Source organism: Canis lupus, chromosome 1 (genome assembly GCF_011100685.1).
Source record: "Canis lupus familiaris isolate Mischka breed German Shepherd chromosome 1, alternate assembly UU_Cfam_GSD_1.0, whole genome shotgun sequence".
Taxonomy (NCBI): Eukaryota; Metazoa; Chordata; class Mammalia; order Carnivora; family Canidae; genus Canis; species Canis lupus.
Window position 1 is genome coordinate 109,386,778 of NC_049222.1, and position 270,911 is coordinate 109,657,688.

General features: G+C 49.3%; 8 protein-coding genes, 1 long non-coding RNA gene and 1 other non-coding gene across 32 annotated transcripts; 4 read left to right on the top strand and 6 right to left on the bottom strand.

The window, feature by feature from the left end:
• Positions 1 to 22,925: 22,925 nt before the first annotated feature.
• Positions 22,926 to 23,831, bottom strand: INAFM1 (InaF motif containing 1). Its single transcript, XM_038528462.1, has one exon. The coding sequence runs from the start codon at positions 23,656 to 23,658 to the stop codon at positions 23,224 to 23,226; it is 435 nt and encodes a 144-aa protein (XP_038384390.1). The 5' UTR covers positions 23,659 to 23,831; the 3' UTR covers positions 22,926 to 23,223.
• Positions 23,832 to 24,020: 189 nt separating this feature from the next.
• Positions 24,021 to 38,314, bottom strand: CCDC9 (coiled-coil domain containing 9). Of its 5 annotated transcripts, XM_038528460.1 has the most exons (15): positions 38,162 to 38,312; positions 36,462 to 36,535; positions 36,211 to 36,315; positions 34,275 to 34,421; positions 33,884 to 34,123; positions 31,810 to 31,893; positions 31,544 to 31,717; positions 30,560 to 30,741; positions 28,100 to 28,146; positions 27,862 to 27,994; positions 27,316 to 27,406; positions 26,947 to 27,229; positions 26,339 to 26,431; positions 25,276 to 25,325; positions 24,021 to 24,702 (listed from the first exon to the last, which is right to left on the bottom strand). In XM_038528460.1, exons 2-15 carry the CDS (start codon positions 36,462 to 36,464, stop codon positions 24,685 to 24,687), a joined length of 1,650 nt encoding a protein of 549 aa, XP_038384388.1. In that variant the 5' UTR covers positions 36,465 to 36,535; positions 38,162 to 38,312; the 3' UTR covers positions 24,021 to 24,684. The 5 variants fall into 5 exon arrangements, with proteins under 5 accessions (XP_038384388.1, XP_038384385.1, XP_038384387.1 ...); XM_038528457.1 differs by lacking the exons at positions 24,021 to 24,702; positions 25,276 to 25,325; positions 26,339 to 26,431 and having other exon boundaries at positions 26,540 to 27,229; positions 38,162 to 38,314; XM_038528459.1 differs by lacking the exons at positions 24,021 to 24,702; positions 25,276 to 25,325; positions 26,339 to 26,431 and having other exon boundaries at positions 26,540 to 27,229; positions 34,320 to 34,421.
• Positions 38,315 to 45,389: 7,075 nt separating this feature from the next.
• On the bottom strand, positions 45,390 to 53,495 carry LOC102156678. 2 transcript variants are annotated; one of them, XR_005354553.1, is made up of 3 exons: positions 52,672 to 53,495; positions 52,345 to 52,499; positions 45,390 to 46,583 (listed from the first exon to the last, which is right to left on the bottom strand). It is a non-coding gene; the product is annotated as an uncharacterized LOC102156678 (long non-coding RNA). The 2 variants fall into 2 exon arrangements; XR_005354554.1 differs by having other exon boundaries at positions 52,598 to 53,495.
• A 2,102-nt stretch (positions 53,496 to 55,597) lies between these two features.
• On the bottom strand, positions 55,598 to 64,559 carry LOC119870319 (basic proline-rich protein-like). Its single transcript, XM_038525545.1, has 4 exons — positions 64,459 to 64,559; positions 61,522 to 62,512; positions 56,411 to 56,671; positions 55,598 to 55,621 (listed from the first exon to the last, which is right to left on the bottom strand). The coding sequence occupies exons 1-4, from the start codon at positions 64,557 to 64,559 to the stop codon at positions 55,598 to 55,600; spliced, it is 1,377 nt and encodes a 458-aa protein (XP_038381473.1).
• Positions 60,605 to 69,642, top strand: BBC3 (BCL2 binding component 3). Of its 4 annotated transcripts, XM_038528466.1 has the most exons (5): positions 62,425 to 62,474; positions 64,036 to 64,125; positions 64,543 to 64,831; positions 66,224 to 66,414; positions 68,541 to 69,642. In XM_038528466.1, exons 3-5 carry the CDS (start codon positions 64,558 to 64,560, stop codon positions 68,655 to 68,657), a joined length of 582 nt encoding a protein of 193 aa, XP_038384394.1. In that variant the 5' UTR covers positions 62,425 to 62,474; positions 64,036 to 64,125; positions 64,543 to 64,557; the 3' UTR covers positions 68,658 to 69,642. The 4 variants fall into 4 exon arrangements, with proteins under 4 accessions (XP_038384391.1, XP_038384395.1, XP_038384392.1 ...); XM_038528463.1 differs by lacking the exons at positions 62,425 to 62,474; positions 64,036 to 64,125 and adding an exon at positions 60,605 to 60,735; XM_038528467.1 differs by lacking the exons at positions 62,425 to 62,474; positions 64,036 to 64,125 and adding an exon at positions 61,701 to 61,854.
• A 6,712-nt stretch (positions 69,643 to 76,354) lies between these two features.
• Positions 76,355 to 183,278, bottom strand: SAE1 (SUMO1 activating enzyme subunit 1). 8 transcript variants are annotated; one of them, XM_038528479.1, is made up of 12 exons: positions 183,126 to 183,278; positions 174,514 to 174,664; positions 165,796 to 165,867; positions 158,728 to 158,890; positions 146,115 to 146,240; positions 139,423 to 139,596; positions 136,712 to 136,854; positions 134,151 to 134,250; positions 121,378 to 121,483; positions 95,600 to 95,744; positions 81,532 to 81,601; positions 76,355 to 77,428 (listed from the first exon to the last, which is right to left on the bottom strand). In XM_038528479.1, exons 4-12 carry the CDS (start codon positions 158,872 to 158,874, stop codon positions 77,336 to 77,338), a joined length of 1,104 nt encoding a protein of 367 aa, XP_038384407.1. In that variant the 5' UTR covers positions 158,875 to 158,890; positions 165,796 to 165,867; positions 174,514 to 174,664; positions 183,126 to 183,278; the 3' UTR covers positions 76,355 to 77,335. The 8 variants fall into 8 exon arrangements, with proteins under 8 accessions (XP_038384407.1, XP_038384405.1, XP_038384408.1 ...); XM_038528477.1 differs by lacking the exon at positions 165,796 to 165,867 and adding an exon at positions 178,320 to 178,404 and having other exon boundaries at positions 183,126 to 183,248; XM_038528480.1 differs by lacking the exon at positions 165,796 to 165,867 and having other exon boundaries at positions 158,728 to 158,886.
• Positions 115,998 to 116,104, top strand: LOC119869956. Its single transcript, XR_005354915.1, has one exon. It is a non-coding gene; the product is annotated as a U6 spliceosomal RNA (small nuclear RNA).
• Positions 170,433 to 217,096, top strand: ZC3H4 (zinc finger CCCH-type containing 4). 8 transcript variants are annotated; one of them, XM_038528468.1, is made up of 15 exons: positions 170,433 to 170,503; positions 171,604 to 171,769; positions 188,984 to 189,203; positions 189,546 to 189,656; positions 193,987 to 194,209; positions 195,893 to 196,044; positions 196,931 to 197,027; positions 197,132 to 197,271; positions 197,873 to 197,980; positions 199,518 to 199,629; positions 200,182 to 200,291; positions 207,814 to 208,178; positions 208,380 to 208,723; positions 211,824 to 212,075; positions 213,272 to 214,794. In XM_038528468.1, the coding sequence occupies exons 2-15, from the start codon at positions 171,609 to 171,611 to the stop codon at positions 214,792 to 214,794; spliced, it is 3,918 nt and encodes a 1,305-aa protein (XP_038384396.1). In that variant the 5' UTR covers positions 170,433 to 170,503; positions 171,604 to 171,608. The 8 variants fall into 8 exon arrangements, with proteins under 8 accessions (XP_038384396.1, XP_038384397.1, XP_038384400.1 ...); XM_038528472.1 differs by lacking the exon at positions 170,433 to 170,503 and adding an exon at positions 173,208 to 173,269 and having other exon boundaries at positions 171,656 to 171,769; XM_038528471.1 differs by lacking the exons at positions 170,433 to 170,503; positions 171,604 to 171,769 and adding exons at positions 171,927 to 172,034; positions 173,208 to 173,269.
• A 17,880-nt stretch (positions 217,097 to 234,976) lies between these two features.
• TMEM160 (transmembrane protein 160) lies at positions 234,977 to 237,154 on the top strand. The gene is made up of 3 exons (XM_038528487.1): positions 234,977 to 235,199; positions 236,245 to 236,337; positions 236,798 to 237,154. Exons 1-3 carry the CDS (start codon positions 234,992 to 234,994, stop codon positions 237,061 to 237,063), a joined length of 567 nt encoding a protein of 188 aa, XP_038384415.1. The 5' UTR covers positions 234,977 to 234,991; the 3' UTR covers positions 237,064 to 237,154.
• A 124-nt stretch (positions 237,155 to 237,278) lies between these two features.
• On the bottom strand, positions 237,279 to 252,441 carry NPAS1 (neuronal PAS domain protein 1). The gene is made up of 11 exons (XM_038528486.1): positions 252,317 to 252,441; positions 251,642 to 251,877; positions 243,965 to 244,038; positions 243,611 to 243,700; positions 242,029 to 242,200; positions 240,570 to 240,685; positions 240,262 to 240,419; positions 239,646 to 239,752; positions 239,232 to 239,379; positions 238,421 to 238,515; positions 237,279 to 237,862 (listed from the first exon to the last, which is right to left on the bottom strand). Exons 1-11 carry the CDS (start codon positions 252,439 to 252,441, stop codon positions 237,399 to 237,401), a joined length of 1,785 nt encoding a protein of 594 aa, XP_038384414.1. The 3' UTR covers positions 237,279 to 237,398.
• Between the last annotated feature and the right edge of the window lie 18,470 nt (positions 252,442 to 270,911).

Consider the following 270,911-nt stretch of genomic DNA (forward strand, 5'->3'; position numbering starts at 1 on the left):
ACAACTCCAAGATCATGTCTGGAACTGAAATCAAGAATTGGACACTCAACCGACTGAGCCACCCAGGCGCCCCTCAGCACCTCTCTTAACACATCTTAACAGGGAAGGGGTAAAGAATTAGGGACACGGTCGACCAGTCCTTTCAAGGTGAGACTCTGATGCAGCACACTTTCTTCCTACTCAATAACCCATTGGCTGGAATGCAGTCAGATGGCCACACCTGTTACAAGGGATGCTGGGAAAATCAGCTGTGAGCCAAGTGTCCCCTGCATCTTGCTAAAACTCCCTTCCAGTGGATGAATGGGAAAATACATTCTAGAAGACAATTAGAAGTCAGTTACTGGGACGCCTGGGTGGCTCAGCGGTTGAGCGTCTGCCTTTGGCCCAGGGCATGATCCTGGAGACTCGGGATCCAGTCCCACATCAGGCTCCCTGCATGGAGCCTGCTTCTCCCTCTGCCTGTGTCTCTGTGTCTCTCATGAATAAATAAATAAAATCTTAAAAAGAATAAAGAAGTCAGTTACAATCAGCATTCAGAAGGGCAGCTTTAATTTTAAATATGATGGGCTTATTTACTATTGCTAAAATAAGAAACCTAGCCGAGGATGGGAGTCCTCTGGGTCTCCATTAAGTCCATGGGAAGATCATGTGAACCTTGATTTCCCAGTCATGAGTTCAAGCCCCATGTAGAGTGCACAGATTACTAAAAAAATTAAAAATTAAAATTAAATAAACTTTAAAAGAAAATAAATCTAGCAGAGGAAAATGTGTGAGAGAAGGATGAGCTCAGTGATTTTCTTCTGGTTGGCCAAAAAAAATTCACACTTAACTATGTATTCCAGAAAACAAGGATGTCAATTCAGATCAGGGCCATGTACTAGTAAAGCCACACAACTGCCAGATGCAGGAACAGCCCACAAGGCTGGCCTCACTTCTGATTCTGGAAACTGTTGTCCTCATAGCTACCATTTGTGACATGGAAAGGAGAGAGACTATAGTCCACCAAAGGAAGAGATGGACTCTTGGGGCAGAGACCAGGAGAGCTCTGTACTCAGTTTCTCCTTATCCTCCTCGCACAGAGACATGGACAGCTCTTTCTCTGCAATAGCGTTGACAATACAGATGGAGCATCATCTACCAGGACTTACCCAGGCTCTAATGTCCAGCCTATGCTGGGCCTTGGTCACATAGACCTGGTTGGTCACCAACATGGCTGATCTGAGTCTCCAGCCCCTCTGGAGTCTAGCTGATTGATACCACAAGACCCAACCCCCCCACACACCTTAAATCACACTGATAGACTATTGGGAGTAGCCCAAGGCTCCAGATAAACCAGGACACTTTCATCAGGCAGGACATTCCAAGGGTTGCAGTTACCTCCCAGGGGCAGAGGAAAAGGCTAGAACTCTCTTTGGACAAGATTAAATTTTTTACTACATAATAATCGATCAGGGGCGCCTGGGTGGCTCAGTGGTTGAGTGTCTGCCTTCGGCTCAGGCCATGATCTCGGGGCCCTGGGATCGAGTCCCATGTCGGGCTCCCTGCATGGAGCCTGCTTCTCCCTCTGCCTGTGTCTCTGCCTCTCTCTGTGTGTCTCTCATGAATAAATAAAATCTTTAAAAAAAATAAATGATCGATCATAATGACAGACTTTTTAGGGGTTGAAAGTTACTTACAGAGGACATAACAAAATCTGAAGTTTAGGTGTCTTATAAGATTCCTTCATTATAAACAATATCTATAGGGGCATTTTTATGACAAAGAATCATATCTCTTTTCCTGAAATTATGGAGGAGGGAGAAAGGACTTTTTTTCCTGATCTTGCTGAGATTTGTTCTTACCAGTAGTTAGAAAGACCTGCGGTTTCAAAATAAAGTACTGGGGGTGGGGGTGGGGGGCATCTGGGTGGCTCCGTGGGGAGCCTCCTTACCCCTCTGCCCACTGCCTCCTCCCCCACTAGTGCTGCACACACTTTCTCTATTAAATAAATAAAATCTTTTAATAAAAACAAAAATAAGCACTGGGACTCTTACAGTTTGCTGAGAGAAAAAAAATGTGGTAGTAGCCCTGACAGCTCAGAGAGTGCAAGAAGATATATTACGTATCTCCAGCACAGGATTTGTACCTAGACTCTAAAAGAATTCTTCATACAGGGGCACCTGAGTAGCTTAGATGATTGAGCGTCCGACTCTTGATTTTGGCTCAAGTCATGATCTCAGGGTCGTGGGATCGAGCCCCAAGTGTGGCTCCCCATTCAGCGTGGAGTCTGCTTGAGAGTCTCCCTCTCTCTCTGCTCTCCCTGCCACCAACAGTCTCTCTCTCTCTCTCTCTCTCTCTCTCTTAAATAAATAAATAAATCTTAAAAATTTTTTTGAGGACAAAACTAGACTTTGGTGTCATAATCCAGGATAGAGGTTTGTCTTGACAGGTAGAAAGCTGCAAGGGGCCCTGGGGCCGAGGGGTCCTGGGGGCTGGAAGCTCACTTTTTCTTGATCTGAATGTCAGTTCCACAGGGACGTTGATAATCCATTAAACTGCACCTTCACGACTGTTGAACATTTCTGTCTGTATATTATATGTCAGTCAAAAGTTTTGAGGGTTTTTTTTTTTTTAAGATTGTATTGATTTGAGAGAGAGAGAGAGAGCCCAAGCAGGGGGAGGGGCAGAGGGGGAGGGAGAAGGAGGTTTCCCTCTGAGCAGGGAGCCGGATGTCGTAGAGCTTGAACCCAGGACCCTGGGATCATGACCTGAGCCCAGGACTGAGCCACCCAGGCACCCTGCATGTTACTTTGTATCTGCATTTCCTAGTGTCTGAAGGTGGCTGGGCCAAGCATGTGGCTGAGTGGCTGAGGCCACCAGGCCCCAAAGAGAAGTAGCCTCCTGGCAGCCGCCACAGGAAGCCCAAGGCCAGACAGATGTTGGCCATCTGAGGCTCCCCTGAGGTGACCACTGTGTCTTGTAAGACAGGATGTGGTGTGCCCATCTGTGGCAGTGGTTGGGCCCACACGATCTTCTGACCCTGGCCACACTGACTCCCAGAATTTCCAGGCCCTGGTGAGCCTGAGAACCAGGCAGCGACAGGGGGCCTCGGACGGAAGCTGGGAGGAGGAAGCCAAGGGCAGCATCAGGCAGGGGACCTCTGGAAGGACGAAGGAAAACATTACCACATGCTTCACAATCACCAAAGCAGGTTACAATGAGACGTGCTAGCCCTGGCAGAGGACAGAACGGGAGCTTACATGATAATTAGTATGCTGAAGTTTCTAGAAGTTTCTAATTCTAAAATAGCACATATATGAAGAGTATGAGCATCTCTGATCCTAAAATGTCAGTCCTAAGTAGTTTTGTTTTGTTTTTAATTTGTGTTCATTTATTTTTTTTTAAATATTTTATTTATTTATTTATGATAGTCACACAGAGACAGAGAGAGAGGCAGAGACATAGGCAGAGGGAGAAGCAGGCTCCATGCACCGGGAGCCCGATGTGGGATTCGATCCCTGGGTCTCCAGGATCGCGCCCTGGGCCAAAGGCAGGCGCCAAACCGCTGCGCCACCCAGGGATCCCTGTATTCATTTATTTTGAAGTTAATACAACACAACCCACTCTTTAGGGTGTACAGTCCTATTAGTCTTAACAAAAACCCCTGAGCTGTGTAACCACCACCACAAAGGAGACTCAGAAGTCTCATCACCCCAGCAAATGTCCTCCAGCTGCCTCTCTGTAGTCTGCCCCTCCCCCCTCGTAACCCCTGGCAACCACCCATCTCTTCTCCTGTCACCATAGTTTTTGCCTTTTCCAGAATGTCCTATAAATGGAATCATACAGTATGCAGCTTTCTGAATCTGACTGCTCTCACTTAGCATAATACATTTAGAATTCATCCCTGTCACTGTGGGAAGTGAAAGTCCCTCTCAATTGTAAGTGGTATTCCACTAGAGAGATGTGTGGCAGATTGTTTCTTCACCCACCAGTCAGAAGGACATTTGAGTTGTTTCCAGTTTGGGGTGATTACTAAAAAAGCTGCTGCTGGGGGCACCTCAGTCAGAAGAGCAGGTGACTCTCTGTCTCAAGGTTGTGCATTTGAGCTCCACGCTGGGTGGAGAGATTACTTAAAAATAAGATATTTAGGGGCACCTGGGTGGCTAAGTCGGGTAAGCATCTGCCTTTGGCTCAGGTCATGATCCTGGAGTCCTGAGATCAAGCCCTGAGTTGGGCTCCTTGCTTAGCATGGAGTCTGCTTCTCTCTCTCCTCTCAGCTCATGTTCTGTGTGTGTGTGTGTTTCTCTAATAAATAAATAAAATCGTTAAAATAAATAAAGAAGATACAAAAAAGAAAGAAAAGAAGAAAGAGAGAGGGAAACAAAGAAAAAGAAAGAGAGAAAGAAAGAAAGAGAGAATCCTAAATCAAGTTTGAGGGGAATGAGGGGAAATAGGTCAGGTGAGGTGGGGTGGCACCTTTACTGCCATCTTTACGGCCAACGTTAAGTCCCCCACTCACCAAGGCGAAGTCTCCAGTCCGCAGTACCAGCATCTTCTGGGTATGTAAGAAATACAGAATCTCAGGCCCTGCCCCTGCTCTGCTGAATTAACCTGTATTTTTTTTTAAGATTTTATTTATTTATTCACGAGAGACACAGAGAGAGGGGCAGAGACACAGGCAGAGGGAGAAGCAGGCTCCCTGCGGGGAGCCCAGTGTGGGACTCAATCTAAGGACCCTGGGATCATGCCCTGAGCCAAAGGCAGACACTCAACCACTGAGCCACCTAGGTGCCCCTATAACCTGTATTTTATTTTATTTATTTATTTATTTTTAATTATTTATGATAGTCACAGAGAGAGAGAGGCAGAGACACAGACAGAGGGAGAAGCAGGCTCCATGCACCGGGAGCCCGACGTGGGACTCGATCCCGGGTCTCTAGGATCGCGCCCTGGGCCAAAGGCAGGCGCCAAACCGCTGCGCCACCCAGGGATCCCTATAACCTGTATTTTAATAAGAGACCCATGTGCTTCCTGGACAACCTAAAGGCTAAGAAGTATGGGACTCGAGCATCACTGGGAGAAATCAGTTATGTTTCCTATTCTGCCCTCACTATACAGATGTTTTGTTTTGTTTTTAAATATTTTATTTATTTATTCATGAGAGACACACACACAGAGAGGCAGAGACACAGGCAGAGGGAGAAGCAGGCTCCATGCAGGGAGCCTGATGTGGGACTCAATCCTGGGTCTCCAGGATCAGGCCCTGGGCCGAAGGTGGCGCTAAACCACTGAGCCACCAGGGCTGCCCTACACAGATGTTTTAAGCCTTGTCCTTTGTAGGATCTGTCTCTGTTGCATTTGGTCACGAGTGCATACACTTTATTTTTTTTAATATTTTTTTTCTTTATTTATTTATGATAGTCACACACAGAGAGAGAGAGAGAGAGGCAGAGACACAGGCAGAGGGAGAAGCAGGCTCCATGCACCGGGAGCCCGACGTGGGATTCAATCCTGGGTCTCCAGGATCGCGCCCTGGGCCAAAGGCAGGCGCCAAACCGCTGCGCCACCCAGGGATCCCGGGTGCATACACTTTAAAGTTTATTTACTTTTATGTAATTGCTACACTCATAACTCGAACTCATGACCCTGAGATCAGGAGTTGCTTGCTCTTCCAACTGAGCCAGCTAGGTGCCCCATACGTTTGCAACCAGCTGAAGATCTGAAATGAAGGCAGGATGTTTTCTTGGAAATAAACAATTTATATTATTCTCTAATTTTAAACTGTTTAACCTACACCCTCCCCCTAGAAGACCAAGTCTGAAGAAGGAAAAAAATAATAAACCACATGAGAAGAATGAAAATAGGACAAGATGTGGAGAAGACTCACAGTTTTGCTTACATTTCCAAGACAGAGAAAATGACTGAGGCAATGATTTGCATGACAGTAGTTTATGTGGGGGTTGATCTCAGGAAGCAGGAGAGAAGAGGTAGAGAACAAGGAACCAAGAGAAGAGGGAAAGGCCAGTAAAGGGCATTTTAATCGCTGGGGTACAATTGTGGGCAGGGGCTTGGCCCTGGTGGGGACCCTGGGAGGAAACACGCAGAATGTACCTCAGGATCTTCCCACAGAAGGATGGGGAAGCGGGGCATTGATGCCATCACACCCATCTGCCTTTGGGTATGGGTTGCCCCAACTTGGGAAACAGTAAACTCCTCCCACTTTGGTGGCCACACCTGAGATCCAAATAAGGTAAGTGATGCCAGATAAATCCATGAGGAGACACACTGATGCTGAACTGAGAGGCTGACCATGTGCTGCAAACTGTAGGCCCCAGCTGCAGGTGAACCTCCGTGGGGAGAGGCATCCACAGCATCTACTACACATGGATGACCCTTGAGATTTTTTTTAAGATTGTATTTATTTATTCATGGGAGACACAGAGAGAGAGGCAGAGACACAGGCAGAGGGAGAAGCAGGCTCCACTCAGGGAGCCCGATGTGGGACTCGGTCGGGGGACCCCGGGATTATAACCTGAGCCCTTTGGTTATAATAAAAATAGGCAGATACTCAACCACTGAGCCACCCAGGTGCCCCTTGAGAATTTTTTTTTTTTTACCAGAAAACTGTGTCTGCTCTGGCCAGAAGCAGTAATTCACTTTCTGTCCACACCTTTTTTTTTGATGAAATCAGTGTCTCTGCTTTGCCTCTAAATCAATGCTCAAAGAAAAATAATATAAAACTATCAAGTTTAAAGACTACTGAATTGTTACCTTTTCTGAAGCGCAAAATTGTCAGCGTGCCCAGGAGGCTCACATATTTCAGTCAGGCTTGGAAGAAACTATACCCAATGAAGTGAAGCTAATAAGGCATGTAAAACAAGCATAATAAATATCCTTGGAGAACTAAGTTGGATATTGAAAATTTGAAGCAAGAAGAGGAGTTATGAAGTAGAACCTATCTGGAGACAAGGGATATGAACACTATAATTACTGAAATAAAGAACTCAATAGGTGTGTTAAATGGCAGGATAGATACAGTTTAAGAATAAATGAATGAGCTGAAAATATGATCCCAAAAGGCATCTATATGGGACAAAGAGAGAGAAACTCTAAGGAAAAAATTAAGGTATGTGGATGATATAGATGAAAGTTCCAGGGGCACCTGGCTGCCTCAGTTGGTGGAGCATGCAACTCTTGATCTCAGGGTTTGAGCCCCACGTTGGGTGTAGAGATTACTTACGGAAATTTTTTTAAATGTTTTTAAGTGAATAAAATAAAAATATAATCAAGTTCTAACTTTTATCATATAGAATCTCTCTGGAAAAGATAAAAGAGAGAGTGGGTAGAGACACACTATGAAAAAAATATTACCTAAGGAGGCATCTGGGTGGCTCAGTCGGTTAAGCACCTGACCCTTGATTTCTGCTCAGGTCATCTCAGGGTCTTGAGATCAAGCCTCACATCAGGCTCTATGCTCAAGGGGGAGTCTGCTTCTCTCCCTCTCTTTCCCTCTGTCCCTACCCCTGCTCCCACTCTCTCTCTAAAATAAATAAATAAAATATTTTTAAAATCTATTAACTAAGAACGTTATAACTCATATTACTATAGATAAAAACTCAGAATATCAACCAAGAACTAAAGACACAATGCCTCATACTAAAATGTTTAGTGTATGATAAGCAAGACAGACTGGGGGGGGGGATTTAAAAAAATATTAGCCAGATTTTAAAATATCATTGTATTAGGAAAAAAACACAAAAGCCTCCAGAAAAGGAGGAAAAAGAGGTTCCTTAAAAAAGAATACAAAATGGGGACACCTGGATGGCTCTGTGCTTGAGTGTCTTCAGCTTTGGTCATGATCCCAGGGTACTGGGATGGAGTCCTGCATCCGGCTCCTGCGAAGAGTCTGCTTCTCCTTCTGCCTGTGTCTCTGCCTCTCTCTCTCTCTCTCTCTCTCTCTGTCTCTCATGAATAAATAAATAAAATCTTTAAAAAAAGAATACAAATCAATTTGGCATCCAACTTTTCCATGCCAAATCTAGATGCTAGGAGATAGTGTAGGAGTATCCCCCTTGTGGTGATAGACTACAGATCTGAATGTAGGATTGTTTTTTTGTTGTTGTTGTTGTTTTTGTTTTTTTATTTATTCATGATAGACAGAGAGAGAGAGAGAGAGAGGCAGAGACACAGGCAGAGGGAGAAGCAGGCTCCATGCAGGGAGCCCGACATGGGACTCGATCCCGGGTCCCCAGGACTGCACCCTGGGCCAAAGGCAAGCGCTAGGGATCCCTGGGTGGCGCAGCGGTTTGGCGCCTGCCTTTGGCCCAGGGCGCGATCCTGGAGACCCGAGATCGAATCCCACGTTGGGCTCCCGGTGCCTGGAGTCTGCTTCTCCCTCTGCCTGTGTCTCTGCCTCTCTCTCTCTCTCTCTGTGACTATCATAAATAAATAAAAATTAAAAAAAAAAAAAAGGCAAGTGCTAAACAGCTGAGCCACCCAGGAATCCACCTGAATGTAGGATTGTATAACCAGATGAATGAAGGTGATATTCAAAAACTCAGATGGCTCCCTGCTCGTTGGGGAGCCTGCTTCTCCTTCTCCCTCTGCCCTTCTTTTCTGCTTGTGCTCTCTCACTTTTTCTCAAATAAATAAATAAATTCTTTTTAAAAAACTCAGAAAATTCCCCTCCCATTGACATTATTGGAAAGAACTTAGGACAAACAACAAGAGGAATTAATTTAGGAGGAAGTGACAAGTTTTCGAAACAAGGTGAGACATCAGTACTGACCACAGAAATAAATGCCTGTTCGTGCAAATGTGGCTAAAACAACAATGTGTCAATATGGGAGTTGCGGGGTGTAGAGGGAAGGCGGGGAAAGGAAGGTGAAGTCCTGCTTAGGTTCTTATCCTGTTTGTGGGGAGGATATACATATTGATGTGCTTCAAACACTGATAAGAGGGGGGCCTGGTGACTCAGTCAGTTAAGCATCAGACTCTTACTTTCAGCTCAGGTCATGATCTCCGGGTTGGGAGATCAAGTCCCATGTGGGGCTCCCTGCTCAGCGGGGAGTCTGCTTCTCCCTCTGCCCCCCCACCTTGCTTGTGCTCTCTCTCTTGCTCACTCTCTCACACTCTCCCTCAAATAAATAAATAAATCTTTTTAAAAAATGAACAGAGGATCTAAATAGACATTTCTCCCACAGACAGCCAACAGGTGCTTGGAAAGGTGCTCTCCATCATTATCAGAAAAATGCAAGTCAAAACCACAATGAGATCTCACCTGTTAGAATGGCTTGTCAAAAAGACAAGAGGTAACAAGCCCTTAGCCAGGATGTGGAGAAAAGGGAATCCTCCTATACTATCAGTAGGGATGTAAATTGGTGCAGCCACTATGGAAAACCGCTATGGAATGTAAATTGGGTGCAACCAGTATAAAGAGTCCTCAAAAATTAAAAACATGGGGTGCCTGGAAAGCTCCATAGGTTGGGTGTCTGCCTTCGGCTCAGGTCATGATCTCGGGGTCCTGGGATAAAAGCCCCACATCAGGCTCCCTGCTCTGCAGGGAGTCTGCTTCTCTCTCTCCCTCCGTCCCTACCCTCCTGCTCATGCTCTCTCTCAAATAAAATTTTTAAAAAGAATAAGAAGTAGTAGTAGAATGTCATGATCAAATGTGAAGCACCTTACCACAATAAAGCTTTTTATTTTTTTGAAGACTTATTTATAAGGAGAGAGAAGGGAGAGCTGGCGGAGGGGCAGAGGGAGAGAACCTTCAAGCACACTCCCTGCTAGGCTCAGAGCCCCGAGGCAGGGCTCCCTCTCACAACCCCGGAGATCACAACCTGAACAAAACCAATGAATGACCAGTCGGTTGCTCAACCCACTGTGCCACCGGGGCATCGCCGTAATACAGCTTTTTAAATGACTGTGGCGCTTGTGGCAATTGAGCAAAGAGCTGAAGATGGAAAACTTACAGAAGATACCTAAATAGTCTGTTAAATCCGCTGGAGTATATAAGAGTCACCGTGCGCTATTTTTCACAACTTCACTAAAGTGTAAGTGATGTGCCTTAAACAGCACATATCGATGTGAAACAATCGCCACCATGAAGTGAACGAACATTTCCATGATGCCCAAAGGTTCTTTGCGCTTCTCTGTCATCGATCCCGCCTCCACCCTCCGCCCTCGGGAACCACAGATCTGCCTCCCATCAGGAGGGTTTAGCTAGAATTTCGTAGGCGTAGAATGGCCCAGGAGGAGGGGGTTTTCCTTGCTTGGCTCCTTTCACTCCATACGAGGCCCTGGACGTGCATCATGTTGCACGTACAGTTTGTTCCTTTTTCTAGAGAAGCTGTATCCCACTGTGGGGGGCGGGGGTGCAGAATCGTGGCCCCCCAGGTGCCCCACGCCTGTGGAACTGACCCCCCCAACAAGAGCCCTGAATGGCACGGCTCAGGGGAGGCCCCTGGTTGGCAATACTCCATGAGTGCGGTCACATAACATTGGCAGGAAAAATGAGGGCGGCCCCAGAACTCGGTGGGGACAGCCAGCCAGGAGCTCGCGCCTGGTCTCTCGGGGATGCTGCCCTGCGCACCCTGCCCCTTCACCTCTCTCCTTGCACAGTGGTGTCACGAACATGATTATAACAGCTCTTCTGGGTTCTGTGACTCACCAAACACCAGCATCATTGCGGGGACATGCGACCGACCCTCCTGTCCAGGTGTTTCTCAGCTTCTGCACCTCTCAGAAACCTGGCAATTTCATCTCCCCTTGGCTTCCGTCTTTAGCTTTCTTTCACCGGCCTCCCAGGTTCTCCCCTGCCTCACTGCCCTTGTCTCTCTCTCTTCTCTCTTCTCCACTTCCCTGCAGCACCTCTTCTCTTCCCAGAAACACCCATTTGAAGATGACGCCCCCCCACCACGTCCCATTCCTTACTTTGTCCCTCTCCGTAGCCCATGGCGCACCACGACCTGGTCTCCTTCCCAGAATTCTCGTCCCCTCTCTTGTCAGAGAGTTCCCCTCCCCTAAGTCAGCCTGGATTCCAGCATTTCCCTCCTCCCTCCTTCTCCTGGCCTCATTTCCTCCTCCACCAGTGTCTTCCTCTGGCCCCCAACACCTGCCCTGCTCGGTGATATTGTGTCTCAGGGTCCTTCTCTCTCTCTCGGGTCCCCCTAGCTCTCTGTCTCTCCTTTCCCAGTCTCTCCACCTCTCCATCTCCCCATCTTCCCCCCGACTTTCTGTTCTGTTTCTCTCTTCCTTGGCACCCCACTTCTCTTCTCCATACCCCAGTCCTTCGGCCACTCCACCCATCAGTCTCCCTCCTTCCCAATCTCACAAGCATTCTGTCTTTCTCGAGATTTCTGTCCCCGTACTTGTCTCCTGGTTTCCATCTCTCCATCTCTTGATGTCTCTTTGTACCGCCATTTCTCCTTCACGTTGGGCCACAGAGACTCCCCACTACCCGAGGTGCCACAGCACCCACCCCACCCCGCATCTCAGCTCCCACCGCCCTCCCACCTGCACTGTCGCCTCTGTCACATCCCTGCCCCTGCCCCCTGCCTGACAAGTTGCCTCAAGAGCTGCTGGAATTACAGCTGCCTCTTCTCTCTTGACAAAAACCACATCTTATTCTTCTTCTCACAATGGAGTGGGGACTTCAGAACATCACCAACCAGAGGGCAGATAACAAGAAACGCTCCTCTTGTTCCAGATCCAATCCAGTGCAAGCATTGCCTAGGTGTTCACCAACATTGCTTCTATCTTCTACCAGCAGGGAAATATTTCAGTCACCCAAAGTCCTGAGCCCCAGGCCTCCTGAGCAGCAAGGACAGATAAGAAAGAGATTTCTCGGGCTCTGACCATTGCTCTGAAAGAGAACTGGTGGACAGCGGCTAAACGATCTCCAGAACGTTTACTGCCACACCAAGAGGAGCTAGGAAGGGCCCATGGTGTCTCAGTTAACTAGCACTGTTGATATAGACTGAATACTTGTCCTCTCCCAAGATGTGTATGGCCAAACGTCATCCCCCAGTGTGATGTGATTAGGAAGCAGGGACTTGGGAGTGATGAGAATGGGAGAGTTGAGCTCTCATAAATGGGATCAGTCTTTTATTTATTTTTATTTATTTATTTATTTTTAAGATTTGAGAGAGTGTGTGTGTGCATGAGCAGGGGGAGGAGCAGAGGGAGAGGGAGAGAATCCTCAAGCAGACTCTCCGCTGAGCACGAAGCCTGATGCAGGGCTCCATCCCACAATCCTGAGATCATGACCTAAGCCAAAACCATGAGTTGGACCTCAACCAACTGAGCCACTCAGGCGTCCCAGAGATTTTATTTTTATTTATTTATGTATTTATGTATTTATGTATTTATGTATTTATGTATTTATTTATTTATTTAAATTTATTTATTCATGAGAGACACAGAGAGAGAGACAGGCAGAGACATAGGCAGAGGGAGAAGCAGGCTCCATGCAGGGAGCCCGACGTGGGACTCGATCCAAGGTCCCCAGGATCATGCCCTGGGCCAAAGGTAGTGCTAAACCGCTGAGCCACCCGGGCTGCCTGAGATTTTATTTTTTAGGTCATCTTCACACCCAATGTGGGGCTCAAACTCAGAACCCCAAGATCAAGAGCTGCCTGCTCCACTGACTGAGCCAGCCTGGTGCCCCAGGATCGGTGCCCTTACACATAGGACCCCAAGGGGTGCTCACTCTTTCTGCCATGTGAAGGCACCACAAGAAGATGGCCATCTGTAAACTGGGATGTGGGAATCTGCTGGCACCCTGACCATGAACTTCTAGCCTCCAGAGCCATAAGAAATATCTGTTGTTTTAGTTGCTCAGTCTATGGTAATTTGCCATAGCAGCCCTAATGGACCAAGACGGCTATGTAATAAATATCCCCAAATATTAACAGCTTAAAACAATACCTTTGCTGTCTCTCACAAGTCTATGGGTGGGCTGGATGGGTTTTTGGTCTTGGATGAGCTCATCCATGCATACGCAGCCAGCTGTGGTTGGGGAGGTGGCTCTGTCTCAGGGAGTTGGCAGGATACCAGCTGGGTGGCTTTGATCTACCTGGTGCAGTCTCTGGTCCTCCAGCAGGGCAACCTAGGCTGATTCCCAGGACAGTGGACACTCTAAGAGAACAAGCAGAAGGCACGACTCTTGAGACCTAGACTCAAGACAGGCAGCACATCACGTCTGTCACATTCTATTGGTCAAGGCCAGCCCCAATTTAAGGGGTGGGGAAACTGATTCCCCACACTGAGAGGAGGAACTAGAAAGTCACAATGCAAAGGGCATAGGTGGTGGGGGGGGCTTTGAAGGCCAATCTGTTTTTTTAATTGTGACACAGACGGACAACTGTGAGCCTATTCTTTTATATAAATCTAAAGAGAATGCAATTTCTCCAGATCAAAAAGAGTGCCTTTTGGGGCGCCTGGGTGGTTCAGCTGGTTAAGTGTCTGCCTTTGGCTCAGGTCATGATCTCAGGGTCCTGGGATTGAGCCCCACCTTGGGCTCCCTGATCAGCAGGGAGTCTGCTTCTCTCTCTCTCTCTCTCTCTCTCTCTCTCGCCCTGCCCCTCCCCCCACTCATTCTCTCTCTCTCTCTGTCAAATACATAATAAAATATTTTTTAATGTACTATATCTTATTTTTTTAAATAGGGTGTCTTTCACAGATCTGCAGAACATGTGACTTGTGTTTCAAAGCAAGGAAAACCCCATTTGTGATAGTCATTAGGGATGTTCTCAAACATTACAGCTCTCCTTCTGGGCACATGGTAGGGTTACACACCCCCACCTACCTGAAGTTTGGCAGGACCATGTGACTTGCCTTACCCAATGAAACATGAGAAGGACTACATGCCACTTCAGCATGGAAATTTTAAGAACCAGGACACACTCCACCATATTGTAAATTTTCCCTTGGCCAAGGCAACTAGGCGGTGGCTGCTTCACCAGCCTGGATCCCAGAATGAAGACAACAACTACATGGAGTAGCACTCCCAGCTGACCCATGCTGGACATGGTAAATGGGTGAGAAATAAACCTTTGTTGTTTCAAGCTTTGAGAATGCGAAGGAGATTATTGCAGCATAACCTAGCTTATACTGACTAATCTACTCTAGGTATTTTAAGCATAAAGGACTTGAACACAGAGGCACCTGGGTGGCTCAGCAGTTGAGTGTCTGCCTTTGGCTCAGGGCGTGATCCTGGGGTCCTGGGATTGAGTCCCACATTGGGCTCCCTGCAGGGAGCCTGCTTCTCTTTTTTTTTTTTTTAATTTTTATTTATTTATGATAGTCACACAGAGAGAGAGAGAGAGAGGCAGAGACACAGGCAGAGGGAGAAGCAGGCTCCATGCACCGGGAGCCCGATGTGGGATTCGATTCCGGATCTCCAGGATCGCGCCCTGGGCCAAAGGCAGGCGCCAAACCGCTGCGCCATCCAGGGATTCCCGGAGCCTGCTTCTCGATTCTGCCTTTCTCTGTGTGTCTCTCATTAATAAATAAAATCTTAAAAAAAAAAAAAAGTATCTAACAGGGAATTCAGTGATTCAAAAGTCATAGGGTGCAGCTACTATGCAAAACAATTGGACAGTTCCTCAAAAAGTTAAGCACAGAATTACAATATGACCCAGCAATGCTGGTCCTAAATATATACAAAAAAGAATTGAAAACAGGGATCAAACAGATACTCACTTGCCAATATTCATTGTAGCATTATTCACAACAGCCAAAAGGTGGGAACAACCCAAGTGTCCATCAACAGATGAACGGATAAACAAAATGAGGTATATACATACAATAGAATATTATTCAGGCATAAAAAAAGAATGAAATTCTGATACATACTCCAACATGAACGAACCTCAAAGATGTCATACTAAGTGAAATGAGCCACAGACTAAAGGACAAATATTGTATGATTCTACTTATATGAAATATCTAGAATAGGCAAATTCAGGGTGCCTGGGTGTCCCAGTCAGTAAGCATCAGACTCTTGATCTCAGCTCAGGTCTTGATCTCAGGGTAGTGAGTTCAGGCCCTGCATTGGGCTCCAATCTGGGTGTGGAGCCCGTTTTTTTATTAATTAATTAATGTAAAATAAATAATTTTTAAAAAGAATGGGCAGGGCACCTGGGTGGCTTAGTCGGTTAAGCATCTACATTCAGCTCAGGTCATGATCTCAGGGTCCTGGGATTGAGTCCTGCATCGGGCTCCCTGCTTAGCAGGGAGCTTGCTTCTCCCTCTCCCTCTGCCTGCTATTCCCCCTGCCTGTGCTCTCTCACTTTCTCTGTCAAATAAATAAATAAAATATTTAAAAATAATAATAATAAGATAATATAATAATACAACAGAAGGTACATTTTTTTAAGATTTTAAGTAATTGGGACACCTGGGTGGCTCAGCTGTTGAGCATCTGCCTTTGGCCCAGGGCGTGATCCTGGAGTCCCGGGATTAAGTCCCACATCAGGCTCCCTGCATGGAGCCTGCTTCTCTCTCTGCCTATGTCTCTGCCTCTCTCTCTGTGTCTTTCATGAATAAATAAATAAAATCTTAAAAAAAAATAAAATTTTAAGTAATCTCTCCACCCAACATGGGGATCAAACGTACAAACCCTGAGATCAAGAGCCGCAGACTGAGCCAGCCATGTGCCCCAAGATCAGAAGGTAGATTAAAGCTTAAGGTGCCAGGGGGAGGAAGAAATGAGTACTTATTGCTTAATGGGAATAGAGTTTCTATATGAATCCCATTTATGAGGGCTCTGCCCTCATGACCTAAGCACATCTCAACATACCAACTATGAAGGTTAAATTTCAATGTATGATTTTTGAAAGAACATTCAGTCCATAGCAATCACCACGACCATCATCATCACCGTAACTATCACCACCACCACCTTCGTCACCAACATTATCAGCATTACTATCATCATCATCCTCTTCCTCCTCCTCCTCATCGTCGTCATCCTGGCTGTCTTGGCTTGAGTTCCCTCAAAAGCAAACTCTTAGAGACCTTGAGTAGAGATAGCTTTTAAAGAAGGGGATTCTAGAAATCCTAAGTGAGAAATGTGACACAGGAAAGGGGAGAATTCTCTCTTTTTTTTTTTTTAGATTTCATTTTTTAGGGATGCCTGGGTGGCTCAGCGGTTGAGTGTCTGCCTTCAGCTCAGGTCATGATCCCAGGATCAGGGATCAAACCTCGCATTAGGCCCCCTGCATGGAACCTGCTTCTCTCTCTGCCTATGTCTCTGTCTCTCTGTGTGTTGCTCATGAATAAATACGTATCTTTTAAATTTTTTCATTTTTCAATAATCTTCCCCAATGTGTGGCTCAAACTCACAACCCTGAGATCAAGAGTCACGTACTCTGGGACTGAGCCAGCCAGGTGCCCCAGGAAAGGGAAAAATGCAATTAAAGAGTATGCTCATGAGTAGATCACGGTCAAGGGAAAGTGGGGCTTAATCTCACAGGGATCAGCTGAAAATCTAAGCAAAATGTGCCTCAAATTTGTCTCCATAGAGGAGATTGAGAAGCTGAGGCACTCGTCCAGCCACTGTCATGATCCATAGGCTAAGGGTTGCCATGGAAACATAGTTTTATTTATGTATTACTATATTACGAGTCTCAAACAAAGCTTTTTAGAAGTGCTTGTATTAGCTCTCATGGTTCTGTGGATGGGCTTCTGGACAGTTCTCACACAGGGCCTCTCACTCAGTTGCAGTCGGATGGCGGCTGGCACTGTACTCATCTGAAAGTTGGAGGGGGATGGATGTCCCAGGTGACTTGCTCACATGGTTGGCAGTTGCTTCTGGCTACCAAGTGGAAGCACAGCTGGGATTCTCAACCAGAGTGCCTACACTCGGGCTGTCCCTATGGTTTGAGCTGAGAAGCAAAACGAGCAGTGAAATGGGCACAGTTTAGAATCAGATCGCCCGGTTTTCATCTTCCCACTGACGTCTCCACCCGCCCCCCTCCCCCCCCACACACACACTTGCTGCTCTGTAAATTATTCCTTAACCTCTCTGGGGTGCCATATTAACATTAATGCCTCTTATTATACCATCCCTGCTCGGACGCCTGTACTTGAGTTCTCAGTTTCAGATTTGAGCACAGCATCCAAGTCCTACCATTCCACCTCCCACCTCACTCCCTGGCCTAGGCTGGGACACAACCAACTGGGCAGTTCAGCATACCCTTCAGAAGTCTCCATTGCATCCACCTCATCTCCTTGGAAGGAAGGTACTGCTCATCCCTTTACATCAAGCATATCATACCATGCAACTTGCTTGGCCAGTAGGATGAAGGCACACAGAGCACAGACATACTATTGTAGTGGGGCTCACACCTCTGCCATTATTATGAGAAGAACATTCCTGGGACACCCACGCTTTGGATGCACCTGCCAAGGCCAGCCAAGATCAACCTGCCCACAAACACCTGAGGAAGTCCAGTCAAGATCAGCAAGCCCCCCAACCATGCACAGCCCCAAACAACCAAGCCCCAGATAACCTCAGACATAAGGGAGAGGCCAGTTAAGATCAGCAGAGACTTCCAAACTCAATCAGCTGACCCTCAGCCAATCCCCCCATGCATGTGCTAAATAGACATCGTATATCACACACAGGTTTTGGTTCTTTATTGTCCAATGAGTGAACTATTACCAGCAGTATATCCACGGACTCATCATCATTACATAGCTGCAGTGTGACTATGTGACCACTAGATCATTTCATTTATGATCCATGGGCCACTTGGCAAGATGGTGCCAGGAATGTTGCAGGAAATTGTACCCAGAACCAGATGTTAAATGTACATGACCTGGAAGGCTAAAGGCAGTTTTACAACCATGTAAGTTTCAGGATGATGCGGTTGGGGGATTAACAGGCTTGAAAAGCCCATGCTTGGGACTTCCCATGAATCGGCTAGACTTCACCCAGATTCTTCCAGAAGCTAGATGACTGGTAACATTGCAACAGATCAAATGCAGAAGCAGCTATGAGCATCCAGTTGCTTCTATTGAGTGAGACATCAAGTATTCTCAAAAATGTGGGCAGCCCCGGTGGCTCAGCGGTTTAGCGCCACCTGCAGCCCAGGGCCTGATCCTGGAGACCCAGGATCGAGTCCCGTGACAGGCTCCCTGCATGAAGTCTGCTTCTCCCTCTGCCTGTCTCTGCCTCTCTCTCTCTCTCCCTGTGTCTCTAATGAATAAATAAAATCTTAAAAAAATATATTCTCAAAAGTGTGAAATCTTGCCACTCTTCTGATTAGATTTTTATTTTGGAAAACACATCATTTTTCATTTAAAATGTTGCTTATGTTAAAAAGCAAGGAGTTTCCAAATGTCCATCAACAGATGAAAGGATTGGGGTGCCGGGTGGCTCAGTCAGTTAAGCATCCGATTCTTTATTTTGGCCAGGGTCATGATCTCAGGGTTGCTGGATGGAGCCCTGCATCGGCTCCGTGCTGGGCATGGAGTCTGCTTAGATTCTTTCTCTCCCTCTACCTCTGCCTCTTCCCCCTACCTTGCTCGAGCTTGGTCTCAAAACAAACAAAAAATATGAATGGATAAACCAAATGTGATATATACATTCAATGGAATATTACTTGGCCTTAAAAAGGGAGGAAGTTCTGATACCTGATACTGCATGGATGAAACTTGAAACATGCTAAGTGGAATGAGACAGACACAAAAGGACAAATATTGGATGATTCCACTTATAAGGCACAGAGAACCAACAAGAGGCAGAAAGTAGACTGGAGGGGATCCCCGGGTGGCTCAGCGGTTTAGCACCTGCCTTCAGCCCAGAGCATGATCCTGGAGACCCGGGATTGAGTCCCACATCAGGCTCCCTGCATGGGGCCTACTTCTCCCTCTGCCTGTGTCTCTCTCTGTGTGTGTGTGTGTGTGTGTGTGTGTGTGTGTGTGTGTATCTATCATGAATAAATAAATAAAATCTTAAAAAAAATAGACTAGCGGTTACTTGGGGTTGGGGAGGCAGGAGAATGGGGAATATTGTTTTGTTTGATGGGTGCCAAGTTTCAGTTTGGAAAGATGAAAACATCCTGGAAAGGAATGGTAGTGATTCTTTTTTTGTTGTTTTTAAAGATTTTATTTATTTATTCATGAGAGACACAGAGAGAGGCAGAGACACAGGCAGAGGGAGAACCAGGCTCCCTGTGGGGAGTCCGACATAGGACTCGATCCCAGAACCCCTGGATCACGACCTGAGCCAAAGGCAGATGCTCAAACACTGAGCCACCCAGGTCCCCCGGTCCTCAATAATTTTTAAGGATGTAAAAAAAAATCCTGAGAGTAACAAGTTTGAGAACCTCTGCTCCATGATCAGCTGAGCTGAGCCTGAGCTAACTCTTCCTGACTCATCTCTGCAAGAATTGAAAAACTGATTAAAGGGCAAAATATGTAGTTTTACATTTCTTCTGGCCAAAGCAGACAGGCGACCTCTCGTGGAAATACAGAGTATTGCTTGGCGGCAAAAATTCTCAGTAATTTTGCAGAGGATAGATGGTCACACACGGACACAATCAAACACTCACATAAACTCTCACACAGACCCACATATGCACACGCATTCACACACACACAGCAATATGTAACACACACAAGAGACACAGCCTTACATTTGGACACATAGTCACACCCACATATGCACAAGATGCTAAAAATAGCACATGATTAACAAAGGGGACCTAGTAAATGACCACAGTTCTCTCTCTCTCTCTTTTTTTTTTTTTTTTTGTAATGGAAAATGAGTTTCTTCCCAAAGCCATTAAATAAATGTTGAACAAGTAATTAAGATGAATCTAGGTTTGGCTGCATGCCCAATTACAGGCCCACAATCCCTTAGCAGAGTTCCTTGGGGACAGATGCATTTCAGAACGCAGAATTGTTCCAATTTTAGAAAGGTAATTCTGAACCAATGCTGTATTTTGCGTAACACTCCCAGGGGTCTGAGGCAGCCCCCTCCCCATCAGACGTGTTAATATTTTTGCAGCAAATCACGTGTGAAAATTCACACCAGAAGGAGATAGAGTGTGAATAACTCACATTAGTTGATCTGCCACCATGTGACACTGAGCCAAAAGTGGACACTGGACACTACCCCCACCAAAGAGATATTTTTTGGTTGTTACCACTTTTTCGAATTCGGAATTGTGGGTAAGGGACAAGAGATAATTATTAGCAGGCCCCTTGCACGTGCATCTTCGCACATTCCTGCTCTGATTGTAAACCTTGGATTCCAGGCCTGGGATAGGCGCGGGGAGGACGGCGACTCTTCGGCGCCCCCTCCTGGTAGTCCCACCCCTTGCAGTTCGGCTGCAGACTTGGGAGGTCCACCAGCTTGGGCCTCATCCAGCGATGGGTCCTGATTGGTCTAAACCTTCGGAGTAATCCCGCCTTCACTTGCCAGGGAGTGGATGAACCCACGCCTTGACCAACCGCACCTGACGGCCCTTGGCACAGGCATTGGGTCCAGGTTTGTCAAGTGACCGGCGCTGATCCAATCAAATCAAAGGAAAGCCCTTCGGCGCGCCAAGAGGGGCCAGGCCTCCGTCTCTCCAGGGATGGGAATGAGTTCACCGGTCCCTGGGTCTGTGGGCACTCCGCGAAGCCGCTTGAGGATGAGGTTGACTCTATGCACAGAAAGAACTAGAAACAGTTTATGGTGCTGTTCAGCTCTCCTTTTAAGGGATCCTGCTGCTGGGGGGCCCAGCTGTCCAACAGCGCCACCGCAGTGGTGCCAGGGCCATGCTTCCCCGCGGCTCCTCCCAATCACACACACACACACACACACACACACACACATTTTGACCACCCACTTTTCCCCCCAGGCCACCAACTTGATCTAGCCACCACTGTCCACCATTGTCCCTCACCTGAACGGCGGCAGCGGCATTCCCCCCCACCCCCCCCCCCCCCCCCCCCCCAGGCTTCCACCCTTGCCCCCCAGAGCTCATTCCCACCCACCCTTGCCCCCCAGAGCTCATTCCCACCCGGCAATGAGAGAGTCCTGTTAACACCTAAGTTGGCTCTCCCCCTCCCCAGCTCACAAACCTCTCATGGCTTCACCTCACTCAAAGTAAAAGCCAAAGTCCTCACCGTAGCCCGAGGCCCTGCACAATCTGCCCCCCTTCTATCTCTGGGCTCAGCTTCTCCTGCTCTCTCCATCACTCACTCTGCTCACTCCCTGGCCTCTCAGTGCTTCCTTGAACAAGCCGAGCACCTGAGCCTCGAGGCCACCACCCTTGCTGTTCCCACTTCCTGGAACACACTTCCCTCAGAGATCTGCATGCCTTGCCCTCGCTTCTACCCAGTGACCAACAACTCCATCATTCCCTGTCACCTTTACCATGATTATTTTCCTCCTTGGTGCTCCTTATGACCAGACATAACATATATCTAAGTTACTAGTCATATTTTTTTGCCTGTCTCTCCAGGGATAGGTCCGCTCCCTTGAGAGCAGAGAGTCTTGCTTGTTTCAGAGCTGTGACCCTGGTGCCTAAAATAAGGCCTGGCACATAGTAAAGGCTCAAAAAATGCTTTTAATTACTGCAAAATTAACAGACCCGCAGCAAAAGAGAGACACAGAGAAACCAAGGGACGGGGAGAAACAAAGCTGGGGAGAAGAGGGCCGGAAGCTAGAGAGAGAGACCAGTGGGGACAGAGATGCAGCAGTCTCCACCCCCAACTCACCACTTGCTGGTGTCCAGAGCTCTGGGCTGACTCCATATCCCTTGGGATCCAAGCTATGTTTTTTTTAATCCCTGAGGGACAGAGGTGGGTGGAGAGAAAGAACATGTGATGCTGTTCTGTTCGAGAGGCTGCAGATCACTAGTTTATTTAATCCTCACAAACACTGTAAGAGTAGTAACTGACATCTTCATCTTACAGGACCAGGAAGGTTGAGTAACTTGCCCAAGGTCACACAGCTAGCGAGAGGAAGAGTGGGGATTTGAATCTGGGCATCCTGGCCCCAAAGGCAGTGCCGTTCACCATCACCTGTGCTAACTGTAAAGCGGTGCTGGCTTTCTGAGTTCCCCTTCGGTCTGGAGACACCCTCTGGGAAGTGGTGCTGGAAGGGTAGAAAGAAGGAAGGAGGGTAACCAGAATGACATTCTCAGCCCGGTCCGTATCCACAGATGTCCTGGCCTGAGGGAGGAGGCTCAGCTTCACTCTCCTGGGAAAGTCTCCAGTTCAAAGACAGAAAAACCACTTCCTGTGTACAGGGTCCCATGCCCTGCCCAGACCCAGGTCTCAGTCTTCTGAGTGGGAAGATAGATTCAACTATCTTTGACTCTTTCAGCAGGACTCAAGTTCCTCTGCTTCGGTTTACCAGGAGCATTCCAGACCAGAGGCTGTAGTCGTCTTCAAAGGCAGCACAGTGCTGGTAACTTCTGTGATTTCCATGGAGATAGAGAAGCCCACTACCACTGCTGTCCACCCTCATCTCTCAGAGCCCAAGAAGAAGGCCTCATCCCCTCCCAGCAGCATCCCAACATCTCAGGGTGACTTAGCTCCTGTTCCTGACATTATAATTATACTAATCACAATCCCCAACACCCAAATTCTTGCCAAATCATCCCACTTTTCCACTCATCTCCTGTGCTGTAACAGGAGGGCAGACCTGCTTCTCCTCAGAGGCCCTTGTCTTCTGCCCCAAGTACACAGAAAGCTGGCAAGTCCTTCACACTGTCTGACCTTCAACTGCCCTGTTGCAGATAAGCTTCCTCTCCTCATCCCAAAACTACACGATGGTGGTGGGAGAGAAAAGCCCCCGCTCCCCGCCTGCCCGGGTCAAGGGAGAATCCACCCAAACCAACCAGCATACGAGAGACAAAGATCAGACGCCAGGAAGGCCTTCCCCTCACAAACTTGAAAAGGGAGGCATCTCGCAATGAAATACAACAAACACAGCACCAAGCAGTTGGGGCTGGAGTTTATTGCAGGGGACGCATGGACACAGAGATTCAGAGAGGAGAGGGTGGGCTGTGGGCTCTGTGCTCAGAATCCTACGGAGGGTGTCAGGAAGCGTCAGGATGGGGTCTGCCAGATGGCGGAGGAGGACCCCGGCCTGACGGCAGAGGAGCAAGGCCCCGGACCAGCTCCCCTTGGCCCCCCATTCTTCTGGATGACGGCTCCGGAGACGCTAGGCGGTATCATGAGGAGGGACACCGGGCTCTCGAGGGCTGGCGATCCAGCTTGGGGCGGGAGGCAGGGTTACCCGGGTCCTCGCCCCCCCACGGCCTCCGGCGTCTCTCTGGGTGTCTGGCGGCTCGGGCGGCGGCTGGGGTCGCTGTGGCGGCGGCGGCGGCGGCGGCTGCGCGGCAGCTCGAGCTGGGGTCGCGGCCCGCCGGGGGCTCCCAGGAGGCAGGAGACCGAGGCAGCGGCGGGCGCCGGGGCGGGCGGCGCGCCCGGGCGGGCGGCGCACGGAGGGGACAGCGCGCTGGGCGGCGGGCCGGCGGGCCCCGCGGGGGGCCGCGTGGGAACCCAGATGAGACCGTAGTAGACGGCGAGCAGCACGGCGGCCAACGAGACGCAGAGAAAGTAGGCGCAGACCGGGGCAAGGCGCAGCCAGCGGCCGCGCGGGCCTTCGCTCAGCCCGGCGCCACCCGGGCTCTCGCCGCCGCCGCCCACGCAGCTCGTGCCCCGCATCCCCGCAGCCCACTCGGCCCCGCGCAGCGGCCCGCGCAGGCCCCGCCCCCTGGGCACGCCCCCTCCCCGGGCCCACCTCCTCGGAGGACCGCCTCCGCGTTGAGCCTCCCTCGTCCAACCCCGCCCCCGCCAGCATGGCCACGCCCCCCGAGGGGGCGGGTCTCCCGGCCGCGCGCTCTGGGCCCGCCCCCTCTCGTCCTCAGCCAATCATTAACAAGCTAAGGCTCAACTAGCGTCCTGACCCCACCCTCCACTTAGCTCTGACCCCGCCCCAAGTGGGCAAAGGCAGCTCTCAGCGTCGGCCAGGCTTAAATGCAAGCCCGCCCAGCGCGTAGCCGCGCCCTCCTCTCTCTGCCCCCCTACCCCTAGCCGTAACCCCGTCCCCTCTTGGGACTCAGACTTCTCCCAGGCATCTAAGCCCGCCTCCAAGCCCCACGGCCTGGCCAGGTTCAGGCCTTACAAAGCCCTCCTATCCTTAGCCGCAGGCTCGCTCCTCTTCTATCTCACCTTTCCCCAAATCAAACTCGACTGGAGCATTCGAAGGCACCCTCTCTTACTGGATTCACGCTCTCTAGCCCAGGCTCCACCCCTTTCCTCCGCCTCGCTCCACTGGTTCCAGCACCTTACTGAACACGCCCTCGACCGAGGGCTGCACCCCACGCCCGCATTAGGAACTCCCGTCTAAACCGGCTCTCGCGGCCCCATGCTACGGCTCAGGCCGTGCAGTGTTCTAACTCCATCCAGCAGAACTCTAGCCTCGTCCAGGCGTTCTAACCACGCCCTTCACAAGACCTCCTCTGGATTTAGTGTCCTGAGGTCTAAACACACCCCGAAGCCCCAGCTCGGCCCCACAACCCTTCCCCAACTCCTCCCCGCCACCCTCAATTTCTCCCACTCCCTAAAGCCATGGGATCCAGAGCGGTCTCCAGGGAGGAGAGAGCGCAGCCTGGAAATCCAGACTAACCCCCTCCTGCCGCCCCCACCCCATCAAGGCGGGGAAGCTTCAGTCCCCTCCCAGCAGCGTCTTCAGGAATTCGGGGAGGCCTGCAGGGGGGGGGAGGGAAGACGTATCAGGGGAGTGGAGGAAGGAAGACCCCTTCCTCCCGCCTCTTCCGCCACGGAAAAGCCCGCCAAGCACAGCAACCCAGCCTGCCCTGCCAGAAACACAGTTCAAAGGTTAGCGGAAGCACTGCGTTTAATCAGAGACCGAGCCGGTGGCCGAGGAATTCCAAGTCCCGTGGAAGAGTCACCGGCTATTTGCCATGCCCCAGATGTAAACTCCAGGAGGCGGGAATCTAGGCCTGGGGCCTGGCACCCAGTCCCCGCACCCCCCCATGGCTGCCACGAGGTGGGTAACTGGGGGGTGTCTTAGCCCTCCCGGTGCCACGGCGCCCCCGAGGCGAGAGACGACCACCGCCCCGGTCCCACCCGGTTCGCTGTCCCTGGCTCCGCCCCCCTTACATTTAACCCTCTCCTGGCGGGAGTGTGACGGAAGCAGAGGACAGAGGAGCGAGGCGGCGGGAGGTTAGTGCAGAGCGCGGAGGCCCCAGGCGGCGGGCGCGGTCAGCGGGCGGCCCCCGGTGGCGGGGCGGCCGCCATCACCTTGCAGAAACGCACCCTCTGGAAGTCTGTGATCTCCGCGGCCTCCTGGCCCTCGGGGCCCGCCTCTGGGGAGAGAAGGGGCAGTCAGCGGAGGGGACAGTCTTCCCCCACTCCTTCCGGACACCCCCACCCCGTCTAGTTCCGTCTCTTATCCCAACTGAGCCTGGCTTCAGGCGTCCTGAGTAAAGTGGTTTATGGGCCTCGGGCTCCTTTAATATTCCCCACAAGCTGCATGCACCCCACCAGAACCCTGTCTGCAATGGAAGAAATAATCTGGGATGGCCAGATTGTGGTCACTCGGCCAACATGTAGCCCAAAGACAGTCCCTGGGCACGCTGCCCTCACCTGCCACCTTAAGCACGGTACTGTCGCACCCAGCCACACCCACCCTCACGCTCCCATGGGCATAAACTAACTCAATCGCACCTGCCCCATTGGACCTGCCCCCCCTGCCCCTTGGCCACCTGAACTCTGACCAGATCTTCCTTGGCTCTGCCCCAAACCCTAACCTCGCTCCTGGGGAGGTGAGGTCCCTGCTTCCAAACCTGGTTTGCACTGAGGGAGGTGGAGAGATGGGGTTGGGCCCAACATTCTAATGGGGTCTGCATTTCTATTCTAATTTACCTTGCTTCATTAGACCTCAGAATTCCAATCCTGCCCAGAGCAAAATCCGCAAACCTGCCATGCTCTCCATTCTTACTTTTGATCTATTTCAATTTCTCATCCTGCCTTCAGCCCCGCCCTTTGAAGCTAGACCCACCCCTTGAAGCTAGCCTCACCCCATTACTTTTAGATTACATCCCCAAGCCCCTGGGGCCCCTCTAAATCCTAATCCTATCCTGGCTCCACCTCCTTACCCGCAGGCCCCCCTCCATTCAATTCCCCAGCACCCCAGAGGTCCTCCACTTCACTGCACCCACCCTGACCTTAGCACCATAGCCCCACCCCCAGGTCCACTGCTACCCCTACCCCACACACCCAGGTCCCCTCTATCCTACTCTCCCCAAACCCTCCCCTCAGCCCCAGAGGGAGAAAAAGGAAGGAAGGAGGCCATCTCAGGCCCCATCCACTCCCCCACCTGGAGCTGCCTCAGACCCTTCCTCTTCAGCTTTCTGGGTTCCTGGGAGGCTGGGCCCACTCTCCAGGGAGGCAGGGGCTGGCTGGTCACCTCCTGGGGAAGGGGGAGGCCCAGTCAAGCCCTTACCCCACCAAATATCCACCCCACCCTGAGAGAGAAGGCCCTGGGGGAGTGAGGGTGTTCAAGGACACACTTGGGGAATATCATTTGAGGACGTGAATTCTTTATTGGGGAGGGGGATCTGTGGCCCAGAGCAGGGGCAGGATCTGAGGGGAGGGCATTCCAGAGACAGGCCTGGACTGTCCTCCCTAGCCTCCAAAGTGGTGGGGCACACGGGGTCCTGGGGCCCAGCCCCTCACGGTCCCCCCTGCACGCGCACACACACACAAGCAGCAAGCTTCATGCATTTCCAAAAGGCCAGGCCTCACCCGGAGACAGGGCATCAGCCGGGTGGGTGTTCTGGGGAGAATTCAGCTCCATCTCTTCACCCCAGTCAGACACAGGCTGGTGGTCCCCAGGGGGCAAAAAGGGGCTAGAAGGTGTGGCAGGGGCTTGGGGAAGTGGCAGGGGCTCCTCTGGCCTGAAGGGCTCTTTGTCAGCCTGCTCACCGGTGGGGCTTCCGGTGGGGCTTCCAGTGGGGCTTCCGGTGGGGCTTCCAGTGGGGCTTCCAGTGGGGCTTCTGGTAGGGCTTCCGGTGGGGTCAGCCTCTTGGGGTTGATGGTCTTGGGCTGGTTGTTCTTCCTCCTCCTCAGCCTCTTCTTCCTCCTCGATCTCCTCCTCCTCACTCACGTCTTCCCACTCCTCATCCTCCCCCTCGTCCTCCTCCCCCTCGTCCTCCTCCCCCTCATCCTCAGGGGGCCGGTGGGCAGGAGGAGCTGGGGTCTCAAGTAGCTGTGGGGAACACAAGGTAGGTCGGGGAGAGGGTGTGGGCCCTGAGCACCCCCAGGCCCCCTGCCCAGAGATGACAGCCACCCTACCTGTGTGGGCGCCTCCTCAGGTGGAGTGGGCTGTGAGGCCTCAGGGGCTGGGGACACCACCTCCTTCGTCTCCCAGCGGTCATCATGGTCACTGGAGGGAACGGAGGAAAGGGGTCAGGCCCAGGTGGACAGGAAGGAGCTTCCCGCCTCTGGGTCCTCCCCAGAAAACAACTACAAAATTCAACTTGGGGCGCAAGGGGCCTGCAGATTTCCAGGTGAGGATCCAGCATGTTCGAGTGCTGAGGAGAAAATGGTGGGTGTGTGTCCCCAGGGGTCAGAGACAGACAGACGGAAGGGGGGCCAGGTGGCAGAAGACGTGTGAGAGGGGACAAAGGGAAAGACGGAGGTAAAGCAAAGAGCCTAGGCCCCAACTCCCCCAGAGCAAGAACCTGACCCAGAGAGAGACAAGTACCTGAGAACAGACAGGGAAGAGACAGCACAGACACACCCACACACACACACAAGTCAGAACCACCAGAGGCAGAGCCCAACAGCCCTGCTGGAAGCATGGGGGTCTACACACGCCAGGGGAAGGGGTGCCCCCACCTGTAGGCACGAGGGGCTGCCTTGGTCTGGGGTCGGCTATTCTTCTTCTTCCTGCGGCTGACCTCAGCTTTGTGCTGGGACAGGAACTCCCTGAAAGTGGGGGGCTTGGGGGGCCGAGTCCAGGCCTGATCATCTGCAATAGAACCCAGGAGGAATCAGGGATGGGGGCCATGGCACAAACCAATCCCCAGGCCTGGCCCTGCCAGCTGCCCCACCCCACCCAAGGACACCCACTCACCGTAGCGGTGAGATGGTTCAAGGGCAGCAGCTGGACCATCCTTGAACCTGGGGAAAAGAGAAAGGGGGTGAGTACGCAGCTGGGAGAATAGTGGGAGCAAGAGGGGTGGGGAAAGATGTGGGCTGAGATCAGAAATCAAGGTCACAGAGGGAAACACTGATTAGAAGGCAGACAGGTGATGGACAAGAGGCAAACTTGACACTGTAGTGACAGATAACAGAAAGAAAAAACTCAGTAACTGACCAAAACAAAAACAGCAAGTACATGATCCCCAGCTTCTGGTGTGGCCTCAATTCTTTTTTTATTATTATTAGTTTTTTTTTATTATTATTTATGATAGTCACAGAGAGAGAGAGAGGCAGAGGCACAGGCAGAGGGAGAAGCAGGCTCCATGCACTGGGAGCCCGACATGGAATTCGATCCCGGGTCTCCAGGATCGCGCCCTGGGCCAAAGGCAGGTGCCAAACCGCTGCGCCACCCAGGGATCCTGTGGCCTCAATTCTTATCACTGTCTCCCATCTCCCCAGATAAGCAGTCTCCTACCACACAGAGCTCCTGCCTCAGGGCCTTTGCACCTGCTGCTCCTGGAACACTTCCACAGACCTTTCAGTGGCCTGCACCTCACTTCCTCCAGGCCCCAGCTCAGATTCTCCTAGACACTGGTCTAAAATAATCACATTATTATATATATCACCAAGGTCTAAAACAAGACCCTCTGTTCTCTATACTTTCTTTCACTGTTCTTCATAACCTGCACTGGATCTATTACTGAATAGATCCTTTCCAACTAGACTCTAGCTTCCCTGAAGGCAGAAGCATTTTGTTCACAACTACATCCCCATCACCTGTCATGACACAGAGAAGGGACTCAATACATTTGCTGATGGAGGCACCTGGGTGGCTCAGTCAGTTAAGCACCTGCCTTGGGCTCAGGTCATAATCCTGGAGGATGGAGCCCCACATCAGGTGTCCTGCTCAGCGGGGAGCCTGCTTCTCCCTCTCCCTCTGCCCTTCCCCCGCTTGTGCTCGCTCTCTAATAAATAAAATCTTTAAAAAGAATGCTGCTGAAATCAAAGCATGCATTCATCAATGAGACTTGCTGCAGACTACTTTGGGGACATTTTATCATTCTTAACCCTGAGAATGTCTCCTAAAAGCCTTAGAAAGATCAGGTAGGATATCCATGCAAAGTATTTCTCGCACTTGTGCAAGCTTGGCTCACAATCCACAAATAAATGCTCTGACCACTGGGCACACACACACCACCCTCTATCTCCAGCGAGTGCCAACAATAAAAGTGACTGGCATGAAAACTTCCAAAGGGTGCGGGATGGCTGGGTGGCTAAGTTGGGCATCTGACTCTTGATTTCGGCTCAGGTCACGATCTCAGGGTCGTGGGACTGAGCCCCGTGTGGGGCTCTGTGCTCAGCAGGGAGTCTGCTTGAGGATTCTCTCTCTCCCTCTGCCACTCCCCCTGCTTGCATGTGCTTTCTCTCTCAAATAATTAATGAATTAAACCACAACTGCAGATCTTATGATTGCTGTTGGCTGGCTCTGGTACAGAAGTTGGCCTTTTTGTCAATGACACAAGGGTATAGCTTTGCTTTAAGTTGGACTAACTGGATGCTTCCCAGGACCTGAAAGAGGACACAAGTAGGACAAGGATAACAGTGGCACCTGGATAGGGAGTTTGGGTTTGGGGGGCTGCGGTTTGAAAGTGTAATCACTGTTAGCAATTCCTCACGCCTTCTCCATTTAGAATTTCCATCTGTACCCTTAGCCAGGGCGCCACTGCAGTACCATCAACTGGAGCTGTGTAATGTCCCGCCCCAATAATGCTGGGTCTGTTGCTAACAGAATGGGAAATATGTCCACCTCCCTCCTGCACATCTGCCAATGCCATGACCAGCACTTCTCCAGAGGGCTGCTTCTGCCTGAACCCCAGTATGAGCCCACATGGAGCAGAACTGAGTTCAGCCTAGAAGCCAAGCCTAGCTGGACCCAAAGCTTAGAGCCCAGCCTGGATCAGCCAAACCCAGCTGACCTGTAAACAGATGAGGAAAAAAATGGCTTTCAAAAGAGAAAAAAGGGGTGCCTGGGCGGCTCAGTCAGTTAAGAGTCTGCCTTCAGCTCAGATCATAATTCTGAGGTCCTGGGATGGAGCCCACATCGAGCTCCCTGCTCAGAGGGGAGCCTGCTTCTCCCTCTCCCTCTGCTGCTCCCCCTGCTTGTGGTCTCTGGCTTGCTCTCTCTCTCAAATATATAAGAAAAAGGAAGAGAAGGGAAGAGGTTTTATATGCCAGGGATTTGTTAGTGGTTATGCAACACAATGATTGCTAATTGATACACAAGGTAGGACGAGAGAGAGAGAGAGAGAGAGAGAGAGAGAGAGAGAGAGAAAGGAGTAAGTCAGGGTGAAGGTCAAGGAGCCAGACAAGAGCGGACAAAGGGGACACTCACATCCCATCGGTCTTCTCAGCATCCCACTCCCGCCGCCACTGGCCGGTGGGCTTGCGGTGTCTCTGCAGCCGTTCCTGGTCGATCTTTTCCCTCTCCTGCTTCCAGCGCAGATACTCCGACCGCTCCCGGCCCGTCATGGAGAGCGTCATGTCGCCAGCGCTGCCCAGGCCGGCCCGGCGGCCCTGCCCACACCAAGAAAGGCAGTCAGAGCCCCATTCCACAAGCCAGCCCACTCAGTCTCACCCCCGTGCCCTCTGGGCTCAGACACAGGGCCACGTTCAAGGTCACACAAGAAGAAGGTGACGGGGTAGGGATCAGAACCAGGTCAGCTCACGTGGCATCTCCTCAGAGAGACCATCCCAGGGCACTGCTCTCTATTCCCTCTCGCTGCAAGGTTTTTCTTCACAATGCTTCACATTACCCAACACCTTACTGTATGTTCGTTTATATGGCTCCCTACAGAATCTACTTCAGGGCAGGGGATTTGCCTTAAGACTCAGCCCCAGCACCTATGTTGGCATCCCACACCCAGCAGGTCCCAGTAAGCATTACTGACGCTAGCCAGAGCAGAGCGTACAGCACCTAAAAGCATCATAAAGCTGTTGTTCAGAGAAAAGAGCTATGGTCCCCGCTCAAGAAGGGACCATTAGCCTGGGGCTGAATATGAGGTGTGGGGGCCCCTGGGTGGCTCAGTGGTTGCGTGTCTGCCTTCGGCCCAGGGTGTGATCCCAGGGTCCTGGGATCGAGTCCTGCATCAGGGTCTCCGCAGGGAGCCTGCTTCTCCCTCCTCCTATGTCTCTGCCTCTCTCTCCATGTCTCTCATGAATAAATGAATTAAAAAAAAAAAAAGATGGGGTGGGGAGGCCACCCCTCCCTGCTTGGCCTGGCACTCAGGCACACCCTCAATCAAATGTATGCTGCAGAAAGGACAGAATGGCTGCAGAGCGGTAGCGGACCTGGGGTGCCCCAGCTGCCAGCACGCACCTGCCGCTCCTGCTCCAGGCCGCAGCGCACCCGCTCAAAGTCAGGCCCCCCCCAATTGCGCCCGTGCCGGCGGCTGCCTTCCCGGCGGTCCCGCTCAGGCTCCTCCAGGGGACCACTGCGCCGCCGGGGGTCATCCAGGAAGTTCCGCACAGGGTTGGGCTCCAGCACACCTTCCTACGGGCACAGGGAGTAGGGGTGGGGGTTGGAGGGCGCCCTGAGGCCCAGGCGGCTCCACCCCACCACCGGGACGCCTCCCCGGCACTGACCCGCTGGTTGCGCTCATACTCCGCAATCTTCTCCATCTCCTCGTTCATCTTCTCGATGTTCTGCCGCCGCCGCTCCTCCCACTCCTGGTGGCATGTAGAAGAGAGACGCTGGGGTGTCAGGAAGATGCTAACAACGCTGGTGTTTGTTAGCATCTGCGCAGAGTGACCACGGCAGGCCTGAGTCTCTCTCTGTAGACAGGCCTGCTGGCAAGGCCGGCTCCTGACTGGCATCTGGGAACTTGACGCCCAGAACATTCCTGGGCAATGGTTAACTATAAAGGGGGCCTAAAGTGCCTTAGCTGCCTGTGCAAGTGGCAGGGTACATGCTGAACGTACCGAACGACTGCTTTCCTTCTGGTGTCTGGGATTTGCATGTGTACGAGGCAGAGAGGACCTGTGTGACCACCACCCAACAAAAACCCCAGGGACTTGGTCTCTAGGAAGTCCCCGTGGACAGCCCTTCACGTGTGTTGTCACAATTCAACACTGGAGGAATTAAGGACACTGTGAGGTGTGACTGCATTCCACAAGAACGTTCGGGAGCCTACATCTGAGCTCCTCCAGACATTGTCCTGTGCACCTTCTTTGTTTGGTTTTGCATCATAATAAATCTTAGCCATCAATCTTTCTAGGAAAACAATGAACCCTACAAAGGAGCTGGGGACCCCAACACTCCATAGCTGCACAGAAATTATCCCAAAAGCAACAATAACTTAGGAGGTGGCAGGGTCCTGCTTCTCCCTCTGCCTGTGTCTCTGCCTCTCTCTCTCTCTGTGACTATCATAAATAAATAAAAATTTAAAAAAAAAAAAAAAAAAAAGGGATCCCTGGGTGGCGCAGCGGTTTGGCGCCTGCCTTTGGCCCGGGGCACGATCCTGGAGACCCGGGATCGAATCCCACGTCGGGCTCCCGGTGCATGGAGCCTGCTTCTCCCTCTGCCTGTGTCTCTGCCTCTCTCTCTCTCTGTGACTATCATAAATAAATAAAAATTTAAAAAAAAAAAAAAAAAAAAAAAAAAAAAAAAAAAAAGGAGGTGGCAGGGTGACGACCCACACACACAATCCATTCTCCCCTCTTCCGTGGTAACAGAATTTTAAATGAGCACACGGCCAAGTTGCTGGAGAAGACGTTTTCATTCCCAGGGCTCAACATACGGGAGAGAAACTTCCACCTTGGTTAAGCCATGGTGTTCTGAGGTCTTTTGGAGACAGCAGCTTTAACATGTGCAAACATCCATAAGTAACATTCCTCAAGCACTTGAGCATTATCAGGATTTCCACGCCCCATGTCCCAGAATACTGGTGATAACCTTGAAACCTGATTATTATTCCCCTGAGAGCCTAGGAGATTCCAGAGGAAGTGAGTTGCCCAGGGACAGGGAACTAATCAAACAGAGTTGACCCCAAGTCCAAGGCAGGCTCAGAGCCCCTGTGCTAGACAGCCTCCCAGCCTGCAGATCTCACGCCAGGGCGGTAGAGCAGTCACAGTAAGACATCACTGCTCCCCGCAAATAAATCCAGGCTACGAGACAGAACAAGAGAGACGGGGGTGCATGTATACTGGACAGAAACATTTCACTAAAAAGAGAGAACAAAGACATAGGTCAACAGAAGGTAGGAAGGGGTGGCAAGTATGCACCAGACAGCAAAAAAAGGGCGATAAAGAGACAGGGAGGGGCAGCCCGGATGGCTCAACAGTTTAGCTATGTCTTCAGCCCAGGGCGTGATCCTGGGGTCCCAGGATGGGGTCCCGGGATTGAGTCCCGCATCGGGCTTCCTGCAAGGAGCCTGCTTCTCCCTCTCCCTCAATCTCTCTCTGTCTCTCTCTCTGTCTCTCATGAATAAATAAAATCTTAAAACAAAAAAAATTTTTTAAAAAGAGAGACAGGGAGAGTCCACTAAGCACGAGTCAGGGGAGGGAGGGAGGAATAGGAGAGAAAGAGCTGATGGTAGGGCTCACATACAGAAAGATGGACAATCGGACACTCGGAAATGGGTGTTTGAGAGCAGAAACCAGGAGGAAGGAGACAGTAAGAGCCTCAGCCAGAGGACTCCAGCCTGTTCCAGGCTCCTACCTTAGATTTGCGGTCAGCCACTGAGGTATCTCCAGCTCCAGAAAGATGAGGGGACCCTCGGCCCCGGCCTCTCCGGCCACGGCCCCCAGCTCCTCCTCGAGGCTGCTCCCCGCAACTGTCCTCCCAGCTGTGGGCTGCCCGGCCCATGCCTGCCCGGCCTCCATGTTGGGGGGGCATCCGGCCTCCCTTGCTGGCCCCTGGGGGCCGTGGGGTCCCGGGAGACCTTCGAGAGGTCTTCTCCTGGAAGAGGGGAGGGAGGAAGAGCACAGTGACTGGAATGCAGAAGCAAGGACAGCCCAGCTCAGAGGGCAGCTGCAAGATTTGAGGCTGCCCGGAAGGCTGGGGCAGCTGGGGGGGGGGGGGAGCTCTCAGGCCTCAGGTCTCAACTTACCCCGTCCCTGTCCTGATGAGGCCCCCAACCCAGTGTGGAGCTCACCGCCTCAACTGCCACGTTCTCCTTCTCCACTGAGCGGTTCTTCCGGGGCGCTGTCACGGCTACTCCCTCGAGTTCGGCTTTTTTCCGGTCCTCCTCAATCTCCTGGAAGCAAACATCAGCAGGAAGAGTGTCAGGGGACTGGTGCCCGCTGCATTCCCACAGCCCCCTGAGCTCCTCTCAAGACCAGCCACCACCTGAGCCTCTCTCCTGAAATTCTGACAAGACAGGTGGTCACTTCAGCACCTTCCCCTTCACACTACCCCACTGGTTCCCTGCTCAGAAACCTCCTGTGGTACCCACCTCTGAGTAAGAGCCAAAAGTTTCCCTGCAGATTACGTGGCCCTACGGGGTCTGGCCTTGTTACCATTCTGACCTTATCCCCCATCCTCTCCCCTTCTTGTCCCCCTTGCTCATTCTGCCTTCTCACTGTTCCTAGAACGTACTAGGCTCTGACCCACCTCAGGGCCTTTGTACCTCTGCTGAAAACACTCTTCCCCCAGAGAGCCTTCAGTCCCTCACCTCCTTCAGACTTTAATATTTTATTTATTTATTTATGAGGAACACAGAGAGAGAGAGAAGCAGAGACACAGGCAGAGAGAGAAGCAGCCTCCATGCAGGGAGCCCGACGTGGGACTCAGAAATCCCAGGACTCCCGGATCACACCCTGGGCCGAAGGCAGGCATTCAACCACAGAGCCACCCAGGCGTCCCTTCCTTCAGGTTTCGTCTCCTTCTCAGAGAGGCCTTCCCTGACCAACTTACAGAAACCACCTACCCCACCATTCTCATGGCCCTTCTCCTGTTCACTGCTTGACCTTGTATGTACTTTGCCTATTGTCTGCCTTCCCCTTTGCAACAGAAACTGCCTGAGGACAGGGATATCTGGCTGTTTTGTTCACTGATTTATAACCCAAGCCTAGAACAATTTGTGATATACAACAGAAACTCGACATAATGCTTTTTTTTTTTTTCAAGTAAATGAATGAATGCATGAAAAATGAATAAGTGAAACCCACTCTTTCTTCCAGGTTCTTTCTTAGGAACAGCCTCATCAACTGCTCTGTCACTTGTGACAAGGACCTGGGCCACATCTTGGCCCTTCCCTTCTCCTCCCCATCTCTGCCACCACCTGTCATTGAGTCCTCCCAACAGCCCTATCCCAGGCCTGGGACCTCTTCTCCTCGCCAAGGTCCCTGCCTCAGCTTCCTCCTTGGTCTCTGGGCTCTGATATCGACTCCTCCCACCCATCACCACACAGCACCCAGGGGGCTCTTCCTAAAAGGCTATTCTGACCAGATCCCACTCCTGCTCAAAACCCTCCATAGTTCCCCAGTGCTCTCGAGAAAAAGTCCAAATTCTCAGCCTGGCTGCCAGGATCAATAGCCCTCCACTGACCTTCCAACACTAAGCTCCAAATTTCTGCACAAACTGTTCCCTCTCCTCTTTTCAGCTAGCTAACTCAGCCTTCAGGTCTCAGAATCTCTTCCTCCAGGAAGTCCTCCCTAATATCCCCCAGACTGGGTGAGGAGACCCCTCTGGGACCTCCAAACCCCTGAACTCCTGCAGCCCAACCCAGCCCACTCTGGGTCATCACTGCCTGAAGCAAGGTCTGCGCCCCCACAGGACTGTGAACTCTGGAAAAACAGGGTCAGGGCTGTCTCAGTCATAGCTATGTCCCCAGTAACACTAAGCCTAGGAGTGAAAACCCTGGCAAGTATTCATGTATGAATGATGGGATGATGGAATGAAGGAAGGAATGGCAGGCTTAGGTCTTTGGTTTTTATCCTGAAAGTGATGGGGAGCCATGAAAAGGTTTGAAGGAAGGGAGAGGTGAGCGAAACTCACTGCGGGGAGGAGAGGGGATGGGGTCTCCCAGGGCGGGGCTAGGGCACCTGGTAGCGCCGGATGAGGGCCTCATTCTTTCGCCGAAGAGCCTCGATCCTCTTGTCCAACTCAGCATCTTTCTCCTCCTTCGATTTCAGATCCAGTGTGGCTGACTGAGAGGAGGAGACAGTTGAGAGACAGTAAGAAAAACCTACACCCACTCCGGCCCCATTCGATCCAGGATCTGAATCTTGGGTCCCCTCCTCACAAGCCCCGGAACCCAAAGCTCAGATTCCAGAAACCCCACTTTCCATCTCACCATTCCGCTGGCTAGGTGGGGCCAGGGTCCCAGCAAACTTCCCCTGCACAATCTGGACACAGCACAGGGGGTTCCTGAGGGCAGAGGGAACAGAAAGAACTAAGGCCAATGCCTCCTTAGTCGGCTTCCATCTCACCCTTACTGGGGACTCCTCTCAAAAACATTTGCACATAAACACCACCACCCGCATCCCAGAGAATTCTAGCCCTCACTCCCACCGCCTTTTCTTGTACTACCTCAGCCCTGACCTGGAGAAATGTACACTCCGCCATTTGTACCCACCCATTCCCCACTTCAACACTAGTCACGCCCACCTTGGGAAAGTTCTGGTCCCACCCTACCGCTTAAGGAAACATCCAACACTGCTCCCTTCCAAAGGAAGATTCTATCTAGTTCAGCCTCCACACCCCAGTGCTGGGAGTTTCAACCCAGGGCCTCCATCTCCAGAGAGCTTCAGATACATCCTCTCATCCCCAGTCTGTACAAGAAGATTCTAGGCCCACGTTCCTGGGTCCACTCTGGTCCCGCTCCATCCCCGAGAACATTCTAAATCCACCTTTTTCCCAGGAATGTTTCAGAATCGTCCATAACTCCACCCTCAAAATACGTTCGAACCCTACGCCTACAGGTTGCCCTGACCCTGGGAGAACCCTTTAAGCCCACACCTCCCTCTGGGATGTCCTAGTCCCGCCCCCAACATCCCGAAGAAGGTGCCGCTGCCTCCGCAACAACCCCGCAAAGGAAACTGGCCCAGTACTCACTAGAGAGGCTTCCTGGGCCTGGCTCAACCACCCCACAGAACTTCCCGGCCGGCGCGCGCCTTTGCAGGGAGAAGCTCCAGCCTCCACCCTGTCGGAAAGGCCACGGCCCCAGCCCCCGCCGGGACCAACTTTGCGGCCCCGCCTTTCCCACTAGGCCTCTAACCCCGCCCACAGGCGCATCCAGAGTCAGGCCCCGCTTCAGACTTTCCCAGCCAGCCCCTCGGCCCCGCCCCCTCGCCCCAGGCAGAAGCCTGAACCCGCCCCCCGCTCCTCGCGCTAGTCCGTCGGCCCCGCCTCCGCTTTGCCCAGCCCAGCTCCCAGCCCCGCCCCCTGCCTCCCAGCCCCGCCCCCTCGCGGCAGGCTATGGCCCCGCCCCCGGCGCCCCTGGCCGAGGTCCTGGCTCCCGCGCCAGCTTCTGCGCCGACACTCTGACCGCGCCCCTGGCTCCCGCAAAACTTTCTGGCACCACCCCCCAGCATTCCCCGCCGACAGCCCTGGCCCCGCCCCTGCCACCCACAACTTCTGAGTCTAGCCTCCGCCTTCGCGTCTGCCTCGGCAGTCAGGGCCGACCACCAGGGCCCACTTCCAGCTCGGGCAAAACTTTCTGGCCCCGCCTCCAGCACGTTCAGCCAGCGCCCCGGCCCCGCCCCCTAGCTCTCCCGGCGGCATTGGTCCCCGCCCCGCCTCCCTGTGCCCACCCACGCCCCCGCCCCGCCCACAGCCCGGCCCGCCAGCGCCCGGCCCACCCGCCGCCGTCCCGCCCCGCCAGCGCGCCCCCAGCCTCCCATGTGGGCGTCCCGTCCCCGCCCCCCGCAGAGTACTCTGGCCCCGCCCCCGCGGCCTGCTCGCGGACCCGCCCGCGCCCGCGCCCGTTCCCCTCACGTGGGGCGCCAGGCCCCGCCCTCTCCGGGCGCGCTCCCGGCCCCCTCCCCCGGTCACCTGTCCCGGAGACCCCGCGGCGTCCGCGACTCCGGCTCCGTCGGCCTCCGCGTCCGCAGCTCCCGGGCCGCGCGCGTCACTTCCCGTCCGCACCACGTGAAGGGGGGAACTAAAGAGAGTCACTTCCGGTCCTGCCGACCCGTTTCCGGGAGCCTTAAAGGCGCCGCGCCCCCGCGGGTGCGGGCGGCGTGTGTCTAGGTGGTCCTCGAGAGTGTTCTGGAAGCTTGCTCCACTTGGTTTGGCCTAGATTACCTCCTTGCGGGGAAAAGAGACACTATCCTCTCCCTGGCCTCTACAGGCTCCCTCTTCCTTCCCATAAATAGGTTCTGGGCCCTGGGCAATGACTCCTGGAAGCCTCACCTGCCAGACTTGTGCTGGGGTGGGCTGGGGGGAGCCCCTCACCCTCCTGCAATGAAACCTTAGTTGTAGAAGCTTAAAATTTCCAACCGTTAGAATCTTTCCTTCATTCCGCAAATCTGCATTGAGTGCCAAGCTTAGGGGAGGTGAAGTGCCTGGGGGGAGGAGGGGAGTCAAGGCGATGCACAAGGCAGACCCCATCCCTTCCCTCAGGAGGGGAGGCACAATTACATGTGAAATAACAGAAATAGAAATGTGGGAGCTACCTTGCAGAGGGGTAGAAGGAGAGGCCTCAGGGTGAGAGGCAGGGGCTGCCCAGAGCGCACACAGCCTGTGCAAAGGCCCTGTGGTGAGTGAGCTTAGTGCATTCCAGGAACTGGAAAAAGCTCAGAGAGGAAGCCACTGGATTTGGCTACAGAAGGCAGGGGGATTACTTGCATTAACCAAAAATTCGTTGCGATGAACCTGTCGTCACAATTGATAAAAAGTGGGATCCCTGGGTGGCGCAGCGGTTTGGCGCCTGCCTTTGGCCCAGGGCGCGATCCTGGAGACCCGGGATCGAATCCCACATCAGGCTCCTGGTGCATGGAGCCTGCTTCTCCCTCTGCCTGTGTCTCTGCCTCTCTCTCACTGCGTGCCTACCATAAATAAATTAATTAATTAATTAATTAATTAAAAAAACAAAACAATTGATAAAAAGTTGGGGATCCCTGGGTGGCTCAGTGGTCTGGCGCCTGCGGTGGCCCCAGGGCATGATCCTGGAATCCCGAGATCAGGTCCCGTGTCAGGCTCCCTGCATGAAAACTGCTTCTCCTTCTGCCTGTGTCTCTGCCTCTCTCTCTCTGTCTCTTTTGAATAAATAAATAAAATCTTAAAAAAAACAATTGATAAAAAGTTTTGACAATTATAAGTGTGGGCAGACAAGATTCCCTGAGGTTGCTGGTCATTTTATCTTGTCATTTAAAACTGGCAAAGTAGGGATCCCTGGGTGGCGCAGCGGTTTGGCACCTGCCTTTGGCCCAGGGCACGATCCTGGAGACCCGGGATCGAATCCCACATCGGGCTCCCGGTGCATGGAGCCTGCTTCTCCCTCTGTCTGTGTCTCTGCCTCTCTCTCTCTCTCTCTCTCTCTGTGTGACTATCATAAATAAATAAAAATTAAAAAAAAAATCTTAAAAAAATAAATAAATAAATAAATAAAACTGGCAAAGTGGAAGTACCTACTAATCCCTCATTCCTTATAAGGTTACTGTATATATATATATATATATATATATATATATATATATATATATAGTTACTGTTAACAGCCTTTCAAAGAAGCTCTCTGCATATATAACTGAATTTCTTGGGATCCCTGGGTGGTGCAGGGGTTTAGCGCCTGCCTTTGGTCCAGGGCGTGATCCTGGAGACCCGGGATCAAATCCCACGTCAGGCTCCCAGTGCATGGAGCCTGCTTCTCCCTCTGCCTGTGTCTCTGCCTCTCTCTCTCTCTCTCTCTCTCTCTGTGTGTGTGTGACTATCATAAATAAATAAGTAAAAAATAACTGAATTTCTTATGACTCCCCAAATACCTGCCAAGTTCACTACATGCTTCTTTAGTTCTTTACTCATATGTCAGCTCCACTTAGGGACCTCTCTTGAAGCCACCTGTTTGAAAATTGCAAAACCTCCCATTACAATTCTTCTTCCCACTGTTTTTCCATTTTACTGTTCACCCTCTGAACTCACCAAATGTTTTACTTACTTATCTTGTTTTCTGTCTCCTCCACCGTATCTTCTTCTTATAACCTGCTGTGTCCCCAGTGCCTCTAACAATACCTCATGCATAGTAAACTCTCCAAGAAAATGTGTTTATGAATGGGTGAATCTTTATTACAACTATATTCTCCTTTCCTATAAAACAAAAAGCGTATATACTACACTGAGATTATAGATCTTTATTTTAACAATGGATGACTGACAACCTTTAAAACTGCTGTGTGAGGGGCACCTGGGTGGCTCAGTTGGTTAAACATCTGCCTTCAAAAAAATAAAATAAAAAAAAATAAACATCTGCCTTCAGCTCAGGTCATGATCTCAGAGTCCTGGGTTGGAGACCCACATTGGGCTCCCTGCTCAGCAGGGACTCTGCTCCCTCTGCCTCTGTCCCTTACCTCGCTCATGCTCGCTCGCTCACTCTTTCTCTCTCTGTCTGAAATAAATAAGATCTTTGGGGGGGGAAAAGGGTATTTAAAAAAAGTTAATTCACATTACATCTTTTCAGTAAAAATAAAGCATGGTAGGGGATCCCTGGGTGGCGCAGCGGTTTAGCGCCTGCCTTTGGCCCAGGGCGCGATCCTGGAGACCCAGGATCAAGTCCCACGTCGGGCTCCCGGTGCATGGAGCCTGCTTCTCCCTCTGCCTATGTCTCTGCCTCTCTCTCTGTGTGTGTGACTATCATAAATAAATAAAAATTTTTTAAAAAATAAAGCATGGTGGACACAGGTAGTTTAGGGCTTGTAGTTCATACAAAGCTGGAAGCCCTCTTGAAAAAGAGAATAAAAAATGTTAAAAAAAAAAAAAAAAAAAAAAGTTATAAGACAGGAGCACCTCCCAGGGGGTTGGACAGAGCCCTGGCTCTGTTGGATGCAGCATCTGGAGGCTCCCACTTCATTTGCCTGGTGGCAAAGCCACCTCTGATGGTATCATATCAGCAAGAAAGTTGTGCCCACTTTCACTCCCCCAAGCAAGGCCTGAATGCATGTTTCCCCACAGCCTCACTGACACGATGTTTTGTCACTTTTGATCTTTGCCAATCTGATGGCCCAAGGGTGGCGTAGACTGAGTCACTTCTCCCCTGGCGAAAAGTGACATTTTCATACACATTCATCTATGCATATATCCATTGCTTGTGGGGGTGGAGAGAAAGAGGGATGCTGAAAAGTACAATAAGATTCTGTCTCTGCTTGCATCTGTGTTGTAATGTTAAAAAAAAAAGAGGGGATCCCTGGGTGGCTCAGCGGTTTAGTGCCTACTTTCAGCCCAGGGCGTGATCCTGGATCCCAGGATGGAGTCCCGCATCAGGCTCCCTGCATGGAGCCTGCTTCTCCCTCTGCCTATGTCTCTGCCTCTCTCTGTGTGTCTCTCATGAATAAATAAATAAAATCCCAGGCAGCCCGGGTGGCTTAGTGGTTGAGCATATGCCTTCGGCTCAAGTCGTGACCTGGGGTGAGATCGAGTCCCACATCGGGCTCCCCATAGGGAGCCTGCTTCTCCCTCTGCCTGTGTCTCTGCCTCCCTCTCTGTGTCTCTCATGAATAAATAAATAAAATCTAAAAAAAAAAGAATCTTGAGGGGCAGCCCAGGTGGCTCAGCGGTTTAGCACCGCCTTCAACCCAGGGCATGAACCTGGAGACCCGGCCGGGATCAAGTCCCACATCAGGCTTCCTGCATGGAGCTTGCTTCTCCCTCTGCCTGTGTCTCTGCCTCTCTCTTTCTGTTTCTCTAATAAATAAATAAATAAAATTTATCAATAAATAAATAAATAAATAATCTTGAGATGGGAGGCTCCTGCATGACACAGTAGATTGGGTATCTGACTCTTGATCTCAGCTCAGGTCTTTTTTTTAAGAAGTTTTATTTTACTTTATTTTTCTATTTCTTAGAGAGATTGAGAGCACAAGCAGGGGGTGGGAGCAGAGAGAGAAGCAGAAAAAGAATCCCAAGCAGGCTCCACACTCAGTGCAGAGCCCATCTTGGGGCTTGATCTCATTACCCTGAGATCATGACCTGAGCCGAAATCAAGTCAGACACATAACCAAATGAGCCACACAGGCGCCCCTCAGCTCAGGTCTTGATCTCAGGATCCTGAGTTTGAGTTCCACATTGAGCTCTATGGTGGGCATGGAGCCTACTTTAAAAAAAGAAAAAGAATCTTGAGATGGGGCCATGATCCTGGACCATTTGGAGGGGCCCACTGTAATCCCAAGAGTCCTTATAGGAGGGAAGCAGAGGGAGATTTGACAGCGACGACAGGGTGACACTGAAGCGCCATGCTTGTGGCTGGCAGCAAAGATAAAGGATGGACCCACAAGCTGAGGAGTGCAAAGAACACACCTGGCAAAAGCCTCAGAAGATCAGAAAACGGATTCTCCCCTAGAGCCTCCCCAGGGAGTGTGGGCCTCCTGACACCTCAATTTGGGCACAGGGAAATTGATTCTGAATCTCCGCACCCCCCTTCCCCACCCCACTCCCGCTCAGAGCTGTAGGAGAATAAATGTGTGTTGTCTGATGGCAGCAATAGGCTAGTAGAACAGTGTCTGGCTCGCCACAGGTGCACTTAACTGTTACTCTGAGTTTTTTAATAGGTTTTATTTATTTGAGAGAGAGAGAGAGAGCACATGGGGAAAGAGCAGAGGGAGAGAGAAACTCCAAGCATATTACCTGCTGAGCCCAGGGCCCAACTTGGGGCTCCATCTCACAACCCTGAGATCATGACCTGAGCTGAAGCCAAGAGTCAGATGCTTAACCAACTGAGCCACCCAGGAGCCCCTTCACTGTTACTCTTATTACCTGAGACAGGGATGCCTGGGTGGCCCAGTGGCTGAGCATCTGCCTTCAGCTCAGGGTGTGATCCTGCAGTCCCAGGATGGAGTCCTGCATCGGGCTGGGCTCCCCACAGGGAGCCTGCTTCTCCCTCAGCCATGTGTGCCTCTCATGAATAAGTAAATAAAATCTTTAAAAAAAAAAATTATTACCTGAGACACCCCTGGCCAAATAACAACAGCCCATGGGCTCTGGAGAGAGCCCACAGTCCACAGTCACAGACGTTTGCTAACTTATTGGTCAAAGGGGTGCTCTCTTTTCATTTGCATCACAGGCCTGCAACGTCTTGTTTATGCCCATTTTACAGAAAGGAAAACAGGCTTGGTGAGGCTCCCCTGCACAATATGTCACAGCTTCTGCAGGGGTTCCAGTGACCACACACTGGGGCCCCTGGGTGGTTCAGTAGGTTAAGTGTCTGCTTTCAGCTCAGGTCGTGATTCCCGGGTCCTGGGATTGAGCCCCACTTCAGGCTCCGTGCTCAGCGGAGAGCCTGCTTCTCCCTCTGCCTCTACCTCTACCTATGGCTCTCCCTGCTTGTGCCCACTCTCTCTCTCTCTCTGTCAAATAAATAAATAAATAAATAAATAAATAAATAAATAAATAAATAAATAAATAAAATATTTAAAAAGCAAACAAAGCAAAAACAGCAGCAGAGTATTCTGTTACAGTTCTGGAGGCCACCAGTCTGAAATGAACCTGTGGGCAGCATTGCCCCTTCTGGAGGCTCGGAGAGAGGATCTGTTCCAGGCTTGGCTTCTAGCTCTGGTCGCTCTTGGCAGTTCTTCGCATTCCTTGGCTTGTACACACATCACTCTGATCTCTGCTTGGGTCTCCATGTGGCCAGCCTCTAGGTGTCTGCATCTTCTCCTTTTCTGTCTCTCTCTCTCTCTCTCTTTTAAGATTTTGTTTATTTATTCATGAGAGACACAGAGAGAGAGACAGAAACACAGGCAGAAGGAACAGCAGGCTCCATGCAGGGAGCTCGATGTGGGACTCGATCCCGGAACTTCAGGATCACTCCCTGGGCCGAAGGCAGGTGCTAAACCATCGAGCTATCCAGGGATCCCTCCTTTTCTGTCTCCTAAAGAGACACCTGTCATTGCGTTTAGGGCCTACCGTGCCTGACCCAAGATGATCACATCTCAAGATCCTTAATATAAGTACATCTGTAAAGACCCTTAAAGACTTATTATTTTTACTTATGAGAGAGAGAGAGAGAGATTGAGCAGAGGGAAGTGGGAGAAGCAGGCTCCCTGCTGAGCTGGGAGCTTAACCAATGTGGGACTCGACCCCAGGACCCTGAGATCATGACCTGAGTCGAAGCCAGACACTTAACCGACTGAGCCACCCGGGCGCCCATATCTGCAAATATCCTTGTTCCAGGGAAGGTCACATTCTCAGGTTCTGGGCAAAGGTATCTTGGGAGTCACAATTCAACCCACCATAGTGGTAGCAGGGTCAGGATCGGAACCCAGTCCTAGGGTCTTTCAAACCTTCACATGTCCCAGCCCCCCCTTGGGTCCTTCATACAAAAAGAGGCTGCTCAGGACGCAATGGAGCCAATTTGAAGAAATGTTGCTCTAGCCCCACCAAACAATATTTTTGATTCCTTGAAGCCAACATGCTCTCCCTCGTGTCTGGGCCATGGCATAGGCTATTCGTCCCACTTGGAACACCTTTTTCCAGGCTCAGTGCAGATGTCACTTCCTCTAGGAAACCCTCCTTGACCCCAGGCTAGGTCAGGTGCCACCCTGGGCTGTCCCCAACCCCCTGGATATTCACATTCCAGTTCTAGCCATTCAGGTCCTCACTGTCCAGGGTCAGGTCTGTGTCCCTCATTTGACTCTGGGACGTGTAGGGGCAGGGCTGGGGTTGTCTCTGTCACCACTGAGTCCCCAGCACTGTCTTGCATGAGGCCACATAGTTCTCAATACATGCAGAATGACTAAAACAACCTGGTTCTCCCAAAGCTTCAGTGTCCCCAACCCATTAGACCAGCAGGACCCAACCCCATCGTATCCCAAAAGTCCTTTATGGCACAAACTCTTCACAAAATACCCCTTTTACCATCTTCAAATGATTCTACCTACATACTTTTTTTTTTTAATTTAAGTAAACTCTACCCTCAACGTGGGGCTTGAACCCATGGCCCCAAGACCGAGTCACATGCTTTTCCAACTGAGCCAACCAACCACTCCCGCATACATCACTTTTATTTTTTTTTTTTTACTTTTTAAAAAATTTGTATTTATTTATTCATGAAAGACACACAAAGAGAGGCAGAGACACAGGCAGAGGGAGAAGCAGGCTCCATGCAGGGAGCCCATTACGGGACTCAATCCCAGGACCCCAGGGATCACCACCCAAACTGAAAGCAGACACTCAACTGCTAAGCCACCCAGACGTCCCCCAACACCATTTTTAATACAATAATCTAAATTTCCCATAAGGGGGCGGCCCAGGTGGTTCAGTGGTTTAGCGCCGCCTTCAGTCCAGGTGGTGATCCTGGAGACCCGGGATCCAGTACCATGTCGGGCTTCCTGCATGAAGCCTGCTTCTTCCTCTCTCTGGCTGTGTCTCTGCCTCTCTCTCTCTCTCTCTCTCTGTGTGTGTGTGTGTCTCATAAATAAATAAAATCTTAAAAAAAATTCCCATAGGGAAAAATGATAGAAGTTGAAGGGAAGACATTTATAATAAAGCAACACGTGCTGGTGCACCTGCATGGCTCAGGGGTTAAGCGTCTGCCTTCAATTCAAGTCATGGTCCTGGGGTCCTGGGATCAAGCCCTACTCCTGGCTCAGCAGGAAGCCTGCTTATCCCTCAGCCCCTTCCCCTGCCTCTACTCATGTGCTCTCTCTCGCTCTCTCTCTTTCTCTCTCAAATAAATAATCTTTCTTTAAAAAAGCAACATATGTGAAAATGCATTTGCACAACTATGTTGGAAATCGTCAAGAAGTAGTCCAATGCTTTCAACTTTTACAATGATCATGTTTGACCAACACCTGGGTGGCTGAGCAGTTGAGCGTCTGCCTTCGGCTCAGGGCCTGATCCTGGAGTCCCGGGATCCAGTTATGCATCCGGCTCCCTGTGTGGAGCCTGCTTCTCCCTCTACCTATGTCTCTGTGTCTCTCATGAATAAATAAATAAAATATATAAAAAACATAAAAAAATAAAAATAATAATTGTATTTGAGTGTAAGAGAGTTGGAACACTTGTTAATGGAACAACACCCTTTTGTTGTAGTTATTTTGAGAGGGCTGAGAGCGTGCGCATGCGCGTGTGTCTACCCACGTTCCGTGCTTGTCTACACGTGTCAGCAGCTGGATGCTGTGGTGAGACCCTCAGATGTGACTTTGGTAGCGGGACTGGGGTTGCAGGGGTGATGCGATCATCCAAAATGTCCAAAATGCTGCATCGCCCTTGGCTGATTTCCGAACGCAACGTCGTAGGATTTTCCTTGACGGAAGTAGTGGAATCCCTGGAAAATTCAGAATATATTGAAACCATGCAAAGAACACTTTGTGTTTACCAACAAAAGAATCTCTCAAATGCAAAGGCCTGACAAAGTCAAGTGCTGGTGAGGAGGCGCAGCAGCGGGACTCTCGCCCACCGCTGGAAGGGACTCAACATGCCCTGAGCACTGTGGAGTAACCAGTTGGCGACTTCTACTACCGCTGGATGCGAACCCGTGCCCCATGAGCCCCAGATGCACTCCGAGGGATCTACCCAACGGGACTGCATGCACACATTCACCAAACGACATGTCACATACAAGAATGTTCATAGCAGGGGGATCCCTGGGTGGCTCAGCGGTTTGGCGCCTGCCTTTGGCCCAGGGTGTGATCCTGGAGTCTCAGGATCGAGTCCCACGTCGGGCTCCCTGCGTGGGGCCTGCTTCTCCCTCTACCTGTGTCTCTGCCTCTCTCTCTGTGTGTCTTTCATGAATAAATAAAATATTTTAAAGTAACAATTAAAAAATTTTTAATTAAAAAAAAAGAATGTTCATAGCAGCTTTAATATAATTGCCCCTCTTTTTGCTTAAGATTTTATTTATTCATGAGAGACACACAGAGAGAGGCAGAGACATAGGCAGAGGGAGCAGACTCCCTGCATGGAGCGCGACATGGGACCCGGTAGAAGGCAGACGCTCAACCACTGAGCCACCCAGACGTCCCATAATTGCCCCTCTTATGAGCTGATTCCTGTCCCCTCCGCGACTCACGTGCCCAAGTCCCAACCCCCTACCAGAGCCTCAGAAATGTGACCTAATTTGGACGCAGGCCTTGTATAGAGGTAATTCAGTGAAAATGAGGTCATTAGAGTGGGCCTTAATCCCGTGTGACTGGTGTCCTTGTCAGAAGAGGAGATTAGCAGACACACACGGAGGAAAGCCCATGTGAGGACATGGGGAGAGAACAGCCATCTGCAAGCCAACGGGCGAGGCCACAGAAGAAACTGACACCCTGAGGTAGGACCTCTTGCCCTGAGGCTTATGAAAAAATAAAGTTTTTGTTGCTTAGTGCCATCCAGCCTGGGCTATTTTGTGGTGGCAGCCCTAAGCAAACGGATCCAGCCCCAAATCCAAAGCAACCAGGATGCCCTTCGGTGGTGCAGCAGATAGGCTCGTGGTGGTGCCTTTACACAGGGGAACACCAGACAGTGGTGACAATGACAGTCTCTACCTACGCCCGACAGTGTGGATGAATCTCACAAACATAATGCAGAGTGCCAAATGCCAGAGAGACAGAAAACACATGCTGTGTGATTCTATTGATAGGAAGTTCTAGAACAGGTAAACCTAACCTCTGCTGTTAGAATTGAGGATAGTGATTGTCGGGGGAGTTGGGGGGGAGGGCTTGTTATGTTTTGTTTCTTCCCCTGGGGCTCTGATTACATGGAGTTTTACACTTGGGATTTGTGGGTTTGACAGAAGTAGGTAAGTTATGCCTGTGTCTCAACAACGTTTTAATTTTTTTCAAAATACTATTTATTTAGTTGTTTTTTTTTTTTTTTTTAAGATTTTATTTACGGGATCCCTGGGTGGCGCAGTGGTTTAGCGCCTGCCTTTGGCCCAGGGCGCGATCCTGGAGACCCGGGATCGAATCCCACGTCGGGCTCCCGGTGCATGGAGCCTGCTTCTCCCTCTGCCTGTGTCTCTGCCTCTCTCTCTCTTTCTCTCTCTCTGTGACTATCATAAAATAAATAAATAAATAAAGATTTTATTTACTTATGAGAGATACAGAGAGAGAGAGGCAGAGACACACAGGCAGAGGGAGAAGCAGGCTCCATGCAGGGAGCCGGACGTGGGACTCCATCCCAGGTTTCCAGGATCAGGCCCTGGGCTGAGGGCGGCGCTAAACTGCTGAGCCACCGGGGCTGCCCCTATTTATTTAGTTTTAAAGATTTTATTTATTGGAGACAGAGAGAGAGTGCAAGTGGGCGTGCACCAGCTGGGGGAGGAGGCGGAAGGAGAAGCAGACTTCCCCCTGAGCGGGGAGCCTAACCTGGGGCTCGACCCCAGGACCCTGGGATCAGGACCTGAGTTGAAGCCAGATGCTCTACCCACTGGGCCACCCAGGCACCCCCTCAACGTTTTAATGGACTTTGAAAATAAGATTCGAGGGGCACCTGGGTGGCTCAGCGGTTGAGTGTCTGCCTTTAGCCCAGGGCGTGATCCTGGAGACCAGGGATCAAGCCCCACATGGGCTCCCTGCATGGAGCCTGCTTCTCCCTCTGCCTGTGTGTCTCTGCCTCTCTGTGTCTCTCATGAATAAATAAATAAAATATTTAGGAAAAAAATAAGATTCAGAAGTCCAAAAAGACATTATAAAAAATGTTTATTTAGTGTTTGTATGTGGAATGGGGTTAAGGTCTAGCATCAGGCACGTCAATCTCAGACGTGAAGATCTGTGGGAAATTCGACGGCCAAGTGGGCGGACTTTCGCAGTGCGAGTTTCCCACTCGCCACCAGGAGGCGGTGTGGCGCACTCCCTGCCGCTTTACACGCGGGACAAGTATTCGTTCTACAAGCAGCCCCTGCCCCATGAAGAGCCTCTCTGTGCCAGGCCTTGTTCTAGTTTTCCGATCTGTGAAATGGAGATTAGGACATACAGCTGGGCTGGAGGCATGTCCCTGTCGCCGTGGACCTCACTTTCTCCAAGGGGAGACAGACCATACATAGCTAAACAAATGAATATGTTAATAGGAGCGCTGTGGAGCAAAATAAAACTGGGTGAAGGGACAGCGATGGTTCCGGAAGGCTTCTCCGAGGAGGTGATGTTTGAGCAGAGACCAGAGTGAAACGTGGGAGCAAGCCAGATAAATAGGGGGGTGCCCCAGGTGAAGGAAGAAATACAGTGGCTCTGATCACCAGCCACAAGACAGAAAGGGAGACTCGGCTGGACCCAGCAAGAGGCAATAGGAGGCAAAGAGCCGTACATTCTCTGATACAAACACCAAAGGCTGAGGTGTAGACAAGACAATCTCCTATGAGGCTGAGGAGAGGCAAGGAGGCAATTAAGGGGTCCTGCCTGGAGGAGGTGGCACAAAGCTTGGAGGCCCTTGGGATGATTGACTATCTGTTTTATCAAGATTGCTTTTTTTTAAGATTTTATTTATTTATTCATGAGAGACACACAGAGAGAGAGAGACAGAGAGAGAGAGAGAGGCTGAGATACAGGCAGAGGGAGAAGCAGGTTCCACGGAGTCCGATGTGGGACTTGATCCCGGGTCTCCAGGATTGCGCCCTGGGCTGAAGATGGCGCTAAACCGCTGAGCCACCCAGGCTGCCCTGCTTTTTATTTTTTTATTTTTTATTTTTTTAATTTTATTTATTTATTCAGGAGAGACACAGAGAGAGAGGCAGAGACACAGGCAGAGGGAGAAGCAGGCTCCATGCAGGGAGCCTAATACAGGACTTGATCCCAGGACCCTGGGCTCCCGACCTGAGCAGAAGGCAGACGCTCAACTACTGAGTCACCCAGGCGTCCCTAACACGACTGCTTTAAAGTCCCAACTGGCTTACCTACTGTTGTATCCCCAACCCTGAGGGTCTGTACTAACATTTAAACTATATATATATGGAGATCCCTGGCTGGCTCAGCCGTTTAGCACCTGCCTTCGGCCCAGGGCATGATCCTGGAGTCCCGGGATCGAGTCCCACGTCAGGCTCCCTGCATGGAGTATAGTATGTATACACACATATATACTATATATGTATGTATACATATATACATTATAAACTATATATATATATATACACATTTACTGTTTTTTTAAGTCTTTGTGGTTTTTTAAAGATTTTATTTATTTATTCATGGAAGACACACACAGAGAGGCAGACACCGCTGAGCCACCGGGGCTGCCCTATACATTTAGTTTTTATTTTAATTCCAGTTAGTTGGGGATCCCTTGGTGGCACAGTGGTTTGGTGCCTGCCTTTGGCCCAGGGTGCGATCCTGGAAACCCGGGATCGAATCCCACGTCGGGCTCCCGGTGCATGGAGCCTGCTTCTCCCTCTGCCTGTGTCTCTGCCTCTGTGTGTGTGTGTGTGTGTGACTATCATAAATAAAGAAAAAAATATTTTAAAAAATTCCAGTTAGTTAATATAGTGTTTAAAGAGCATTTTCTGTGTGGCAGCCTCCCTTTTGTTACATGAATTACCTCCGGAGCTCATCCTAAATCCCTGTACCAACAGTACTCCTCTAACTTCCATTTTATGAAGCAGGACACCAAAGCCCAGAGACACTGTGAGCTGCCCAAGGTCACACGTCCCGCTGGGATTTGAACCCATAGGGATCTTTCTAACTCCCAGAGCTCACTATACCACTTCTATAATAAATCGATTATAATTATTAGTAGTATCGTGCTAGGCAAAATACCTACTCTTCCTGTGACTTAGTTTCTCTAGGTGGAAAATGGAACTCATAATAACATGTTGTAAGAATTAAATAAGTGCCAAGAACAGTGCCACACACAATGTATTTTTTGCTATTATTGCAATTATACATTGAATTCACCAATAACTACTGAGCAAATTATGGAGATTCCACTTCCCAAATATATAAATCTGAATAAATCCAGAATCCTCCCAAATCTCCCACCTCCACCTCCTGCCTTTCAGGATAGTTATAGGATTTAACAAGGGATCCCTGGGTGGCGCAGCGGTTTAGCGCCTGCCTTTGGCCCAGGGTGTGATCCTGGAGACCCAGGATCGAATTCCACGTCGGGCTCCCGGTGCATGGAGCCTGCTTCTCCCTCTGCCTATGTCTCTGCCTCTCTCTCTCTGTGTGTGACTATCATAAATAAAAAAATTTAAAAAAATCTTCAATCTAGTAGAGAAAATAAAAAAACAAAATTGATCATTCTTTAAAAAAAGAAAAAAGGGGGATCCCTGGGTGGCGCAGCGGTTTAGCGCCTGCCTTTGGCCCAAGGCGCGATCCTGGAGACCCGGGATCGAATCCCTCGGGCTCCCGGTGCATGGAGCCTGCTTCTCCCTCTGCCTGTGCCTCTGCCTCTCTCTCTCTGTGTGACTATCATAAATAAATTTAAAAAAAAAATTTTAGAAGAAAAAAGGATTTAACAAGGTCGGGTGCACAGCAGGTGCATAGCATTACTGCCATTATTTACGATTATTATTTCTCTCAGCCCCTTTCTCCTTCCAGCTGCTCAGGACAAAACCTGGAGTTGCCCAAACTTCTCTCTTTCCCTCACATCCGCACCCAATGCCTCCACCAATGCCATTGGCTCCCCCTTCCATCTGACCCGACAATCACCACCCCAGCCTGAATTAGGACAGTGGCCTCCTCGCAGAGCTCCCGGCTCTCTGCTCACAGTCTGTTTCCCACTTGACCGCCAGAGGGCACCTGTTAGAACTAAATCAGCTCGTCTCCCTCTGCCAAGAGCCCCCCAGTGGCTCCCACCTTGTCAGGGTAAAAGCAGAAGTCTTCATTTAACTCCCTCACAGACCTCACCTCCCACCCCTCTCCCCTTCTTCACTCGCTCCCAGCGCTTCCAGCTTCATAGGAGCTCCTCACCATCCTGGACATGTCCACTCTGGCCTCAGGACCTTTGTACCTGCCCTTCCTTCTGTCTGGGCACTCCTTGCTTTCTCGCCTCCTTTGGACCTTTACTGAACTATCGCTCCCTTGATCTCCCTCGTGAATAAGAACATTCTCAACACCCTTGAGCCCTCTTCCCTGGTTCAAAAAAAAAAAAAAAAGTTCAACTTCGAGACTCACTTTTTGTTGTTACTTATGTTCTTTCTCTACTGTCTGTCTCTCCCAGACCAGTGTCAGCCTCATGAGGACAGGGAGTTTTGTCTGGTCTGTTCCATGTTGGATGCCCGGTGCCTACCGCAGGGCCTGGCACAGAGGAGGTCCTCAGCAAAGCCCTGCTAAAAGAATGAATGTAAGAGGAAATGAGCACAGACACCTTGGTGGTGGAACGCATTCCCTTCTTTCCCCGTGTCAGTCCCCAGAGGGCTCCATTCACCGGCCGTGTGACCTTAGGCGGCCGACCTCAGTTCTCTGGCCTCAGTTGTAAATGGAACTTAAGATAATCTCTACCCCATGGGGTCGTTGTGAGGATTAAAGGGGTTCATATCTGCAGCATTCATGACCCACGAGGTGGTCAGCGGCTAACGGGGACGGTTTGCGCGGCGCCTGCGCTTCCGCATTCCGCCGCTGGGGGGCAGCAGGCGCCCGAAGGATTCGTCAGCGCGGCCCGCGCGGGAAAAGGAGCGGGGGCAACTCCAGCAGAGGAAGCTGATGAAATCCAAGCCAACTAGCAGTGAGCTCATCCCGCCCGGGCGCCTCCGGAAGCCACGGGGCCGCCTGGCCTCCGCCTGGCCCGAGCGATAAAGCTCCGGTGCTGAGCCAGGGCGGGAAGTCCTTCCTGAAGTCTGCCCTGCGTGGGGCCTGCTGCCAGAAGCCGAGGCCTGCGGGGAGGGGCGAGGATGCAGTCGTGCATAGTCCCCGTTGACTGCCTCGGCAGAACGAAAAGTGCATTCTGAGCATGGCTGCGGGAGTGAGAGAGAAAGCGGGTGGGGGGAGGGAGAGACAGAGACAAGAGGTGGGAGAGACAAGGGAAGGGGAGACAGGGATGGGGAGACTGAGGCAGAGGGAGGGGAGACAGAGACGGAGAGGCGAGACAGCTCGGCGAAGTCCGACGGAGGGACAGAGAGAGAGAGAGAAGAGATGGGGGAGACGGGGACAAGGAGAGGCAGAGATGGGGAGACAGTGGAGAGCCAGAGGCAGAGAAAGGGGCGGCAGGGACGCGGAGAGAGCGAGAGAGACGGGGGGACGACGGAGCGGGACAGAGACGGAGGTGAGGGAGAGGGATGAGGCCCGGCCGCGGGCAGCCAGCGGGGAGAGGGCCGCTGCGGGGTCACGGGGGGGGTCGCGGCGGGGGCGGCCCCGGCGCGAGGGGGCGGGGCGGGGCGGGCCCGGGCCCTCCCCCCATCCCCGGGGCGGCGGCGGCGGCGGCGGCGGCGGCCGAGTTACCGAGTTACCAAGTTACCGCAGGATTCGCGAGCTGCTCACTGGCGAGGCCGCAGCCAATCAGCGAGCAGCGCCGCTGTTCTCGGGCAGGAGGCCCGGAGACGCGCGCACCTTCCCCCGACACCCAGCGGAGCACGCCGACACACAATCGCGCACACGCACCGTCCCAGGGACGCGCAGCATCGCCCCCGCACACCCTCACCGTCGCCGGGCCCCGCGCGCGGACGCACACTCGCCAGGAACACGCCGACACACACCAGATCCGCGTGGGCAGGCCCGGGCCCGGGACGTCCAGCGCTGCCCAGACCCGCGATCGCAACGATCGCAACCACACACTTTACCCCAACACGCGGCCTCATCGCCCCGACACACGCAGTCTCCGTGACTTAGTCCCTACAACACACTGTAGTATCAGTGACACACGCGATCACAGTGACACCCTCATAATCCCATAGCCCATGTATCCCAATGACACAATCACAATGACACAGTCACGGTGGCACACAATATTGCAGAGACTCACCATCTCATTAACACATATAGAGTCCCATGGACACAAAACATCACTCTGACAACACAGTTGTCACACACAATGACACACATAATCACAATGACACACAGCCACAGTGTCACACAGATGCACATACTCTCAGTAACATAGTCCCACAGACACACAACATTTTAGATACAATGATAGTGTTACACACACAATCCCCACTATACACAGCACTGCCCAGGCACACATGATAATAGTGACGTGCATTCACATCTTCCCCTTGACACACAGCAAGGCACAATGACACACACTATCACAGTGATACAACAAACCCGGCACACTACACCACAGAGGATACACCAATGCACCCACCCAATCACACTAACACAAGGGTACAATGACACAGCACTTTCACTAACATTTCTACTAACACACATCATTCCAACACATAATGTAATCCCAACATCACACAAACACACAACCATGGACACACACCATCTCATGTACAATCCCAAAATCACACAACCACAATCACATGGACACACGCCACCTCACCCATGCACACCAGTGCACTGCACAAAACAACACATTGACACAAACAACACACAGACACACCATCACACACTCACACAGCACACCAGAACTTCACAGGATAGCACACTGACACGCAGTCACAGTCACAGACACCCAATGGGACAAACGGTAGCCGGCTGACACACAGCACCATCTTCCTGACGCACACAATTAACTGCTACACAGTGGCACACTGACAGTCACACACACCCACACACTGCACCTTGGCACAACCACCACCCTCACATGTCAACCCTTTGACACACAGCACACTGACCCAACAGACCTCCAGAGAACTCTCCAGTACACAAACACACAGTCACACAAACACCACCCCCATCCTTGCCCTTGCCCCAGTAAGATGTGTGCAATGTGGGATGCTGGAGGGGGTGGGTGTGCTGAGTGGGCTGGTGTGTGTGTGCGTGTGCTTATGCCTCCCCCTCCCGGCCCTTCCTGGGGGGGGCGGGGCCATGCGGCAGCCGCTGTTACCGGGTAAACTTCCCCGCCCCCCCAGCGCGGCCATTAGTCAACCCCCCCCAGGATGATGTCATCGCCTCATTCTGGAGGCTGAGTAATCCTCGACTCCGCCCCCCCCAGGTACCGGGGTAGGGGCGGGCCGCACCTGGGCTCACCAGGGTCTGGAGCTAGGGGCTCTGCTCCCTGGGTCTCTCTGGGGTGGGGACTAAGGACTCTGAGGCTCTCTGGAGTGGCCTGGGGACTCACGTCAGGGTCCCTGGAGGCTGGAGGCTCCCAGTCCTGGATCCCTGGTGGCCAACTAAAGGCACTGGAAGGCTGGAACTTCCAGACCTGGGGGCCAGAGCACTCTAGGGTCCCAAGACTGGGAAGAGTCCCCCTGCACCACTGTGAGGGGCTGGGTCACCTCGGCAGGTGTCTGGAGGGAGAGGTGTCTGAGAGACTGGGGGTTTAGACTCCCAGGTCCGTGGTACCCTGGGGGGGGGGGAGCGGTGATTGCCATGGAGTCAAAGGGTGACTGTGGGGTCAGATGCCCGAGTCCGGGGAGATCAACAAGCTTGACCCTGGGGGAAAGGGTTGGGGATGGGGGGTGGAAGCTAGCAGATCTGCACCCTGGGTCAGGGCAGGTGGTCATCTGGATGAGTTGGACACCTGAGAGTCTGGGGACTGTTGGGGGCGAGGGGGCTTCCAGTACCAATAATGGTGAGGGCCAGGATGCCCATCTGGGCATCTCAGAGCCTGAGACCCAAAAGCCCAAGTCCCTGTTTTGGGAGGTGGGGGGAGTGGGGATGCTGCGTCCTAACTTTTACAGCATCAGACAGGCCTGGAGTCCCCTTTTGGGGGCACCCTCAGCCCTTGTTTCAGGGACTGGGAAACTAATCCCCTGGGGTGCTGGAACTCATACCCTGATGTCACAGGAGGAGGGCATGCCTGGGTCCTTTGGGGAGGGCAGGGGCCCTCCTTATGGGGTCAGGACTCTGGGTCCTTTTCTGAGGAACGGAGGAATGGGGAATCCTCAGCTTCTTTTTCAAGATGCCCGAATCTTGTTTTGGGGTGGGGGTCAGGACGCCCAGGGCTCCTCTGGGAGGGGGGCGCTGGGTCCCCGTTTTCACAAGGCCAACTCCAGCGTACCTTCCGGGCGGGTGGAGACAAGGGCTGCGCAGCCCCTGTTTCCAGCCCATCCCAAGTGCCCATCCTCGCCCGGGAGCGCGGGGCGGGGTGTGGGGGGGAGGGGGATGGGACGGTGCCCAGCCCGGGCCTCACCCCAGCCGGCCGCAGGCTTGCAGGCCGTGCGCCCGGCGGCTCCCCGGGGCCCGGCTCCCCGCCCCCCGCGCCGAGGGCTCCCCCAGATCCGCGCGGGCGGGCGCGGCGGCGGCCAATGAGCGCGCTCGCCGTCTCCGGGAGCCGGGCCGGCTCTGCCCGCCTGGCATTGGGCACGCGGTGGGCAGCGGCGGGCGGGGCCTGGGGGTCCTCGCGCCTGGTTGGGCCAGGCTTGTTGCTGGGTAACGGGGCGGCGAGTTTCCCCTGGCAACGGCGGCGGGTACCGCTCACTGGCTGGCCGGGAAGGAGGGGGGGCGCGGGCGCAGGCAGGCCCCGCAGACCCCAGCAACAGCGCGCGGCCCCCGCCCCGCCGGGGAGCGGTAACCTTCACACGCGCCGGCCGCTCGGACCCTGCGGACACCCGCGCCCCCGCCCAGCCCCCACCCGGCTCCGGTCCAGCCCCGGGGCCTGGGAGGCCGGCTGCACCCGGGAACCCAGGAGGGCCCCCTCCCCACCGCGCGAAGCCAGGACTCAGGCCCTGCAGTGAAAAGTTAAGTCCTTCCCAACTCCCTCTCCCCGATCTGCGAAATCTACTCACCCGGAATGGCTTACGAGATACTGGGGAAGGTGGTGTGGGTCTGCAGTAAGACAGCTGGGACATTTATTTTCTAGAACCAGCGCTTCACACGGAGGCCACTACGGCAGGGCACTGTTGTAAGTGCGTTGCGAACCTCGACCCACGTAATCCTCACAGTTCATTTGGGGTCCCGTGCTGACCCTCTTTCTACAGACAAGGAAACGGAGACAGGGAGGGAAAGCTGCTTGGTCAAGGTCATCATTTGAACCCAGGCAGCCTGGCTCCGGAGTCTGGGGCTTTTATCCCTTCACTGTGCCGAATGTCCCTTTGAGAGGCATTCATACTCACAGCTTTCTTGAAAATTATTTTTTTATCGTTTTTATTTATTTTTTAAGTATCTCTGTGCCCCACGTGGGGCTCAAACTCACAACCCCGAGATCAAGAGACCAGGGCTCTACTGACTGAGCCAGCCAGGGGCCCCTGAGGCATTCATATTCAAAATGAGAAACTTGGGACCCCTGGGCTGCTCAGTGGATGGGCGCCTGCCTTTGGACAGGACATGATCCTGGAGACCTGGAATCGAGTCCCGCATCGGGCTCCCTGCATGGAGCCTGCTTCTCTCTCTGCCTATGTCTCTGCCTCTGTGTGTGTCTTTCATGAATAAATAAATAAAATCTTAAAAAAAATGAGAAACTGTGCAAGTCCAGCAAAGCACACTAGTGGCTGGCCTGTGGGCTCCTGGCTTGCGACCCTCGCCCATCTTGGGTCTTAGCTTGAAATCCTTGTTTGGAGTCTCAGAGAGTCAGTAGACCCCCACACTGGTAGCATTCATGATGGGTAACATGCACTAATTATCCACTAGGCCCTACTGCTTTCTTTTTATCGACTTTCTGCAAAATCCTTTGAGGTAAGGACCTGTGCTCTCCCAACTCCAAGCAGAGGAAATTGAGGCTCAAACACATGACCACTGGCCCAAAGCCACACAGCAAGTTGGTGGCAGAGCTCGAGGACAATCCTAACTCGGGTCATTGAGACACAGAGTTCATTCTCTAGTGAGCTCTCCCAGCCGGCTTTGGAGGGATGGGCCACAGCTATGGGGATCCTGACTGATTTCTCTTGCCTGAGGGTCCTCATGCAGGGGTGATTGTGCCACCCAGGGGATATATGGCAATGTTTGGAGACATTTCTGATCGTCACAAAGTGGGAGCGGGGGTGCTACTGGCATCTAGTGGATAGAGGTCAGGGATGCTGCTGAGCATCCTACAAGGCACAAGACAGTCTCCAAAACAAGGAAACATCTGGCCCCTAATAGAGAGGCAGTTGAGAAACCCTGGTCTACACCAAGTCTGACACCACCACCACCACCAGCCACTACCACCCTCGTCCCTGACAACCACCCCACCACAGGCCCTTCTCATTTTCTCTCCAGCCGGTCTCTTCCTCACTCTGACTTTCTCCACTTCCCTGAACTGAGTCTTCCTGTCTCTCTCTGTTTGTATCTCTTTGTACCTCGGTTTCTCACCCTCCATCAGAGGTGTGGGTGACCCTCCAATCTTAAGAGATACCTTGTGTCCTCACCCCCCTCTAAAAAAAGAGACTCTTGTCCCCTATCCAGTGGAGCAGGAACCAAAGAGGCAAGGTGGAAAGGAGGCCCAGAATGCTCTTCCGGGAATTCAGAGGAGGGAGTCCCTTGGTCACTCAGGAGACTAAGTAAAGGTGGAGGTGGGGAAATGCAGGCTGGAAGACGCAGGTTGGGCCATCTCCTTTTCTGTACCCCTAGGGTAGAGGTCTCAAAAGGGAAGTCCTTAAGCTAGTCACAAACTTTCTTTTTCTTTGCCCACAGAGTGTTTATTTTTTTTAAGAATTTATTTATTCATTCATGAGACACACACACACACAGAGGCAGAGACACAGGCAGAGACAGAAGCATGTTCCATGCAGGGAGCCCAATGCAGAGAGAGAAGCAGGTTCCATGCAGGGAGCCCAATGCAGGACTCGATCCCAGAACTCCAGGATCATGCCCTGGGCCGAAGGCAGACACTCAACCGCTTAACCACCCAGGCATCCCACACACAGTGTTTAGTCTGGAGTTTGTACATCTCTAGAAGGAAAACACTTGTTCCAATTAGCTACAGTCCCCACCACTCCCTATGGTCTTACACGGGACTCGTTTCTCTCATTTATTTAATCATGGCCCTTGAGGTTGAGCCCTCTCGTCCGGGGTAATAGGATGCCAGAATTTGGAACAGGATCTGGACTAGACAGTGGAAAGGATCTTGACTGGTGACAATACTATGGCCTGGGAAAACTCTTGGCCCACACCTCTACCCACCAAGCCAGATTCTTAGGTTCTTCACATTCATTCCCCTCCAGTCTCCCACCCCGGTCAGGACACCCCCACATCTTGTCTCCTGGTATCCAGTCTTCGATTGGAGCAACTGGAGGGCACAGGCCCATGAGTAACGGGCACAGGATAGACTGTGAGCTAGCCGAGGGCTGAGGCCTATTCCCCAGCTTCATCAGTGCCAGGCACAGAGCAAACACCCACAGTCATTAGTTACATCGGCGATAATAGTTACCGCTTATTAGGTGCTCACTCTGTCAGACAATGCACTCAGTGACTTCCATGCATGATCTCATTTCATAAATGTCCAAAGCAGCATTTCTGACACACCTTTAAACTTGGTCTTCAGTAAGAAACACACTTTCTCCATGACCTGCTGTGTATTCCCTATGTACAAGCAATGTTTCCACAGTAAAGTATTTTCCTTTGACTTCAGATTTTTTTAAATGATGTTTCGTTGTTTTTTTTTTTAATTTTTTTTATAGCCTAGTCAAGAGCCACTTGAGCCGCAGGTAGAAGGACACCAGGGAAGTATTTGGGGTGACTGAAATGTTCCAAATCTTTGATTGTGGTGGTGTACACACATTTACACATATAGTGTACATTCATCTCAACTCATCAGACTGCACACTTAAAAAGAGTGAACTGAATTACGTGTAAATATATCTCAATAAAGTTAAAAAAAAAAAACTAAGATCCACAAAAGTGATTTCACAATGCATGGTTTGCTCGTGACCCACAGTTTGAAAACTACTGGGAGGAAGGGAGATGAAGGGAATGAGGGAGGGAGGGAGGCTGAATGAGCCATTTATTTATTATGTAAGTAAGTAAGCTCTATACCCAATGTGGGGCTTGAACTCACGACTTGGAGATCAAGAGTTGCCCACTCTATGGACTGAGCCAGCCAGGTGCCCCCCAGCTCCCTAATATTTATAGTAGGGAGATTTCACAGGATATATGCTTCCTGCTTCCCTTGGGAAATAGAGGAATCTGGCCTCAGAGGGAACCAAATCCGAGAACCCCGGAGAAGCCCACTTTTGCCCAGGTTTGGCATCCCTTCTGCAGTGCTGGGTGCTCAGAGATGACTTGCCCCATAGTTTGCTTAGGGGTGTGACACAGAGGAAATGGAAGGTGCAGAGGAACACAAAGCTCCAGGGAGGGAAGGATACAGAATCCCCAAGTCCAAGCCAGGGAAAGAGTAACAAGGAGAAACTGAGAAAGGGAACTGAAAGCCAGGAGGCAGGGTGCAAATCAATGCAGGGGCTGCCCGGGCATGTCCCTGTCAGGTGCTCGGGGTTTCCTTCTGGCCCTGTGGGTCCCCCGTCAGATCTGTGCCAAGCGCGGCTAGATGTGCCTGCTCCAGAGTGTGTCCCCATCAGTGGGCCAGTTACCAGGAACCTGTTACAGGTGTGCCTTGCGACTGTTCTGGGGGTCAGTTTTTATTTACGTCTGATTTGATCTATGTCTGTGAGGGGCAGTTTCTGACAGTTCTGATGTGTCAGCTGTGAACTGGCGTGGGTGGGTTTGTGTGCGTCCCTGTATAAGTGTCACCTCGATCAGGCTGTGCGTCCAGGTGTCCCTGTACAGGTATGTGTGTGTGTGCGTGTGTGTGTGTCCACCTGCGCGGATCAGGAAGCGCGCCTTTCCTGAGAAGCTCTCAGCCTCTGACGACGGCGGGTGTGCTGGGGACGCCTGCTCCGTGGCAATGTTTGTGAACACAGTTTGTGGGTGCGGGTGTTTTGCAACACAGCCCCGTTCACCGTGTCGGTCGGGGTGTCCCCCCATGGCCTTCTCGGCGATCGGGTCTCCGTGTTTGTGCCTGGGCGTGTGAGTGTGCGCCCCAGGCAGCGTGAGGCTTTGCACATCCACGTCCGGGCCCCAGGTGTGCGTTTGTGCGCGTGTGGCCGTATGCCTGCCAGCACGTGACTCTGTGTCCCCCGGAGCGCGTGTCTGTGGGTCCCAGTCAGTGTGTCAGTGTGTCAGGCCGTCGGGGCGGCCCCGGTCCGCACAGCTCGGGGCTCCTCGCCGCCGGCCGGGCCCGCCCCGCCCCCGGCCGCAGGGAAACCCCCGCGCGGAGGTAGGGGGGGCGCGGCGCGCGCCTGCAAGTCCCGACTTGTCCGCGGCGGGCGGGCGGGGCCGTGGCGTCACGCGGGGGCGGGGCGTGGGACCCGCCGGGCGGGGGCGGGGCGGGGCGGGGCGGCCGCCGAGCGGGCCGGGGATCCGCCGGGCGGCCTGAGACGCGGCGCGAGCCACATGCGAGCGGGCGCCTGGCGGCGGCGGCGGCGGCGGCGGCGGCAGCAGCAGCAGGATCGGCGGCGGCGGCCACGACGCGGACGCGCCTCCAGCCCGAGCGGGAGCAGCAGCGGCCACAGCAGCAGCAGCCGCCACTGCAGTTAGAGCGGCAGTAGCCGCCGCCGCCGCAGCAGCAACAGCCGCCGCAAGGAGCGGCGCTCGGCGGGCGCGCCCTCTTGAAGGAAGCCGCCCGCCCCCCATCACCGCCCCCTCCGGCGTGTTCATGCCCCCGGGGTGAGTGTGCGCACCCCGAATCCCCGTCGGCCGCGATGGGCCAGGCCGGGTGGGCTCCCTGGAGGAGGTGGCAGGACTGCGCTGGGAGAGCCGCGGGGGCGCGCTGCATGCCCACACCGCGCCTCGCTCCCTCCCCACCCTGCGTCCCACGAACGACCCTGGGTTGGGGTAGCTGGGCGGGAGGCACTGAGGGTCCGGGAGCGCAGGTGCCTCAGCGGTCTGGCGGGTTTGTTTACAAACAATGGGGTGCGGGCTCGGCAGCGCCCCCTGGCGGCCAGTGCGGGCCCGGGGAAGTGAGTCGACCCCGACTGCCCCGGCCCCCGCAGTCCGGGAGGGGCGCGGGGGGGGGGGCGGCTGGTAGGGGCGGCCACACCCCAGGCGCGCGCCCGCTGGGGGCGGCGACAGGGGGCGGCTCGCGGGCCGTGGAGTCTGCAGCTCCTGCGGGCGGGGGCTGCGCCCCAGCAACAGCCGGTTATTGGCCTCTCGCTCGCCTGGCGGGCGGGGCGGGCGCACGTGGCGGCGGCGGGGTGGGGGGGTGCAGTGACAGCAGAGGGGGGAGCCTGGGCCCGCCGTGGGAGCGCGCGTGTGCGGGGTTGTGGATCTGCAGGTGTCTCGCTTGGGTGTGTGCGTGTGTCTGGCTCCGAGTTTGTGCTGGGGTCTGCAGGGAGTGGTGGTGTCAGTCCAGGGGAATGTTGGGGCTGTGGCCCGTCGGGGTGTGTGTTTGAGTCCCCGTGTGTATTCCTGAGGTTCTTCCTATGTATGCCGTGCCCAAGGGGCTGGGTGCTGTTTATGTGTAGTGTACCTGTGTGTGTGTGTGTGTGCGCGCGCGCGCTGTGTTCTGGGTGAGAGTTATCTGTGTGTGCTGTTTGGGGGTGATTCTATGGGTCTGTGTTGCCTGCGTGTGCACTCCAGTGGATGGTTGGAGTGTTTGTGTGTTGCTTGAGTGGGCTGTGTTTGAGGGTTTATATGTGTGTGTCTTGCCCGATGTGCTGTGTTTGTGTGTGCTTGTGTGTCTTGACTGTGTGTACTGTCTGTGACTGTCTGTGTATATCTCCAGGGCATGTGTCTCCGCTAAGCATTTGTGATGGTGTGGCTGCTGAATGCAACGTCTGTTTTCCTTCCAGGTGTGTGTGTGAATTCTGTGGTGTGTGTGTGTGTGTGTGGTGTGGGGGTTGTCTCGGTCTGTGTTTGGCTTGTGTGTCTGGCATCCGTGTCTGGGAATTGAGGATCTCAGCTCTGTGGGGTCTGTGCAGTGTAGTCAGTGGGTGTTGCTGGCAGCCTCTTGGAGTACGGGGCTGTGTCTGAGCCTCTGTGTGTGTCTTGTGTGTGTGTGTGTTGGGTCTGAGGGGCTTGTCTCTGTGATCGGCTGGCTCATGTGTGTCATGTGGGCTGCGTGTGTGTAGTGTTTATGTCAGTCACGTGAGACCAGTGTTTTCTGTGGGTGCTTTAGGTGTGCGCGCCACCAGGGCTGTGTGGGATTAGAGTTAGCTGTGGTGTGTGCGTGTGCGTGTGTGTGTCCGGGGCTGACAGTTGGTGATGGTGTTTCGAGGTTGGTGGAGGAGGATGAGTTGATGTCTGCTCTTCTGTGTCTGTGTGTCATTGCCGGCGTGTGTGGAGAGGCATCTGGGTCTGATGACATGTGTCTGTGTGTGCCTAATTTGCATGTGTCCTGGGGTCTGACAGATGGGGACCAGAGGGGCGTGTTTTGGTCTTGTCGGTCTGTGTGTGTCCATGTCTGGGTGGTGTTGATATTTGTGTGGGTCCTGAGGTGTGCAGGTCTTACCTCTTGGGTATGTATGGGGGGAGGGGCATGTGTGTTGGAGAAGTGTGACAGTGCCTATTTAGTGTGCTTCTGTGTCTGTGATGGCTGCACTATGTGTGTGTGTGTGTGTCCGTGGGCATATCAACAGTGGTCAGTTTGTAAGATTCTGACAGTTGGTATATGTGTGGGGATGGAGGGGGTTGTACCAGCCCGTCTGCATTGTGTGTACACTCTTCTGATGGTCTGTGTGTATGTGTATCTCCACGTTTTGGTCTGTGTGTGTGCCCTGTGTTGGGTCCCAGTATCAGAGACTGGGACCATTTCTGTGCAAATGGGAGATGAGGTGGGAGGTCAGGCTGGCAAGTTCCGAGCGAGACCTTACATATGTGGCGTGTACCCCTCACACCCCTACCCTCCAGTAGTCCCTGCCATTTGGGTCCTGCATGAGTCCCTGTGTGTAGCCAGAAGTTAGCCCCACCGGCCCATGCCCTGTGTGACTCCCAGGCTGGGTGAGTTTGTGTTTGGAGGCTGTCACCCCTCATGCACCCACACACCTGACACACTCCTCCATCTGGGTCCTGTGTGAGCCCTTGGACTTGCTGTGAGAGCCAACCTCCTTGCCCCTGTCGTGTGCCCATCACCATGTGCATGGGAGGCTGTCCTCAGCAGCCAGTGCCCTGCGTCTCACCCTTGGTGGGCGTGTGTCTTGTGGGGCCGGTCACACAGGTCCACATTCCCCCATCTGGGCCCTGTGTGTGGTGGGAGCCTTCCATGGGTTTCCCTGCGCCTGAAATGTGCTGATTGCTGTGTGCAGGAGCTGGGGGGGGGGTTGTCCTGTGTACCCCAGGTTGGGGGGGTTGTTGCCGGGCCCTGGTGTCCCCCCTGCACCTCCCTGCTGACTGCAGCCCTCTCCCCCTGTCCTGCAGGCCCCAGGGAGCGCCATGGCCCGAGCACGCCAGGAGGGCAGCTCCCCGGAGCCCGTAGAGGGCCTGGCCCGCGACGGTCCGCGCCCGTTTCCCCTCAGCCGCCTGGTGCCCTCGGCCGTGTCCTGCGGCCTCTGCGAGCCCGGCCTGCCCGCCGCCCCTGCTGCCCCTGCCCTGCTGCCCGCTGCCTACCTCTGCGCCCCCACCGCCCCGCCCGCCGTCACCGCCGCCCTGGGGGGCCCCCGCTGGCCTGGGGGTCCCCGCAGCCGGCCCCGAGGCCCGCGCCCCGACGGTGAGTGCCGCCCCACCCGGGCGCCCCGGGATGCTGGGAGCCGGGAAAGAGACCCTGAGCCACTGAAGAAGTGGGAGCGAGTGGGGGGAGGTGGCGAGCCGGCCGGGCCACAGGGAGGGTGTGGCCAGTGTGGTCTTTGTGTTGCAAGAAGCAGGAAGACGGAGTGGGAGGCTGGGGGCGGGGGGAGGCCGAGTGGGAAGTCCCTCCTGGAATCTGACTGCAGTCCGCGAGTTGCGGCCCACGGCCTTTTCCGGGCCTGGGGCAACAGCTGTTTCGCAGCCCCCCTCCCCTAGTCTGGGTCTCCTTAACCTCCCCGAGGACTGTGGTTGGAGAGTGTGGGCAGAGCGAGAGGACTGTCACTTCAGGACTTGGGGGGATGGGGGTGGCCTTTTGCCTTTCTCCGCATCTCTGGTCGGGCCGCCCTCTCCGCAGTCCGGGCGGAGGAAGGGGAGGGGGAGGGGCCATTGTGTGGGCAAAGTAGGGGTGGGGGAGGCGAGAGTGGGAAAGTGAGTCTTGGGGAGGGAAGGGTTAAAGGTCCCCTGCCGGATGGGCTGTTAACCCTGTGGTGCCCTGCTAGCCCCATCCCAGCGAGCACGCTCGGGGGCAGGGAAGATTGTCCTGCTTCGCCTCTCCACCCCAAGGCCTCACCCTGTCCCCGGAGCCCAGGGAGGTCAGGGGAGAACAAACTTCCCCGGCTGGGTTCCCAGGCGGCGGGGGCAAGAGGGGCCGCGATTTCAAGGACTGCAGTCACAGGTGTGGAAACTGAGGCCCCTCGCAGTGACTGGAGGGAGGAAGAGACTGCGGGGCAGCTCGGAAGGGGGTGGGGCAGGAAGGCATCTCCCGAATCCCAGCCCCCCAGGCCCGTGCTCGGAGGCAGCCAGTCTGGCCTCCTGGTCTCCGTGCCCCTGCCACATCCGGGGGTGTGGCTTCACTGTGGTTGGACACCAGAGGGCAGGAGACCTGAGGCTTGTGACTGGGTGTAGTCAGTCGCCGTATCCCTATGTGACCTTGGGCGGCTTCTTACGGTGGGCCTCAGTTTCCCCATCCGTTAAATGGAGTCGGCAAAATTTGGCCCCGTTTTGGAATAGTTAGGTTGGAATAGTTAGGAAGGACCTCCAGACTCACACGGGTAGTGGGGTGGTAGTTGGCCAGACAGGTAACCCCCAGAGCGGCCTCCCCAGGACCTCTCCTTCCTTTCTGGTGCCTGGAGAGAAGCTGAGAAACCTGGCCTCAGGAGGGGAAAACGGAACCGCTAGAAATGAGGCGGGGAGCAGAAAGGAAATCGGGAGGCTGGACAAGGGAGAAGCGGGCCCTGGCTAATCGGTCCCACCGGGACGCCGCAGGGCCAGCAGGGGTGGCGGGTGCTGACCGCGCTCCCCCGGCTTTTCCCAGGTCCTCAGCCCTCACTGTCGCCGGCGGAACAGCACCTGGAATCGCCGGTGCCCAGCGCCCCGGGGGCCCTGGCGGGCGGTCCCACCCAAGCAGCCCCGGGAGTCCGGGGGGAGGAGGAGCAGTGGGCCCGGGAGATCGGGGCCCAGCTGCGGCGGATGGCGGACGACCTCAACGCGCTGTACGAGCGGCGGGTGAGTGTTGGGGGAGGGGTAGACGGCAGGTGGGACTTCCCGCCCGGGAGGGGGCTGCGGGCGGCCCCGCCAGATGTGCGGCAGCTGCTGCCCGGCGCGGCGGGGTCGCGCTGGGGACAGGCAGGTGGGAGGGGCGACGGGCCCACGGACCTGCCGAAGGGCCCGCGCCGCGGCTGGCACGACCCGGGCAAGGGCCGGGACCGCCTCGAGCGCCGCGGCGCGTCCGTGGCCCGCGGCCGCGGGGACTGAGGGCGGCGCTCGGCGGAGCAGCTCATATATCCCGGGCTATTTATAGCCGGTGAGTCAGCAGCGGCGGCGCGGCCGCGCCCGCCCCTCCCACCCGCCGGCGCGCGCGGCCAGCCCCGCGCCACACAGCTTCCCGGGCGGCCGGGGGCGGGCCCTGGAGCCCCGCCCCGCGGGAGGCCCCGCCCCCGAGCCCGCGCCCGCGCCGCGGCCTCTCGTTAAAACGAGATCTTGGAAGCCTGTGGCGTACGGCAGAGAACAACAAATATCAGGGTGCCGACCGCCCAGCTCTGTCCAATCCGAACACTGCACCCGCACTGCTTGCTTATTGAAAGAAAAACAAAACCCGGATGCGGTGAAGCCCCTCGCTCCCCTCCCTGACCCTCTTCTCCTCCTTTCCAAAGGAAACCTCTCAAGTTGGCTTGTCCCATGACTCCGCAGGTGTTGATTCTTTTACTACGTATTTATCAGGCCACAAACAATGCTTACGTTTGCGGGATGTTTTTGGCTTAATATACATGATATGGTGTGCTCCTCTCCAAACTTTTCCCCCCTGTATTGGGTTGGAGATTGATTATGTGGGCAAGGAAGCTTTTAGTTCATACACTTTCACTGCTTTGTAGCATTCTGTGGGATCAACATACAGTATCCTTGTTCATTTTCTCATTGACGGATATTTAGGATTTTTTAAAATTTTCAAATTTTTATTGGCTTGAGTTTTTTGTTTTTTGCTTTTTTGCCTCTTCCAAATGATGGATATCTCCGGTGCACTTGTGTGTACCTCCAGAGTAGAGACCTGGGTGCTCTGCCCTCCTCAGCTTTACTAGATGATTGCTAGCTTGCTCACACAGATAGATGGCTGTGCTAGGTGGCATCCCACCGCAGTGTGACACTGGCAGGCTTTTCAACTGATGCCATTATGAAGTGCCCCCTTTGCTACCTCCTGGCTGCAAGAGCTAGTGGGGAGTGATGAGGGGGCAGGGGGTGGTACAAGGCATCCCACACCCTGGCACCTACTAGGATCATCAGGAAGGTTTATCTGACCTTGTTCTCATCTGTAAGATGAATTTTCTCATCTGTAAGATGAATTTCTCCTCCTTTTGTGGGGCTAATACTAGGTGGGTCCTGCTTATTAGCATCTGGCCATGCACTCAGGATAGGGGGTGGGACAGGGCTAGCTTACCTTTAATTTTTACTCACGGGGAGTCTTTTCTTCTATGTAGCTTCCTTCATTTTCACTTTCCTAGCAATTTGGAACTGAGAGGGTCCTAGAGGCCACCCCAAGCCTTCATCCTGTTGCTGGAAAGAGGGCAGGGGTTAGCTTTGCCTGGATATACTTCTGTGCCTGCCTCAGCACAGAAGGTAAACTATTGTTCCCAGTTATTGTCCTTCCACAGATTGTTCTAGAATCACTGAGACTAAGGAATCTGACTAGACTGAGACAGGGAATCACATGCTCTCTTTTCTCCCCCTTCCCACTATTGAGGGCAGGCCAGGCCATGCTGCCATCCAGCCTCCCCCACCCTCAGGTCTGGCTGACTTTGGCTGGGTGACTTTCTCATCTGGAAACTGGAGCCTAGGGGAGCAGTTGCTTGATACATGCACTGTACTGAGGGCGTTTCGTCTGCATCCTCTCCATCCTATTCTGTTCTAGATGAGGATGCTGTCTTCCCCTGAGATGATGACAGGGGCCCCCAGTGGTGGGAGTAGCTGGGATTTAGACCCAAATAACAATAATAGTACCTACCACTGAGGGTTGGTTGAGAGTGTAGCTAGCTCACTCTTAGGAGGACCGTGTCTTCCTCCTTGCTGCCCTTGGGCCTGACCACCAATGTGTCCCTGTCACAGGATGCTCTAACTTCCTCTTCTCTCTCTCCCCCTAGAGACAAGAGGAGCAGCAGCGACACCGCCCCTCACCCTGGAGGGTCCTGTACAATCTCATCATGGGACTCCTGCCCTTACCCAGGGGCCGTGGAGCCCCGGAGATGGAGCCCAATTAGGTGCCTGCACCCGCCCGGTGGACATCAGGGACTTGGGGGGCAGGACCCTCCCACCTCCTGATGCCCTGGCCAGCGCGGGGGACTTTTTCTGCACCATGTAGCATACTGGACTACCAGCCCTGCCTGTCCCAGGGGCAGACCAGGGCAGCCACTCCAGCCCCAGCCCCGGCCTAACCTGGGTGCACTGATGGAGATGTGGACTCCTGGGTCCCTGGCTGAGAAGCCAGGGGAGAGAGGGCTGACGGACTCAGCGTCTGAAGGCGGCGGTGACGGAGAGGGTGGGGACGGAGCCGCCCGCTTCTGCCGCCCACCACCATCTCAGGAAAGGCTGCTGGTGCTGGCTGCCCGTTCCAGCTGCAGGGGTGACACTGGGGTGGGGAGTCTCCATCCCAGTGCTCCTTCACTTTGGGCCTGGCCTCAGGCCCCTGGTGCTTCCCCCCCTCCTCCTGGGGAGGGGGCCCGTGAAGAGCAAATGAGCCAAACGTGACCACTAGCCTCCTGGAGCCAGAGAATGGGGTGGGTCTGATGGCTGCCCCAGCCCAGCGCCCAGCCATCTTCCCTGAGCCAGCCGGCGGGTGGTGGGCATGCCTGTCTCACCTTCATCTGGGGGTGGCCAGGAGGGGCCCAGACTGTGAATCCTGTGCTCTGCCCGTGACCACCCCCCGCCCCCATCAATCCCATTGCATAGGTTTAGAGAGAGCACGTGTGACCACTGGCATTCATTTGGGGGGTGGGATATTTGGCGGAAACCGCCCCAGCCTTAGTCCCCAGGGCGAAGCGCTGGGGGGAAAGACGGGGAGTCAGGGAGGGGGGGAATCGCAGAAGAGGGAGGAGTCTGGGAGCGGGGAGGGATGGCCCAGCCTGTAAAATACTGTATATGCGCTGCTGTAGATACCGGAATGAATTTTCTGTACATGTTTGGTTAATTTTTTTTGTACATGATTTTTGTATGTTTCCTTTTCAATAAAATCAGATTGGAACAGTGGATACTCTTTCTGCTTTCTTTCCTCACATGGTCTGGTCCAAGCCTCTGTGACTCCTAGGAGGTGAGAGAGGCAGTCCACAGAGCACATCTGCTGTCTAGTTGTACCCAAAGGGTGGCTAAGGAGAGTGGGTGCCACTGTATGCACTCTGCCTTCGTGCATCCCTACACAACTCTCACCAAACGCAAAGCCCCATGAGGGCCGGGTTTTAAGTAATCTCCACACCCAGTGTGGGGCTGGAACTCACAAGCCCAAGATTCTGAAGCTGAGTCATCCAAGAGCCCCAAGGGCAGAGGGTTTTTTCTCGGTGCTTTATCTTCACTGGATAAAGTGTGTCCTGGAAGCTCAATATTTACTGGACGAATGAACGGCCTATAACTTATTCAGAAGCACCGCCATGAGGAGTCCTGGGGAACAGGTCAGTAATGAGACTGATCTTGTGCCTGCCCTCATGGAGGCAGGTGATATCTGGGAGAAGACCTCAAGCTAAGATCAAGGTGAAGCTTAACCTATGCAGCTGCCCTAAGGCCTAACACGCTGCCTGGCATAAGAAGCCTGTGATTAATATAAGGGGAGCTCCTGGGGCAGCCCCGGTGGCACAGCGGTTTAGCGCCGCCTGCAGCCCAGGGTGTGATCCTGGAGACCCAGGATCGAGTCCCACATCAGGCTCCTTGCATGGAGCCTGCTTCTCCCTCTGCCTGTGTCTCTGCCTGTGTCTCTCTCTGCGTGTCTCTCATGAATAAATAAATAAAATCTTAAAAAAAAAGGGTTGGGGGGGAGCTCCTACCGTTATCCTCCTGAAAACAAGGCAACCGGCCAAATGCTTTCCTTATGCCCTCTCCTACATGACTGGCACAGACACAGGTTCAGATCCCAGGTCTGTCCCTTCTGGTAGTCCTCACTGGTAGCGGGGAAATGGCCCTTCTAAAAGATCAGGGTAAGGTAAATGGGAACAATCACTTTGGAAAGGAATTTGGCAAAAGCTTGTCAAGCAAAGGATGCAATTATCTATACCAGCAATTGCCTTCCTGGGTGTCCTCCCTTAGAAGTGCATGTGCACAAATGTCCAAGTCTGCTTTAGGCATGCAACAGAATAACAGCACGTTAGCTGGAATGAACTAGAACTCTATGAACAAGCAACAAATAATGGTGAGCAAAAATTAGAAAAAAGCAGGTGGCAAAATGATGGTGGGTACCTGGGTGTTTGTTCTATTATTCTCCATATTTTCCGCCATGCTTAAATGCTTGTGCACAGAGCCCAAGGCCCCTGGCGGGATGGGGTGGGGGGTGGGGGGTTCACACCCAGCTCTCTGGCAGCTTGGCTCCCCTGCAGAGGATGCTTCGTACTGCCACAACCAACTGCTTTCCCTTGTCAGTAACAGTTAGTGGAACTATTGACATGGCTGAATGAGGCCTATCAATTTTATTGTTTTCTCTTTGTGTTCTGGTTCCCTCTTTCCTGTCTTCTCGTGGATTATTTGAATACTTCCTCCGAGATTTTGCTCTCAGCAGTTCAGCTTTTAGTAGTACCTACCTCTCCTCGGTCTATTTGGGGTCCGTATTGTACCACTTCACTTACATTGTAGAATCGGCCACTGCATAGGCCACAGGTCCTTCAGACCCTTCCCACCATTTGGCGCCATCGTGGTGACACGGCTTACATCTCCACACATCACAAATCCCACAAGGTAGTGGCATAACTTTTGCTTTCAAAATCATATAGATTGCAAAGAAATCTAAGAGGCTAGAGAGTCCTTAGCAATCTTTCACCACCGGGTTACCATTTATAGAAAGTACTCTTCGATGCAGCCTGAAGTTCCAAGTTTCTCCTGGGATAACATCCCCCAAGGTTGAAGAACTTCCATTAGCATTTTGTATAGTGTATTTCTGCCAGTGACAAGATCTCTTAGGCTTCTTTTATCCGAAAATACTTGTTTTAACTGGTTATAGAATTCTGGGGTTGACGGTTTCTCTTCAGCCTCTTGATCCGTCTCTGATCGCCATCTTTACTGGAGAACTCCAGGAACACCTGAATCACAGTCCCCCTGCTTGTAATGTGTTGTTTTTATCAGGCTGCTTTCAAGACTTTAAAAAAATCTGTGCCTCTTTTTAGACTGGATAATTCCTACCAATGTATTTCCAGTGCATGAAGTCTCTCATCCCCATTCTGCTATTAGGTTTACCACTAAAATTGCGGGTACTGTATTTTCTGGGTTAGAATATCCATTTTGTTCTTTAATATTTTCTATTTCTCTGCCAAGATTTCTCATTTTTCAGCATTACACAGGTAATTTCCTTTTACCTGTTGTAGCATAGTTATAATAAATAGTTGCTTAAAATCCTTGTCTAATTCCAACACTTTTTTTTTTTTTTTTTTTTAATGTAGGCTCCAGGGATCCCGGGGTGGCGCAGCGGTTTGGCGCCTGCCTTTGGCCCAGGGCGCGATCCGGGAGACCCTGGATCGAATCCCACGTCAGGCTCCCGGTGCATGGAGCCTGCTTCTCCCTCTGCCTGTGTCTCTGTCTCTCTCTCTCTCTCTCTGTGACTATCATAAATAAATAAAAATTAAAAAAAAAATAATGTAGGCTCCACACCCAACACGGGGTTTGAACTCACGACCTTGCAAGAGTTGCATGCTCTACCCACTGAGCCAACGAGGCACCCCCTAACATTTGGGTTCTCTTGGTCATCTTATCTTTTCCCTTGAGAATGAGTCACATTTCCCTAATTCTATGTATACTAATTAGGTAATTTTGAAATGTGTCTGGATATTCTGTTAACATTGTAGAACATTCTGGATCCTGTTATATTCCTCCAAAGGATGTGAAAAGGTCTTATTGTGGCGATATTTGTATTTGCTAGACCCGACCAGCTGCAGTGGGTAACTGTAAATCCAGATCTCTTCAGTCCTGCTTTGAGTTGGCCCCACACATCCATAGCGTCCTGGTCAGCAAGAGACTTGGGCTGAATTTATAGATGTAACTTGGGGGAAGGAACTTCCCTAGCACTCTCCTTTCAGATCATTGTGGTTACTCTCCCTATAAATATTTAATATTATTAATTAATTAATTAATTATTAATGTATTATTAATTTAATATTATATTTAATATTTATTTTATACTAAACTATTCTTCAGGCCAGTAAGACAGTTGGGTTTAGCTGCCTGGTGCAGTGTCAGTGGCTGCAGCCTGCTCTCCAGCTAATACTGCAGAAAAACGAACACATACCAGAAAACTCATACTGAGGTGGGCTTTTCCTGCAACTTTCAACTCACTCCCTATACCAAATCCACCTGCTTTTGATCAACTCTCCAAAGCCTCCCAGTAGCTTTTATTTTCAGTATTTCGTCTAGAATATATAGTTTACTTGTGGGGGTGGGGCGGTTGTCTGGTAGAAGTTTACTCCACCACACCAGAAACAGAACTTCTGTATTTTCTTTTTAATAGACCTAAACCTATTATTTTTTTAGGATTCAAACTGGGGAATCCTACACCCCACTATCCAGGTCATATGCAAAGTGTCAGAGACCCAGGTACAAAGTCAGAATGGCCATATCTTATTAGCAAAGTCCAAAGGGCTCCTAATAAAACATGAGAAGGATCAGTAGTTCCAGGAGGAAAGGAAACATCTAAAGTTATCCCTGTGGCCTTCTCTCTTAGAACCAAGGTGCTGGGTGGTCCCATGACTTGGCAGAGGCTCAGAGCACTTGGCAAATGAGGTCCAGAGCTGAATCTCTGCCACTGGCACACTATGCCCCCCTCTAGCAAGCTAATCCCCAACTTGAACCAGCACTCCTCACCCACCCTGCAATGGTTGTTTCCTGAAGCAAGATTTATTTTTCATTGTTTATGTTGTTTTTTCCTTCCTTAAAAACTATGACTGTGTGTCTTTGTAAACCTTTCAGTTCTGCACTACACACACCTATTATCTATCCAAACAACAAATGACATTGTAAAAATGCTACCACGCTAGTCTTTTGGAAGGAATCAACATCTCAAATGCATTTATATACTCTATAACCGTGGCATCGGGCTTTGAGGAGTCTTTCTCAAGCATGTGCAAAGGAAACCAGCTCCATGTCACTCAACAGCAGACTGATTAAATAGCTTATGGTTCATCTGTGGTTTTGGAATTCAATGCACAATGCACTGACAAGGATCTCTAAGACATTGTGGGGAAAAAAAGCATGTTGCAGAAAAAGTTACACATAATAGCAGCTAACAGGGAGCAACTTCTACTCAAAAGAATGTATTCATTCATTCAATTCCCACATGATCAGAGGAATGTACTATTACCCCATTTTACACATGGGGCAACGGAGGCACAAAAGGTCACTTGCCCAAGGTCACAGAGCTAAGTAGTAGAGTCTGGGTCTAAATCTGACAGTCTGGAAAGATTCACTGTCAAAGGCTGCCAAGAGTGACCTCTGGGAGGTATATATGAAAGTGGATACTGCTAATATATCCAAAAAGCATCTCACATTTCTCTCCAAAATCCTGAATTTATCTGTGAAGTCAGCTGCTCCTGCTATATGGCCAACCTTGAGCTGCCAGGCCTATGAGGCAGTAGGGAGGAATCTTTTCACCCATGTATATGTATATTGCTTCAATTATGTTACTACAAGCTTAAAATCAAAATCTGCCTGCCCTTCTGGATCCAGCTGAAGGCCCTCCCTGAACACCTGGGGCTGCCAGATTGTTTTCAGTGGCGACTGGGTCTCAGGACCTTGTGGAGGCAAAGCCCCAGTCACTAACAAGTAGTGGTACCACTAAATAAATGTCCTCTAAGCACCTTGTGTAAAAGCCTTCCCATCAGCCCCCATTTTGCCCATACTTGTTAGGTCAGACTGTACCTTCATTTACAGTATGAACATGACAACAGCATCGATCCCCATGGGGGAGCTGTGAGGATTCAAACAATTTAGTTAATGTGCAAGTATTTTTCAAGGTACTACGCAGGTAGTGTGAGCATGTTGGCTATTAAACACTTTTGACTTGCCAACTCCAACCTAAGCCTCCATTTTCTCATCTGCAAAGGGCAAATAGGACATACCTCAATAGATAAACATTTGTATTTACCAAAAAATATGCAAGAAACTGATAAAAAAGGGTCTCTGCTGTAAAGGGAAACCACAGAATAAAGGTTTCCGATGGGACTGAGAGCTTTTTATTGTCATTTTTTACCTTTGCTTTTTTTTTTTTTTTTTTTGGTAGCACCTGTTCCACTAGAATGTTCTGAGGCTTCAACTTAACAGTTTGGCTACTACACATACCACAGACAACAGAAGTGGGGTATGGAGTGGAAGAAACCTGGCAGCCCCAAAGACAGCCCACTTCCTTTCATTTAGTAACTCTAGCATCCCAAAAGTATTTGTTACCTTCACAGATTAGATCTCTTTCCCAAGTAGCTACATTATCTCCTGGAGGTATTAGAAACCACAGGATGAAAAAAAAAAAAAAAAAAAAAAAAAAGAAACCACAGGATGATCACTGTGCTCCTCTGGAGACTTGAGGAAAACCAGTTTTATGATAATGCTAACATGTAATGTGGGAGAACATGAAATTTGAAGAAATGAGAATAGAGACATTGCTTGCCTGGGGCTGGCAGCTTCCAGCACCACCCCCAGATTCCCGAAGGGTCCTTTCTGGATGACTCAATTTCTGCCATTTAGTGGTACAGGGGTGGAAAAGTTTGAAGAGCTTCAGGGAAGATTCTAGGATGACAATCTTGTTTTTATCCATCCAGACCCACCTACTCCCCCTTGTGACGAAGGCCCCACACTGCAAAGTAAAAGGGTGTCATTGGCCTAAAATTTCAAAGGGTGAGATTCATCCATTGACAAAAAACACTGACCTTGGTGCCCCTGACTTGACACTGATGGGGTCCAGAAAGGGGCCCCTCCAGAAATGCAGTCCTAGCTAGGGAGGAGAGCTGATCAGGAGGGTCAGGGAATGGAGTACCTCCTCCCAGGGGAGACCAATTGTTTTCTTTTCTCAACACAGCAGGGCTGAAATAGGAAAGGGGTGAATTTGTTCAAACTGGCCAGACTCACACCTCACACACTTTTACAACAAGGCAAAATCCAAGGAGGGTGATGAAAACTGGAGCAAGCTCAGACTATCGAGTCAAGATAAACCTGGTATCCCGAGCTAACGAAAGCTTTGATCCCACCGGCTGTGGGACTTGAGGCATATTACTTAAGTGGCACTTAACTTTAAGGTAGCATCAGCATCCCGTCTTTTATTTCTCGTTAATATAGTTTTTGTTGGGACGCCTGGGTGGCTCAGCAGTGGAGTATCTGCCTTTCACCCAGGACATGATCGTGGGGTCCCAGGATCGAGTCCCACATCAGGCTCCTTGCATGGAGCCTGCTTCTCTCTCTGCCTGTGTCTCTGCCTCTCTGTGTCTCTCATGAATAAATTAAAAAAATATATATATATATATACATATATATATAGTTCTTGTCACTGAGAATAGCCACTATTGAATTGGTCAACGAACATTTGGAACCAGAAGCTTTTATGTGCTCTACAATTTGAGCACTCTAACTCTTGTTGCATTACCCAGAAAAACAATGGCAGAAATGGTGAAAGAGGGGAGGAATCTCTGAGTCATACTGAAGCATCCAGTGATATTTCTTTAGGTTAAAAAAGACCATTGGGAGGATCACTCCCTGTTAGAGGACGGGGTTTGTAATGTGGAAAAACAACAGGTAAATCCTAAAGCAAATAACTTTATTTCTATCATTCCTTTTTCAAGAACCAAGGAAATATAGAAAATATAAAACAACACAAACAGCTGCAATTCAATTTGGGGGTCGGGGAAGGCGGGTAAAGAAGGAATGGCACAGCCCTTTAAAGCAACTTCCAGGACGGCCTGAGCCGCATCAGGTGTGGGGGGGCCCTGAGAAGACAGGCTCCTATGTCCCAGCTTGGGCCCCAATACATCAGAATCCTCAGAGGGTGGGACCCTGGAATCTGCCTTTTTAAAACAAGTTTTCCCACTCACGTTCACTTAGCAAGGTCTCGCCCTAAAGCCCAAGGGAACTTTGGTAACATTTCCTCTCTTCCAAAATCCAGGCTGAAACCCAACTAATCCTGAACTAAAACTCAAGAACAGCACACCAGATGCCACCTGTTGTTTTTCAGGGTCTCAAACTCTGGAGGAAATACATCCCGCCTGCCACGTCTTTTCCCCTCTAGGGCACCTGTCTGCATTTGGAACTGTTGCTCCACTAGTGTTTCATCAGGCCCAGCCTTATTCTCCACCTGGAGTCCTGCTTTTCTCTGTATGACAGCGGGCAGGGAGTAACTCCAAGAAGGTGGCAAGAGGATCCTACATAACGAGGCGTGCTGGTTCCTGGCAGGTGTCTTCTGCAGGGCCCCAGAGGGCTGGTGATGCCGTGGCAGCACCAGGACAGAGGGATGCATCAGTGGGGGCATTCAGGTGATGGCTGGCAAACAGCCCTCCACAGTGCTGCAACAGACAGCCAGTCCCTACACCCTTTGCTGAGCAGCTGTTGGTGCATGGAAGTCAAACATCTGTACAAGCTCAGTGCTCGCAGAAAATGGTTTGTACTTGGTCCAATGGCTTCACTTTTCCCCTGTCTGGAGTTGCCTTCGTGGGGGAAGGGGACAGGGCACACATGTGGGCAGGCTGCAGGTCAGCATCTCCAGGGCTGCCAAGTCTTAGGTTCACTTGGGGCCGAGGCATTCCACAATCCCATTCCCCTTCATGCCATCAAAAAAGAAGAAGTTGTTGTGAGGAGGGTCCCTTTGAGACAGGGCCTGGGAAGAAAAACAAGATGAGGGTTCAGCTCAGACGCTTTCAAAGGGCTAATATGGAGAGAAAAAAAAAAAAGAAAAAACCCAGATCTTCTAAAACTTAGCAGCGCTTCTCAAAAGAGGTTAAATTTGCTCCTCAGGAGTTAAGCGGCTAGTTTGAGACACAACTGTGACTGCCATGTCTCTCTGAGCTGTCCCTGATCACCTCTGTGTCTCTGGACAGGTCACTTAGCCTCTCTGAACTCCACTTCCCCACATAAATGAAAGTAGCACATGTGTTATCCTAGGCTTTAAAAGAGGTGATGTGGGTAGCCCGGGGTGGCTCAGCGGTTTAGCACCACCTTCGGCCCCGGGCGTGATCCTGGAGACCCGGGATCAAGTCCCATGTCGAGCTCCCTGTATGAGCCTGCTTCTCCGTCTGTGTCTCTGCCTCTCTCTCTCTCTCTCTGTGTCTCTCTCATGAATAAGTAAATAAATAAAATTAAAAAAAAAAAAAAAAAAAAAGAGAGGCGAGGATGTTCTTCAACCATGTGAAACGCTCCACATGGAGAAGCACTGCTGGCAAACAGCAGTAATAATTATTTAGTACTACTGGACGGAGAAAGGTGGCGGCCCTCATCACCTGCGGGACATACACTGACGCAGAAGTGGCTCTTCTATGAGGAGACATGCTGCCTGCCTTCTTCTGCATGACAGGTTAGGGCTGGGATCCAGAGAGCCGGGGAGTGCTATTTAGCCATGGAAATGGTAATTATCTTGTGGGGTTAACAGAAGCACTTTTAAAGGTAAGACTAGACCTCCTGAAATTACATGCTGAATCATGTGTACACATGTGCACTGGAGAAAGGATTCATAGGTGTCAGTGAGTTTTCTAAGAGGTTCTTACCTCAAAAAGGGTTACCATTTAAATATGAGGACACTGTCCAAGCAAGCCATTGGGCAGGGTTTAAAGGTTCCCAGGAGCACCACTCCTGTCATTCATAGGGCATTTTACGAGGCCTGAACTACTTCTTTTTGAATTAAGCGCCAATCTCAACCTGTTTCTTCATCTGTAAAATGGGGATGATTATACCTACTTCAAGTGGTTATTCAGCCATCTGTCCATGGAAAACTTATAGAGCATCTACTCTGTGCCAGGTCATGGTAGGTACTAAGGATTTTGAGGAATGGCATGCTCCTCTGGGCTTACATACAAAATGGCAAATCAATAGCACGTGCCTGCTACAGTTTTCAGTGAACATGAGATGCAATCAAGCTTGTAATACATCTGGCACATACCAAATTATCAAAAAGTGGAAGCTGCCATGAGTAATGGAGCCAGAGATCCCTAGGATCCCTCTGAGGACCCCAAGCACTCAGCCAGGAAGAAGGGCCCACAACCCTACATTAGAACTCCTATACCCCAGAACTCAATTACAGGAGATGACACAATAGAATCCAGTATGGCTGCCACTGACACCATCACCACTAGTACTGCAGACAGGCCTAGAGGGGACAGTGGGAGGCAAAAGACAGAGGACTGACACCTAAGGAAGCATGACAGAAGAGGGGACATTGACAGAATATGTGGTATTTGAAATGATGGAAGGAAGGAAGGAACAATGAGGATTCCAGGGAACAGACTTACATTTGCCCTCCAACTCCTAATGTTTACTTGTTATGGATGGTTAGATGGTCCTCAGGAGAGAAGGGGGGGGTCCTGCAGCCTTCAGATTGTGGGACCCTGATGCCAGCTGGCTGAAGGTTGAATGGTATTAAGTAAGGGGGGTGGGTGGCGGGGACAAGACACCAGGCAGGCCATGGGGTGAACACAGGGCTAAAGGTAAAGTGCTTTCCAAGCAAGATGGGGGTAGGGGGAGATTCCAAACACACCCAGCAACCAAGAATGCAGAGTACTCTGGCTGTCTGGGATAAACAGAAACAAGATGCGAGCAACAGCTGTCCCCAGCAGGCAGGAAGGAGGGGGCTGCATTAGAGGTTAGGACTGGGATGTGGGGAAGCCACTGCAAACAATGGGGTCAAGGACAGCCACCCTGACCCCTAATCTCCACCCCACATGAAAAACCTAGCGAGCAGTTTCTTGGTGAGATGTACAAAGTGAGGCTGAAACCACAAAGACAGTGCCCCCGGTTCCATGCAGATAGCACGTGAAGCATGAGGGCTGTGTGGTGAAGGGCACAGGCTCAGAGACCAGTCCTGGGTTCTAATCCTGGCTCTACCACTTCTTTGCACCTCAGCTCCTCCTCTATGTATCAGGGGTGGTCACAATAGTCCTACTTCATAGGGCTGTTTTGAGGATGAGTGCATCCATGTGAAGAGTATGGTCTCTGCATGGTACAGGGCGGGCATTTCAATAAATATTGTTACTGTTGTTGTCACTATAGGCTACAAAAATGAGTGTGTTCCCTTAGGATTCTCCGATTATTGTGCTCCTTCTTCCTGAGTTTGTCCATAGGTGGCTTCAGAATACTTCTCAACAGTCTTCTGGGCAGCCACAATTGAGGCTGCCCACAATTCTGGGCAGCTTATATTGGGCATATAAGCTACAATTTTCGGGCAGCCCCTCTGGCCCAGCGGTTTAGAGCCGCCTGCAGCCTGGGGTGTGATCCTGGAGGCCCGGGATCAAGTCCCGCGTCGGGCTCCCTACATGGAGCCTGCTTCTCCCTCTGCCTGTGTCTCTGCCTCTCTCTCTCTCTATGAATAAATAAAATCTTAAAAAAAAAAAAAAAAGCAAGCTACAATTTTCATAGCAGTCTGAATTAAGCAGAAGGCATGAACACCCAAACAGGTGTGGCCATCACATCCCTCTCTTCTTCTCCTTATCTCTCTGGGGCTCGCCAGGAAAGAAGAGAGGAGAAAAAAAAAAAAAAAAAAAAAAAAAAAAAAGCCTTAAAGATGGTAGGACTGTCAAATTGAGTCAAATGAAAAAAAAAAAAAAAAAATTGAGTCAAATGTCTCCAGAGCAAATTTACGGACTTAAAGACAAAATAGTAAGAACTAAATCTCCAGGGAACCCTGGGTGGCGCAGCGGTTTGGCGCCTGCCTTTGGCCCAGGGCGCGATCCTGGAGACCCAGGATCGAATCCCACATCGGGCTCCCGGTGCATGGAGCCTGCTTCTCCCTCTGCCTGTGTCTCTGCCTCTCTCTCTCTCTCTGTGACTATCATAAATAAATAAAAATTAAAAAAAAAAAAAAAAAAAAAAAAAGAACTAAATCTCCAAATGGTCCTCCTAAGCTCAAACACAACATGTAAATGAGCACAGAAAATAATTTAACTAGGCATGACTCTGCTCCATGAAAAAGGACAAAGCATCACTACAAAGTTACTGAAGCAGTCAAGAACCTACAAAAGGAAGATTGTTGTGGGGCAAATGTCAAAGCCCCAAAGAAAGTATTCTGGGATATGCTGTAGTTTTGACAACCAGAATGTTCCAGAAGAGAAAAGGTGGGCTGTGCTAGTTATTGGTTACGTAACCCCAGGTGAAATATTTCGCTTCTGAGAGGGACAATGACACCAAACCTAATGTGATCACAGGTCACCCTCTATAGAGCCTTGTGAGGCTCCTGGGTTAGTACACATGCTCCACTGGTATGGAATGAATGCCCCCTTCTGAATAAATACCCATGGTGTGTGCATAACAAGAGGAAGCTCTAATGCCATGTCATGGACAGAGAAAAACCACATGAAGCAGAAGAGCACAGGTTTTGGAGCCCCATATCTGGGCTTCAGTGCCCTCCCTTTAAATGGAGATCATCAGAGTATCATTTCATAGAGCAAGATACATGGCAAATATCATAAGCACCACATAACTCAGCAGTATAGTTAGGGGACAGTCTGCAGACAGTACCTGAAGGACACTATGCCCAGTTCTAGGCTTAGCACAGAGTAGACACTCAAAGATCATTTGCTGTATGCTCATCTGAACAGGCTGGAGAGAATAGGATGAGGTAGGAGGGTGAAGAAAGGAAAAGGGCAAGTCACAAAACAAAGATGAATAGAGTCCGAGAAACCAGGCAGCTCTCTAAGGTTAGCCAGGGGTTCTCTCTGGTTGGCACACCGACAAGACCATGGTGGATCAACGATCTGCTTCAAAGGGATTCTTTACCTTCACAATTTCCTGGGCCAGGATCCCTCCAACCACTGCACACACTGGGGCCATCTCAGAGAAGCAGTACCTAGAAGAGAAGACAAATGAAATGGAGCCCTGAGGAACAGGAAGGCTGGTAGATATCTGGCAAAGGTCAGTAGTGGGCTCACCTGAATGAAAACATCTACCAGGAGGAGTCAACTCAGACAGCAATGCTAATGCTGGCACCTAGGTATGAAAATGAAATCTGCTCCAGGAGGTTAGTTGGGAAAGACCTCTGAACCTCGCAAGGCAGGCAGGAATTGTTTCACAACATTTTTTGTTTAAGTTAAAGGAAAGACTATATCTGTGCTTCCTAAAAATAAGGTCCAACAAATATCAGATGTTTCAGTGCCCCGGTCACATTCTCGCAATTCTCTTCTTACCCACAATGGGCAGTGGGTTCTATCTGCTGTTCCCAGACAGATGTCAGGGAGAAGGCCTGTGTTAACATGTAGGAGGCATGGGAAATCTGGGGCCTGAAATTGAAGCATGGGGGCAGGAAGTCTTTGCTACTCACATAGATACCAACCCTTGTGGGCCAGGATGAGGCAACCAGAGGACAAATATTAGCTAATACTGTCACCTGTCCCTCCAAATCACCACTCCTGGGCAGTATAACACTCTCCCACCATCTCCCCAGAGGAAGTGTGTTCTGTCAGTTCCCAGCCCTGAAACAAAGGTATTTTCTAAATGAGCAAAGTGGAACACAGAAAAGTTAAAGTGAAAGCTTACCTAAGGAACCCTACCACCAGGAGACTACCACAAATCTTTCCAGTGTGATACACATCCTTCCTGATTTGGGGCAGCCCGGGTGGCTTAGCGGTTTAGCGCTGCTTTCAGCAGAGGGCATGATCCTGGAGACCCGGGATCGAGTCTCACATTGGGCTCCCTGCATGGAGCCTGCTTTTCCCTCTGCCTGTGTTTCTGCCTCCCTCTCTCTGTGTGTATCTCATGAATAAATAAGTAAAATCTTTAAAAAAAAAAAAAAAAACAAACAAACAAAAATCCTTTGTGATTTTTAAAAGTGCACATATCTAAACACATATAATTAAATCATGTTTTATATAAATATATTTAAATATATAAATTATAATAAATTATAAATATATAAAATACTATGAATAAATTATATATTATATAAATATTTATGTATATTATATATATATATATATAAAAGTCATTAACTCTGCTCTGTAATCTACTGATGGATATTTAATCTGTTCAACAATGCAAACAAGTATCTTGGCATAGGTGTCCAATAATTCTTTATGGCAAATTTCTAAATACAGAATTTCTGGATCCTGACACATTGTGCCAAAATGCCCTCAAGAAAAGCTTTACCATTTCAACTCCCATCAACCTTGTGTGAAGGTGCCCATCCCCCCACACCCTGGTGGGACCAGTATTTCCATCTGTACAATCACAGAGGTTAACTTTTCCTCTGGATTATCAAGGTCCTTCATAGATTATCAAACAGAGAACGATAACAAAGAAAAACTAGTCACAAAAAAAAAAAAAGAAAGAAAGAAAAACTAGTCACTCATTATCCCACTACTCAAAGATAATCAAACGTGGAAATATTTTCCTTTAAAAAAAAATACACCTGTATTCTGTGCAATTATACTATACAATTTAATATTCTTTTTTTCTCTTTTAAATAGTATATTATCTCAACAAAATGCTAACAAACCTAACCAGCAACATACATAAAAGATTATACACCATGACTAAGTGGGATTGATTTACAACCAGAAATGCAAGGTTGGTTTAGTATCTGAAAAATCAGTCAATGTAGTATTGCCGTATTAAATGAATACAGGGACCATAAACACATGATCATCTCAACAGACAGAGGGGAAAAAACGTGACAAAATCCAGCCCTCTTGATGATAATAACACCTAACAAACCGAGAACAGAGGGAAATTTCATCAACCTGATGAAGGGCATCTATGAAAAGTCTACAGCTGATATCATACTTAATGGTGAAAGACTGAAAGCTTTCCTCCTAAGATTGGGGATAAGACAAGGACGTCTGCTCTCACCACTTCTATATGACATTATACTAGGGGTTCTAGCCACCACAATTAAGGAAAGAAAAATGAATGAGACTGACAGATTAGAAAGGAAGAAGTAGATAACATGATCGAGTATATAGAAAATACTATGGAATCTACAGAAAAATTACTCAACTATTAAATTTAATCAGCAAGGCTGTAGGATATAAGATTAATAGACAAAAATGAATTGTATTTCTATAAATTAGCAATGAACATTTTTTTTTTGTTTTTTTTTTTTTTAATTTTTTAAATTTATTTATGATAGTCACAGAGAGAGAGAGAGAGAGGCAGAGACACAGGCAGAGGGAGAAGCAGGCTCCATGCACCGGGAGCCTGATGTGGGATTCGATCCCGGGTCTCCAGGATCGTGCCCTGGGCCAAAGGCAGGCGCCAAACCGCTGCGCCACCCAGGGATCCCGCAATGAACATTTTGAAAATGAAATTAAGACCTCCATTTATATTACCACCCAAAAGTATAAAATATTTAGGAATAGCTTAACAATAGTGTAAAACTTACATTCTGTAGACTACAAAACATTTTTGAACAAAATAAAATAAGTAAATAAATGGAAAAACATCCCACACTCATGATCAGAACACTGAACACTGCTAAGGTGGCAATACCCCCCAAATTTATTCTATATTTTTGGCATAATCCCCATCAAATTACTAGCTGCCTTTTTTGTAGAAATGGGAAAATCCATCCTAAAAATTTGTATGGGAATGCAAGAGACCCAGACTAGTCAAAAGAATTGTGAGAAAGAAGAAACTCACATGTCTCAATTTCACAACTTACTACTACTACTACAAAACAATAGTACTCAAAATACTGTGGTACTGGTATCTATATTGACGGACATATAGATCAGTGAAATAGAAGTAAGAATCCAGAAATAAATACCTATATCGTCAACTGATTTGTGTCTGTATGTGTGTGTGTTTAAAGATTTTATTTATTCATGAGAGACAGAGAGAGAGAGAGAGGCAGAGACACAGGCAGAGGGAGAAGCAGGCTCCATGCAGGGAGCCCGACGTGGGATTCGATCCCGGGTCTCCAGGATCGTGCCCTGGGCCAAAGGCAGGCGCCAAACCACTGCGCCACCCAGGGATCCCCTTTTTATTTTTCTTAATGATTTTATTTATTTATTTATTTGAGAGAGAGCACCAGCAGGGGAAGGGATAAAGGGAGAGGGAGAAGCTGACTCCTCTAGCAAGGAATCCAACCCCAGAACCCTGGGATCACTACCTGAGCTGAAGGCAGATGCTTAGTCAACTGAACCACCCAGATGCCCCTGAAAAAAATCTCTATAACAAACAATACTGGACAAGTGGGTCTCCACGTGCAAAAGAATGAAGCTGAACCTCTACCTCACACCATGCCCAAAAGCTGATTCAAAAATGGTTCACAGGGGGATCCCTGGGTGGCACAGCGGCGTCTCTGCCTCTCTCTGTGTGTCTCTCATGAATAAATAAAATCTTAAAAGAAAAAAAAAAGGCTCACAGATCTAAATATAATAGCTAAAACTACAAAACAGCAATAAATCTTCATGACCTTGGATTAGGCAATGGTTTCTTAAACGTTATCCTAGGAGAAGCAACATGAAAAAAGAAAAAAAAAGATAAATTGTTATTTCATAAAAATTAAAAACTTGTACTTCAAAGAATACTTTTCAGGGGATCCCTGGGTGGCACAGCGGTTTAGCGCCTGCCTTTGGCCCAGGGCACGATCCTGGAGACCGGGGATCGAATCCCACATCGGACTCCCGGTGCATGGAGCCTGCTTCTCCCTCTGCCTAAGTCTCTGCCTCTCTCTCTCTCTCTGTGTGACTATCATAAATAAATAAAAATTAAAAACAAAACAAAGAATACTTTTCATTTCAGAGAGTGAAAAGACAATCCACAGAATAGATTAAAAATTTTGTGAATCATGTATCTGATGAACAACCTGTATATCCAGATTCTATAAAGAACTCTTTTCTGGGAGGATCCCTGGATGGCTCAATGGTTTGGCACCTGCCTTCGGCCCGGGGCGTGGTCCTGGAGTCCCAGGATCAAGTCCCGCGTTAGGATCCCTGCATGGAGCCTGCTTCTCCCTTGCCTGTATCTCTGCCTCTCTCTCTGTGTCTCTCTCATGAATAAATAAATAAAATCTTAAAAAAAAAAACAAAAAACTTTTTTTTAAAGATTATTTATTTGAGAGAGAGAGAGAGAGAGAGAGAAAGTGAGAGAGCATGCGCGCGCACATGAGCAAGAAACCTGATGTGGGACTCGATATCTCAGGACCCCAAGATCATGACCCAAGGTGAAGGCAGATGCCTAACCGACTGAGCCATCTAGATGCCTCTCTATAGAGAACTCTTTATGACTAACAATAAAAAAGAAAAACAGGGAAGTCCAGGTGGCTCAGCAGTTTAGTACCGCCTTCAGCCTAGGGCCTGATCCTGGGGATCCGGGATCGAGTCCCACATTGGGCTCCCTGCATGGAGCCTGCTTCTCCCTCTGCCTGTGTCTCTGCTTCTCTCTCTCCTTCTCTGTGTTATGAATAAATAAATATCTAAAAAAGAAAAAAGAAAAAGAAAAGAATTTAAAAATGCACAAATTATTTGAATAGCATTTTGCTTAAAACATATACAAATGGCCACCAAGTACATGAAGAGATGTTCTACATCATTAGTCATTAAGAATGCAAATCAAAGCTATAGTGAAATACAACTTATTACCCACTAAGGCTAAATTAACAGACAATAACACTTGTTGGTAAGGATGTGGAGAAACTGGAATCCACACAAAAGTGTTGGTGGAGTGGCAAGGCGGTGTGGCTGCTATGGAAGACAGTCTGGCAGTTCCTCAAAATGTTAAACATAAAATTACCATATGATTCATCAATTCCACTCTTAGGTATACACACCCAAGAGAAATAAAAACTTATGCTCACACAAAAACACGTGAATGTTTATAGTGGCTTTAGTCTTTAATTGCCCAAAACCGGGAACAACCCAAATGTCCTTCATCTGGTGAACAAACTGGTGTATCCATACAGTACACTACTGCTCAGCAATAAGAAGAAATGAGCTATCCATTCATATAACGTGGATGAATTTCAAATGAATTAAACTAAGTGAAAGAAGCCAGACTCAAAAGGCTACACATGCTGAATGTATAACATCATTGGAAAGACAGAACTATAGGAATAGAGAACAGATCAGTGGCTACAGAGAAAAAAGAGCTGCCTTGTTATCAAGCACTACAAGGGAATTTTTAGGGCAATGAAACTTTTCTTTCTTTTGTTTTTGGAAAGGGAGAGGGAAAAAGGGAATCTTAAGGCTCCAAATCCAGTGTGGAACCCAAGTCAGCTTGATCTCACAACCCTGAGATCATGACATGAGTCAAAAATCAAGAGTCGAATGCTTAACTGAGCTACTGGGGTACCCCAAGAATGAATAAATGAATATCTATCTATCTATCTATCTATCTACCTTTCCTTCCTATCTCTCTCTCTCTCTTTCTTTCTTTTCTGTAATCTCTATGCCTAATGCAGGGCTTGAACTAACAACTGAGATCAAGAATTGCATGCTCTACTGATGGAGCCAGACAGGCACTCCAAGTTCATGGAACTTTAAAAACAAAAACAACCCACAACTACATAGTCAACTAACCTTTTTTTTTTTTTTTTTTTTTTTTTTAAGATTTATTTGAGAGTGTGAGACAGAGCAAGCACAAGCAAGGGGAACGGGAACAGGGGAGGGAGAAGCGAGTTTCCTACTGAGTTGGAGCTCGATGCAGGGCTTGATCCCAGGACCCCAGGACCTCAGGATCATGACCCGACCCAAAGTTAGACACTTAATGGACACAGAGCTACCCAGACACCCCTGGACCACTTTCTTATACCATATTCAAAACTAAATTCAAAATGGATGAAAGACCTAAATGTGAGACAGGAAACCATAAAGATCCTAGAGGAGAACACAGGCAGAAACCTCTCTCATGAATAAATAAATAAAATCTTAAAAAAAAAAAAAAAAAGATAAAAAGCTTCTGTAGAGTGAAGGAATCTAGAAAACCAAAAGGCAGCTTATGGAATAGGATAAGATATTTGCAAACAACATCATGTGATAAAGGGTTAGTACCCAAAACCTATAAAGAACTTACCAAACTCAACACCCCAAAAACAAAGAATCCAGTTACAAAATGGGCAGGAGACATGAATAGACACTTTTCCAGAGAAGACATCCAGATGGCTAACAGACACATGAAAAGATGGTCAACATCATTTATCATCAGGGAAATACAAATCAAAACCATGATGAAAAAAAAGAAAAAAAAAAAAAAAACATGATGAGGTACCACCTCACACCTCTCAGAATGGCTAAAAAAGTTTTTTTTTTTTTTTTAATTTTATTTTGATAGTCACACACAGAGAGAGAGAGAGAGAGAGAGGCAGAGACACAGGCAGAGGGAGAAGCAGGCTCCATGCACCGGGAGCCTGATGTGGGATTCGATCCCGGGTCTCCAGGATTGCGCCCAGGGCCAAAGGCAGGCGCTAAACTGCTGCACCACCCAGGGATCCCTAAAAAAAGTTTTAAGATTTTATTTATCACTCAAAAATAAAAAAAAAATATTTTATTTATTTTTTATTCATGAGAGACAGAGAGAGAGAGAGAGAGAGAGGCAGAGACATAGGCAGAGGGAAAAGCAGGCTCCATGCAGGGAACCCGATGTGGGACTCAATCCCAGGACTTCGGGATCACACCCTGAGCTGAAGGCGGATACTCAACCGCTGAGCCACCAGATGTTCTAAGAATGGCTAAAATTAATAGAAGAAACAATAGGTCTTGGTGAGGTTGTGAAGAAAAGGGAACCCTCTTGTCCTGTTGGTGGGAATGTAAACTGGTAAAACTGCTCTGGAGAACATTTTGGAGGTTCCTCAAAAAAGATAAACATAGACCTACCCTAGGATACAACAATTGCACTACTAGGTATTTACCCAAAGGATACAAAAATGCAGATTTGAAGGGGCACACGCACCCCGGTGTTATAGCAGTATTATCAACAATAGCCAAACTAAAGAGAGAGCCCAAACGTCCATCAACTGATGATAAAGACGTGGAGTGTTTATGTACACACACACACACACCACACACACACACACACAAACGCACACACACACGAATATTACTCACCCATCAAAAAGAATGAAATTTTGCCATTTGCAATGACATGGATGGAGCCAGAGTGTATTCTAAGTCAAGTCAGCCAGAGAATGACAAATATGATCTCACTCACATGTGAAATTTAAGAAAGAAAACAGATGAACATACGGAAAGGAAGAAAAGAAAAAAAGCAGAAAGGGAGATAAGCCGTAAGTGACTCCTAATGACAGAATAAACAGAGTTGATGGAAGGAGGTGGGGGGGATGGGCTAGATGGGTGATGGGGATTAAAGAGGGCACTTGTGATGAGCGCTGCGTGTTGTATCTAAATGATGAATCACTGAATTCTACTCCAGAAACTAATATTGAACTATATGTTAACAAAATTTAAATAACATTTTAAGAAGAATTCTTAAAATTCAATGAGAAATAACCCAATTAAAAAAAAAACATACATACAACTCATAGAACAAAAAAGAATAAATTTTATTGTATATAAATTTTTAAAAATATTTTATTATTTTTAATAAGTTTATTTCATCTCATATGTATGTATGTATGTATCTATGTATATCATCTCTACATCCAACGTGGGGCTCAAACTCACAACCCCAAGATGAAGAATCACAGTCACGTGCTCCTCCAACTGAGCCAGTCAGGTACCCCTACTATACACATGAAACTTTTTTTAAATACCACTGACCAAAAAAAATTGAATAAATACCACTGAAGAAACAAGTCTAAATTATAAAAATTATACAAGACAAAACAAGCACCAACTGAAGAAACAATCAGATGAATCTAGAATATGGGACATTCTACAATTTAACTGGCCTGGATTCTTCCAAAAAGGAAGGAAGGAAGGAAGGAAGGAAGGGAGGGAGGGAAGAGGGGAGGGGGGGAGAGGAGGAGGAAAGTGATAAACTATTCTAGATCAGGAGTTGGAAAGCATTCTCTATACAGTAATTGACAGTAAATTTTTTTGGCCTTTATGCACCATATGGTCCCTAATTAAACTCTTTAAGTCTGCTGTTATAGAGTAGACTCTACAGCTTTTGTAGTAAAGCTTTTACTCTATAGTAAAAACTACAAAAGCTGACACACATAATACGTAAATAAGTAGGTGTGGAATAAAGCTTTATTTACAAAAACAGGTGGCAAGCCATAGTTTGCCAATCCCTACATTAAAAGAGACACAGAATCAAATCCAACTGATAAACCTGGATGCATCTTTAAGCATCATGTCTTCAGTATGCCCCTCCCCCGAAAACAAAAAACAAAATATTAACAATCGAATCTGAGTGGTATATATTTACTACTTTATGTTTTTATTTTTCTGTATGCTTGACATTTTTCATAATAAACGTTATTTTCAACCTGTGCTATAATACTCCATTGTCCTTTGTCATTAACTCTTTAATGTGTTTCCAATTTCTCTTTAAGTATGATAATGAATATCTTATTTATTTAGCTCCACGCTAGGATGAAGCCCATTGCAGGGCTCAAAGTCATGACCCTGGGATCAAGGCCTGAGCTGAGACTAAGAGTTGGATGCTTAACTGACTGAGCCACCCGGGTACCCCATGAATATCTTTTGTAATAAATACTTCTCACATTATTTCTTCAGGGCATATTTTCATTATTAAGGAGAATGACTGGGCCAAAGAAAGAACACTGATTGTAATGACTCCTGATACATATTTCCAAATTGCTTCCTAAAAAGACTGCACCTTTTCCCACCACCCTTGTGAACGATTATACGGGTCTTTTAAAAAAAATCTACAAAGGACTTTGTTGATTTCACATTTGCTAAGACAGAACATGTGTAAGATAAAATACCAAAGGGTCAGTGGTTTTCTCTGGGTAATGGAATTATGAGTGATTTTCATTTTCATCTTTGAATTTATTCTGTACTATCAGATTTTTCCATAACATGCATACTACTTCTATAATTTAAAAACCAGCAACTTCACAAAAGGACAAATATGGTAGGACTCTGCTTACATGAAATAGCTAGAATAACTAAATTCATAGACGCAGAAAGCAGAATAGAGGTTACCAGAGTCTGGGGGAAGGCAGAATAGTTAGTGTTCAATGGGCAAAGATTTTCTCAGTTTAGGATGCTGAAAAACTTCTGGAAATATACAGTAGTAATGGCTGCACAACAATGTGAATAAACTTAATGTCGATGAATTGTACTTTTTGTTTTTAAGATTTTACCCATTCATGAGAAACAGAGAGAGAGGCAGAAGCACACACAGAGGGAGAAGCAGGCTTCTTGCAAGGAGCCCGGACCCCAGGATCACGCTCTGAGTCAAAGGCAGATGTTCATCCACTCGGCCACCCAGGTATCCTTGTACATTAAAAAAAAAAAAAAAAAAAAAAAGATTTCATTTATTTATTCATGAGAGACACATAGGAAGAGACATAGGCAGAGGGAGAAGCAGGCTCCCTGCAGGGAGAGCCTGATGCGGGACTAGATTCTAGGACCCTGGGATCACAACCTGAGCCAAAGGCAGACACTCAATCACTAAGCTACCCAGGTGCCCCTAAAGATTTTATTTTTAAATAATCTTTGGATGCCTGGGTGGCTCAGTGGTTGAGAGTCTGCCTTCAGCTCAGGGCATGGTCCTGGGGTCCCAAGATCGAGTCCCACGTGGGGCTCCCTTCAAGGAGCCTGCTTCTCCCTCTGCCTCTCTCTCTCTCATGAATATATAAATAAAATCTGGGATCCCTGGGTGGCGCAGCGGTTTGGCGCCTGCCTTTGGCCCGGGGCACGATCCTGGAGACCCGGGATCGAATCCCACGTCGGGCTCCCGGTGCATGGAGCCTGCTTCTCCCTCTGCCTGTGTCTCTGCCTCTCTCTCTCTCTCTCTGTGACTATCATAAACAAATAAAAATTAAAAAAAAAAAAATAAAATAAATAAATAAATAAAATCTTAAAAAAAAAAAAGTAATCTCTACATTCAAGGTAGGACTTGAACTCAGAATCCCAAAATCAAGAGTTGCACACTCCACCAACTGAGTCAGCCAATTGCCCTAAAGTGTACATTTAAGAACAGTTTAGGGGCGCCTAGGTGGTTCAGTGAGTTAAGCAGCCACCACTTGGTTTCACAGGTCTGCAGAAAGGTCTGCTGGTGGGGACACTTAGCCCCACGCTGGGTCCCACACTCTGCAGAAAGTCTGCTTCAGGACTTTCTCTCTCTGTCCCTCCCCCCATGCTTGGTCTCTCTCTAAAATAAATAAATTATAAAAGAAAATAAGCAATGGTTAAAATGGAAAGGACCTGGCTGGTTCAGTGGGTAAAGCATGAGACTTTTAATTTCAAGGCTGTAAATTCGAGCCCCACACTGGGTGTAGAGATTACTCAAAAAATTTTTTTATTTTTTTTTTATTTTTTTTTTTTTTTTAATTTTATTTATTTATGATAGTCACAGAGAGAGAGAGAGAGGCAGAGACACAGGCAGAGGGAGAAGCAGGCTCCATGCACCGGGAGCCTGACGTGGGATTCGATCCCGGGTCTCCAGGATCGCGCCCTGGGCCAAAGGCAGGCGCCAAACCGCTGCGCCACCCAGGGATCCCCAAAAAATTTTTTTAAAAAAGGTTTATATTGTGTCTATTTTATCAAATTAAAAAAATAAAACCTGGGGATCCCTGGGTGGCTTAGTGGTTTGGCGCCTGCCTTTGGCCCAGGGCACGATCTTGGAGTCCCGGGATCCAGTTCCGTCGGGCTTCAGGCATGGAGCCTGCTTCTCTCTCGGCCTGTGTCTCTGCCCCTCCCTCCCTCCCTCCCTCCCTCATAAATAAATAAATAAATCCTTAAAAAATAAATAAAATGAAACCTTTTAAACAGTAAATTATGGGATGCCTGGGTGGCTCGGTGGTTGAGCATCTGCCTTTGGCTCAGGTCATGATCCTGGGGTCCTGGGATGGAGTCCAGCATCAGGCTCCCCACAGGGACCCTGCTTCTCCCTCTGCCTATGTCTCTGCCTCTCTGTGTCTCTCATAAATAAATAAATAAAATCTTAAAAAAAACAGTAGGTTATATTACATACACAAATTATGAATGTTCATCATAAATGTTTATAACAGTGACAAAGTATTAACAACTTATATACCCACCAAGGTAATGGTTAAATAAATTACCGCCTATCAAACAATGAAACATGAAGCACAAGTGAGACTATGGATTTGTATTTTTGTTGCAAACAGGCCCATGATATGATGAAAAAATAAGGCTATCATATATTAAGTATGATTTTGTTGATATTTAGAAGAGAAAAAATATGAATAAATAATAAGTAGAGAAGTTTATGAAGTGAAATCCTGAAAACATTAGCAGTGGCCACTTTTCCATGGTGTGACTATGGGTTATCCTTTTTTCTTCCTTTTAACACTTTCTGGAAACAGGCATCTGTTCTTTCATAATCAGAAAAGCAATAAATCTCTCTGAAAGAGAATAAATAACCTAACATAATGGACAGTGTCCGTTATCACTGACAGATAAGGGGAATGAAGACTTGTGCACAGCTTTCTCAACTGAAGTGGGCACACCCTGCTCAGAGCTGGCAGTGGGCAATTTGTGAGGGTAGCTCAGCTGCCAGACGGCAGTTCATTTCCCTGCCAGCATCTCAATTCTATCTCAAGCTTTATTTCCCCCTATGTATCCACAGACACTCCACGAGACCACCAAACACCTCTTACTTAAAGGGCCATAGAGCGGAAGTGCCTTAGCATAGGAGGTCCTGGACAAGGTAAAGCAGTTATGTAGAGGGTGGGCAGGGAAAGAAAACACTGGAGAGAAAACCAGCCAGCAGCTAGTTAGGCTACAGCTTTTTCCTTCTCGGGAGGTGAGGCCTGAAATGCACAGGCAAGCCATTCTCCACTCAAGATGCCCAAATGAGTTGACCAAGCTGCACACTCACAGCCTGGCACCCAGCACCAAGCATGCTTGGTGGCCCCGCATGGCCCACCTCCTCCTCCTGCCATGAAGCACAGAGCAGACAATACTTGCTTCTCACACAATCTTCTTCCTCCACCAAGAGACACGTGACTGGCTGTTAGCAGGAGATAGGGACCCCTGACCACACAATGCAAACTTGCTAACTGCTGCCTCTCTTTGGCTGGCAGCTTGGCAGGTGGTTCAAGGCCCCCCACTGGGCCGAACCTAGCTGGGCTTTGGTAGGGTCTAAATAAGGTTGCCAGACACAAGTAAAGGAAGTAGGGAGTAGGAAAGGAAGGGACTCTGATTTACTGGTGAAAAGAAAACAAGGTAGCAGTGTGGTAAGACCTGAGTGAGATCTTGGTTGGCTATATACTAAAACTTTGGGCAAGTGATTATATCTTTCTGAGAATTAGTGTCATCATTTAACTAATGGGAAAATAATAACAATTAAAATAATAATAAAAATGATAATAGACACTTCAAGGAATTATTTTGACAGTTAAATGTGTTGGCACAGGGGGCGCGTGGGTGGCTCAGTCAGCTAAGTGTCTGACTTCAGTTCAGGTCATGATCTCGGGGTCCTGGGACTAATCCCTGCATCAGACTTCCTGCTCAAAGGGAACTCTAGTTCTCCCTCTACCTTTGCCCCTCCCCCTGCTGGTTCTCTCTCCCCGCCCCAAAAACAAACAAACAAACAAACAAACAGTGGCTGTATAGATAAAGCACAGAAAATCCTCATACATGGTACTATTGTTATTAGCTGTATAACCTTGGATGAGTCCCTTAACTTCTCTGAGCGTTGACTGAACGTTTCCTGTTGTGAAGAGAGACCATGTATATAAGACAACCATCACGATGCCTGGGATATAACAGCTGCTCAATAAACTCAATATAGCCATCATCGTTAGTGCTACAAGCTGCAGGCATTGTGGGCACCTGCCAAAGACACTGAAAGAAGGAGACTAAGAAGATCCCAGAACTGCCTAGAAAGGGGTTTCTCACCCAGTCACCATCTGGACCTCTCCAAACAAATTCTAAACCTGCTGAGTGTGAGAGCAAAAGACATCCCAGGACCCAAGGGTGAGGATGCTGGGAACATGGATGCCTTTGCTGCCGAGGGTATAAACTGATAAGCTATCAGTGGAAGGCACTGGGATAATATCTACCAAATGGTAAATCATAATCTTCTGATCCAGCCATTCCCTTTCTAGTAATGGAACCTGCACACATATAAAATGATACTTAGAAGGCCATATGCTACACGATAACAAAAGCCTGGCCACAACCTGAATCAGTAGGACAGGCTCAATAAACTATAGTGCTCCATGCTGAAATACCATAGAGCTGTATAAACAAGGGAGGAATCGGGCAGCCCTGCTGGCTCAGTGGTTTAGTGCCACCTTCAGCCAGGGCCTGATCCTGGAGACCCAGGATCAAGTCCCACGTCGGGCTCCCTGCATGGAGCCTGCTTCTCCCTCTGCCTGTGTCTCTGCCTCTCTCTGTGTCTCTTGTGAATAAATAAATAAAATCATTAAAAAAACAAAACAAAACAAAACAAAAAACAAGGGAGGAATCAATGTTCTGATCTGGAAATATCTCCAAAAGATAACGTAAGGTGGAAAGAGAAAGGTATAGAGTAGTATACATAGATTTTACGTTGCTTTGGATTTTCAGCCATGTGAACACAAATATCTATGACAAATGATAAATTGCACTTCTCTTTCTTTTTCATTCCGTGCTACTACACCAGAGGTCGACAGGAATAGGCAGAGTGTAGCGACGGAGGCTCTCCTCAGGGCTTTCGTTCTTAATAAGGGATCTGTCCAAATTAAGGCAAATACTGAAAGACATTTATCAATCCAGGCTAACCTGGGATAAGCACTGAGACTAACCTGACAAAATCTTCAGGAAGCAGGTCAGGATTAACACCCAGGGAGTCAAGCACGTCATTTCGAATCTGGAGCAACAACTCAGAATCTTCCCCGAAGGTATCAGAACTAGGATCTCTTCCTTTATCTGTACGGAACTTCAGGAGCACTAGGAAAGGCAAAGAAGGTAGGTTAAAAACCAAGTCTTTTTTTTTTTTTTTTAATTTTATTTATTTATTCATGGGAGACACACAGAGAGAAAGACAGAGAGACACAGGCAGAGAGAGAAGCAGGCTCCAGGCAGGGACCCTGATGTGGGACTTGATCCTAGTACTCCAAGATCACACCCTGAGTGAAAGGCAGACGCTCAACAACTGAGCCACCAAAAAAAGGGCATCCGCCCCCTTTTTAAAGATTCTATCTATCTATCTATCTATCTATCTATCTATCTATCTATCTATCTTATTTGAGAGGGAGGGAGGGAGGGAGGGAGGGAGGGAGGGGAGAGAAGAGAGAGGAGAGAGGAGAGGGAGAGAGAGGGAGAGGGAGAGGAAGAGGAAGAGGGAGAGAGAGAAGAGCAAGCAGGGGGAGGAGCAAAGAGAGAGGGACAAGCAGACTCCACACTGAGTGTGGAGCCCAATGTGGAGCTCAATTCCCCAACCTTAACATCATGACCCAAGTCAAAATCAAGACTGGGATGCTAGGGGCGCCTGGTGGCTCTGTGATTGAGGGTCTGACTTTGGCTCAGGTCGTGATCCTGAGATCCTGGGATTGAATCCCATATCAGGATCCTTGTAGGGAGCCTGCTTCTCTCCTTGCCTGTGTCTCTGCCTCCCTCTGTGCGTTTCTCACGAATAAAAAAAAAATCTTTCAAGAAAAAAAAAAAAGAGTGGGACCCTCAACTGATTGAACCACCCAGGCACCCACAAAACCAAGTCTTTTCATAACAAATGCTTCTAGATATTGAGAACATAAACACAGAAAGTGGTATATTAATTAAAATGCGGACCAAGTAAAAGATAATCTACTTTTCATTTATTCACAAACAGAGGCAATTGACAATTACAAAAATTACAAAAATTACTGTGATGAGTGCCACAATAGTCTAACAGAGGATCTGACATCCTCAGTGGGATGGTGTCAGTTAAGGATTCCCTAAGGAAGTAGTAACTGAGTCAAGTATCTGTGAATCTGGGGGAAGGGAGGGCAGGGGAGAAGCTTCAAGCAGAGGGAAAAGGCCCAATTATGGTCCAGAAGACAGATCAGGAGTGGGAGGCATGCATTCTAGACATCAGTTCAAAGGGCTGCTTTAGCCAGAAAGGCCAGCCAAATGCTCAGACTCATCAGACAGACAGGTCATTACAAACAAAACCTCCCTCAGTACAACAATTATGTCAACCTCCAGAAACAAATGTTTAATTTTGCCTGTGAACCAGAGGAAAGGTTCAGATGATGGCAGCAAATCAGAGCTACTGTGTATTGAGACCCTAACAAGGTTTGAATTTTCTTTTTTCCTTTTATTTTATGTATTTATTCATGAGAGACACAGAGAGACAGGCAGAGACATAGGCAGAGGGAGAAGCAGGTTCCATGCAGGGAGCCCCGATGTGGGACTCAATCCCGGGACCCCAGGATCACAACCTGAGCCAAAGGCAGGCACTCACCGCTAAGCCACTCAGGCTTCCCTGAATTTTCAACCCCAACAAAAAGGCACATGTAGGAGCATAAGACTCATCAAAATACCAGCACCTTCTACTGCCACTACACTTTGTCCACTGCATGCTGGGTAGATGGTATCCTTATTCCCTACAGGCTCCTCAAGGCAGGCGCACAGCCGGCCTGAAGCCCAATCTCTAGGGCATGCCCTTCCCACAACACACCTGCGGATAGATGCATGACGGGCCTGGTGTGCTGGGACAGCAGCTCAGGCCTGGAGGATGCTTCCCAGTTAAAAAAGTACTTCCTGGGCAGCCTGGGTGGCTCAGCGGTTTAGCGCTGCGTTCAGCCCAGGGTGTGATCCTGGAGACCTGGGATCGAGTCCCACGTCAGGCTCCCTGCATGGAGCCTGCTTCTCCCTCTGCCTCTCTCTGTCTGTCATGAATAAATAAATAAAATCTTTTTTTTTTTTAAAGTACTTCCCTTTAGGGATCCCTGGGTGGCGCAGCGGTTTGGCGCCTGCCTTTGGCCCAGGGCGCGATCCTGGAGACCGGGATCGAATCCCACATCAGGCTCCCGGTGCATGGAGCCTGCTTCTCCCTCTGCCTGTGTCTCTGCCTCTCTCTCTCTCTCTCTGTGTGTGACTATCATAAATAAATTTAAAAAAAAATAAAGTACTTCCCTTTAATTTTCACCGAGATCTACTAGAAAAGTGAACTTTTTTTTTTTTTAAAGATTTTATTTATTTTTGCATGATAGTCACGTGGGGGGGGGGGGTGCAGAGACATAGGCAGAGGGAGAAGCAGGCTCCATGCAGAGAGCTCGACATGGGATTCGATCCCGAGTCTCCAGGATCGTGCCCTGGGCCAAAGGCAGGCGCTAAACCGCTGTGCCACCCAGGGATCCCTAGAAAAGTGAACTTATTCTGCAAATTATACTATTAGTACAAGAGGCTCTTTCCTAAAAATTAAGGTGGACTAAGAAGTGACACAACTGCTGTGAGGCTCTTTAAAAATCCAAGTATTTGGATGCCACCTCAGACTAAGGAATCAGTCTTTCTACTTGTTTTCTTAAGACTCACAAAATGTTTCGGAAATAAGCCGCCAGGGTTGACAACTACCAGCCAAGTAGCACAAATTAATTCATTCACCAGCACAGTGGCCATGCACTCACTGCAGGCCTGGCAGGCTCAGAGGCTGCATGCAGGTAGTAGCAAGAGACGAAGGATTCAGGAACCAGAACAGGTGGCCTCCTCAAGCCCAAGAAGAGCTCATAAATGGGCTGTAAAGTGCTCCAGGAAGATCTCAAACCATGGAGGCCCATTTAGGAAGACACAACCTGCCCTGGATTGGGCTTTTCTCAAAGATAGGCCCTTGGTCTGTATTTCTCTGACAACCCTCACAGGTCCAGGACAGGAGTCTGCATATCAGAGGCTTTGAAAAAAAGGACTCTAGAATAATTGTTTCATATGTTGTCTGGGGACATTACATTCCTCCTTTTCAAGAACATAGCTTTGGGACACCTGGGTGGCACAACTGGTTGGGCATCCAATCCAACTCCTGATTTCAACTAGAGTCATGGTCTCGGGGTCGTGGGATTGAGCTCCACATCAGGCTCCACACTCAGTGTGGAGTCTGCTTGTCCCTGTCCCTCTACACTGCCGTGCCCCTTCTCTCTTTCTCTCTCTTGAATAAATAAAATCTTAAAAAAAAAAAGAAAAGAAAACACAGCTCCTAGAATCTTCAGTGCTACCTGACCACTGGGCAGCCAACTCAGAGCCCACGACAGTTTGGATGCTGGGCCAACTCAGAGCCCACGACAGTTTGGATGCTGGCTAACACCAGTCTACGATCACCTAAACTTCACTTCTGACTCGGCAGATGTGTTGTTGGGATTCCAGTTGGAAGTAAATGAATATAATCAAATCATAAGCGTTTGGAGGCAGAGTGGAGAAAAGACTAAAGAAGGGACTACTAATCCCTGTTTTGACCAAGACTCTTTTTCAACAATGTCCTGTGAAGACAAAGGAAATGTGGAAATCTGCTAGCCCGGCCAAAAGAGAGGATGTTCTGAGCGGACTGTATCAAATGTCATCACTATTCTTGTCAATCACTTTGGAGAGGACACAAAGGCAGACCCAGAATGAGTTATCAGTGTCACCTGAGCAATGACAGAGGCAATGGCAAGTGCAGGCCACTCAAACTGCACAATTCAAGGCCCAGTGGCAACTGTATGGAAACTGAGTAAGGCTGCTTGATTTCCAGCCATCAGGGTGGTGGTAGGCAGCAGGAGCCCTAGGCTGGCTGCTTCATATGCGATCTTCTCATTTCTGTGTCACTGCAACAGAAGCACCAACTGTCATGAGGGATGGAGAGGAGAGGATAATTTTTTCAGCTCTACCACAAAGCTTTTCATCTTTTGGTTAGAAAATACAGCTCTTGGAACAAAGCTCAAACCATTATAACTGCAAAACAAACAGCGCCTACGATGTGCCAGGCACTATTCTAAACATTTTATGTGCATTACCACTCATCCTCAATGACCTGGTAATAGGTAGGTCCTATTACTCTCCCCACTTTATTGATGAAGAAACTGAAGTTCAAAGAGATTAAGTGGCTTGTTCAATGTAACTGTCAATAATAAGCAGTGGAGCAGAAATGCCAACCCAAATCTGGCTTCAGAATCTGTGTTTCTTAACCCTAATGGAGTCCAGGAGAAATGGCAAGGCAATCGAGAATGCAGCCCCAAGGATTCCAAGTGGTCTGGCTCTTTGCCCTTGACCTCAGGAGGACTCCCATTCAACCACATTTTTGCGAGATGCATTTTCCAGATGGGCCCTGCCCTCTCCCAATGGATCCATTAATTTTAAGTTGCTAGTTCAATAAGTGAGATGTGGAAGCAGAGGCCATATGAAACCTTGCCCATCAATCTTCAGAGTGGAAGACCAGCTTCACCTCAGAAAGAAAGAAGATGGGATGAAGAAGAGGAGAGCAAAGACAGTCAGCAGCTGGCCCTGCTGTTTCTCTGGGCCCCTTGCCTGGTCCTGGTGCAGGCTGCCTGGCCATGGGCCGGCAGGCTGGCACCGTCCAGATACCTCTCTGACCACATCTGAAGTCCTCTCAGGGCCTCTGGGAAGGGGGCCAGTCAGTCCGGCCACTTACTTGCAGCAAAGCAAACAGAAGCTGTATTTTTCACTCTTTTTCAAATGTCAGCACTCCAGTCAGCAGGGGTGGAGGGGGCCGGGGAGAAGCCCATGTCCTGGAGAGGCAGCAGCCCCAGAACTGACCCTATCCCCTAACAAGCTCTTGCTTATTAAATTCTCCTCTTTGTTCTGCTTTTCACCCCTCCCAAATAGCCAGCCAGCCAGCCAGCCACACACACACACACACACACACACACGCACACCCCACTGTTGACTCTGCACTTCTGAAGAGCACCTCCTCACCAGTTTCCAGATTATAAAACTGTTCCATTAAGATCAAATATTGTCAGGGATGGAGAGCTGCTCTGCCAAAAGATGACTCATCGCATCGTATCAAAACACTGCACAAAATTAGAGTTCCAAACTTGATTAACTTCATCTGAACCTTTTAATTAACTCAGGTTGTTAAAGTCTGAGGGAATGACATTCATCACTACAGATGATAGGCTAGTGCCTCTGCCCAAGTTCAGGACTTGCCCATGTAATAGAAAAAGGTAAACTTCGAAAAAGAGAAACCAAGCACCTTTTCATGTATTAGAAGAAAAACTATGTACATGTGAATACACTACTATTCTGCAAAAAGAAATTAACACTAAAATTCAAATTTAAACTGAATCAGGGTATTAAATTCATGTTCTAACAGAAATTTGGAAAGCAGTACTATTAATCACTGTATTTCTTCCTACAAATTTCTTATTGCATTTAAATTGTGGGATTAGGGTGATCCCTGGATGGCTCAGTGGTTTAGCGCCTGCCTTTGGCCTGGGGTGCAATCCTGGAGTCCCAGGATCGAGTCCCACATGGGGCTCCTGGCATGGGGCCTGCTTCTCCCTCCTCCTGTGTCTTTGCCTCTTTCTCTATCATTAATAAATTTTTTTTAAATCTTAAAAAAAATAAAAAATAAATTGTGGGATTATATTTAGCAAAAGTAAGGCCATTCCCCACCCCCCCCCCAAAAAAAACACATTTATAGGAGGAAAAAAATGAAGTCAATGTTGCAAATTAGCCCCAACACAATTGCTGTCCTCAAAAACAGCCAAACTGAGGGCGGGTGGGAGGGGGGAGGCAAATCTACACAAAAATCTCCTATGCCTGACACCTAAAGCTTCTCTGTAGCAGACACCCTTGCTCCAAATTCTCTGGTGCTCCTCAACCTCCCAAAGACCCATTCTCCCCAAACTGGCTCACTCAGTGGAGACTCATTATCCCTGGAATATGGCCTGGAAATTGGCTCAACTTGTGGCTCACATACAGTTCCAAAAAAATGAAGTTATCCTCCTACCTTACAGCCCTTTTATTTTTATTTTTATTTTTTTTAAAATTTTTTTTAAATTTTTATTTATTTATGATAGTCACAGAGAGAGAGAGAGAGAGAGGTGCAGAGACACAGGCAGAGGGAGAAGCAGGCTCCATGCACCGGGAGCCCGACGTGGGATTCGATCCCGGGTCTCCAGGATGGCGCCCTGGGCCAAAGGCAGGCGCCAAACCACTGCGCCACCCAGGGATCCCTATTTTTTTTTATTATTTTTTCCTTACAGCCTTTTTAAAAAGATTGTATTGGGATGCCTGGGTGGCTCAGTGGTTGAGTGGCTGCCTTCGGCTTAGGGCATGATCCTGGAGTCCCAGGATCGAGTCCCACATCTGGCTCCCTGAATGGAGCCTGCTTCTCCCTCTGCCTGGGTCTCTGCTTCTCTCTGTCTCTCATGAATAAATAAAATCTTAAAAAAAAATTATTGTATTTATTTATTTATTTGAGAGAGAGTAAGAGGAGTGTGTGTGTGCTCAAGTTAGAGGATCAGAGGAGGAAAGCATGAAGCAGACTACACTGAGAGTGGGGCCTGGTGCAGGGCTCAATCTCACAATCCTGAGATCATGATGTGATTCGAAATTAACAGCCAGCTGTGTAACAGACCGCACCACTCAGGCGACCCCTCATAGACTATCCTTTAAGGCAAAACACTAGGTCTCATGTTTGGTCAATTGCTCTTTCAATAAATACATACCAAAGATGGTAATAACTAGAATAATCGTGATGATTTCACAGTGTATACAAATGTCAAATCACTATGTCATAACCTTAAAATAGTGTTATAAGTCAAGTACATCTTAATAAAAACAAATTAAAATAAATAAGCAAATATTTAGAAACACCTGGGTGGCTCAGTGGTTGAGCGTCTGACTTTGGCTCAAGGTTGTGATCCCTGGATCCTGGGATCAATTCCTGCATCATGCTTCTCACAGAGAGCCTGCTTCTCCCTCTACCTATGTCTCTGCCTCTCTGTCTCTCATTAATAAATAAAATCTTAAACAACAACAAATATATAAATAAATATTGAGCACCATTTTGTGCCAGGCACTCAGTTGGACAGAGGAAAGCAAAACACATACTCTGCCCCCTCAGAGCACTTAGGGAAGGTGACAAAGAAAACTAAACATGGGGCAACCCGGGTGGCTCAGTGGTTTAGCACTGCCTTTGGCCCAGGGTGTGATCCTGGAGACCTGAGATTGAGCCCCACATCGGGCTCCCTGCATGGAGCCTGCTTCTCTCTCTGCCTGTGTCTCTGCACCTCTCTCTCTCTCATGAATAAAAGAAGAAAGAAAAAAAGAAAGAAAGAAAGAAAGAAAGAAAGAAAGAAAGAAAGAAAGAAAGAAAGAAAGAAAGAAAGAAAGAAAGAAAGAAAACTACATATGAAATAACAAACGGTGGGAACTAGAAAAGGTACTGAGAGAACATTATTGAATGGAATGGGGTGGTATCACCAGGCAGAACCATCTCATCTCCACTGGCCACCAGGCCTGAACACTGACCCTGGGCACACTCTCCCCTTTGGCACAACCACGTGTTGCTCTTCAGAGCCGGGGAGCTTTGGAATTGGCAGGCAACGGCAATAAGGACCACAATGCTGGAGCCAGATTGCCTGGGCTGGAAACCAATTTCTCCACTTACTGTGACCTTGGACATGTGACAACATCCCTGAGCCTACTCTGTAAAATGGGAATCATAAGAGCACTTCCCTTACAGGGTTTAAGGACTAAGCAAATACCCGAAAAATAGCCAGGACAGTGCCGCGTACAGAGTAAGTACCAGGTAAATGACAGTATCCAGAACTGCTGCTCTTCTACGACGTCCATAAACCCAGCTTACACACCCTTAGAGAAACGTAGAGGGGCCCCTGGGTGGCTCAGTGGGTTTAGCGTCTGCCTTCAGCTCAAGTCATGATCCCAGGGTCCTGGGATGGAGCCCTGCATCCAGCTCCCTGCTCAGCAAGGAGTCTGCATCTCCCTCTGCCTCTCCCGACTCATGCATGCACGTACATGCGCATTCTCTCTCAAATAAATACATTTTTTTTTTAAAAAACTGACATACTTCTTCATGCTGAAATTCCTCACTTAACTCTATTACCATCAATAATTCAGCTGTGAGCTCTGGAGACTAGTGACTCGGCTCTGAATAATCCTGATCCTTTCCACACCCCACTCTTTTCCTCCAACGCTCAGATCTTTAGTGTGTGATTTTTAGTCATTTGTGTAAATTCACTCGTACAAGAATCAATCTGTCTCCTCTGCTGAACTTTTGTGCCCATGGGACACACAAACCATATCTGCTTTGTTCACTATTCTCTACTTGACGCCTAGCACAGGGCATGCCCCATAGTAGACATTTTTCTGAGAAAAATCTCTGCTCTGTGGGAAGCCTCGATGTTTCGTGAAGGAAGGAAAATAGTCACATGTGAGGGAAGAGGAGGTTTCATGACAACTGACACAAAGTCCTCACACATCTTTACCAAGCCTGCTCCTCTACTAATGGATTCAAATACAGTTTTCAGGATACCCAGTATGGATCTGTTCCTTATCATGTATATTTACAAACATGGTAGCTCTGGAAAGTCCAGCAAGAAACAAAAAAAGATACACGGTGCATCACATGTACCCTCAAGAGGAAAACAAGAAGTCTGGCTTTCAAGGCCATATCCGAGGGCTAACAATGTAGAAAAGCCAGCCCATGGGCATGAAGCTCAGAAGAGGGACAGACTTGGATTGGAGAAGGCAGGGATGTTTCAGGGAAGTCATCATAGGTCTGGTTCTCTCAGCCTCCTACCCTTCGAGGTGCCCAGTAATCTGCTCAGCTCAGTTCCACCAGAGGGCTTCCTCTTGCTTTCACCTCACTCTTTAACCCAGCAACTTACAAGGAGTGTGCATGTATTCATTCATTCATTTTTTTCATCCACAAACATTTCCTGAGCACCTGCACACCACCCCCACAACCTGTGCTGTGCTGGGTACCCAGAAGCAATCTAGATAGCCCCAGGTCCAGCAATGCACAGAGGGCACACTCATGAAGTCCTGACTGTCACAAATGTCCCCATGGCCACACAGCACTTTGATCTCGCTCTCCAGAGAGTCTCACCGCTGGAGCGGCCTTCCCTAAAGACTTGCTTTCAAATGCCCTTTCTGAGCTCCAAGTCCTTGCCACCCTTTCACCTCTGTAGTGAAACCTGCCGCAGGACCTCATCACATACCAACTCAAAACGGAAAGAAAGCTATGTCTTCTTATTTACATCTCACTCTCTTCTGAAAAGAATTTGAAGCAGCCGCATGGAAATTGTTGTTGGGGGGGGGACAAGGGAGTACTATTTCTCAGAAATGACCTGAAAACAAGATGCCATTTTTTGCCTACCAAATTAAAGGCCAAGATTACTCAACCTAAGCAAGAAGGCAGAGGGACCTGCTCTGTCACTCAGAGCTCTGGCGGGAGTGTAAATACTCTGTAAACCATGAGAAAATGGGGTACAGAAAATCTTTACAAAGGGTCATGCCTCTTGGCCAGTGACTGAATTACGTATAGACAGTCACTGTCATACTGTTTATACCACAGAAAATCAGGAAATAATCTCACATTAAACGATCGGATAGTTACATGAAATATACGAACAGGTTGGAATATTATTCAAGTATTAAAATTATGTTTAAGCAGGTTTTAGTCAGGGGCACCTGGGTGGCTCAGTTGGTTAGGCATCTGACTCAGTTTCAGCTCAAGTCATGATCTGATGGGTTGGAGGATAGAGCCCTGCCTCACGCTCCTTGCTTGGCAGGGGGTGTCTGCCTGAAAGATTCTTTCCCTCTGCCCTTCCCCCTGCTCTCTCTCTAAAGATAAATAAATCTTTTTTTTTTTTTTTAAAGGCAGGTTTTAGTCATATTTTTTGCAACATTTAGGTTAAAAAAAATCCTAATTTAGGTTAAAAAAAAAAAAGCAAAAAACCTCCTACGGGGGCACCTGGCTGGCTCAGTCAGTAGAGCATGCAACTCTTGATCTTGGGGTTGAGTTTGAGCCCCACGTTGTTGGGTGTGGAGACTACTTAAAAATATAACTTTAGGGGTGCCTAGGTGGCTCAGTCAGTTGGCTTGAGTCATGATCCTGGAGTCCTGGGGTCAAGCCCTATGTTGGGCTCCCTGCTCAGTGGGGAGTCTGCTTCTACCTCTACCGCTCCTTGCTGCTTATGTCTCTTGCTTGCTCACTCACTCTCTCTCAAATAAATAAATACTTAAAAAATAAAACCTTAAAAAAGAAGTCCTATAGTATCCTATATTTAGAATGTACTCCACTATGTAAAAATAAAATAGAATGAGAGAAGGTACAATTGTTACCACCCCACTCTAGAGGTGGGAAACTGAGACTTAGGAGAGGTTCTGGGTCACAGTGGACTCAGAGATCATCACACCTGTAACCTCAATCCTATACTGCTTCCCTAGGAGCAGAGACAAGATAGGAGACATGCAAGTTCACAAAATAAAAATCACTGTTTTTTTTTTTTTTTTTAAGATTTTATTTAAAAAAAAGTTATTCATGAGAAACACAGAGAGATGGGGGTGAGGTGAGACAGAGACACAGGCAGAGGAAGAAGCAGGCTCCATGCAAAGAGCCCAACATGGGACTTGATCCCAGGTCTCCAGGGTCAAGCCCTGGGGTGAAGGCAGCACTAAACCACTGGGCCACCCGGGCTGCCCCCAAAATAAAAATCACTTTTTTTTTTCCTTTTAAAGATTTTATTTATTTATTCATGAGAGAGAGAGGTAGAGACACACAGGCAGAGGGAGAAGCAAGCTCCACGCAGGGAGCCCGACATGGAACTCGATCCCGGGTCTACAGGATCATGCCCTGGGCTGAAGGCAGCACTAAACCGCTGAGCCACTGGGGCTGCCCTAAAAATCACTTTGAAAGGATTTGGCTCCCCACTCCAGAGCCCACCAGTTTAGAATGATGCAAGCCACTGGGTCACACTCCAGTCCAGCCAAAGACTATTTCTCCTCTAAAAAATGTCAAGTGATTCCTGAGCTTGACTCCCACCTTTGAAGTAGAACGTTTTGACTAGTATGCAAAGACTGTAACTTAAAAAGACAAAGAAATTCTAAAATTCAGAGACAATTTTGCAGAGGGCAGAGAGATCCACGGCCCACTGCTACACGGCCCAGTCTCTATCAGTTTTGCCAAGCGCACCCTCTACTCACAGAGCAGTTTTGACAGAGCCCTCTGCATTCACACTCACCCTGACTGGTCACAAGCAGCAGGGAGACAGGGGCTTTTCTCTAGCCCAGCACTTGAGTGGCACATGACCTTGACTCTGGGCATCTGCTGCTCTCTGCCAACCACTCTCACCGAGGGAAGATGGCACAGGACATTCCCGTGACTGTTGTCTGACAGTCAGAGAAAAGATCGGAGGCGCTGAACAAGAACTGCAGCTGGGCTGGGGGCCCAGGAGCAGCTCAAACACAGGCTCATGTCGGGGGTGGGGGATGTAGGGCTGCAAAGCAAACAACCAGGCAGGTCTCGCTGACAATGCTGCCCATTATTACAATCTGCTCTCAGGGGCCTCAGGTTCCCATCTGCCAAAGTAGACGAAGGAAATGTCACAGGGCTTTTGTGAAGTTCAGATTTTTAAAAAGGACATAATGCCATTAGCCAACCCTTGAACAACAACCCAGGAGTTTAGGGGCACTGATCCCCCGTTAACTCAAAAATCTACATATAACTTTGATTCTCCAAAAACTTCCCTACTAATAACCTACTGCTAACTGGAAGGAAGCCTTAGTGATAACAAAAGCAGTTGATTAACAAATATTCATATATTATCTATTATATATTACACTAAAGGAAATGTTATTATGAAAAATCAAAGAGAAAAGGAAAAAAATACACTTCACAGTACTGCACTATATTTTTATTTAAAAAATTGATGTGGACCTGCACATTTCAAATCTGTGTTGTTCAAGGGTTAGCTGCAATTAAAACGTGACAGTGGGGATCCCTGGGTGGCGCAGCGGTTTGGCGCCTGCCTTTGGCGCAGGGCGCGATCCTGGAGACCCGGGATCGAATCCCACGTCGGGCTCCCGGTGCATGGAGCCTGCTTCTCCCTCTGCCTGTGTCTCTGCCCCTCTCTCTCTCTCTCTCTCTCTCTCTGTGACTATCATAAATAAATAAAAATTAAACAAAAAAGGTTTAAAAAAAAAAAAGGTGACAGCTTTGGTGGGGGGCATCTGGGTGGCTCAATCATTTAAGAGTCTGCCTTTAGCTCCAGTCATGATCCTGGGATCCTGGGATGGAGACCAACTTTGGGCTCCCTGCTCAGCAGGCAGTTTGCTTTTCCCTCTCCTTCTCCTTCTGCCCCTACTTCCCACTTGTTCTGTCTCAAATAAATTAAATAATTTGACATTTTTTTACTGTGTTGGGCAATGCTTAAACACTTAACTAGGTTTGGACAAATGACTTGGCCTGTCCAACACTCAATATCCTGATATGAAAATGAACGATCATAATAAGATCTGCTCTCACAAGGGTGTTATGAAGATTTAATGTGATTGTGATGCATGTAAAGAGCTTAATCAACAATTATGAATGCACAACATGTGCCGGGCCTTAATTTGATCCTTGTGGGCTGACGAGGCACTTAGGGTTATGCCCATTTGTCAGACTGAAGAGTGGAACAGATGCCTAACCAGGGTGGGTTTTCTTGACGGCTATAAGGCACTAGACTGCACTTATGGGTCACCTCTGTCCTTCCCTTCACCTCTATTTTCTCACATGGCACTGCCTTCCTTTCTGAATGACTGCGGTCTGGGTTCTCTACCACTGATAAGGCAGTGGCACCAAAAAACCCAAACAGAACAACAACCAAAAAACCACTGCTTTTTTTCTTTTGCCCTTCCTACAAATTATTTTTAAACCTCTGTGGTCATGACGGCAATGAATCAACAAGTACTCGACTGCCACCCCTCTTATCAGAACCCACTTCCCTGTGGCCGTCTCCTCAGTGGTCCTTGTCATTGCTGGACACCAAAACACCCAACGGGGAATGCCAGGCGAACAGTGACGGTTGCCCCTGACCTGGTCCACAAAGGTTATAAGTTCTAAAATAAGAAGTTCCTTCTGAACAGAACTCATCACCAAATCAAGCTGAGGCCTAGAAACAAAGACAATTATAAATCATAAAAACTGGGAGGTAAGTAAGGAATGTGTGGGGGCAGGGCAAGTAGAAGGAGGAGGCATCAAAGAAAGTTTTCTCAAGTCTCCAACAGTAAAAAAAAAAAATAAAAAATAAAAAAATAATAATTATAAAGCGTTCATCATCAAGACATCTTGCAAAAGAATCCATGTAGATGGGACGCCTGGGTGGCTGGGACACCTGGTTGGCTCAATGGTTGAGCGTCTGCCTTCGGCTTAGAGCGTGATGAGATCAAGTCCCGAGTCCCGCGTCCAGTTCCCTGTGAAGAGCCTGCTTCTCCCTCTGCCTGTGACTCTGCCTCTCTGTGTATCTCTCATGAATAAATAAATAAATCTTTTTAAAAAAATCCATGCAGAAATGATGAAAAATGAAGTATAAAATACCAGAAAGCTCTACAGATGCCTGGCTGGCTTATTCAGGAGAGCATGTGACTCCTGATCTCAAGGTTGCAAGTTCAAGCCCCAGGTTGGGCATCTGTTACAAATAAATAAATAAACCAAGAAAGAAAGAAAGAAACCAAGAAAGCAAGCAAGAAAGTTAGTTCTAGAAGAATACACAAGAAGCAGCAGTTTCCTCTGAGATAGCTTTATATTTTACTAATATGCCTCACTTTTATAATTTAATAAAGGAGAAAACAGAACTACTTCAAAGGCTCTCCTGTACATAATCATCTCAAGTAGAAAATCTTCAAAATCTCCATTGCCAAAAAGGCCACAAAGTAAAGGGACTTGCTTAAGGCCAAGAAATACATAGCAGAGCTGGGACCGACACTCCTTTCCAGATCTAACTCTGCAGGCTTCAAGGCAGCCTTCTCAGGTGACTGAGAAAATTCTACTGGCAGGAGAAAGGAGATGTGAACCCCAAACTTGTCTGGCTAGATTTACGAACCCAGAACAATTAGTCACCCTAGAAAAGAGCCTAATCCCTGAGTGGAGGGCCCTGACCTCACCAACTCCTAGCAGAGACAGGAGTTGCTGGTTACTAAGAGGTCCTTGCTCCCTGGACATGGGGAGTTAAAGCAGAGTGGAAACACTTCAATCCTTTAGATGCTTATGGCTTATATCATGTAACCAAGTCTGGGGCTTACATACTTCCAGTCTTGTGGCAGTGGGGAAAAGAATGCAGCCAAATTAGCACATCTAAGCGCTTTACATAAGCCTAAAATAAATCAATGAATCCACAGACTGAGAATTAGCAAAATTCTGGGGAACCTGAGTGGTTCAGTTGGTTAAGCGTCTGCCCAGAGTCCTGGGATTGAGCCTTGCATCAGGCTCCCTGCTCAGCAAGCAGTCAGCTTCTCCCTTTCCTTCTGCCCCTCCCCTCCTCCTCCCCCACTTGTGTGCTCTCTCTCTTAAATAAATAAAATCTTGGGATCCCTGGGTGGCGCAGCGGTTTGGCGCCTGCCTTTGGCCCAGGGCGCGATCCAGGAGACCCGGGATCGAATCCCACGTTGGGCTCCCGGTGTATGGAGCCTGCTTCTCCCTCTGCCTATGTCTCGGCTTCTCTCTCTGTGTGTGACTATCATAAATAAATAAAAATTTAAAAAAAATTTTTTTTAAATAAATAAATAAATAAAATCTTAAAAAAAATTTTTTAACAAAGTTCTCCAAACATGGGACTGATGGCCTAAGCAATCAATCAACCCACATTTACCAAGCCCCTATTCTGAGTCAGGCCTCTGCTGGACAGTCAAGAGATGAGGGAGCCCACAAGACAACCCTCCAGTCAGCTCTATTATCTGGGGGGTGGTATGTGGACTACAGAGGAAAGAAACCCAACTCAGATAAGGGGCGTAGGTTCCTAGAGGTAGCACAGGAGCTGAGCAATGAGGGTAAGTGGGAAGGGCTGAAGCCTCTTCCAAAGGAATGGAAATTTGTATAAAAATGAAGGGGGTAAAAAAAAAAAAAAAAAATGAAGGGGGTGACAGCAAGTAGTAAGAGTGGGGTCCAGGGAGGGCACTAGGGAATGCAAAGGATTTGAAAAGAGGTCAATAGGTCCCAGGACTAGAAATACAAGCCACTAAGTTTAAATTGTATCCTAATGGCAAGAAAGATTCATGGAATGGTTTCAGTGTCTAGATAGATCAGTCTGGTGACTGAATATGCATTAGAAGGAACTCTGAATTCAGAGGCTGGTAAAGGGACTATGGCACTAATGAAGGCTGCGGGTGAGAGGCAGTCCTAGGAGAGAACTTGTGGTCATCTGAACAGGAGAGAGGGTGACAGAGAGGGGGAGATCAGGAGGTCCCAGACTGAACTCTGGTCCCACAGAGCACCATGTAGAGTGCTAGGTAGGCTAGGGCTCTAGGTGAAAGGAGATGCCAATCAAGTGTCTGAACTTGACGAATGCTCTACAGAAGAAAAAATGGCAAATAGGTCAGACAGAGACATGCTCTTCATCTCCTGATTCATCAAGGCTTTGCTGTTCTCACTGATGATATATAGTATTTCTTTAACAGCAAGGGTCTCTAGGCAGCCTTGAAAAGCTAGGAAACCTATATGGCTCTCTTCCGGAGGAACTGCACAGAGAGAATAAGAGATTCAGATCTCCCCACTATCTGAAGAGATGATGAGCAGGTGCTCTTAAAATACACCATTCTTATGGACCCTGCACAGACCGAAAAGCCCTTTGCAAGTATTACTCATCAGCTATCAAATATCAGAATTTTCCAGGTGCTGAGAATAAGTTCTTTTGGAGATTGTTTCTGTTTATTTTAATTTTTGAAGATTTTATTTTTGAGAGAGAGAGAGCACGTGTGGAGGAAGAAGCAGTAAGGGGGATTACAAGAGAAAGAAAGGGAGGAGAAGCAGACTCCCCACTGAGCAGGGAGCTCAATGTAGGGCTCAAACCCAGGACCCTGGGATTCTGACCTGAGCCGAAAACAGATGCTTAACCGGCTGAGCCAACCAGACGCTATGTATAATTTTAGACATACAGGAAAACCGTATACAGAATTCCTGTATAACTTCATCTAGATTTCCCAAAGGTTGGGCGCCTGGGTGGCTCAGTGAGCACCTGCCTTTTGCTCAGGTCGTGATCCCAGCATCCGGGATCAAGTCCTGCACTGGGCTCACCACAGGAGGCCTGCTTTTCCCTCTGCCTGCCTATGTCTCTGCCTCTCTCTGTGTGACTCTCATGAATAAATAAAATCTTAAAAAAAAAAAAAAAAAAGATTTCCCAAATGTTAACATTCTACCACATTTGGGACGCCTGGGTGGCTCAGCAGTTGAGCGTCTGCCTTCGGCTCAGGGCGTGATCCCGGGGTCCGGGATCGAGTCCCAAACCAGGCTCCTTGTGGGGAGCCTGCTTCTCCTCCTGCCTATGTCTTTGCCCCTCTCTCTGTGTCTCTCATGAATAAATAAATAAAATCTTAAAAAAATTCTGCCACATTTATCGTTATTTTATATCTACATGTATTCATTTTTTCCTGAATGATCTGACATTCGCCCGTAAATACTTCAGAGTGTATTTCCTAAAAACAAGAACATTCTCTTACATAACCACAAAACAATTATGCAAACCGTGAAATTAAAATTGATAAAGTATTATCTAATCTACAGACCTTTTTCAAATTTTATCAACGGTCCCAATAATGTCCTTGAGAGCAAAAGAAAAAAAAATCTTCCCCTACTCTCAAACCCAATCTAGAATTCTCCATTCCCCTTAGTTATCAATGCCTTATTCTCTTTAATCTGGAATAAGAGGTCCTCGGTTCTTTTTTTTTTTTTTTTTTTTTAAGATTTTATTTATTTAGGGGGATGCCTGGGTGACTCAGAGGCTGAACGTCTGCCTTCACCTCAGGGTGTGATCCCAGGGTCCAGGATTGAGTCCCGGATCAGGCTCCCTGTGGGGAGCCTGCTTCTCCCTCTGCCTATGTCTGCCTCTCTCTCTCTGGGTCTCTCATGAATAAATAAATAAGTAAAATCTTTATTTATTTATTTATTTATTTTAAAGATTTTATTTATTTATTCATGATAGTCACAGAGAGAGAGACAGAGAGGCAGAGACACAGGCAGAGGGAGAAGCAGGCTCCATGCACCGGGAGCCCGATGTGGGATTCGATCCCGGGTCTCCAGGATCGCGCCCCGGGCCAAAGGCAGGCGCCAAACCGCTGCGCCACCCAGGGATCCCAAGTAAAATCTTTAAAAACAAACATACATACATGTATTTCTGTACCTACATAGAAAAACTGAGTTCATCTGGTGACCCCAATTCCCATCTGATCCCACAGAGTTCCTTGTAGCCTTTCCCATTTTCCATACTTATAGGAACTCTGTTTTCTGGCAATAAAAAAAAATCTGATTCTCATTATCCACAATATATTTATCTATTTGCTCAGTTCTAGAGCAAACAATAACTAGTTTCAGAATTGCTAACCCATTGACCACTGTGAAAAACAAACCTACTAACTAGAGTTCAGTATTTGTTTATAGTTCTTTCTTCTTTAGTCTGAGGGTATAAATTCAAAAGCTACATGGGTTAGTTCCTTTTTCCTGCCTCAGTGTAATAATGGTCTCATTTGAAATAAATAATATGCTGCAAAGACCACAAGTAACTTAAAGCTGTGACACAGAACACAGGTAGCCCCTCTCCCATGGCAGTTTCCCTCTAATTGGCTCAGCCTTAAGAAACTGTGGAGCTTTATGAACATACCAGATCCAATAAATCCAATAAATCTGAGTTAGAACCAGGGAATCTGTATTTTTCAAATGTTCCCTGAGTGATTCTAATATCCTATCAGCTGGGGAATGACTAGCTATATAAAAATAAAAGCCTAAAAAAATAAAATAAATAAAATAAATAAAATAAAATAAAAAAATAAAATAAAATAAAATAAAATAAAATAAAATAAAATAAAATAAAATAAAATAAAATAAAATAAAATAAAAATAAAAGCCTAGGAATGCCTGAGTGGCTCAGAGGTTGAGCACCTGCCTTCGGCCCAGGGCGTGATCCTGGAGTCCCCAGATTGAGCCCCACATCAGGCTCCCGGCATGGAGCCTGCTTCTCTCTCTCTCTCTCTCTCTCTGCCTATGTCTCTGCCTCCCTCTCTCTGTCTCTCATGAATAAATAAATAAAATCTTTTAAAAAAGATTAAAAGTCCAAGGCGCTTGATTGGCTCAAAAGAGCATGTAACTCTTTTTTGTTGTTGTTGTTGTTGAGCACGTAACTCTTGATCTCAGAGTTGTCCCACGTTGGGTGTAGAGATCACTTAAAAATAAGATCGATCAATTGATCAATCAATCAATCCATGGCTAAAAAAGCAGGGCCCCAATGATCTTCTCTCCAGCCAGTGACCAGAGAGCTCCAGCCTCACTGTGCTATGGTCTTGGCACCTCTAGCCCTGTGCAGGGATTGCTTGCTCCTCTATCCGCAATATTCTCACTTCTCTTCAGCCCCTAGCAAACCCCTCTTCTTTAAAAGCCAGCTCAGGGGCAGCCCGGGTGGCTCAGCGGTTTAGCGCCGCCCTCAGCACAGGGCCTGATCCTGGAGAACTGGGATCGAGTCCCACGTCGAGCTCCCTGCATGGAGCCTGCTTCTCCCTCTGCCTGTGACTCTGCCTCTCTCTCTCTGTCTCTCATGAATAAATAAAATCTTAAAAAAAAAAAAAAAAAAAAAAAAAAGCCAGCTCAGTTGTCTTGTCCTCTGTGAAGACTTCTTGGCTCCCCAAGACGGCCAGACCCCCTGTTCCCTGAGCAATACAGTAGTTTATTATGAAGTAATTCACACACGCTAAAGAACAGAACAGCGCAACACAACAGCCTTCTCCAGAGCCCTATTACAGCTATTCTCTCAAGGAGGAGAATGATTTGCATTTCTCTTTTCCACTGGCAAGAATCTGATGAGGATTCCCAGGCACAGAATCTGGCACATACAGGTGTTCAAGTAAGTTTGGTTAAGATTATTTTTAGCTTTAATTCTGTGGCTCAAAAGCAGCCTAAGTACTTTTCCACAACTCATTAGAACAGAGACTAAGAAAGTTCAGATTGCCAAGGATTCTCTAAGAAATTCTCATCTTGTGATGAAGCCCATTTTTTCCTGCTCTGGGCTAAACCTGCGTGTTATTGTTCATGCTTGTTAAGTGAATGCTGTTTCCATACTAGACTTGGTATTTTTAGCACTCCTGTTATGATAAACTCACAGTAACCTCAAAAAGAACAAATCAAAGTCAACTTTTTGCCACAGGAAACCAGCTCACGCTTAATGTTTTGCAACATGCCATGGGAGAATAATAAAAAGATGAGACCTTTTGCTCACAGATGGTGAGGCCAACTCTTAAGATAGTGGAAAAATGCAGCAGGAAGCATGCAGTCTGGCCACTATCTTATTAAGTAAACTGGAAAAACACTCAACACCCAAACAAGGCAAACACATACACACACACACACCACAGGGCAGCTGCTCCACCAGAGGCTGAATTGTGAATGGGGCAGTAAGAAACACATGTGAGGGGCAGGTGAGAGCGATGTTGAAATCAAGAGCCTGACAGGTACCTAGAGAAGCAGGCAAGCAAGAAAATCTTGCAGGGACACCAGTGGGCAGGCTGCTCTCCCTCTACAGTGGAGCAAATGACCAGATCAACAAAAGCCAGTCACTCAGGCAAAAAATATTTACTTATGGAATACCTACTATGTGCTCCACTGGGCAATAATTAAACAGACCCTATGAGGTCATCTCAGGTGTACATCACCGCCAAACCAGCACTCTGGGGCAGCCCCGGTGGCTCAGCGGTTTAGAACCGCCTTCAGCACAGGGCGTGATCCTGGATACCCGGGATCCACTCCCACATTAGGCTCCCTGCATGGAGCCTGCTCCTCCCTCTACCTCTGTCTCTGCCTCTCTCTCTCTCTCTCTCTCATGAATAAATAAATAAAATCTTAAAAAAAAAAAAAAAAAAAAAAAAACAAGCACTCTGTCCTCACTAAGAACTCGTAAGGTATTGTTAGAGGTATATTAAGTCATCTTCCTAGAAAGGTTCTTGGGAACAAATTCCAAGGACCAGGAAAAACCGAAAATCGCTTACATGCCTTTTTTTTTTTTTTTTTTTTAAGATTTTATTTATTTAGTGCTCGCTTCGGCAGCACATATACTAAAATTGGAACAATACAGGGAAGATTAGCATGGCCCCTAAGCAAGGATGACACACAAATTTGTGAAATGTTCCATATTTTTCACTTGACGGGATGAGCACTGGGTGTTTTTGTTTTTTTGTTTTGTTTAAAGATTTTACGTATTCATGAGAGACACACAGAGAAAGGCAGAGACACAGGCAGAGAGAGAAGCAGGCTCCATGCAGGGAGTCCGATGTGGGACTCGATCCTGGGACTCCAGGATCATGCCCCGGGCCAAAAGCAGGCACTAAACCGCTGAGCCATCGTCAGGGACCCAAGCACTGAGTGTTATACTATATGTTGGCAGGTTGAACTCCAATAAAAAAATATACCAAAAAAAAATTTTAAATAAACATTTTATTTATTTATTCATGAGAGACACAGAGAGATAGGCAGAGGGGAAGCAGGCTCCCAAGGGCCCAATGTGGGACTCGATCCCAGGCCCCAGGATCACACCCTGAGCCAAACACAGATGCTCAACTGCTGAGCCACCCAGGCGTCCCTTATATGCCTTTCAAAATGAAACTGGGGGCAGCCCCGGTGGCGCAGCTGTTTAGCGCCGCCTACAGCCCAGGACGTGATCCTGGAGACCTGGGATCGAGTCCCATGTCGGGCTCCCTGCATGGTGCCTGCTTATCCCTCTGCCTGTGTCTCTGCCTCTCTCTCTAGCTGTGAAAGAGAGAGAGAGAGAAAGAGAGAAAGAAAGAGAAAGAAAGAAAGAAAGAAAGAAAGAAAGAAAGAAAGAAAGAAAGAAAGAAAGAAAGAAAGAAAGAAAGAAAGAAAGAAAGAAACTGTTCACAAACAACAGATACCCATAGAAATACATCATGCAGCCAACAAGACATATTAGGTCACTCTGTATGTGCTCCAAGATGTTCTATATCATGTAAGGCCATCCAGTTTAACAAAAAGAAAAAAGAAGAAAAAAATGAAGCTGAAGTCAGATGCTTAACCAACTGAGCCACCCAGGTGCCCCAAGAATGGTTCTAGTTAAAATCAAACTTCAGGGCAGCCCAGGTGGTGCAGCGGTTTAGTGCCGCCTGCAGCTCAGGGTGTGATCCTGGAGACCTGGTATCGAGTCCCACATCAGGCTCCTTGCATGGAGCCTGCTTCTCCCTCTGCCTATGTCTCTGCCTCTCTCTCTCTCTCTCTCTCTCTGTGTGTCTCTCATGAATAAATAAATAAAATCTTTAAAAAAATCAAACTTCAGGAGGGACACCTGGGTGGTTCAGCGGTTGAGCATCTGCCTTTGACTCAGGGCTTGATCACAAGGTCCTGTGGGGGAGTCTGCTTCTCCCTCTGCCTATGTGTGTCTGTCTGTCTGTCTCTTTCTGTGTCTCTCATGAATAAATAAAGTCTGTAAAAGGAAAAAAAAAAAAATCAAACTTCAGGACTACATCGAGGATATTCTGTTTGAATTAATTTTTTTACGATTTATTTATTTATTCATGAAAGGCAGAGAGAGAGAGAGAGAGAGAGAGAGAGAGGAGAGAGAGAGAGAGAGGCAGAGACACAGGCAGAGGGAGAAGCAGGCTCCATGCAGGAAGCCTGATGCGGGACTTGATCCTGGGACTCCAGGATCACGCCCAGGGCCAAAGGCAGGCGCCAAACCGCTGAGGCACCCATGGATCCCTGAATTAGTTTATTTCTTAATAGAAACACAAAACAAAACCCCAAAAATAAAAAAAAATTAAAATTCCTAGAGTTTTTTGAAAGAAATACACTTAAAATAAGTAAATTCCCTAGTATAAGTTATAGTTCAATAAAGTCTAGAAAAGTAGAAAAATACAAGAAGAATATTCACTGATTGTTCAGGCTGTGAAAGATTTTCAAAACAGGCGGCTTAGTCTTATCATTTAATAAGTGAGGAAACAAAATCCTAGAAAAGCAAGTTATTTACCCAAGGTCACAAAGACAGTTGATGGCAAGCATATATGGCAGAAGGCAACTTCACATGTGGAAGCTGCTATGCTCTGCTGCATAAATCCAATGAGGTCAAATTACAGGAGAATCTGATAGCTCCGCGAGTGGCTGAGCAGAAAATCGAAAGGAGTATTTCTCTGGATATAAGATCAAGATGATACATCCATAGAGAGCCACCTTCATATCTATAAGCAGAGGGTTCTAAGCTGCTGGTGTAACCAAGGAAAGAGATCACAAGAGGCATTTCCCTCTACTTCCAGAACTTTAGTCCAGCAGGCAACAGAGGTCGTTAATTAAGCATGCTTTCGTAAAGAATCTCCCAAGAGCCAATGCAGGCCCTTGTGCTCACTGCATTTGGAGCACTCCCCACAGCTCTAGTTGCAGCCCCTCTGGAAAGATACAGCAGAGCTTGGATAGATTAAAAGAAAAAAAAAAAAAATCACGAGGAATGTGTGTATGACACCACACAAGAAAAGTTAGTCATCTGCTGCAGAGAGAGAGGCCAGGAAAGGTTGTGATGGTTATCTACAAACAGTTAGGAAGAGCACTGAGTGTGGGGTGAAGGAACAAGCCCCTGGAAGAGTCAGGAGACCACTAATTTGTTCTAAGACAATGGCGAGTCACTTCTCCTGTGCCGCTGAATGGGTTCTAAGGCTTAGGCAAAGTGGCCTGAGGATCTGTACTTGCCAGCTAGTGACTAGGGTCCTTCAGCCACACATGCCACAGGTGATGGGGATGGAGGAAGGAGTGGAAAGCCCATTCCTGCCATATCTGGCCTAGAGGATATGTGGGCCTGCCTCCTTTTATAACTCTAACGACAGTTATAGAACTGTACATGTAAAAATGGTTAAGATAGTCAACTTTATGGTATGTATTTCTTACTATAAAAAAATTTCTATCACTATTAACTAATAAACATTGTTTTAATCACCAAATCCGAAGCCCTGAAAAACAAGTACCATTTAGAAAAGAGAAGTAAAAATATGGGATGTATTATCCAACAAAGTGTCACAGGCAGAAAATTAAAATCTTCTAGGATTGCTGCCATGATAATACCTACTCAAGCATGGAATTAAGGGAAATCAAGTCAATCTCAAAATTTCCACACAGTTGCCAACTACTCATGCCAAAAAACAAAAACCCAAAATACAAAAGTCCACCTTCACAGATAACACAGGTTTCTAGGACTTCCTTGCTCTGTGCTGAGCCCTTTGTATGTATGTATAGGATCTAGCCTTACAAAAACCCCAAGAGCCAAGTGCTATTAACACCCCCAGTCAGAGGGGAATTTGAGTGAGCCTCTGGGAATTTAACTATGTGGCTCAACATCACCCACCTTAAAAAATAACAGAACCAGGACTGAAAAACCAGACGTTTTGATTCCAAAGCTCCTGTTCTGAACAACCGTGCACCACTGCCTGCTAAATGTGTCACAATTAAGGCTACCACTTCTTCCCCAGGACCTACTTCCCCAACCCTTTGTAACTTCTGCTGGTGCTGGCCCACAGTGTCTGAATTAAATATACACCTCCTCCAACACTGTTGCCCACCCCCCCTCTTAGTGATGGGCTCCTGAGGGCAGGGATGGCCACAGACCTCAGTCTTCATTGATCTGTATCTTTTAAAACACCTATGATAGGGATCCCTGGGTGGCTCAGCGGTTTAGCGCCTGCCTTTGGCCCAGGGTGCGATCCTGGAGACCCAGGATCGAATCCCACATCGGGCTCCCGGTGCATGGAGTCTGCTTCTCCCTCTGCCTATGTCTCTGCCTCTCTCTCTCTCTCTCTCTGTGACTATCATAAATAAATAAAAAATTAAAAAGATATTTATAAAAAAAAATAAAACACCTATGATAGAGGAATAGCAGCTACCTCACATGAGTGTGGTGAAGATCTCATAAGCTAACACCTACAAAGCACTTAGAATGGAGCAAGGCTGCTCTTTTCAGGTGTCTCACATGGCATTAGGCTTCAAAGACCTGAGTGGATCAGGGCCCTAGCTCATTTGCAGTTGCTTGTCTGTGTTCTCTTAGGTAAAACACTGAACCTCTCTGGGTCTCTGTTTCCTCACCTCAAGAAACCAAACTGGGGAGAATTCCTATCCTGACTACCTCACAAGGTTACTATGTTGATGAGCTGGAAGAAGAAAATATTTTAGAAACTGCAAGGGGGGGCGGGGCCAGCCTGGGTGGCTCAGTGATTTAGCACTGCCTTCAGCCCAGGGCCTGATCCTGGAGACCCGGAATTGAGTCCCACATCAGGCTCCCTGCGTGGAGCCTGCTTCTCCCTCTGCCATTCTCTCTCTCTCTCTGTGTCTCTCTCGTGAATAAATAAAATCTTTAAAAAAAAAAAAAAGAAAAAGAAAAAGTCATGGTGGGCTGGCCTGTGCCATGGATATTTAGCAACATGCCCACCCCTCTGCACCCTACTTGCTCCCAGCCTGAACAACTAAAAATGTTTTGACATCACTAATGCGCCCAGTTAGCAAAACTGCCCTCATTGAGAAATTACCAGATTTTGGTAAACTCAAATACCAGCTGACTCTCCTTTTATAGCAGCAATAAGAACCACTCAAGTTATACCCCAAGCCTTTGCAAATTAATGGCTTATGGTTTACTGAGGGCTCTCAATATGCCAGACACTGAGGGATCAGCTTCTCCCAATGGCCCAGGCCCCATGCTCAGGCTGGACTAGAGATGGCACTGCCTTGCTGCCCTTCCCAGTCCAGAGAAGGAGGTATTTTCTGAGTCCTAGCAGAGACACGTGCCTAAGATTCCTTCCTACCTAACCGACTGGATGATTTCCCACCCGCTGGATGATTTCTTTATCAATGGGGTATTAAGTACTCTAGTTTTTCCCAACTCTCCCCAACCCCAGCCTAGTTAACACCACTAATAGGGAGAAAGCCTCATTCCTAGCTAATTAGCTTTGTCTCGTTTTCAATTTATTAAAAAATTTTATATAGTTTTACATATTTCCCTTTGAATCAATATACATAGTGCTTGGGGAGGAAGGAATTTTGTGTAGCTATTATACATAGCCACCATCTGTCCTGACTTGGGGTAGGGGGTGTTCTAGGAGTCTGCACAGACCCAGCCCTGGAGAAAGGAAGGCTGAGGACTATCCAAATGCAACCAAAAGTGCTTTGAAAATTTGAAAAATAAAAACAGTATCTCTAACTCAATCTCCCTGTGGAAGGGTGAGGGTTATGCAGAACTCAATGAGGGACCTCATCACCATCTGTATGGATGTTCTCAAGTGGCTACTGAGAACCAGCTCATGGCCACTGAGAACCAGTTCAGTAGGAACTCGACTAAGGACAAACATCAAGAAACCCCCTGCACTCTGCAGCCACAGTTGTAACAATCACAGCACAAAGTGCTCCCTGGTAAACTATGCTCTGAGTCCTCACCTTGAAGGAGAAAGTAATCCGAAGTTGTTCGCTTCAGAGCTGCCTTTGCCTTATCACTGCTCCAGTCCACTTCCAGAGCTTCCTTAATGGAGCAAAAGACCACCTTCTGTTGAAAAAAAAAGGCAGAACTGCTTAGGAAGAAAAAATGTTGGCTTTAAATCGCAAAGCAGTAGCTCCTCACCATCTAGCAAAAATGTCATTATTTAAGGTTTACTGTTCATTAAAAGAAGCTGAGGACCACACAAATCCAATAAATGTTTACTGAGCACTTACTGTGTGCCCCTCTGGGCGCTGAGGACACAACGATGAAGGACACATACTCCCTACACTGGAAGGAGTCATAGCAAAGCCAGTTCCACTCTGGCTTTAATGGCACAGAAATTCTTGCACAAGTGAGCAACAGAGTACATCTAATGATATTCGATAAAACATTCTTTGTAACAGTCAACAAAAAAAATAAATGTGTCTGATTAGAAAAATAGTCTAATAACAATAGCAATAAATAACAGCAAGAAACATAAGCAAGGGCTATGGGACAAAAATTCTGGGCTGTGGGGCTGCAGACGTCTACCTTTTGCTTAGGGCATGATCCCGGGGTCCAGGATCGAGTTCCACATCAGGCTCCTTGCAAGGAGCCTGCTTCTCCTGCCTATGTCTCTGCCTCTCTCTGTCTCTCATGAATAAATAAAATCTTAAAAAAAAAAAAAAAAAAAGGCCTGTGGTGGGTTATTAGTGTGAACTCATTTTCAATATACATAGACGAGGAAATAAATGTAGGGATCCATGGGTGGCGCAGCGGTTTGGCGCCTGCCTTTGGCCCAGGGCGCGATCCTGGAGACCCGGGATCGAATCCCACATCGGGCTCCCGGTGCATGGAGCCTGCTTCTCCCTCCACCTGTGTCTCTGCCTCTCTCTCTCTCTCTCTCTCTCTCTCTGTGACTATCATAAATAAATAAATTAAAAAAAAAAAAAAGGAAATAAATGTAGATTCCACCACATGTGTATGATCATACAAATATTGAAGAGCTACGTCCACAGACAAAGCATCAAAGCAACAATGCCCTGGTAGCAGCAAGCACACCTAACACTCAGATCTTGGTTTCTAAACTCCACAGAGAGAAAAATTTCTATTTGGAGAAATGGCTGATTTTGACGATAGAGCAGAGAGAGTTATGACAGGAGCCCAAAAAATCTTACTTTGCCTGAAACAAGGAAATGCGCAAAGAATCATAGGGCTGTGTCCAGAGGAAACAGGAGCCAACATGAAGGAGTTCCCACTGGTCAAGTTGGAACAATTTGTGGGAAAAAAATAAATAGCAACAGATTATAACACTTTAAATAAACTAGAATCCATTAGTCACAGATCTAAAATCAACTAATTAATAAAGTCTGATGAATAATGAGGTATTTACATATTTTCAAAATATCTCTCCAAAAATAATTGGAGAATTATAGAGAAAAGAGGAATTGTTTTCAAAGGAGAAATTTGGCAGACATAATTCTAATCAAACAATCAAAATTAGCTTTGCCAGTAAAGGAGCATGTGGAAACCAGAATGGGATGAGCAGCACTCTTGCTGTGGCATTTCTGCCAAAGGTGTGAAGCTGGAATCTAATCATGAGGGAACATCAGACAAACTCAGACTAAGGAACATTTTACAAAATGACTGGCTTGGGGCAGCCCTGGTGGCTCAGCAGTTTAGCGCCGCCTTCAGCCCAGGGCGTGATCCTGGAGACCCGGGATCGAGTCCCACATTGGGCTCCCTGCATGGAGCCTGCTTCTCCCTCTGCCTGTATCTCTGCCTCTCTCTCTCTCATGAATATATAAATAAAATCTTAAAAAAAAAATAACTGGCTTATAATCTTCAAAAGCACCATGAAAATCTAGATGCATGCATAATCCTGAACTGAATCCTTTTATCATTAAGGACATGATTGGAACAATCGATAAAATCTGAATGGAGCCTGCAGATTAGATCATAGTGACACATCCACTGAATTTTGATTTTGAAGTTTGATTTGTGATTATGGAGAATGCCTTGTTTGAGAAAATAGAGACTGAAATGTTTGGGTGTGATACATACGAGCATCATTTTGACACCTTACTCTCAAATGGCTCAGAAAAAAAATGGTTCTCAGTACTAGCTACTTTTATGAAGTTTGAGATGATATATGCGTATGCATAAATAATTTCAAATTTCCAGAGATACGGGGTCTCTTTTTCTCCTCCCTTCTCTCACTACATATACATACCACATACCCACCTTACTCTCCCCACACATGCCCCAGATATTTAAAAAAGAAGCGATAACAGGGATCCCTGGGTGGTGCAGCGGTTTGGCGCCTGCCTTTGGCCTAGGGCACAATCCTGGAGACCCGGAATCGAATCCCACATCGGGTTCCCGGTGCATGGAGCCTGCTTCTCCCTCTGCCTGTGTCTCTGCCTCTCTCTCTCTCTCTCTCTCTCTGTGACTATCATAAATAAATAAAAAAATTAAAAAAAAAAAAAAGAGGCAATAACAGTATAATTTAGGTAACTAAGTGAACCAAGATCTATCAGCTCTCAGGCAGTTGACACTGCTTGGTAAGGATCAAAATGGAACGGACAGATGAAAGTTCAAATAACTAGTGAAGATGAAACAATCATATAGTTTTTAAGGTGGCTTTCTGCTTCCCCATAATCACTCCTTTGGGTTTCAAATCCACTGTAAAAGTTAGTAGACAATATGTTTGTACTATGTTCAAACCTTTTGGTCAATGAGTCTGTTTTGTTTTTTTTTGTTTTTAATAAAAAATTTATTTTTTATTGGTGTTCAATTTGCCAACTTACAGAATAACACCCAGTGCTCATCCCGTCAAGTGCCCCCGTCAGTGCCCGTCACCCATTCACCACCCCCACCCTGAGTCTCTTTGGTCTCAAAAGTCAAGTCAAAAAATAAAAAAAATTAAAGTCAAGTCAAACAGCTAGCTGAATGACATTTACTGTCTAATATAGACTGCCAGGCCCCTTTTTTTTTTTTTTTAATTTTTATTTATTTATGATAGTCACAGAGAGAGAGAGAGAGAGGCGCAGAGACACAGGCAGAGGGAGAAGCAGGCTCCATGCACCGGGAGCCCGATGTGGGATTCGATCCCGGGTCTCCAGGATCGCGCCCTGGGCCAAAGGCAGGCGCCAAACCGCTGCGCCACCCAGGGATCCCGCCAGGCCCTTTTTAAGAAGTCTTACAACACTGATCAAGCCATCAGCAGTATGGTCTGGGAATGCCTCACAATGATGAAACAAACTCTCACAAGGTTTCACAAACTACCAAAATTTTAATTCAGAATTTTTGTAGTTTGCCTTGCTAAGAATCCACTGATGTGTAGGCCCTCTATAACAAATGAGGAAAAAAGTCATGTTTCAGAGTCTCAGTCTCACATAGGCCTAACTCTAAACTTTCAGGGCCTGGGGCAGAAGTACAAATGGAAATTCTTATATCACATCTACTTTTTAAGGTATTAATCATATGAACAAGCTATTAAAAAAATAAAGTATATTGTCTTCTCCTGCCTTAACAAATATACTTTCTTCATTACCACCTGGAAGACTGGGTTCAAATTTGGAATTTTCACATTCCTCAGGAGTTCTGTGCCAGAATGAAATACACTGGGAAAGGTGGTCCTCACTTTCCCCCTCTCTTCACACCTCTGGCTCTGTCCCACAATGCAAGAGGCTTTTGCACTTGAGTGTGGCCACTCAGGCCATCCTTCCCCACTAAAACAACTACACTTCCGGCCTAGGCATGCACACATTGTTGCATGGTTTGCACTCCAGAGGCAAATCAGGGAAGATGCCCACAGAAGCCTAGGAAATCAGCGTGGGGTTGTATGGGTAAGAGATTCCAGGGGTCCCATGTATCCACAATGTGGTCCAGAACCTGAAAGAGGAGTGGTGAGGGAGATGGGCCCAGGTGAATATATCTCCTTAATCCCATGGAATCCTCACCCTACTAGGGGAATGGCTGAAAGGAAACCAGAGTGGGACCTTGTAGAGCACTAGGGCTCTAGAGGCCCTTTTACCTCACCAAGTCTAAGGGCAGAACTACTGATAATTTTGCCAGTAACTTGTAAACTCAGACAAATGAATTTACCTCTCTTAGGCCTGTCTGTGGCAGACAACTTTTAGGGAAGTTTTTGATATTTGAGGAGGAAGACCCCAGTAGCCTCGTCTGAAACATGTTACCCCTCCCCTCCAGCCACAGGCGACAGAGCCAGAGGTGGACACATGGCCTAAGCCATACTAATCAGATTCTTTCTCCTGGGAATTAAGAATTTAAAAGTTAGAAAGAGAAACACATTAATTGCTAGAAGGGCTCTTTAGAGAATAGCTAAATTCCTACTACCTCCAAGTCTTCCCAGTTGGCCTGGTCTTTGCCCTTTTCAGGTCAGAATAGTTACTCGGAGCTTCTTGTGCTACAAAAGCCTGCCTCTAATTAATGCCCCATTTTGGGGGTTCAACCTAAGGTCTATTATTGTCAGGGTTGCTCGCTCAGTTGGTAGGGCACGCGACTCTTGATCTTGGGGCTGTGAATTCAAGCTTCATTATAGATGGGTAGAGATTACTTTAAAAAAAAAAAAAAAAAAAAAAAAAACATGTCACCTAAATCTACAGTGCAACAAATAGAAACGGTGGTACCTGTCTTACCCACCTCACTGATACTGGATTTACAATGAGAAAAATACACTAAACAGCACCTGCAGAAAATTACGTGTCTTTCAGATGAAGCCCCCAGGATTATCGGCCAGGGAGACACAGCCACCAGAACAAACACTAAAACAGGTAACTTTCGCACCTCACTCGGCCCTCCCATGTCTCCCTGCCCTCAGCCCATGGATCCCTCCGGGTAGAATGCCTGACTTCCCTCCACTATCCATTTCCTTTCCTAGCAATTCTGAACTTTAAAGACTTCAATCTGATAGTCTCATTAAGACTAATAACAAGCCCTCTCACACCTCTTTCCAGATGGGTATCAGCTTCCTGAGGCAGGGACCACAGTGAAAGGCATAGCACTACAGAGAAGAGATTGTCAATAAATATCTGTGAGCTGACAGAATCCAACCTACTTTTCATTTTCCAAAAAGCCCAACAGTAAATATAAAAGATGAATGCTCCCACACAGTCTGACAGCCATCAAATAGTAGGACTATGCTGAGCCACTCAGAACAGTGGGCAAGTGCAAAATCATCAATGCAACAGGAGCCTAGTTCAACGCATTGAGGCAAGGCAAAGAGAACCAACACAGCCTCTTAAAACCACTCTCTCCAAAGTAGACTATCTGTTCCCATGCTTATTACCATATGTAGATGAGTAGAAAGAACATGGGACACCTGGGTGGCTCAGCAGTTGAGCATCTTGCCTTTGGCTCAAGGCGTGATACCAGGTCCGTGGATTGAGTCCCATATAGGGCTCCCTGCAAGAAGCCTGCTTCTCTCTCTGCCTGTGTCTCTGCCTCTCTATGAATAAATAAATAAGTCTTTAAAAAAAAGAAAAAAAGAAAGAAAGGGATCCCTGGGTGGCTCAGTGGTTAAGTGCCTGCCTTTGGAGCAGGTCGTGATCCTGGGGTCCCAGGATCGAGTCCCACATCAGGCTCCCTGCACGGAGCCTGCTTCTCCCTCTGCCTGTGTCTCTGCCTCTCTCTCTGTGTATCATGAATAAACACAGAAAATCTTATAACAAAAAAAAAAAAAAAGAAAGAACACTAAAAGTAACATGACAGTCATTATTGGGGAGCAGGATCCACATGTTTTCAACTAGTTCTGTATTTTCCACATTTGGGACTATACACACATTTTACTTTTAAAGAGCAGACTGAACATCTATAACAAGGAATACAGCTCTGGCTATAAAGCTGAATGTAGGGCAGCCCAGTGGCTCAGCGGTTTAGCGCCACCTTTGGCCCAGCGCGTGACCTTGGAGACCCGGGATCTAGTCCCATGTCAGGGTCTCTGCATGGAGCCTGCTTCTCCCTCTGCCTGTGTGTCTGCCTCTCTCTCTCTCTGTGTCTCTCATGAATAAATACATGAAATCATAAATAAATAAATAAATCTGAATGTAAATCAGAATTGAAACAACTTTGATAACTTCAGATTTCTAGGTTGGATTTCCACACCTACTCACAGGAGTCTATAGTTTTCAAAAGCATTCTAACAAATGACAACCACAATCTGAGACAAAGCTGTCACATGCAGTAGACATTCATTCAGCAAAGTAGCCAAAGAGCCTAAAGTCACCAAATGTTACTGCTACATGCCGCTGATTCTGGAATGTGAATTGATAAAACTACTCAAGAGTAATTTAGCAGGTCTCATGAAGTTTAAACTGTATACACCCAAATTTCCCTCCTAAGTATACACCCCAGAGAATCACACATTTACCCAAGGAGATTACCTACACACACACACACACACACACACACACACTCTCTCTCTCTCTCTCTCTAACGCCATTTGTAATAGAAAAAACTTACACACCCACAAGCCCATCAATAGGAGACTGGATAAATAAAGAGTAAGGCAGGGATCCCTGGGTGGCGCAGCGGTTTGGCGACTGCCTTTGGCCCAGGGCGCGATCCTGGAGACCCGGGATCGAATCCCACGTCAGGCTCCCGGTGCATGGAGCCTGTTTCTCCCTCTGCCTATGTCTCTGCCTCTCTCTCTCTCTCTCTTTGTGACTATCATAAATAAATAAATGAATGAATGAATGAATGAATGAATGAATGAATAAATAAATAAATAAAATAAAGAGTAAGGCATTCACACAACAAATACTTCGGGGGTGGGGGGGACCCACAAGAAAAAAATGTCCTGCAGTGCTATCCTAGAGAACTTACTATGATGATGGAAATGTTCTGTATCTGTGCTTCGCAATACAGATGCCAATAGCTACACGTTTGGTGAGCATTTGAAACAAGGCTGGGGAGACTGAAGAAGTAAATTTTTCATTTTATTTAATTTCAGTTAATTCTAACTTAAATAGCCATATGTGGCTAGTGGCTAACCACAATGGACAGCAAAGCCCTAGAACTGCATACAAACACAGATGGCCTCATAAATATAATGCTGCTTTTAAAAAGCAGGTGGCAGCATACATATAATATTAAACCTGATTTTTAAACAGTTAAAAAGCATAAACAATTCTAAATCGCTTGGAAATGTATATGTAGTAAGAAGAAATGGGTGGGAATGAGAATCACAATTGAGGACAGTGGTTACTTATGTTGGGGAGGGATAGAGGACCTAGACCATGCTGGTAAAATTTTACGCTTTAAATTAGGTGGTGGGTCCATGGTAGTTACCTCTTATCATTCTTAATTTACGCCTTCATCACATTCTATTGTTTAGATTCACAAACATGTGGTAAAACACCATGTCAAGCAGGTCTAAACCGCCCCTTCTGGGTACCTGTTATTTATTTTTAGAGAGAGATAAATACTGAGAGGACAGTGGACAAGCACATGGAGGAGCAGAGGGAGAGGGACAAGCAAACTCCAATGCAAGGCTCAATCCCACAACACTGAGATCGTGACCTGAACAGAAATCAAGAGTCGGAGGCTCAACCCATTGAGCTACCTAGGGGCCCCAGCTCCCGGGTTCTTTTTAAAATCCATGCAGGGCAGCCAGGGTGCCTCAGCAGTTTAGCGCCACCTTAGGCCCAGGGCGTGATCCTGGAATGCCGGGATCAAGTCCCATATCGCTCCCTGCATGGAGCCTGCTTCTCCCTCTGCCTGTGCCATTGCCTTTCTCTGTTTCTCGTGAATAAATACATAAAATCTTAAAATTAAAATAAAATAAAATATAAAATAAAATAAAACATAAAATAAAATAAAATATAAATAAAATAAAAATAAAAATAAAATAAAATAATAAAATAAAATAAAATAAATAAAATAAAATAAAATAAAATAAAATAAAATCCATGCAAATGTACCTGACCTGGGGAGAAGACAGAGAAGAAACACACAGATTGGTACAACAGAACTGGAAATATTTAGGTCTTTAAATTGGACAGTGTTTTGTTGTTATGTTCTGTAATTTGTATTAATGTCACATTATTTTTGGGGGTAACAAATATCACAATAAAAAACACATTGGATTGTGTGTGATGCTGGAAGACACCCCCTTCCCTCGCTCATAGAGCACCAAAACCCCCTGCAACCTGCTCCCCACTCACACCTGTCCTACCTGGAATACTTGCTGCCAACACTCAACTCTGCAACATGCACCCTGCATCTCCTGCCGCCTGCCCCCCAAATCAAGGGATTCTGACAATTAGCAGGGTTTTGAACACCTCTGGCCTAAAGGTCCTGGTCTAGGCAACCCAATAACTTACTTCTAAATATTCCTGGCCAAGAGTCCCTTGTCCTCTTTGGAATTTTGTTCTCTCAGCCCAGCTCAAATAACTAAACCATGACAGCTAATGTGGTATGAAGTTTTTTTGTTTTTGTTTTTTTTTAATTCATGAGAGACAGAGAGAGAAGAGAGGCAGAGACACAGGCAGAGAGAGAAGCAGGCTCCATGCAGGGAGCCTGATGTGGGACTTGATCCCGGGTCTCCAGGGTCACGCCCTGGGCTGAAGGCAGCGCTAAACCACTGAGCCACCTGGGCTGCCCTGTGGTATGAAGTTAATCCATTTGGTTGATCACAAAGAAAATACTTTCAGGACTTCTTTTTTAAAATGACAATGACCTCCAAATTTGTCCTATTATATCACAGGAGAAGCCACAACACATTGAACAGACGCTTCCTGGCTCAAACTGCCAGGGAACACACCAGGAACACAGCAGCGGACAAGAGCACCCAGTCCTTACAGAGCCTGGACTCTAATGGGAGAAACCCTGACAAGCTTCGCTCAGCACCACAAACCAAGGTGCCACCCCAAAGAGGAAGAATGAAACCAGGCAGTCCCTGGAATGTTCCCTTCAGGATGGGGGTGAGAGAGGAGTTGTCCATAAACTGCTCAGAAACAGGGATTGAAATAATGAATCACTACTCAACTGTGGAATTTCACAACTGATTCATGACAAGAGTATTAACAGTGCCCAAATTAGTCCCTTACTATTTCAGAAACGGAAGTAAAATTAAACCTGTATTTCTTAGCATGTCACAAACAAATCTTATATTATGTTTAATTTTTAAAGAGCTGTGATGGAGAGTAACCACCACCAGGCATCTACTCCTGTCTGGCCGCCCCTCACAATAAAGAAACATGAGCAGCAGGTATGAGAGCATGAAGTTGGCCTTTTACCCTAAAGGCTTTTCCAGAAAGCTCCAAATTTTCACATATTTGATTCCATCATCCCCATAAAATTTCAAATTATCCTAGAAACTCCAAGGGGATTCAACTTTTAGGTGGCAAGGCAAGCTGTGCCCTTGCCACCGTATATGTCCTCTCTCCTCCACTCCCTCTCACAGAGCTGCGTGATCTCCGGCAAGTCAAAGAACTTCCCTTAGCTTTGGTGGCAGCTGTAAATGGAGACAACAGGACTAGATGCACTTCCTTGCACCCAACAGAATGCCTTGCACACAATAGGCATTTTGAAATTCACAGATACAGAAAGAGCTGGCCATTTTGGGGTGAGGGAAGCCAAAGTCGTTCTGTTCCTACGTCTGTGCTTTCAGGTGATCCCATTTCCTGTGACTAAATGCTAGTCCTGGCTTCAGTGCTTGGCAAACTCTCCTTCGTGCACCAACTCTAACAACTCTTCGTCTAGAAAACCTTCCTAGACACTTCCTCATCACGAAATGACTGCCCTCTCCTTTATCTACTTTGTGCTGATATCTCTATCAGGATTGTGCCCAAGACCCAATTCTGATGAAATCGGTCTCAACTTTTCCTGGGCCCGCAGGAAGCCAACTACCGAGCACCTACCTCTAGGCTACACATTTTCCCACTCTTCTATTTATCATGAGGACACGTGCTAGAAAGGCCCAGTATCCTCCTAAGTGGTGTGAAAACCACAAGCTCTATTTTTCCTCTTTGTTTTTTAATGTTTCTAATTTAGGAGCACAATGTGTACCTTGAAGCAAAAGTGGCTATACAACATTTGGTTGAACCTAAGGAAAAGGAAGGGGGGAGGGAACCCTAACCAAAAACCTTTCTCAGGAAACAGGAAGTGGTTGCCTCCCCACCCCCATCCTGCACTTTGAGCATAACCCAACTATTTATTCTGTACAATTCAGGCGAAAGGGCATAATCTCAATCAAGGAACTTTTGGGTTGGAAGAAAAACTTCGAAATCATGGAGCAGTCTCTGTCAAAATGGATGATGCCTGTTATACTCTAAGGTGGCAAACCAGAGCCCCAACTCAGCTCAAGCCTGGCCTTCCACAGCGCCCTGGCCAGAGGCCACACAAAGACAAGGTTTGGAATCCCAGGGATTGTCATTCAGGAATGCACCGAATGCCTCACAACCTTAAGGGCTCTGGGGTTGGAATCCAAGCCTGAATTGTCCAAGTGAAACAGCTGACTAACAATGGCAGCTGGGGAATATTTTGATACCTTCAAATTGGGCCCCTGGAGGAAGAGGCTGCTCAAAGAGCCGAGGAATGGTACGCGAAGGCCACCGGGTGCCTGCCAGGGCTGCCCACATTCTCCTCATAGCTAGAGAAAGTGGCTCCCCAGAGCGGTTTCCAGATCCGCCCCTGTGGGCACCATCAGTATGGACTCCCGGACATGTCCAGCTGTGAAGGGCTGACAAAGCTAGGGCTCTCCCCATTTGAATGTGAAAGACCTGCCTCTATCAGAGAAGGCCCTTAAGCCATAAAACCCTTCACACCAAGGCCAAGTGTCACACTTGTAAGAGGGGGTGATTTATACATTGACAGCACCCACAAAGCTGCTTTTGTACTCCTGTGTTAGTTAACAATTTATCTCCCCCCACCAAACTCAGGGAGCTATTCAGATAAAGCTTGACTGGGCCTCTAAAAGAAAGAAAAGAAGGGAGAAAGAAAAGGACCCAAGTTTTGGCCAAAACACCAATGTTCACTCGGGGTAATTATGGTCCTGTGAATAGACACTAAAATTAGGGCTTAATAATTCCTCTATATCACACTCACAGCAATCAAACTCTTCCAATACAAACATCAAGAGCAAGAAAACGACAATCTCCGGCACAGCCTTGCTGGAAACTCAACGAGTTCCACTTTCGTGGTTTCTGCAGTCTCTCTTGTGGTTTCTGCACTCTTAGAATCCCCCCTTTAGAGCAATTTTAGCTCGAAGCTCTGACCAGCTGTTTTTCTTTCTTAACATTTAAATCTACAAAGCAAAGAGTAAATATGGGTTCAGTCATGTCTTTCCCCAGTGGGATAAAACCAATTCTGGCCCCTTCATCTTGTCTCCCCCATCGCATGACTCCCTTCTCAGATTCCAACACTAGCTGCAGAGATCATCTCCTTCCAAGTCTTTGCCCCTCTTCTTCTCTATAAAATGAATTTAAATCACTGCGCCATTCCAGTAGAGCCAAAGCCCATAACATAAACTATGTTAAAAAAAAATACACACTAGATAATAATGTTTCTCATCATTGAGCCCTATCTTCTTAAAGGTTAACTGATGGAAAACATCCCCCAAACACTTCATTTTATTTTCTTTTAAGATTTTTATTTATTTATTCATTAGAGACACAGAGAGATAGAAAAAGAGAGAGAGAGAGAGAGAGGCAGAGACACAGGCAGAGGGAGAAGCAGGCTCCATGCAGGGAGCCTGCTGTGGGACTCGATCCCGGGTCTCCAAGATCACACCCTGGGCTGAAGGCGGTGCTAAACCACTGGGCCACCGGGGCTGCCCGAACACTTCATTTTAAAGAAGCAAAGCATAAGCAATTCAGGCTTAAACTGTCTTCCTGCCCACTTAGGCAGGACCTCTCTAAATTGCCAATCCAAAAAACTGTATTTATTCTAAGAGGGATGGTCTTTGCTCTAAAGGAAGTGGTTCTGATGCTAGTCCAGATACTAGAGGCCCCAAAGGGCACATACTACAAGTTAAGTCCTGCAGGCATGTTCTCTTTAGCCTCCATCGAGTGAAAGGAACAGCATTCAAACCAAAGGGAGTAGGTATTAAAAAGTTTAGGACAGAGCCTATAAAAAAATCTGTATTTCTGGGAATCCCTGGGTGGCTCAGAGGTTTAGCGCCACCTTCAGCCCAGGGTGTGATCCTGGAGACCCGGGATCGAATCCCACGTTGGGCTCCTTGCAGAGCCTGCTTCTCCCTCAGCTTGTGTCTCTGCCTCTCTCTCTCCTCTCTCTCTCTCATGAATAGAGGAATAAAACCTTTAGGGGAAAAAAATCTTTATTTCTGATTGTTAAAATTCACACGTGGCATCACTGGGTCCGTATTCCTTCATGGCAACAGCTGGCTGGCACTAAGCAGAGGCCACCCTCCTTAAGTGGGACAAGCACTGGCCAAACTTGTCTAGACCCTTCCCTTCAAAAATACATGCTTGCAATTTAAAAAAAAAAAAAGGGGGGGGGGGCAGCCCCGGTGGCGCAGCGGTTTAGCGCCGCCTGCAGCCCGGGGTGTGATCCTGGAGACCCAGGATAGAGTCCCACATCAGGCTCCTTGCATGGAGCCTGCTTCTCCCTCTGCCTGTGTCTCTGCGCCTCTCTGTGTGTCTCTCATGAATAAATAAAATTAAAAAAAAAAAAAAAAATGCTTGCTTTCTCTGCCTGCAATTGTGACTGCCTGTCCCTGAAAAGGCTCCAAGGTTTCTGATCTCTGACCTCCCCATAGTACACATACCTTTTTGACCATAGTTGTTTCAGATGAATCAAGTTTTGCTCTCTTGGTATCAGGTCCATCTTCTACTCCTTGGCTAACTTTGGCAACTTTGGTTTTCTCCCTAAAGGGTGAAAAGGGAAGGGAATTGGAACATTACTCTCAGAATCTTGCCATTAAAACAAAAAGAGCATCACCTGCTGGGATGGCGTCAGGCGTCTGCCTTTGGCTAAGGGCGTGACCCTGGTCCCAGGATCAAGACCCACATGGGCTCCCTGCATGGAGCCTGCTTCTCCCTCTGCCTATGTCTCTGCCTCTGTATGTCTCTCATAAATAAATAAATAAAATCTTTAAAAAAAAAAAGAGCATCACCAGCTCACAGAATAGGATGGTGGTTAAAAGCAAAATCTTGGGGGGATCCCTGGGTGGCGCAGCAGTTTAGCACCTGCCTTTGGCCCAGGGCATGATCCTGGAGACCCGGATCGAGTCCCACGTCGGGCTCCCGGTGCATGGAGCCTGCTTCTCCCTCTGCCTATGTCTCTGCCTCTCTCTCTCTCTCTATCATAAATAAATAAAAATTTAAAAAAAAAAAGAGAAAAGCAAAATCTTGGGATGCTTGGATGGTTCAGTGGGTTAAGTGTTTGACTCTTGGTTTTGGCTCAGGTCCTAATCTCAGGTCCTAATTTCAGGGTTGTGGGATCAAATCCTGAGTCGAGGGCCATGCTCAGCAGGGAATCTGTTTGAGATTCTCTCCCTCCCTCTCCCTCTGCCCCTCCCCACTCAGTGTGCACTCTCTCTTTTTCAAAAATAAATCAATCTTTAAAAAAAAGGCAAAAGCTTTATAGTCAGGCAGATCTGGGTGGCAAATGGTTACTTTTTTTTTTTTTTTTTCTTCAAAGACTGTATTCATGAGACAAAGAGAGAGTGAGGCAGAGAGACAGGCAGAGGGAGAAGCAGGCTCCATGCAGGGAGCCCGACGTGGGACTGGATCTCAGATCACGGGATCACACCCCAGGCCAAAGGCAGGCGCTTAAGCACTAAGCCACTGAAGCGCCCCCGACAGAATTATCTTAAGAAATATTTTTTTTTAATTTTTTATTTATTTGTGATAGTCACACAGAGAGAGAGAGAGGCAGAGACACAGGCAGAGGGAGAAGCAGGCTCCATGCACCGGGAACCCGACGTGGGATTCAATCCCGGGTCTCCAGGATCGCGCCCTGGGCCAAAGGCAGGCGCCAAACCACTGCGCCACCCAGGGATCCCTTTAAGAAATAATGAATCGTTTAGCACACACTGCCTAGTGTAAAGTGCTCAACAAGCAAAAAAAAAAAAAAAAAAAAAAAAGTGCTCAACAAGCTTTATAAATTTCACCTGAATCATGAAATAAAGAGCCAAATTTAATTTCTCCCCTCTGCCATGGGAAAATCATATTAAAATAGTCTGGCCTGCTTCTCTGTAGTATTGACTTCTCTATCCATTTATAGTGTGCCCACAAAACTAGTGTTTCTGAAAGCCATAAAAGGCCAAAATTTTAAGAGATCTTGAATGTGTCTTTCTCCCATCTCAATTTTACAAAGAAATGTGCAGACTAGAAAAATTTCAGTGATCTAAGAAGCCAAACAAAAGAAAGTAATTACTGTTGGTAGGAAGCTTCACCTACCACACGGGTCTTTCCTTACATCTTATTAGCAACTGAGGTAGTCAGAAATAACCGCCAAAACCCAATACACATAGCTTTACAATACTGGTATCATCTGCCATGTTTCATCTAGAAGCTACAAGTTCAAAACACTGCAGGTCCCATCATGTGAGAATCACCACAGTCTGTAGCCTTGATATTCAAAGTGAGAGGATACGGTCTATTTGTTACACCAGAGCAATCTCTGGACTTTGGAGCTTTTCCAAGACAGACTTTGGCTGACTGTGCCTCCAGAGTTACCCATCTAACTGTTTTCATACTCATTTTATTATCAACCTGAAAACAGAGGCCAAAACTGAGGAACACATGTTTACAATCCAAGCAAGCCTCTCCTATATAGAATCCTCCTCCCATATGTGGTTTCATGTCCTAAAGTCCAGGCTGATTGATGAAACACCCACCTGGTATATTTGATTGCCTTAAGAACTCCTCACTTTCTTTATTCTTTAGATCAGACCATTATTTTGGAAGACAGGTGCACATCTATAATTCTGAACACACAACCTTTATAATCAGTAAGCTGGTTTCTGTGTGTGGTTTTTTTTTTTTTTTAAGATTTATTTATTTAAGAAAGAGAGCAGAGGGAGAGAGAGAACCTATGAGTGGGGGAGAAGGGCAGAGGGAGAGGAAGAAATGGGTTCCCCACTTGAGCAGGGAGCCCGACAACAGGGGGCTCGATTCCAGGATCCCAGGATCATGACCTAATAAGCCAAAGGCAGATGCTTAACCAATTGAGCTACCCAGGCTCCCCAAACAGTAAACTGTTAATGAACCAGTTTCCAAATGTTCTAAGTATACTTTCCTTAGATAGGCTGTTTCCGACTGGTGAATAAAACTACTTTTTTTCTGGAAATGTTACATTCTCCCCTTCTCTCCCAAAACTTACTCTACGAATTCATGCTCTCCAAGATTGGCAAATGTGTATCCATGGTAGCCAAAAACATCTCCTGTAAAAAACTTGATGCTATTTTTGTGACAGATCTGGTCAACTTTGACTATGACATCCCTGGAGCAGCAAGTCAGACAAACCTGCAGAAAGAAGGAATTAGCTGGCTTTAAGTTTTGCAAACTGTGAATCACTGCCCTGATGTCTAAATAAATCTTAATGAACAGTCTCTCTCTGGGCATGTCTAAAGCCAGTTTTGAACTGGTGTAACAGGTTCTTTGGATCCTATGGTTAGAAGACAAAAGAAAAGTTGCAGGTTTCACTAGAAATGTAAATTGCAAGACCTCCACTTTCTGCAATCAAACCAAAACAGGTTTAGCTAGAAAGTAAAAGCCATTTCATGAATTTCTTTCCCCTATTCTATGAACATATACAAGCCATATATCATAGCTTTCATGAAAAGGAAGAAGTAATAATTTACTGTAAATTATTTCTAAATTATTTAAGCTATTAAAATCTGAATAAGCTATCATGAGAAGCAAAACCAGTTTTAAGTGACCCAAGGGTCACTTTTAATTATAAGGGCATTTTTTTCCCCTCTTCTTTTGTTATTTTTTTCCCCCTCTTCTTTTGATTGATGTTAAGATAAAGACGATAAACAAGTCCTGTTGAAATTATTTTTCCACAGTTTTCCACAGTTTTCAACATGAAACTTTATCTGAATTTAAGGACAAAAGAAAAGGTTACACATCAAATGACCTTCCATTCAGACATAGACAATGAACCGGTGATTCACTCAATGGAATTATCAATGTTGCTCTGAGGCCTCTAAATTGTGTTCCAAAAAGTTGAGATACTGGAAATAGCTAAGATTTACTGCATAAAACACCATCTTTTTTTTATTTTTATAGGTGTCCAAAAACACCATCTTTTTAGGAGAACATTTGTGATAAGGGTCACGAAGACAACTTCAAAATTGCACATGTTGGGGGATCCCTGGGTGGCTCAGCGGTTTAGCACCTGCCTTTGGCCTGGGACATGATCCTGGAGTCCCAGGATCCAGTCCCACTTTGGGCTTGCTGCATGGGGCCTGCTTCTCCCTCTGCCTGTGTCTCTGTCTCTCTCCCTCTCTCTCTGTCTCTCATGAATAAATAAATAAAATCTTTTTAAAAAATAAAAATAAATAGCACGTTTTCTTTTGAACATAGAAAGTTGGAGAAGTGGGGATCCCTGGGTGGCGCAGCACTTTAGCGCCTGCCTTTGGCCCAGGGCGCGATCCTGGAGACCCGGGATCGAATCCCACATCGGGTTCCCGGTGCATGGAGCCTGCTTCTCCCTCTGCCTGTGTCTCTGCCTCTCTCTCTCTCTCTATCTGTGTGACTATCATAAATAAATAAAAATTAAAAAAAAAAAAAAAAGGAAAAAAAAGAAAAAAAGAAAGTTGGAGAAGTCATCGCAAAAAGCTATTCTCATTTGACAGAACCTTTTTGCTGCTGTCTGGCAGCCTGAATACCGAAACAACCCAGAGAAATAAGTGTCTCTGGTATCACTCAAAGGATGCAGCTACCCAAGGGAAAAAAAAAAATCTAATCTAAAAGGCAAGACAGCCACAGCTGAACATGCAATCAACTGACCAAATGGAACCCTACAGAGTCAAGAGCAAGGGTGAAACCTACAAGGCCCAGTCACACACATGGTCCATGAGGCATATATCCTCGCCCCATGTGGATACTTTATACAACCAACTGGCCTGGTGCTTCAATTCTAACAAACCCTCTCTGTAAGTGCTAGAAATGCAAGGGACACCTAGAATTAGCCAAATGTGGTTACTATGGATAAAGAAATGAAAAGAAGACTTATGTCCAAACAGAAAATGTTCCAATACTTGGGAGTTACAAAATAGAATGAATTAAATTAAAAAAAAGACAAAATGCACAGATGATCCATCATTCCAAGCACACATTTGAACAGATGCACATATGAAATATAACAGTGTGGAAAAACAAACTACCCAACCCAAATTCTAACCTCTCATGTAATGGGCCTTTCATTTAAAAAACAAGTAGATCATCTGTGACTATTTCATGGTTATCCAACATTTGTTTAGCTTTTCCTGGGTACAGAGAACCATGTCTGAAAAGGTCACAGATGCTGAAACAGAATTTAACTTACCCTTTCACCTCTGCATAGATCTGGCAGTGAAACCAAATGAGGTTGGATATGCCTCATTTGGCTTATGACTACATGAATTTGTCTAGTTATCCATGGCAACATGGTCAAAGTGGCTGTGTGAAAGAGACAGACATAGACCAAGATCAGGTGTGCTCTTTTTTAAGACAAAACACAAGCTGTAGTTTGATATTTCTAACAAAAAAGAAAAAAAAAGCCTCTGCTACAGAAATTAACCACCAACTTGTTTTCTGGAGAAAACATTTGCAGTAAAATGTATCGAAGCTATGTGGAAAGATTCTGGAAGGAATACAAAACACCAATGATGAAACCTGGTCTAAGGGAACATATGCCCAAAGAAGAAACCAGCAGACAGCAAGCCACAAACAGCTACAGCAGATCCAACAGACTGGATCTACTACCAACACATTCAACATGGCAAGGCAATGTGCTAGTAAGGCATATATGCTAAGGCAATGTCAGACTTGAAACTATGAAGGCAGTGTACTGAGCCTAAAGATTTTACATTCAATGAAACTTACAGCATCAAACTGAGTGAAAAATGATTCTGGCTTCTTTTCTATATTCTCAATGTCCACCTTCACATCCACCATAGGGTTGAGATTCTGGGCTCGCTCCAAAGAGGCTTCAGCCCTGTTACGGCCAACAGATCCAGTACGGACCAAGAACTGAGCTCCGGGGTCTTCTGGAGATACCTAGGAGTAACATTTTTTTTTAATACTTGAATTTTGGGGAGAAAACAAATTCTTGAACACAACAAACCTTCTGATTTTAAAGAACAACTAAAATATCTACCATCTAATTGTATTATCATTCCTGCGGGAATTTGCCTAATGCAGACTCCCTAGACTCATTCCTTCAGAAGCTTTACAGATATTTAACTTTTTAAACTTCGCATTGATAGTTAAAGAGCACCCCCTTGTGTTTACAAAGAAACTTCACTCTAAACAGAAAAGTCAGGCAGCCTGGGTGGCTCAGCCGTTTAGAGCCTGCCTTCGGCCCAGGGCGTGATTCTCCCAGGATCCAGTCCCACATCAGGCTCCCTGCATGGAGCCTGGTTCTCTCTCTGCGTCTCTCATGAATAAATAAAATCTTAAATAAATAAATAAACAGAAAAGTCCACACTTTCTTCTTCTAATAAATTTCTAACTGCAAATAACATAATTATCAGTGGTAAGAATTTACCAAGTATCTACTATGTTCCCAATTTTAAGCATCTGAAAACAATAGTAGTTTAAAGGGTATAGTCCCTGCCTACAACTGGTTTAAAATCAGATCAGTGAAGGACACCTGGATGGCTCAGTCTAGAGTGTATGGCTCTTGATCTTGGGGTTGTTTTTTTGTTTTTTTGTTTTTGTTTTTTTTTATGATAGTCACACAGAGAGAGAGAGACATAGGCAGAGAGAGAAGCAGGCTCCATGCACCGGGAACCCGACATGGGATTCGATCCCAGGTCTCCAAGATCGCGCCTTGGGCCAAAGGCAGGCGCTAAACCGGTGCACAACCCAGGGATCCCCTTGATCTTGGGGTTGTGAGTTTAAGCCTCAAGTTGGGTGTATAGAGATTACTAAAAAAAATAAACTTTAAAGATAAGTGAAGGGCAGCCCCAGTGGCTTAGTGGTTTAGCGCCACCTTCAGCCCAAGATATGATCCCAGAGACCTGGGATTGAGTCCCACATCGGGCTCCCTGCATGGAGCCTGTTTCTCCCTCTGCCTGTGTCTGTGCCTCTCTTTCTCTCTGTCTCAAATAAATAAATAAATAAATAAATAAAATCTTAAAAGAAAAAAAAAAAAAAGGAACACCTGAAATTGGGACACCTGCCTTTGGCTCAGGGTGTGATCCTGGGATCCCGGATCAAGTCCCACATCAGGCTCCTTGCATGGCACCTGCTTCATCCTCTGCCTAGGTCTCTGCCTCTCTCTCTCTCTCTTTCTGTGTTTCTCATGAATAAATAAATAAATAAAATCTTTAAAAAATGCCTAAAATTAACTCTTAAATTCAATTAAAATTCACAAAGGAGAGATGAGTGGGACTGGAGCAAAGAGAGGATTTCACCTAAATACAAGGCTGATGTCAGCAGAGGAAAGCCTCTAAGACAGAATAAAATCATCTGACAGCTGCCAGTAGGCTTACAGATTCCATTCTGTTCATAGAGCACTTCTTCACACATCAAACATCTAATTTAACCATTAATCTTCAGTATGACCTTGCTACCTTCACCAAGACTGAGTTCAACACAAGTAATCTCCCTCCTCTCCTCCAGGCAACTACCCACAGCACATTCTTTCCCTTACTACCTTTCTTTTTTTTTTTTTTTTTTTTTTTTTTTTTTCCTTACTACCTTTCCTCCAAGAAAATTAGCCTGTCTTCCTCCTATTCAAGGCCAGCCCTCTAATAGTATCCTTGACCCATCCTGTCCTGCTTCTTCAGGGATCTCATTACATACTGAGAGACTATACTTCATAGTGCTTAAGAGTAAGGCTCTGGAATAATTTAGGTTGGATTCAAATCTTGGATTCAAATCCTGGCTGAACCACTTACTTAACTGTGCGACCTTGACCAAATATATAGGAATCACAAACAAAGTGAGGAGGTTAATAAAAACAGTACACTTACTAATCACTCTATTAGTGCTGCTCTGCTCTTCCCTCACTGAACACCCAGTCTCTACGTGGACTCTTGGGTGTGGTATCCCCAGGATTCTCAGAATCACTTCTCTTTTTGCTCTGCATAGCCCCATAAACTCACTACTTTTAGTTTCTGCTGGTACTTCTCAAATTGTTCCTATTTGTACAGATTGCTTCCTGATCTATCGGAGTCTTTTTTTCTTTTAAGATTTTTTGTTTTTGTTTTGTTTTTGTTTTCAAAGATTTTATTTATTTATTCATAGAAACAGAGAGGGGCAGAGGCACAGGCAGAGGGAGAAGCAGGCTCCATGCAGGGAGCCTGACGTGGGACTCGATCCAGGGTCCCCAGGATCACACCCCAGGCTGCAGGCGGCACTGAACCGCTGTGCCACCAGGGCTGCCGTGATCTATCAGAGTCTTATATTAAACTGCCCACCAGATTATTTTCTCCTGGGTCTTCATATTCGACTTTTTTTTTTTTTTTTTTAATCTATTGATGAGCCTACCAACCACCCATCCAATCACCGGAGTGAGAAACCTCAGTCTTTATATCCTTGTTATTTCCTTGATAGCAGCCACCTGCTGGGGTGGCTAAGCTCATGGACTTTTACCAAGAGACAATCCCTGGGTCCTGGTCATACCAACTACTGCGACCTTGGATGGGCCAGCAAGTCAATTCCCTTTCCTCAGTTTTCTTATCTGTAAGATAGGGATGACAATCCTTACATCTCAGAGTTGTTGTGAGGACTAAATGAAACGCAACTACAACTCTTAGAACAGTGTCCAGGACCTTCAGGAACTATCTGCTGCTACAATGATTCCTTGCTTTCCCTATGCTCCTGTATATAATACTACTGATTCTACCACTTAGTATTTGTCATCTCTGTGTGCTTCTTGCCTCTTCTACCACCAGTGCTATTACTTAGACCCTTTTCATCTCTCAGCTAAACTATTAAAGCAGCCATCTAAGTGGTCTTCTGCTCTGTATCTTGGGCAATCATATACAGTAACTAGTGAGCTACAGAAAGCCTGAAATGGACCAGGTCACCCACCCCAGATTTGAAACTCTAATGAATTCTGACCACCTAGAAGATTGAGTACAAGCTTACAGTAAGGCTTACTAGCAGGGGTTCATGATTTTGACCTTACCTGCAACCTGCTTCCACCCCCCACCACTCTGGGCTTCCCATTCTAAAAACACCAAATAGCACTGCTTGCTATATTCTATTTCTACCATGCTGTTCTATGACACTGCTAAGTTTCCTGCCTAAAATACAACCCCTCAACTTGAGAAATTTCTACTTTTTCTTTAAGTCTCAGCCAAGATCACAGCTCCAGGAAGCCTTTCGTGTCCCCCTACCACAACCTGAGTTAGGTAGCTGCTCTGGTTTCTGAAAAAACCTTGAGAATGGGAACCAAATCTTGTGCATCTTTGTATCACGAGTTATCTAGATGGGGCAGCCAGCAAGTACTCTAGGATATTTGATGTAAACAAAATGAAACACTCTGAAGAATTAACATCCTTGTTTTATAGATGAACAAAGAGGGTTGGCTGCCTGGCTGGTTCTATTCAATTGGTAGAGCATGCAACTTTTAATCCCAGTATTTTGAGTTTGAGCCCCACACTGGGTGTAGAGGTTACTAAAAAATAATAATAATAATAAGGAAAAAAAAAAAAAGATGAGAAAACTGAATCTCTGAGAGATTAAGTCTCTTGCCCAGCTTGAAGAGGTAGGATTTGAGTCCAAGTATGCAAAATTCCAGAGCTTTTGCACCAAGTGGCACAGTCTCCCTACGATGTTCCTAGTCAGGGAAAGAAAGCACAAGCAAACTGTGAAAGGTAGACCAACCAAAGAGTGTCCATGAATTTATGAAGTGGGAGTCAGGCTGATTAAGGTGACTAGGCCCAGGTTACATGAAGCCAGTGGTTCTCAACCCTCCTTGACTTTTACTCTATTTTTTAAAGATTTTTTTACTTATTCATGAGAGACAATAGAGAGGCAGAGACATAGGCAGAGGGAGAAGCAGGCTCCCTGCAGGGAACCCAATGTGGGACTCATTTCCAGGACTCCAGGATCACGACCTGAGCCGAAGGCAGACGCTCAAACCACTGAGCCACCCAGGTGCCCCTCTCTCTCACTTTTAGACTCACCTGGAGAGCTTTTTAACAACTCTCTCAAATATTCAAAGGACAGAGGGGATTGAGAACCACTCAGAGGAGTTAGGCTTTGCAGTGGAAAATAGGTAAGATACTGTAAGTCCTCAAAGTGAAGAGGGAAGGAATAACAGTCCGCCTGTGCACTCCACAACTGGGTGGCACCCATCACTGTCCTGACGCAAGGACAGAACCCCCATCACACACGCCTCAGTATTCTATCATTGTTTCCCATTCTCAGACTCTCCCAACCAGACGAAGAAGTCATCATCCCCACCTGATTTCATTTTCCCACACTGAGAGCCTTGACGTTGAGGAACCACCCTTCCCTATCTCTCTGCTCTAACCTCTACAGTACAAACAAATTCTCCCTCCAAATACCTCTAGGGGGCACTGTGGTTGGGGAGATGTCAAAAACTGAAAGTGCTCAGCCAGTTAATAATATGGCAGCTTGCTTGCAGGAATTTTCTTTCCTTAGGTTTTGAATTCAAGTCAAAAATCAATTTGTGGGCAGCCCTGGTGGCTCAGCGGTTTAGCGCCGCCTTCAGCCCAGGGTGGGATCCTGGAGACCCGGGATCGAGTCCCATGTCAGGCTCCCTGCATGGAGTGGAGCCTGCTTCTCCCTCTGCCTGTGTCTCTGCCTCTCTCTCTCTCTCTGTCTTTCATGCATAAATAAATAAAATCTTTAAAAAAAAAAATTTGTGACTGTGATATTAAGTAAACTAACCCATATTTCTTTCCATTGCAGAAGAATGATTTAAAAATCCTTATATTACTTTTTTCCTGAAACCCAAAGATGAGCTTTAAAAAATTTCATTAATATTTACTGTCTTCCACAAAGCTTATACCTCACCTGTGTGTACTAGTTACTTAGCATGTTCAAAGCCTACAAGGAAAGACACAGGGGTGCCTGGGTGGCTCAGTTGGTTAGGTGTTTGCCTTCGGCTTGGGTCATGATCCTAGGTCCTGGGATCAAGACCCACATAGGAAAAAAAAAAAAAACCCACATAGGGCTCCCTGTTCAGTGTGGAGTCTGCTTCTCCCTCTGCCCGTCCCCCTGCTCATGTTCATTCATGTGTGAGCACATGCGCTTGCTCTCTCTCTCTCAAATGGATAAGTAAAATCTTTAAAAACAAAAAATAGGGATCCCTGGGTGGCGCAGCGGTTTGGCGCCTGCCTTTGGCCCAGGGCGCGATCCTGGAGACCCGGGATCGAATCCCACGTCAGGCTCCCGGTGCATGGAGCCTGCTTCTCCCTCTGCCTGTGTCTCTGCCCCACCCCCCTCTCTCTCTGTGTGATTATCATAAATAAATAAAAAAATTTAAAAAAAAATAAAAACATTAAAAGAAAAAGATTGTCTTTAAAAAAAATAAAAATAAAATAAAAACAAAAAATAAAGACACAAATAGTATCATGTGATAATGTGATAACACAATCTTTAAATTATTTTACCTTAAAAAAATACGATTTCTAGAATTTGCTTTAAAATACTGTCCTAGGGATGCCTGGGTGGCTCAGCAGTTGAGCGTCTGCCTTCAGCTCAAGTGTTGATCCCCAAGTTCTGGGATCAAGTCCCACATTGGGCTCCCTGCGAGGAGTCTGCTTCTCCCTCTCCCTATGTTTCTGCCTTCAATCTTTGTCTCTCATGAATAAATAAATAAAACCTTAAAAAAAATAATACTGTCCCAAAAAATACAGACCAAAAACGACTGGTCTCTGTAGAAGCCACATAGATGGGGTGTCAAATGTCATTCTACTTTTGTATGTATTTGAAATTTTCTATGAAAGAAAAAATGTTGAAGCATGAGAATGTAGAGAAAGAAGTTATTTTCACCTTGGAGAAACTGGTTAGAGAATGCTACATAGGAGCTGGCAATGATTATTATCAATAAATGGTAAGTCATATAATTATCAGATGTTCATTATGTGCAAGCACCATGCTAAGCAGTCTGCATCCATTCTTTCTGATCCACTGTTTTCCAAACTGTGAACTGTCTACGTGAAGCTCTGAGATACTTTTCAAACGTGTATATTCTTGAGCCTCACATCAGACATTCTAAAGCAGAATCACAGGTGATAAGGGTGAAGGCTAGCTATACCTTAACAAAGTCCCAAGGCAATTCTGCAATTTTAGTCATGCAGGTGGTTTAGAGGTACAAAGTGAAAAACCACCCTTCTGCTCCTCACTGTCATCCTCCAAGGGAGAGATCAACTACAGACAGGCAAGCTCCAGGAAGAGCAAGGAGTCTCACCAAAGTCGCCATGTAGGACATGCCAATGCCATGAAGGCCAAAGGCCACAGCTCCAGTAATGCCAGCCCTCCTTTCAGAGGCCTGCAGGGGGCACATGGGAATTCACAAAATCTCTAAGTGTTTATACTAAAGAGGGGAGACCATGAAGGAAGAGTGATAAGGTGGCCAAATATCTTACCTGTTCAGGATCCAACATGGTCAGTCCTTTCACTCCCGCCAGAATGAGATTCTTGGCAATTTCAGCCCCAAGTCCTTTCATGCCAACAAGCAGCACCCGGGAGGCCCGCAGCCTAGAAAGCAGACACTGTTAAGCAGATAAGAGAGTAGTGGAAGCTTCACCAAATCACTGAAAACCAAAACAAGTCAAAATAACAGTGAAGTAATTTTGGTTTTCATTAAATGCACAGAAACATGATGGCCTCAAATCTAAGAAACAGGCTGTAATCCATCCTGCAAAGAACGATTCATTCAACAAATATTTATTGAGCATCTACTATGCCAAGCACCCCTCTAAAATATACATATAGGAGTGAACAAGACAGACATAATCCTTGACCTCCTGGAGCTTTTATTTTATGGAAGAGATAGGATATGTCAAAAAGTGATGAAAATCAGGGACACCTGGCTGACTTACTCAGTAGAGCGACTCAATCTCAGGGCACTGAGTTTAAGATCCACGTTGGGTGTAAAACCTACTTTAAAAAAAATAAGTGATAAAAGTCAAGCAGGATATAGATCAAGAATGATGGAGGATGCTATTTTACTCAGACTGGACAACTAGACCTTTCTGATAAGGTGCTGAGCAAAAACCAAAATGAAATGAAAGAGGAAAAAAAATTTTTTTAAATATGAAATGAAAGAGGAACACCAAAAAAAAAAAAAAGAGAGAGAAAGAAAAGAAAACAAGAAAAGAAAAGAAAAGAAAAGAAAAGAAAAGAAAAGAAGGAAGGAAGGAAGGAAGGAAGGAAGGAAGGAAGGAAGGAAGGAAGGAAGGAAGGAAGGAAGGAAGGAAGGCGGGACGCCTGGGTGGCTCAGCGGTTGGGCGTCTGCCTTTGGCTCAAGGCATGATCCTGGATTCCCAGGATCGAGTCCCGCATCGAGCTCCTTGCATGGAGCCTGGTTCTCTCCTCCCTGTACCTGTGTCTCTCATGAACAAATAAATCTTGAAAAGGAAGGAAGGAAGGAAGGAAGGAAGGAAAGAAGGAAGGAAGGAAGGAAGGGAGGAAATACAGATATTTGGGAGAAGAACAAGTACAGAAACAGCAAATACAAAAGCCCTGAAGCAGAGGAGTGCTTGGCATTTCAGGGACTGGAAGGACAGAGTGGCTGAAGAACAAAGGGAAGTGAACAAAGTGAACAAAGGGAAGAATAGTAGGAGGTGGGTCACAGACAGAAGGGGCTACATCATGAAGGCACTGTAAGGGCTGAATTTTATTCTAAGCGCAACAGAAAGCTGGTAGGAGGTGGGGAGGAGATTCTTGGAGGAGGAAGAGTGTCACAGTTAAGGCGAAAGAGAATGAAGGCTTGGATTAGTATGACAGCAGAAGAAAAGGTCTTTTTTTTTTTTTAAATAAGATTTTATTTATTTTATTCATGAGAGACAGAGAGAGAGAGAGAGAGGCAGACACAGGCAGAGGGAGAAGCAGGCTCCATGCCCTAGCAGGCCTGAAGTGGGACTCAATCCAGGGTCTCCAGGATCAGGCCCTGGGACTGCTGAGCCACCCGGGGTGCCCCAGAAGAAAAGGTTTTAAAAAGAGTCTCCACTCATCCTACTAACTTTTACTTTTTTTTTTTTTTTAAGATTTTATTTATTTATTCATGAGAGACACAGAGAGAGACAGAGACAGAGGCAGAGGGAGACTCTCTGCAGGAAGCCTGATGTGGGACTCGATCCTGGGATTGATCCCATAACTCCCAGGATGGAGCCCTGAGCTGAAGGCAGTCGCTCAAATGGCTAAGCCACACAGGTGTCCCTACTTTTACTTTACATTTGCCTTATTTATCTCAATCTCCTATGTAGCTTCTCTTGTTACTCATGATTTATACTTGTCAAATAATTGTAGCTATAGTTTACCTACGCATTCTGAGCATAGGCAGCATTCATGCATTACCTCATTTATTTTTTAAAGTTTTTATTCGTCTAACCCCCACCCAACATGGGGCTTGAACTCACGACCCTAAGACCAAGTGTGACATCCTCATCTGACTGAGCGAGCCAGGCTCCGTGCATTATCTCATTTAATTCTCAACAATCTAGGACGCCTGGGTGGCTGAGCGGTCTGGCACCTGCCTTCAGCCGGGTGCGTGATCCTAGAGACCTACTATCGAGTCCCATATGGGACTCCCTGCATGGAGCCTGCTTCTCTCTCTGCACCTCTCATGAATAAATAAAATCTTTAAAAATAATAGTAATTCTCAACAATCTTGTAATATATTCTATTATCTCCATTTGACAAATGAGAAAACTAAAGCACAAAGAAGAAATGTATCCAAGGTTAAATAAGAATTTCTGGGGATCCCTGGATGGCGCAGCGGTTTGGCGCCTGCCTTTGGCCCAGGGCGCGATCCTGGAGACCCGGGATCGAATCCCACGTCGGGCTCCCTGCATGGAGCCTGCTTCTCCCTCTGCCTGTGTCTCTGCCTCTCTCTCTCTCTCTCTCTCTGTGACTATCATAAATAAATAAAAATTTAAAAAAAAAAAAAAAGAATTTCTGTGGCTGAGATTCAAATTCAACTATCAACCACTATCAACACTACAATAAATTGGTCCTGGGCAGCCCAGGTGGCTCAGCGGTTTAGAACCACCTTCAGCCCAGGTCATGATCCTGGAGACCTGGGATTGAGTCCCACGTCGGGTTCCCTGCATGGAGCCTGCTTCTCCCTCTGCCTGTGTCTCTGTCTCTGCCTCTGTGTGTGTGTGTGTGTGTGTGTGTTTCTCATGAATAAATTTAAAGATCTTAAAAAAAATAAATAAATTGGTCCTTATATGAGACCATCAGGATTGACACCTATGACACAGTACATACTCAGCCACTATTATGGCAAATGTGTATCTATGGAACCAAATGAATTTCTTATGAATAATAGCAATGTTAGATAATGAGTATCTAAAAAACAGGGAAGGGCAGCCCAGGTGGCTCAGCAGCTTAGCACCGCCTTCAGCCCAGGGCCTGATCCTGGAGACCTGGGATTGAGTCCCACATCAGGCTCCCTGCATGAAGCCTGCTTTTCCCTCTGCTTGTGTGTCTGCCTCTCTTCTCTCTGTGTCTCTCATGAATAAATAAATAAAAATCTTAAAAAATATAAAATAATAAAATAACAATAAAAAAATAAAAAAATAAAAAATAAAAACAGGGAAGTTTCTGAAGTTCCTTTCTTGTAAACTCAAAATCTCAGAGTTGAGTCCTTAGAAAGGTAGTAACACTTGCCCCTCCTTTTTGCAGATGTGGAACTGAAGGTCAACAAATTGTGTGACTGACCTAAAGTCAAAAGAGGTGGTTAGTATACCTATTAGAGAAAGAATGAAAAAAAAAAAAAAAAGAGCTGGTTAGTAGAATTGGTAATTGAACCTAGGTTTCTTGATCTCCCAGGTCTTTGCAACGTACAGTCATTTCATTCAACAAATACATCTGAACGTCTACATACTTGCAAGCACTAGAAATTTTAATAAGACCAATCAAACTCCTTTAATTATCAGACATTTATAAAATACTTGTCCTCGGGCAGCCCTGGTGGCTCAGCGGTTTAGTGCTGCCTTTGGCCCAGGGCATGATCTTGGAGACCCAGGATTGAGTCCGTCAGGCTCCCTGCATGAAGCCTGCTTCTCCCTCTGCCTGTGTCTCTGCCTCTCTCTGTGCCATAAATAAATAAATAAATAAATAAATAAATAAATAAATAAATAAATAAGAACTTGTCCTCATGGAACTCATCATGTACTTCATCTTTCCAGTCACCTCTCTCCCTTCCTCACATTTAGATATGGAATAAACTACTGTTGAGTGCAAGAAAAATCAGACAGGCCTATGTTGTGAAAGGAAATGCAAAAACTGAAGCATACATTCTGAAAACTAACAAAGCAGCTAGCTTTTTTTTCTTTTTAAGATTTTATTTATTTATTCACGAGAGACACAAAGAGAAAGAGTCAGAGACACAGGCAGAGGGAGAAGCTGACCCCATGCAGGGAGTCTGACGCGGGACTCAATTCCCGAGTCTCCAGGATCACACCCTGGGCTGCATGCGGCGCTACCGCTGCACCACCAGGGCTGCCCAAGAAGCTAGCTTCTAACACCCTCTTTTATGTTAATTTGACTGTAAGAATAAGCCTCACAGAAAATGAGCTTTGGTGGGGGGTGGTGAACCTGAAGCGAATGACTTAGAATCAACTCCTATTTCTATTTATTTGGTGTGTGACCTTGGGAATCTGCTCTATGCCTTGAACCTCATCCATAAAATGGGCTGGCTACGTACCATAGCAAGAAATGCAAAGTCACATGCTGACAGGGTCCAGACAATTATATCAACAAATGAAGCTGAACTGATAGGAGACGACCACTAGGAACCCATGTGCCATGTCGGAGGCAGCCTCTACCTAGCGTCAACCAATGTGGAATGTCTGACCTTTCCATTCTTTTTTTTTTTTTTATTAAAGATTTTATTTATTTATTCATGGGGGGGTGGGAAGCAGAGACACAGGAGGAGGGAGAAGCAGGCTCCATGCAGGGAGCCCAATGCAGGACTGGATCCCGGGGTCTCCAGGATCATGCCCTGGGCCAAAGGCAGATGCTCAACCACTGAGGTACCCAGGTGTCCCAAGTTCTCTAAATTCTTTAATGCTGGCAACTAATTTCAAACAATTTAAAACACCACATGAAAGATATAGCCCAGTTTTTAACTTCTAGACAATGTGAGTTCCCTTGAAGGCACTTTTTTTTTAAGGCACTTTTTATTATTACTCTCCTTTCCAGTTCTCAGATAACCTTGGTCCAACATCACATAGAAGTAGTAATAAAATTCTGCCAGAATGCAGCCTGCCAATTCCTAGGCCATTTTCCATTCCACAAAAGAACCCGAGGCTCCAGAATTACCCTATTCCACTTGGAGTTTCCTTAGAGCCAAGTCAATTTGCTTTGCGGAGCCTCCTTCCTGCCTGTACAGGGGAAATCACTGTCCTTCCTACTTCAGAGAGCTGCTATGAGACTCAGTTGAAAATGGACATGAAGATACTATACCAAATTCTGCAAGACTGTCTACAGAGATTCAAATTATAAAGGTATATATATAACCCCTTCCTTACCTCCCAGGACCCTCAATCCTTTTCAGGTTCTCTACCAAGTTCAGTGGCTCTCCGCTGCCTGAGAATAACTCTCATCTCTTCCAAGAATTCCATACCCTGACTTTGATTGGTCTCTTACATCATTTCCTCCTTAGCAGCCCCCATCCATTCTTTACTGCTCCTCAGAGGAATCATTACTACCCCTTTGTCAGTTCTCGCACTACATTCCAGCTTAACCTTCACCAGCTTTGCCCTACCACAAACAAAACTTCGAGCTCCCCCGCTTAGGGTCCCTTTCCCAACCCTTTAGGACCTTTTAACACTCAATCCTTCAAATAGCAGTCCCTGGGGGATCCCTGGGTGGCTCAGTGGTTTAGCGCCTGCCTTTGGCCCAGGGCGTAATCCTGGAGTCCCGGGATCGAGTCCCACATCAGGCTCCCGGCATGGAGCCTGCTTCTTCCTCCTCCTGTGTCTCTGCCCCTCTCTTTCTCTCTCTCTCTATCATAAATAAATAAATCTTAAAAAAAAAAAAAAAAAAAAACCTCAAATAGCAGTCCCTAAAATCAATCAGCTCCACCTATGTCCTCAGACCTATTTTCACCATTTACTTCCCAATTTTCCACTTCAGATGCCTTCTTCAATCCTCAGACCAATGCTTGCCTCAATGCTTGCCTCACACAATGCTCCCTCCCTCAACCTCATAAAACCCTACATACCTGAAAGGAGACTGAAAACTCAGATTCACCCCACCTTACCACATACACTTTCTCACCAAAAAATTCTAGAAACTCCCACCTTTCAAACTAAATTCTCTTGGCCTGCCTGCCACTTTAACCCTTAAATAAATTAATTCTAGGATGCCTGGATGGCTCAGTGGTTGAGTGTCTGCCTTTGTCTCAGGTCATGATCCCGTCCTGGGATCGAGTCCCACTTCGGGCTCCCTGCATGGAGCCTGCTTCTCCCTCTGCCTGTGTCTGTGTCTCTGCCTCTGCCTCTGCCTCTCTGTGTGTGTGTGTGTGTTTCTATGAACAAATAAATAAAATCTTTAAAATTAATTAATTAATTAAAATAAAATAAAATCATCCTTGAGTTCTGGCTCTCATACCCCGCACACTGTATCCTTCAACAAATCCTGCCTCCTCCTCACCTTGAAAATATATTCAGGGGATCCCTGGGTGGCGCAGCGGTTTGGCGCCTGCCTTTGGCCCAGGGCGCTATCCTGGGGACCCGGGATCGAGTCCCATGTCGGGCTCTCGGTGCATGGAGCCTGCTTCTCCCTCTGCCTATGTCTCTGCCTCTGTCTCTCTGTGACTATCATGAATAAATAAAAAAATTAAAAAAAAAAAAAAAAAAAAAGAAAATATATTCAGTACATTTCTCCCCTTCTCTAGAGTTTCAAGCTACCACGACTTAGGTCCCAAGGGGATTATTACAGATCTCCTAACCAAAATCCTCATCTTCACTTCTGTCCACTTCAACCTATTCTCCCCACAGCCAAGAGTGAACCTTCTGAAATGCAAATCTGGTTGTGTTATTCCCTAAGCTCAAAACTCTCCAGTGAGTTTCCCAGAATACTTGGAATAAAAAAGCTACTCCTCCTTTGAAAAAAAAAAAAGCTACTCCTCATTTGGTTCCAATCACCTTCTTTCTCTCATTTGGCAAGCATGCCCTGGCCTCCAGGATTTTTTTTTTTTTTTTTTTTCAGGATTTTATTTACACTGTTTTCTCTCTGCTAGCAAGATTCTTCCACATGACTCTCTTCCTTTATACAGGTCTGAGGCTCAATGTTACCTCTTCAGAGGCCTTCCCTGGCCTCCCTATCAAAATAGCACTCCCACCTCAGTATCCTTTATTGATCCTCTTACCTTGCTATATTTCTCTCTCTGGCACTTGCATTACTTAATACATTATTTATGTTTTTTGTTTCCCTCACCAGAATGTACACTACATGCGGGCAAGGAGTCCTTCTAGTTCATTAATATATGCTCTGTGCCTCAAACAGTGCTTGTGGCAGGTGCTCAATAAATGTTTGATCAAATCCAGTGCCTGGTGGCTCAGTGGTTGAGCGTCTGCCTTTGAATCAGGGCGTGATCCCGGGGTCCTGGGATCAAGTCCCACATCGGGCTCCCCGCAGGGAGCCTGCTTCTCCCTCTGCCTATGTCACTGCCTCGGTCTCTCATGAATAAATAACATTTAAAATATATATATTTGATCAAATCAATCACCTCTTTCAAAGTCCTCATCCCCTCCGATATCTATTCATTACCCAGGTATGCCCAACCCCAGTGTGCAGTCCTCTCTCTAGACACACCCCCGTATCTAGGCATAAGCAACCTCTTGAGTAGCTCCAGCCCCTAGGCTCTCCAGGACTCTCTAGAGTCTCACTTGAAATAACTTGCTCCCAAACTCCCCCAAGCCCTCCTCCTTTCATACTGGTCCACCCTTTAGGAGCCACAGGTAGGCAAGCTCGCCCCTGTTCGGTTCGCCAGTCCCCTCAGCGTCCAGCAGAGAACGGGTTCCCACTACCTAGGAATGAATGAACTACGCTCCCACTTCACCCTTCCCCTGCGCCCTCCTACCCCTAAGCGCCCACCACCACTCCCTCCGGGCGGCCGCGGCCCGGAGTTTGAGTCCTCCTCATTCCTCAAGGCTCGCCCACCGTCCCTTTCCAGAGGCCTCCCTCGGAACGACCCTCCGTGCCACCCCGGAGGTCGCCGCTTCCCACATCTTCCAGAAACACCCCTAACCAACCCCTCGGGGACTCTCAAGAACGCCACCATCCCCCGGCACATAATTCCCGCCTCCTCGCTTCAAATCAGACCCTCCGGCTCCGTGAGGGCCGCGAAAGCCTCAGGGCAGACGCCCCCCTCCAGACCCTCAGCCCCACAAGCGCTCTGGCCCTGACCGTTTCTGGGCCTCCAATCCCCACAGGCGGATCTGCCGGTCATACTGCGCCGCCTCCTCCTCGCTGATGCCGCCGCCAGCCTCCTCCTTCTCCACCATGGCGCCGGCTCTAGCTGCCTGCACTCGGGTCCTGCCCACGGCAACCGCCCGCCGGCCCCACGCGCCGCCAACCGCCGCCGGCCGCGCGCCCGGGCCGCGTCTGCGCCTGCGCGCGGGCCCGCGCCTGCGCAGGACCTCCTCCGTCGCCCGGCCCGCCCCTAGAACCCGGGACCACGTGGACCTCCCCAGCCTCAAAGGCGGGCCAGCGGGGACTGCCAGTCACGTGACCGGGCTCCAACCAAAACTACCTCCAAGATGGCGCGGTTTCTTGTTCTGGAGACCGCCGCTACCCAAATGCTCGTTTATGGCGCTATTAATTCAGCAACTATTTATCGAGCAGCTGCTGAAATTCCGTTGTTGGGCGTGTTGTGAAATAGAGCAGCGAATAAAATAGACAAATCACTGCCCTCATGGAGTTTATGTTCTGTTGAGAGCCCGAAGAATAGAAATTAGGCTGTGATAAACGCTGCAGAGAAAAAGCCAGATATGGGACCGCAGGGTTGCGGGAGGGGCCAGACAGAAGGTCTCTCCGAGAAGGTGATATTGAACAGAGATCTGAAGGGAAAAAACAAGCCGTGTGGATAACTGGGAAATGGAGCATTTCCGGTCAGGGCAAATAGCAGGTGCAAGGCCCTGAAGCTGGAATAGGCTAGCATAGAACTGTGGAGAGGGCAAGGTAGCTGGAGCAGAGTGAGAGCATGGGCAGCTGGTAAGAGGTGAAATCATAGATGAAGCAAGTAGGGCATCATGTAGGGCCTTGTAGGCTAGTGCTAGCTGTTCCGTATTTTTCTTAGGCAAGGTGCCTTTTTGTTATCCATTCAACAAATATTTATTTAGCACTTGTATGGATCAGCTATTGGTCTCAGGCTAGGTAGAGCACTGAAAAAAAAATAGCTGTCTTCATGGGCACCTGGGTGGCTCAGATGGTTGGGTGTCTGCCTTCTGCTCAGGTCATGATCTCAGGGACCTGGGATCAAGCCCTGCCGTGGGCTCCCTACACTGAGGGGAGCCTGCTTCTCCCTGTCCCTCTGCCAGCTGCTCCCCCTTCTTGTGCCCTGTGTCAAATAAGTAAAATGTTTTTTAAAAAAATAGCTACCTTCTCATAGAGTTAAAATGGATTTTAGGGGATCCCTGGATGGCTCAGAGGTTTAACGCCTGCATTCGGCCTGGGTATGGTCCTGGAGACCCCCAATCGAGTCCTGCATCGGGCTCCCTGCATGGAGTCTGCTTCTCCCTCTGCCTGTGTCTCTGCTTCTCTCTCTGTGCCTCTCATGAATAAATAAATCTTTAAAAAAATAATAAAATGGATTTTACATGAATTCTTTCTCTAATCCTTGTAAGATTCTAGTTTCTTTAATATTCCTATTTCAGGGACACTGCGTGGGTGGCTCAGCCGTTTGGCGCCTGCCTTGGACTCAGGGCCTGATCTTGGAGACCCGGGATCAAGTCCCACTTCAGGCTCCCTGGATGGTGCTTGGTTCTCTTTCTGCCTGTGTCTCTGCCTCTGTCTCTCATGAATAAATAAAATGTTTAGTATTAGTAGCCTGAATGAAGTCTTACTATCTTAGAGGTAAAACTAGGATTCAAATCCAAGCTGTGTGGCACACGTACTTCATCAGGAGGTTATATTCTTGGTGGTATATTAAGCGTCTACTATGTACTCTGATCACGCCCCTGAGGAACATACTCTGTGAACCTCAAAGATGGACATTTCATCCCCTTTTACAGATTACAATTCTGGGACTCAGAAAAGAGTAGAAATTCATTAAAGATCACAATATCGGGATCCCTGGGTGGCGCAGCGGTTTGGCACCTGCCTTTGGCCCAGGGCCCGATCCTGGAGACCCGGGATCGAGTCCCACGTCGGGCTCCCGGTGCATGGAGCCTGCTTCTCTCTCTGCCTGTGTCTCTGCCTGTGTCTCTGCCTCTCTCTCTCTCTCTCTCTCTATCATAAATAAATAAAAATTAAAAAAAAAAACAGTTAAAAAAAGATCACAATATCACTCAAAAAAAGCTGATGCTTACTCTTGGTTATGGATATGGAACAAATTATGTAAAAAATTAGAGATTTAAAGCAACAATAAATAGTTATTATCTCTTAAAGTTTCTGTGGGTCTGGAATTCAGAGCAGCTCGTCTAGTCTCTTCTGGCACAAGGTCTTTCATGATGATGCAGTCAGATGTCACCTGGGGCTCCAGTCATCTAATGGCTTGTGATGGAAGATCCCTTTCCGAGGGGACTCACTCCTATGGCTGGCAAGTTGATGTTGGCTGATGGCCGGGGTCCTCAGTTCCTTTCCACGTGGGCATAACCACTGGGCTGCTGGAGTGCCCTCATGACGTTGTCTGGCTTCCCCCAGAGTGAGAGATCCACTGAAAGCAGCAATGCCTTTTATAACTCAGCCTTGAAACTCACACACTGTCACTTCTGCAATATCCCATTGATCACATCCAGTTGTATTCATTGTGAGAGAGGACAATACAGGATATGAATACTAAGGGGAAGGATCCTTCAGAGATCATCTTGGAGACTGACCAGTTATCACAATGACTGTGCACCAGGCCCTGTGAAAATACGGCGAACAGGGGTGCCTGGATGGCTCAGTCAGTTAGGCATCTGCCTTCTGCTCAGGGTCCTGGGATGAGCTCCACATCAGGCTCCCCACTCAGTGGGGAGTCTGCTTCTCCCCCTCCACCACTTGTACTCTCTTGCACATTCTCCCTCTCAAATAAATAAAAGAAAGAAAGAAAAGAAAGAAAGAAAGAAAGAAAGAAAGAAAGAAAGAAAGAAAGAAAGAAAGAAAGAAAGAAAGATGGATGGGATCCCTGGGTGGCGCAGCGTTTGGCGCCTGCCTTTGGCCCAGGGCGCGATCCTGGAGACCCGAGATCGAGTCCCACGTCAGGCTCCCGGTGCATGGAGCCTGCTTCTCCCTCTACCTGTATCTCTGCCTCTCTCTCTCTGTGATGTGACTATCATAAATAAATAAAAATTAAAAAAAAAAAAGAAAGAAAGAAAATATGTTGAACAAAAGAAACATGGATCTGCCTTGTGTTGTGCTGATCAGCTTATAAGGAAGTCAGGCAGTATCTTATCAAAGAATTATTCATTAAATGTTCTCGACAAATATTTACCATATCCCTACTATGTGTTTGACTTTGTGCCAGGCACTGGGATATAATAGTGTAAAAGTGGACATACTCCTGCTTTAGGCACAGTCATAGGCCAGTGGGAGAGAGAAAACAGTCACATTAATATAAATAGAAACTTCATGAAGTGCTGTGAAGGAAGAAAGAGCTATGATAGTGTTTGACTTACTGTTGGAGTCGGAAAAAGGATATTCTGAGAATGTAAACTTTCTGCCGAGCCTTACAGAATAAGTAAAGCTTAAATAACAAAACAGGGGAAGAACCCCAGGCAGAAAGGATGGCAGCATCCCGGTGTGACCCAGAGTTTAAGTTCATTCATTCTTTTTTTCTTTTTTTTTTTTTTAAGATTTTATTTATTGGGCAGCCCTGGTGGCGCAGCGGTTTAGCGCCGCCGGCAGCCGGGGGTGTGATCCTGGAGACCCGGGATTGAGTCCCACATCGGGCTTCCTGCATGGAGCCTGCTTCTCCCTCTGCCTGTGTCTCTGCCTCTCTCTCGCTCTCTCTGAATGAATAAATAAATAAATCTTTAAAAAAAAAAGATTTTATTTATTCATTTGACACAGAGAAAGAGAAAGAGAGCCAGTGCACAAGCAAGGGGAGGAGGCAGGAGAGGGAGAAGCAGGCTCTGGGCTGATCAGGGAGCCTGATGAGAACTCGATCCTAGGACTCTGGGATCATGACCGAGCCACCCAGGTGTCCCTCTCTTCTTTCTTTCTTTCTTTCTTTCTTTCTTTCTTTCTTTCTTTCTTTCTTTCTTTCTTTCTTTCTTTCTTTCTTTCTTCTTTCTTTTCTTTCTCTTTCTTTTAAGATTTTATTTACTGATTTGAGAGAGAGAGAGAACACTAGAGAGAGTGAGCACGAGGTGGGGGGAAGAGCAGAGGTGGGGAGAGGGAGAAGCAGGCTCCTCACTGAGGAAGGAGCCTGATGCAATGCAGGGCTCTATCCCAGGACTCTGGGATCATGACCTGAGCCATAGGCAGATGGCTAACCACCGATCCACCCACTGCCCCTAGAGATTACTTAATTTAAAAAAAAAAAAAAAAAAAAAGGTTAAAGTGGTGGATTAAAATCATTAGTGTAACCAAAGTACTGGATAAAATAACTAGCATAAATGTTAACGTATATTTTAATCAGAATTGTAAAAAAAATTAATGCATTATACCAAACCCCACAGAATTGTACTTTAAATATGTGAAATGCGTGCTCTGTGAATACTTTAGTAAAGCTATAAAATAAAAAAAGAAGAAAAGAAATAGAAGCTTCCACTTTGCCTCCCTTGGGACACTTGATTTTAATCCCTGGCTCCTTGCTAGGAGAAGCCAAAACAGCCCGTAAAGTAGTCCATGTGGAGAAGACCCAAAGCTCCTTACCCTCAGGGAATCCGACAACCCCAGGCAACAGGCAACACCAACTTGCCACTTGACTGAGCCATCTTGGATGTGGATCCTCTGGCAGCTGGTCAACCTCTGGCAGCTGGTCAAGTCACACCAGATGGAGCAGAGGCAGAGACAAGCCATTCCTTCTGAGTCCTGCCTGAAGAAGTTCCGATCAGTAAGCAAAATAAATTATTGCTATTGATTTACACCACAGTGTTTTGGGATCACTCGTTACAGGGCATTAGATTACCTGGATACTGCCTCCTACCAACTGTCTCCTGCTTTCTTCTTTCTCCTTTCTCTCCGTTGTTTCCTTCTCTGTCCCTGCCCCTGAAGTGTGGCCATTCTCATGCAAATGAATGTCTCAATCTTTTATCTTTCTCTCCCAGACTCTCTTTCCCCTCCTCTGCCAATACTCTCTATCTTTCTGAATTTAGTTTCTCTGACATTCTCATTCATTCAGTATTCCCTGACCACCTTCTCTGTGCCCAGCCCTGTGCTGGGTGATACATAAACCCTAGAGGACTATTTTGTCCTGTGGAGTCACAGATGACCTCTCCGAGAAAGCAAATGACCTAGTAGAGATGTGAGGACTGAAGACAAGTCAGGTGACTGATATAGGACAGATCTGGATAAAGGCATCAATTAAGAAACTAGATCTTAAAAAAAAAAAAAAAAAAAAAAGCCTCTTCCTTCAGCTCAAGTCATGGTCCTAGAGTCCTGGGATCAAGACCTGCATCAGGCTCCTGGTCCAGTGGGGACTCTATTTCTCTCTGCTCCTCTACCCACTCATGTGCTCTCTCTCTCTCTCAAATAAATAAATAAAATATTTAAAAATAAATAAAATCTTTAAAAATAAATAACTCTTGGGCAGCCCAAGTGGCTCAGCAGTTTGGTGCCACCTTCGGCCCAAGGTGTGATCCAGAAGACCCAGGATCAAGTCCCACGTCAGGCTCCCTGCATGGAGCCTGCTTCTCCCTCTGCCTGTTTCTGCTTCTCTCTCCCTGCGTCTCTCATGAATAAATAAATAAAATATTTTTTAAAAATGTATAAAAAAGAAAGAAAGAAACCAGATCATGGGGATGCTGGCTGGTTCAGTGGCTATAGGGTTGGGAGTTCGAGCCCCATGCTAGATGCAAAGATTACTTAAAGATCATCTTTTTTTGGAATCCCTGGGTGGCGCAATGGTTGAGTGCAAAATCTTTTTTTAGGTGAATTCTACTTAAAATTCTACCTTGAGCCTTGAATTCACAACACTGAGATCAAGAATCATACGCTCTACCAACTGACCCAGCCAGGCGCCCCACAAATTTTTATTTTGAAGATTTTCAAGCTTACAGAAAAAAACTAATCCAATGAATATTCATACATTCTCTGTCTAGATTCATGAATTTTTAAATTATTTCATTTTTATTTGGTAAAGATTTTACTAGCAAGAGAGATAGCAAGAGAGAGCACAAGCAGGAGGAGAGCAGAGGGAGAGGGAGCAGCAGGCTTGCCACTGAGCAGGGAGCCCAACTCGGGGCTCTGTCCCCAGGACCCTGAGATCATGACCTGAACCAAAGGCAGACATTTAATCAACTGAGCCATCCAGGTTCCCCTAGATTCATTAATTTGAAGTTTAGGAACATTTTCTCTATCCCTCTCCCTCTCACATGCACACACATTTTGTTTTATAAATCTTTATTTTTTTATTTTTTTTAATTTATTTTTATTTATTTATGATAGTCATACAGAGAGAGAGGCAGAGACACAGGCAGAGGGAGAAGCAGGCTTCATGCAGGGAGCCCGACATGGGACTCGATCCCAGGTCTCCAGGATCAGGCCCTGTGCTGAAGGCGGCGCTAAACCGCTGAGCCACCTGGACTGCCCATACACAATGACTGCCAAACTTCAGTCATTCCACATCTTTTTTTTTTTTTTTTTAATTTATTTATGATAGTCACAGAGAGAGAGAGAGAGGCAGAGACACAGGCAGAGGGAGAAGCAGGCTCCATGCACCGGGAGCCCGACATGGGATTCGATCCTGGGTCTCCAGGATCGCGCCCTGGGCGAAAGGCAGGCGCTAAACCGCTGCGCCACCCAGGGATCCCCATTCCACATCTTTAAATCAATGCAGGGAAAAAATTCGAAAACCAATAGGCCAGGTTCTCTTAAATACTTCCTGCATATAAAAAGCCAAATATGCACACATTCCTTAAACCAAAACATTAATTCTGGAGGTGTGAGCCACTTGAAATTTTCTATATTTAACTCCAAATATTCCTAAGGTTAAATAATGCCAACTAAGGAAATAATTATGGCAACAAAGGGAATCAAGTTCTCTTGATTATTGCTATGGCAATTGCATTTTGCACAGTTGACTACAGCAGTATCTCCCATTCTTAGAGATTTTTTTAAAAGATTAGGGATCCCTGGGTGGCGCAGCGGTTTAGCGCCTGCCTTTGGCCCAGGACGATCCTGGAGACCGGGGATCGAATCCCATGTCAGGCTCCTGGTGCATGGAGCTTGCTTCTCCCTCTGCCTATGTCTCTGCCTCTCTCTCTCTCTCTCTTTGTGTGTGACTATCATAAATAAATAAAAATTTACAAAAAAAAAATTTTTAAAAAAAGATTTTATTTATTTATTTGAGAGAGAAAGATACAGAGTGAGCAAGACCATGAGTGAGGGGAGAGGGAGAGGGAGTGAGGAGAGAGGGAGAAGCAGACTCCCCACCACGCAGGGAGCCCAACACAGGACTCCATCCCAGGACCTTGGGATCATGAATTGAGCTGAAGGCAGATGCTTAACCAACTGAACCATCCAGGAGCACCCCATGTTCTTTTTTTAAGGCTGAATATGAATATATTCCATTGTAAGTATATAGTACGTTTTATTTATCCATCCATCCATTCAGTAGACTTTTTTTTTTTAAGATTTTATTTATTTATTCATGAGAGACACAGAGAGAGAGAGGCAGAGACACAGGCAGAGAGAAGCAGGCCCCGTGCAGGGAGCCTGATGCGGGACTCGATCCGGGGACTCCAGGATCATGCCCTGAACCAAAGGCAGACGCTTAACCACAGAGCCACCCCGGCGTCCCTATTCAGTAGACATTTGGGTTGCTTTTAACCTTTCAAGACTGTGTGAATAATGTTGCTATAAATATGGGTGTACAAATATCTCGTTGAGACCCTGTTGAGACAATGGGATTGTGTATATATATATATATGTATATACACCCATGGGGCAGTTTGTTTTTAAGCAACAGCTAATCAGAACAGCTGCCTAAACCGAGACTTTGTTGCTTAAAAGGGGTGGAGAGCATTTATTCAATAGATCAGGCCCCTGGGTTTCAGAATTATATAATTACCTCCACCCAGGTGACTGCTCACTGTTAACCAAAGCAGTGATTCTCAGTCCCACCTGCACATTAGGATTATCTGGGGAACTTTTCAGCAAATATAGTGCCCAGGCCCCACCTTCAGAGACTGATTAATTGGTCTGGGCTGGAGCTGAAACACTGGGATTTTTACAAAATGCTCCCCAGATAATTCTAAAATGCAGTCAGGGTGGAGAACCCTGGAACACAGATCTGTGTGGTGTTTTTATTCCAGTTTCAATTCTTTTCCTCCCCTTCCTGTTAGAACCAAAGAATTCTTAGGGTTGTTTAAAAGACATCAATTAGGAGTGCCTGGCTGGCTCAGTCAGTGGGATATGTGATTCTTGATCTCGGAACCTTGAATTCAAGCCCCACGTTGGGCATAGGGCTTACTTAAAAAAACACTTAAAAACAGACAGGAGGGCAGCCCGGGTGGCTCAGCGTTTTAGTGCTGCCTTCAGCCCAGGGCCTGATCCTGGAGTCCCGGGATCGAGTTCCACCCACATCAGGCTCCCTGCATGAAGCCTGTTTCTCCCTCTGCCTGTGTCTCTGCCTCTCTGTTTCTCATGAGTAAATAAATAAAATCTTAAAAAAAAAAAAAAAAAAAAAAAAGGGATCCCTGGGTGGCGCAGCGGTTTGGCGCCTGCCTTTGGCCCAGGGCACGATCCTGGAGACCCGGGATCCAATCCAACGTCGGGCTCCTGGTGCATGGAGCCTGCTTCTCCCTCTGCCTGTGTCTCTGCCTCTCTCTCTCTCTGTGACTGTCATAAATTAAAAAAAAAAAAAAAAAGACAGAAGTAGGCACCTGGCTGGCTCAGTCAGTAAGGGGCTTCACTCTTGATCTCTGGGTTGTGAGCTCCAGCCCCTTGTTGGGTGTAGAGATTACTTAAAAATAAATAAACTTAGCACCACCTTCAGCCCAGGGTGTGATCATGGGGACCTGGGATCGAGTCCCACATCAGGCTCCCTGAATGGAGGGAGCCTGCTTCTCCCTCTGTGTCTCTGCCTCTCTCTTCTTTCCGGTCTCTCATGAATAAATAAATAAAATCTTTAAAAATACATAAATAAACTTAAAAAAAAAAGCTAAACTAGCAGGGTAGGGGGATGGTCAGTGAGTAGGAGTAAGGAACTTACTGAGCTTATTTTTACTTTTTAAATATTTTCTTTAATAGAAAAGGTGTGAAAAAAAAATAGAGAAGGTGTGCACGCACAGGGGAATGGTGATAGGACCAGAGGAAAAGAGAATCTGGAGCAGACTCTCCACTGAGCTTGGGAGCTGGAGGGGGGCTTGATCCCTGATGCAGAGCTCAATACCACAACCCTGAGATCATCACCTGAGCCAAAATCAAGAGTCGTATGGTTAACCCACTGAACCACCCAGGCACCCCTGGCTGAGTTTATAATTCTTGAGGTTGAGTGATAGGTACATGAGGATTCATTTTACTTTTTTCCTCTATTTTTGTATATGTTTGAATTTTCCACAATAATTTTTTTTTTAAAACCCTCATTTCAGTGTTCTGAATCCCCAACTCTTGAACTATGCTGTTCTACTTCCTGATCCCAGGGAAAAATGCCAATGACAGGCTCAAATAACCTCTTTGTGAAGGAAAGATATTTGGAAGTCTGGAATAACCATGCACCAGACGGTTATATCAAGTGTCTGTGGGATAAGCCTTTGGAAATAAACACTTTGGCTGAGTTGTCTTATATTATTAAAGTGAAAAGTACATGCATCATGGAAATAAAAATAAGGCGAGTCAAAGTCAAACTATTTTGTTTGTTTGTTTTTTTTTTTAAAGTCAAACTATTTTGAAGGGCTAAAACTGATCCTTAGCATTAAATGATTTATTAGTTAATATATTGACCTTGAAATGACCCTGAAGATCCATGGCAAGTAGTCATTTCTAATTGGTTAGGGAGTGACCTGATCCATTATCTGTGAGTATGCAGTAACTTTTGTAAAATGATCACTTTGTGAGAAAACAAAAAAACAAACAAAAAAAAACGCCCTGAAAATCAAGCAAACTGCTCTATACATTATTTTCTCCTGCACTTCTAGACTCATTAAACATCTAAAAGGGTCCCTTTTCTCATTCTCCCCTTATACTTTCCTAAAGCCTATCAAGAAATAAAGTCTTCAAAAAAGGCAGTACCTGGGTGGCTCAGATGGTTAAGCACCTGCCTTCAGCTCATGTCATGATCTCAGGGTCTTGGGATCAAGTCTCACATTGGGCTCCTTGCATGGAGCCTGCTTCTCCTCCCTCTGCATGTGTCTCTCATAAATAAATAAAATCTTAAAAAAAATTTTTTTCATTACTCCAAAAGTGGGGGTATACATCTTATGAATTCCCGGTCTGCCATGACTTTGCTATGCACACAATTTCCAAACTGGAAAAGTTCAGCATTACGATTTAACATAATATAAGCAGTTCTTTCCATTATTTAAAAATTATTTTTTTATTTTAAGATTTTATTTATTTATTCATGAGAGATACAGAGAGAGGCTGAGGCACAGGCAGAGGGAGAAGCAGACTCCATTCAGGGAGCCCAACTCAGGACTTGATCCTGGGTGTCCAGGATTACGCCCTGGGCTGAAGGCGGCGCTAAATTGCTGAGCCCGGGCTGCCCTCTAGTGCCAACAACAACCCCCCAGTATTATGTTGTCCAAAAAAAAAAATCCCTGCAAACTTCCAAAATGCCCTCAAGGGAGCAATACTGTTCACTGGCGAACCAGATGATGACCCCAAAACACAAAATCCCTGCAGTAATTTCTCAAATGTCCTCTGGGGGGGGGGACATCATTTCCTAGAGAACCAAGTGGACCAAGGATTTAGCCTGGACTTGGTTACCTCCTCCGATTTTCCAATAAATCCAGGGTAGGATTAGCAAGGAAGAAAGAGGAAATAGCTATTGGGTTTGCAGTCAGCAAGATCCCATATACCACCATGTCTCTGTTTGATCAGTGGTCTCCACCTTTCTTACCTAGTTATTTCCAGAGGCTGGAGGCAGCTTCTGGCGTCTCTTTTTAAAAATTTTGTATTTATTTATTCATGAGAGAGAGAGAGACAGAGACAGAGACATAGGAAGGAGAAGCAGGCTCCCTGCAAAAAGCCCGATGCAGGACCCAATCCCAGACTCTGGGATCATGCTCTGAGCCAAAAACACACACCCAACCTCTAAGCCACCCAGGATTCCTAGCTTATGGTGTTTCTTCCACATGGTGTAATAATAACTTCTTTATAAAGCTCCCCTCATTCACAGTGCAAACAACACGCTATAACTAGACAAATAAAATCCTTTGCCAGAATGATGTTCCCAGAGTAGAAATAGGTACCAGGGAAGCATTAATAAGACTTAGGGGCATCACAGAAGGTTCCATCTCAGAAAAATACAAAGATATGCCAAGCCTAGAGACATTTTGCAGGTCCATAGGAAGAATTTTGGAGTTGGGGGGGAGGTATTTTCTTTCCTAAAATAAAGGGCAGGTTGCTAAAACTTGCAAACCTTCTCTGCCCCATCCCCATCAACACACACACACACACACACACACACACACACACACACAGCTACATTGTTTAGTTAATCTCTTGGAAATTTGGAGGCAACTTGTATCACAATGGGAGACCTGCTCTCACTCATCAGCCAAGAAAGCTCTAAGGCTCCTAGACCCCATGCAAGAGAAGTTTCTTTAGATGTATTACCCAAGATGTATTGTAAAAGACTGTCGTTTGGGTCTTCTATTTCAGCAATCCAGGAGTTCTCAAAAGTGGGAACTAAAAAAAAAAAAAAAAAAAGTGGGAACTATACTACAGTTTACTTATCTGTTCTACTATTGATGGGCATTTAAAGAGTTTCCAAAATAAACAAACAAATAAATAAATAAATAAATAAAGAGTTTCCAATTAGGGACTATTTTTTGACTAGTGCTGCTGTGAACATTCTCGTTCATACCTTTTAGTACACATTTGTTGAATATATACTTTTGTGTAGAATTGTTAAATCATAGAGCAGGCTTATTTTCAGCTGTAGTTGATACTGCCAAGCCATTTTTGCAAGTGTTTTTTTTTTCTTTTAAGATTGTATTTTTCTTTTTTTTTTTAATTTTTATTTATTTATGATAGTCACACAGAGAGAGAGAGAGGCAGAGACACAGGCAGAGGGAGAAGCAGGCTCCATGCACCAGGAGCCCGACGTGGGATTCGATTCCGGGTCTCCAGGATCGTGCCCTGGGCCAAAGGCAGGCGCCAAACCGCTGCGCCACCCAGGGATCCCTAAGATTGTATTTTTCTTTAAGATTTTTATTTATTTATTCATGAGAGACACACACAGAGAGAGAGGCAGAGACACAGGCAGAGGGAGAAGCAGGCCCCATGCAGGGAGCCCAACATGGTGAGAAGCAGGCTCCATGCAGGGAGCCCAACATGGGACTCCAGGGTCTCCAGGATCAGGCCCTGGGCTGAAGGCAGCACCAAACCACTGAGCCATCCGGGCTGCCCAAGATTGTATTTTTAAGTAATCCCTACACCCTATATGGGGCCCTGAACTCATGACACTGAGATCAAGAGTCATGCTTTTCTGACTGAGCCAGCCAGGTGCCCCTTCCAAAATGGTTTTAAGGGACATAATGCGTTTCTCCTCTACTCTAATACTCTATACTTTTGTACTGTGGTCACCAGATGCTTGGAGGTTTTCCTACACCAAACAGTTCTGCAGCTGCGGGATACCAAAGTTCCACACTTCAATTCTGTTCTGATACTATGTACCTGGAGTTAGCAGGAGATCCCACAGGTTAAGAGCTTGTTCACATAAGACTGCCCACCCCTAGCTTCAGCCTCAAATTGGAAGCACTTCTGATTGGCTGTAAATCAGAGGTTCCCACAACCTCTCCCTCTGGTTCCATTAATTTGCCAGAGTGGCTCACAGAACTCAGGAAAACAGTTTACCTACTAGATTACCAGTTTGTTACAAAGGGTATTAAAATATATGAACGGACTTAAATCATTAAGGAGGGAACCAACAGTAAAATAAAGCTGGTTTGAGTTGGAGATGAGAAATGAGTAAGTATAGACAATGTAAAAACCAATGCAGGAGGGGCACCTGGGTGGCTCAGTTGGTTGAGCGTTCAACTCTTGCTTTGGGCTCGGATCATTATCTCAGGGTCCTGAGATGTGAGATCCTGAGATTGAGCCTTGAGCTCTGCCTTGGGTTGGGCTCTGCACTCACCAGGGAGTCAGCTTGAGATTCTCTCACTCCCTCTCCCTCTGCCCCTCCCCTTACTCCTGTGCCAGTGTGCATGCATGTGCCCTTTGTCTCAAATAAATATGTGCTCTTTGTCTCAAATAAATAAACCTTACGGGCAGCCCTGGTGGCACAGTGGTTTAGCACCGCCTGCAGCCTGGAGTGTGATCCTGGAGACCCGGGATGGAGTCCTGCGTTGGGCTCCCTTCATGGAGCCTGCTTCTTCCTCTGCCTGTGTCTATGCATCTCTTTCTCTCTGTGTCTCTCATGAATAAGTAATAAAAAATCTTTAAAAAAAATAAATAAACCTTAAAAAAAAAAAAAAGGAAATGCAGAGGGACACCTAGGTGGCTCAGTGGTTGAGCATCTGCCTTCGGCTTGGGTCAGGGGATCGAGTCCCGCATTGGGCTCCCTGTGGGCTTCTCTATGTCTCTGCCTTTTTCTGTGTTTCTTATGAATAAATAAATAAAATCTAAAAAAGGCGGGGTGGGGGGATCCCTGGGTGGCTCAGCGGTTTAGCGCCTGCCTTTGGCCCAGGGCGCCGTCCTGGAGTCCTGGGATGGAGTCCCACGTTGGGCTCCTGGCATGGAGCCTGCTTCTCCCTCTGCTTGTGTCTCTGCCTCTCTCTCTCTTTCTCTCTCTCTGTCTATCATGAATAAATAAATAAAATCTTTAAGAAAAAAAGAATGTAGAAATTGGATTGGAAAGTTTGATACAAAACTGATTAATAGCATTCAGGGTTGTCTTTCCTGCCAGACAAAAACCATTTGAAACTTGAGAATCCCCCATAACTTTTCAGAGTCTAGACTTTAATCAATTAGGTAGGAAGTTAAAGTAACATCTAGAATGTCAGAAGGGCTTAATAGACAATTTTAGCGTTCTGGTAGAACACTGAAAAGGCATGGAGAAATCTTGCCTCATGGGATTTGCTTATGTTCTCATTTTCTTCATTAATTAAAAGCAGTTGGCCCTCTTCCAGAATTCTGGAATGGCCTGCGGAAGCTTCAGAGATGGTGCCAGCTGGAGACCACAGCTTGAAAGTACAGGGTCCTTTCTTCAATGTGGTCTAAGGTCTCAACCAGTGTTGTTTCATCCATAACTAGAATATATGGGGTTCAGAAATCAAGGCAGGGAAGGGGAAAGATGATTTGCTGTACTTTCTTTTTCATTCTTATAGCTCTGCTCGTCTCGTGTTAAAACTTTTGGACAGTTTAGTTAAAAGCATGTGCCAACATCTTATTACAATCATGCATGCAAGGGAAAAAAAGGTCTCTTGTGGGTGAATTAGAAACGTTTTTTGGGGAACGCCTGGGTGGCTCAGTGGTTGAGCATCTGCCTTCTGCTCAGGGCGTGATCCTGGGTTGGGGGATATAGTCCCGTATCAGGCTCCCTGCGAGGAGCCTGCTTCTCCCTCTGCCTGTGTCTCTGCTTCTCTCTTTGTGTCTCTCATGAATAAATAAGTAAAATCTTAAAAAGAAAATATTCTTGGTAAGGACATTTCATGGGAGAAGAGAATGGCTAACTATCATGAGATGAGAGACAAGATACAGAAGAAAGAAAAGATTGAAAAGTATGACTCTTGACAGGCAGGCAGTCAGCTGTCAAGTGGGTGGACCTCTAGTTTCCCAGAACAAATTTCATACCATCAAAATTCATTAGAAATCAACTTGAATATTTTTTATCAGGAAGCTAATTATTTCACTGAAGGAGGTTGTAAATAACTTTTTTTTTTTTTTTAAAGATTTTATTTATTTGCTCATGAGAGACAGAGAGAGAGAGGTAGAGACACAAGCAGGAGAAGCAGGCTCCATCTGGGAGCCCAATGTGGACTGGATCCTGGGACTCCGGGATCACGCCCTGGGCGGAAGGCAGGCGCTAAACCTTTAAGCCACCCAGGGATCCCCAGTTGTAAGTTACACTTAAGAAAAAGCTTATGTCCCAGACCAGGTTTGGGACATATTTTTTTATTTAGGTAGGTTTAATATACTAGGAAGAGATTTGGTGCTTTCACCTGCAAATTTATTTCACACCACATGAGGGTTTTGTTGTTTTGTTTTGTTTTCTGTTCCTGGAACCTAAATGGTCCTTTTCTTGGCCAGGTCTGAAATAAGCTATTTCTTCCGTCTGGAACTTTCTCTTCTTCTTCCTATCTCAACTTAAATAACCCTGCCCTGGGCGCGCCCTCCCCTCCAGGTAATAAAGGCTCCCTTTAAACTGCCAGTCTCCCCTCCCCCACCACTCCGGGGCATTATCAGTTTTTAAGCTCCAGGAAGCTAGAAACTGTTCCCCTCGCCCATCACACAGCTTGGCACTGTACAAGGAGCTCATAAAAGCACTGAACAAAGATCCTTGGGTATAAACAGGACTGAACGAATTTTTGCAGGAGACAACGGATAGCTTCGCCACTGATTAAAATTTTTTAGGCTCTCTTTATGGCTAATACTATGATTTTTTTAAAAATCCTATTTATTTATTCATGCAAGACACAGAGAGAGAGGCACAGACAGACACAGGCACAGGGAGAAACAGGCTTCACGCCAGGAGCCCGACGTGGGACTCGATCCCCTAGTCTCCAAGACCACACCCTGGGCTGAAGGCGGCGCTAAACCGCTGAACCACCAGGGCTGCCCTAACACTATGATCTTAAAACAATTATTTAAACCCCAGTATTAGGGGGATCCCTGGGTGGCGCAGCGGTTTGGCGCCTGCCTTTGGCCCAGGGCGCGATCCTGGAGACCCGGGATTGAGTCCCACGTCAGGCTTCCCGTGCATGGAGCCTGCCTGTGTCTCCGCCTCTCTCTCTCTCTGTGACTATCATAAATAAAAATTAAAAACAACAAAAAAAGGATGACATTAAACCCCAGGATTCAGCTAAATGGGAGTAGTAGTTCCTCTTAGTACAGCTGTGAGGGTCTTAGTCCAGCTTTACGCTTGCACACCGTTTGAACCAGGTCGATCGCTCCCTCCCGAAGCACTTATTGCGAAACTTCCCGGTACCACGCTCCAAGTTCTGAAACTTCCCGGAGGCAGTACCAAGGCCCGCCTCTCTCGCACCGCCCTAGGTGACGTCACCGACCGAGGTCTCTAATGACGTCAGCTCCGGGCCGGCTCGGCTCCATCCTCCCCTTCTCCGGAAACCTACAACTCTCGGCACCCGGCCTCCAGCTTTCGGTTATTTTTTTTTCTCTTCGTAGCCCGAATTCCTTCCCTCCCATTCTCCCACCTAAAACTTTCAGCTCTTCCCGCCTTCCCTCCAGCTGGCAATTTTCGGTTCTTCCCGCTTGCTCTCGGCCGAATTTCCCACCCTTTTACTCTGTAAATCGCCTTTCGAGCCCCGCCCTTCGGCCTTTTCCGTCTAAATCCCTCTTTCGGCTAATTCCGCCTCCTGCCGTCCACCTCGGATGCCGCCTTCGGCTCCTTCCGGATCGCCTCAGTTCCTTGTTTTTCTCCCCCCAACTCCGTCCTGGTCCGCTTCGGCTATCTCCGGCTCCCGCGGCTTTCCATCTATCCTTTAGCCACACCCACGCTGCTACCTTCGGCTCTTTCCGCTCCCCCCCGTCTCCCGCTCAGGCGCTTTCGGCTCTTTCCGCCTTGCTTCGGCCTCACTCTCTCCCTTCGGGTCTTTCCGCCGCCCTTCGGGAGCGGGCCGGTGCCCCTCTCCACGTGACGCCGCCTCCGCCTCCTCCTCCCAGTTCCCCCTCCCACCTCGCCCTTCCTCCCGCCTCAGCCTCCCGGCTCCTCTGGGCCGAGCCGCCATTTTGTGTGAATTTCAGACTGCGGCGGGGGCCGAGCAGCCGGGGCACCGAGGGCGGGCAGACAGACAGACAGTCGGCCCGTCTCCGCAGCCCGTTTCCTCTCTCCTTAAAATCCTTTTTTTTAACCCCCTCGCTCGCTCTCCTCTTCTCCCCTCTCCCCTCGCTTGCTCCATCGCGCGCGGCCCGCGCTAATTACACCCAACCACCCACCAGTGTCCGTGTCCCCCGGGTCCCCCGCCTGTGGGCCCGCGGGGGAGGTGTGTGTGGGGGCTCTCGCCCCGATGAGGGCCCCGCGCCCGTGAGCGAGTGACCCCAGAGGCGGGCTGCGGAGAAAGGCGGCGAGCGGCCCGCCGAGGCCTAGGCCGCGCGGCCTACGCGGAGGTCGGCGCAGAGGTGATTCCGAAACCGAAAAAATATATACCCATTCCTATCAGGAGCCCTCAGAGCTGAAGTGTGCCCCTCCCGCCACGCCCAAGCAGTCCTTTTTCGTGCATTAACATCCCCTCCCCCCCAAAGGAACTATGGAGGCCGCGCCCGGGACCCCCCCGCCGCCACCATCAGAGTCGCCGCAGCCGCCATCGCCGCCGCCGCCATCAACGCCTTCGCCTCCTCCGTGTTCCCCCGACGCCTGCCCGGCCGCCCCGCACCTCCTCCACCACCGCCTCCCGCTCCCTGACGACAGGTCAGGCCCCCGGCCCGGCCGGGGCAGCGTCCCCGGGGGGAGGAAGAGGAGGAGGAGGAGGAAGGGGGGCGGCCGCCATGTTGGGCCGGGCCGCGGAGGAGGAGGAGGAGGAGGAGGAAGGGCGGGGTCGGTGGGTGTCTCTCGCTCGCTCGCTCTTTCTCGCTTGCTTTCTCTCCTGGCCTCATGCGTTTCCCCCCCCTCGCGGCGCTCGCCCGCTCTCCCTCGCTCTCGCTCTGTCTTTTTTGGGCGCCATGCTGAGGGGAAGGTGAGGAGGCGCCCCCGGACCCCCGCGCCCGCCCGCCCGCCCTGGGGAGGGGGCGCTGGGGGGGGGCGCTGCGGAGGCCCACGGGGGTCCTGGCTGCCCCAGCGCCCGGAGCTGGCAGCCATGGGCCCGCCTGCCCGTCGCCTGGCTTCGGGGAAGGGGATGGGGGAGGGGCTCCCGGACCCTTTTGGTGGTGGTGGGGATCTCGAGGAGTATCCCCGCTCTTAGGGGTTTGGAGTTGGGGGTCTCCCAGTCCCTGGCAGTATCCTTTCTCTTGGGGGAGGTGTGCCCTGCCCTACTTGGAGAGGTACCCTAGTTTTCTTAGGCAGAAAGTGGGGTTTCGTTTAGTCCTTTTTTCATCCTTTTAGTGGGGGGGGTCCTTAGGGTGGGGGCACTCGCACTTTTATTTTTTTTTGGCGGGAGGTGGTTCCTAGTTATTCCCTAGAGGGCAAAATTGGTGGTGGTGGGGGGGTGCGGATCTCTAGCTCCTTTGATGGAAATCCCTGCCTCCTTTTGGGGAGAAGCCCCTTCCCCGTATTTTTCCTTAAAGGCAAGGGTTCTCTAGATTTTCGTAGGTAGATGATGCGTTTTTGGAGGGGGGGGGGTGAGGTTTGGTTTCCCTGACTTGGAGGGGAGAGGAAGTTGGTCTCTTCTTTCTCATGGGTTCCCTCCTCTTTGGGGCTAAAATGGGGCGCCATCCCTTCCGGGAGAGAAAATTAGGGTTTTTTTTTAGTGTTTTGGCAGGGGTGAAAGGGAGCGCCCCCCATCCCTTCCTCTTTATAAAGTGCGAAATGGGTTCGCCCCACTCCCTTCCCTGGAGGGTGATAAAAGGGCCAGCCTGGCGCGTTTCAGGGCCCTCGTTTGCCCTGCTCCAGCAGAGGGTTGGGTGCAGGGTTTACCCTCCCTTTCCCGGTGGGGCAGAGGAAGAGGTATCTAGAGACTGGGTTTGGAAATGGAAGGTTTTCAGCCGGCAGGAAAGGCAGCCTGAGGAGGAGTGGGGGTGGGGAGGGGAAGCGATCTCGCTGGACAGATAGATGGCTGCCCCACAGCAGCCCGGGCTGGGGAGCCGCTTGAGGACCCTCTCCTAGATCAGGGGTCTTAGCTAGGGCCTCCTTGCCAGGCACCATGGCCCCTTCTCCCCACTTCCACCTCCCCTTTTCCCTTTCTCCTTCACAGACCATACTTTGCCTTTTAAAAGAAATGCCACCCACATTCAGAGACACAAGTGCAGCAGTTTGGTGAGCTTTTACAAAAAAAATTTTTTTTTTTTTTTTTGGTTTTCTGTTTTGTTCTAATTAAATGTATCGTCCTGGGAATCGCAGCCCATCGCAGCCTGCCTCCAGTTCAAGGAAATAAACAGATTAGCAAAGGTCTGTGCGCTAAGCCCACGTTGGGTTTCCGGGCCCCCTCTTGGGGGCAGGTGCATTACTCAAAGGTGCTTACACGCTTTATTCGACCTCTAAGGAGTTCTCTTATGTCAGAAGTGTATGTCTTACAATGGGTTGGGATGGTAAGTAGCCTCTTTTATTGAGTAATTCAATTATCTCCCTCTTTTTGTCCCTTTTCCTGCCTGCCTTCCTCCTGCCTTTAAAGACCAAAGTGATGCTTGAGTGAATTTATATGTTCGAATCAGGATTCTAACCCAGTTGAGCCCTTTTAGACTTGCACATCCTTTCTATCTTTAGTTTTTTTAATTTGTCGTACACAGTTTTCTCAAAGGAAAAAAAAAGCGTTACTGTAACATGACAAAAACTTATGTAAAAGACCCGTAGGTTTTCAAGCCCTTGGTTTCCCTATCTCCGTTTCAGTCCATTGCTTTGTCTCCAGCCTTCATCTTTGAAGAAAGTGGATACTTCAGATCCATTTGGTAGGAGACAAGGTTAACTGAATTCGGTTTATGATACTTGCATTCGAGTTAAGGTTCTCCCCTCCCTCCACCCCTACTACTACCCCCCCCTCCCAAAAAAAGATTGTGGTTCAAGTAGATCCAATTTGTTCCTTTTACTCCCAATGTCTCTTATGGTGATGGACGTTTAAATTGAGCAAGTCATTTGTAAAGTACTGTTTAAGCACCGAATCTGTAAAGCGTGTCAAGCCCCAATCTCCTCTCCCTGTCTCCACTGTTCCTTTGTTCGAAAGCACATGCCTGACCGTGAAAAGTTGATGCAAACACGCCCAGTCATGGTGGAGAGAACACTTCCTCCAGCCCCCTGCACCCCCCTCCCCACACATACAAGATAAAAACAGCAACAGAAATGACTTGCAGAACCAAACAAGTACTTCTGATGTGTTTTACAAGCATAAGTTCTTCGTTAAAAGACAAAACACGTTGAAGTTCCATTTTCCGTCTTCCCCACTTTTGGTCCCTAATGTACTTTGGTAGCAAAAACTTTATAACACACAGCCCCATTTTCCCCTCTGAAAGATCCTGTTTCCTTTTTTTTTTTTTTCGTTCTTAGGAGAAAAACAAAAGTTCACTCACGTTGGGTTGAGGAACCTTAAGCTGCAATTTAGTGGGCCACTGGTCTTACTCTTTTCTCTCCATATGCTCACAGCTCCACTAATGTGAAGTGGTGATCTTAGGTCTGTAAAATCAGTTGTGAGAGGAAGACGTGTCCACACAGTACAGTATCCTGCAAAAAAGAAAAGAAAAGTGTTTGAAGCACAAACTGAACACACCATCCAGTGCCAGGGTCAGCCGAAAACAAATTGCATTTGAAGTTGTCCCTCCTTGGAAAAATTCCTCCTCCAGGAGCCAAGTGAGAAACTGGATGTTAACAGGTGAACCTTCCAAGTTTTGAGGGCAAGCAAGTTGTTGAAGGATGCTTGTTTAACTTGACTTGAAAATGAAATGTGAAGGAAATGGGATTTCTTTTGTAAGTGAAAATTTTATCAGTCATTCATTGAACTTAGAAGTATTTCCCCAAATGTTTAAAAAATACTCAGGCATAGCAACACAAGGGTATATTGTTTTTTGTTCTCAAAGGACTCTCCTCTATGAAAACCAAGAAGCCCCAGTAATTAGGTCAAACTGTATTTCGATAGTCTTTGTTTTTGGAATGTCACAGTACTGCCTTTTTTTTTCCCCCCAAACTGATGTACCAGTACTAGTTAAAATTCAAATTAATGGATGTTGCAAAAAAAAAAAGGAAAGAAAGAAAAAGGGTGTCGCTCAGAATCCCTGATTTAATAGCACCTCTTAGACACTGGAAATCTTTAAAAATTGTTACATTCTCTGGGGAGAGGTTTAATCGGAAAGCAAATAAAGATATCCCAGTAGAAATACTAACGAATTGTGACCATGAAAATATAGATATTCTGGTCCTCAAACCTCTTTACTTTTTGCTCTCCTCAAATTTTTTCTTCCAAAGAAAGTTTGGATTCCCCCAGCAAGGCTTTCTAATTCACAGACTGTCCTATCTCCCAGATTGGGTTTCAGTTTGCTTGGAAGGTTAAGTTTTTGGTTCTTGACAACCCAGGATTTTAAGTACAGCTAGTCTTCTGTGGCTTTTCCTTAGCCAGGAAGGCTGATCCCAAGGGGGAACTGTTAGGCATCTGTGGAGATGAAGGCTTTCCCAGGTGTTACCTACCTGGCAAAGTAGAGATGAATGGTTTACTCAGTTTGTTTCCATCCAGTTGAATGTAGACAATTTCATATTGAGCTGGTTTAGTAATTTATCCTCTAACAATGTCTCCACCTCCGCTCCTTTCTCTTAGATCTTTTCCCAGCCCTGGAGGAATGGAAGTCTTAGGGATGGCCTTATTTGCTCTTCTCTGCTACGTTTTTGTGGTTAAGTCCCTAGAACCATCTCATATAAGCCAGGTTCAGTTATGGCAAATGCCTGTATGGTGAAAATCACTAATTCTTTTCAGTCTTCTGTGGATAGCTCTAGGTCGAACCATATTCCAGAGAACCTGCTTTTGGTCCCTGTGGACAAAATTGTCTAGTACCGAAGCGATGGGTTTTGACCCAGGGTAGGAAGTTGAGTGACAGAGTAATTCAGAGCAAACAGTAAGTGAATGCCGCGTTTCAAAGTGAGCAGAGTGCTTGCCTGTACTTTTACCACACAGCTCCTGATACAATAGAAGAAAGGCTGTTTTCTAGGGTTTCTGATAGTTGGCTTTTAAGAAGTTGATTCAAGCATCGGTAGGAGTGGTCTGCTCATCAGTGGTGAGAGTCTTGTCAGAATTAATTATTTGAGGCTGGTTTCATAATTAAAATCTAATTGAAAGAGTGGAAAAGCTGCCTGTTTGGGTGGGCCTATAAAGTTCATTTGGTTAAGTCCGAGGTAAAACTGGCTGTGTGCAGTGAGCCAGATTATAGATTTTCAGGGATTTGGCTTTCCATATTTATCAACCTTGTCTTTGCTGCGCAAATATTTTACTTTTGATAGTTACTGGAGATGGCAGTCCTGAAAACATTGCACAGGGTTTCTTAGTAATAACAGGAGATTATGTGGGCAGTTTTTACATTTCTGACTTGATCAGTTGATGACAAAATGATGGCCCCTTGGTTGGTGTAAACTTAGTTGCATCCTGCTATTGGAATAATTTTTTATTCCAATACCAGATATTTGCTGGGAGCATAGTTTGGTTCTCTTGGCCAAATTGCTCAGGGTAGAGAATCTTTCTTATTTTTCTCCCCCCTTTGTGAATTTGTATCTGTGAATTGGTGACTCAGATCCCTATTTGTAAGGCGAGTGGTGACATCTTCTGAACGTCGGAGGTGGCAACAGGATAGGAACGAACAGTGTGGCCTTTGGAGACAGATAAGATTGTGTTTAGGCCTGGCCCTCCCTGCAGTGGGCACTGAAGATAATGCCCGTTTCTCAGGGTCATTGCGGTCAAGTGGGCATATGCAGGACACCCACACAGTGCCTGGCATTCAGCAAAGCTTGGTTTCTTTATCTCCTTACTGTCCCTACTAGAGAACAATTCTAAATAGAATTTATAGTCTGGTATGTAAGCAGAAGCAAGCATAACATCTGTGTTTTTGAGGGAAGTCAATTTATCTTTCACCTCTTAGAGGTTTCTGGTCAGCTTATTTAATTGCAGGGAGATCTAGGTGGAAACTCAGTGGAAGCCATCTTGAGGCATGGCTTGCTTGCTCAACATCCTTATTACAGATGCTGAAACAGTCATGGCGTCTTGAGCTTTTGCTGATGACTTTCCTGTGTACATCTTTGGCAATTAGGATCTGAGTCTTACTACAACCATGGTAGGCCTCCTGAGAACTGAGAAAGCAGGGCTGTGGCACCTAACCCATTGCCGACTGGTCACATCACTGTAAGCAAGCCCTTCACATCCCTTCTCCAGAGTCTTGGGAAATAAGCGAGGCCTGTTCCAACTCCCAAGATTTTCCTACCCTTGAGAATTTGGCTGAGTCAGTTAAGGGTTGTTTTTTTTTTTTTTCCATTCAGCAGCCAGGCTTGTCCCGTGCTTTTCTTGGAGCAGAAAAGTTTTCAGAGTGTGCAAGGAGCTCTTTTCTCTTGAGGACTTTATTTAGATTTGGGCAAAGATTGTTTCTTTCTGTAGCAGGCCTCAGATTTCCTTCCCATGTCTGACATCTGCAGCTTCTGGCCATGGTCACGGGTTGCTGCTGCTACTGCAGCACTGGTGTCTTAAAAATGAACTGCAAGGTTAGACTGAGTGGCTGGATCACAGGCAGATCCATCATTAGCTGAGCACCTGGTTCCCTCATCCCTGTTGTCCCTGCCGAGTGACCCCAGAAACCATAAATTCCAGAAGCATAAAGGTTAGTACAGCATGGATTCCGTTTGTTCCCTCTAAGCCAGGGTTGGTCCTCTTCTGGTAGAGAGATCATGGCTAACAGTGGACAGTGTAGATGGGGGAGTCAGGGCAATCCTGTGTGACTAGCAATCAGTGACTGCTAATCTTCCAAAAGTGTGATAGTCTGAAGGGGAGAGATTACCTGCCAGGGACCTTCTGAGTGCTTCTCATGTGATAGCACCCCAGCCCAATGCTGAAAATTTTGGTTTTTTTATTTAAGATGTTTATTAGAGAACACAGAGCATGCTGAGAACATGGTGGGGGGAGGGCAGAGGGAGAGTCAGGCTCCCCACTGAGCAGGGAGCCTGACTTTGTGCTCTATCCCTGGGTACTGGGATCCTGTCCTGAGGGGAAGGCAGACACTTTAGTGAGTCTAGGCGCCCCTACACTGAGAATTTGAAACAGAAATGAAGTCACTTGTCCAAGGTCACAGAGCCTAGTGGGTATGGAGGCAGAGTTAAAACCCGGGCAGTCTGTACCCAGACCTAAGCTCTATACCTGTATGCTGTCCTGGAGACGCTGTTTTCAAACTGCAGTGTTCAGCCATTAGTAGGATATGAAGTCCTGTTTATTGATTTGTCTCCTGCATTTGAAAAACAAGGAAAGGAGAGAGGATAGAAGAAGCAGAGTATAGTGGAGTTTTAAAGCCGCTTAATAAAACTTGTTTGAGAGGAATGTAGAGGAGGAGATGTCAAGGTCAAAGTTTAAAAGCCACTGCTGGATGGGCAGCCTGGGCAGCTCAACGGTTTAGCACCGCCTTCGGCCCAGGGCATAATCCTGGAGACCAGGGATCAAGTCCCACGTTGGGCTCCGTGCATAGAGCCTGCTTCTCCCTCTGCCTGGGTCTCTGCCTCTCTCTCTCTCTTTTCTGTCTCTCATAAATAAATAAAAATCTTTAAAAAAAGAAAAAAAAAAAAACCACTGCTGATAGGGTGGGTGGGCAATCTGTAGCTCTCTGATTAAAGCCTACCCATCTGTTTTTTCCCCCTAAGTAAAGTTTTATTGGAACAAAGCCATGCCCATTAATTTATATGATCTGTGGCTGCTTTTATGCTGAACAATAGGGTTGAGTAGTTGAGACAGAAACTGTATGGCCTGCAAAGCCCACAGTATTTACTTTTTGGCCTTTTAAAGAAGTTGCTGGCCTCCACATTGGTATGATATGCCTACTACCTGCACAGCAGCTGCCATGATTTTTATTGTGGCAGAGGTGGTGGGAGAGCATGGGAGGGAAGATAGGTATTCCCTTTAAAGTTGGTCCTGAAGGTGCCTGGCTGGCCCTGTTAGTAGAGCATGCATCTCTTGATCTCGGAGTGGTGAGTTTGAGTTCCATGTTGGGTGTAGATTACTTTAAGGAAGAAAAAGTAGGCCTCAGAAAGAGTGGAGGTGTGCTGCCTCTCCATGACCTGGTGCGGCTCTGTCAACCCCATGTTGTTCTCCTTCCAGTGCATGTAGAGGCCCAAGCCTGGGCATTTGAACCTTTAACTGAAGGGATTTTCATTTATTAGAAGTAACTGGAGACTTTATAAAGCTAGTGTGGAAGCCGATCCCAGCTAACACATCCCTGTTGAGGCCCGACCCCAGAGAACTGGGGCCAGATGTGTCACTTGGTTAAATGTGCATTGCAGGTGACTGGTTATAGCCCTCCTCGTTTTCCTAACAGACTTCAAGGCTTAGGTTTCCTTGGGATTCTAGGCCTTGTCATTTCGTGGCACAGCAGAGCAGTCTCAGGACCATAGCTTACTGGCAATGGAAATGGGCCGCCTCCCTGGGAGTGCCAATTGCTGGCCACTTTACTTTGACTTTGGTTGATGCATCAATCACATTCAGGCTTTTGTCCTTCTCTGGCCTCTCAGGAGGGCCTCGATAAGCATTCGGTGAATGAGTTTTCGGTTAAAGACAAACCCCTCAATCACCTTCTTGGAGTTTTAAGTAATCCAGGGTACTGCCTGGGAAATGGTCCGGTGTCTATATTGATGCCACTGACAAAGAAGGTGTGCAGAGCTGATGTTGATGCTGGGTTTGTGTGGAATATATCCCGAGCACCCAGACAGTCTGAGCCTGGCCCTTTGCTGGGCCCTCGGAAAGTCCGGTCACTCCCATCTTCTAATGTGCCCTCCAGGAGCCCACAATTGACTAGAAGTTAACGAAGAGTTGCATACAGAAAATTACGGTTCTCCTAAAATTCTTTTTCTTTCCTTTTCTTTTTCTTTTTTTTTTAATATTTTATTTATTGGGACGCCTGGGTGGCTCAGCGGTTGAGCACCTGCCTCTGGCTCAGCGTGATCCACGGTCTCAGGATCAAGTCCCATATCAGGCTCCCTGCCTGGAGCCTGCTTCTCCCTCTGCCTACGTCTCTGCCTTTCTCTCTGTCTTTCATGAATAAATAAATAAAAATCTTTTAAAAAATAAAGATTTTATTTATTCATGGGAGACACACAGAGAGGCGGAGACCTAGGCAGAGAGAGAAGCAGGCTCCATGCAGGGAGCCCAATGTGGGACCCAGTCCTGTGACTCCAGGATCATGCCCTGATCTGAAGGTAGACGTTCAACCACTGAGCCACCCAGGCATCCCTCTCCTAAAATTCTTTAGCGATATATGAACAAGCAATCTTAGTAATCCAAGGCCCAGTTTCTTTCAAGTTGAAAATATCAATACTTTTAGTCGAATGTACATTGAGCGGAACCAAACTGATGTGTTCAGGAAAAGTTACAAGGAAGGTTCTTGGTTCACAAGTTCAGGGATTTGATTTTTCTTTCTGGAATAATAGAAATCAGCCCTCCCTGGATGAGAATCAGTATCTCTCCAGCTGTAAGCAGTCTGAAGCATGGTTGGCATGAGAAGGTGGTTAAAAGAAACTCTCTGTTGCTGAGAAACCAGTTTCAGAGGTTCATCTGACAGGAGGAACTTGGATCAGAGAGATAGATGCCTTTATCCAGAACAGGGGCTGTGTTCAAAGTGAGCGGGAGTGGAAGAAGAGCCACTCATGCAAATGAAATGACCCTTGACTCCATGAGACTCCTCTAGCAGGCCAGGTTTCTTCTCAATCTGTTTGAAGCTCTGTAGAATTGCCCTGCCTAAGAGGTTTGTGTGCTTGGACAAACCCCAGTGTGGATGCCACATACTTTGGGATAGAGTGTTCTTTCTGGTATTGGACAGCTTTGGAATTTCCTTCCTTGGGATTCCATTGTTTTCTGTCTGGGGAGAAGACTCTTTACTTGGGTTTTCGCTAGGATTCCTTGGACCTTTGTGTGCCTCTCTTATTCCTTGAACTATCCAAAGATGTTTGGTCAGAGTTTTGAACGTCTCAGTTCCCTTTATTCAGTGTTAGAAGAACTGTATTGGCCTTGTGTCTTTGCATGAAGTTCATTTCTCCTCCTAAGGGCTATTCTGGGCCAGCGTAGTGCTAAGCTCTTGATTTACATGGTCTCAGGAAATCCTTCCCCTGTGAATTCCATCCCTCCCAGAGGTTCTGTTGCTGTCTTCACTTCACAGTTGAAACCCAGGGCACAAGAGTGTTAAGGACCTCACCCAATGTGTTAATACCTCACTTTAGCCTTTCTTGAGATATTGCATTTAGTTTGCTTTCTGTGCCTCTATTTTATTTTTGCCAGCCCAGTTACAAATTTCAGGGCAGGCATTTTGTTTTTTGGCCTGTTGAGTTAATTATTCTCTTCCAGATAATTTCTAAATATCTCAAGGGTAGAGGTTAAGAGTTGGGCCTGGAGTCAAGAGTGTCCAGGACTTGTTTCACTTTTGCTTCTTCCTGCTGTGACCCTATAAGGCAGTTTTCCTTTCCATTCCTTTCTTTTCCTCTTTCCTTTCTCCTTTCCTTTCCTTTTCTCTTTGCTTTCTCCTTTCCTTTCCTTTCCTTTCCTTTCCTTTCCTTTCCTTTCCTTTCCTTTCCTTTCCTTCCTTTTTCCTTTCCTTTTCCTTTTTCTTTTCCTTTCCTATGAGAGAGGCAGAGACATAGGCAGAGGGAGAAGCATGCTCAAGGAGCCTGGTTGGACTTAATCGCAGGACCCTGGGATCATAACCTGAGCCAAAAGTAGATGCTCAACTACTGAGCCACCCAGGTACCCCTATAGGCAGATTTCTTCTCTTTTCTCAGCCTGTCCATAAGACAGGCGGCCAAGGATCCAGGACCAATGTAGATTTGTTACTGTGCTTCAGTGTGAGACAAGCAGAAGTGAACTCATTAGTAGTATGGTACCTGGCACGGAGGTTGCTAATACAGAATACTTATCTTTTTTTTTTTTTTTAAGATTTTATTTATTTATTCATGAGAGACACAGAGATAGGCAGAGACATAGGCAGAGAGAGAAGCAGGTTCCATGCAGGGAGCCCGATGTGGCACTCTATCCCGGGACTCCAGGATCACGCCCTAGGCTGAAGGCAGACACCCAACCACTGAGCCACCCAGGTGTCCCCAGAATGTTTATCATGAATACTGTCTTCTGCTTTTGTATATATGACCCTGAGGTTTCCAGGCAGGTTTTGTCATTGAAGAAATCAGGGCGGAGAGGTAAGGACTTGATGAGGTGATTGAACCTTGCCCTATCCCACTCCCGACCCCAGACTCTAGCTGTCTACTTTGCTGAGGTTGTCCCCACTCAGGCTGGCCTGCCTGCCTGCCTTTCTTTCTTCTGTTTTTTTCTTTCTTTCTTACTTACTGTCAAATTTAATGGAAATTTTCTAGCATTTTCAGCAGAGGAGAGAAGCCATCATCTACCCAGTTGGAACAGTTATGTCCATTTTGCCAATTTTGGGTCATCTCCCTACATCCCCCATCTGCCTTGCTTATTTTATTTATTTTATTTTATTTTATTTTATTTTATTTTATTTTATATTTTATTTATTTTTTGCCTTGCATATTTTAAATCCTTTTTTTTTTGGGATCCCTGGGTGGGGCAGCGGTTTGGCGCCTGCCTTTGGCCCAGGGCGCGATCCTGGAGACCCGGGATCGAATCCCACGTCGGGCTCCCGGTGCATGGAGCCTGCTTCTCCCTCTGCCTATGTCTCTGCCTCTCTCTCTCTCTCTGTCTCTGAGAGCCCGACGTGGGATTCGATCCCGGGTCTCCAGGATCGCGCCCTGGGCCAAAGGCAGGCGCCAAACCGCTGCCCCACCCAGGGATCCCAGCCTTGCATATTTTAAAAGCAGATCCTAGATTTCACTTTATCTCCCCTGCAAACTCTTCAGTACATGTTTCTAGCTTAAAAGTATTTTTAAAAAATAGAACCACAAAGTTATGATTCTGTCTTAACAAAACTAACAGTAGTTAGTTACTTCATATCTGAAATACCCAGTCCAGGTTCAGATTTCTCCGTTACGGCTCATACTGTCTTCTGGCAGTAGGTGTGTCCATGTCCGGGTCCCAGCACCGGGCAGGCTCTTATGCTTACGTTGAAGTGAGGGGTTCAGGGTACTGGTGGTCTCTGGGCTTCCCTTCTTCCCTGGTTGGTTTATGCTTAGCTGCTCAGATGGGGATGTGTCTGTGACATGGTCATGTTACCATGGAAATGGTGTGATGTCACTGTCTTGTGCCCCTACCTGAGAATGTTGAGGGAAAGGAGACACAGAGCTCATTTGCTCTTGATTTCTGGTCGATGAACCTAGGTAGTAAGGACATTGAAAAACATGTGCAAGACCCAGAGGCTTATTTCAAGAATTTCCTGCCTCTGAAAATCCCTCAGTGAGGTTCCTCCCCACCCCCTGGGGCTGCTCCACCTCAGTGGAGGGAAAGGCTCTGTGCCTTTCGTCTTAGTAGACAACTGCCCCACTGGGTCGGATTTGGGGACTTCTGTGTTTAGGCCTGTCTTTAAACATTTGAAGAGGCAGAGCCTCTTTGTAATATTTGTAATTTTGTCCCTAGTTAATGGGTCATTCAGAGCCTACCCAGGCAATTTGTTGAGCGCTTGGGCAGTTAATGATCATAACCCTGACCTTCACATTAACCTAGCCGCCTCTTGTCAAGGGCTCTCATGATCTTCAGGTAACAGCCACTGCTCCCATGAGTTTCCCTCTTTTTTTTCTCTCTCTTCTCTCTCTCCCTTTTTTATTTTGCGCCTCCCCCCCCCTTTTTTTGTAAACCAGATTGATCCACAAACCCAGGGTCCCTTTCAGCTTCCATCCAGATCTCTTGTCTGGAGAATTTCCATGTTGGAAAGCTTCATTTTTTTAAGTGGCCTTTGTCCATTCTTCCTGGGGTACAGCACTCCCTGTGCTTTTCCTTCCTGGTCAGTGACTCGATTACTTTCTTTTACCACCTAAGTTAGAGCTGAGGAAGGGGAGGTGTTGGTTTGTCAGTTTCAGCAGCAGGATTTGTGGGGAGAGGTCGGTGCATGCACAGTTAGGGCTAAGTGAAGCTAGGAACTAAGTTGACCAGCAGTTAGCTGTGGCCCCCAAGGGGAGTTGGCCATAGCTTCTCCATAGAGAAAATGCATTCCATTAAGCATCTGGGCCAGTTTAGGCTTATCCATGCAGGGGCATGCTGGTGGTAATTGGTTCTTTTTTTTTTTTTTTTTTTTTTGTTTAATTATTTATGATAGTCACAGAGAGAGAGAGGCAAAGACAGAGGCAGAGGGAGAAGCAGGCTCCATGCACCGGGAGCCTGATGCGGGATTCAATCCTGGGTCTCCAGGATCGCGCCCTGGGCCAAAGGCAGGCGCCAAACCGCTGCGCCACCCAGGGATCCCTGGTAATTGGTTCTTAAAACCAGTAGCTGCTTTTTATCTGGTTCTTGATGCTTTCCTCCTGTCAAAGGCTTTATCCTTATTATCTCATTTAACCATAACAACCCTCATGGGTGCTACAGTGATCCCATTTCACAGATGAGAAAACCAAGGCTAAGGTAACCCAAGAGCACAGTTAGGAAGCAGCAGAGCTGGCTGTTAACGTGGCCTGCAGGAAGAAGCCACACACCCAAATCTGTAGGCTGGTGGGTGGGGCTAGCCTACTTTGGAATCATGAGATTTCTTTGCCGAGTGCTGTGTCTGCCAAGCCCCTGGTGTGTGATGAATTCAGCATTCTCCTGTGCCCTGCAGAGTGGCCAAATAGGCAGCCCATAGAAGGGGCATCCAGATCTATTCTTTGACCTGAGAGGAGGAGTTGGGTGTCGCCAGTTCTGTGAATGGAAATTTCAGTGCCCTGGAAGCTGAGTCTAGGAGGCACAAGACAGATTTGACCCTCTGCAAGTCATTGGCCTCTGCCCATTCCCTCCCAGGGGCCAGTTCCAAGGCCGTCCCCCAGCTTGGTTGGTTTCCCGTCCCTAATGGCTCTGGCAGGCTGACCCCAGTGCAGCCATCCTGGGATGTTGCCAGTCCAGGCTCTGGGAGTAAGATCTTGCCTGCTCTGGCTGACGCTGCAGGGTTTCTCTTGCGTGCTGGTCTCAAGAGGGCTTGGCAGGTCTGGATTGAAATGATTAGCACTATGGGGCTTCCCCCACTTTTCTTGAGGGATTATGTCACAGTCTATTAGGCGCGCTTCCTCGGTATTTAATCCCACTCTGACATGGGTTTTGCTGGCAGTCTGTGAAGTGACACCACTGAAGCCCAGCTGCCGATTGCGAGACTGCTTTTGTGCTGGCGTGTCAGTGGTCCCCAGGATTTCTGCCCCTGTCCCAGGTGGCTTGGTTTTCTTGTTGTTTCCCCCGCCCCCCAAGGAAAATAGACCCTGTATTTGTGCAGGACACTTAGCTGGGAACTTCCTGTGTGGGCAGAGGGGCACTCCTCCCCCCCCCCCCCCCCCCCCCCCCCCGCCCCCAGGTGACCAGAGGTTAGCCTAGGGCTCTGAGAAGTTTGAGAGTACTGCACAGCCAGGTAACACTGAGAATGCACAGTGGTCACTAGGGTGTCACCATCTGTGTCCTCTCTGGTCTCCTGTTCCCCTTCATCAGTCACCAGCTATTTGTTTCTGTTTGTCAGTTTCTTCCAGATCCCTCAGGAAACAAAGTTCCTAAGTATTCATGACCTGTTCTGTAAAAAAGTTGCTTGGTAGATTCTTTTTTATTTTCTTTTTTTTAAAGATTTTATTTATTCATAGAGTCATAGGCATAGGATAGGGGCAAGAGAAAGAGGCTCCCTGCGGGGGGAGCCTGATGCAGGACTTGATCCCAGGATCACGACCTGAGCCATAAGGCAGACATTCAACCAATGAGCCACCCAGGCATCCCTGCATGGTAGATTCTTTTTTTTTTTTTTTTTGCATGGTTGATTCTTGCTGAGCCCAGATATCCTGAAGGTGTTAATAAGATAATGCAGAGAATTCCTCTTTGGCTGAACATCTCTGTAGGGTGGATTTGAATGCTCTCCACCCCTGCTTTGGGAAATCCTTTGGAATGAAAATGCTTTCTTCTGGAATCATTCTTGCTGACGGTTAAGGCTTTGGAGTTGCCCCCAGGTATTAGATGTAGAATGGCTGGCTCTTTCAGACAGGATGGCATGGGGCAGCAGGACAGTGATGGTGGCCTCTGCTGACCTTGGGCAAGACCTTTTTCTGCCCTATCCTAGTGTCCTTGCCCTGGAGTGAGCAGAGGTGAGAGAATGTCTGGACTGTTGGCTCTTGATGAGTCCTTTTACCTCCTCTCCCTTAGAAGACCTCCTGTCTGAAACAAGAGGGTTGAAGAGGTCTTGGATGTCCCTTCTCCTCTGACAGGCTTTTCCTGATTTCAGGAGGGTCTCTCCCTATGGGAGCCTTACTTTCTTTAATCAGGGCTTCTGGGAGCCCAGGCAGTTATTGTCTGCCTGCCCTGGGCTTCTGAGTAATTTTCATCATGTCCCTCTGAGCTTTTTCCTTTCCAGACTATTGTCAAGAGTGCCGCTCTTTTTAGCTTTTCTTCATGGAAGGCTAGCCTCTGTCTTAGGGCCTTCCTCAGCTCCATAATGTCTGTCTATATGGTCTGGCTGCCTCTCCCTGTGTTTCTCTTGAGGTGTGGTGACCTGGCCTGCCTGCAGGTGTTCCCAGCAGGGATGCACATCAGGTTTGCTCTCCAGTAACCACCCCCCCCAGTGGCCCCACACACCCCCAACGCCACCCCCACCCCCTGACCGCCTGCCACCGCAGTCCTCAACTTCAGCCATGCTGCCCTGTAACAGCCACTCCCTCTGGTTGGTGAGCTTGCCAAAACCAGTTTCCCCAGTTGGGTGGTACTTTTACTGTGGGCAAGGCCACTCCAGCCCAGGCAGCTCCGTCCCACACCCTGTCGTCCCACACCCTGTCCTGTGGCCACACCCAAGCTGGTGCCACACCCAAGCTGGTGCCACACCCAAGCTGGTGCGGAAGGTGCCTCACTTGTCAGGAATGCAGGCTCCTCCCAGCTTTACTCTGTATCTTCCTGTGGGGCTGACCACCTCCCCCACCCCAACCTGGCAGTTTGCAAGGAAGCCACACAAGGCACCAATTGAGGCGCCCATCGGTCATCTCCCTGATGATGCCTTTGAAACATCAGAACAAATATTGTGTCCTGCCTTGTGTATGTGAGAGCTGCTCTTGACCTCTGCTGGGGTATCTGTGGGCTTGGGGCCACTAGGGTTTTAAGCTAACCTGACCCCATTGAATTGGAATTAGGGTTAAAAGAGGCTCCTCTTGCCAGCATCCTTGACATCTGGGGAGCAGCACCACCCCGGGGGTGGACAAAAGGGGGTGGCATGAGCGACAGGGCATGACGGACTCTGGGAGAATCACCAGTGTGTTTGTCTGGTAGAACCTGTGGAGGCTCTGGGGCCCGCTCTCCTAGTGAGCTTGTTCTCACACTGACCCCGGTCCCGCCTGAGCAGCGAGATCTTTTCTGCCTGAATTAATTCCCTTTGTGGTTAGCCTTTTTGGTCCTGGGTTCATTACACCACTGTTTCTGTTTTCTTCGGTCTCATTTAGGGTCCTAGTTAATAGAGAAGGAAGGAACTTTTTACATTGTCTCACATACTCTTCCATGGTCATGCATGAGGAACTCTCGGAGCTTTTTCAAGATTTGAACACTTTATTTTTTTTAAACCAATTCCTGTACTTGTGAGAACTGTGTCTGTGGGTGGTAAAAACTGGATTCTTTTTCCAGTTGCTTTCCTTCTTAATCCTGTTTATCCCCTCACTTCTACCCCACCCTGGAGATATATAGGTATTTAGAATGTCCTGTTGGCAGTATTGGTCATGTCTGGAGAGTGCTTTTATTTTTTAAAGTACTGGGGATGGGGGTGATGTGAGGGAAGTGATAACCAGAAGGGATACCCAAGCTCAGAGCAGTGGGGTGGGGAGGATCCATTCTGTGGGCACTCTCGCAGCTGTTAGGAGAGGGCCTTAGGAGGGCTCTGGAACCTGAGACCCTTCCCTTACCCCTTCCCTAGCTGCTCGGTTGCTCCCCGACTCCCCAGCCCAGAGCTATGCAGTTGAGGGTGTAGGTCAGGCCTTGAAACCTGGAGACCAGAGCTTATCACTAGCTCTTCTTTTTGGGGCTTTGGTAAATATGTGCTATCCTCTAGCCCAGTCCAGGCCTGACCGTGGATAGGGCCCAGGAGTCTGGGGGACCACTCCCTGGTTCAGAGCCATGGCCCCGGCTCCACTGCCCACAACCCTCACCCTCAGCTCACAGGACTCATCCGTAGGGCTGCAGCCACGCCTGTGACCTCTGGCCACTGTGCACTGGTGCATTCTGGGGTGAACGCTAGTCCATGTTTCCTCGAGACAAGCAGCCTCTGTGGCCAAGTAAGCTTTGGAAATGCTCTAACACGGGGTTGTACAGGTTTTTTGATGGTAAGACTTACAGGAACTTCCGTTAGAGCATTGAGCACTGTGAAGCCCCAGGATGGAAACTTCCTCACATCATTTGGCCACAGAGCCTTACCACTTTTCTTCTTAGAACTCTAGTCCTCTGGAGCACTTTGAAAAGTCCTGGCCTAGAGTCATCCCAATATCAGTGGCAGGACCTTTAAAATCCAGCGTTGCGGGACCCCAACCCACTGCCCCCATCCCGCTTACATGAAAGCAGGCCACACAGTCCCTTTGAGGGGAGGATAGGGGTGAGACATGAGGCAGTGGCTCCCACATCCTCCCAGGGAAGGCCTTACTTACAGCACTTGGGCTCTCTGTTCCTATCAGCCCTGGCCAGCCGAGAGCCCTCAGATGGTTCCTCTCACACCGCAGGTTCACTTTGGCTTTGGGGTTGGTTTATAGGGAGGATGGTGAGTTGGAAGAAGGTGAACTGGAAGATGATGGGGCCGAGGAGACCCAGGACACCTCTGGAGGGCCCGAGAGGAGCCGGAAGGAGAAGGGGGAAAAGCACCATAGCGACTCGGACGAGGAGAAGTCTCACAGGAGACTGAAGCGAAAGCGGAAGAAAGAGCGGGAGAAGGAGAAGAGGAGATCGAAGAAGAGGAGGAAATCCAAGCACAAAGTAGGTCGGAGAAGGTGTGCTGGGACTGGGCTGCCTGGCACCAGGCCTAGCTCAGAGCCTCAGGGCCCAAGCTTGTCTCATAGACCGGAGGGCACTCTTAATAGTGTTGTTTATTCCTTCCCCAAATTGGATAAAGAGCGTTATTTTTTTCTCTTAAAGAGTCGGTAGTTCATGCTCCATTGTTCATGCTCCATTGCCGCTAAACGCCCCTAGGCGAGGTGCTTCAAGGAGAGCTCAGAGCCCTTCTGGCACATTCTAGTAGTGTCTGTCCCTGAGCCGACTCTGCCAGAGAGAGGCCCGCCTGCAGCACAGTGACTAAGTCCACTTCCCCTGTCCCTGCAGCGCCATGCTTCTTCCAGCGATGACTTCTCGGACTTCTCCGATGACTCAGATTTCAGTCCCAGCGAGAAGGGGCACCGCAAGTACCGGGAGTATAGCCCCCCATACGCGCCTGTGAGTACTTGCTCTTCAGGGGCCCCCATGATGCTGGGAGCGGGGACGGAGGACAGGCATGGATAAATGGTCCGTGTTTGCTGAGCACTTGTCGTGTGCTGGGAACTCTTGCATGGCACTTCATGTGGATTTTTCAGCCTGCAAGATGAGATCCTGTTTTGTTTTTTCCCCATGTTATAGGGTAGGAAACAGACCTGGGAAACCAGCCAGGTTGTAGCCCTGTAGTGCAGGAGTTGGGGTTCGAGCCATTGGCCATGCTCTTAAGACTTCACTCTTCTTCCCATGCCCTGGGCAAGACTCCGGATGTCCCCATCTCCAAGAAAGCTCCTAATTTATCCCTGTCACAGCTGGCTGGCTGCCACTGTTCAGAAACAACCATTTGTGGAGAATTGGCTAGGGAATGAAATGGTTTTACGGGAATAAATGATCTCAAGTGCTGCGAAGTCAGAAGTCAAATGTTCATCCTATCATAACACTGAACTTAGATGTGCATTTAAATTATTTCGTTTGTATGCTGTCCCCCTCACCCCCCAGCAAAACCTGTAAGAAAAATCAACATGGATTTTCAAGGTTAGATAAAAAGTGCTTTTAAAGCTATAGTAGCTGGGCAGCCCGGGTGGCTCAGCGGTATAGCGCCGCCTTCAGCTCAGGGCCTGATCCTGGAGACCTGGGATCCAGTCCCACATCAGACTCCCTGCATGGAGCCTGCTTCTCCCTCTGCCTGTGTCTCTGCCTCTCTCTTTCTCTGTGTGTGTGTCTCATTAATAAATAAATAAAATTTTAAAAAATATAATAATAAAGCTATAGTAGCTCTAAAAAATACCCCAAGTATCCTGTGACTCCACATCATCCAGCCCAATGGATAATTTATTGTACAATATTACAGTTGATGTTGATCTGCTAGTGGGGATTCAGACTTTAAACCTGACCTAGGTGGCAGCCCCAGTGGCGCAGCGGTTTAGCGCCACCTGTAGCCCAGGGTGTGATTCTGGAGACCTGGGATCGGGTCCCACATCCGGCTCCTTGCATGGAGCCTGCTTCTCCCTCTGCCTGTGTCTCTGCCTGTGTCTCTCTCTGCATGTCTCTCATGAATAAATAAATAAAAATCTTTAAAAAAGAAAACAACAACAAAAAAAATCTGACCTAGGGGATCCCTGGGTGGCTCAGCAGTTTGGTGCCTGCCTTTGGTCCAGGGCGCGATCCTGGAGTCCCGGGATCGAGTCCCACGTTGGGCTCCCGGCATGGAGCCTGCTTCTCCCTCTGCCTGTGTCTCTGCCTCTCTGTCTGTGTGTCTATCATAAATAAATAAATTAAATTAAATTAAATTAAATTAAATTAAATTAAATTAAATTAAAAAACCTGACTTAGGGGGATCCTTGGGTGGCTCAGTGGTTTAGTACCTGTCTTCAGCCCAGGGCATGATCCTGGAGTCCTGGGATCTAGTCGTACATCAGGCTCCCTGTATGGAGCCTGCTTCTTCCTCTGCCTGTGTCTCTGCGTGCCTCTCTCTCTCTCTCTCTCTCTCTCTCTGTCTCATGAATAAATAAATAAAATCTTAAAAAAATCTAAACCTGATCTTGATAAGTAATGCAGGGCACACTGCAGCTTCTATTGATAACTAGGGTTTGAGGCTTTTTTTTTTTTAAGTTTTTATTTTTATTTATTTATTTATTTATTTTATTTATTTTATTTTTTATTTTTTTTAAATTTTTATTTATTTATGATAGTCACACAAAGAGAGAGAGAGAGGCAGAGACACAGGCAGAGGGAGAAGCAGGCTCCATGCACCGGGAGCCCGACGTGGGATTCGATCCCGGATCTCCAGGATGGCGCCCTGGGCCAAAGGCAGGCGCTAAACCGCAGCGCCACCCAGGGATCCCAAGTTTTTATTTTTAAATCATCTCTACACCCAGCATAGGGCTTGAACTCATAATCCTGAGATTAAGAGTTGCATGTGCCATGCCACTGACTGAGCCAGCCAGGCGCCCTGCAGGGTTGAGGTGTTTTAAGATCTGCTAATGTAGTCACCTGTGACTATATATCTATGATCTTTTTTTTTAATCAGTTCGTATTTTTTAAAAGTAATAGACTTTTTTAAAGCATTTTAGGTTTTGTTTTTGTTTTTCTAGGTTTTTCTATTTATCATTGAGAAAGAATGCGTGGGGGAAAGGGAGAGAGAGTCCCATGCAGACTCCCTGCTGAGCGTGGAGCCTGATGTAGGGATTGATCCCACAACCCTGAGACCATGACCTGAGCTGAGACTAAGGGTCAGATGCTTAACCGATTGAACCACCCATGTGCCCCAAGAGCAGTTTTAAGTTTATAGAAAATTGAGGGGCAGCCCGAGTGGCTGGGCAGTTTAGTGCTGCCTTTGGCCCAGGGCGTGATCCTGGAAACCCGGGATCGAGTCCCACATCGGGCTCCCTGCATGGAGCCTGCTTCTCCCTCTGCCTCTGTCTCTGCCTCTCTCTGTGTCTCTCTGTGTGTCTCTCATGAATAAATAAATAAAATCTTAAAAAAAAAAAAGAAAAGAAAATTGAGTAGTTTTTGCTATAACAGTGTATGTAAGTGTGATACTTCTGTTGTAATTGATGAACCATTTTTTTTTTTTTTAAGATTCTATTTATTTATTTGAGAGGAAGAGAAACCATGAGTTGAGGGGAGAGACTGGCAGAGGGAAGAGCAGACTTCCTCCCGAGAAGGGAGCCAAATGTGGGGTTTGATCCCAGGACCCAGGGATCATGACCGGAGCCAAAGACAGATGCTTAAGAATGAGCCACCCAGGCACCTCCATGAGCCAATCATTTTTAAAGATTTTATTTATTTGTTCATGAAAGAGAGAGAGAGGCAGAGACATAGGCAGGGAGAAACAGGCTCTGTGTAGGGATCCTGATATGGAACTCGATCCCATGACTCCAGGATCATGCCCTGAGCAAAAGGCAGGCCCTATGAACCAATCTTGATGTGTTTTTGTGAATTGGAGCCTGTGGTTTACATTAAGCTCTCCACTTTGTGTTTTATGATTCTTTGTCTTTGACTAAAGCTTAATGTTATGCATTCACCATATACTATCATATAAAAGAGTTTCAATTTCCTAAAAATCCCCTATGCTTTACCTCCGCTCTCCTTCCTGAGCCTTTGGAAGCCAGAAGCCTTTTTCTGTCTCTGCATTTTTGCCTTTTCCAGGATGTCAGATAGTTGGATTCCTTACAGTGTATAATTTTTTTCAGACCAGTTTTTTTTTTTTTTACATAACAGTATATGTTTGTGGTTTCCTTGTCTTTTCTTAGCCCTATGGCTCATTGGCTCAATTCTTTTAACTGCTGAATAATACTCCATTGTCTGAATGGACCACAGTTTGTTTATCCATTTACCTACTGAAGGCCATTTTGGTGCCTGTGTGTGTGTGTGTGTGTGTGTGTGTGTATCTAACTTCATCTAGTATCTCTTGACACTAGCATGCTCTGGAAAGCATCATTCAAAATGATTTTCTAGTTTGGTTGCCAAGTAGGTCATTAATTGAATTCCAAGGCCCCAAGAAAATTTTGACCAAGGAGCACCCCTCTTGGAGGGCCTGGCTGGTTCAGGGTTTGTTTGTTTTAAGATTTTATTTATCAGGGCAGCCCGGGTGGCTCAGCAGTTTAGCATCACCTTCAGTCCAGGTCGTGATCCTGGAGACCCGGGATCAAGTCCCATGTCAGGCTTCCTGCATGAAGCCTGTTCCTCCCTCTGCTTGTGTCTCTGCCTCTTTCTTTCTCTGTGTCTCTCATGAATAAATAAATAAAATCTTAAAAAAAAAAAAAAAAAAAAAGATTTTATTTATCAGAGTGGAGAGAGCACAGGAGCATACAAGCAAGCAAGGTGGGGGAGGGGCAGAGGGGGAAGCAGGCTCTCTGCTGAGCAGGGGTCTCAGATCTCAGGGTTAAGTTAGAGTCCCATGTCCAGGCCTAGAGATTACTAAAAAAAAAAAAAGAAAAAGAAAAAAAAAAAAAAAGCCTCTGTTGCCTACTAGGCCTCCTCCCCAAAGGAGATTGCTGCATATCCCTGGGAATTAGCCCCTTCTCTTCCCTCCCCAGTTCTTCAGGAATCCCGGGGTCTGTGTGTCTCAATTTTCTTTCAAGCCATGGCATTTTCTGAAGCATGGAAACATCTGGGCCCACCGCCCAGCTCTCCCTCACGTTGGAACTAGTCCCCCAAATAGCCAGGGCTGGCATCTTGTCCCCTGGGTGGCAGAGACACCCAGACTGCTGTGTCAGTTTCAGGAGCAGTGGGGCCCTTGGTGATCCGGACTCAGGGCCCTGGGGCCGGCTCACCCCCCTCTCCCTGTCAGTCCCACCAGCAGTATGCCCCTTCGCACACCACATCTCTGCCCAAGAAGGCCTATTCCAAGATGGACAGCAAAGGCTATGGCATGTACGAAGACTATGAGAATGAGCAGTACGGCGAGTATGAGGGTGATGAGGAGGAGGACATGGGCAAGGAGGACTATGACGACTTCACCAAAGAGCTGAACCAGTACCGGCGTGCCAAGGAGGGCAGCAGCCGGGGCCGAGGTGAGGCCCTGCTGCCCCTGCAGGGTGTGGGGTCATGGGGGCAGACCAGGGGCTGGGGCGATACTGTGGAGTGGGACCAACCTGTGGGTTGGGGCTGCGGAGCCTCGCGTGTGGAAGAATTGGGAGTTATGGGAGTCGTTCGTTTTGGAGCTCCAGGAGGAGGAGAAGGGCTGGAGCTGTACCTACAGGGCAAGGGACTCCAGGGGCGGTGGAGTGAGCCATCTTGGAAGAGCCTCAGTGCTCAGGCTGAGCTGGGGATGGAGCCAGGCTGGTTGGGAGGTGCAGGGGAGAAGCCCACGTGGCCCAAGGCTGTTTTCTTCATTCACTTCCTGGTCAGCTGCAGACAAGAGAGAAGGGACAGCTTCCATCTGATCTAGGCCAGGGTCACTGACAGCTGGCTGCCCCAGCTCCCTCCCCCCATCCTCCCAGCTCCCATCACCTGACAAGGTGGGACTGCCACACCTCTGAACCCTAAACCTGTGGCAGTTAGGAGGATGGTGGGGGAGGGTGGAGCACCAGAGACCTGGCCTCTTAGAACCATCTCCTGCCAGCAAAGTTTTGCAACTTACAAGGGGGTAGGGCTCTGGGGATCTTCTAGCTCAGCGGTTCTTGGCCTTGCCAAAGGCACAGCTTATTGTTTGAGTGGCCTTTCATTTAGTCTTTCTTCGGAATTTGTTCTTGGACACCTCCTTGGATGAGCCGTGCTCTTTGGGGGAAATTCTAGACCACGAGACCAATAGAAATTTAATACAAGTCACCGCATAATTTAGAATTTTCTAGTAGTCATGTTAAAAAAGCAAAAGGGGGGATGCCTGGATGGCTCAGTGGTTGAGCATCTTCTGTCTTTGACTCAGGTTGTGATCCCGAGATCCTGGGATCAAATCCCACATCGGGCTACCTGCATGGAGCCTGCTCCTCCCTCTGTCTATGTCTCTGCCTCTCTCTCTCTGTCTCTCTCATGAATAAATAAATAATTTTTTTTTAATGAGTAAAAGGAAACATTAATTTTAACAGTATATTTTATGTATCTAACACATTCAGAATCTTAATTTTAACACATTATCCAGACAGACAAATGTAGTGTTTTATATTCTCTAACTTTTTTTTTTAATCTGAGTCCTGTAAATCCAGTGGTGGTTCATCCTCCAGCATCTCTTAGTCTGGTCATGTTCCGGGGACTCCATAGCCATGTGTGGCTAGTAGTCCCTGTATTGGACATTTGAGTGCACCTACAGTGGCCAGGTGCCCCTGTGGCAGTATAGCCAGTGAGCATCCAGAATGCTGAGGCCTGAGGACCACTAGTTTTTTTTTTTTTTTTTTTTTTTTTTTAATTTATTTATGATAGTCACACAGAGAGAGAGAGGCAGAGACACAGGCAGAGACACAGGCAGAGGGAGAAGCGGGCTCCATGCACCGGGAGCCCGACGTGGGACTCGATCCCGGGTCTCCAGGATCGCGCCCTGGGCCAAAGGCAGGCACCAAACCGCTGCGCCATCCAGGGATCCCCTGAGGACCACTAGCGAGGGCATGTAGGGGCGATGGGACAAGCTACCTGGAGCTGCTAAGAAGGCTTGAGGAGGAGGAAGAGGACATGACTGACATCAGGGACAGAAAATGGGCTCACGTCTCTCTTGCTGATGAGATCTCCCACTCGGGGCACTTACCGTCTGAATTACCCTGCAGGCAGCCGAGGCCGTGGCAGAGGCTACCGGGGTCGAGGCAGTCGTGGAGGGTCTCGAGGCCGAGGCATGGGCAGAGGCAGCCGCGGAAGGGGCAGAGGCTCCGTGGGAGACCACCCCGAGGATGAAGAAGACTTCTATGAGGAAGAAATGGAAGTAAGCTCTTCTCCAGCCCCGGAGGAGTGGCGGCAGGGAACATGGGAGGTTGATGGGCACTTTTTGGGAGCTGCCTATACAGACCACAGTGGAAGGGAGGGTGTTGGACAGCAGGGCTGTGTCTCAACATTCATTTCTTATTTTGAAATAGAGGAAACCTTCATGCAGTTCAAAATTGAAAAAGTGCCAAAGCTGTGAAAACATCTCCCTCCCCTTCTACCCCCAGCAACTTCATTCCCATCTCCAAAGACAAGTTTCCTGAGTGTCTCCTAGAAAAAGTTTTAGGCCTAGGGGCACCTGGGTGGCTCAGTTGGTTAAGCATCTGCCTTCAACTCAAGTCATGGTCTTGAGATCCTGGGACCAAGCCCTATTTTGGTCTCCCTGCTCAGCGGGGGAGCCTATTTATCCCTCTCTTCTCTCTCAAATAAATAAAATCCTAAAAAAGAAGTTTTAGGTCTTTACAGTCAGGTGCTTATTTATTCATGCCCCCCTGCACACACACACAGCTTCCACATTGATTGCTCTGTCCCCGCCCAAGACCTTTCTATGCCAGTATGCAGTGAGTCTGCTCTTTGTTACAACCACACAGCTGTCCATTGTGTAGGAGGCTCCCTGTTGGATTTGCCCCCGGAATTGGGAGTTGTAGGAGTGAAGAGCTTGAGGGAGAGGATTAGAACCACCCCCCACCTCCCCCTCCCCCTCCCAGTTTTGGCTGTGGTCTGTGAAGAGAGGGCACAGGCAGGTCACCCTGAGTTGTTCACTGGCCCTTCTGAGTCTCATGTTGACCTGCATAAACAAAAAGACAGGGGCAGAAAGTACAGTTAGGGACAGTGTTCATCGTTCCCCACGTGACACTCGCCTTTTCTCCTCTTTTCTGGAATCCCAGTATGGAGAAAGTGAGGAACCAATGGGAGATGAGGATTATGACGAATACTCCAAGGAGCTGAACCAGTACCGCCGGTCCAAGGATGGCCGAGGACGAGGTGGGCAGAGGGCCCTGGAGGTGACGGGTCGGTGGGGCTCCTTTGGGCAGCTGCTGGGTTTGGATCCTGGGGAGAAACAGCAGGTGAATGCCATTTCTCTGCAGGGTTAAGTCGAGGCCGTGGTCGGGGTTCCCGAGGTCGAGGGAAAGGGATGGGCCGGGGTCGTGGTCGAGGTGGCAGCCGAGGAGGGATGAACAAGGGCGGAATGAACGATGATGAAGACTTCTATGACGAGGACATGGGCGTGAGTTGACTCTTCATTTGGATTTGATAGGTTTGGCCAAGGCCTCCTTCCTGGATTTTTTTTTCTCAAATGAGTTGGCCTCTAGCCAATGCTGTCCAGCTTTCATTAGCTGTTCTCTGTGGGGCCGTTGAGCACTAAACATCTCTGGGGGTGGGGGGCTGGGCTGCTGGTGAGACCCTCTGTTTTTGAAACCACATCTCTATAGCACCTGAGTCTATGAGGTGGGGAAGGTTCCAGGTGACTCATCCAGGTAGCCTGGAGAGTTTGACAGAAGACGCGCATATTGCCTTTAGGAGGAGAATGTGTTCTGTATGGTTATGTGGTACTCTTCAGTTGCCAGCAACTCCATGTGCCAGAGCTTTTCCTGTGTGAGCGCCAGCACTCCATACCATGGGGCTAAGACCCCACGTGGCCTTGGTGCTGGTGGTAACGTGCTGGCCACTACTCTTGCTACGTGAAGATTCTTCTGTCGAGGGAATGTTCATCCTCAGTGGCCACCTTCTGTTACAGTCCCTCAGAACCTGTCTGCCAGTCTCCATCACCCCCTCCCCAACCCCTCCTTCTCCTTGCCCTTTATGCTCACACACTGTGTTCCTAATAGGATGGTGGTGGGAGCTACCGGAGGAGTGACCATGACAAGCCCCACCAGCAGTCTGACAAGAAAGGCAAAGTCATCTGCAAATACTTCGTGGAGGGGCGGTGTACGTGGGTAAGGGGCCAGTTAAAGTACCTGGGCGTGGGAGCAGGGCAGCAACCTCCCAGAGGATGCTCAGGCTTCTGGGAACGTTCTACAGGCTATGCTAATTGGGGGCCATGGCCTGGTAAGGGTGGGATTGACTGACTACCAAGAAATGCTTGGGAAGACTCTGTTCTCTTGTCTTCTCAGAGAGACTGAGGAGCCAGAGTGTGATAACACATTTGTGGCTTGTTTTTTGGTGTTTTGTTTTTCTTGGTTTGGGGGCCAGAATTTTCAGCCAGTCCAAATGGCCTCAAACGTATTAAGATTGATACCGATATAAAGATGTAATATGTCCTGGTTGAGTTATTGATCTTTAATGATGTCGGAGAGGGAATTATTAAGATTTCCAGATAGAGGAGGAGGTGGAGTGAATCAGGCCAGCCTTGAATTGCACAGCAGCATTCAGTACCAGAAGATAAGCTAATGACCATAGAGTTCTGAGGGCATAACCCTGTATGAGTTCAGCCAGCCACCTTCTTATTCAAATACGATGGCAGTGGACAGATACTGGTGCACATGTGCTCAGGGAATATTGTACCCCAGTATAGGCTTTAGAGAAAAATAAATATTTCAGACCAATATATGTGTGTGTGTGTGTGTGTGTGTGTAAAATATTCCTTATACAATCTCAACTTATGTTCTTTTCAGAAGCTTATAATAAATCCGTAGAAAGATAAGTAGCCATTCATGAGAGTAAGGGGAGATAGCTATCCCGAACGGTTTCTCTATTTTGTTCACTCGGGTGTGTGTTCTGAGTGTGTCTGACTGTGGATGATGTTAAAATTGAGCTCCAATAGTGTAAATGTTCAGACGTCGTCCCTCTGAAGGAGGTTGGTACCCTGGTCACTGGTACTCTGGGGAGACTCCTTCCACTTCAGGAATGTCCACCATCTTTGAGCATGTGGCTTTTGTCCTCATGGTTCCATAGTGGCCGCTGAGCCTCTGGGTATCCTCCCGTCTACGGGCTAAGAGGAAAGATGGGTGAAGGGGTGTTTGTTTTGAGTCAGCATTGTCCTCCCTGGGGACTTTGGCCTACATTTCATTGACCAGGACTTCCAGAGAGGCTGGGGAATGTACTTTTTCAGCTGGGGGCACATTCTTCCCAAACAAAACGGAGGTTAGGTTAGGAAGGAAGAAGCATGGGGCTGGATACTGGCCTCCATGCAGCCAGTCTTGAAAAACAGCATGCAGGTAAGAAGAGGGAGAGGGAGAGAGTGATAAAGGAGCATTGAGGGTGAGGGGCAGTGGAGTGGAGCCTGGTGGAATGGGGACAGGGAAAGGGAGGCAGGGCCCAAGAGAAGAGGGCACAGGTCTTGTCAGAACTTGCAGGTTCCTGGGAAACCATGTCGGTGAGCCCCACCTTTTCCTGTGGGGCACTCATCACTGTGGTCCCTCTGCACTCCAGCGGTGACAGAGTAGTACCTCCCCTTTCAGATGGGCTTCGACAGGACTTCCCGTTCCCTCCCACCCCCCCACCCACCTTACCCTTTCCTTGCTTTCCTTCCAGGGAGACCACTGCAATTTTAGCCACGACATCGAGCTACCAAAGAAGCGAGAACTGTGCAAGTTTTACATCACTGGGTTCTGTGCCAGAGCCGAGAACTGCCCCTACATGCACGATATCCTTTGGTGCTCACTCTGATGGGATGAAATGCTCACCACTTCTTCCTTCCTCACTGCCCATAGCAGCCGACCTGCACTGCACACACTTCTTTGTTCTCTGGGCCAGCGCTGTGACATGCGTTCAGTGTGTCTTGGTCTCATTGAACCGTCTTGTGGCGGAGTGGTGTCCTGCAGATGGGGGAGCGGATGCACATGTGCTCTGGTTTCTTTATACATAATCTCGAGACTGGCCATACCCTTGTCTGTTAACCTTCCTGAGATTTTTCCAGTGGGCTGTGTGACCTTGGGCAAATCATTAACCTTTATTATTCCTGTTGAGTGGGGATCCAGAGACAAAGGCCCCAAAGCCGGTGTAGTGGGGCGGGAAGCCCTCCAGAGCAGGAGTCTCAGGAACCGGGGTCTCATCTGTGGGTCTGCTGCCAACAGCGAGCGAGTCAGTTAACACCTCCCTGGGCCTCTGTTTCTTCATCTCCAAAACGCAAGGGGTTGGATTCTGCCCTCTGGTGGGTTCCAGGAGGGCTGATGCTTTTCCTTAACCTGCCCTGAACGTGATTTTCCATGTAAATTGTACCATACAACCGGGAACTGCATTAATGGTGATGACTGCATGTTCTCCCATGACCCCCTGACTGAGGAGACAAGAGAGCTCTTGGATAAGGTAATATTTGTGGGGAATTTGGGACTATAGCTGCCTCCAGGGGAGCCAGGGGCACACCTTCCATTGACCTGGCACAGCCTCCCGTCCCCTGGCTTCTGTGGGGGACCAGAATTCCCACCTGCTTTGATCAGGAGCTGGGCCATTTTAGGGATGGAGTGGGGCTGCATTTTTTTCTGGGGGGAGAATTGAGGTCCTCATGCCTGTATCTTGTCTAGGGCCAGGGCATGTTCACTGGGGGACTGCTTAAGTAAAAGGAATGTCGTCTGTAGAGATATTTTGTGTTGTTAGCTATCTTTGAGAGAGCCCATGATAGCAAGGAGGAGAAAAGAGATTTGGATGGGTTGTAGTTTGATGGAAATGTCAGACATTTCCTCCCAAGACTTAGGGATTATATTACACAGGAGACAGAGTAATTGGAGGTTTTCGGGAGGGAGCGACCTCTCTGGTACATTGTGAGGCCTTTTCCCCCAGTCAGGTGATGTTCAAAACTCATCCTGGTATCTGTTCTCCATGAGGAGTTGTGAGGACTCTGGGGGCCTCAGGTTCCTGTCCTTGGTTTCCTAACACATGCAAGGGAACTGTGAGAGAGAACACTAGTCGGGTCCTTTCAGATGAAGGCTTTCTACTTTCTGGTGCACAGAAGGTTTGAAGGAATTGGCTGGTTTTTTGAGAATGCAAAGGACTGATTGTATAAGTAGTATGTGAGGGAGTTTCACGAGTCCATCAGTGACTGCCCTGTTTGGTGCTGGGGCTGCCCAAGGAGTCAAGGGGAAGCCCTGCACAAGCAGAGCAAGAGAACACCTCCTGCTCAGGGGTAGGGCAGTGGGAAAAATTCTCCTCATACCAGGCCCTCTGGGGAACTTAGCACCTTAGGAATAGGGTTTTATAACTGATAGATTTCTAGAGTCTGGGATGACCTGACAGGGTAAGGAGTGGGGAAAGTATTTGTTTCCTTTCTCACATGGAGAGTTGAACAGTAGCTGGCTGAGGCCTGCCCCCTGCTGGAAGTTCAGACTTGGTGCTCTAAACCATTGCTTTTCAAGTAGGAACACAGCCAAGCCATGTATGTAATTAAAATTTTTTTAGTAGCTATGTAAAAGTAGAAAGAAACCGATGAGGGACACCCAGTGGCTCAGCGGTTGAGCGTCTGCCTTCAGCTCAGGGTGTGATCCTGGAATCCCAGGATCGAGTCCCACATTGGGCTCCCTGCAGGGAGCTTGCTTCTCCCTCTGCCTATGTCTCTGCCTTTCTCTGTCTCTCTTGAATAAATAAATAAAATCAGAAAGAGAGAGAGAGAGAGAGAAAGAAAGAAAGGAAGAAAGAAAGAAAGAGAAAGAAAGAAACCAACCGATGAAATTAAGGTTAACATATCTTATTTAATCTAGTATGTCTGTGTTCAAAGTATTATTTCAGCAAGTAACAAGAATTTAATAAGACGTTTTTATTGTTGTTGTTAGCACTACCGTGTCTTTGGAATCTGGTGCTTATTTTCTACTTAGAGCCCATGTCAGTTTGGACCTACATTTTGAGCCTCAGTAGCCACACGTGGCTATTGACCACCACCTTGGGCAGCCCAGCTCTAGACGCTCTTGTAAAAACCCAAAGCAAAACAAGATGGCACATTTCACCTTCCAGTTACAAATGTTTTTTTTTGTTTGTTTGTTTGTTTTTGTTTTTTGTTTTTTTGTTGTTTGTTTTTTTAATTTATGATAGTCACAGAGAGAGAGAGGCAGAGACACAGGATCAGATTATGCCTCTCTCTGTGTCTCTCATGAATAAATAAATAAAATCTTTTAAACAAGACAAAACTTAAAAAAAATAAAATAAAACAAGACAAAACAAACAGATTCATATGTTAGCAATATTTTGCCCCATTTGCCTTGTCACTCACTCCCATTTTATTTTATATGTCTGTGGGCATTTCTTTTTTCCTTGAACCATTTGATAGTAAGTTGCACACATTTTGGTTCACTCTTTATTTATTTAGATTTTATTTATTTGACACAGAACGAAAGCAGGGCGAGGGGCAAAGGGAGAGGGAGAAGCAGAGTCCCCACTGAGCAGGGAGCCCAATGTGGGGCTTGATCCCAGGACCCTGAGATAATGACCTGAGCCAAAGGCAGAAGCTTAACCAACTGAGCCACCTAGGCACCCTTGGTTCTTTACCCTTAAATTCTTTTTTACAATTCACTTTTTTATAGTCAATTTTGTCAAGGTGTGGTTTGGATCCAGCAAAATTCTTCCTGTTTAGTGTGAAGTTCCGTGAGTTGTGGCAAACACAGTGACATAGCCACTCCTACATCCAGATAGAGGAAATTCACTCCTCTATCACCCCCAAAACTGTGCTCTTATACCGTCATTGCCTCCCCATTCTCCAGCTCTGGCAACCACCCAGTTTTTGTCCCTATAGTTTGCATATTTTAGAATGTTCTGGGCGGCCTGGGTGGCTCAGCGGTTTAGCGCCGCCTTCAGCCCAGGGCGTGATCCTGGAGACCCCGGATTGAGTCCCACGTCAGGCTCCCTGCATGGAGCCTGCTTCTCCCTCTGCCTGTGTCTCTGCCTCTTTCTCTCTCTCTCTCTCTCTCTCTCTCTCTCTCTGTGTGTCTCATGAATGAATAAAATCTTTAAAAAAAAAAAAATGTTCTGTGAGTAGGTTTATACAGTATATAGCTTTTGTTTTGTTTTGTTTTGTTATTTATTTATGATAGTCACACAGAGAGAGAGAGAGAGGCAGAGACATAGGCAGAGGGAGAAGCAGGCTCCATGCACCGGGAGCCCGACGTGGGATGCGATCCCGGGTCTCCAGGATCGCTCCCTGGGCCGAAGGCAGGCGCCAAACCGCTGCGCCACCCAGGGATCCCCAGTATATAGCTTTTAAACACACCTGTGTGTGTGTGCGTAATCTGAATCTGATTTTTTTCCACTTACCGTAATGCTTTTGGAATTCACATTTTGAGAATAATTCATGGCTGTTTGTTGCTGAGTATTAAGTGCTCTGTTGTATGGATGGTCTGTTTGTCTAGTTACCAACTGAAGATTTGGATTGTTTCCAGTTTAGGGCAGAAACTTAGGATAAAAGCCAACTGATACAAGCAGATTTCTTTGGCCTGATGAATCTTGGCTCACGTGCTTTTGCGTGTCTGCAGGCATGACTGTCCTTTTCCGCTGAGAGGTTTGACTTTTGGGAACTTTTTGGCATCAGTCAAGATCCATCCTGTTAAAGGAGGGCCCTGGCTATGTCCTCTGATATGAGGATCTTGGGAGCGCTTGTCTTTATGGGTCCAGAGGCCTGGGAAGGAATGCACAGGAAGTCTCAAATAGGCATGCCCCTCAGTGTCTCTGAGCAAGGGCTGCAGTTTGGGTTTAGCTTTTCTGGTGGAAATGTTGTTTTATTTTACTTTATTTGGCAGGTTAGGGGGGCATAGTTTTTTTGTGTTTTTTTTTTTTTAATTTTTATTTATTATTTATGATAGTCACACAGAGAGAGAGAGAGAGGCAGAGACACAGGCAGAGGGAGAAGCAGGCTCTATGCACCGGGAGCCCGACGTGGGACTCGATCCCGGGTCTCCAGGATCGGCCCTGGGCCAAAGGCAGGCGCCAAACCGCTGCGCCACCCAGGGATCCCCTGTGGTTTTTTTTTTTAAGATTTTATTTATTTATTCATGAGAAAGAAAGGCAGAGACACAGGCAAAGGGAGAAGCAGGCTCCATGCAGGGAGCCCAATGTGGGACTCGATCCCTTGTCTCCAGGATCAGGCCCTGGGCTGAAGGCATGTTAAACTGCTGAGCCACTGGGGCTGCCCCTGGGGGCATGGTTTTAATGTGTTTTACATGTCACTGCCTTGGCCTCAAATGCGAGTCAGCCTCTGCTTTTGCAGCAACACAGGTGGCCCAGGGTAGGAGATAGTAAGGGAAAGAGAGAGGAGTACAGGATTCTGGTCTGGGTGGGTCCTGAGTTTGGGGTCTGAGGGAGGGGCAAGGAAGTGAAATCCTGGACTGGGGAGTGTCCTCCAGCTGGACAGTAGGATGTGAGAATCTTGCTGCAAGGGGGTGGGAGATGAAGCCCCAGTTGCTGAGAAGCTGAAGTCCTGTGTGTGGGCTCTTAAGAGCTTGAGGGGAGGCCCACTCACTGGGGAGCAGCAGCACTGCTTAACCACTGGGTGAGAGCTCCAGTTCTTTCTGTTAATCGTGAATTAAGTGCCCAGTGTGTGCTGAGCGCTGTGCTGGGGGGGCAAACAGTAGCAAAGAAGTCATAGTATCCTTACCATCCAGAGCTTTTGAGTCTAATGGAGAAAGAGATGTTGGCCAGGTATTTCCATCTGTTAGGTGGTACTGAGAAAAGCATCCTGTTTACGGCAGGCAAACCTGGTCTCTGAAGGCTATCAGAAGCAGGTGTCAGGAGGCCACCTGAAGAAAGAGCCACCCTAGGGTAGAAAAGGCAGCATTGCAAGGAGGGATTGAGTGGGGCATTCTGGCTGTGAGCTTGGGAGGCGAAGGGAGCGTGGCCCTTTCAGTGGCCAGAGCCTGCCGCCCCCTCCACAGCAGGGGAGGAGGTTGTGGCCAACGTTGTTCCTGTTTAATGAGGTATAACCTTGTTAGGTTTTGCCTTCTACCTGAGGGCATCAAGTTGCCATTGACAGAAGGATCTAGTGGTGCAGAGGTGTGGCCATCTTTTTGATTGATGTTTGCTCTCTCAGCGTGCAGAGAATGGTGGGAGGGAGAGGGAAACTAGAGACTAGGTGGGAGGCTGGGGTGCAGAGTCCCAGCCAGAGGCTATAAGGGGTCCAAGACAGAGGGTGAGGGTGTGGAGGGCAGAGGTAAGCCACTCAGGTGGGAGGTCCAGGCAGTAGCTTGGGAACTGTGGGAGTGGGACCCTGATCCTGGTTTGAGGTTTAGGAAATAGAGGGTCCATCATTCACAAGAACCTAGCTTGTGGGTCATCTCCTGGTGGAGGAGGAGAAGCCAGGTGGAATGAAGTGTGATGGGGTCAAACTCATACCTGCAGCTCTGTACATAGATGGGTCTGGGAGCCTCTGCTCAGAGCGGGCAGGGCAGTAACTGAAGGTATGACAGTGGACGGGGCTTCGGGGAGGCGGAGGCAGGGTGCTGTGCAGGGGAGACCCTCAGGGGAACACCAAATAGCCTAGCCAGGCTAGCCAAAGCCTTGATTCTTTGTGCCCCCCAGGTGCCCCCCACCCTCTCACCTTTTCCATCCTCTGCTGTCCTGATGTTAAGCAACCACTGTTCTCAGGAGTCTGGGGAAGGCAGGAGGGGAGATACATGTGTTTTCCTTGCTTATTGATCCAGTGCATGTGCTACAGTGCCTAACTTCTGCTGGGCACTGTCCCGGGTTGTGGGGATGCAGTAACAAGATGAAGTCAGTCATCGGGCAGATCCTGATAGAGCACTAGGATCGAGGCACTGGAGGGAACGTATAGGGAGCCCAGAGGCTCCCTGACAGGTTGACATTCAGAGGCTTGGTGAGAGGAGGTGACACCTTGCCAGCCCCTAGGGTGAGTGACAGGAAGTAAAGAGTAAGAGAGGCATGTGCTAAGCATCTGCAGCAGCTGCACACACATAGTTGAGCCAGAAGAGGCCAAGGGGCCCGCTCACTGGGCAGGAAGTGAGCAGTGTGTGGAGGCAGTGAAGCACATGGAGTCTACCCCTGCCTGGCTCACCACTGAGAGCAGTGCTGAAAGACACTGCTGGTTCTGGGCAGTGTGTCCTGAGTTACCCTAGGCAGGTGTTAAAAGTGTGGTTCCAGTTCAGTAGGTCCCTCTGCATTGCTGGTTCACACTCAGATCACACCTTGGGGCAGTAGGGCTCTAAGAGACACATGTTTTCTATTGATCGATTGTCTTAAGTATTCTGGCTCCCTTGGAGCCAGATTCCTCCTGGGCCCTGCTGTCCCTGTGTGTAGACTATTCTGACAGCAAGGAGAGAGAAAAGCCGAGAAGGACCTGACACCCACCTGAAGGCCCTGCTCCCACCACCCACACTCCCACCCGCCCTGGGTGGAGGAGCAGGGCTGGTTGTCTTGGGTTATGCTGAGGGTGAGGTGCTGGAGGCGGAACATCTCTGAGCCCCATGTTAGGGTGCACTAAGGCATCTGTGCTGAGGTCCCTAAGATGACCCAAGCACAGGTTCGATGACTTAATGAGGGGGGCTCCCAGGACCAAGTATACAGCCACAGTGGGGAAAGGCTGGAGAAACCAGGCACCATCTTAATAGAGTCCTTGCTGCATGCAGTCATGAGGGCCGTGCTTAACTCCTCAGGTTATGGCAGCACTTGTGGAATGTTCTTGAATGCAGATGCGTGATGGAGGTTTGGTCAGTGCCCAGGGTGTGTTTCTGTGTTTCAGAAAGCACATTGTATAAACAGTTGAGAGACAGCACCTGTTACTAGTCAGGGAATACTTGGGGGGACTTCCTGCCCTGAAATCCAGCTTCCCAGACACCAGCCACAGACCAAGGTTGCAAGCAGTCCTAAGAAAAGCAGTCAAAACTGCTGTGTTTTCTCTGCATTGGATCGTGATTGGTGAGACATTCTGCTCCAGGAGTTCCATCTACCCTGTCTCGTGCTCTGTGCTAGGCCCCAGGCACAAAATAGTCCTGCCCTTGTACAGTTGACAGCTGTTGTGTGAGCCAGGAGTAAACTGGAACACAGCTACGCATAAAATCCTACAGAGCTGGTGCACTACTTTGAAGGGTGCTGATAGAATCCCAGCAGTGAACATAGAAGACCAGGACAGTCACTCTAAGGTGATCTAGAGTTAGAGACCCCAATATTGGAGCTGCATGAAGGAAGTGAAGCCACAGAGGTGTGGCACTGTCCTCTCCAGACACCTAGCCCTGCGGTCAGGCTCTGTGGATCATGGTAAGGATTTGGAGTCTGACTATAAGAGTATAGTGAGAAACCCCTTAAAATCCAAAGAGGACACTGGCTTATTAGCCATCAAGTAGGTAACTCGCTACAGCACGGATAAACCTGGCAAGCATGCCACGTGAAAGAAGCCAATCACAGAAGACCACACAGTGTATGATTCTGTTTATACGACCTGTCTGGAATAAGCAGATTGTAGAGTGGCAAGCAGAGTAGTGATTGCCAGGGCCTGGAGGAGGGGGAAGGGGAATGACTACTAATAGGTGTGGGGCCTTCTTTTGGGGTGATGGGAAAAGAAAGTTCTGGAACCAGGTAGAGGTGGTAGTTGTACAACCTCATGACTGCTTAATGCTGTTGAATTATGCAATTCCAAAGGAGGAAAACCAGTACCTTTTAGGTTTTGTATGTTTTGCTGCAAACAGGACTGGCTCCCCCTGCCAGCTGGTCACAGAGCCAATGTGACAGTGGTGGGGGATGATGATTTTTGTGCTGAAGAGGCTTTGTGCTCCTTGGCTTTATGTTGGGGAGGGCTGCAGGTCTTTGTGTTTTTGGGTTTTCCTCAGAAAATTTGGCTCCCCACCTGGAAGGCGCATTCCTTGCCCCCTCCTGGTCCTATCTCTCCCTTTGTTCTCACCTACAGATGTTGGCTGACGACGCGGAAGCGGGCGCAGAGGATGAGAAAGAAGTGGAGGAACTGAAGAAGCAGGGCATCAACCCCCTGCCCAAACCACCCCCGGGTGTGGGCCTCCTGCCCACCCCTCCTCGGCCCCCTGGCCCCCCGGCTCCGACCTCTCCCAATGGCAGGCCCATGCAGGGCGGACCCCCACCCCCACCCCCACCTCCGCCCCCACCCCCTGGGCCCCCCCAGATGCCTATGCCAGTGCATGAGCCACTGTCCCCGCAGCAGCTGCAGCAGCAGCAGGACATGTACAACAAGAAGATCCCCTCCTTGTTTGAGATCGTAGTACGGCCCACAGGCCAGCTGGCAGAGAAGCTGGGCGTGAGGTGAGTGCCTTGGGCCCCCAGAGTCAGGCTGGTGGGCCAGTTCTGGCCTCAGCCAGGCTCCTCTGTGCCGGGGACCTGTCACTGTGAGCCTGGTCTGAGCCCTTGGTGACCAACCACGTGGACACCTCCATGTCTCCTCAGGGGGGTGGCTAACCACTCTTGCTCTGCAGCTCCCTCACGGTTACCCTCTCTTCCTCCTAGGTTCCCTGGACCTGGAGGACCACCAGGGCCAATGGGCCCTGGGCCCAACATGGGCCCCCCGGGGCCAATGGGGGGCCCAATGCATCCCGACATGCATCCTGACATGCATCCTGACATGCACCCCGACATGCACCCTGACATGCACCCCGACATGCCGATGGGCCCTGGCATGAACCCTGGCCCACCCATGGGACCTGGTGGCCCCCCAATGATGCCCTATGGTCCTGGAGACTCCCCACATTCTGGAATGATGCCCCCCATCCCACCATCCCAGAACTTCTATGAAAACTTTTACCAGCAGCAGGAGGGCATGGAGATGGAGCCGGGACTCATTGGGGACGCAGGTATGCAGAGCTGGGTGGGGGCTGGGGTGCCACTGCAGTTTCTGGGGAACATAGTCAGGAAGACTTGGGTTTTCTCCTCGGCCCGAGTCTTTCAGAGCATGAATCCAACTCCATCTCTGTCCCGTGAGTGGTTGCACGTTTTCAGTGATGAGGCATTCGCTACCCGTTGAGGTTGAAAGGAGTCTTGTGATACTATCAGTGTAATTTATTTAATGCTTTACAAATTTTGCTGGCTGTGCCTGGAATCGGGACCATGAGAAGTCAGAAGAGCAGATATAGAATGGTTGTGGGCTCTGAGGTGGAGGCTTCCTCTCCAAAGCGGCCTCTTTCCAGATGGTTCTCAGCCTGGAGTTGAGGGTGTCAGCCTTGCGCCTCTGCTTGTTCTGTCCCCATGACTGACCTTCTTCCTTCCTTCCTCTCCTTCCTTCCTTATTCAAACAAGAATGTGTATTGGTAACAATTTAAATGTCTGCCAGTCAGGGTGGTCGGCCGACTGTGCCATGGCCTTTGGGAAGGATAGGGTGAGTCTGCTACTGCCAGCTCCCGGGCTTGGTGCCAGGCCCAGGGTCAGAGCCAACAGGGCAGCCATGGTCCTTGCCTTAGCCACATTGTGGTTGAGGGAAACAGGAAAAGCGTAAGTAAGCGTGGAAGCTCATCTCAGCATCGATCATTTCTCGAGAAAGTCAAACAGTGCTTATGGCAGAGGCAGGTCAAGAGCGTCGGTACCATGTGGGGACAATCAACAGAGGCCTCTCTGAGAAGTGAATGTTGGAGCGTGAAGGGGAGGAAGCCAAGGTGCAGAGATCCCAGGCCACTCAACTCGGGTGAGAAAAGCAGAGGCAGCCATGTAGCTTGGAAAGGGTAAGACAGGAGAGAGAAGTCCCTGTGTGGGACTCTGACAGCCCTGGTGAGGTGGCCTCATTGCAAGAATGAAAGGGTACAGGCAGACGCATTTGAGGGTGATGGGTAGTTGAGGCTGCAGTGGATTCATCAAAGCTTCTGGGCTGCTGTGGAGTCGTCTTGGGCAGAAGCGCCTGCAGTGGGGCACGAATTAGCAAAGCTGGGCTTCATGGTGTGGAGATAGTGCCATGGGGTCAGTGTGTCTCCCCGTATACATGTTATAGGGCAGGAAGGAGCAGAGGGGGATGCCGGCCGTGGGGCAGAGTCACTGGGTGGGTGCTCACGCCATCCCCGATGCCGGGAAGTCCTCCCGGAGAGAGCCAGATTGTGGTGGGTGGGGAGCATCTCTGCTTTGGCTGCTCCCTTAAGCAAGAGACGCCCATTTGATAACTGTGTGGAAATGTTGAGGGGTGTCAGAAAGACTGCTAGACTGGAGGTTAGTGTGAGTCTCTGGCATCTGGTGTAGGTAGTGTTCAAAGCCATGAGAGCACGTATTTGGGGGCAAGGAGCAGGAGCTTTAGAAAGATAAGTGACATGTTCTCAGGTCAGGAAAGCAGGCTTTGTGAGGGCGGTGCTGTGGTTCCCTTTTTTTCGTAAATGTATGGAAAAAGGTCTGGGTGTGGAGGAAAAGCAAGTCCATCAAGCTGTTAACAGTAGGTGTTTCTAGAGTAATTCACTCTAATTCCTATATCAGGAAATCTACCCTTTTAAAGTATACTGCTCAGTGGTTTTTACTACATTCACAGCTCTACAGCCTTGGGAAATTCGCTTTGACCGTAGGTTCCATGAAGGGGGGCCTGCGATGCTTTTTCACTGAGTGAGCCCAGCTCCGCACTAGGGCGCCGCATAGCATAGGCTTCCACGCTGAGCTCACATGTTCTGAAGTTTAGGGGCTTAGAAGATGACAAAAAAAAAGAAGATATTTCACTTTTTGCCTTATACACTTCGGGGATGAAATATTTACAAATCATTTTAAGTCTCTAAGTTTAACTTAAATTACAGCTTTACTTTCTTGGTAGCACTGGCTATATTCAGACACTCAGTAGCCCCGTGGAGGGTGGTGGTGGCAAGTTGCACAGTGCAGCTGTGGAACATCTTGTCACCGCAGGACATCCTATGTGTATGGGGCAGCGCTGACCAGACGATGTCTCAACATGCATACACACACACACATAGTCTCCCTGTACAGCCACCCTGTTCCCCCATCCGGGCTCTGATGTGGGTAGAGTTTGTGGAGATTGGTGGCTGATGTCAGGCATCTGCCCGCCTTGCTGGAGTGAAGGCAGAGCCTTCAGCCTCGTGCTTCCTAGATACTGGGTGGGAGAAGCACCCACTGGCCCTGGCCTTAACTGCAGCAGCATACTGAGGAGGATTTGTGGGGTTCCAGAACCCACAAAGGTGGGAGGAGCAGGAATGACCCAGGGGCCTCCTGGTTTGGCATGTGGCCATAGCAACATTTTGGTTATTTCCTTCTGTTTATAAGTTGTTATTGTTGTTGTTTTAAGATTTTATTTATTTATTCATGAGAGACGGGGGGGGGGGGGGGGGGGGGCAGAGACACAGATAGAGGGAGAAGCAGGCTCCATGCAGGGAGATCGATGTGGGATTCGCTCTTGGAACGCTGGGATCAGATGCCCTGAGGCAAAGGCAGACTAAACTGCTGAGCCACCCCGGCATCCCTGTTCATAAGTTTTTGTTCACCATGGTTGAGCTCGTATTACGAGCTCTCTATGACATGCAGTGTTTTTCTGTTCTGGCTATTATAAAGAAACCGTAAAGTGAATGTTCATTGCCAGTAATTAGAGGAGATCCAAAAGCATGTGGGGTCAAAAGTGAAAGACCCTTCAGCCCTGTCTGCCCAGTCTCGTTCCCACGGGGACTGTTTTCTGTCTGTCTTCAAAGCCTTTTCTTTGCGTTTTATAAACATCTGTATGACGTTCCGTCCCGTGTTCAGCATTTGCCCACATCACCAAATTGTGCTGTGAACCCCATTTTCAGTGGCTGCATCCTGGGTGGGGATCCCCTTGTTGGCTGCTGTTGGGCTTTCTGTGGGGACCGTCCCGGGAGGGTAGGAAGGGTTGGGCTGCACGTTGTCACCCATCACCATTGGGGGGTGGTTCTCTGGTCAAGGGTGCACAGGTGGGCTGGAGTTGGCTACGAGGCCCTTCCCGACACGAACCCTGGTTCTTCCCTGCCACAGAGGACTACGGGCGCTACGAAGAGCTGCCGGGGGAGCCGGGGGAGCACCTCTTCCCCGAGCCCCCTCTGGAGCCTGACAGCTTCTCTGAGGGAGGGCCCCCAGGCCGGCCGAAGCCGGGCGCCGCTGTCCCCGACTTCCTGCCCTCAGCCCAGAGGGCCCTGTACCTGAGGATCCAGCAGAAGCAGCAGGAGGAGGAGGAGAGAGCGAGGAGGCTGGCTGAGAGCAGCAAGCAGGACCGGGAGAATGAGGAAGGCATGTGTCCTCCCCAGGGGCAGGGGCTTCCCCAGACAGGCACGGGCCCCCTGGGCCACTGTGCAGTGGAGCGGTGGGGAAGGCCTAGGTGGGGGTTTGTGTCGGAAAGGAGCCTGTGGCCAGGAAGGATCCTTGGCCCAGGGCCGTGAAGCCAGGCTGCAGATGCTGCATTGCATGTCCCTAAGAAAATTGGAAGTCAGGGCTGCTGTTCTGTGTCTTGAGGGTCAAGAAAGACCCTGATCCCATCAAGGAGGGAGGTGGGCTGGTCCCTGGAGGGAGACCGCAGCCAACAGGATTTCCCTTCTGCGCCCTTAGAGAGAAGGCTGAAAGGAGAGGCTCACAGCCCCTTTCCCTAGACCATGTTCTCAGAAAGTCAGCAGATGACAGCTAGTTGCTGACATCAACCAGTAACAGTCACAGTCCCAGCTGCCAGATCACTCGGTGACCTGATGGCATCCAGCCCAGGAGGAAATGGGGTGGACAAATGGTGTCTAGAACCAGGAGCCTGAGGCCACAGGTGGCCCTTGTGGGATCCCAGGAGCAGGTGGGGACAGGGGGAAGAGGGGACAGCGCCCTCCATTGGTGGCTCTGGTTTTTCCTGCCCAGAAGGTTGGACTTAGGCCAGTTTCTGAGTCAGCCCACCCGGCCCCGCCTCTCATCAGCCGGTGACTGCCCTTCCCATGGTAACATGGCAAGAGGCCTGGGGACCAGTGTCTGTGAGCCCCAAGTGAGAGCAGAGTCAGTGGTAGCTGCGCCCAGCTGCCCAGGGCTGGGCCTGCTGTGTTGGGACCTCAGTCTGTGGAGGGTGAGGACAAGGTGGCAGGGCCCTGGGCTAGGATGCGGAGCTCAGTCCCTGCTCTGCCCCTGATCTCATGGCACTGTCCACACCTCTGCTTTCTCATCTGTCAACAGGGCTTGATAATACTGCTTCCTGGGTGGTTGTGAGAATTAATAAGACCAAGCACTTAGAGTAGTGCTGGCACATGGGGGAAAGGTCTAGAAACATTAGATAGTGACCTGCCAGGCTCAGCCCACCTGAGCTCAGTGTCTGTTCATGGCCGCCTGCCAAGGGAGGGGAAACTGAGGTTGTCAGAGGTAAGGCAGAGGAGCCGTTCACCCAGTGGGCTGCTGTGGGGTCCACAAGGGCTGGTACCACATGTGGTCACTCACCTCCCTCCTCCTCTGTTCTTCCTTAGGTGACACGGGAAACTGGTACTCTAGTGATGAGGATGAGGGTGGGAACAGCGTCACTTCCATCCTGAAGACCTTGAGACAGCAGACCTCTAGCAGACCCCAGGCTTCTGTCGGGGACCTGAGCAACAGTGGGCTAGGAGATCCCCGCCTCCAGAAAGGACACCCCACAGGAGGCCGGCTGGCTGACCCTCGTCTCAGCCGGGACCCCAGACTCACCCGCCACGCCGAGGCTTCCAGCGGGTCTGGCCCAGGAGACACAGGGCCCTCCGACCCTCGGTTGGCTCGCTCCCTGCCCACCCCAAAACCCGAAGGCGGCCTTCATTCCAACCCTGCAGGCCCTGGAGGCTCCAAGGGGGCTGGACCACCCCCTGCAGAAGAGGAGGAAGGGGAGCGGGTCCTACGGGAGAAGGCCATGACCATTCCCCTGGACCCTCTCCCTGGACACCCACTGCGGGACCCAAGATCCCAGCTGCAGCAGTTTAGCCACATCAAGAAAGATGTGACCCTGAGCAAGCCAAGCTTCGCCCGCACTGTGCTCTGGAACCCTGAAGACCTGATCCCCTTGCCCATCCCCAAGCAGGATGCGGTCCCCCCTGTCCCTGCAGCCCTGCAGTCCATGCCCACCCTGGATCCCAGGCTGCACCGTGCCACTGCCACAGGACCCCCCAACACTCGACCGCGCCTGGGCACCTCCACAGACCCTGGCACATCCGGGTCTAACCTGCCTGACTTTGAGCTCCTCTCTCGCATCCTTAAGACCGTCAATGCTACGGGCCCCTCAGCAGCCCCTGGCTCCAGCGACAAGCCCAGTGACCCGCGGGTGCGGAAGGCACCAACCGACCCTCGGCTTCAGAAACCAGCAGACTCTGCTGCCTCCTCCCGGGCTGCCAAGCCTGGCCCCACTGAAGCATCGTCTCCAGCCGGCAGCCCCAGCGGGGAGTCCTCCCCACCAGCCACCGCCCCCTACGACCCCCGAGTGCTGGCTGCCGGTGGGCTGGGCCAGGGCAGCGGGAGCAGCCAGAGCAGTGTGCTGAGCGGCATCAGCCTCTATGACCCCAGGACTCCCAACGCAGGTGGCAAAACTACTACGGAGCCGGTTGCTGATGCGGGTGCCCAGCCCAAGGGCCCCGAGGGCAATGGCAAGAGCTCGGCCACGAAGGCCAAGGAGCCCCCCTTCATCCGTAAGTCCGCCCTCGAACAGCCAGAATCTGGGAAGTCCAGTGCAGATGGCAGTGCAGCCACAGCCACGGACAGATACAACAGTTACAACCGGCCCCGGCCCAAGGCTGCAGCAGCCCCCGCCACTACTCCTGGCGCCCCGCCACCAGAGGGTGCCTCACCCCAGCCTGGTGTGCACAACCTGCCGGTGCCTACCCTCTTTGGGACTGTGAAACAGACGCCCAAGACGGGCTCTGGGAGCCCATTTGCTGGCAACAGCCCAGCCCGCGAGGGTGAGCAGGACGCGGGGTCCCTGAAAGATGTTTTTAAAGGCTTTGACCCCACTGCCTCCCCCTTTTGCCAGTAGTGTTAAGGTGGAGTCAAGTGCTCCCTGCACCCCACCCTTCCCAGGGCAATATTTAAGGGCAGCAACCAGAGTTGGGAACTTGGGGGGAGGGGGGCTCCGGGTGTTTTTTTTTTTTTTCCTCTCCATCTCTCTCACTTTTTCTCTCTCTTTCTCTTTTTATGTTTCTTTTTTAATAGTACTTTCTTTACAGCATATAAATTGTATATAACCATTTTCACTCAGTTCTGGTCAGTGCTGTGGGGCTCCCAGGCCCCCGCCAGGAAAACCTACTTGTGTACGTGAGCAGTGGCCAGTCCTCTGAGCCTCAGCCCCAGCTGGCACTCCCTCTGGCCGGGCTCAGTTGTCAGGGACTCTCTAAAGGCTGGAGCCCAAGTCTGGTGGCTGGGGGTCCAGTGGGTTTTCTGGGCAAAGCCTGGCCCATCCTCGGCCCCCCGCCCACCCCCGGAGGACAAAGGGAACAGTAGGTGTCCAAAGGCACCAAATGCTGCTCACCCCATATGAGTGAGGAGAGAGGAAGCCGAGACAGTTGGCAGGCCCTGACCTGTTTCAGGGACTGAAGGAAGGAAACCATTTGAAAGAAAGGCAGAGAGCCCTTGGAAGCTGCCTGGTCCAGGAGAAGCAAGCCCCTTCTGCTCCTGTCTCATGCGGATTCACACCCCACAGCCTCCCTGCTGCCGTCCATCCAGAGTTCGTCCTCAGACCCACACACCCTCTGCCCACATGAGAAGACTCCAGGGTGAGAGATGGACCTGGAGGTGGCAGGGCTGGTGTGGAGTGGCATACCTAAAGCTGCCTCCAGGAGGCAGCCTCCACAGACCGTGTGTTGTCTGTCAGTATTAGCCCCTGTCCTGTCCCGTCGCAGCCACGCCCTCTTCCCCTCCAGGCTGAGGTCTTTCCTGGTCCTCAGGAGCCAGAGCACCCAGTGTGCTGGCCCCAGCCCTAATGGGGATAGCTCAAGGATCCGCGGTGTGGCCGCTCCACCAGGCTCCCGCTGCTGGGAGCCCCGGGTGATTCTTGGCAAAGTGTTTTCTGCTCTCCACTCACTTCGAACCTCCTTTGCACCTTGTCTAACTTAGGGCCCGTGGTTTTGGTGTGTTTGGTTTTCTTCCCAGCTGACAGGTGCATGGGTTCAAAGGCATGTCACAGTGGTGGATTTGGGGGGCTTGAGGAAAGGGCAGAGGCTAGTCAGGAAAGGGTAGGGGGCTGCTGGGCCCCTCTAGGAATGGCCCAATGGGACTCCCTGCTTGCAGGTGGAAGGTGAGGAACCAGAAGTCTACATCCTGCTCCCCTCCTCCGGCTGAGCCGGGATGGGAGCAGAGACGTCTGCACTGGGCTCTCCCTACCTGCCCCAGGACCCTGGCTGAGGTCCAGCTCTGTCCACAGAGCTCCGGAGGAGGGCCCACCCTGTGGAGGTGGCCTTGGGGAGGCCAGCCTGGGTCTCGAAGGTCCTTCCCGTCTGTGTGTTAGCACCTGCTGGCCGCCTCTTGCCTTTTTCTCCTCATCCCATCACCACACTTGGCTTGTGTAAGGCCCCCACCTCTTCCTTGCTAATAATAATGAGGAAACCTGATGACCCAGCCAAAGGGTTTCCCCTCCCAGCTCCTTGGGGTGGGAGGTGAGTGAGGCTCCTGTACCAAACCCCTGTCCCCAGAAAAAGAAAAAACAGTCATTGAGTTTGGGGCTGGAAGCTAGGGTGGGAGAAGGCAGCCCACAGGGTCAGTGCGCCGTGATCAGGTTTGGTTTGTCTTTTCTGTTTTTGTTGTTTTTAAACAATCATTAGTGAGATTTTTCTTCAGCCACCAGTGTTGGCCTTGAAGCAAAGGGCTGTAGCCCTTGGTGTTTGTAAAATAAGTAAGAATACACAGTGTGGCTGTGGATTTTTTTTTCTCCCTCCTTTCAGAATTTTCTTTTGTAAAAGCAAAATTAAATACTTTTTTTAAAACCGAAATCTGTGGATGAAATAGAAGCTGGAACCCTCCTGTCGGAATATTCAGCCTAAGAACCTCATGGGACTATGAATTCCCCCGAAATTTTCATTTGCCATCAGGCTAAGCTTTTAAAAACAAAATGTTCTCTAACCAGGATTGTAACAAAAGTGTAAATACTACTTCAGAGTTGAGAGTTGATGGTGCAAATATGTATATAACGTACTGTATTTTTACAATGATCATCGCATGACTGTCCCGGCTCCCTTTTTGTACTCCTTATCTGTCTTCCAGAAATGTCACCTGCCCTTTCTCCTGTGGTCTCTTAATCCAATAATTGTATTACTGCCATTAAAGGATGCAGTTATTTTAAAAACCCTGCAGTCTCGCCTTTCTATGCTGCCCCCACCATCCCTCGCCCTGGGAATGACAAGACCTAGGTCTGTTCTCTTAGCAGCCTGACATTTGTGATTACACTGTGGGATCGGTGCCTAAAACAGGCCATGCTTTCCTTAGCAGTTGGCACCTGCCTCCCATGGTTCCTGATTCCCTGTTTTGGGCCAGCCTCAGCATGCAGAGATACAGGGGTGAGCTGCATAGCACTGCCTCTGCACAACCCAGGGAAGGCCAACAGGACTGGCTTCCAGGGATGAAAAGAAACGGGAGCCCTGACCACTACAGACTGAATGTGTGTGTTGCCTCAAAATTTGTATAGTGGGGATCCCTGGGCGGCGCAGCGGTTTAGCACCTGCCTTTGGCCCAGGGCGAGATCCTGGAGACCCGGGATCGAATCCCACATTGGGCTCCTGGTGCATGGAGCCTGCTTCTCCCTCTGCCTATGTCTCTGCCTCTTTCTCTCTCTCTCTCTGACTGTCATAAATAAAAATTTAAAAAAAATTAAAATCGTATAGTAACACACCTGTTTCCCCAGTGCCATGGTGTTGGGAGGTGGTGAGGTCAGGAGGATGGAGCTCTTCCACTGCTTACTGGTCTACGCTGGTAAGCTCTAAGTTTACATAAAAATTGCAGGATGCATGAATTTCTTCCAATTCACCCATATTGAGTGAGGATGACTTCACCTGTGACTCAAAGCTCCTAACTCAGCTGGCTTAAACAGCTAGGAGTCCAGCATCTCAGGAAGGTCAGCAGGGCAGTTCTGGAGTTGGTCAAGTTGGAGTGGACTCTAAACCCGCTAGGGCCAGCTTTCATACTGCTGGTTATCCCCTCAGGATTGCAAGATGGCTAGAGCACCTGGCAGTGTCCGTGTAAAAGTAAAGAGGGAACTCTTCTGTCTCCCCATGAGCGAGGGAACGCTTCCTGGGAACCCCTCGGCAGACTCCTGTCCGGTCTCATTGGCCCTCTGCGTTGGTCGCTGGCAGGAGGGACGCTGAAGTCTCGTGTTTTGTTCTTAGACTAATCAAAGTTCCAGTGTCCAAGGGATCCCTGGGTGGTGCAGCGGTTTGGCGCCTGCCTTTGGCCCAGGGCACGATCCTCCAGACCCGGGATCAAATCCCACATCGCGCTCCCGGTGCATGGAGCCTGCTTCTCCCTCTGCCTATGTCTCTGCCTCTCTCTCCCTCTGTATGACTATCATAAATAAATAAAATAAAAAAGTTCCAGTGTCCTGAGGCAGAGCACGGAAATGCCCTTTGGGCTCCCAAGGCAGGGGAGGCACGGGGGTTGAGAACCACAGGGACTATTCAGCCAACAGTCAGGCTTGTGGGACATGTACCCACGACACACCAGATCCTGTGGGCAGCATTGGGCTCCTGCACTGGCTGGGACAGGGCCCTGCAAGGGGGAAGGAGCTAGCACCTGGACCCAGCAGGGGGGTTGGCAGGTCCTGGCGAGCCTCGAAGGCGTTGCTACAGACATGGACAGGGAAGAGCCCTGGAGACTTAGGTGCTCATAGAAGATAGTGACTGGGTCATCTGCCTGGACGCTAAACCTTACTTCTGACAGGCATGTGGGAAATGGATCCACTAGGCCAAAGTGGGGGGGTGGGTGCAGGCAGCCTGGTGGAATGACAAAGCAAGAGGACCAGGGGTCTGGGGAGCCAATGGACCTGAGACTCAGGGCGGAGATAGGAGTTGGCAACAGTTACATGGTGGGTGACAGGACGAGTCAGAGAGGATGTCTGAGAGCCTGCCGGAGGCCAGTTCCTTGGCTGAGATGGCACTGGGGAGAAGCAGGTGGTCTGGGAACTGGCTCAAAGCAGCTCTGGACTGGGGCTCTGAGTCTAGGCTGTGGGGGTCCCTGCTTAGAGCTGGGCAGTAGAGATGCTGGAACGGATGATGTCTTAAGAAGTGCATGGAGTTGGGATGCTTGGGTGGCTCAGCGGTTGAGCATCTGCCTTGGGCTCGGGGCGTGATCCCAGAGTCCTGAGATCGAGTCCTGCATCGGGCTCCCTGCAGGGAGCCTGCTTCTCCCTCTGCCTGTGTCTCTGCCTCTCTCTCTGTGTCTCATGAATAAATAAATAAAATCTTAAAAAAAAAAAAAAAAAAAAGAAGAAGAAGAAGTGCATGGAGTCCTGAGTGTTACTGTTGGAGGGAAAATGGAGCCTGAGGACAGAAGGGGCCAGTGAACATCAGCAGGTGAGTGAGACCAAGAGCCATGTGAAAGGCCTTCCACTTTCAAAGATTACTGGGGTGTTGGGACTGGCAACCATGCCAGGTGTCCTCAGGTACCTGACCTGACCCACCATCCATCTGGATTCTACAGGTATGAAAGTGTTACTGTACTTGCTTTGTCAGATGCTTAGCCATCTGCCAATCCCTCTCCAACCATCCATCATGTATTTGGATGCATTTTAAAATAACTTGCAGACATGAGAAGACAGCCCTTCTCCCAATCCTTCAGCTAATGTGTATCACTAACCTGAGTTCAATATTCACATTCCTTTTTTTTAAGATGCAATTTCCATAACATGAAATGCACAGAATTTCCATGTATACTCTTGGTGTTTTGAGAAATGCATCCGTGTTCCCCAAACCCCAATGAACATAAAGTTCCTTCGTGTTCCCTCCCTGTCAGTTCCTTCACTTTGCCACTGGCTGGGGGCTCTGCAGTTATTTCCTCGCACACCTGCTCGGGGACCTTTGGGACTGTTCTGGATACAGCTGCTGAGTATGTTTGTATGAGGCCTCGGTGTGAACATGGTTGTTCATTTCTCTTGGATAAATACCTGGGAGTGAGATCGCTAGTCCTAGGGTGGATGAATGTTTAGTTTTATAAGAAATTGCCGGCGCAGCTCGGGTGGCTCAGCAGTTTGGCACTGCCTTCAGCCCAGGGCCTGATTCTGGGGACCCAGGATCAAGTCCCACATTGGGCTCCCTGCATGGAGCCTGCTTCTCCCTCTGCCTGTGTCTCTGTCTCTCTCTCTGTCTCTCATGAATAAGTAAATAAAATCTTAAAGAAAAAAAAAAAAAAACAAAAAACCTCTCTCTGGAGATAAAAAAAAAATCTTAGAAAAGAAATTGCCAAACTCACTTCCAAAGCCATCGTACCATTTTTTTCCATCTCACCAGCAGTGAATGAGAGTTCTGGTTGTTCTGCATCCTTGCCAACAGTTTCCCGTATAGGTTTCTAATGTATTTAATATTGAACTATTTAATTGAGGTGAAATTCACTAGATAACATAAAATTAACCATTTAAAAAATTTTTTTAAAGTAGGCTGCACACCCAGCATGGAGCCCAACACAGGGCTTAAACTCACAACTCTGAGATCAAGACCTGAGCTGAGATCAAGAGTCAGATGCTTAACTGACTGAGCCACCCAGTCAGTTAATGCCCTGAAATTAACCATTTTTATTTTTTATTTTTTTAAGTATTTATTTATTTTTTCATGAGAGACAGAGAGAGGGAGAGAGAGAGGCAGAGACACAGGCAGAGGGAGAAGCAGGCTCCAGGCAGGGAGCCTGACATGGGACTCAATCCCCGGTCTCCAGGATCACGCCCTGAGCTGAAGGTGACACTAAACCGCTGAGCCACCGGGGCTGCCCAAATTAACGATTTTTAAAATGAATAGTGCAGTAGAATTTCGTACTTTCTCAATATTGTTTGACCATCACTATGTCTGTCACCCCCAAAAGGAAGTCCGTACCTATTATTAGGCATTACATCTGAAAAGATCCTTTGCCCAAAACTGATCATAGTCACAGGTTCAGCAAAACTGATCATAGTCACAGGTTCAGGGGGTTAGAACATGGCCATATATTTGGGGGGGACCATCATTCATCCTCTTACATTGGTCTTTCAGCTGATTCTGGGAAGGTGGGCAGAGAAGGCTCTGATGACTCTAAGACTTCATCCACCACCTTTCTCTGAAATCTGCCCTGGAATGTGTGCGCCACCGTTATTCTTTATCTAGCAGTAATCTTTTGAAAGTCTCTTAGTCCTTTTCCTGACAATCACTGGACCATCCCATACTCATAAACAAGCTTCCACCAGAGGTATGACACAAACATTAAATAGTATCCATAGGAACATTTTATTGGATATTTGCAAAAGACCCACCGTGGAGGGGAGATGAGTTGCTTTCTCTCTCTCTCTCTCTTTTAATATTTCATTTATTTATTTATTTGTGAGAGACACAGAGAGAGAGAGGCAGAGACACAGGCAGAGGGAGAAGCAGGCTCCATGCACCGGGAGCCCGACGTGGGACTCGATCCTGGGACTCCAGGATCATGCCCTGGGCTGATGGCAGGCGCTAAACAGCTGAGCCACCCAGGGAACCCCTGCTTTTTCTCTCAACGGCATTTCTCATATTGTGAGTCTGGTGAGGATCTCCTAATAGTGTGAAAGATTTTTAAAATATTGGAGAGAGCGTGAGAGAGATCACAGAGGCAGAGGGGAAGGGAGAAGTAGATTCCCCATTGAGCAGGGAGCCTGTCCTGGGGCTCTCTCCTGGGACCCCAGGATTATGACTTGAGCCTAAGGCAAACAACCAACTGAGCCGTCTAAGTGCCTGGAACTTTTTTTTTTTTTTTTTTTTAAGATTTGGACCTATCAGTTGTATTAGTAAGGATGGGCAAGGTTCTGCTGCAGAAACGTAAACTTCCAAATTTCAGTGGCTCATTCATGGGGCAGCAGGAAGCTAGTTCATCATAGCCACTAAGGAAGGACCCAAGCTGACTGGAGCCCCATCCCTGGAACAACATGGCAGTGGTGAGGGAAGATGGAAGATAGTCCCCCAGCTATTTATTTATTTATTTATTTATTTATTTATTTATTTATTTAATACTTTATTTATTTATTCATGAGAGACACACAGAAAAACAGACACATAGGCAGAGAGAGAAGCAGGCTCCATGCAGGGTGCCGGATGTGGGACTCGATGCCGGGACTCCGGGATCACCCCCTGAGCCAAAGGCAGACCCTCAACCTCTGAGGCACCCAGGTGTCCTAGTCCCCCAGCTTTTAAATGTTTCCTCCCCCAAGCATTCATTGGCTATTCAGCGGTGGGCCAGGAGGTGGACAGCTGGAGCTACTAGGGGACCAGCACTAATGTCTCCCGCACCAGCCCTCCCCAGTTCTCCCAGGCGTCCCTCCTCGTTTGCAGGTGCCAAGCCACGGGCTACAGTAGCCACCTGAGGAGGTGTGATGGCCTTGCGAAGGTACAAGTGCTGTCCTGTTTGCCACCGCAGCGAGCCTCCCTCCCCCAAGGCCTGAGCTGCTGAAATTCACCAAGATTGTTACATGGAGGCCACGCCCCCTAGGCCGCCGCAGCCAATGAGTGAGCGCGGTGGGCGTGGCGAGGCCGCGGGGGCTTGGTGGGTTGCTGGCCTGCACGTGGAGAGAGAGGGCAAGCAATACAGTGTCTCGGTGTCTCCGCTTCTAAGGAGCTAATCCTACTGAGTTGGGGGGCCCTACCCTAGACCCTCACGTTACCTCAGTCACCCCTTTAAGGACCTCCTCTCCAGGGGGATCCCTGGGTGGCTCAGCTGTTTAGCGCCTGCCTTTGGAGTCCTGGGATCCGGTCCCACGTCGGGCTCCCTGCATGGAGTTTGCTTCTCCCTCTGCCTGTGTCTCTGCCTCTCTCTCTATCTCTGTGTCTATCATGAATAAATAAATAAAAATCTTAAAAAAAAAAAAAACCTCCTCTCCAAATACAGCCACATTGAGGGCAAGGGCTTCAGCATGTGAATTTGGAGAGGACACAATTCAGCCCATATCCCCCATAGATAACTTGAAAGGCAAGATCTTTTGCACACTTTTTTTTTTTTAAGATTTTATTTATTTATTCATGAGAGACAGAGAGAGAGAGAGAGAGAGGCAGAGACACAGGCTCCATGCAGGGACCCCGAGGTGGGACTCGATCCCGGGACTCCAAGATCACACCCCCGGCCAAAGACGGGGCTAAACCGCTGAGCCACCCGGGCTGCCCATGCACAGTCTTTCTTATTTCTTTTGGTGGTTACTCTGTTTCTCTCTCTCTCTCTCTCTCTCTCTCTTTTTTTAATTTTTATTTATTTATGATAGTCACAGAGAGAGAGAGAGGCAGAGACATAGGCAGAGGGAGAAGCAGGCTCCATGCACCGGGAGCCTGACATGGGATTCGATCCCAGGTCTCCAGGATCGCGCCCTGGGCCAAAGGCAGGCGCTAAACCACTGCGCCACCCAGGGATCCCTCTCTCTCTCTTTTTAAGTAATGTTGAACTTTTTATTTTTATTTTTTTTTAATTTTTTTTTAATTTATTTATGATAGGCACACAGTGAGAGAGAGAGAGGCAGAGACACAGGCAGAGGGAGAAGCAGGCTCCATGCACCGGGAGCCCGACGTGGGATTCGATCCCGGGTCTCCAGGATCGCGCCCTGGGCCAAAGGCAGGCGCCAAACCGCTGCGCCACCCAGGGATCCCCAATGTTGAACTTTTTAAAACTTTGTTTTTAAATTTTTTTTTAATTTATTTATGATAGTCACAGAGAGAGAGAGAGAGAGAGGCAGAGGGTTCGAAGCAGGCTCCATGCACCAGGAGCCCGACGTGGGACTTGATTCCGGGTCTCCAGGATCGCGCCCTGGGCCAAAGGCAGGCGCCAAACCGCAGCGCCACCCAGGGATCCCGATCTTTTTAAAACTTTTTATTGGGCAGCCCAGGTACTCAGTGGTTTAGCGCCGCCTTCAGCCCAGGGCATGATCCTGGAGTCCCGGAATCAAGTCCCACATCGGGATCCTGGCATGGAGCCTGATTCTCCCTCCTCCTGTGTCTCTGCCTCTCTCTCTCTCTCTCTCCATAATAAATAAATAAATAAATAAATAAATAAATAAATAAATAAATAAATAAATAAATAAATAAATCTATCTTTAAAAAAATATATGACAGCTTTAGGTGCTCTCTATCAATTGCCTTCTCTCTTCCCTCTACCTTACCTTCAGGCTGGTTTTGTAACTTTACGTACTATGACAGACTCTCTGTGTCTTATTCTCCTAATAAACACTGCCCGTTAGAATGTTCTGCAGGGATGGAAATGGCTTCTCTCTTTGCTTGTCCAGTATGGCAGCCACTCAGAGCACATGTTGCCACTGAGCGCTTAAACCCAGGCCCTGGATTTTAATTTTTAATTAATAAGCATTTAGAAGGGACACCTGGGTGGCTCAGCGGTGGAGCACCTGCCTTTGGCCTAGGGCATGATCCCGGGATTCCGGGATTGAGTCCCACGTCCGGCTCCCTGCAAGGAGCCTGATTCTCCCTCTGTCTGTGTCTCTTCCTCTCTCTCTGTGTCTCTCATGAATTAATAAATAAAATATGAATTTATTAATTCATGAGAGAGAGAGGGAAGCAGAGGGAGAAGCAGGCTCCATGCAGGAAGCCTGATGTGGGACTCCATTCCAGGGCCCCAGGATCACGCCCTGGGTGGAAGGTGGCACTAAGTCGCTGAGCCACCGGGGCTGCCCAAATAAATAAAATCTTAAAAAATAAAAATAAAAAAAACACTTAGGGGCTTAAAAAGAATACAAATGCATTCTCATAGTTATGAAGATCAAAAGTCTAAAATCAAGGTGTGAGCAGGGTTGTGTCCTTCCTGGAGGTTTCAGGAGAGACTTCATTTCTTTGCCATCTCCAGCTTCTAGAATCCTCCTGCAGGGCTTGGCTCTTGGTCCCTTTCTTGAGACCCTCTGACCTCTTGGCTCCTGTTGTCACATCTCCTACTATTAACTGATCCTCCTGTCTCTGTCTCTAAAAAGCCTCTGGCCATACCCTAACTCTCCTGGGACCCAAGAATGCTATATTACCTGACAAAAGGAACTTTGCCTGTGTGATTAAGGGTTGTGAGTTGGGGAGATGGTCCCACATCGTCTGGGTCCACCAGATATCATCGCAAGGATGCTCATAAGAAGGAGGCCAGAGGGGTACATGGATACCTCAGTGGTTGAGTATCTGCTATATTCTGGAGCTGCTGGCAGAGCACAGGAAAAAGGAGCCTGTCTCTGTGCTCATTAATGATCAAGCTCATCGCGGTAGGCTGAGAAAGGTTCCTGGGTCACTGGGTGACTCAGTGCTTGAGCGTCTGCCTTTAGCTCAGGGCATGATCCCGGGGTCCTGGGATCGAGTCCCACATCGGGCTCCCCGCAGGGAGCCTGCTTCTCCCTCTGCTTATGTCTCTGCCTCTTTCTGTGTCTCTCATGCATAAATAAATAGAATCTTAAAAAAAAAAAAAAAGGAGGCAGGAGATCAGAATGCGAGGTGAGGAAGCAGAATTGGGAGTGGTTCGAGGAAGAGGCTGCAAGCCAATGAAAGCAGCTGGCCTTGGGGCCCTGCTTTCCACTGAAACCCTGAGGAATTGAAAGCAGGTGCACTAACAAATATTTCTACTTGCATGTTCACCACAGACTTATTTATAATATGCAAAGAGGGGAAACAATCCATGTGTCCATCAACGGTTGAATGGATAAACAAAATGTGCTATATTTATACAATGGAATATTACTCCGTTGTAACAAGGAATGAAGTGCTGACCCACACTGCAATGTTAAAACTTGAAAACATTAAGCTAACTGGAAGAAGCCAGATATTGTAGGATTCCATCTCCCTATGAAATGTCCAGAACAAATCATCAGAGAAAAGAGACTAGTGGTGGCCAGAGGCTGGAGAGGATGGTGAGGATGGGGGCGGGGGGGCAGGGATTTTCTCTTTTTGGGTGACGAAAATGTTCTGTGGTTAGATAGTGATGCCAGTTGTACAATGTGTGAATATTCTAAAAGCCATTGAATTATATGCTTTAAAAGGATGGATTTGGGGATCTCTGGGTAGCTCAGCGGTTTAGCACCTGCCTTTGGCCCAGGATGTGATTCTGGAGTCCCGGGATCGAGTCCCACATCAGGCTCCCTGCATGGAGCCTGCTTCTCCCTCTGCCTGTGTCTCTGCCTCTCGCTCTCTCTGTGTCTCTCATGAATGAATAAATAAATAAGATCTTAAAAAAAAAAACACTGATTATAAAAAAATAAAATAAAAAATAAAAGGATGGATTTTATGTGAATTACATCTCAATTAAAAAAAGAATCACTAGCCTTCTTCTATACCAACAATAATCAAATAGGAAATTAAAGGAAAATCAGATAACTTTCCCAAGAGTGATAAAAACTATAAGATATCTATGGAGGGAAAAAAAAGCAAAACTATAAGTTATCTAGGAATTAACCTAATGAAGAATGCACAAGAACTTTCTGGAGATGTCAAATTTTTTCAAAATCTGAAATTAAGAGAAATTGTATTCAAATTTTATTCAGAAAGACCATTTTAGAGCATGTGACTCTTGTTCTCAGGGTTTTTTTTTTTTTAATTTTTATTTATTTATGATAGTCACACAGAGATTGAGAGGGAGAAAGAGGCAGAGACACAGGCAGAGGGAGAAGCAGGCTCCATGCACCGGGAGCCCAACGTGGGACTGATCTCGGGTCCCAGGATCAAGCCCTGGGCCAAAGGGAGGCGCTAAACCGCTGCGCCACCCAGGGATCCCGTTCTCAGGGTTTTAAGTCTAAACCCCACGTGGAGAGTAGAGATTACTGGGGTGCCTGGGTGGCTCAGTTGGTTAAGCATCTGCCTTCAGCTCACGCCTGCATTGGATTCCCTGCTCAGCGGGGAGCCTGCTTTTCCCTCTGCCCCTCCCCCCATTCATGCTCTCTCTTTCTCACTCTCTTTTATTCAAACAAATAAATAAAAAAAATTTAATATATATAGAGAGAGTAGAGATTACTTAAAATCTGTGTTTAGGGATCCCTGGGTGGCGCAGCGGTTTGGCGCCTGCCTTTGGCCCAGGGCGCGATCCTGGAGACCCGGGATCGAATCCCACATCAGGCTCCCGGTGCATGGAGCCTGCTTCTCCCTCTGCCTATGTCTCTGCCTCTCTCTCTCTCTCTCTCTGGGACTATCATAAATAAATAAAAATTAAAAAAAAAAAAATCTGTGTTTAAAAAAAAAAAAGACCATCACCATGGGGAGCCCACTCTGACCTCTGAGGCCTGCAAAGTGTCTCCAAATCAAACAGAAAACAGAATTGCTTTCCTCTCGTGAGTGGAATTTGCAGTGAGGTAAGTTGGGTAGATGAGGGGAAGTAAGCACCCAATGTGGTTTGACAGGAAATGTGTCCTGTGGTCAGCAGGTCTCAGTTCTCCTTAGGAGTTGGGGGAGCAGATGCCTGGGGCCTGTAGGGAGGAGAGCATCCTGGCTCATGTTTGGTCTGGGCAAGAGGGAAGGTCACTGTGAATGCCTGGGCAGAGAAAATCCTACAGTTGTTTCCCAGGACTTAAAGGGCAACCTAAATAAATGCTGGATCGGCGGGTCTGTGACCTGCCTTGTGATTCCTTTCCATCTGCTACAATGCCCTGCCACAAAAGTTAATCGTTTATCCCCCATTGTGGCCCCAGTTGGAACAGGGCTTGACATCTAGTCAGCTCTTTTTATTTATTTTTTAATTCATGAGAGACACAGAGAGAGGCAGAGACTTGGCAGAGGGAGAAGCAGGCTCCCTGTGGGGAGCCCAATGGGGGACTCTATCCCAGGACCCTGGGATCATGCCCTGAGCTGAAGGCAGATGCTCAACCACTGAGCTACCCAGGTACCTACCCCCATCAGCTCTTGATAAAAATATATTCCTTAAACTATTTTTTATGGGATGTAATTGACAGCTAATATGTATGAGATATAATTGACATCTAATATTGTGTAAATTTAAGGTACAATAGGGATGCCTGGGTGGCTCAGCGATTTGGTGCCTGCCTTTGACCTGGGGGCGTGATCCCGGAGTCCCGGGGATCCAGTCCCACATCAGGCTCCCAGCAGGGAGCCTGCTTCTCCCTCTGCCTGGGTCTCTGCCTCTCTCTGTGTGTCTCTCATGAATAAATAAATAAAATATTAAAAAAAAATTTAAGGTACAACATGGTGATTTGATACACGATTATATATGCATATATAGACACACATACATACAATTATATAGGGTGCTGCAATAGGGTTACCACTGGAGCCTTAGCCAACACCTCCATCATATCACATAATTGTCATTTCTTTTATGTAATGAAAACATATGTCCTATAAAAGAATCCCAATGCCTGGTCATCCTTCCCAGCTGCAGACACTGACTGTGTTGGTCTGGGATGAGGCTGGAGTGTTAACTTTTTTTTTTTTTTTTTTCTGGAGTGTTAACTTTTAAAGCTCCCAGAAGGTTTGTGTAGGAGAACCACTGAGCAAATCACAAGCGCAGAGGCAACTGGCCAAACCTATGATCTGTCTCTTTAAGGAGGATTTGTTTTCTCTACCCTGACCCTTTCTGGCATTCATTTTTCTCTCCCTTCTCATCAGCCTAAACCATTCCACCAGCCAAGAATGTGAAAAATGTGTCTGAAATATTTTCAGTTCCACTTAATCCCATTTAATGCTTAGGGTTCATTGCCAGCAGCAGGCTGTTACAGCCCATTTGAACTCTCTCCCAAGTTTAGCCACCCTACAGAGCTCCCAATCTGCCTCTCCCTCCATAAAATCCAAGCTCTCCTTAGTGGGAGATGAAGGAGCAGGTAAGGAGGGGCCTGGCCCAGCAGGTCTTTTAGCCAAGATTCTAGAGGGTGATGGAAAGGGTTCAGCTAGGAAGAGACATCACTAGATACTCATTTAAAGTAGCCCTTGGTGGGGCGTCTGGGTGTTTGGCTCTTGATTTTGGCTCAGGTCATGATCTCAGGGTCATGGGATTGAGCCCTGCGTTGGGCTCCACGCTCAGCAGGGAGTCTACTGGAGATTCTTTCCCTCTGCCCCTCCCCTTGCTCCTGTGTGCACTCTCTGTCTCAAATAAACCAATCTTAAAAAAAAAAAAAAAAAAAGCATACTATCCTCTGGCTCTAAGTCTTTTTTCCACTGAGCAGTCAGCACCACATTCTAAAGATGAACATCGGATCATGCTATCTCCCAGCTCAAAATCTCCCACTGGCTCTCCTCACACTTAACATAAAATAGGAAGCCTTCACCATGGCCCATGAGACACCAACAACCCGATCCCCTCATCTGTCTCTGACTTCTCCTTCCTTCTCTCTTTGCTCACTTTGCTCCAACCACATGGGCCCCCTGGCTATTCCTCGTGCATGTCAAGCACACTCCTGAAGACTTCAGCTTCAGGTCTCTGCTTGGAGCACTCCTCAACATCATCACCTGACAGATGACTCCTTGTCACTCAGATTGCTACTCATATGTCTCATCCCCAAAACTCAGCAGTTTAAAATAATAAATGTATATTATTGCACATAGTGTCTGTGGATCAGGAAATACCCACAGGGGTAGCTTAGCTGGGTGGTCCTGGTTCAGGGTTTCTCATGAGGTTCAGGCCAGGGCTGTGCTCATCCTAGGCCTTGACAGGGGCTGGAGGAGCCTTCCAGCAGGTTCACTCATGTGGCTGGCAAGCTGGTGCTGGCTGTTGGCTTCTCCCCAAGACTGCTCAGGTGTCCTCACAATGTGACAGCTGGCTTCCCACAGAGGGTGATCCAAAAGAGCACAGTGGAGGCGGCAATGTCTTTTATGACCCAGCCTTAGAAGTCACACATGTCACTCCTAATGGCCGCACAGAGCAGTCCTGATTGGGTGAGGGAGGAGACGACACAAAATTTGAAGATAGTTGGCATCATCCTAGAGGCTGGCTGCCGTAGTCTCATGTCACTGTCTCCCTCATCAACTTGATGTATTTTCTGCGTGGATTTAACCCTTCCTGAAATGATAATTATTCCTTTGTCTCCCTTGCTCAGTGCTGTCATGTCCATAGGAGTTAGAACACATTATTTTTCTGTTTAGTTCACTGCTATATCTTTAGTGCTTTTTTTAAAAGATTTTATTTATTTATGATAGACATAGAGAGAGAGAGAGGCAGAGACACAGGCAAAGGGAGGGGGAGAAGCAGGCTCCATGCCAGGAGCCTGACGTGGGACTCCATCCCGGGTCTCCAGGATCGTGCCCTGGGCCAAAGGCAGGCGCTAAACCGCTGAGCCACCCAGGGATCCCCTCTTTAGTGCTTTTTGTTTTAGTTTTAGATTAGAGAGGGAGAGGCAGGGAGGGGCAGAGGGAGAGAGAAGGAGAGAATCTTTTTTTTTTTTTTTTTTTTATGATAGTCACAGAGAGAGAGAGAGGCAGAGGCACAGGCAGAGGGAGAAGCAGGCTCCATGCACCGGGAGCCCGATGTGGGATTCGATCCCGGGTCTCCAGGATCGCGCCCTGGGCCAAAGGCAGGCGCCAAACCGCTGCGCCACCCAGGGATCCCGAAGGAGAGAATCTTAGCAGGGGTGCGATCTCACAAATCTGAGATCATGACCTGAGCTGAAATCAAGAGTCAACCACTTAGCAGACTGAGCCACCCAGGAACTCCTATAGCCTGTGTCTTTCTTTCTTTCTTTCTTTCTTTCTTTCTTTCTTTCTTTCTTTCTTTCTTTCTTTCTTTCTTTCTTTCTTTCTTTCTTTCTTTCTTTCTTTCTCTTTCTTTCTTTCTTTCAATATCCTCAGTGTCTTAAACAGAGCTTGGTACATAGAAGATATTCAATAAATATTTGCTGAAATAATAATCGGAGAATCTACCTTAGGGAGTTCTGGAGACCAATAAGTGGGCTGGTTTCAGCTGTCCAGGTGAAAGATAGCAAGGGTTTGAACTAGGGAAGGAATGGAGAGAAATAAATAGCTACTGACAGGGTCACGTGTCCTCTTGCAAGTTTCTTTCTTTCTTTCTTTCTTTCTTTCTTTCTTTCTTTCTTTCTTTCTTTCTTTCTTTCTTTCTTTCTTTCTTTCTTTCATGATTTTATTTATTTATTCATGAGAGACAGAGAGAGGCAGACAGACAGACGGAGAAGCAGGCTCCATGCAGGGAGCTCGACGTGGGACTCAATCCCGGGTCTCCAGGCTCACCTTCTAGGCTGAAGGCGGCGCTAAACCGCTGAGCCACCCTATTTATTTTACGCCCTATTTATTTTAAAGATTTTATTTAGGGGTACCTGGGTGGCTCAGCGATTGGGCGTCTACCTTGGGCTCAGGGCATGATCCTGGGGTCCTGAGATCAAGTTCCACATCGTGGTCTCCGCAAGGACCCTGCTTCTCCCTCTGCCTGTGTCTCTGTCTCTCTCACTGTGTGTCTCTCAGAGACACAGGCAGAGGGAAAAGCAGGCTCCATGTAGGGAGCCCGATGTGGGACTCCAGGATCAGGCCCTTAGCCGAAGTCAGGTGCTCAACTGCTGAGCCACCCAGGCATCCCTTCTTTACTTTAAAAAAAAAAAGGGGGGGATCCCTGGGTGGCGCAGCGGTTTGGCGCCTGCCTTTGGCTCAGGGCGCGATCCTGGGGACCCGGGATCGAATCCCACGTCGGGCTCCCGGTGCATGGAGCCTGCTTCTCTCTCTGCCTGTGTCTCTGCCTCTCTCTCTCTGTGTGTGTGTGTGTGTGTGTGTGTGATTATCATAAATAAATAAAAAAAACTTTAAAAAAAATAAAAATAATTTAGGGCAGCCCCAATGGCGCAGCGGTTTAGCGCCACCTGCAGCCTGGGCGTGATCCTGGAGTGCCGGGATCGAGTCCCACATCGGGCTCCCTGCATGGAGCCCGTTTCTCCCTCTGCCTGTGTCTCTGCCTCTCTCTCTCTCATAAATAAATAAAAATTAAAAAAAAAAAAACAGATAAATTGAACATTGTCTGTCCCAGCATAAATCCTCTATGGCTTTCTGCTGCACAGGATCAGGGATTACAGTTGTCTCAAGAACTAAAAGGGGTGACCTTGGAGGGTCCCCTTGCTCTGGTTGAAGTTAGGGTAGTCAGAACTTCTTTTCTGGATTCAAAAGATCTCTACACACTGTACGGCTCGTTGGAAAATGTAGTTGTCATGGCTACCCAAGGAAGAAAAGGAAACATCTCATGACAGTAAATAGTTGTTTATGTTCAATTTTCTTTTTTTTTTTTTTTTTTTATGTTCAATTTTCTACACTCATTATAAACTTTTTTGGGCCCCAGATTCTTTCTGCAAGACTCTGATCATGCTTTATCCATTCCATGCCTACTCAAAGTTCAGGTTTCGACTTAGGCACCCCTTTGCTGACTCAACATCCTGGCTGGGGTAGGTGGCCTCTCTGGTCTCCTCTAGTGTCCTGGACTTTCCCTAGGATTTACTTATTTAGCATGTTTATTGCTTATTTTCTGCCTATCCTTCTAGAATGGAAGCTCCAGGGGATCCCTGGGTGGCGCAGCGGTTTGGCGCCTGCCTTTGGCCCAGGGCGCGATCCTGGAGACGCAGGATCGAATCCCACATCAGGCTCCCGGTGCATGGAGCCTGTTTCTCCCTCTGCCTGTGTCTCTGCCTCTCTCTGTCTCTCTCTGTGACTATCATAAATAAATAAAAATTAAAAAAAAATTAGAATGGAAGCTCCATGAGAACAAGGAGTTTTCCAATCAGTGAACATGGTATTTTCTCCATTTATTTAGATCTTCTTTGTTTTAATATTTTATTTATTTATTCATGAGACACACACAGAAAGAGAGAGAGAGAGAGAGAGAGAGAGAGAGAGAGGCAGAGACACAGGCAGAGGGAGAAGCAGGATCCATGCAGGGAGCCCAACGTGGGACTCAATCCTGGGTCTCCAGGATCAGGCCCTGGGCTGAAGGCAGCACTGAACTGCCGAGCCCTCTGGGCTGCCCAATTTAGATCTTCTTTGATGTGACTCAACAGTATTTTTACTTTTCAGTCTAGAAATCTTGCATATCTCTTATTAAAATATTTCCTAAGTATTTTTGGTTTTGATACTATTGTAAAGGAACTTATTTTTAATCTCATTTTGCAGCTGTTTCCTGTAATATATAAACAGAAAATTGATTTTTTTAAATTTTTATTTATTTATGATAGTCACAGAGAGAGAGAGGCAGAGACACAGGCAGAGGGAGAAGCAGGCTCCATGCACCGGGAGCCCGACGTGGGATTCGATCCCGGGTCTCCAGGATCGCGCCCTGGGCCAAAGGCAGGCGCCAAACCGCTGCGCCACCCAGGGATCCCAGGAAATTGATTTTTTTAAAAAGTAGTCTCCATGCTCAGTGTGAAGCCCAACACAGGGCTTGAGTCCACAACCCTGAGATCAAGACCTGAGCTGAGATCAAGGCTGAGCCACCCCGGCACCCTTATTTTGAGGATTTAGTGACAGTATCTATGTAATGCAAGAGCACAGCATCTGACACAAAGTTAGTGCCCAATACACATCAAATTCTATTGCATCACTTTTCCCTCCCTATAAAAGAGGGACTATTCTAATTATTAACTCCTGGAGTTCCATTGAGAATTAAATAACAATATGTATAGACTGTGCCTTGCACAATTCTTTGCACAGGAAAAGCCATTAGTAAATGTTTATTATTTACAAATTCTCCTACTTATATTGGGTTGGGGGGTATGGAGATGTATCAGTCAAGGACCCAATCCACTGAAGCTCACAGCCTATTGGCAGAAACAGGTAAGTATAGCAATCATTACCACACAATGTAAGAAGGGGATATAGAAACTATGTGTGGAGGCAGAAGCTGACTTCAGAAATTTGCCAGTGGGATCAGAGCCATCCTGACTCAGACTTAAGTTTAAAACTAAAAGGAAACAGCAATTGTTTATAGCAGGGAAAATTGGAAGCAACCTAGAGTCTGGATCCCCTGTGGTACCTATTTATAATGCATTGGTATGAACCATTAAACTTAATGCTGCAGAACGGAGGATGGGGATGGTTGCCTGGGGCACGGGGAGAGAATTACTTTTCATTAGACCCTTTTGTAACTTTTGCATCTTGTACCGTGTTCAAAGGTAATAATATATATATATTAAAGATTTTATTTATTTATTCATGAGACACACACACACACACGCAGAAAGAAGCAGGCTCCATGCAGGAAGCCCGATGTGGGATTTGATCCCGGGACTCCAAGATCACGCCCTGGGCCAAAGGCAGGGGCTAAACCGCTGAGCCACCCAGGGATGTCCCCAAAGCTAATAATATTTTTTTAAATATTTTTTTTCAATTTTTTTTTTATTTATTTATGATAGTCACAGAGAGAGAGAGAGAGAGAGAGGCAGAGACACAGGCTGAGGGAGAAGCAGGCTCCATGCACCGGGAGCCCGATGTGGGATTCGATCCCGGGTCTCCAGGATCGCGCCCTGGGCCAAAGGCAGGCGCCAAACCGCTGCGCCACCCAGGGATCCCTTAAATAAGAAAAAAAATTTTAATAAGAAATTATTCCTGGAGAAATACTCAATGCTGCCAGGGTTCACGACTTATTGTTTTGTGAAAAAAGTTAATTTGTCAGATGGTATCTCGTTTCACATTTGCCTAGAAAAAAGACGGGTCAGGAGTACAACAAAGTATTAGTAGTAACTGTTCATCGGTGGGATTTATGTTGTTTTATTTTCTCCTCTCGGCTCTTCGAGATTTTGGTAAGGTCCTACATTAACCAGAGTTTTGTTTTGGTTTAGTTTGGTTTATTGGCTATTAGAATTAAAGTTATTAACAAAAACTACAAGTCCCGGCAGACATCGTGCCCCCAGCTTCGAAGATCGGTCTTCTATGGGCTCAATGATCTCTGGGATTCGTAGTCCAGCAGCAAGAGCAAGGCGGGACGCGCAGTACCGGCACAGATGACAGAGGAGGAACCACCGCCCTTTCGACCAATGGACAGTGGGGGCCAGCCCTGAGTGGCGCTCGCAGAACCAATGGGTGAGCTGCCCAGCCTGAGTGACGTGTTCTCCAGCCTACGGCCAGCCCGTGAGGGCGGGGCGGTGAGCGGCGGCCGTAGTGAGAACCATGGGAGGCGGCTGGTGGTGGGCTCGGGCTGCCCGACTGGCCCGGCTCCGCTTCCGGGGGGCGCTGCTGCCGCCTCCGCGGCCCCGGAGCGGGGGCGCCCGGGGGTCCTTCGCCCCCGGCCACGGCCCCCGCGCTGGGGCTTCGCCGCCCCCCGTGTCCGAGCTGGACCGTGCGGACGCCTGGCTCCTCCGGAAGGCGCACGAGACAGGTCTGAGGCTGGGGTCGGCCCCGATGGGAGAGGGGGTCCCGGATAGCCGAGCTGCCGACGCGCGCGAGCGGGGGGTGGGGGCGGGGCTCCTGCTGGAAACTGGGCCGGGGCTCCGGAGCGAGAAGGGCTTCCGTATAAGCGCAGGGAAGCGCTTGCTGCAAGAGCGCAGTCTGTCCGCAATTCTTTGCGGGCTTGCGGATGGGACGGTGTGTGCAGTTAGCGGGGTGCAGTAGGGATCGGAGCGGTCGGTCGGGCTAGGACAGGCCGCCTTATAAAATTGCACTGCCTGGGCGAGAGGGGCGTCCGGAGAGGGCTGCGGGCAGGGGAGTTGCCAGCTAGAGGGGTCCGCGCTGGACGAGCCAGTTCAGCTTGAAGAGGAGACCACTCTGCATTAGGCGGGAGCGTGGATCCCCACCGAAGAGGGGGCGAGCTCCGGATTGGAGGGAGGAACAACCAATAAAAGAAAAGCTCTGGGCTGATTGGAGGGCCAGGTGATCCAGGCTGCCGGGGGCGGGGCCTCCCATGCGGAGAGGGTAGATAGAGGATGGAGTGGAGGGTGTGGGGTTTGTAACCCCGACTAGTCCGTTAGCGCCCCACAAGGGCCTTGAATGGATGTAAGTGACATCTAGGAAGGACCGACGCGGTAGCAGATAGTTGGCGTTGGAGGAAAACTGAAGGGGGAAGCTGGAGAGAGACCGGAAGAGTTCGTCCCGGAGCGGGGATATACCTGTATGGGGCGGGGGGTGTTGACCAGGATGACCACTGGGGATCTGCCAGTCTGTCCAGGGGTCTAGGTCCTGCAATTCTGGTTCTAGATTCCCCTCCACATTCTTCAGAGTGACTTGAATCTTTGGTGCTGCGGAGTTTGAGGGAGAGGGCTCAGAGATGGATGGGAGCCAGACAGTTGGGGGTGGGGGGATAAGGTTAGGTGGAGGGCCGCCAGGACTAGGCGGGGATTTAGGGTGGGATAACTGTCCGGGCAGATGGGGCTGGAGGCAGGGTTTGGGCTGATACAATTTGGTCCCCCCACCCCCTCTTCCTGTAGCCTTCCTCTCCTGGTTCCGCAATGGCCTCCTGGCATCAGGCATCGGGGTCATCTCCTTCATGCAGAGTGACATGGGTCGGGAAGCTGCCTACGGTGAGTACAGACCCCCACTCTCGCCCCGTGGCCCTGGGTTGGCCGTGGGTCTTTGCCCCTCCCATCTGACTTCTCAACAAAGATGAGGGTCCCATCGGAGCCCCTCATGCTGGCCCAGCCCCAGACTGGCTTGGCTGCTACTGCCACCCCTCTGACCCTCTCAGACCAGCTCCCCACTCCTCCTTTGGTCCTGTATGCCACCTCCACCTCCTAGACATCCCCTCTGACCCCTTCTCATGCCCCTGAGCTTGGCTCTGTACTGACCCCTACCCTGACCTTGAGTTTGCCCCATCGGTTAACTTCATCTGGGTCTCCTGACCCACCTCCGTCCCTGGGTCATCTGGCTCCCAGACTCCAGACTCCAGCCACCCCACTGCAGCCCCAGCCTCCAGCCACCCCACTGCAGCCCCAGCCCCGTCCCTTCTGTTGACTGTGGCCCCTCTGCCCTGTCTCCGCACAGGCTTCTTCCTGCTGGGCGGCCTGTGCGTGGTGTGGGGTGGCTCCTCCTACGTGGTGGGCCTGGCGGCGCTGCGAGGACCCATGCAGCTGTCATTGGGGGGCGCGGCAGCCAGCGTGGGGGCCGTGCTGGCTGTAGGCCTGCTGTGGGCTTGTGCTGTCGGCCTTTACATGGGCCAACTGGAGCTGGATGTGGAACTGGTGCCCGAGGACGATGGGACAGCCGCTGCTGAAGGCCCCGATGAAGCAGGCCGGCCACCGCCAGAGTGAGCAGCTGGGCCACGGGGAATGGCCGGGCGCTGGACGGCCAGGGGGTGGCCCGAGGACCGGGACATTAAAACCTGACCCTTTGCTCGCCTCATGTTCTGAGTGGTGGTTCCTGCGACGGAGAGGGCGGGCATGGGAGCCAGCTGTGGCAGCCGGAGGTGACCAAGGAGGGTAACAAAAAGGAGAGAGGAGCCCCAAGGCCCCTGGAGACCGAGCCACAGAGGGGGAGATGGTGTTTAATTTCCTGGGATGGCGTACAGGACTGAGAGCCTCATCGCAGTGCCCTCGGGGCGCCACCTGTCCCTCAGGGTCTGGCTCTGTAGGCAGCTCTGGAGTCCTCAGTCCCCCTTCCGCTGCACCCTGGTGCCTGTGGGCCCCGGGTATGACAGGCCCAGGGTCGGGTAGAAGGCCTCGGGGAGGGTGGGGCCCGGGCCCAGCCTCTGGAGGTGTGGGTACATGAGGCCCAGCTCCGCAGGACCGTAGCGGATGGCGCCGGGGGTGCACAGGCCCCGCACGACGGGGGGCAGGAAGCTGGCATGGAGGAGGGAAGGTGGGGGGTCTCCGGGAGGCCCCAGGCCCCAGGGCCGCACCAGGTCCTGCTTCAGGGCCCCTGCCCGGATAACAGAAGTGAACTCAGGCCTCGGCAGGGCTGGGTGGCTGGATGGCTCCTCGTCTCCACTGTCCTCTGGGTCTTTAGCCTCCCCTGGGCCAGGCTCCACTTTGATGCGTTTGCCCCGGCTCCGGGGAGCCTCATCCTTGTCTAGCGGGGCAGCTTGCTTCCCTTCTGCTGGAGGCTCTGGCTCTGGAAAAGGGAGACATGAAGGGCGCTGGTGTGTGCGTCCCCAGCCCCCACTCTTCCCAGCTGTAGAATGAAGCTGAGTTCAGTGGTCTAGACCTGTGGGTCTCAGCTGGGAACATTTTGTCCCATAGGGGCACATGTGACAGTCTGGAGACATATTTGGTTGCCACAACTAGGGTGGAGGGTGCTCCTGGCATCTAGTGGGTGGAGGCTGGGGATTCTGTGAAACACCCTACAATGCACAGGACAGCCCCCAAAGCTAAGGATGATTTGGCCTTAGATATCAGTAGAGGGGAGACTGACAGACCCTGGTCTAGACCCTTGCTGTCCAACAGAACTTTCCTCGATGACGTTCCATATCTGCGTGATCCAGCTCATTAGCCACTGGCCACATGAGGCTACTGAGCCTTACAATGCGGCATGGGTGACTGAGAAACTGAATCTTCCATTTTTAATTGAATGTAAGTGATCACACGTGGCTAATGTGGCTTCCAGACTAGAGAGCTCATGCCCCAGAGGCCCCTTGGAGCTTCCTGGGGTGAGGTGGGAGGTGGGGCTCACCTGTGGGCTCTGGCTCTGGGCTGGATATGTCCTCACAGGCCACGCTGGCTGGAAGCTGGAAGGCATCCAGGGGGGTCTGGCCACCCTCGGCTTGGCTGGGGACAGGACAGGTGGGATAGAACCCCCACCCCATTGTACTTAGGGCTCATCACTGGAACCCCGGACTCCAACCTGGGGTCTAGCCCAGCTTAGTCCTATCTCCATAGGCCCCCGCCCTATCTCAGCCCGGCCCCCGCCCCCAGATGTCGCCATCTAGGTATCTCCTGGGCACCTCATGCTCATCTCCCCTGAGCATCTTCCTTTCAGACCACTGCTACCCTCAGAGGCTGGAACCCAGGCCTGGCAAAGCCAGAGATGTGGGTGGCAGCAGATGGCCACCTCCCCTCCTCCACCTGCACTGCCTGGCATTTCCCGGAGCCACCCCAGCCTCTTCCCTGGGCTCCCGGCCCTGGTCCTGTTCTTCAGACCTCCCACTTCATGCATCTTTCCACAAAGCAGATGTGACTGTGACCCTCTCCAGCCTTAAGCCCTGCCATGGCTTCCCCGTGCCCCGGAATCAGGCCCAGACCCTTTGCCTGGGGCAGAAGCCACCTCAAAGCTGTGTCTTCACTCCTCTCTGCCCTCTGCAAGCAAGGTCACACCACCTGAAGGTCTTTCCTCTCACTGTCCCCCTGTCCCCTTCCTGTTTTTCAAACCCTCTGGGCTTGGCCTCTTCAAGAAACCTACCACCACCACTAAGCTGGGGAGAGACAGCAGAGTCTTGTGGAGGGGTTCTGAGGCCCCTGTGGGCCGGGCGGGGTACAGCCCTCACCTGAGCACATAGCTGACCCAGAGCACGTGGCGCTCCCCGGGGCTCTTCCCACTCACAGCCACGGTGGCCACGGACTGCAGCCACACGAAGCCCCCAGCCCGTTGCAGCCAGCGGTAGTAACCGGTCATCACCTGCCCCTTGTCCAGCACTGGGCCCAGCCCAGGGATGAGCCGAGACAGTCAGAGAGAGACAGATACAGAAAGAGATGGAGAGACAGGGGCACAGAGAGGGTGGCGGTAGGGAGGAGATGGACAGAGACCGAGTCAGAAGGACCAAGTGCTAACCTGGCATGGAGACCTTCTAGATTTCTAAGGGTGGGTCAGAGAGACACCACGGTCCCTTTACTCCCACCCCACGTCTGAGCTGTGGCTCAGGGTGCAGGGCATGGGGGTGCTGGGAGGCGGGGTTTCTCACGGTCCAGGTGGCTCTGGCGGATCCTGGCTGCATCCTGTCCATGGACAAACTGGTAGCAGCTGCGACCCACGAGCTCTGAGGGCCCCAGGTCCATGTGATCGCTGACTCTGAGGACAGCGGGCGACAGAGAGAGGTGAGAAGGGGTCTGAAATCACGGGGAGGAGGAAAAAAGGCAGGGTTGGTTCTGGAATCACCAGGGTACAAAACCTGGCTCTGGGGTGGTCTGGGCCTCAGTTTAACCCTGGGTCAAATGGGTTAAATACCAGTGTCCCTCCTGGGGTGACTACGGGCATTCACCACTCCCGGGTGTGGGGTGGCCCCGGGCACTCCGAAGGCGCTCAGAGCGTGGGGACGATCTCACTATTTAATTTCCCCACTGCACGGTGCAGGAGACAGTGGAGAGGAGAGGCGGGAGGCCGAGGGGGTCGGGAGGGGCGGGGCTCTGCAGCAGGGGGCCCCCGCAAGCCCCGCCCCCAGCACGACCACGCCCCTCCCGCAGGCCCCGCCCCGGCCCCGCCTTCCAGTACCTCCGCCGCTCTTCCGCCCCCGGGGCTCCCCAGCGCCCCAGCTCTCCCGCGTGGCCCCAGCCGCCCGCCTCGGCCCCCAACCCCGGTACCTGCTCTCACAAGCAAGGATGGTGAGACCCAGGCTGAGACGGAAGACGATCATGTGTCCGTGTAGTGGCAGCTCGGCCAGTGGGGCGGGGGGCAAGGTGTGGCCCAGAGCCACAAGGCCCAGGGAGCGGGCCCGAAGGCGCCCCGTCACGTGGATGACCTGCAGGCGGCAGGCGGGGTTGGAGGAGGGGGGCCCGTCACCCACAGGTGCCCGGGCACGAGGCCATGGCTGGCTGGCATGCGGGAGCTCCCCCCAGGTGGGCGAGGGGACTCGGGCGCCAGGAGCCGGGGCCAGGGAGCCCACACGCACCTTGTACCCCGAGGCCTTGACGTGCAGCCCCCTCTTGGTGAGGGTGGATTTCATGCGGATGAAGAAGGAGCGCTCCTGGACCCGGGAGAAGGGAGGCGCCTCCGCGGCGCTGGCCTCTGGGAGGGGAGAGTGAGGAGGGTTATGGGGTCCTGCGGGAGAAACCACACGCCCCCCTAGCCCCTGGACAGCTGGCCAGACAGCGTCATGGCCACGGCCTACGGTCATACACTGAAGTCGTATACCAACCTCCCTCTAAGTGGCAGCCAGCTGGGTCTTTCTAAAGCTCAGATACGACCCTGTCCCTCCCTGCCCTGAAACTGCCATGGCTCCCTAGGACCCTTGGGATAAAGCCCAGCTCCTCACATCGGCCTAAAACTTGGGCAAGAACTGCCTCCCGCTGACCCCATCTCTAGCTACAAACTCCAGGACCCAGGTGAGACAGAGCCTCCTCCAGGAAGCCCTCCCTGACCTCCAGGCTGGGTGAGCCGTCCCTCTGGGGTCTCCCACTCCAGCCCTGACCACTCGGGATCATCATTTGCTGGGGACTAGTCTTCACCACCTGGACTGTCATTGTTGTGTCCCCAGCCCTCTCCAGCACAGAGCAGGGGCTCAGGGTAGAGAAACAAGACCCACAACTACAGGTTGGTCTATAAACCCGGTGACAGCCTTCTAACAGCTGACACCCAGACAAACCTGGGCCTCAGTCTTTGGTGCAACTGTAATCACACTCCCCAGTGGACCCCGTGGGTGTCACAAACATCTCCCAAGCTTGCAAGCACTGCTGAGAGCTCAGATGTTTTTGGTGTGAAGCAAACCCAATATGAGAAAATCCTACTCATAGGGAAGTTAACCTCGAGTCCCCCAACATCATAGAACTAAAAGAAACTTCCAGGGTAATCTCCCGGCACCCTCCTTCGCCAACACGGAGTGGAATATTCCACTGGAGAGAAGGCCTGGAAGCACAGATGCTGGAGCCAGACAAACCTGGGCTGGAGTCCAGATCAACCACTTACAGCTGTGTGACCTGGGGCAGTTAACTTAACCTCTCTGTGCTGGGCCTCAGTTTCCACCTCTGCAAAATGAAGACAGTGATAGCTCCTGCTTGTGGGGTTGTGATTAGGATTCAATGCAGTTACACACTTAAGGCACAGCACGCGTGAACTCCAATGAGCCATGCATTGTTTTCTTATTGCCAGAGCTGGGTTCCATCTGGAACCCCCAGGCACCCATCCCCACTTGGTGGCCAGAAGGGTCTTTCTGAAACTCAAATCCTGGGGAGCCAGGCAATCCTTGGCAGCCTAGGCAATTATAGGGAGCCGAGCCTTGTTGCTTCGGTTTAGACTCTGATTCATTTTACAAAAATGTGCTTTGCAGCTTGAAGGAGAGTGGTTTTTGTTGAAAGCCGGCATGGCTGGGGTACCAGGTGTCCCTTGATCTACCCTCAGGCCCTTGGAATTACCGATCTCAGGGGTATCCGCAAGCGAGGACGAAGACGAGGAGGAGGAAGAGGAGGGCACGGAGGGCGGGGTGGGAGGCCCGGGGGTGGGGGTCCGGAGGCCCAATTGTTCCAGCACCTCCGAGTGGTCCCCGGGGTGGATGTAGTCGAAGACGCTGCTACCCGTCAGCTCCACCTGCCGGCGGAAGAGGGGACCGCAGAGGGCTGGTGAGATGCGCGCGCAGCCACTCGCCCGCGGTTTAGCCTCCGGCCCACTCGCCTAGGTTGCAGGCGCCCTTCGTGCCAGTTCTACGTTATTAGAATTTCTTTTTAACTTTTTCAGAGGAGATACACACTTAAGCTCTTCTTATGCCTTCTCACGTCAAATCCGGTGATCATTAAGGATTTTCTGCACCTGCTTACTCCGTTAGGGAGCTGCGTGGCCGATTGTCATAGCCTCCATTTGGCCCCAAATGAACCACAGGATGTCCCAGCAGGGATGGAAATCAGGACACAAGCAGTGGAATGGTTTTCGAACTCTTTAGAGAGTTAGAGCTTTTTAGTCAGACTGCCTACCATTCAATTCACCCGCAAATCTCTCAAAGCAGTCCTCCTTTGTACCACACCTCCCCCAGTCCAGGTCCCCATCACTCCCACCCCCACCCCAGCTGTGTTCCTGCCCCAGAGTCCTCCCTATTCTTTTGGCCTTTAGTTTCCATTCAAATACCCCTGCTAAGTTACTTCTCTGACCATGGCCCCCCTCCTCTCAGAAACCTCCCAGAGCTCCCACTGCCCCGGGCTTGAGATCCAGCGCTTCCCTCTGTCCCTCCTCCCTCTGAACTCCTCCTCATCGAACCCTTCCCTGCACCAGCTGCAAGTCTGTCCTCCCCTCTACCTCCCCTCCCCTCCTCTTGTCCACATTCCCCTACTTTCAGGGTCTTCTTCCCCCAGGCCTCTCCAACAACTCACCGAAAAGGTGCTCACAAAGGCCAAAACCAAGCGCTGGCTTTTCTAAATTTCCCATTTGCTCAAACCTTTGCAAAAGTGATGAGAGGATAGCGATTTGTCCTGAATGGGTTGGGAAGGCCTAAGATGCCACCAGGAGCCAGGCCCCCCAGGGATGGGGGTTCTCGGTTTCTGCCTGCCTGCCTTTTACCTTTCAATGCCAGCTGCAGGAGCTGGGGCAGAAGCAGCTGGCGGAAATAAAGACAAAACGCAAGCCAGTCCACTAAAGCGCCACAGAAAATCTTCCAAAGTTGGCAAAACCCAAGCCCTTCCAATACAAATTGCAGCAATTCTTCACAATTGTTAAGATAAAGGAAGTCTGGGTAAATACGGTGCATTTGGCAAACACTCATCGACAAACTGATCTTTCTGCTGCTCTGCCTTCTTCAAATTGACCTGTTATTTTAATAGCCACTCCCCTCTACCTGTAAGGTGGAGCTTTCTGGGGTTCCCCCAGGTGCACTTGGAGGACCATAGATCCAGTTCGCTTTTCTGGCTGGGATGGTGAGGCCAGGAGAGAGAAAGGGCATGCACGGGCCCGCAGGGGACACGGTGGCTGAGCCAGTGAGCCAATCCAGGCAGCCTGCAGCGGGCCCCTTACCTGCGAGAGGCCCAGATAAATGGAGACGGTCTCCGAGATGTAGAGGAACTTCCCTTCCTGGTTCAAGGCAAACACGAAGCCATCCAGGGACTAAAGTGGGGAGAAGTAGGGAGAGGAGGGCTGGGCATCTGTCTGTCCAGCAGGCAAGTGGTAAGAGATTCTGAAATCTGGATCTCCACCTCGGATGGATTAATTGGGGTGGGGAGGGGCTTCCGTGGTGGTGGGAAAGGACAGGCAGGAGGGGGAGCCCCTGGGGATGCTCCTGGGGGGATGGATGCTGGAGAACAGGGTGCTGCTCTCCGCAGGTGGCCACCAGGTGGCAGCAAGGAGCAGCAGGCAGGGAAAGGACCTCACCTGTAAGATGTGTCCACCCAGGTGCTGCTCAAAGACTTCGGAGACCAGCGCCATGGGCCCCCGGTGGCCTGGGGCTGGGGACAGAGGGAGGGGTGAGGCCGGGGCCTGTGGGTAGGCCCCCATTTGAGCCAGGCTACAGATCTCCCTCTCTCCTCCCCAGTCCTGTAGTCATCTTAGGGTACCGGGGGCCTGGGCCCTGTGTGTGTGTGGGGGGGACGACTTGGGCTTGTGGGGTGGGGTGGGAGGGGCGGAAAGAGGCTGAGATGCCACAGAGATAGGGAGACACCAGTGGATGCAGGGAGCCATCTATGCACTCATTCATTCAGAAAGTCTCCCTGAGCACCAGGTGTGCAGCAGGCCCTGTGCTAGGGACAAGGAGGTGCCCTGGACAGCCTACTCCTCCCCTGTGGAGGCACCCAGGCCGGGGGCAAGAAACTCACAAATACAGAATTATTTTATGTACCAGCACCAGGAAGGATTGAAAAAGTGGTGTGAAGTAAGATCCAAAGGATGGGAATGAGACTAGAGAGAGGTACAGAGAGCCAGAGAGAGAAAGACAGAAAAAAAGAAACAGATATGGAGACACAAAGACACCAAACAGACAAGCAGATGGAGAGACATACAGAGGAAGGAAATACAGAGGAATACAGAGAGACGGGCATTGCAACTCAATAGAAAAAAAAAAAAAAGAACAGGGGCACCAAGCTGGCTTAGTTGGTGGAGCGGGTGACTCTTGATCTCAGGGTCATGAGTTCAACCCCTGCATAGGGTGTAGAGATGACTTAAGATCTTTTTTTATTTTATTTTTTATTTATTTATGATAGTCACAGAGAGAGAGAGAGGCAGAGACACAGGCAGAGGGAGAAGCAGGCTCCATGCACCAGGAGCCTGACGTGGGATTTGATCCCGGGTCTCCAGGATCGCGCCCTGGGCCAAAGGCAGGCGCCAAACTGCTGCGCCACCCAGGGATCCCGATGACTTAAGATCTTAAAAAAAGGATGCCTGCATGTCTCAGCGGTTGGGTGCCTGCCTTCGGCTCAGGTCATGATCCTGGGATCCAGAATTGGGCTCCCTGAATGGAGCCTGCTTCTCCCTCTTCCTGTGTCTCTGCCTCTCTCTGTGTGTCTTTCATGAATAAATAAATAAAATCTTTTAAAAAATCTTAAAAAAACCAAACCCCAACGAGATATCACCTCACACCTACTAGGATGGCTAGAATTCAGAGAAATGTTGGGAGGATGTGGAGAAATCAGAACCCCTCTGCATTGCTGGTGAGACTGGAAAATGATGCGGCCACTCTGGAGAACAGTACGGAGGCTCCTCAATAAATCACGCATAGAATCACCTGCCACCCAACCCAGCAATTCCACTTCTAGGTATATACCCCCAAAGAACTGGGAACAGGTGTTCTAACAAATAGTTGTACACAGATGTTCACAGGAGCACGATTCCTAACAGCCAAAAGTGAAAACACGTCAAAGTCCATGACCTGACGGACAGATAAATAAATGTGCCATATTCATGCAATGGAATACTATTCAGCCAGGAAAATGAATGAAGCCAGGACACGTGCTCTGATGCAGCTGGACTCTGAAAACATTATGATGGGGCACCTGGCTGACTTAGTGGAGTGGGCAACTCATGGTATCAGGGACACGAGTTTGAGCCCCATGTTGAGCGTGGAGCCTACTTTTTTAAAAAGTGAAGACAGGGACGCCTGGATGGCTCAGCGGTTGAGCGTCTGCCTTCAGCCCAGGGTGTGACCCTGGAGACCCAGGATCAAATCCCAGGTCGGGCTCCCTGAAAGGAGCCTGCTTCTCCCTCTGCCTGTGTCTCTGCCTCTCTCTCGAATAAATAAAATATTTTTTTTTAAAGTGAAGACATGCAAGACACAAGAGACCACACACAGTGTGACTCTGTTTCTCTGAATTGTCCAGAGCACGCAAATCCATAGAGAGAGGAAGCAGGTTGGTGGTTGGGGGAGGGGGGTGTCTGGCAGGAGAGAGGGGGCATGGGGAGTGTCTGCTAATGTGGACTAGGTTTTTTGGGGGTGCGATGAAAATGTTCTGGAACCAGACAGAGTGGTGGTTGCACAACTCTGTGACTCTACGGTTTGCCACTGAATTGTACACTTTATTTTTATTTTATTGTTTAATTTGAGTGGGATCCATGGGGAGCCTATTGTAGAGCTTGAACTCACAACCCTGAGATCAAGACATGAGCTGAGATCAAGAGTTGGATGCATAATGGACTGAGCCACCCAGGTGCCCTTTGTACATTTTATGTTTTTTAAAGATGTTATTCATTTATTCGAGAGACACAGAAAGAGAGGCAGAGACACAGGCAGAGGGAGAAGCAGGCTCCCTGCGGGGAACCCGACGAGACTCGATCCCAGGACCCCGGGATCATGACCTGAGCCAAAGGCAGATGCTCAACCATTGAGCCACCCAGGTGTCCCCCCACCATACATTTTAAAATGCTGAACTCCATATTATATACATTTTACTGCCATTAAAAAAAAAGTTAAAAAAAAAGTTTTAAGGGGCACCTGGGTGGCTCAGTTGGCTATGCATCTGACTCCCAATTTCTGCTCAGGTCATGATCTCAGGGTGGTAAGATCGAGCTCTGCATGGGGCTCTGTGCTCAGAGGTGAGTCAGCTTGAGATTTCTCTCTTTCCCTCTCCCTCTGCTCCTCCCCTCCACCCTGCTCTTTCTTTCCCTCTCTCTAAAATGAATAAATCTTAAAAAGTTAATATTTTTTTACTTGTTCATGAGACACACACACACAGAGAGAGAGAGAGAGAGAGACAGAGACACAGGCAGAGGGAGAAGCAGGCTCCTTGCAGGGAGCCGGACGTGGGATTTGATCCTGGGTCTCCAGGGTCACACCTGGGCTGAAGGCTGCACTAAATCGCTGAGCCTCCTGGGCTGCCCAATCTTAAAAAGTATTTTAAAAGAGATAGGGACAGACATGTAGACACAGAGAAATTCAGACAGAGACAGACGAAGACAGAGATGAAGAGATGGAGAGAACAGAAAGGAGATGCCCAGAGAGACATCCAGAGAAAGACCATGACAGAAGGACATGGCAAATGAGACAGGGCAAAGAGGGACCCAGCCCCCTGACCCAGCAGCACCCCCTCAGGCAGGAGCAGAGGTGTCGGGTGAGGGTGGCTTAAGTCTGTTCCCACCCAGGACCCTCTCCCTGACCCTGCAGAGAACTGCCACCTCCCTCCCAAGGGGCCCTATGTCCGGAGAGGGGAGCCAGGGGACACAGTGACCTTGAAGGTCACCAGGTCTGGTGCCAAGCCCTCCCAGGCTGTGTGCCCTGGGCCCAGTCCCTTCACCTCTCTGTGCCTCAGTTTCCTCCTCTGTCAGGTGGCTTTGCAAAGAGCGCCGACCTCACCGGCTGCTCGGGCCCAGCGCCCGCCTGGCACACGGCAGGTGCTCCCAGATGCAGAGCCGGGATTAGTATTAATAGTGTGATTACTATTGTTATTTCCAGACCATCAAAACAGCAGGCGGCCAAGCCCCGCCCCGCCCCGCCCCCACCCCGGCCCTCGGCTCCAGCCCCGCCCCCGCCCCGCCCCCGGCCCCCTAGCGTCTTGGCCACGCCTCCTTCTCCCAGGAGCGCCTCCCGCTGTTCGCACCCTTTCCCCACCCCTGGCTGGAGCTCCAGGAACAATAAATGGGGGGGAGGGTGATGGGGACCCCTCCCCCGAGATGCAGCGCGAACCAGCCGGGTGACAGGCAGGAACAATGCCGCCTGCTAATTGTCGCAATTTTCCCCTGTCATTTTTGCTAATTCCTTCATTTTCCCGCTCACAGGATCAGCCCAGGTCAGACTGAACGGCTGCAATTAACAGCCTTAATGGGCACGTCGGGTGGGGGTGCGCAGGGGGAGGGCTCGCTGCTCCCCGGTTGGGACGGGAGCTTTGGGGTCGGTCCCCTCACTGACTGAGGCGTCTTATCCCTCCCTCCGCCTCCGCAAACCCAACTCCGTTCCCCCCCTCCTCCCCCCCTCCCCCGTTCCCCCCTCTCCCAGCAAATGCCTCAACTCCTCCCACCCCCAAATTCCCCTCTTCACTGCTCCCGGATCTGCCCCCTCCTCAAGCCCAAACCCCAACCATCACTCACTCATTCAACAAACATTTGCTGGTTGCTTATTGGAGCCTGTCTGCTGAGAACTGTCCCATTTGTCATCACCAAGCAGGGACAGAGGGGACAGGGGGAGAAGGCCGCTCCCAGGGCTCTGGGAGTCTGGTCACCTCCTAATCTTAGTTGGCCCCAGAGATGTTCCGTGTCTGGGGACAGGGAAGCCTCGCTCCCTGGGGGCAGGCCTGAGGCCTCTGCACTCACCTCCGCATGTGGCTCCCTGCTTCCACCCTCAGGACTGCCACCTAGGCCACCTCGGTCCCTCATCCGCTTGTCCCCCATCCCGCTCGGCTAACAGCCAACGTCCTCACCAAAGCCCACGAGGTCCTGCAGGACTTGGTCTCTGCCGTCCGCGCCCCCTGCCTCACCTACTCCTCTCTGGACTCCGAGGCCTCGCTGTGGCCTGCACTCAGCAAGCTGATTCCTGTCTGCCTCAGGGCCTTTGCACCTATTTCCTTGGCCTAATGTGCTTTTCTTCCAGCTTTCTTCGGGGCCTGCTTCCTCACCTCCTCCCAGTCTCAGCTCAAAGGTCCCTTCTTTTAAGGGGCTTCTGTCAAACCTCATGCCCTCACTCTGTTCCACAGTCACCCAATAAACACTTAGCCGGCCTTTGCCCCAGGCACTCTTCTGGACTCAGGGTACAAGGTGTCATGGGGGAGAGAGAATTAAGAAATAGTGTCGGGGTGCCTGGGTGGCTCAGTGGATTGAGTGTCTGCCTTGTGCTCAGGTCATGATCTTGGGGTCCTGGGATCGGGCCCCGCATCAGGCTCCCTGCTCAGTGGAGAGCCTGCTCCTGCTTCTCCCTTGCTTGTGCTCTGTGTCAAATAAATAAATAAATAAATAAACTCTTAAAAAAAAAAGTCAGATGACAATAGGTGCTTTGGAAAGAAATAAGACAGGAAAGGGAGACAGGGAGTGCTGAGGGCAGGGGTGCTCTCAGTTTTCAGGGTGGTCAGGGGTGGTTTCCTGAAAAGCTGACATTTGGAGGGAAGGGAGTTCCTGCAGGAGGGCACAGCAAGTGCAAAGGCCCTGAGGTGGGAACATGTTTTTCTGAATAACAGCAAGGTGGCCAGTGGGGGGTGGGGGCAGGGGGGGAGCTGAGGAGGTGAGAGGGGTAGAAAAATGAGATCAGAGGGATGGGAGGGGGGCAGAGGGCCTACCCAGAAGGGCTTGTAGGCCCACCCTGGAGGTCAGGGACTTTGTCTTGTTCCCTGGGGTGTCCCCAGGACGAGGCCTGGCACAGGGAAGGTTCAGCGGCTGGTGAATGAATGATGACCCCTGATACAGGATCCGGGCTGTCTCCTCCTGGACTCAGAGGTCCGGGGCTAGACTCCGGGGCACCTCAGCACATCAGTTGTGCTGTTCTATAGACATCAGCCCGGGGCCCAGAGAGAGGCGGGGGCTGCAAGGTCCGGGGAGACCTCCGAACAGGCCAAGCCTGGAGGCTCCGAAGGTGACCCCGGAAGCCAGTCTGCATCTCAGCTGGGCCCGGGCTCGGAGGATGGGACGCTGGGCAAACCAGCTTCACCTCTCTGGGGCTCAGTCTTCCACTTCTATAAAATGGGAATCAATGTTGCTTTCCTCCTGTTTTTGAGAGGATTAAGCGACTTTTGTGGTTTAGTTTTGGTTTGGGTTTGGGTTTTTTTGCGAGTTATTCGTAATAGTGCTCAAGAGTGCATTGGCTATCTTCGCTCTTCTAACTGAGCAGGACAGGGGAGCACCCTCCCCTTCAGAGAGGGGGAGGCACCCTGCCTTACTGACTAGCTGACACTGTCCTCAGTTTCCCTATGGAAGCAGGCACTCGGCCTCTTCCTGGGGGCTCTGTGGAGCAGGAGATGCCTCCAAATACCCACTTTCGGGGGATTTAGGAAGGAGTCCGCATAGTACCTCCATCACAGACTGTCCTGGCCCAGGCAGCAGGGGTGGGGGGGTAGGGGGTAGGGTGCTCCGAGGGGGTAGGAGGCAGGGGCGTTCATCAAGTCCACGGTGGGCCACCTCACTGCCCACCTCGCAGCCGTGTCCTCAGCAGGCTCCCGTCCCCTTCCAGCGCCCATCCAGGCAGTGGAAGGGGGGAGCTGGCCGCCGGAGGGGCTCTCTGGGCGCCCCCACCCTTCCTCTCTCCCCGCGCTCGGGACAATAGACAAGATGTTTATCCCCCGCCGGCGCACATGTTGTTCGCGGTAATGACAGTAATCAGCGGCGCTAATGCCGCATTCTCTCGGCGCCAGTCAATTCGCCTAATTACCGCCTGGGAAGCCGGATTATTTAAATTTAAATGGTGATTTATTGCGAGCTTAATCAATGCTATTTTCTCTCCCCCCTCCTCCCCTGGGACCGGGGCAGGAGGGGAATTGGAGCCCCTCCAACCTCGCCCTAAGGACACTGGTTCATCTTGGTGGGGAGTGTAGCCTGGGGTGCCCCGTCCCTGTCACCTGCGACCTCGGATTAACACGACTGTCTCCTCGTCGGGAGAGAAGCAATAATCCGTCAAACAGCGGTAATAACAGGAGCATAACACTTCTACGGATCTAGCAAGAATAAAGTTGAATTATAACAAAAGTGGGGGGCTAGCTGTGTGTACCCGTGTTGTACCTCATCCTACTTGTCCATGGTGCGGATTGCATTTCTCCACTTATGTCATTATTGGGTCTTGGCTACTGGGACGTCAGGGGCTGTATCCAACTTGTTTTCTGCGGGATCCCGAGGGCCCAGGACAGTAGCAGGCACACAGTAGCTGCTTACTGAACCACAGACCCCAACAGCCCTGCAAAGTAACCACTGACCCTCAGAGTCACTACGTGGTGGTGGCACCTGCTGTGCCAGCTACGTCCGGGGTGTCCACATACATTACTGGGTCGGTTTTCATCTCAGCCCTCTGGGCGTGCGAAGGGACTCTCATCAGGATTCCCATTTCACGGACAAGGGACAGAGAGGTAAGGCGGCCTGCCCGGGGGTCACATTGCTGGGGAGTGGCCCAGTGGGGACAGGGACCCAGGAGAGTCTTTCTGGAGCTGTCCATCTTACCTGCCACGTTATACTGTCTCCCTCCCGCTTTCCCAGACTGAGAATTCAGACTCCAGAGTCCTCGTGCTCCCCCTGGGTCCCCTCAAGCCTCAGTGAGGGGGGTTCTTGCCCATGAGTGGATGGGGAGGCCCAGGCTAGCCCCGCTCCGTCCCGCCCTGGGAGCTGCGGCCCTTCTTTGTGATAATAACGATTCGTCTCCCCTAATAAGAATAACAGCATGGAGCAGGGGTCGGATCCCTGGTGTTGGCGGCCCTCGGTGGGCCAGAACTCATGAAATCATCCCTGCCTCGCGCGCCCGTTTTGCAGATGAAAAGACTGAGGCTTGGAGAGTCAAAGCCTCCCGGGAGGGGCGCGCAAATGGTCCGGCTGACTCCCAACCGCGTGCTCCCTCCCTCTCGGCCAGGGGCCTGGGCGACGGCCTGCGGGCACCTCGCTCTCCCGCCCTCCGGCCGCCGGGGGGTGCACAGGGACCCTCGCCCCCCGCGCCTGCGCACTCACCCAGGCCGGCCGGTGGCCCCGTGGCCCGCAGTCCCCAGGGCGGCGCCCCGAGGGCGGCGAAGCGGCGCAGGCGGAGGTAGGTGACGCTGAGGCGCACGATGGACGCCTTGTCCAGCTGGCTCGAGATGGCTCCGGGCAGCGGGAGCAGCTTGGCCAGCTCGAAGAACTCCAGGTTCTCCTTTCCGCGCCGCGAGCGCGCCGCGTTCCGGGACTTCTCCTTGCGCTGCGCCTGCAGGCTGGGCGGGCGGCGCGGAGGGGGCGTCAGCCGGGCCCCGGGGCTCGCGGCGGGGCGGGGGGGGGGGAGCTGCGGCCTGGGGGGGCCCCGCCCTCGGGGCCTCGGAACCCGGCGGGACGTGGGAAGTGGATTCGACACCGGAGGTGGGGGCAGAACCCGCGCGTGAATTCTGCCCGGGGCCGTGCGGACAGAACCCGGGGTGTAAATAAATTCCGGGGGGAAGGAGGAGGAGTTGGAGGGGAGAAATGAAATGTTGGGCGTGAACTCGGAGGATGGGGGGGTAGGAGCAGAACACGGTGGGGGTTGTTTGTAGAACAAAGGTTGACACACTCGGGGTGAGAAATTCTAGCTCCAGAGGGCGGGGCGGCGGGCTGAGTGTGAATCCTCCCGGGCCGCCCTTGGGGGCGGGGCCACGGCCCTGGGGGCGGGGCTTTGCTCACCAGGGTCCGGGCGGGGCCTTGACCACCAGCCCCGGCAGAAAGTCCCACGGGACGCTGCGGCCGCGACCTGCCCCGCACTTGAGCTCGCCGCCGCCGCCGCCGCCGCCGGGGTAGGGGGCCGCCATCTCCGCGGGCCCGGCTCAGAGCAGCCGGCGGGCCTCGAGACCCGCGTCTCCCGCCGCCGAAAGGAGCCGGAGGCAGCGCTCGGTGCCCGAGGGGGGCCCCCGGGAGACCTGCGAGGGAAACTGAGGTCCGTGCGGGGCTCGGGGGTCCCAGCGAGGAGCCGGGGCTGGATGGTGCCTCAGTTTCCCCTCTCTGGAGGCCCCGGGACGGAGCCGGCTGTGCTCACCCTGCCCGGCCCCAGGCGGAGCTCGGGGCGAGGACGTGCTCCGCCGCCGCCGCCGCCGCCTCCCCCGCGCCGCCCGCCAGCGCGGCCGCCTCACGCCCGCGCCGGGCCGGCTCCCGCATACCAATAGGCGCACGCGGCGCGCATACGGATCCGACCGGCCCGCGCGCTGCGTGCCAAGCATGCCCAAGCCGGGCGGGCGGGGGGCAGGCGCCTCGCCGGGGCCCAGGCGAGCCCGGCTCCTGCCCCCAGAGCCCTCCGTCCCGGGGATCCGCTCTCCTGGCCCATCCCAGGAGTCCGTTTGCCCGCATCGGCGGTGCGCCCATTTCCCTGGCTGGGCTAAGGAGGTCAGGGTGGGGGGGGCAGAAGGCAGGGACCCCACCCCAGGCCCTGCCCGGGGACCACCCTCCGCAGCCCCTTGGGGTGTGGCCATGTGTCCGGGCCGCCAAATCTCCGCAACCACAACTTCCTTCCCGAAGACCCCGGCGTGCGAGCCACAGCCCCCGACGCAGTGGCCAGAGCATCAGCCAGAGGACGCCCGCAGGATGGACCCGACACCCGGGGCCCAGGTGTCCTGGTGTCTGGATCCTCCAGAACCAGCAACGTGTTCAGTTGGGTCTTCGTTCGTCCAGGACTAGGCATGAAGGATTCCCTCCCCCACCCCGCCCCCAGTAGCCAGGCCGCCCCCCAGCCTCCCCGACCAGGTGTCCAGATGCCCTAGACCTTGGTGTCCAGGTACCCAGCCCCCTATTTCCCCAGGACCCAGACATCCGTGTGCGCCTGCCCCCAACCTCAGGATACGGGCGTCCTGATACCCTAGCCCCCAGGGCACTGGAGTTCCGACCCCCTGTCTCTGCAGGACCCAGGAGTTCTCTGTCCCCTCCTGCTTTGCCTCCGGGCGTCCCCGACCCGCAGGACCCACAGCGCCCTTACCTGGCCGCGGGGCAGGCTCCGGGCGCGGCGTGGGGCCGGCCGGGCGGCGCGGAGGGGTGGCCCCATAGACCCCGGGGCAGGCCGGGCTCGGCGGGGCGCGCGGGCCGTGGCGCTCGGTTCCCCGCGCCCACCGCGGCCTCGCAGACTTGGAGACGCGCGGACCGCGCTGGCGGGCGGGGGCGGCGTCTGCGGAGCCCCGCCCACCCAGTCTCCGCCCCCTCGGGCCGGCCCCGCGCCACCTCCCGGGTCTTTGCCGGGGTAGGGGCTTCCCCGCCGGGGACTCCCGGGCCGCCCCGGGGGGGCCGAGCCCTCTCCCCCTGCGGCCGCCTGGAGCGTCCAGCCCCCTCCCACCAGCACGAGAACCTCGGAGCCGGAGCTTCCGAGGGGGGAGCGTCGGAGTCTCCATACTCCTCCTGGGGGACCTAGCACCTTAGTCCCACCTAGCCGAAGTCCCACAGGAGAGCCCCGTTCTGCAGGGGCCCCTGGGTGCTGGACACCGTGTACCCGAACCCCCTGTAGGGGTGCAGACTTAGCCTTCAGTCGCGCGCCAGGAATGCGAATCCAGGCGTTCGAGACCCTCCTTTCCGAGGAGAGAATTTCAGGATGTGAGCATGCTCCCCGCGCCCTGGACAAGAAGGGGACCCCGAACCCAAGACCCTCAGCCCCCCAACACACCTTATAAAGCCAGGCTTTGGCGTCCGGAGCTGCCCTCCCTCAAGGCCAGGAACCCAGGTCTCCGAAGAACTTCAGAGATCAGGATCCTGCGGTCTTATTATAGCATTTCTGTTCCTTTCAGTGCCCGCGATTCTTGGTCACAGGGCCTCGAGGAATGAAGAGGTGGACCAGACCAAGAGTGATGGCCAGCAGAGCCAAGGTTATTGAACAATAGTGCAAAGCTCCCAGAGGGGGAGGGGACTGGAGAGGGTGGCCGCTGGAGTTTCTAAGTTTGGGGGTTCTTATGAGCTCTTTTGCCCAACCATCTTAAGCAACCAGGGGTGTGCTGACTGGTGCCAATCACCGATCTGTTAGGTTAACGCTTACGTGCGGATGGTCTTCTGGGGCTGACATCTGGGGGCCTATGTCTTTTTTTTTTTTTTTTTTTTTTTTTTTAAGATTTTTAAAAATTTGTTTATTCATGAGAGAGAGAGAGAGAGGCAGAGACACAGGCAGAGGGAGAAGCAGGCTCCTTGTGGGGAGCCTGATGCCGCACTCGATCCCAGGACCCCCGTGTCAGGACCTGAGCCGAAGGCAGACGCTCAACCACTGAGCCACCCAGGCAGCCCTGGGGCCTTATGTCTTAACTCCCCCTTGCTCGCTCGTGATAGTGACAAAAGCTTTGTGGTTAATTGTTTTATTTTAGGACTTTTTGCAGAAGTCATTTCTGCAAAGGCTGCAAAACAGAATGTTAGTGTGGTCCTGTCTAAGCTCTAAAACAGGATGTCAGGGATCCCTGGGTGGCGCAGCGGTTTGGCGCCTGCCTTTGGCCCAGGGCGCGATCCTGGAGACCCGGGATCGAATCCCACGTCGGGCTCCCGGTGCATGGAGCCTGCTTCTCCCTCTGCCTGTGTCTCTGCCTCTCTCTCTCTCTCTCTGTGACTATCATAAATAAATAAAAATTAAAAAATAAAAATAAAAAAAAAAATAAAATAAAACAGGATGTCAGAGCTGTTTCATCTTGGCTGTCACGACTTCCATATTTTCTTGTTGCGGACCCTGGCCCTGACCACCGAACTGTCAACTCACTCCTAACATTATCTCCTCCTCCCTACCCGCCCCGCAGGGACAGGAACCCCAGCATCTGAGCTCCCTGTTAGATCATAAATAAGAATTCAGGGATTGTAGTGCCCCCCATGGAGAATGGGGACCCAGGGGTCCAAGCCAGGCCTTCCCCACGCTGGTAAGAGATGCTATATTTCTCCCTCCCAAGCCCCTTCAGCAGGAGCATTTAAGCTCCTGGAGGCCCCGACGCAATGAATGAAGATGGAGTCTTAGGAGAGCCAGGCAGGCAGAGAGGCCTGGGCATGCAGGCAAGGGTCTGCCTCTGGTTGGACAGATTGGAGAAACTGAGGTACATACCTCTGAAAAGTCCTGTGCACTGGCCAATAAGTGCATTTTTAAATTTTTTTATTTTAAAAATGTTTTATTTTATTTATTCATGACAGACACAGAGAGAGAGGAGGCAAAAACACAGGCAGAGGGAGAAGCAGGCTCCACGGAGGGAGCCCGACGCGGGACTCGATTCCGGGTCCCCAGGATCATACCCCAGGCCGAAGGCGGCGCCAAACCACTGGGCCATCGGGGCTGCCCTGCTTTTTTTTTTTTTTTTTTTTTTAAGATTTTATTTATTTATGATAGACATAGAGAGAGAGGCAGAGACACAGGCAGAGGGAGAAGCAGGCTCCATGCAGGGAGCCCGATGTGGGACTCGATCCCGGGACTCCAGGATTGCGCCCCAGGCCAAAGGCAGGTGCTAAACCACTGAGCTACCCAGGGATCCCCTCTTTCCTTCCTTCCTTTCTTTCCTTTCTTTCCTTTCTTTCCTTTCTTTCTTTTTTATAAGCTCTACACCCAGCGTGGCGACCACAGGTCAAGAGTTGCACACTCTACCCACTGAGCCAGCCAGGTGCCCTGAGGGGAACACTCTTCAAGCAGCTCATGATAACCACAATTAACAGTTTAAGGATCACTTAAAGTTCTGCTAATTCTTTTCTCCATAGAGGTTCTGAGCTGGGTTCTATTACTAAATCCATTTTACAGCTAGGGAAACTGAGGCGCAGAGAGAAACTGTATAGCCTGGTTATGTTGGTCTCTCAGCCAATACTATTTTCCTATTTATCCCAGGAGAGACTTGATCGGGTGTCAGGATAGGGCTTCAAGATCAGATCAATGGCTCCTTCTCCTGACAACACTTCCTGGCTGTGTGGCCTGGGCAAGTACCATGGCAGGCCTTAAGAGGTGCATTCACACTCTGCAATTGATTGATGATTCCACACGCACAGATTGTGTCAAGGCTAAGAGCCGGATTTGCTGAGGTTCAAACCCCAGGTCTGCCACTTACTGCTGTGTGACTCTGGGCAAGGAACTTCACCTCTCTGGGTGGGTCTCAGTATTTTTCTTTGTAAAATGAGGTAAATTTCCATCTAGTACACACCACATAGCCTGCGTGTAAGCATTAAATAAGTCCATCCAGAAGTTCTCAGAGTGTGACTGGGGGACAGATTCCTGAGACCTTCTCAGGGGCTTCTGCTAGGTCAGATTTTCTTTTTTTCTTTTTCTTTTTAAATGTATGTATGTATGTATGTATGTATTTATTTGAGGGAGGCAGGAGAGGTAGTGGGATAGGGAAAGGTAGAAGCAGACTCCCTGCTGAGCAGGGAGCCTGACATGGGACTCCATCTAGGACCCTGAGATCATGACCTGAGCCGAAGGCAAATGCTTAACCAACTGAGCCAAACCGACTGAGCCACCCAGACGCCCCTAGGTCAGATTTTCATACTGAGATGTTTTCTTTTTCACTTCATTCTAACACTCGGAGTTTTCCAGAAGCTGCATGCCATGGGATGTTGAAATAGACTCAGTGCAGGAGCATCCTTGAAGATCCGGCTGTCTTCTCTAATGCCAGACCTTACAGATACCAGTGAAAGTGTACAAGAATGACACTCTTCCCACTAAAATGTTTTGTATTGGAAATATATATATATACATAGAGAGAGAGAGAAGCCTGCTTCTCCCTCTGCCTGTGTCTCTGCCTCTCTCTCTGTGTCTCTCATGAATAAATAAATAAAATCTTTAAAAAAACCATAATTTTTTAAAAAGGTGACATTTATTTTTAAACAGCAATAATTAACCTATTACAGGTTAACATGAATAATATTCTATGAAAAATATATTTTAAATATTTTATTGAATCTTGGGATCCCTGGGTGGCTCAGCGGTTTAGCTCCTGCCTTTGGCTCAGGGCGCGATCCTGGAGTCCCAGGATCGAGTCCCGCGTCGGGCTCCTGGCATGAAGCCTGTTTCTTCCTCCTCCTGTGTCTCTGCCTCTCTCTCTCTCTCTCTCTCTCTCTTTCTCTGTGTGTGTGTGTCTATCATAAATGAATAAATAATAAAATAATTCTTTAAAAAATATTTTATTAAATCTTAATTTAGTAGACACAGAGAGAGAGGCAGAGACACAGGCAGAGGGAGAAGCAGGCTCCATGCAGGGAGCCGGATGCGGGACTCGATCCCAGGTCTCCAGGATCACGCCCTGGGCTGAAGGTGGCGCTAAACCGCTGAGCCACCAGGGCTGCCCCCCCCACATTCTCAGTTTTTTTATTTTTTATTAAAAAAATTTTTTTTAATTTTTATTTATTTATGATAGTCACAGAGAGAGAGAGAGAGAGAGAGAGAGAGAGAGAGAGAGGCAGAGACACAGGCAGAGGGAGAAGCACCGTGCACCGGGAGCCTGATGTGGGATTCGATCCCGCGTCTCCAGGATCGCGCCCTGGGCCAAAGGCAGGCGCCAAACTGCTGCGCCACCCAGGGATCCCACATTCTCAGTTTTAATGTCTGAAATGGCTTATAAATAAAAAATAAAAGCTCTTGGTCTTCCCTAAGAATGTCTAGAAGTCCTGAGACCAAAAATCCTTTTACCTGTACACCACTCACAGGTCACTGATAGGCTCATATGCACACCACTAGGGGTCTCAGTTTCCCATGTGTGAAATAGGTGTGCTGCCCTATGGTATCCGTACTCTTTGGCAGCTCTGATGACAAAGGTGGGAAGAAACAGGATCACTTCTGTGCCAGAGTGTGTATCAGGCGCGTGGGGTGGGGTGGGGTTGAGGGGTGTGGGTGGGTGGCGCTCCCAACTGGGAACTGAGCATTTCATGTAGGGCTCTCAACAAAGGTTTGGGGACATCCAGGAGGGCTGGTGCAGCACCCAGTGAGCAGTTAGCACCGGGGGCCTGAAGAGGAAAGGGAGAGAGATGTTAGGAGATCCTAAAGCTGTGGTAGCTGAGACCTTCATGGTCACCTCTCCAGCCCCTCTGCTAGCCTGGCCTCCCCACCACTCAGCTGCATCTGGCTGGCCCTCCATGGCCTTCCTCCATTTCCACTTTGGACACATTTCCCAAAGCACTGAAGGCCCATTACTCCTAAAGCAGCTGGATGGAAGACATGGGAAGGATAGTATGTCTTCTTGGGAGATAGTGAGCTCCCTGTCACCAGGGAAAATCAAGAATTGGAACAAGGATTTTGGTGGGCACTGAGAGTGGTGTGCGTGTTCCAATGATTTCCTTTTTTTTTTTTTTAAGATTTTATTTATTCATGAGAGAGAGAGAGAGAGAGAGAGAGGCAGAGGGAGAAGCAGGCTCCACACAGGGAGCCCGATGCGGGACTCGATCCTGGGACCCCAGGATCATGCCCTGGGCTGAAGGCAGGCGCTAAACCGCTGAGCCACCCGGGGATCCCTTTCCAATGATTTCTACTTAAACATTCTTAGCCTTCCCAACTGGGAGGTGGAGAGTGGAGAACATAGTTTTAAGGAGGTGACGCAGTGGGCTTAAGTTCTAATTCTGGCTCCATTTGTGTGACCCCAAGCGGCTTCCTTCCTCCCTGTGTCTCACTCTCCTCCTCTGTAAAATGGGGATAATCTAACAGTCCTTCCAAAATAAATGAACAGCTGCTCGCCACACTGATGTGAATCTCAGAACTGGAATATTAGTGAAAGAAATAAGTACTGAAAGAATGAATACAGAATCAGCCCATTTTTAGAAGGTCCGGACACAGGCACAACACACCACCTGTGCTCCGGGGCTGTGATCTTGGGTCCTAAGAGAGTAATAAATACTACAGCAAGAGAATGACGAACGGGAGGCTTTGGGAGGTGGCTGCGGCTCTCCAAAGGCTCCAGCGGAAGAGGATGCGCTTGGCCGGGCGGGTGGGGGGACGAGGGGCAGCAGCACAAGTCTTAAGGCCGATGGTGGGGACCGGATGGCCACTTAGTTATTATTACTGCAACCAGGCCGATGTGGTCTGTGCAATCTTGCGTTTGTACGAGCTAGTTTAGAGTAAGTTAGCAGTGGAGGAGGGCAGTGTAATGGGTTGGATTGCATTCCCCGCAAAAAAGACATGTTTGAAGGCTAATTCCTAGTACCTCTCTGGGATGGGACCTGCTTTGGAGGCAGAGTCTTCACAGAGGTAATCAAGGGAAAAGAAGGTCATGGGGCAGGTCTTTTTTTTTTTTTTTTTTTTTAAGATTTTATTTATTTATTCATGAGAGACACACAGAGAGAGAGAGAGGCAGAGACACAGAGGGAGGAGCAGGCTCCATGCAGGGAGCCCGACATGGGACTCGATCCTGGGACCCCAGATCACGACCTGAGCCAAAGGCAGGCACTCAACCATTGAGCCACCCAGGTGTCCCTTAAACCAGTATGACTGGTGTCCTTATAAAGCAGGGAAGTTTGGACACAGACACGTGCATAGGGAGAAGGCCATGTGACCAGAGGCAGAGATGACGGTGACATGTGTGCAAAAGCCAAGGAACCGCGAAGATTGCCTTCAGACCACCAGAATCTAGGGGAGAGCCTGGAAGAGTCTCGCTCACAGCCTCTGAAGGAACCAACCCTACTGACCCTCTGATCTTGGATTTCTGGCCTCCAGAACCCGGAGCCACTCAATGTGTGGTGCTTTGTTACAGCAGCCCTAGCAAAGAAATCTGGGGAGGGGGGATAACTACCAGGGTATAGGATTTTTTTGGAGGGTGATTCTAAAATTGACTGTAGTGATGGTCCAACAACTCTGCAAATATGCTAAAAACCATATTTATTTTTATTTTTATTTTTATTTTTTTGGTTATTTATTTTTATTTTTAATTTAATTTATTTATTTGACAGAGAGATTGAGCACATGCAAGGGGAGCAGCAGGCAGAGGGAGAGGAAGAAGCAGGCTCCCCACTGAGCAGGGAGCCCAATGGGGGGCTCCATCCCAGGACCCTGAGGTCATGACCTGAGCTGTAGGCAGACACTTAACTGACTGAGCCACCCAGAGGCCCCTAAAAAACATTTTAAAAAGCGTAAAACGGGGGAGCCTGGCTGGTTTAGTTAGAAGAGCATGTGACTTTTGATCTTGGGGTTGTGAGTTTGAGCCTCACATCAGGTGTAGAGATTACTAAAAAATAAATAAAAAGTAAAAAAAATGGGCAGCCCTGGTGGCTCAGCGGTTTAGCGCCGCCTTCAGCCCAGAGCATGATCCTGGAGACCTGGGATCGAGTCCCATGTCAGGTTCCCTGCCTGTGGTTCTCTCTCTCTCTCTCTCTCTCTCTCTCTCTCTGTGTCTCTCATGAATAAATAAATAAATAATCTTTTTTAAAAAAAGTAAAAGGGTAAAATGTATGATATGTGAAATACCTCAATTATGCTTTTATTAAAATATAGATGGGGAAAATGACAGGGCATTCCTTTTAGGGTGCTGTCAACATTCAATGAATTAATCCGACAAATATTTATTGAGCATCTATCAGTACTATATGCTGAGCCTGTGATCCAGACAGAAATCCTGGGGCCAACCTACAGGCGTGTGACATGCTCAACACTGTGTTTGGGATGCCTGGGTGGCTCAGGGACGCCTGGGTGGCTCAGCAGTTGAGAGTCTCCCTTCAGCCCAGGGTGTGGTCCTGGAGTCCCAGGATCGGGTCCCACGTCGGGCTCCCTGCATGGAGCCTGCTTCTCCCTCTGCCTGTGTCTCTGCCTCTCTCTCTCTCTCTCTCTCTGTGTCTCTCATGAATAAATAAATAAAATCTTAAAAAAAAATCAATCAGAGGGTATTAGGTAGGGGAAGGGCCTGATCTAATTCTCATTTCTAAAGCAACTTGGCAAAAAACAAACAAACAAATAAATAAATAAAAAGCAACTTGGCTGCTGAGTCCAGAAAATGGAATTCCAAGGGTGAGAGCAGAAGCGGGGTGGGGAGTGGCAGTTGAGGGGGTGATGGGATGGAAGAGTCCAGAGAGGAGGTGACAGTGGCCCCATCAGGAGGCAGCTGAGTGGGGAAAAGTGGTCAAGTTCTGGAAACTTCCAAAAGGCAGAGCTGAAGAGATGGCCTGGCCACCGGATGTTAGGGAGGAGGAGCCAAAGGGAAGGGGGCGGTGATTTGGGCTGGAGCAGCTGGAAGGTGTGGCTGCCCTGAAGGGGAAGCCTCCCCAGGCCTCGGGTGCTCATGGGGTGCGGTGCCCCAAGAAGGCGTTCCAGGTTGCATTCAGTCCTGAGTGAGAAGGTTTCGGTTTATTTATTTTATTTTATTTTTAAAGATTTTATTTATTTATTCATGACAGACACACAGAGAGGGAGAGGGAGAGGCAGAGACACAGGCAGAGGGAGAAGCAGGCTCCACGCAGGGAGCCCGACGTGGGACTCGATCGGGGGTCTCCAGGATCAGGCCCTGGGCTGAAGGCGGCGCTAAACCGCTGAGCCCCCGGGGCTGCCATAAGGTTTTGGTTTAAAGCACGTTCTGTGGATGATGAGGGGTCGTGTGAGACCCCGGCAGCCCAGTTCCGCTCCAGAGTCATCCAGCTTTGTTTTCTGATCCATCCGGCCACCAACATTTATTGAGCACCTAGTGTGTACCAGATGCCCTAAGGATCCAGCAGGGAAGAGATAGGTAGGGATTCCTGTCACTCGAATGCCCATCCTAGCTTAGGGGTCAGAGAGTAGACAACTCAAGAAAAAAAATGTTAGATGCAGCCTAGTGCTTGAGAAAAAAAAGAAAGCAGGTGCGCACACACAATTTTAGGTCCGCCGGTCGAGTACTGACAATTACTAGGAAGAATAAGTTGGGGATGAAAGAAAAACATCGCCCACCAGCTCCATAAATGGCCCCACATCTAAGTCACCCAGCTTGATATTTGGATGTGTCTCCCCCCAACACACACCGAATGCCTACTTCTGCCTCACTCCGCTTGCTGCCCAGCTCGCTTCCCACCTCCTGGTCCCATGTTGTCCCCTTCAGGCCACCCAAAGTGTCAGGGAAGAACTCTGGTCTCAAAGAGGGTGGCGAGGGTTAACCTGTCCCTGGTCACCTAAGACGATGAGCCTGGATGGAGCAGAGCAAGACGCATCGCTGGGCCTGTCCTCTGCTCCCCAGGTGACACCAGGCAAGGCCACGGGACCCAGCACTCGTTTTGTAGCAAGCAGCAAACAGGCCAGGGCACTGCCCAGGGGAGCGAGTGGCCTGTGGTGGTCACCGTGGCCTACCTGCCTAGGGGACAAGCCACAGGGACGGCTCCGGGTGGCTGATGGTGAGGCTCCTCCTTCCAGAGAGAGAGAGGGACTTCCTCTGCACAACCCTGCAGATTCCTCCTGCAGAGGGGACAAGACTCTAGCTGGGGAGGCGGCGGGGTGAGGGAGAAGGCATCGTGGAGGAGACTGTCGGGGGTTGTGTAGTGAGCCCCCCCAGATATGTCCACCCCCTGACCCTGGGACTTGCGAAAGAAAGTGATCTTCTTTGACCTTCTTGACAAAATGGTCTCTGCAGATGTAATTCAATTAAGGATCTTGAGGTGAGATCATCCTGGAGCACCCAGGTGGGCCCTAGCCCCAGGGACGAGTGTCCTCACAAGGGACAGAAGAGGAGACACGCAGGAGAGCCACACCCCAGGAGAGAGAAGGCCGAGGCCCAGGCCGGAGGGATGCAGCCCCGAGAGGCTGGAGAGGCCCGGAGCCAATCTCGTCTGGAGCCATTGGCGGGCGCGCACGACCCCGCGCACACCTGGACTTGGGGCTGCGGGCTGCAGAACCGCAAGCCAGCCAGCGGGTCATTTGTTGGGGCCACAGGAAGAGCCCCGGGCTCCCCCGTCAGATAGCTGGGCTTCAAATCTTGACGCCCCCCGCCCCTCGCTTGTGACCTGACAAATCTCCTGGCCCTTCTGTGCCTCAGTTTCCTCATCTGGAAGATGGGGCTAATGACAGTGCCTGCATCCTAGGGTTTGGGGAAAATTGGTTTGAAATGACAAAAAAAAAAAAAAAAAAACAAAAAAAAAAACAAAAAAAAAGATGAAAACAAGGCCTGCTGTCCTGTGTGTCCCTCCAGCATTACCTTTTATTAATATTAGCTGCCTTGCGAACCCTGCCGCGGAACTGCGTGCTCCGCAGTCGGAGGTGGAGCGCCTGCGAGCCTGGATCTCCCCAATCCCCTGAGCGCCTTCTGCAAAGCCCCCCGGTCTCTGCCTGGTCAGACCGCGTCCGTGGCTCCCCGGCGCCCTGGGGACACACTTAGAGCTCACCATCCTGCCCTCCGAGGCCCTGTGTCGCCTGGCCGCCCACCCCTGCGGCTCATGACTCAAGCCACGGGTGGTCGGGTGGATGGAAGGACAGGGACAGTGGCTCGTCCCCCCACTTCTCAGTCCGCTCTTGCACCACTTCCAACCCCGTTTCTCAGAACCCGCCTCCGCCCCGGTCCCCGCGGGTTCCCCTAATCGTGCTCTCCCGACCCCGGCCCCTCCCGTAAGCGGCCACCACCCCTGTGGCCCACGGGGCGGGGCTCGGCCGGGACTGGGCAGGCGGCGCTCTGCTGACCCCTGGTGGCCGCGCGGGGCAACGCCGCATTCTGGGCTCTGGGGCTCGCGAGCGCCTAGTCTGTGCTAGGTGCGGGCCGCAGCTTGGGGAGCTGGCTCGGACCCCTGGGTTTCGCAGGGGAGTGGGGGCCGGGTGGGGTGGGACAGAGGGTAATCAGACGCACAGTTGTATCAGCCCTGGAGGCATCCGACCTCCTCTCTGCTGCCACTGTCCCCGCGCCTGTCTATCCTTCATCACCTCGCTCCCGATTACAGGCTGGGTCTTTTTTTTTTTTTTTTTTAATATACTTGATATAAGATTTTGCATTTTTTAAAAGATTTTATTTATTTATTCATCAGAGAGACAGAGAGAGAGAGAGAGAGAGAAACGCACACAGGCCGAGGAAGAAGCAGGGAGCCTGACATGGGACTTGATCCCGGGTTTCCAGGATCATACCCTGGGCTGAAGGCGGCGCTAAACCGCTGAGCCACCCGGGCTGCCCGGTTTGTTTGTTTGTTTGTTTGTTTACTTTAAAGATTTAATTTATTTATTCATGAGAGACACAGTGAGAGGCAGAGACACAGGCAGAGGGTGAAGCAGGCTCCCTGCGGGAGAGCCGGATGCGGGACTCGATCTCACCACCTGCGGGATCACGCCCTGGGCGGAAGGCAGACACTCAACCACTGAGCCACTCTGGCGTCCCCTACAGGCTGGGTCTTACTGATTCCTCCTTTTGCCTCAGGCTTCAATATGGCTCAGCACTGTTCCTAATTCTGTTTTTATCTAAAATTGTGAGCATGATGGTTTTTTGTTTTTTTGGCACTTAAAATATTGCCTTGCAACATTTTGATCTTGATCACAGAATTTTTTTTTCCCCGGTATTCTTTAAGTTTTGCCCCTGAGGCCAGTGTCTTACTCACTTCACCTTGGTCCCTGCTCTGCTGCGCTGTCACCCCCTCAGAGGTCTTCTGACCACCCTAAGTAGCATCCCTGCTCTCCCAGATCCACTTCCTTAACTCCTTATCCACGCTTGATTGACATGATGCACACACTCACTTCTTTGCCTGTTTACTGTGTTTCTTTCACTAGATGTCAGTTCCCAGTTGTGTCCTCGGGGCCTGGCACAGAGTAAACACTCAGGAAGTATGTGTTAAGCGGTAGATTCAATTTGAGTGAAGAACTGAGAATAATAATGTTTTTTCCTCGAAAGCAAATGGGTCCATCTTGGTCCGGGGTCCACGACGGCTTTGCAGAGGAAGGAGGTGGGCTGACATCATCGGGAGGCTGAGGAGGGAGTTGGCAGGAAGGGGTGGAGAGCAGGGAGGACGGTGTTCTGGGAAGGGACAGCCCAGCACAAGGACTGAGGGGGGTGGGCCTCTGGGGGGCAGGAAGGTGGGGTGGGGGGCGCAGGGGGAAGGGAAGGCCCCCTGGGAGGGGGTGGGCAGACTGAAGTGGGGGGAGCTTTCGTCTAAGGGATCTGGGGAGCCCTGGAAGATGTTAAGGGAAGGGGTAGGCCAGGCCAGATCTATTTTGAAAAGCTTCCTCTTGCTGCCTGAGGAATTGGACGCAAGGCTGGAAGGACAGACATCTAGGTGAGGTTCACGCACAGGATGGTGGCAGGAAACGTGGAGTGGCCAGACTCGAGAGCTCCGTGGAAGGGAAGGGGGACTTTGGAGTTGGTCCGGGTTGATGGGAAAGGGAGAGGGACACGTGGAGGACTCCAGGGTTTCTGGCTCGTAGGGGACAGCTACGGAGAAATGGGTCGGGCGTTTGGCTGTGGGTGTCACAGGCAGGTGGATGAGCGTGGGGTTTGGGGCAGGGGTCTGGGCCGGAGAGGCAGGTGGGAGGGCTCGGCTTACAGATGGAGAATCAAGTCAAGGGCGAGGTTGAGACCGAGACCACTGTGGTCTACAAGCCGAGGATCTACCATGTTCAAGGTAGCTTGGGAGGACCCCCCCCACCCCGGGGAGGCGAGGGGAGTCCCAGGCCCTGTTCCCGGAAGCTCTCCACTTGGGTGGAAGGCGGCTGAGAGGTGCAAGTATCCATGTACACATGACCCGAACATCCAGGGTAGAGAAAAAGACGGGCTAATGCCAGAATGCATATGCTCAACTGTACACTGTAAAGAATTAAAAAAAAAAAAAAAAAGGATGATGCCTAAAACATTTGTGGGGAGTCACATGAATCCCCCAGGGCAAGCAGATAATAGATGGCTATGGGATTCTAGAATTTCTAGAGGAAGGAGAGCTTGGAGGGGCGAGGAAGGATCTGATGGATGGAGCTGACGTTGGGGGCAGGTGGACGGCAGGAATTCCAGGCAGAGGGAGCAGCACAAGCGAGGCCCTGGCTGAGGGGAGCAACCCCTCGGACGCTGGGGATCTGCGGGGAGGAGTGCGGGAGCGGGGTGGGGTGGGGTGGTGGATCCAGTGAGCGCCTCAGTGACCACGCAGCCAGGAGCCCGGTGACTGGAGCGACTGCCGGGCAGGCTGGTGGTCCCGAGCCCCACGAGCCCCTCTGCCACAGGCCAGGAAGGGGGAGGCGTCTGCCAAGGGTAATGCGAAGCTAGGTCTTCCTTCTGGAACTTTGGGGTGTGAAGACAGGTGGGCTGGCGCTGGACTGGGGGCAGGGAGGCCATTTAGGGTGTGGGGTTGCCTGTCAAGAGTCCAGGTGAGCTGGAATTAGGGCCTGTGCCAGAAGGAAGCACTGGGGACAGGAAGGTCATGGCTGCAAGGGGACCTAGGGAGCCTTGAAGGGAGGTGGGGAGCAGGCTGAGTCTGGCTGAGGTTGTGTCCTCAGGGCCTGGCACAGCCCTCCTCTGGGAGGCAGCCATCTCGGGAAGCCTGAATGAAGGTGGTTAACAGAGGAGAACATGTCAGGGTCACCCAGAAAGTAACCCCTAGCACTGCTAGCGTGGCCTGGGAAACTGGGTTTGGGTGGGGGTGAAAAAGAAAGGGCAGGGCAGGAGCTGCTGACCGTGGTGTCACATACTGGGTCCCTGTGGCCACAGGGGTTTGTGCACCATGCTTTGGCTGAGCCCAAGCAGCAGTCACCCCCCAACGCAAATACTCTCTCCTGGGGATGCTCTGGGGTCCTGGTGCCCTGTGGCCAGAGAACTGACACCTCCTGCTTGCTGGGCCTTGGCCACAGCTTCTGAGGAGGAGCTGGTATCCCCGAGGGGGCCTGAGGCTGTGCCCGCTGTGGGGAGGGTGCTCAGGGCCCTGGCAGGAGGGGCCACCTTCATCTCTCTCAGGTTTGGTTTTTTACAAGATTGATTTATTAACTATGATACATATCACATAAGGCCTTTTCAGTTTTTTACACCATTCCCATTGAGACGAGTACAATACTTGGTAGCAAATACATGATTTTAAAAAACAAAACCAAACAAAACCACCTCAGCCAGAGATGCTTCAGCCTTAGTCAATGGCTGACCATGCACTAAATCAGGTTGGAGCCTCAAAAAAACCGTTTTTTTTTTTTTTTTTTTTTTTAAAAAGGTCTGGAAATTAAGCAAACATTCCTAACACCAACTAGAGGATGTCCTGGTTAAAGCCCCTAAAATACAAAGAAATAATTGTTATACTTTCTTTACATACAGTTCTCCACTTTTGCTGCAAAACAGAAATTTAGGCACACGGCCAGACTACTAACACATATCAATACCATTAATATGCTTTTTTCTCAGGAAACTCAAAATATTTGTTAATTCAACATATATAAAGATCATTTAACATGTGAAAATACAAGTACCAGAAAAATAAGCTGGCAGCAGCACTATTCCAAATTTTCAAACAAGTTTTATTCCCATACAATTCAGAGATTTTTTTTTTTTTTTATGTACACAGGGAACAGGAATTTTTATGCAAACAATAATTTAGGCCCTGTCTTGACTACATGAAAGTGTAACATCCCCGCTGCAGGCGTAGACCGGGCTCCCCAGGAGGGAAGGATCCTTCCTGGGCCAAGAGAATGGCCCGGGACAGAGCGGCCTTCCCCTTCCCCATCACCCCCCTCTCCGGTGTCGCCAGTGGTCCCAGATGTGACTCGGTTGGTCCTTTCACCTAAGCACAAACGAGTGGCTTGAACCTGCCAAGCAACAGGAGAGCAGCTCCTTGTCCATCGTCTGTGGAGTCAGCAAGGCCCGGGAGCGAGTGCAGTGCCGGCTGTCCCCGTCCCCAGGGCACACTGCACCCACTGCACAGGACTGCAGAGCCCAGCCCCTCAAAAGACGCCCAAGTACCCGGGGCTCCTTTCTCTTGGAGGAACAGCAGCTGGGCAGAGCCCTCGGCGGCAGCAAGCCGGTGTGTCCGCTCCTTTCTCGGAAACCCAAGCACGGCCGTCCTTGCAGGAGTGGGAAGCGGGCACAGGGGAACGGGGCTTTTACCAATGCAGTGTGGTTTCCAAGTTTTGGGGCTGAGGCTGAACTGCTCTCCCGAGACCAGGGGCTCAGGGCCCCTGGTATAGGGCCCGGGGAAGGCGAGCACCCCGGGCCCCTTCTGGCCAGCCCGCTGCTCCTCTGATGTCACCTTCTCCCCACCTGGCCAAGACCAACAACTTCTGCTGGAAGAATCACACCCGGCAGCACACTTCCTGCCTTGCAGCAGGAAGACCAGGGGTGGAAGCAGGGTGTAGAACACAGGAAACAGTGCGGAGTATTTCTCAGCACCCCAGAACGTCAAGTGAGGGGAAGGACAACTTGATCAAGGGCAAGAATAAGTGTGCCGTGCGTGATCCCCAATACGCAACACAGCCAAGAATTCAGGGCGAATCCACAAGCTGCACCTCTCGCCCTCGGACCCCTTCCTCTATGGAAGCAGCAGAGCCGGAGCCGGAGCCAGCCTTATGATCACAACCAAGGGCTATTCATTTCCACCAAATACAGCAACTGATGTCTTGTGGAAGCCAGACACCGGCCGGAGAGCGCTCCCGGGCAAACCGCTACTCAGCTGTGGGGCAGGGAACAAACCCCACACCTCTGCCGATCTGCTCACCCACCTTGGCCACGGCTAATGCCGGCCATTCCCTCAATTCCAGACCTGCGGTGCCCTTCGCATGAGAATCATCTGTGAAAACACTTTCCAGAGCCTCACACGCTGGATGACCTCGACAGGTGGGTAGCATTCCATTTATAGCAGCGCACCCCAACACCAGCCCAGGCCTGGCTCTGCAGCCCCCATCCGAGCGCCCATTTGGTCTTGCGCTGAAGCCAGGGCCCACTACCACCACCAGTGACAACGCCGGCCCAGAATGACAGACATGCCCCAGTCTGAGTCAGCCTGGAGAAGCAGAAAACTAGAAGCTAGACTTGACAGAAAAAATGGAAATAAGAGGAACCTGACGCTTCCTGTCCACTGTGGGTCTTTTGGGGCATAAGCCACCAGTACTCCCTGCACCCTTTTAAAGCCTTGGCAAGACACTGGGAATGGCCACTTAAGGGGTTCCCTTGGATCCCCTGGGGAAGCCTGGCTCCCGCGAGGGTGAGGGCAGGACACTGGTGTCCCTCCTCAGTGGGACGCCCCTGACCTCACACCCAGAAAAGTAGCCATCACACATCTGTACGCTCTCAGGGATGGAGGGAGCTTGTCCAGGTCTGGGTGCACAGCCAGGTTGGCAGGTGATGTGGGGGGCAGCCCCATGTGCCAGCACAAAGGCAGTGGTGGGGGGAACTGGTGGTGGGGACAGGCTTTTCAGTTCACACAAGGGATGGTGGCCACCCTCACCCAACACCCCGAGGGACTGCCTTGGACCGGGTAGGTGAATATGATCCAGAAAAAGGCAGAGATTAATTCAATGGAGGGATTTCCTCACCTACCTGGGATACAGAGTGAAGGGGGCTGGAGAGCCGGGGCCATGCCTGCCAACCCGTAACCTTCCAACCGACCCTGACCTAGTACATCAGGCAGAGCCACCAGAGAGGAGACCCCCTCACCCAACATTTACATAAACATTCATGTACCTTAGGTTTGTTTTTTGACTAGTGTTCTTAAAAAGAGGTGGTAAAACTTGCAGGGACAGTTTTTTTTCCAAGCACCTTATTTTGCCGTACAAGAACTATTAACAGTAAGGTATCCAGCTTATCCAGAGGAAGAAGTCGGTGAGCGAAGGGCCTCCCCTCCCCTCCGGCGGGCCCACAGCGAGAGTTGGGCTGGAGGCTGATCCGAGGCAGCTCTCAGTCAGGCCACTTGGCTGAGGGGACCCAGGGCATCGTCGAATCTACCACAGGCATTGCTTCTTAAAGTGCAAAGAGACCCAGAGGCTGTGTGGCCAGCAGGGCCCCGGAGCCCAGGCCCAGGCCACCTCCATGTCAGGCTTCCCCGCTGCAGGGACCACAGCACGGCCACGAGGGGTGGGAGGGCAGCCAGGATTGGTAGCAGCCTTCACACGATTGTGGCATCTGAGGGACAGTGGGGCATGCAAAGGGTTCTCCTGGGGTCAGCAGGAAGGCCGGGAAGTGGAGGTGAAGGCCATTTCCTAGGGGGCGGCCATGGGGCTGACAGGCAGGGACAGCACCCTCCTCATGACTGACTGCTGCTGGGCCTTTCGCTCCTCTGGGCCCTCCCAGTCCTGGGAGCACAAAGGATGTCCCTGTGTAGGAACCAGCAGACCACACTCCACCACACAGCACCCACCTCCCACAAACACCCCTGGGCTCGTGGTGTTCTGCGGTCCAAGATGAAAATGACTGCTTTAACACCAAACACACTAACCGAACCCCAGGTATACCCAGCGTCCCCCACGCCCCCACCCTAGCTGTGCCCTCACCAACAGGCACAACCATGT

What these genes read in the sequence shown, in the direction of transcription:
- LOC119870319 (XM_038525545.1), bottom strand. Translation starts at nt 64,559, where the DNA reads ATGGCGCTCCCTGGGGCCTGCAGGACAGGGGGAGAGGGCTGCAGTCAG. An exon ending in GCCCGCTCGGCGGCCGCCCC is followed by an intron (nt 56,672 to 61,521) that starts GCCCCGCCCCGC and finishes CGCCGTTGCCAG; the next exon opens with GGGAAACTCGCCGCCCCGTT. An exon ending in CAAGCCTGCGGCCGGCTGGG is followed by an intron (nt 55,622 to 56,410) that starts GTGAGGCCCGGG and finishes CCCCCCCCCCAG; the next exon opens with GGTACCACGGACCTGGGAGT.
- CCDC9 (XM_038528457.1), bottom strand. An exon ending in GCAGCCCCTCGTGCCTACAG is followed by an intron (nt 27,407 to 27,861) that starts GTGGGGGCACCC and finishes CGTTCCCTCCAG; the next exon opens with TGACCATGATGACCGCTGGG. An exon ending in CTGAGGAGGCGCCCACACAG is followed by an intron (nt 27,230 to 27,315) that starts GTAGGGTGGCTG and finishes TGTTCCCCACAG; the next exon opens with CTACTTGAGACCCCAGCTCC.
- SAE1 (XM_038528477.1), bottom strand. Translation starts at nt 178,368, where the DNA reads ATGGCTGAACACTGCAGTTTGAAAACAGCGTCTCCAGGACAGCATACA. An exon ending in TTAAGGTTCCTCAACCCAAC is followed by an intron (nt 158,891 to 174,513) that starts GTGAGTGAACTT and finishes GAACTTCTTCAG; the next exon opens with GCAGGACTCAGAAGGAATGG. An exon ending in TTTTCACTCAGTTTGATGCT is followed by an intron (nt 136,855 to 139,422) that starts GTAAGTTTCATT and finishes TTCTTTCTGCAG; the next exon opens with GTTTGTCTGACTTGCTGCTC.
- TMEM160 (XM_038528487.1), top strand. Translation starts at nt 234,992, where the DNA reads ATGGGAGGCGGCTGGTGGTGGGCTCGGGCTGCCCGACTGGCCCGGCTC. An exon ending in CCGGAAGGCGCACGAGACAG is followed by an intron (nt 235,200 to 236,244) that starts GTCTGAGGCTGG and finishes CTCTTCCTGTAG; the next exon opens with CCTTCCTCTCCTGGTTCCGC. An exon ending in GGGTCGGGAAGCTGCCTACG is followed by an intron (nt 236,338 to 236,797) that starts GTGAGTACAGAC and finishes GTCTCCGCACAG; the next exon opens with GCTTCTTCCTGCTGGGCGGC.
- INAFM1 (XM_038528462.1), bottom strand. Translation starts at nt 23,658, where the DNA reads ATGCGGGGCACGAGCTGCGTGGGCGGCGGCGGCGAGAGCCCGGGTGGC.
- NPAS1 (XM_038528486.1), bottom strand. Translation starts at nt 252,441, where the DNA reads ATGGCGGCCCCCTACCCCGGCGGCGGCGGCGGCGGCGGCGAGCTCAAG. An exon ending in CCGCCAGAGCCACCTGGACC is followed by an intron (nt 239,380 to 239,645) that starts GTGAGAAACCCC and finishes GGCTGGGCCCAG; the next exon opens with TGCTGGACAAGGGGCAGGTG. An exon ending in TGGGTCAGCTATGTGCTCAG is followed by an intron (nt 238,516 to 239,231) that starts GTGAGGGCTGTA and finishes TCCTGTCCCCAG; the next exon opens with CCAAGCCGAGGGTGGCCAGA.
- BBC3 (XM_038528463.1), top strand. Translation starts at nt 64,558, where the DNA reads ATGGCCCGAGCACGCCAGGAGGGCAGCTCCCCGGAGCCCGTAGAGGGC. An exon ending in CCGAGGCCCGCGCCCCGACG is followed by an intron (nt 64,832 to 66,223) that starts GTGAGTGCCGCC and finishes GGCTTTTCCCAG; the next exon opens with GTCCTCAGCCCTCACTGTCG. An exon ending in ACGCGCTGTACGAGCGGCGG is followed by an intron (nt 66,415 to 68,540) that starts GTGAGTGTTGGG and finishes CTCTCCCCCTAG; the next exon opens with AGACAAGAGGAGCAGCAGCG.
- ZC3H4 (XM_038528468.1), top strand. Translation starts at nt 171,609, where the DNA reads ATGGAGGCCGCGCCCGGGACCCCCCCGCCGCCACCATCAGAGTCGCCG. An exon ending in CTCCCGCTCCCTGACGACAG is followed by an intron (nt 171,770 to 188,983) that starts GTCAGGCCCCCG and finishes GTTGGTTTATAG; the next exon opens with GGAGGATGGTGAGTTGGAAG. An exon ending in GGGACTCATTGGGGACGCAG is followed by an intron (nt 208,724 to 211,823) that starts GTATGCAGAGCT and finishes TCCCTGCCACAG; the next exon opens with AGGACTACGGGCGCTACGAA.